This window comes from Thermobia domestica, chromosome 8 (genome assembly GCF_964235325.1).
Source record: "Thermobia domestica chromosome 8, izTheDome1.hap1.1, whole genome shotgun sequence".
Taxonomy (NCBI): domain Eukaryota; kingdom Metazoa; phylum Arthropoda; class Insecta; order Zygentoma; family Lepismatidae; genus Thermobia; species Thermobia domestica.
Genome location: NC_137461.1, coordinates 12,986,484 through 13,233,620, shown reverse-complemented (window position 1 = coordinate 13,233,620; position 247,137 = coordinate 12,986,484). Strand labels below are relative to the sequence as shown.

The 247,137-nt window shown below is 35.1% G+C and overlaps 4 protein-coding genes and 1 long non-coding RNA gene across 6 annotated transcripts; 2 read left to right on the top strand and 3 right to left on the bottom strand.

Annotated features, from left to right (window-relative positions):
• Nucleotides 1-5,174: 5,174 nt before the first annotated feature.
• LOC145692686 (phospholipid-transporting ATPase ABCA3-like) lies at nt 5,175-52,426 on the bottom strand. The gene is made up of 9 exons (XM_081768069.1): nt 52,150-52,426; nt 50,422-50,547; nt 43,911-44,123; nt 39,912-40,181; nt 30,352-30,614; nt 19,573-19,720; nt 15,764-15,974; nt 10,565-10,781; nt 5,175-5,486 (listed from the first exon to the last, which is right to left on the bottom strand). The coding sequence occupies exons 1-9, from the start codon at nt 52,379-52,381 to the stop codon at nt 5,190-5,192; spliced, it is 1,977 nt and encodes a 658-aa protein (XP_081624195.1). The 5' UTR covers nt 52,382-52,426; the 3' UTR covers nt 5,175-5,189.
• Nucleotides 52,427-54,661: 2,235 nt separating this feature from the next.
• On the top strand, nt 54,662-55,621 carry LOC145691732 (uncharacterized). Its single transcript, XM_081767062.1, has one exon. The coding sequence runs from the start codon at nt 54,662-54,664 to the stop codon at nt 55,619-55,621; it is 960 nt and encodes a 319-aa protein (XP_081623188.1).
• Nucleotides 55,622-60,416: 4,795 nt separating this feature from the next.
• Nucleotides 60,417-208,585, bottom strand: LOC145691730 (phospholipid-transporting ATPase ABCA3-like). Its single transcript, XM_081767061.1, has 17 exons — nt 208,303-208,585; nt 199,020-199,425; nt 192,269-192,333; nt 186,975-187,091; nt 183,486-183,705; nt 178,916-179,095; nt 168,663-168,844; nt 108,907-109,153; nt 104,847-105,001; nt 96,689-96,844; nt 94,194-94,265; nt 89,350-89,488; nt 83,331-83,580; nt 74,065-74,132; nt 70,906-71,012; nt 62,318-62,410; nt 60,417-60,449 (listed from the first exon to the last, which is right to left on the bottom strand). Exons 2-17 carry the CDS (start codon nt 199,267-199,269, stop codon nt 60,417-60,419), a joined length of 2,334 nt encoding a protein of 777 aa, XP_081623187.1. The 5' UTR covers nt 199,270-199,425; nt 208,303-208,585.
• Nucleotides 120,132-129,162, top strand: LOC145691554 (uncharacterized). Its single transcript, XR_014132409.1, has 3 exons — nt 120,132-120,374; nt 126,131-126,269; nt 128,923-129,162. It is a non-coding gene; the product is annotated as an uncharacterized LOC145691554 (long non-coding RNA).
• A 7,369-nt stretch (nt 208,586-215,954) lies between the features above and the next one.
• On the bottom strand, nt 215,955-224,753 carry LOC145692685 (uncharacterized). Of its 2 annotated transcripts, none has more exons than XM_081768067.1 (4): nt 224,353-224,753; nt 219,341-219,493; nt 217,871-217,978; nt 215,955-216,136 (listed from the first exon to the last, which is right to left on the bottom strand). In XM_081768067.1, exons 1-4 carry the CDS (start codon nt 224,405-224,407, stop codon nt 216,096-216,098), a joined length of 357 nt encoding a protein of 118 aa, XP_081624193.1. In that variant the 5' UTR covers nt 224,408-224,753; the 3' UTR covers nt 215,955-216,095. The 2 variants fall into 2 exon arrangements, with proteins under 2 accessions (XP_081624193.1, XP_081624194.1); XM_081768068.1 differs by having other exon boundaries at nt 219,341-219,500; nt 224,353-224,477.
• Between the last annotated feature and the right edge of the window lie 22,384 nt (nt 224,754-247,137).

Genomic DNA, 247,137 nt, shown 5'->3' with positions numbered 1-247,137 from the left:
GTCATCATTTAATATAATCTGATGACAAAAATTAGGCACCTCCCCTACATGTTCTTCAAATATATCTTTAAATTGATTCACTAACTCATCTACATAATGTTGTAACCCACTATCTAACCTTAGAACTTCGGGGTCAACTAACTTTTGCCTAGTTCTTATCGAATCGCTACCATTAAGTTTAGCTTCCGTACTGGTGTTTAAATTAGAATCAGGGGACAAATGGTCAATTTCGTTTTCATGGAATGACCCTTCATGTGTTTCTCCTCTCTGAACTATTTGTAACCTTAGCCTCTCTTTATGCTTTCCTTTTTTCCCTTTATTCATATCCTTCAAATGGTGCTTTTCTCCTACATTCTCATTCCCCTTTTCTTCGGATGGAATGAACAACTTATTATGAAAACAATCAATGGGACCAAAACACATTAACGAATCTTCTTTTCCAATATCTGAGTTTGCTTGACTCAATTGATCAAATAAACGAATGGTCCTGTTTTCTTCCAAACCTAATACTAACCTATTACTTCCTAAATTAATAGTAACCTTCATTTGTTTAAACTCATCAACCCCTAATATAAACATTGGGTTTAGATGTTCTGCTAAATAAAATTTTATTCTATATACCCTATTCAGCAATTTTAAGGGCAGAGTAACAAATTCTTTCAACGTGACATTTTTATTATCTACACCCTTGCCAATAAACAAATCATCAATCATTTTGAATTTATTATTTAATGTGTTATTCCATTCTCTAAAAGCCCTAGCATTTACCAGGCTGACAGTTGAGCAAGTGTCTACACACCCCCTTAATCTTTTTCCTAATACAAAAGCCTCTACGAAGTAGCAACACTGCCTTCCTTAGTAACCTGTCCATTACTATGTACTCTTACACTCATGGTGTCATTCACAGTTTTACTTTTTCTATCATTATTTCTAGTATTTTCCCCCTTTTCTTGCCTATATCTTCCTTTACACTTGCTTCCTCCTCCAACATTCGCATTCCTCTTATCTACTAATTGTAAACTATGCAACTTTCTAGATAAATTCAATGCTCTTTTCATATTACACTTGCTAGCATAATGTGGTCCTCCACATTCAAAACATGAGACAGCTTTTTTCAATCCTTTCCTTTTAACATTTTCCTCACTTTCAGAAAATTTATTAATTGCCTTGTAAATATTTACATTCTTTAAATGAGTCACATACGAAAATAAGTCCCTTTCAAGTTCCTGTAAAGTATCTGGAACTCGAACCCCGTAAATATCTCTTATGAGTCGTGGATCTGCGCCATTCAATATAATTTCTTTCACATGAACCTCATTTAAGTTACCATGCAGTATTACATAACTATCTTTTACTTTTTCTACAAAGAGAATGGGATCTTGACCTACAGATTGTATCGTTTCAACATAATTACGAGATACAACTCTTCTTCCTAAGGAAGAACTTAAATTTTTAAACACTTTGTGAGCAAGCATCAACCAATTATCACATTGTCTCATATATTCAAAGCTTAGTACGCAAAATGCCTTTACTTTTATTTAAAGCACCCATTACTATTGATTCATATGGATAAACATTAGCCTTATTTAAATTCTGTACTTCCAGTAAAAATTTAAATAACAAGTCATCGCTTCCGTCACAAGAATTGATTTCTTGACTTAAATTACAAAAGGAATTATTAGCAACACCTATCGTAATTTTCTCTAAATTAGTACTAAAGGGTCTAAATGTATTTCCCACATTTTGCTTATTAGTAACAAATTGTTCATTCAATTTTGGAAGTCTTAAATCCTCAAAGCAGTGTAGTTCATTTCTTTGCGGTAATTTTTTGTATTCGTCAACAAATTCAGCTGGTTCTCTATCGCAATGCAAAGTATTAAACATCTTATTTTCACATTCATTTAAGTCGAGTCTGTTTATATCAATATCAGGAGTAACTGACCTTGCGCACCTGTCCACTTGTGGTTCACGTTGTCTCCCTGATAACAAGTTAGGTTCGTTGAAGCAAACAGCGCCTCTAGGCATAATAAATGAATCACCTACCTCGTTATCCGGCTCATGTCCTTGTCTTTCCGAATAGCTGTCCACTGACCTTCTTAAGATTCCTGCGTCTCCATTCGAAAAATGATTTAATACTAACTGTGGAACACGTTCCACATGTTCTCCACTATAAGCCATATTCACTTCACTAATTATTATTATTAACCACAAACTTTATATTATCACTTTTCTTTTCTTCCACACAATCCAATCAGGTAATCACAGCCATTCACACACAGCACACTGTCGTAATAGCTCTCCTCTTCTCCCCACTCCAACAGCCAGACAAGACGAACCAATGACCAACATTTACGTACCTTCCAAGATGTAGCAAACTCCGACTGAAAGTTTTATGCCTAGTATTTTTTTGCCTTTTTTTTTTCCAACGACAATACTTGTTCACTATTCTTCCACCAATCACAGTTCAGACACTCCCATTTAAATTCCATTTATAATTAGGCATTGGAAATTGAACTTTTGCCCGGACGTCTTGTAATAATTTAGACGCCGTTGGTGCAGGGTATCAAACCCACACAAATTATTTAAAAAAACTAATGGAATTTGGGTGAGTGCGTTAGAAATACAAAAAGCGTGGTGACGATAGTGATTTCGAACTTTTAATGTATTTTGCACAAATATCACTAAATCTATTAGCACACAAATACGTAGAATGATTATATTCAAAATCACACTAGACTATAAATAAATGTAGTAACCCATACAGTAAATTCTTGTTATATAATCCATCGATGAATTACGCCAAATACTGTTAAATGTTCCCTTGAATCACTCGTAGTAATATCTTTTGCCACAGAATAAAAGTTATTTCTGGTAACACTTTTGGAAATATTAAATAAAAGCTTCACAATCACTGATATAATTACTTAGTCTGTCAAACATAGCCATAGAAATTGCAAACTTCATTCCTAGATAATTTTGACACAAAAATGGCTCATAAAAGTATTCAAATTAGGCTCCTATTCAACTCGATTTGATTATGCTAGTCACTTTCAAGAAAATATCATAAATACTTATCCAGGCTAATATCAAAATATCAGAATTCACTAAATTACAAAACGTAATATGACAGAGTCTCGGAACTTTCCATGATATTGCACCATTTACGACTAATAACAGGAGCATGTGCTCTCGTCGTTACATTCAATTTCCAATGACCAGAAGGTGGTCAGTTAACTACCTCCAGAAATAGTAGTTCCTATTTTAGCCACACATTACAAGTGGCGCTAGTTTTAAATGATTTTTTTTTTATTCTTACAACATGCTACAGAGCATATTTAGCTTAACTTATTATTTTCCTATATTATATTAATACAAATCACAATACAATTCCTATATCCTGTACACATACTAGTATAATTACAATTCATAAATGGGATGAACATAAATGTTCAACATAGTGAAGTATTGATTATTTTAAATTCAATCTATCTGTGAAGTAAATTGTGTGGAAGTATGTATAATTTGAAAGACAGTTGTATATGATATTTCGACACTTGTCTATGACCGCAGTTATTCAAAGGAAGTTGTTGTTGTTGGTATAAACAACGCATGGAATTCTTCTCAAGTGTTTACTCTCAAACTTTCAATCTGTGTTCTTCCATCAAAGTAAGTGACCATGTTTCACAACCATACAGCAAAACAGGCATGATTATCGTTTTATATATTTTAAGCTTTAAATACCCTTACAGAAATCGCTACGAGAAAATCTAAATTGGATAACAACACGAATTCCCTACTCACAGTCGGTACTTAATTTCTTTTTGGATATGATTTTGTTCTGTTAATATTGATATTAGATATTTGAAAGCACCCACTTTATCGAAAGCATTATATGATATTTTGACTCATCCATAGTTTGCATTATTACGATAACGCTGAATTTCCACGTACTTAATTTTCTCTACATTTATTTCTAAACCCATGTAAGTACAAGCGTTTAGTAATGTCTCTAAATTTCTTTCTATTGTTCTTCTATCATCCCCTATCAGATTTACATCATTAGCCTAAATATCTTAAAGGCTTCCTAAACTATATAATATTCTATGACCAGACATTGAAACATTCTATTAAAATACAGTGGGATTTTTACTTGTGAAACAACTATTAATGACACTATAGATTTGCAACCTAAATTGTTAACTCATTGCGTTCCAGGTGCGTTTACCTATGTGTGTTCTGTAATATGAGGTCTTTCGTATACTGTTAAAAGTATGTCTAGACCCTCTAGACTATACCCCAATACAAATTTTTGCAATTAGAAACATCTTTATTTGTAGCATCGTTAATATGGGTATGTTAGTTTATGTTGTGTTGTGCTTTGCTAGTTAGTTGTTATGTTAGTTTTGTTAGTGTAGGTTAGTTTAAAGTAAGTTTAGGTAGGTTAGGTTAGCGAAACGGAAATTTGTGTATACGCTATAAAACTGTATTAATTTCCTAATATTCTTGTTGTAGGAAAGGTTGCAATACGATGCAATATTGCAACGATACATTGCAATTGGCTAAAATACAACTATAACGTTTTTCAAACAAATATGGTAATATAGATACCCAAGCAGGGTACAAATGTACCTCAGTGTAGTTTTAGCGACATATATAAGCAGATTACATTACAACATAATTGTTATTGAAGAAATAAGTTTCCTTGCTGTCCAGCCCACTATGTAAACAACACTAGTCAACCTCGCGTGTCGGTGACATAAAATATATAGTGAAGCATATGCATAGTGTTAATTTGTAACCTCCTTGGATATTCGAAGGTTAATACTTTATTTTTAATGTTTTTATTGCTGTGCTTTACAAATCCCTACGTGTGATCTTGTTCAATTGCTCAATAGTAGTTGAACGGATAATATTTATCTAACTGTCTATCTATATTATAGTAAAACTGCATAATACTATAATTTTAAGAAATTAAAAAAATTACCAAATTTATTTTGGGAATTCCAATTTTATTAGTAAAACTGATATAATTATATAAATTGAATTATGTATGTAAATTAAGTGTATGTACATGTTTATTAATTTAATTTTTGGCAGAGATTATTATGACCTCTACAAAACAATCTCTAGTTCCTTTTCTTTAATTTTATAGTGATTTTTTTTTTTTTTTTTTTTTTTTTAATGGTGTGTTAGAGAAACACTTCAGTGCTATCATCTTCATCTTCAGTATTATTATCTTCATTATTTTGAGCTTCTATGTTAGAGTCTGCGTCTGTTTTTCTCTTACAGCAGTCAAATAGATGAAATCCTTTCTCTACTTCTACAGGCTGGTCTTGCTGTCGAGCTAGAGACAAATACATCTGTTCCAGAGTAGTCTCTGTTATCGTATATTCTAATGTTACAAACTTGTCCTTAAAATCTTCCATTTTGGAGAATAATTCTTGCCAAGTGAGATTTACGTTCTCCACATGGTAGTACAACGAACCCTATAAAATAGAAAATTGCATAATGTTAGCATTATACAAAAGAAAATTATAATAATAAGCGAAGCAACATATGCCGAATTCAGATGTGAAAAATATATAGATAGGAAGCAAAATTCGTAGCGGACATAATACAGGGTTCCTACTGATCTGGAGAAATTTATTTCCCTGACTTTCTCTGACCTTTGGCAGGAAATTCCCTGACTTTCATGGCAGGTATCGGATGACGTTCACATATAAATGAGGAATAAATAACGGTGAATATTTGTATACGAGAACATTTATTATATACAGACAAATAGTAATCAATTTCTTATACGTACATTTCACTTACCTCCCATAAAAATCTGAGCAACATCCCATACTGTGAGCATTAATGTCTACCCACAAACGTCTGACAATCAATTACTCTGAAGATACGATACTTCTTATACTTCATTTATAAACTTTCCCTGACTTTTTCTGATTTCCAATCCTTTTCCCTGACCTGCACCATTTTCCCTGAATTTTCCATGGCTTCCCTGATTTCAATGACCATTAGAAACCCTGTAATATATCCCCTGAAAAGGTCATTCCAATGATATGTTAATTTATCGGGAGCTATTGAGCCAGAAACAAGTTCAGCTACAGAAAGTATCACTTAAGGTTAACAGTGGTAATATAGAATAGAATCTCTTAATGTAGAAAGCAAAACAGAAATACATTGAAAAACAGAGCACGAAAGAACAAATATACGTAACGTGTATTCAGATCAGATTTGTCGGTTGTAAGGTAAGAAAACTGGGTAATAAATTAATCTACAGAACAGATAAACGTGAAACAGGAGGGAGATTATAATCTTCAGAAAATAACACTGTACAACAAATTTGAAATATTTTTCTGTCCTAGATATAAGATTTTGACTCCATGACAAGTACTAAATTCTTTATTAAAACCAAGGATTTCCATCACGTTTCATTTTTCTTGGACAGATGTCAAAATATAATACCTACTGTTCATGTTTATGTATTTACTACGTAATAGAGACAACTGTTCATATACTGCTGATATTTAATTTTGTAGAAATACATTTTAACCCTTTAAGGACTTAATAAGCAGGAGATTTTCTGGCAAAAAATGCCCTTATTTTCTTTTGCTTGTTTGAATTGTTTGAATGTGAAAGAATACATAATAAAAATATATCTTCATAAATCTTTAACTGTGCGTAAAAAAAAGAAGCTAAAAACTTGCAGATTTTTATCTAGAATTATCTCGGGACTATAAGAAGAAGGTATAGGGACGTACAGGTATAGGTGAAATATTGGTGCTGGAACTATATTTATTGCTAAATATTATACGTAACTTGTTATGCAATACATAATAAAATAACGTTTCAAATTCCCTACTTGGTATCATCATTTTATCTCGAGTATTCCAGATACAGAATGACACAGAGAACAATTACATAAAATTCAACCCAGATCCCAGTGGTACTGCAGTACAAAGCCACTAGACACTCTACAATACCAGTAGAGACATCTGTTGGGCAAAATAAGTACTTCGAACACTAATAGATGGTTTGTTTCGTAATAAGTACAAAGGAATAAGAAAGTTACAAACGGAACGAGATAACTCGGGATATGTCCTTAAGGGATTAAGATACTGTTTCTTACTCGTTTTCGCTTATAGAAATCTGAACTATCTCTGGTCAAAGACCAGGAAACTCAGACACCGTACTACCAATCCATTTTTCACTGTTGAGCTTTTGAAATATTGCAAAAGGTTTTTCAGACCACTTGTTCGTATTTATGTCTTACTTCGTCGGCATTATGAGAGATAGACACAGATACAAATGCAAAAGTCTAAATCTATGTAAATCTAGTAACATTTTGAATCTCAAAACAGAAAGCTTTGGATATCACTTAAAGCAGTTGTTCATCTTTTTCTAGTTTTATCACTCGCAGAAAATCTGAACATACCAATTAAATTAACAACCAAGATGATTTTTCAATTTCGAAGAGTCTAATTTGAAAGGTTTTATTATGCATGACTTCATTAAACCGAGAACTAGTAAAGTCTCTTTCTTTGAATTTTGCCTACGTTAAGTTTGGAATTTCTTCTGAAGTAGTGAAATCCTTATATTCTCAGTCTACTGCATCAAACAAAATCTTCATCAAACTTCATAAACTTCATGCGCTATAATTGTAAAAAGACATCTACAGAAATAACATACCAACATAAATGGCAACTATTTCAATTTGAGAGAGTTCAGTTTCCGACATGCACGACTCCAATTGTAAACTAAAAACTAATAAACACTCTTTGTTGAAGTGTTACCTGAGTTAAACTTTGTGTTTTCTTCTCAGGTGGTAAAAGCTATGCTTTCTGTGTCTATAGCTTTAACTAAAATCTTCAGCTTGATGTGTAATGGTACCAAGAAAACACGTGTTGAAAAATCACAACTGGTTTACGACATATGCTATTGATGCCAGGAAATAAATACTTCTTCAGGGCCAGTGTTTACGTATGTAGTAGCTTGCTATCTCTCGGATAGTACACATTGACGACACTAGCTTTAATTTGTTAGAGGGCCAAGCGGGGGACAGAGACATTATTGGAGGACTGAATATAGTAGTTTTATTTGGCCCGTAGTACAATACGACATGTTTGGGTGCAGTCGAGGGGACGGACGATGACATCATCGAGGTGCTCACCCCCTCTAGCGATCTCAGCACTATCATACTCACATAAGAATCACAATGCTACATTAACCGTGTGCTTTACTGTAAGAATACGAACCACTTCCATGTTTCTGATTCAAGTGGCATTTTAATTTAGTGTATTCTAGTCTAAAGCCACACTTATAAGGTCGTAAGTTTTCTTTGTATGAACAGCATATGCTACAGGAACTAGTAACTGAATATTACCAATACGGACAAGCACTACCTACTCACTTATTTTCGAGGTATAAATAAACAAGAGTCAGTCGATTGCATTATACGTATTCATGTCCTAAACATCTCTAAAAATATTTGTGCAATGCCGGAGGTTGTGAAAGATCAATATTTGGATAGTTTATATACTAATTTTTCAGTGATGTCTTGACCAGACTACGATTTGTCTCATTGTAGTGGAGCTATGAACTTTCGAAGTTCACTTGTTTTATGTTTTTGGCACCCTATAACTCCGAAACTATCCACTTTTGGGTACAGGTCCATATTAACTTTTCCTCTTATTTTGAAGTGAGGAAGCTGCTTCCAAAACATTGTGATGTATTTTTGTAACACCCTGTATATTTCAATTACTTGTGAGCTGAAAGTGTCTTAAATTTAATTAATAGGGATTAAACTTGCTTTCGTCTAGAAATGTTTTGCTATTCACGTAATTATTTCTACATTGAGTATTAGTTACAGCACTATATCATTAATTCCTACAATAAGTCACTGAAATTGAAAAACACTTTACAGAACTCGATACAGAAGTTACAAGTGCAAATCTGTAAGTGTACATTTGAATAAAATAAAAACAGCAACGAGTACTTTCACTTGAAGTAAAACAAATTTCTTACACAAGCAGGTTCCGTGACTCAAACAATATACTCAACTATGGGAATATAAGAGGGAACTGAAGATCGAGAAGCGTTGAACAAACATTTCCAGTCCCAAATCTTATATATGTATATAAGTCCCAAGAATATCCGAAAGGTAGAATACTTAATAATAATAATTCTATATGAAATGTAAATCGATGTCGAGAAGTCGAATGTCATGAGAATGTTCCGTGAAAACGCGCTCCTACGGGTCAGAGTAAAACAAAGAGAACTTGAAGAGGTCGATAATTTCAACTATCTTGGAAGTATTTTTACGAGAGACACTTACTGCACCAAAGAGACCAGATTATGAATTGCCGTAGCCAAAGAGCCATTCAACAAAAGAAGATAACTCTTAACTAGCAGACTTAATATTGGACTTACGAAGCTATATATGGAATATTGGACTGCATGGTTCAGAGACTTGGATATTACAGACGTTAGAGAAGAAACATTTAGAGAATTTCGAGATGTGGTGTTGGAGGAAAATGGAGAAAATGAAATGGACAGAAAGAGCAACAAACGATAATGTTTTAAAACGGATAGGAGAGAAGAGGACGCTTCTAGCCAGCATCCTTCGTAGAAAGACCAATTAGATTGGACACATCTTGCGTAAAAATGTTATTTTCTTCATACCACCATAGAAGGAAAGCGAGAAATAGGAAGAAGAAGAACACAATTGATCGATGATTTGAAAAATAGAAGAAAATTTTGGGAGTTAAAAGAGGAAGCTGAAGATCGAGAAGCTTGGAAGAAACATATCTAGGCACAAATCTAAAATTGAAAAAAAAAAAAATAATAATAATCCCAGGTCTTGCTGAAAGGCAGAACATTTAATAATAATAATAATAATAATAATAATAATAATAATAATAATAATAATAATAATAATAATAATAATAATAATAATAATAATCTTTATGTTAGTGCCGCGAACAGCTTTTGGTAAAAATACAGCACGTGGTATCAGAGTATTACATTGCGATGGAATAATAATACTACTAAAAATAATAATAAGTAATAAAACAATAAATGAAGGGTACTAATATAAAACAAAATGTAGATAAAAGTCAGTTAAGTAGAAGTAATTCCTTGTCAACGCAGTGAAACTTATCAAGTTCTCCATCCATCTAAAACAACAAGAAGCTAAGAACAGCAGTCATAAAATTACATTTGGCTTAATGTTTCTAAACGTCATTGATTTAAAACTATCAGCCAAATCACATAAAACTTTCACATTGTTTAATACAGTAAGTCTAAAATGAGAGCCTAAAGAATATATTAATATTTTTAAAATTTCACATTTCCAATTCAGAGGAACTAAAATCATGGTATTTCTTATGCTATGATTTGGTACTTTAAAACCTATATTTTGTAAACAATATTCACTGATATAAACGTTATCTAGTATTTTAATAATAATAATAATAATAATAATAATAATAATAATAATAATAATAATAATAATAATAATAATAATAATAATAATAATAACTCTATAAGAAATACTTACGAAGTGTTCATCCTGTAAGAAACATGGAGCAAACTCTTCCCGTATTTTATTGTCAAAGATCTCAATGCATTCTGCGGTTATATATTCAGCAAACTTCACCATAATTGTAAAACCTTGACTATATTTCTCCTTTAACTCTACAGTATTTCCTACACGTTTCAACTTGCCTCTCAATATAATTGCCAACCTGTCACACAGTTTCTCACACTCGTTCATGCTTAAAGAAAGAAAATAAATAAATAAATTAAAATGGTAGGTAGATAAATTGGACGCTCTTTAGATAAGTTTTATTTATTCATTTATTATTTAAGGTGATGATGGGAGAAGGGTCCTCCGAAAGCGCTTCATAATCTTACATTTTTTTTAAATTTTTTTATTTATTTTATTTATTTATTTATTTTTTATTGGTGATACAGGCCTTTTACTTCTATTTTTTGTAAGTAGAAGAAACATTACAGGGAATTGAAGATTTGACTCCTTTAAAAGAGTTTTATTAAGAAAAAGTCTTCAGATAAGTATCACATCCAATTACGTATATAGTTTGCAATAAAGATAAACATCATAATGCTGTTTACAGCAATTCTATGTCTGAAGCTATTCTCTAGATATTAAAAAAAACATATATCAAATTTGATATATTGCTTCAAATGAAACATTAAACAATTTTTTGATTTTTTAGCCTCCACAACAATACAAAATACTTTCGGGTGGGTATAATTACAAGAATTTCTTGGAGTTAGATAATTTTATCTATTGAAATATTTTTTTTTTTAAATACATATATATAGGAATTACATCTATTGATAGTCACTTATCGCGATTACTTAAGCAATTTCTCGAAATAAAGGTTTTAGATAAAAAAAAAAAAGTCAAGATTTTCAGTTTCTTGTATCTCTTATCATATTTATTCGAAATCCATCATATTATGATCACAATATCAGACACTACAGTAGTTTGGTTGTGCGTTACCTTGTATGAACCTACGAACAAAATTTTAAAAAAATTACATGTATATATTTTATTAAAGACATGAACAATTATACTCTAATGTTAAAGGAAAAGAGGACTCTGAAATTGCAAATATCATTTTGTATTGTTATTTTGTGGTAATTTAAAAATGTGAATATTAGGTGATGGGAATCTAAATGTAACAAAACAATTTTTAGTCACGGGCGATAACGTATCCTCTCGTGTCATTTTCTACCATTAGGAGAAAAAACAAAGTAATTGTAGTGGATCTTGGGGTTCAGAATGATGCAATTTACCAAATATAGAAAGAAACACGAGAGGACAGAGGGCATTCAGGTTCACGTTAGGATTCAGAACAAACTCACAAGATCCTGAGTCGAAGTAGGGGTGGATGACGAACAGGACACCAATCCTGTTTAATGTTAAGTTGTATTTTTCATTCACAAAGCGCTGTTACTTTTGGTGTCCCAAGCTTTTAGTTTTGGTTTCCTGCGATAAAGTTAAGTCTCAGAATTAATTGCTATCTCTTTTTATATGTAATCATTAGATTGATTTCTGTAATTATCTGTAAATAAAACATTTGCATTTTGGCAAAGGGGAAAATAGAGACACTTGTCTTTTGTTTTGAATATCATCCAATAACTTGTTAAGTTAATGACAGACGGTAACACTCATCCTCTCAATAAAATCTAACTACTATATTACCGCATTATTTAAACAGCATGTCACATTAATGTTAAAAGTGCTATACCGTCCACCAAAATGTTGTGATGTTTGCAACATTGTAGTGTCATTCATTTTCAACACTGAATAACAAGTCTAATATTGTAAAATTTTGTTTGACGTGTAGATTTGAAAGATGCAATTATCAGTGACCATTCAAAAATATATAACTATATTAGGTTGACAAGACTGTTGGTCTGGTAGTATCACAGAGTATGTCAAACAATATTTCCTGACAGTATTTGTATCGTAGAAAATTACAGTACTTTATATATATATATATATATATATATATATATATATATATATATTATTTTACAGTTACGAATTCATATAAAGACAAATGGTCCTCCCGGTATATTTTCCTTCAAGCATAAGACTCCGTGTTAACTACTTGACAGTTGTATTAGATTTGAAAATGAAATGACATCTTTGAGTTTTACGTTCTACGGTTATTCCGGCTAAGCTAAAGGAGATGGGGATGATGAGAAATGAATGAAATAGTGGAATGAAGAAAGTAGGAGGAAACGGGAGAACCCCGTGAAAACCCACGCACACGGTGTTTGTCCACCACAAAGTTTACTTGGCGCGAGCTGGGATCGAACCCGGGACCCCAAGCACCAGAGGTGAACGCACTACCACTGAGCTACCGCCGTATTAGATTAGAGTTTAGCGTTCTATTCAGCAACGAGGGTATATGAGGCGCGGGGGTCTACAGCTTAACGTGGAACCCCAACCAAATGAGCTCCTTCTGATTTGACTCTTAGAGAAGCTTCCTCGTTCAAGGTCTAAAACGAAGCTCTTATAAGTCTGTGAAAGCTATACACGGCGTTACAAATATTTGTCGCAATATTTTGGCAATAGATTTCTCGCATTAAAATAAGAAAAAAAAAGTCCATATGGACCTGTTTTCGGAAGTACATAATTTCGTAGTTATACGGTGCCAACAACGTGAAAAAAATGAACTTTAAAGGCCCACAGTTTCACTATTATAGGACCGACCGTAATCGGGTCAAGAAATCATTGAGGAACTAGCACGTGAACTAACCATGTATCCATCTTTCAGAACCTTCAGTACTTGCACAATCACATTTAGAGAGGCGGTTTGGGAGTACTTGATCATTCTCCACCTACCTCTCTAAAAATTGGTGTGGAAGTATTGAAACATTTGGGATAGTTCACATACTAGTTCCTCAGTGATGTCTTGACCCGACTACGATAAGTCCCATTGTAATGGAGTCATAAACTTTTAGAGTTTACTTGTTTCACGTTTCTGGCACCCTATAACTCCGAAACTATCCACTTTTAAACACAGATCCGTATGAACTGTTTTCTTATTTTGGTGTGAGAAATCTGTTCCCAAAATACTGTGACGCATTTTTGTATCGCCCTTATTCTTGCTCAATTATTCTTATAAGAAACTAGCTTAAATACTTGGTCTTGGCAGCAGAAGAAATACGAACAGTGTAAGATGAGTGCGAATAATTTTTTACTCACCCTCGTAGATGAAAGGGGAATAGATAGTGGTAAGCAGAGGTGACCATTTTGACCTAACCTCACTCAATCTCACGCTCACAAACTCATTTCGACCTCACGGTCACTCAACCTCACGCTCAGTTCGTGAGGTTGAGGTCGACTGAGCGTGAGTTCCGAACTCGTGAGCGCCGACCTCATGAGTTTGGACACCTTTTGTTGTAAGTAGTTTTATATGGATTCAGTCCACAAAAATACGTATGTTTCAACTCTAATTTTATTCTCCTAATTCAACAGGAAGCGATAGACATCAATTAGTATTTATAATTTGGACATTAATCTTCAAAGAACAAAAACAGTACTCTATAGCTACGAGTAGTAATAGTTTTTTGATACGGATTTAACATCCAAAAAATCTTATGCCCTTTGATCTTATTTCTCTATTGCAAACAGTAATTATAGATGTTAAACTTTAAGTTTGAATATCGAATTCATATAGTTTGGAAATCTACTATAGTTTCACACTACGAAACGAAACTCATTTGTTTCTCTACTATAATTTTTACGTTACTCATTCAAAAGGAAAAATAGAACTATTACACTTGGAAGCTTTCGCTAAATACTTCATCAAATAGGAAGAAAAATAAAAAAAAAAAATTCAATTTAAAGTTCCACAATTATGCCCTTTAGACTAAAGAAGACGGGCGGTTAACGTAAATCAATGATGATGGGAAAATTTGTAGAATGAGAATGTGTAAGGAAACGAAATATCCCGAGAATTAATACAGACACGATGTTGTCCACTTCAAAGTAGAAAGAAATTATACTTTGTATATGATATTAAAATATAAATATTAAAGTAATATTAAAGCGCCACACCAAATTGCACTGTTCTGTTTCTGCTTTCAAATCTGTTTGTTCGAACTATGTATTTTGGTCGAAAATAAACATCAGAAAGAATCGAATAAATGATTACTTCAAAGTCAATAATTCATCTTCATCATAGGTATTCTGCCTTGCTGCAACTCAAAAGCTTCCATGCTCCACGGTCTTCCGTTAACCTTTTCGTCTTCACGTACGATTTCTCTGTTTTTACATCGTCTATTAATTGTAGTCTCCTTCACCACTTCTGTTTTTTTCCTGCGACCATACCCTCTAAAACGTTCCTCATGATATCTTTCTTTCTTATGCAATGTCCCAACCAATTTCTCTTTCTCTCCTTAAAAATATCTAACATTGTTCCTATCTCTCCTCCTACCATTTCTAACACCTTTTCATTCGTTTACCACTCGACCCAGCTAATTCGTTCTATTCTTCTCTACACCCATATTTCGAAATCTTCTAGTCGTTTTTCATAATGTTTGCATTACGTTCATATTTTTGACCTATACACTTTCTGACCCATACAACTCTTTACTGAACATCCCACAAAATAGTATTTTATCCCTCCTAAAAGCTTCTTTCGCCATTCCTATCCTTGCTTTCATATTACGTTCACATTTCGTATCATTACTAGTAATAGTACAAAGGTATTTAAAAATAGTCACCTGTTCAAAATGAAATGAAATCTGTGAGTTTTACGTCCCACGGTTATGCCGGTGAGGCTAAATGAGACGGTGAGGATGAGTAATGAATGAAATGGTGGAATGGAGAAAGTGGGAGGAAACGGGAGAACCCGGAGGAAACCCACGTACACGGTGTTTATCCACCACAAAGTTCACTTGGCGGGGGCTGGAATCGAACCGGGATCCCAAGCACCAGAGGTCTACCACTGAGCCACCGTTCGTTTCAATCACCGTGGCTTTTGTCTTTCTAACATTTAATTTCAACCCATATTCTTCACAGCACTTCCTCAACTTTTCTAATATCTTACTGATTACTCCTTCAGATTCTGCAGCAAGCGCCACATTACCTGCAAACCGTATACACCTAAGCATTCTTTTATTAAGCCAATAAATAATAATGAAATTAACGTGTCAATGGTATACATCGTATATATGATATAACAGTCATTAATTGTGAATACAAGCTTACCTATGAGAGCAGAGAACTAATGACTTTCCCAATTCTTTCTTTCTTTCAATAACCTTCCAAAGCCTCAGTCTAGCCAATGGATCTACTCCACTGGTAGGTTCGTCGAGAAGAATGACTAGTGGGTTTCCCAACATGCTTACAGCTGTCAACAGTTTCCTTCTGGTAGCCCCACTGTAGTTACGGCATCGATCACTTTCTACATCATCCAATTCTGTGTTATAAATAAAGTATCATTTAAATATTAGTTTGACGTAGGATTTCTAACTGCTAAACTGAAATAACAAGTCTAAAAAAAATAAAATTAGTACATCTCTTGATGTTGTTACTTCTCCAATTTGTAACTGATATTAGAGATATCATACATAGCAAAGTAATCACCGAAGAAATATATAACGATCCAGAAAGTTTTAACCCTTTTAAATTATGGCTTCGTTTAGGTAAATTATAGACTTTCAGTCAAGCAGCTACAGCATAATCCCTATTTTTTCTAGAATCATGGTTTGTACCTCATTCTTTTCAGAATAGAACAGTCTTTCAGATGGTATTATTAATATTTCTCTTTCTTATCCCTGAGGTGGAAACTTTTGAGGGAAATCAGGATTTTTCTTTTTTTCTTTTTTTTTTAAATTCTTATCCCCTCTGTATCCATCTATATTAACATACAGACCTCAAAAACGTGTGTACAAAATTTCAAGCTTCTATCTTGAATAGTAAGAGCGGGGAAAAAATAATTAGTAATGAGCTAAGAACATCTCCATAATGCACCAGATGACCCGGATGAACTATTAAAATTTCCTGAGACGTACCTATTTATCCTAGGGTCATGATTCGTACATCATTCTCTTTAGAATAGAACAGACTTTCAAACTGTAATATTCATACGCCCCTATCATGTTTCTTAGCGGGAAAATCATGAAAAGAGGGACTTTTGTTGTTAAAAAATATCCCTTTATTTTACCTTTTTGTCCCTCTGGATCCCCTTTGTTTTAACGTAGAGATCTGAAAGAAATGTAAAAAATATTAAGGTACGCTGAATGTGTGGACAGAATTCCAATCTTCTATGTGCAAAAGTAAGCCCGCCAAAAAATAATAAAAATAGGCATAACAAAAAATATTTTTCTAAAGTTATGACGTCATCACACCCTATGTCTTGATGCAGAAAGGCATGGGCAAGGAAGCATATGTAACGTATTCTAGAATGCCTCCAAGAAGCAAAAAGCTTTATTCGCTCTTTTTAAATCGAATAATGAAAATTCTACCCTATCATCTAAAAATAGGTGAGAGAATTTAAAAGGGTTAAAAAGATGAACCAAACTAATTAAATACATGTAACATAACAAATTTAAACTCGAAATAGTAAAATATACACAGAATTTCCACGAAAAAACTCATATGTGTTATAAGTAAATTAGTGCAGTACTGAGCATTAAGCGATTGCATTTTTGTTTGTTTGTTTGTTTAACTGAACTCTGTAATGTTCTATAAACATGTTTCGTTGCTTATAGTTTAGACAAATTTCTTGAATTCTTACTTTCATCAGGAAATCGTATTAAAAAAGTCAGCTAGAAAATCGTAAATATGACAAAAGTCATATTTATAGGAATTAAAAAAAAAAAAAAAAAAAAAACATTTGAGAGAAAATTCTATCCTGAAATTCTATTCTCGGGGTTCAATTTATTATTACACCGTCTTGTCTTTTGATTCTACTAAATACTTTGAAATTGCAATAACAAACTATTGTGATAAAATGCTATTCATTCAAGATTATTTTATTTTGTTAAAAAAGAAGATATTTATTTTTAAAATCTGACTTACTACTTGCATTTATTATATCTGTAGTAAAATCTGCTTTTGGAATAAAACATCTAGTATATTCCAATCAAAAATTTTCTTGTAGGCCTTATATCTGGAGAAGTACATATAGTATAGCCAAATGGAAACTATCACTTAACTCAGTATCATACGCTTATTCCGTAGAAAATACGAAAAATCGATTTAGAGGCCGTTCAAAAATTTTGTGGGCACTGATCCAAAAACTAATTCTTGGTCAAGATCTCAATCTTTTAATCCTTTTCATTTCCTAAAATTCTTATTTTCATCAGAGAATCGTTTTAAAAGAATGAGTTAGGACATAGTAGAGACAAGAGAAGTCATGTTTATAAGAGTTAAAAAGAATGTAACCTTTCTTGAAAGAAAATTCCTTCCTAAAATTCAATTCTAGGTGTTTAACTTATTATTAATACACCGACTTCTTTTTCAGTTTTTTTCTGTTCAGTTTTTGCCGTGTAGTCAGAACCGAAACCATTCTACTAAAAACTTTGAAAGATTTAAAACTTGCCTCAGGTTAAAAAAGAGAGAGAGAGAGAAAAAAAAAGCAATCGACAAAACGTACATTCTCAAACTTAAAATTAAAATATATTTTCAGTAACACCCATTAATTTTATGTAATCAAAAGTGTGTAATACGATATTATATGAAAAGAACGTCTGCTATCGTATTCTACTACCACGTTGAAGTTGTAGCTTAGAGCCCTTTTCTAGTGAATGATCATTGGCTACGGCATGCTATACAAGTATCTATTTTTGAAAATTCAATGCAAAGATCAATATAGAGATTCAATTTTACTACTGTTATGAGCTAATATAAAAAAAAACATGAAATTTAACATTTAGAAAGTCCTTTCTTTCAAGAATTCGGATATACTATTCGTTTGGCGAGCCTAATTATGGGGCACAACGGTGGAAACATTTTCTTCCGCAACTGCATGTAATGCTACTAAATGTTGTAGTTTACTTTGATATGAATTTAAGAAATTGTGTGATCTTGATTGAATTCTGCCAATTCTATCTTGAAACGATTTTTAAAATTTTATTTTATTTTATTTTATTTATTTATTTATTTTATTTGTTATTTTATTTTATTTTTGGATCAAAAGAGCCAATAAATTTCAATCAAAAATTTTATTGTAGGCTTTATATCCGGAGAACTACATATATTGTAGCCAAACCCAAACTATTACTTAACTCAGGATGATGTGCTTTTTCTGTAGAAAATACGAAAACTCGATTTAGGGGCCGTTCAAAAATTTTGTAGCCCCCTGATCCAATTGGCCCAAAAGATCCAATGAATTTGAATCAAAAATTTCCTTGTAGGCCTTATACCTGGAAAACTACATATAATGTAGCCAAACCCAAGCTATCAGTTAACTCAGTATGATGTGTTTATTCCGTAGAAAATACGAAAACTCGATTTAGAGGCCGTTCAGAAATTTTGTGGCCCCTGATCTAACTACTAATTATTGGCCAAGATAGCAATCTTTTGATCCATTTTTTTTGGTGTTCCTAAAATTCTGGTTTATTATTATTATTATTATTATTATTATTATTATTATTATTATTATTATTATTATTATTATTATTATTATTAAGACACAATATATGAAGTGTTTCTAGTTTCAGTCAATATGAAACTATCATTTCCCCTTACTTGTAGGATTAAATTTTGTCTCATAAGGAGTGTTGCAAAATATTTTCTTCAGAAACGTGTAATGTCATCTCTTAGGTAAGTTATAATAAAATTCAGCCAATCAAAGCGACCTTAATATTTCGTTTCTTCAATCTCATAACAATTAAAATAACAAACTTTGGTGCTCCACCTTTAATATATAAAATTTTTATCTGAGTAATCGAAAGAAGGTCTGTATAAGTAACAACATAAGTATGTTACATTTAGCAATGTCATATAACCTCATTCATCATTGTGCAGTCATGAACGTAATTAATTGTTACTAGAATATTAAATGTACTTACTCATAATATTTATCCACCCGTCTACAATATGTTTCTGCTCACTATATGGAACTCCATGCAAACAAGCAAACAAATTCAATGTGCTTCTTCCACTTAAGTTATTGAACACAAAGTTTTCTTGAGGAACATAACTCATTTGGGACAAATACTAAAACAATTAAATAAGAAAATGAATTAATTTGAAAAGTAATTTATAGTTAGAATTGAGTTGAAGAAAAGTAAAATATTTCTGTGTTTTAAGAAATAGAGCAAATACTATGGGCGTACATAAAAGAATAATTACGAGAATTAAGAATAATTTCTTTGTACGAGAGTAAGTCAAAAATTATTTTCATTTTTTTTTTTTTTTTTTTTTTTTTTTTTTTTTGACATAACTCTTCTTACATTATTCAGACTGAGCTCTGTCCTAATTTATTTTATTGTTACGTTTTTGTGGTCATATTATGAAAGTTTGATACCAGTTCCTTCGTTCGTCTTCCTTTTATTGCAGATAGAAAATGGCCGCTCCATTAGAAATTTGCACCAAAGAGGAACAACGAGCAGTGATCCTGCTTTTGTGGTCGGAAGATGTATCAGGAGCCCTCAATCCATCAAAGACTTTCAGTACAATACGGGAACACAATCTTGCCAGAACGGAATGTATACAATGGGTCGAAAAATTCAAAAATGGTTGCACAAGTGTTATCCACGAGGAAGGAGCCGAACGACCATCTACGGCCACAAATGATGACAATATTAAAGGTCTACGTAACATGGTTCTGTTAGACAGACGAATGATTATTCAAGAAGTGTCACTTTCACTTCGTCTGGAAATTAGTCATGGTTCCTGATACATGTTCCGAACACAGAAACCGGATCACTACTCGTTGTTTCTCTTTGGTGCAAATTTCTAATGGAGTGGCCATGATCTATCTGCAACAAAAGGAGAACAAATGGAGGAATTCGAATCAAACTTTTATAGCATGACCACAACAGCATAACAATAAAACAAACTAGTACAGGGATCAGTATGAACAACGTAGGAAGAGTTATATCTCTATCAAAGAAAAATCTATCGAACAAATAGAAGAATAACTTTTGAAAGTGTGCAGAGCAAGGAATGTTTTATCATATGATTGAGTGATAAGAATTCTTAGAACGTTTCAGCGTTTGTCCTGTTTTCCGCAAGACCATGGACGTAGCGAGCGGCGTTTCTATTCTTTTCAGACTCCTGTGTTATGATTGCAAACATACTAAAAGAGGTAAAGATTAGATAGGGAGCATTATTTAGTTAAACAATCAGCAGCAATGACGCAAGCTGCGGTCCTGATGCTTGATAACGCCATTACAAATTCATTGTAGAAATAAATCGCAGTCGAAAGAGTACATGTTGTTAATCCCAAACCTTATCATATTAATGAAGACTGGACTACCGTTACAATACAAGGACTTATACTGAAAGCAGCCGTGGTACCATTACAGATTACTAACTCATAAAATGTCCAAAAAAGTTGATGAGTTTAGCGTCCCTTTCAGCAGCGAGGTTATATAAAACTGGATCTACTGATTAACATGGTATCCGAACCACATGAGCTCCAGCCGGGAATCGAACTCGGGTCGCCCATGCCGAAAGTGTGTATGCTAACTGCTTAATCACGAAGGAGCTCAAGACAGTGATATCGCGCAAGCAAAGGTAGTGCTATCTGGGATGCTCTTATGGTATTACCCTCACAAATGACAAATCGTTACAACGAGATAGTACCAAAAGCTCAAAATTAAGTAATCAGAAAGGAACTTGTATGAAAGGAGTGCGCCGCCTTCACAACGTTCCACAATATTCCGCTCATGGAATAGTTACTTATGAAGCTGCTTTCAATTTTGAACCTGCAACTCTTTTGAGAACCATTATTAAGTCTCGCCCAGACTGGGATTTGACATTATTTCAGAGGTGAATGATTTCATAGAGAGTCTCACAGAGGATATATACAGGGTGTTTCAAAACAACATCAACAACGTTTGGGAGGTGATCCCTGACACCAAGGTAAGACAAAAGGTATAGACCAACCTTGGTGCACAAATGCTTCCTTTCGGAGTTACAGGCTGCCGAAAACATGAGAAATTGAACACTAAGGGTCCATAGCTCCAATTCTATGGGACCTGTCGTAGTCAGATCACACGATTTCACTTAGAAAATAATATGTATGCTATCTAAAAATACATGTTTCAGAATTCTGTAGTACCTATGCAACAATTTTTGTAGAGGGAGTTTAGCTACCGGTATATAATTTGAAGTACTCACTAACTACCTCTATAAAAAATTGTTGCGAAAGTACCGTAGGATTCTGAAACATGGATATTTGGATAGCGCATATACTAGTTCCTAAGTGAAGTTTTGACCCGTCTACGGTCGATCCTATAGCATTAGAGCTATGGACCTTTCAAGTTCATTTTTTCATGTTTTCGGCAGTCTATAGCTCCGAAATTACGGATTTCTGCACCCAAGTTGGTATATACTTTTTGTCTTATCTTGGTGTCAGTAATCATCTCCGAAACGTTGTCAGTGTTGTTCTGAATCACCTGTATAACAACAGAACCTCCCAATAAGTACATTGTGGCTCACCCTGGATGTAGGTTATGAAGAATTTGGATTCACTAGACAAGAACTATATGTGCTACTCTGTTGTTTTTCTGCAATAAACACATACGCAAGAAAAGACTGATTTTGAGAACTTCATTCTAATGTTACTGAAGAAGTTTATATTTTCCACTTATCAATTGTCATTATTTACTAATTGATCTATCTTCGTTGAACGAATAATTTGGTTTCATCTTATCAACAGCTTGGAGACCTAAATAAGAAAAATTCAGCGACGGCAACTCAACTGGTTTGCAGTCCCGTTAGTCCAACACAAATTTGAATATAATATTTTCCTTTAAGCTTACTGCAGATACTAAGATTTGCAGATGGTTGTTTAACATTATTTTAATAAATTCACTTTGTGAGTTTATTTTTTAATTATTATTATTAGTTCACTTTAAATTATAGGATTTTACTATTTGACATTTAGAATTTAATGCTACCAACGTTGATCGATTCCTCACCCTATAATTTAAAATTCTATTACCTATAATCATTACTGAAATTCTAAGCATACTATTGATATTTCAGAATTTTCCGAAGAAAGACACATATATCCGAGCAAAACCCAGTTTGTTGCACTTATTCTGTAAAATAAACATCATATGTTTATATAAAGAAATTAAAACGCGAGGTCTTGTTTTTACTGAGAAAAATTTATTGAGTATGATTGCGTTCTATGCATCGCTGACCCTTAGTCATGATAAGAGCTTTATGAATTCCAGGATTTTATTCAATTCATTTATCGACCTTTTTCGAAACTATGGGACTCTAGCAGCTCTGAAGAACCTTTTAAGGTCTTCAGTATTAGTTGGCATCTACGTACGAACTGTCCCATCAAATTTATTTTACAAGACCTTGATGGGTAACAAATCCGGTGACTGTTGTGATTATTTCATTTGTAGGTTATGTAAGCGTCTTCCTTGCATTGCAGATATTTGCTGCAGAGCTTACAAGAATGTTTAGGATAGTAATCCTGCTGTATTACAAAGTTACTGGCCAAAATCTGTGTTTCTGATAGAATTCCATGGCTCACTTAAATGTTGTGAAATATATTTCTGTCCATTATTCCGTTAATTCGAACCAACTTATCCACTTGGGAATCTGTGAATCACCCTCAAACACTGACCTACCTTCTCCGTGTCTTGGTGTAGGTATTACACGGTCAGGATGAAAGAACTCTTCGAGACAAAGACGCACATACTTCTAGCATTGTAAGACCAAAAGATGGAATTTAGATTCGTTGATCCTGAGTGTTCTCTTTCATTATTAATCGTTTTAGTCTTTATTTTATTTCATTAACCCATGGTTATCTTTTAAATGTTTCCTGTTGAAAGAAATGGTTTTATTGCCGCATAGATCTGAAGGTGCTAGGCAACCATCCTATTTGATACTAAATAGAAATAGTTCTTCCATAGTTCTATTGGTTCTTAGGGAGCAGTTAAAGTCTATATTCCTTTTCTTGTTTCTTATAGTGAAATTTTCCTTAAGAGAAGCTGTTATTTTTGGATGATCAGTGTGCTTCCGTGTAACATTTATACCACTTTGTAACTATCTTTCAAGGATCCTACGCAGTACTCCGCCCGATCACTGTGCGACTTTTCGCAGAAAATGACCCTCTTGTCTCAATATAACCAATTAAACACGCGCTTCGACTCTTAGTTAATAGTTTTTTTTTTTTTTTTTTTTTACATTTTGTTTTATGTGCCTTTTTTTTAACAGTAAAATTGCATGTCAGAGGTTTGTATGCAATTTTGCCCATATTACGACACGATTTAATAGCGCATAACAACTATTCGTTTAAATAAATAGAACAGCGGCGTAAATAAGGGCCCCCACTGTCTGCGGGGAGGCCCCCAAGCTTTAGTCACGCCACTGAAATAGGGTACTACCGACAAAGGTTCATACATACATTACTTCGTATCATTGAAACTATGTATCATCAAACAAAGCATGACGTTAGCTATCTGTTCATTGGTTATCTATTTATTGCCAAGCAATTTTACTAAATAAATTTGTTTCGATATCAAAAACACCATGAATTTTCGTATATTTATATGAATAACGTTGCTTGTTTTTAAAAACACTACTCCAATGAAGATGGTTTTGTATGGACGCAATGTTTTTATTTGAAAATTCTGAAAATTAATAGTGTGCTGAAACATTTGACAATGACTATATTTTCTATACAATATCCGCTACAGTACTTATTGTATAGTACTATTTGAATAATCGAATTATCAAAGAAATTTCCTCTTTCAAATAGAGTTTGGAGTAACCAATAGCTTAGCTAAGGGTCATAATTATGAGAATTATATATATATATATATATATATATATATATATATATATATATATATATATATATATTAGGGTGGTTAGAAAAAAAATCATTTTTCTATTTCCGGAACGCTATAGTGCGCAAAAGTTGCCATTGGTATAGACAAGAAAAAAACTCTAAAAGATAAACTTTATTTGTATATCTTCCGGTCCCGCATCGCCGTTGAAATTTGAAAAATTCGGTAAAAACAATAAATTTTCAATATTTTTCTAAAAGGACTAAATAATATAGAACGATGACTTTATATAGCCTAAAGGTTTCTTCAAGTATATAAGAACAATTTTAAAATAAATAAACTATATTTGTATAGTATCTTCTGATTGCGGATCGCTGACAAAAATTTGCAAAATTTGCGAATTTAGCAAAATTTGACAGTTTAACATTTTGTTTATTTTTTTTAAATGAGTAAGAGAAGGATGCCATTCACCACGTAGGGGTGACTGCACTTGATGTTCCAATACCCAACCACCCATCCAATAATTAGGGTGTATTATTTACAATTGTATTTTCAAATTTATAATTTCACATAATTACTAACACCTTATCAGACCTCTCTACCACCCCGGGTGAGGTTTTGGTTCTCTTGCAGTCGCTTTCTCCACATAGATCTCTTGGGCCCGACAACATTGGCTCTCTCTATCTTAACAAAACTGCGTCAGCTCTTTCAGTTCCTTTATCCATCCTATTCAATAGATGCTTCAGAGAAGGATATTATCCCACCAGCTGGAAACTAGCTCATGTGACTCCAATATATAAATCAGCACTTAAAGATCAAGTATCCTCCTATAGGCCAATATCTCTTCTTTCTGTAATATCTATTATCTGCGAAAAAATAATCAAAGACAGGCTTCTCAAATTCACGTCGCCTTATATTCACACTTCTCAGCATGGCTTTCTACCGAAAAGCTCAAGTCTCACAAACTTAAGTACTCTTCTTTCCTGTGCAGTTCAATGTATAAATAACAATACTCAATTAGATGTCATTTATTTTGATCTCTCAAAGGCCTTTGATTCTGTCAGTCACATTCTTCTTCTCCACAAGCTTTCCAATAGGTTTAATGTACATGGTAAATTTCTCTCTTTAATCACCAGCTATCTAAAGGGCCGTAAACAGAAAGTTGTTCTTTCAGGGGCGACTTCTAACCCCCAACCTATGATCTCGGGGGTGCCTCAGGGAAGCGTACTAGGGCCCCTGCTATTTGTCCTGTATATGGACGATCTCTACTCTCACCTATCAGTTAATCCTAGTGGGCTATTGCTTTTTGCTGACGATTGCAAATTATATAGAGAAATATCATGTTTCCATGACACAATTGCCCTACAGGAAGACATAAATTATCTTGTAGACTGGTCTGAAATGTGGCAATTGAAACTTAACAGTAAGAAATGTGATGGTATTACAATTACTCTGAAAAAGTTTCCTGTTCCCTCCAAATACCATATTAACGATTCCCCTATAACACATTCTGCCAGTCATAATGATATCTTGGTGTCATCTTTGATTCGAAACTCTCGTTCTCAGAGCACATCTCCTCAATAGTTAAGAAGTCAATGCGTATGCTGGGGCTTCTTTACCGATTCACTGAACTACGTACTGTGGCATCATTAACAACATTCTATAAAACTCTTATAGCACCCAAGATCGAATACTGCTCTCCCATTTGGGCCATGGCCGCACCTACACATCTCTCTAGGCTTGAGTCTGTTCTCAATTTCTTTATTGCAATAGTACGTTCTCGTGTTCCCGCACTTCGAATATTACCTAAGGAGGAAATTTTGCGATATCTTAATATCCAGACGCCCGAAGTACGCAGAAATAACTCTGATTTGAAGTTTCTTCATAAGATTGTAAATGGGAACCTAAGATCAGAAACCCTAATTCAACAACTATCATTGCATGTCCCTTCCCGTAAAACCCGGAATACCCACCTATTCCATCTTGCACGCCCTAGGTTGACAATTATACAGAGGTCTCTTTTTGACCGAGTACCCAACTATTATAATAATCTAACCAGTGAGGTGGACATTTTTTCGAGCTACCCGGTATTTGAAAGAGCAATAAAACGCGTGCTGGCTAAATAATATTACTTGTGCACTCTTTGTTAATACTGTTGATATTACTGTTGTTGTTTATTTTTTTTAATTCTTTTTCTTTTTTTCCCGCTTGTTGATATTTCCCTGTGTAAAATGGCACAATTATGCTTTATCTGGGAATTTGTTCAATAAATAAATAAATAAATAATTCGTTTCCTACAAATTTCCATTTTCCCCTTTATTTTCCTCATAATGACTTTAAACTCTGATTTATGAAGGGACACAGTGGTAAAACGTTGACCTCTTGTGTGTGGGGTTCTTGTTTCGATCCCAACTTGCGCCAAGTGAGTTTTGTGGTGGACAAGCACCGTGTGTGGGTTGTTTTCGAGATTCTCACATTTTCTCCCACTTTCTTCATTCCACAATTTCATTCATTTCTCATCATCACGGTCTCCTTTATCCTAGCCGGCATAAGTGTGGGATGTAAAACTTAAAAGATACCATTTTTTAATTTTTTCTTATTTATACGAAAATGTAGGTATGAATGATCTTGGAAATAGTGTAACTCTGATGAAGCCGTCTCTAGCACTGTGTCCACACACTATACCGAAAGCTTCCGTCACAAGCTTAATGCATCTTCCGACAGCATGAGTATGACATGGGAACTTCTAGAAATTCATAACTAGGTTTGTCTGCTTATAACCTACCTTATTTCATCATTAGTCAATGATCTTAACAAAAGAGAAGAAGTAATATTACAAGTATCCCATTGTATTATTTCAGTGTAATCTTTAGCTACAAAGTTCACGTTTGGTGGCAAAAATGTTTAATAGGATCACTTTCAAAAGCTGCTTTCCTCGCCTTCAAAAGTCGTCTGTACCTAAACTCTCGAATGTGGTTTCTGTCATCAATGACCATGGCTAGAGGCAAATGTTCGGGATGAGCAAAGTAAGCATTCCGTTCTATAACGAGGTCTAACACTTATTTCAGCTCTTCTGGCAAAATATCGCGTTTCCTGAATGGTCTCGTAAACATGTTGTGGACTTTCGGTCAAATTGTTGCTCAACTTAATGACAAACCACATAGGCATATATAACTTTAAGATAAAGATGACAACTTACCTCATTATCTGAAGGACTTTCCACTAATGTATAACTGCAGAACTCTATTAGCTGTAGTGAGCCATCTTGAATGTGACAAAGGACCAGAGTCACGAACTGAAAAGTCTTCAGAGCAGTGCCCTAACTGGAAGTGTCCTAACTGGATGAATTTTGATATATCCAGTAAATACAGTAGGTCTTTGCTGAGTATCTGCCTGTCTACTTCAGGAATCACACAATTTATAGGTTAGGGGCCGCAGTGGCTCAGTGGTAGAGCGTTCATCTCTGGTGCTTGGGGTCTCGTGCTCGATCCCATCTCCCGCCAAGTGAACTTTGTGGTGGACAAACACCGTGCGCATGTATTTTCTCGGTAAGGTTATCCATGCCTACATTTTCGCATAAATCAGAAAAAAAAAGAAAACTGAAATCTTTAAGTTTTACGTCCCACGATTATGCCAGCTAGGTTAGAGGAGACGGTGATGATGAGAAATGGTGGAATGAAGAAAGTGGGAGAATCCTGAGAACACCCACACATACGGTGCTTGCCCACCACAAAACTCAATTGGTACGAGCTGGGATCGAACCAAGAACCCAACGCACAAGGGGTTAACGCTCTACCACTTTGCCACCGCTGCTCCCGCATGAATCAGAGTTTATTCATTAGTAATGGACAAAAATAAAGGGGAAAATGGACATCTGTAGGGGACGAATTATGTGAAATTGTAATTTTGAAAATACAGTTATAATAATACACCCTAATCATTTGATGGCTTGTTGGGTAGTGAAACGCCAAGTGCAGCCACCCCTACGTGGTGAGTAACGTCCTTCTCTTACTTGTTGAGCTCCTCCGTGGCTAAGTGGTTAGCGTACGCACCTTTGGCGTGGGAGGTCCGGGTTCGATTCCCGGCGGGAGCTCCTATGGTTCGGATTCCACGTTAATCAGTAGGTCCACGTCTCATATAGCCTCGCTGCTGAACGGGACGTTAAACTCAAAATCAACTCAACTCAACTCATTCTCTTACTTGTTTTTAAAAAATTAAAAAAAAAACCTTAAACTGTCAAATTTTGCTAAATTCGCAAATTTTGAAAATATTTGACAGCGATGAGGGATCAGAAGATACAATAAAAATATAGTTCATTTATTTTAAAGTTGTTTTTACATACTTGAAGAAACCTTTAGGCTATATAGTGTCATCATTCTATATTATTCAGTCCTTTTAGAAAGATATTGAAAATTTATTGTTTTTACCGGATATTTTAAATTTCAACGGCGATGCGAGACCGGAAGATATATAAAGATTTTTTTCTTTTTGGGTTTTTTCTTGTCTATACCAATGGCAACTTTTGCGCACTATAGCGTCCCGAAAATAGAAAAATATTTTTTTCGAACCACTCAAATATATATATATATATATTATTGCATTATATTCTAACAAAATGTTTCTGTACCGCTTCTATTTTGTCTACAAATGTATCGAACATTCTGCTCGATATAACTGAACAAGATTCTAACTTAGATGTAGCAAGCGTTTTATACAAATAAGTATACATATGAAGTATCATTTTTAAAATTAGGCCATTGATTGAATATAAAACCTATAATGTTACTCACCGGTTTTACTATACCATCTATGTGGCTACCAAATTTTAGTTGTCTGTCATACAAATTATCCAAATCTTTGATTTATAATTCTTTCGGTCATTTTTACCCCATTTACTCTAAAGGTTTAGGCAAATATGGTTTAGGTGAATGGTGAAAGAAATGAAAGGAGGAGAGAGACTGCCATATTTCTGTAGACAGAACTCATTAGTAACTGGGAACACGTGGCTCAATCAGTACAAAAGAAGAAGATGTACATGGAAATCCCCAACAGACGGCGAAATATCAGATAGACTATGTTATGATTCAGGACAGATATCAGAATAGGGTAAAGAACACTTATACCTTTCCGGAGGCCGACTTTTTCTGATCATAACCTTGTGCTTGCTGAAGTGAATATTCAACTGAAAAATATACACAGAAGAAAAGCAGGGAACAAGATGTTGAATGCTAGGAAGTAAGAAATCTTTTCATTGAGAAATTCGAAGAAAAATACACAAACGAGGAAAGGATAGGTGCGCATAGTAACAGATACTGGCAGAATATGGTGGTGGTGGGAAGAAAAGAACAATTTTATATATTATTAAGATGAGGGAAAGAAACTGGTTGATACATTTGCTAAGAAGGAACCGTGTCATGAGGGACGTGCTAGAGGGTATGGTGGCAGGGAGGAGAGGGAGGAGTGAAGGAGACTACAATTAATGGGCAAAACAGAATAATCATACGTGAAGACGAAGTGTATAGCGGAAGACCGTGGAGCAAGGAAGCTTCTCATGGCAGAATAATTATGAAAATGACGATAATGATGATGGTGATGATGAACTGTATATGACTTGACAAATCCTGAGTTTTGATAGTAAATGTAATAAATGTACTTATTTCATTGTTGATTTCTAATTTGATAGATAATAATAATAATAATAATAATAATAATAATAATAATAATAATAATAATAATAATAATAATAATAATAATAATAATAAGACATGGAACATGACATTTTATGTAAAAGAAACTAAATCAAGAGATTTCATTTTCAAATACTTACAATGAACCTGCAAAAAAATAAAGAAACATTTCTGTCACCTGTAGTCTTTTCTTCAGCAAGCTACAGTTCTTTATATAAGCGTTTCCTGCTGTAGGTGCTATAAATCCCGTCATCATTCGAAATATCGTAGTCTTTCCAGCTCCATTTGCTCCCAGGAGACCAAAACATTCTCCACTCTTGACACCAAAAGAAACGCCGCGGACAGCATAGAAATCGGAAAAGCGTTTCACCAAATTGTCAACTAATAGATTGTCTTTTTGTATCGGTTTGTCGGAAGCTTGGTCAGGTATTGTCGATGAATCTGAAAGAATATAATAATGTACTAAAATAATGCGTAATTGGAGTTAGTCCCATTCTAACAAAGTTATTTTCGTAAATAATATTATCAGGCCTGCAATTACTCCATCCACAATTAACGATTTAATAACCATAATCAACTGAAATATTTGCAAATATTTAATTTAGTCAATTAAAACTTCCAGAAATTAATTTTCAATTGAAGATTGTTTAAATATTGTGACGAGTAAACAATATTCTTATTTCCTTATCAAAAATAAAACACATTAGAATTCTGCATTTTTGTTTCGATTTACATTAAACGTTTTAAAAGTGATTGGCATAGGTATATATATATAGGTATAATGTCAAGTGTAAAAGTTTAGATATAACTGATCCACAAATATTAAAATTAAGATACATAGTTTTCATTAATGTATGTTTTTTCTTTATTTTATGTTATTCTAATTAGTTTTTATTAGTTGTCATTCCTGCTTAAGAAGATTGACTTTTCACCCAATAATAGCTTAATTTTATCATGTTCTTAACTTCATTCATTAACATTCTACTCATACAGATCTGTAATTTCTGTATATTACTCGTATTTCTGAGATTTCAACTCTCAGAGTGATATCTTTATGTGTATGTGTGAAAGGTTGCCCGCTCATGCTGACGTTTTTGCTGCTATGCCAATGCTGTGCGAATTTTGTAATTACTGTGTCCCATTTATCAGTTAACTATCCCTTGTCTAATATTAATTTTGGTTTTCTTAAATAAATAACAACTTATAGAGAGACTTGCATTTAAAAATTTATTTACTTATTCAAGAAAACCAAAATTAATATTAGACAAAAGATGGAAGGAATACTTAAAGAAAATTCTCACAACATTGACGTAACAACAAAAAATATCACCAGGAACTATCACTAAGTAATAAAACAGTGCACAAATGGACTCTGTTTTATTGCAACTTCATCATTTGACGTGTAATCTTTGGACTTGACAAACTGTTTCCCAATCTTTTTTCCCCTTGATATGTTCATTCAACTTTATTTCTTGAATTTTTATTTTTCTTTTCTCTTTATTTTTTCTTCCGTATGACTAAGGCTACAAGAGAGAGTCGAAAGCATGGAAGTACAAATAATATTAAACAATTACAGAAATTGGTAAGTAGAATGATCGAATTCCTGAGCGTGGTTTCAAATTCTCTGAATTTGTTCATTAAATTTTAATTTAACTTTCACAATTCAACACAATTCTTATTGCATTGTAGTGTAAGGCATCATTTTAGTTATAATTAATTTTTAAGTTGATTTCAATAGTTACATTTTTGTGGCATTAGTTCTTAATTTTAATCATTTTTTTTTTTTTTTGGTCATATTATTTTTCAAAATTTGCAACTATGCTCATTATAGGTTAGGAAATACGTATAAATTAAATAAAAAATAAAATAAATATATATAATTGAATCAAGGACACTCTTATTAATTACAAGTTCACATATTAATTTCACATGGGAAGGTTAGTTTTGTGGAAAACGTTTGAAAATTGAGAGGTGTATTTTGATTAGTTATATGTACGAGAATAAGTTAAAAAAATGTAGCTACAACTTATCTTATATTGTTCACACTGACTTCTCTCTCCGTTTGTTTTATTGTTATGTTGTTATGATCATGCTGTGAAAGTTTGATCCTAATTCCCCCTTTTGTTTTCCTTTCGTTGCAGGTACATCATGGACGCTGTATGAGAAGTTTGCACCAAAGAGGAACAATGAGCAGTGAATGTGACGTGGTTGTTTTAGAGAAACGAGTGACTATTGACGAGTGATATATCGTCTGAAAATTAATCATGGTTCTGCGTACGAAATCATCCACAAGGACTTGGGTCTCATAAAGTCACTCGTCCGGCTCTTTACAAGTGCGTAGCACTTGTGCAACCATTTTTGAATTTTTCAGTCTATTCGTAAACACTCCGTTACGGCAAGACACTGTTCTCGTATTTGTGCCGAAAGTCTTTCATGGACTGTGTCCCCTGGTACAAGTTGCAACCACAAAAATCGGATCACTGTTCACTGTTTCTTTTCGGTGCAAATTTCTAATACAGTGTCCTTGACCTATCTGTAACAAAAGGAAGACAAATGCAGGAACAAGGATGAAACTTTCATAGCATGACCACAACAGCATAACAATAAAACAAACGAGTAAGTACGAGCAATGCAACAATTATAGCTTAATTGAGGACAATTTTTGACTTAACCTCGTACATAAATATACATGCTCTATATCAAATGTAATGAAACCTTTCTTTTGTTTTGACACGACTGTACGTCACAGTGCACTTGCTTCAGGTAAATAGAGTTCAAACTCTCCTAGTACTAAGTGTTTGAGAGTAAATGCCTATGAAAAGTTAATATTCGAAATGGCACAAGTATTTCAAAGACGGTAGAGAGTGTGTGGAAGACGAAACCCTCGACGCACATGCAGGAGCAGAACCGAGGACAATGTTCAAAGTGTGCGTTATGTGTTGAATTCATACAGGCGATTGGGTGTTCAAATGTTTTCAAACCGCATAGGAATTAATAAAATGACTGTACATCCGATCATTACCGAGGATTTGCAGGTGAGAAAAATTTATACCAAGCTCGTTCCAAAAATTTTGACACACGAGCAAAGGCAAAACCACATGCTTGTTTGAGAAGATCTTCCGCAGTGCGTTTAAACAGTTGTCAATTTATAAACAATATGATAATAGACGACGAAACACAGGATTTTGACTCAGAGACAAATCGCCAAAATGCTACAGGGCACACAGGAGCATCCTCTCTCCAGGAGGGCTTGAATGAATAGCCAGGAGCTCAAGGCCACATCCTGTGTCTTCTTTGAAGCCAAGGGTGTGGTTCACCATGTATTTGTGCCTAAGGGACAGACAATCATGGATGTTTTCTAAGTGAAAGTGCCGAAAGGATTGAAGAGAAGGATCAACAAAGTGAACTCAAATATTGCCACTAATTGGAAACTGCATCATAATAATGCACCAAGCAACAGCTGCTTCTTGGTCAAAGACTACCTGGCCCGAAAAGGAATCGTAATACTTCCCCAGCCCTCCTACAGTCCCGATCTAGTACCCGTAAACTTTTTCTTGTTCCTGCATGAAGACAGCTTTTTAAAGACATCGCTAAGGGGCAGTAGCAGAGGCATTTGTTTTCTATGCGTTGCGTAAGAAATGCTCTCTTTTAAATAACTTTTTTTTTTTCAATTTTACTCTCAGAAACATATTTCGATTATTAAATTTCGGTTTTCTTAAACAATTTATTACGTATATTATATCTGTAACTCTCAGAACTTGAAACTCTGAGAGTGTATGCATAGGAAGCGCTAGGTATTATAATTTTATGAACTTTGAATTGGAAGTCCGTTTATGAAAGTACATACATACATACATACATATATATATATATATATATATATATATATATATATATATATATATATACAGGGTGGCGCACGAAATGACATACCATTTATTTTGTTCATTAAACATGTATTTATCATCAAAATATTTTTAAAAAAGTAGTTCAGAATTAATTGTGTGAGCACGGAAATTTAGTTCAATGCAGTATGTGTTCATTGTGATTATTTTCTTTCACAACCTCTTCTACCCGGACTTTTATATTTGTCATAATCTTCCTACACAGGTCTTCTGAAATGAAACAGCACAACGGCATGATGAGAGCCCTGAGTTGTGCTATACTTGCGGGCTTCCTTGAGAAGACATTACTGTCAGGTAGCCCTACAAGAAGAAATCACATGTAGTGATGTCAAAGCTATGCGGGGGCCACTGTCTTCCACCTTGGTGACGCTCAGGAAACTGATGTGACATTACCCACTCATCAAACATGTTATAAAGATAATCACGAATAACATTTGCAGTGTGTAGGAGGGCTCCGTCTTGCATGAACCATTGAGTTTGTAATGGGAGACCTGTTGCCAACGAATTCTGGAATAAATCTGTATTTCAACATGTCCTCATATCGATCTCTGATTACCGTCTCATCAAAGAAAACTGGTCCGATAATTTCATTGCTTCCCATACAGACATTTTTTCCATAATTTTCCCTTTCGTGCAGAATTTGAGGATGTTCATTTACCCAGAAACGAACATTTTGCTTATTCACTACACAATTTAAATTAAAATACTCATAGTAAGTAAAGCACGCGTCGTGCGGAACGCGATCCTCTTGCACTAACCATAAAGCGAACTGATGTCTTCGTTACTGGTCCTCTGCTGTGAATTTATGGACAACTGTTATCTTGTAAGGGAACATATGAAGATCAGAATGCAGAATCCTTTGTATGGACCGACGAGATGTTCCTAACTCAGCAGCCCTCTTCCTTGTTGATTTGCTACGACTTCGTGTCAAAGCAACACGAACTGCTTCAATATTATCAGGGGTGTGGACACTTAGTTCGCGCGCCGTGGATTCTTCTAAACTGCAGAGCCAGTAGTTTCAAATTGACGATACAATCTCTGCATAGTCTGCTAACATGAATCCCATTTAGTAGGAAAGTGTGCACGAAAATATCTTTGTGTCACTACAAAACTTTCCTTGTTGCTGCTATATATATATATATAAATCATCTGTTCAACACTCAGTCTGCTCTTAAGCGTCATCTCGAAAACTGCTGTTTTGCGGTTAGTAAATATTCGATACTAACTTCTCGTGACATCTATTGAATTCTCCATAAAGCAAAGTATACAAATACGAGTTTTCAACATTCCATCTACAATATTACATGAGTAATGAACAAAATTAAAATTAAATTTAAGTTCTTAAGTTCTTTAATTTTGAAAACTAAAATTAAGGAACTTGAAGATAATAGTACAAATAAAAAAAACATTCGGGACATGTATAATGAGATCAACGAATTTAAGAAAGGCTATCAACATCGTGCTTATATATTAAAGAAAGCTACAGAACAGTTCTCACTGATACGGATAGCATCTTAAATAGATGGAAAGATTTCTTTGACGATTGCTGAACACGCAGCCAAACAATAATGTGCATGGAGAAAAGGAGATACACACCGCAGAACCGTATATTCCAGAACCCAACCGAATAGAAGTAGAAATCGCTATGAAGAAATTAAAGAAACACAAATCTCTGGGCTGTTAATTCCGGCTGTTAATTTTAGCTGGAGGCGAAAAGTTGTGGAAACAATATACACAAACTTATTCTCCTTATCTAGAACAAGGAAGAATTGCCACAAGAGTGGAAAGAATCAATCATTGTTCCATTTCGCAAGAAAGGCGACAAAACTGACTGTAATAATTATCGAGGCATTTCTCTTCTGTCAACATCCTATAAAATCCTTTCAAACATTCTATTAGCAAGATTGACCCCATACGCAGATGAACTTATTGGAGATTATCAGTGCAGATTCAGACAAAATCGATCAACTATCGACCAAATATTTACCATTCAACAAATACTCGAAAAGAAGTGGGAATACAATACCCCGGTACATCAACTATTTATTGATTTTAGAAAGGCCTACGACTCGGTTAGAAGAGAAACATTATACAACGTTCTTACAGAACTTGGAATACAGAGAAAGCTAATTAGATTAATTAACATATGTTTAAATGAATCCCAAAGTAAAGTCGGAAAACAATTCTCCATGACTTTTCAAGGAGAAAACGGCCTGAACAATGAGATACGCTGTCGCCATTATTATTCAACTTTGTTCTAGAATACGCGATAAGGAAAATCAAAGATAGTAACCACGGCTTAGAGTTTAACGGTATTCACCAGGTTATGGCATATGCTGATGATGTAAATTTAATAGGGGATGATAGGAGAACAATAGAAAGAAATGCAGAGATCTTATTAAACGTTTGCAGGGACATGTGTTTAGAAGTAAATGCAGATAAAACTAAATACATGGAAGTGCGTCGGGACCGTAATACGGCAAATTATAGATGCGCTAAAATATTAAATAATACTTTTGATAAAATAGATACTTTCAAATATCTAGGATTAATATTAACAGAGGAAAATCATATTCACGAAGAAATTAAATGTCGACTAAAAACAGGGAATTCGTGTTATTATTCGGTTCAAAATCTCTTGTCGTCACGAATTCTGTTGAGGAATTTGAAGCTTAAAATATATAAAACGATAATCATGCCTGTTGTTCTGTATGGTTGCGAAACATGGTCGCTTAGTCTGAGGGAAGAACATAGACTGAAAGTATTTGAGAACAAGGTTCTGAGACGAATATTCGGACCTATGAGGAGCGGGAATGGGGAATGGCGGAAACACAGAGTTAGTTTTTTTTTTTTTTTTTTTTTTTTAGTTTTTTAATGAACAAAACATATGGTATGCTCTACCCTGTATATATGATATTTATCTCTTCGAAAATGACGGATCGTTAATGAAAATGAATGATTAAGAAAAAGTGGTGGAACAGCACATAGGAAACGGAGCTATCAAGAGGATACTCACGAGGACAATATACATATGAAAAGGTAAACCTTGCCCTCTAATTATACATAGGTTATAATCCTTTGGTCATAATACCAACAACATAGATTTGTAAGAACTACGATCATTACCTCAAAGAAGAAAGAATAGATAATCATATGTAGGTTCTACTTTTGTTTTCATTTTGGGTAAATCATGGACAGAAAGTACGTCACTTGTCTCGGGTCTTTTGGTCCTGATCACATGCTCAGAAATATAGAACTAGATTTAATAAAAGTCGTAAGTTATATTGTTTGAAAGCATTGTTAATATATTTATAGGATGCTTTTCGTGATTTGGCAGAAAATCTTTAAAATTCTATACTCTCTATACTATAAACGATAAGGAGAGTCTGGTTTGTATATTGTGTTGTTCAGGTGTGTTTGCGTACTAAATTGTGCAACATGGATACAAATAGATAATTGTGGATTTATATCAACAACAGGAGGAAAGGGAGGTGAAAAACGTAGAAGCAAATTAATACCACCATAACATATACAACAATAACTCCAACACAATATACATTATCTTCAATAGTACAATTTAAAGCGGCTTTTTTCTTTCTTTCTTTCCTTTTTTAATTTATTCTTATTTATTTATTTATTTATTTATTTAATTTATTTATTTATTTAAAAATGGGAAACAAAAATTCTCATTCGTGGTATTCAAGTACACCTTAGGCAAAAAATTCACTATTTTAGCTTCAATGATTTCTTTACAATAGTGAAAAGAAATTTGGAATAGAGAATGACGCTTACTTATAATGAAGAAGCTATAGCAGTTAAGGTTGAGCAGAATGAGTCTACATCGTTATAATATTATTCTCATTGTATCAGGGTGTACCTACACAAAAGTGGAAGCAGTTAGAATGTGTGTCAGCCTAACTCTGTACAATAGTAATAGCTAGGGTAGATACAAGGTCATTTATTGAAAATAAATGTTAATGTTTATCTTATTTTTATTCTATTCTATGATATTTCCTATTTATGTTTGTTTTCTTATTTATTTATTTTTGCTTAAGGCGTTGAATATTGATAGAATAAAAGATAGTATGCTTTTAATACATTGACTTATTAAGCTCTGTGCTAATCTTAGTGGAAACGATAACCACTACCTCGTTTGTTGTTCAAGATGTGGTTGGATACTAAATTGTGTAATAGTCGATACAAATAAATAATTGTGGACTTGTATGAAAATGATAATTAATTACACTCATTTTTAACAGGGATGAACTCATACATTACTACAAAATCGCCGTCAAGGGAATGACTGTTTTTTACCGATAACAACAAATAGAAATCTCCTCATATTACAAAGAACTAAAAAAATGTTGTTAGGAGAACAGTATGTAACCAGAAAAAAGAGTACTAGTGAACCGAAGACACAGTAAGTAAGCATAGAGTACTTCATAATATATAATTGTATTGTAAAGTTTTCCGTGTTTTAGGGTAGAGTTAAATGTAGTACACGGGAGTTTGGACTTTCCCATGACCTTTAATTATGAATTTTTTTCCTCTTGAATACAATATATTACAAGTAAGTACAAGTTCCTCTAATTATTTGGAGGTTTGTTGGTGAAGTTTAAAGAAGCTCAATTACCATGCGTCTTAGGACATGTTAGATAGGGGCCTCTCAATGACCGGGCGTCTTAAAGAGGAGAGTTGGAATTCTCAATGACCGAGTGTCTTAGAGAGGTAGAAAGGAGCTCAATAACCAGGCATCTTAAAGCATAAAGGAAGGGTAGCTCTCAATGACCGGGCGTCTTAGAGAGGGGAGTTGGAATTCTCAATGACCGAGTGTCTTAGAGAGGTAGAAAGAAACTCAATAACCAGGCGTCTTAAAGCATAAAGGAAGGGTAGCTCTCAATGACCGGGCGTCTTAGAGAGGAGAGTTGGAATTCTCAATGACCGAATGTCTTAAAGAGGTAGAAAGGAGCTCAATAACCAGGCATCTTAAAGCATAAAGGAAGGGTAGCTCTCAATGACCGGGCGTCTTAGAGAGGGGAGTTGGAATTCTCAATGACCGAGTGTCTTAGAGAGGTAGAAATAAACTCAATAACCAGGCATCTTAAAGCATAAAGGAAGGATAGCTCTCAATGACCGGGCGTCTTAGAGAGGAGAGTTGGAATTCTCAATGACCGAGTGTCTTAGAGAGGTAGAAAGGAGCTCAGTAACCAGGCATCTTAAAGCATAAAGAAAGGGTAGCTCTCAATGACCGGGCGTCTTAGAGAGGAGAGTTGGAATTCTCAATGACCGAATGTCTTAAAGAGGTAGAAAGGAGCTCAGTAACCAGGCGTCTTAGAGCATAAAGGAAAGGTAGCTCTCAATGACTGGGCGTCTTAGAGAGGGGAGTTGGAATTCTCAATGACTGAGTGTCTTAGAGAGGTAGAAAGGAGCTCAATAACCAGGCGTCTTAGAGCATAAAGGAAAGGTAGCTCTCAATGATTAGGCGTCTTAGAGAGTTGGCGTTTTGATCAACCGGACGGGATTGATGTCTTTTATTGTGTACTCTCCTCTTTTATCCTAAAATTTCAGCTAGCTTCGTTCATCTTCGTCACTTGCCGATCGTTCGCGATGGTGAACGATGTCCTGTTCGTGGGTGGCGTCTGTGGAGTGTTTACGTCTAGCACGTGGTGTAAAAACACGTGGAACCTTACAGTATTGATGCATTGATATTTAACACTGTAATTTGACACAATATATGTTGTGCTTGAATTAGCAAATAAATGAATATTCACGGTAAAACTAACATCTTACAACTTTCTGCATATCTCTCTCACATACTCTAACTTTTTCTTACCTTTGAGCTGTTCTTGTATTCGTAATGTCTCTTGTTTAACATCATCACTGCTCTCATCAATGTCCTCTGGACTGTCTGAAGCATATTCTGGTTTCTTTTCACGTTTAGTATTCTTAAATAGTTTTCGAATGTATTCCATCTCCAACAAATATATGATTGTAGCAAATAAAACAAAATCTAAAAAATACATACACAGTTCCACTTTCATCGTAGAGAGAAGAGAATGATTAACAGGCTTCCAGCAATTATTCTCGGGTTTACATAAATTATCTACGAAAGATAAAGAAGAGGAATGTAACAAGAATAGGATAATGAGCTGAGATAAAACATAACATAAATATTTGTAAATATTCAGGGAATGTAACAGATTTTAGAACAGCATTTAGGTTTTAACCATTGTAGTATCATTAACATGTTCCCATTTAATACAGAAATTATCGTTTTCTAAATGATATTACAGGAAAACTCTTAGAGTATACCACTTCTGCTACAATACTACTGAAACATAAAAATAATCTAAGCATTTTAATACAATATATCCAGTTTTGGGTTATAAGTTGCAGAGAGTTTCAAATATAAGCACCCTTTTTCAACAGAAATGCAAATTTAGCACCAAAGGACAAAAACATGTTTACAATTAAAAATAATTCGGTACTCCTTGATTACCGGACAAAATCAAAACTTGTAGAAAGAAATGTAATTTTCATGTAATCCTACTTACTGTTTTTAACAGAGGTTATTTTCTATGATGTTGTATAATAAAGTACGTTTGATCTTTTTTCTTAAAGTTATTTTAGTACATATTTTATACTCAGATAAATTCAAAGTCCAATAGATGGATTTCCGTAAATAATTCTCTGTTTCCTTATGGATAATTTATTAGTGCATTTACTAAAAGAGTTCCGTGATTCTAATTTCAGACACTATCAAATCCTATCTTCCAATAACGCTTTTGTAGTTAGTTCATTTAGTTGAAACTTCTTCACCGCTGTTTAGTTTCTGAGCATCACCTTTCTAAAAAAAACTTTTCCAAAATGTCATGGAGTGAAATGGAAGTGGAAATGAAATATTTAAGTTTAACGTCTAACGATTATGCCCTTTTAGTCTAAGGGAGAGAATGATTAAAGCTAGAGAATGATGGTGGAAAAATTGGTGGAATTTGAAAATGGGAGGAAACGGGAGTAACCCGAAGAAGCCCAATGTTGTCCACTACGAACTCACTTGACAGGAATTGAACCAGGGAGCCCACACACCAGAGGTAAGGGCTCTACCACTGAGCTATTATGCCTCCTTATGGAATTAAATGGACTGAAATTCACTTTACTAGATTAAGACTATACCAAGAACTATTAGTATACTAAATTATATAGTATTCACGGAGTGCAATACACATGAAATACTGACTTAAACCGCAAAGGAAATCCAATAGCTAGAATGGGAGCATATTTAATCTGCATCTTATGTCAATTAATCTTACTCAGTGAACATGGGATTTCCGAATAGAACATCAGAAGAGCAGATAGCTTCTGATAAAAGCTTTACAGAGTCATACAACAATTTTGTAGCCATGGAAAGAACAGATAAAAGTTACAATACTCTACATCAAAAAGAAAAAAAGTAGTGATTTTCCTGCATTGGTTTGTGCTTTGATTGCAATCTATATATAGTGTTCATTTCCTCGTAAAGATACAAGACATAGTTGGAAAAACTGATGTCCAAAGTGTGTATGTGATAAAAGAACCGCAGTGAAACAAGAGACCTGACTTCAATTCTCTGCCTGTTGAGGAGTAAGATGTTTTCATTTTTTTAATTTCAATCAAAAAATTTCTTGTACGCCTTATATCTGAAGAATTACATATAGTTAGCGAAATCCAAACCATCACTTAACTCAGTATGATGTATTTATTCCGAAAAAAAAAAACTCGATTAAGGGCTGTTCAAAACTTTTGTGGCCCCTGATCCCAAAATACAACTAAAGATCCAATATATTTCAATAAAAAATGTTCTTGTATGCCTCATATCTGGAGAATAGCATCTAGTGTAGCCAAACCCAAACTATCAGTTATCTCAGTATGATGTGCTTATTCCGTAGAAAATGCGAAAACTCAATTTAGGGGCCGTTTAAAAATTTTGTGGCCCTTGATCCAAAAACTAATTATTGGCCAAAATCGCAATCTTTTGATCCATTTTTAGTTTTCCTAAAATTTTTGTTATTTGCATATTTTTGTACCTTGTAATGGGAAACTAGACTAAAACTGCTCGATGTTACCAAACAACCACAGTCATATGCATTTCGAGATTTTTTAAGCACTTAAATGTGATGCATTTTCGTATTTTTTTTTTAATTCTTAAACATGAATAAATTAGTAAATACGATACATTTACAATTACTCTAGTCTCAACGAGAGCTCCTTCGTTGGCTAAGCGGTTAACGTATGCGCCCTTGTTGTGGGAGATCCGGGTTCGATTCTCATGTGGTTCGGATTCCACGTTAATCAGTAGGTCCCATCTTATATAGCCTCGCTGCTGAAGGGGACGTTAAACTCAATCACTTCTACTCGAGTCTCAATGACACCAATTAATGTAGGCCTCTTTAGTTATTACATTGTACCTCATCCCTTTACTACTATATGTTCAGTACTGTCTTGTATTTTGTAGAAAGTTTGTATTATCTGATCCCCAATTATCCGAGGTTAGTCAGTTTCACGTTCGTTTGGATAATCGATGTTCAACTGTACATGCTTAAAATATTACCAAATTATATTTTAAAGTTTTCGTTTTGCACTAACTTTATTATGAAATTTTTATGTTTGAAGATATGGTATGCCTGAGTGAATAACCCTGAATATACGTATAATGACTGCTACATGAGACGGAAAAATTATTTAAATCATTACAGATTGTTATTTGCATATCGAAAATTAATTATTTTCAAATAATGGTTATATGAATATTGCCATTTATGTTTATTTAGATCTAAGTTTTTTCTGTGTCTCAACTATCTCAATACAATTTCTTGAGACTTGACCACAAGACTCTAAAACACATATTTAGATAGAGCTTATACTCTTTGCTGAATAGTTGCTTGAACCAATTACGTTAGATCCCGTACTACTGTAGCTATAGCATTGTCAAGTCCCCTTTTCATCGTTTCCTTTTCGCTTCGTATATTTATGTCTGTTTTTGTTTATTTATTTGCTTTGTTTCTTTCGAGACATCCTACAAAATGGCTACCTCCGAGGTCAACAGTTTTGTAGCACTCGATTGATATAAAGTAAGTTGAATTTTGTAGGAGTGTACAAAATACGTAAATTAGTGTTCTACATAATCCACTCTTTCAACCAAAAATTTTCAGCCTTCCTTAACAACTCCCTCCTCGTAATGATGTTAAGAATGCTACTACAACACGAATTTTAGGAACGATTAAAAAAAAATGCATCACAAGATTGCAACCTAAGCTAATAATTAGTTTCTGGATTCTAGACCAAACAAATTTTGAATGGCCCCTAAATCGACTTTTGGTATTTTCACGGGATAAGCATATCGTACTAGGTTAAGTGATAGTTTGGGTTTGGCTATACTATATATAGTTCTTCAGATATATGACCTACAAGAAAATTTTTGATTGAAATATGTTGGTTATTTTGGGCCAATTGGATCATTAGCCACAAAATTTTTGAACAGCCCCTAAATCGATTTTGTTTTCTTTTCTACGGAATAAGCACATCATGCTGAGTTAAGTGATAGTTTGTGTTTGGCTACACTATATATAGTTCTCCAGATACAAATCCTACAAGAAAATTTTTGATTGAAATGTATTGGATCTTTTGATCCAAAAATAATTGATTGTAGAATTATCCATATTTCTAATTCTACCAAAATAATAATTTCAGGTTAATTCACCTTATAATAATTTCATAGATACACAACATTTAACAGCAAGATGGTTTGCTATTTGTGTTAACATGTTTTCTACAGGATAATACAAATTAAACTTACCACAACATTTAGAAATATGATATTTAGCACCGGGAATGCATAGTTTACTTGCAGAATCACCGAGCAGTAACTTACATTCCTTCCTTCCGATTGTAAATTTTATAAATTTTATATGGGAAGTGAGGAAAATACAAGGTGGACAGAAGTAGGATATATAATGTATTACCCTTGAAAGTTTAGGTAAATACATCCATGTAAGAAATTGCAATAACACTGTAAATAAAAATAGAGCATTAATAAGTGTTTCTCTTCCTGACAATTTAACACTTATTGCTTAACAACTAAACAAATATGAACAAATATGGAACAAAATGTTCTGGTTTCATTTTTTCAGTACTTGAAAACAGATGCGCTAGCAATATCTGATACACGAGAGAAGATGACTAAATAGTATACACCTTATATCTATAGCGGTCGTCCCTGGTTAGAACATGGACACATGTTTCTGAAGAACAATATCGAATCCACAAGTTCCGTGCTTTGGTTAGCTTTTACTTTATCATTACGTAAGTTCAATAAAAAGGCCATCTCTCGTAGTCTTGTAACAAGATCTTATAGAGGAAAATTTTGTGGTAAGGATAATCCTATGCTTTGAGTTTTGTTATTACACGAAGATCTGCTCATGTACCAACTGGATATGATTTAAATTCATGTAGTTGCTTGAAATTCCCGTTAATACCTCGGTACACCCTTTATTCACTCAGAGTTGCATAAGGAGACACAAAGAAAAATTACAGAAAACTATTACAATAATTACGATTTGCAGATGACATGGTACTTGTAGGGGAATCTGAAGAAAAAATCAATAAAATGTTAGAAAATTTGAGGAAGGGCAGTGAAGAATATGCGGTGAAAATGCATTTTGGAAACACAAAGGCCATGGTGATTGGGACAAAGGAGTCGATGTCAGATATGGAAGCAAGTGGGGAGAAAATAGGACAGATGACTAGATTTTGATACCTGGGTAGTTTTATTAATAATGATATGAAGTGTGAAACTGAAATAGAAGCAAGAATAGGAATGGTGAAAGAAGCTTTTAGAAGGAAAAGAAGAAAATTTTGTGGGATCTTGAATAAAAGAGTTATGAAAAACACTCATAAAATATTTCGTGTGGAGTATTGTATTGTATGGATCAAAAACATGGACATAACGAAAACTAATTAGAAACAACTGGAAGCTTTAGAAATGTGGTTGCGGAGAAGAACGGAGCGAATTAGCTGGGTCGAGCAGGAAACGAATGAGAGGGTGTTAGAAATGGTAGGGAAAAAAGAACAATTTTAGATATTATTAAGAAGAGGAATCAAAACTGGTTGGGACATTGGCTAAGAACGAACTGTATCGTGAGGGACATGCTGGAGGGTATGGTAGTAGGAAAGAGAAGGAGGAGGTGAAGGAGACTAAAATTAATGGATGATATGAAAACAGAAAAATCGTATGTGAAGACGAAGAGGGTAGCGGAAGACCATGGAGCATGGAAGCTTCTCAGTTGCAGAAAGTGACCTGTCAATAGTGGCAGAATACTTGATGATGATGATGATGATGATGATGATTACAATATTAGCGTAATTTTCAGTGTAATTCTCTACTTCTTATAAATTGAGAACGCATATTTTTGTTTCCAAATTCTTTGGATGTAAATGATATTTCTGTTTTCTTCTGAAACTAAGACTTGTGAACATTAAATGATACACAAACACTCCCGGTACACTATCTGGTATCACCGCGTATCTGGGGTCACCTCATCACAAAAACACAACAAAGCAAAGAGCCAAGTTAGGTAAAACATTTATATAAAGATTGAAAATGATTAAACAAGTGTATGGTGATGAGTGCTTATGTTTGTTGTACATGTGCGTTCGAGTGGTATACGCAATTCTGGGCATACGCAACTTGTGACTCCTTGGAAGAAGACCAAAAGCCAGACAGATCGAAAAATAAAATCAATGATGGGTTGGTTGAACATGTGCGTGAAATGATGGCCCACGATGCGAATTCGACTGTAAGATGGATGGCGGACGAATTAAATACGACGAAGGACATGATTCACGAAATTGTGATAAAGGATTAAAAAAAAAACAAAAAAAAAACGGAAAGTCTGTGCTCGATTTGTTATACCCACCTTAACTGATGAGCAAAAACTTGCTCGTCTTGACATTGCAAGGATCTCATTGAAACAGCCGGACAGGATAGAATATTCCCGCATTCCATTGTAACTGGCGATAAAACTTGGTACTTCAAGTACGACTCGCAAACAAAACACCAAAGTGCTACGTGGAAGTCCTCAGATTCTCCGAAAGCGAGAAATTGCGTTTTTAAAAGTCGCGTGAGAAGACAATGTTGATTTGTTTTTACAATTCTAAAGGTATTATACTTCGGAAATTCCTTCCACAGGATCAAACTATCAATGGTGAATATGATCTGGGTGTTAAGGAGCGTTTGTGGAAGCGATTCATTCGCGTAATACCCGAGTTCGAGTGCCAGGTAGTTGGTCTTCATTGCACTATAATGCACCATGTCACAGAACTGTCGCAGTTCGTAACTTTTTGGCTAAAAAACAAATCCCTGTGTTTCCACATCCTCAACATTCGCCTGATGTATTGCCGTGTTACTATTTCATATTCCGAAAATTAAAATTGGACATGAAAGGAACATTTTATGACAATATTACACACGTCCACTTTGCCGTGACTAGGGTCGTTGGGGCTATTCCGAGAAGAGACATTAAGAAATCTATGTTAGCATTGGTTGAACGAGTCCTGCGGTGCACTGAAGCAGATGGTATGTATTTTGAATAAAAAGAACGACATTTGGTAAAATACTTGTTTCATTTTGTTTAATTTGAAAGGTTCCTTTATTTCCCGATATACTGTGTATGTTTGTAGTACATCATGATTTGGGTTTCCAAGAAACAATTGTCCAAATTCTTTGGACTGCTGTTTATTTATTTATTTCTTTATTTATTTGCCTGTTTTGCATACAAATGAGAGTATTCTCGACCACGCATACAGTTGTCAAAATTACAAAATAATTACATATATGGTATAGAAAAAAACTTAGATAAAATAATACATACATAACTATGACTTTTATAAGCTTATACAATCATAATATAATTAACAAAGAAAAAAAAAACATTTATACATTATCTTCAAAAAACTCATTTACCGAGTAGTAACATTTATATACTAAGAACTCGTGAAGAACCGATTTAAACATAGAATATGATTTGTTTTGCTTTAGAAAGTCAGGTAACCTATTGAAAATTTTTGTACAGTTAATATATACGCTTTTTTGAAAAAACGAGAAATTTTGGGGGATAACATGCAAATTATTAACGAATCGAGTATTGTATTTATGGACGTTACTGTTTGCAATAAATAAGTGTTTGTTACTTACGGTAAACAAGATAACTTTATATAGATACGCACAAGGTAATGGTAATATTTTTTATCCTCGAAAGATGGACTTGCAAGAAGATTTTGGTGACAATCCAAACACAACCCTTAGTGCTTTCTTTTGTAAGCGAAACGTGCTAATACATTCAGTAGAATAACCCCAAAAAATAATACCGTAAGTTATTAAAGAATGGAATTTTGCATAGTACACCGAAACTAAGGCCTGTCTGTTGTGACATTACCTCTTAGTCTACGGAGGCCGAAACAAATACTACTTAATTTTTTGTTGAGTTGAGCTGGAGTAATGGTAGTTGAGTAAATGAATAGTCCACCGTTTCCTTTGGCAACTCAACAATTTATTGTTATTTGTTGCCATAACATGTATGGGTTGTAGTGAGAACAGGTACTGTAGCATCATGGTGAAACTAATTTTCCAAATGATTAACTTTTATTTTGTGTCTCATTTTTTGGTAAACTTTTCTTAAATGATAACGGGTGTGTAATACGCAGAACTGTTTATCCTAAATAAGAGTATTAGGACACGTATTATATATTTACTCTAGGTCTACGTCTGGTGTTGTCTGACGAGCAACTAAAGCAAATGACCATTTTCCTTTGTACATCAAACTGTCACTGCAAATTCATAGTTGTGCATGTTTGATCTGTTTCTCCCATTAATCGAGGCATGGAAACAACTATCTTTAACTCTTTCGCTGCGAAATTCGAATTTAGTCGAAGTAATAACTTTAGTCTTTGGCTGCGAAATTCCGTCTTAATTTTTCTTTATACTTCACTAGTCCACAACGTCCTGTTTTCCTTTGTACTTCACTACGATATTCGACTTAGTCCTTTAGTATACACGGAACATTCGGTAGCAATAATGCATTTGGCAGCAGTTTCTTTGAACTAAGGCTGTGAAATACTAATGATTACGAGAGATTTGTTTCTTCTGTTGAGACGTGATTGGGAGTTTCACGCTAGCTAATGAGCAAAATAAATAAATAAATAAATAAATACATAAATAAATAAAAATAAAAATAAAAATAAAATAAGTTAATTTAAAATACTAACAGTGTTATTTTTTTCAATACGTGATATGTTATATATGGTTTATTTGGCAATAAAAAGGACTAAAATTGGAAATGTTAGGTCATTTATACAATTTATTTATTTCAAATATAGAGTTTTAGCACTAATTGTACACAGTATTGCACCTTGTGTATTTGAAATACTTAAAAAAAAAAAGATTACTTTTGCTTTTGTGTGTGATCTGTCATATATGTTGTATTGGACAAGAAAAAGACTAAAATTTGAAGTATTATATTAATATAGTGTCTTAAAACCAAATTTCAGGAAAACAAGAACTTTCATTTTTCGGTGAACAATTACCTGTTTTTCAGGAATCACCCTAAAATCTAATTTTTTTAATGTTAAAGTTATCTAGAATTATAGGTTGCTCTCTTATTTTACACTCATCGTTTTACAATTTTTGGGTATTTGCTATGGGGATCAATATACCGGAAGTCAAGGATCAACTTCTTGGTTCCGATATTCCCCGACCTACACACAAGTATGAATTTTTCCCTTGTCTTGCTTTATGAAAAATTGTTCCGTGTTAAAATCAACAATGTGAACTACCTAAAAGCAAGAATTAAAGAAGCGATTGGTACTAATGCACCAGACAAGATTCACAAATTCTGATGGGAAATTGATTATAATCTGATGTATGTTATGTTGTCAATAGTGTACAGATAGAGACATGTAAACTCACTGTAGTACATTTTCTTTGTCATAGTATAGTGGATCCTAGAAACTTTTTGTTTTGCTTTTGCGTTTTAAGAAAGAATTGTCAAACTAAATTGTGTTTCATTCAATCACTCAAGTACCACAATTTTTGCAAAACCAGTCCTACGAAACCCAACCATTCTTTCTCAAAGAACTTGTATGCTATAATGGACTATACTGAAAGAACTTTTTAAACTTTTCGAAACTAAACTCTAAAGAGTAAATGCTTTATTGCTAATTTATTTACAAATATCAACTTTTCTCTCACAAGAAATGTAAATTAAAGAAACAAACTTGCGTAATATTGCAGTCAAACACAATTAGATAATCCATTCCTAAGTTTGTATCCGCTCTCATAAATATCTAATGTATCTACGAGGGATGTCCAATACTTTATCTTCCTAGACAGGAAAGAATGCAGATAAGCTCACCTGGTCATCACTGTTTTTAGATGTAGTTCCCATGGAAGGCTATGCACTGTCGCTACTTTGTGGGCAGCGAAGAAATCCCAGAGAAAAAAATAGTCTTTATCATGGCCTGCAAACCACTCTGGGAAAAAGCCTCCACAGGTGTTTCTTCAGGTCTCGGAAGAGGAATAATTAATCACTAGGGACCATGTCCGAACTGTAGGAAGGATGATTCAACGCTTGGAAACCACAGTTAGCAATGTCTGCTTGAGGTCTAACAAGTCTTGCTCCAGCTGCATCTGGCACTACTGTGCAGGCGTGAGAATTCTGGGGACCCAACGACCACAGACCCTTGACATACCGAAACGATCATGTAGAATCGTCAGGACGGATCCTTTGGATATGCCACATGCTGTTGCAATCTTGGTGACCTTCATACGTCGATCCTGTAGGACCATGTCCGCAATTTTGTGGCACATTTCCGTGGTGACTTCATCCACAGGTTTCCCGGAGCAGAAGTTGTCCTTAAGGTACTCCCGTACCCACTTGAATTGCTTTGACATGGAATTTTAACGGAGCTGCATCCCGGTACAATTTTACCGGTTGCTCGCGGATCTCCTTTAGCCCTTTCCCTTCCTTAGTGAGAAAATTTATGACCAAGAGGTGGTCCAGCTTCTGCAAATACATTGTTCGCGGCACCACACAAACATTAACTATGCGGCGTAGGGGTAACACAAACATTCTGCTCATGCCCACTGCATTGCTACAACTGACCTCAAATTGCACAGCGGGATCCCCCACAGTGGCCTTGGCATTCGTGTCAGGCGTAGCTCCTTCCTCTCTACTTAGATAACTTATTGGACGTCCCTCGTACAAATATTACCCTTCTTCAAATAGAAAAGTAAATTAAAAGAGAAAACTTACGGAATGTAGCAATAATACCGAACAAAATTAGATAGCCAAGTCCTAAATTTTTTACATGGAAACTTGTAAGGTATAAAAATGGAAGCACACTGAAGCCAAAGAGAATCAGAAGCAAGGATAGATCACCTGGAATGGAAATTATACACCTTATAAAATAGAAAATAAATATACTTTAAGTTAAAAAAAAAAGGCAACTTAATGCTTACGCCTAAATCTGACATAATTGCTATAAGTTTATGAAATTTTATTTGGTTCAATTTTGATATTTACTAGAGAATAACTAATTACATACGTTTTAATAAAATATATTATTATTTTAAAATAACAATAAAACTTAAAATATACAGTTAATGAGTTACATATCACGATAATTTACTTAATCGTTATATCATCCAAAAGGCTGAACCTTCTGCTTCTTGACGTTGCTGTATTTTTGATGTAGAAGGACCTACGAAGCTTGATGATTTTTATAAGGTACAACGTATCTTTTGGATGTTACTGTATAGTATCTACAAATACACAAAATCTCCGGAACTCAAGGGTATATATGATATTCTACAGTATAAAACGGCAGCTAGAACTGTATTGGATTAGAGAATAACATGTTAAAGTTGAAATGTATACAAGAGATCATTGTGTATTTTTAATTTTCCACGATCGGCAATTTCTGAACTTGGGCAAATAATACGTTGCATATTCATAATATGTTGCAAATAATACGTTGCATTTTTGTTCTTGAAAATGAGAATAGTTGAAAAAAGTTCGGTCAAGTTTAGCCCTAATTTTATCTCTTCAGGAAATTTGCCCGAACGTGATTGCAATCGATAGCTTTCGATGCGTAGAACACGCCTGTGAAGGAACCAGAGTGGTCAGATGCACCGTTCCTGAGATATCGCGTTCCAATAGTGTGGGATGCCACGAGAGCACGCCAGCATCGAAGTTGAGATCGACGTGGCACTTTAGTTTATGAAACTCAGTCAGAAACATCCCTATCATCGGAAGCATTTTCAATGTGAAAAGAAACGTTGGACAATCGATGACGCGGCAGAATAAACTCATGATTATGGAAGTAAGAGAAGTACCGAATCATGGTGGTTACGAGTGAAGAACATTCTACTGTACATGCTGCAGCCTCGCACGTACAATAGTAGGCAATGATTGCTGCTCTACCTGCCTTCGTCTGGTCCGTCAGCATAAATATGGAGTACTAGGTTCAATTGGGATATCTCGACTTCATTTTGCCTTAACCAGAATGAGCTCCGGAACGTCGAATACAATCAGTTGAGAGAAGAAAAGTTAGAAACAACGAGCTTGATCAACAAGTTTAATACTCTACGGAGTTATGTCTGTGAGCACTATAACGTGTTAGCTTCACACTTTATACAAATACCCTCGGGGCATGAAGAGGCGATCTCGCAGCTGCGCCTCGATACTGACGCCATTTCGTGGCATCCCACACCCTTGGATATAGCAGGAACGGTGCATCTCTGGTTTTTTCACAGGCGTGTTCTACGCATCGGAAACTATCGTTTGCAAATTCATGCGGAGATGAAATTGGGGCTCCAGGCTAATGCTTTGTTCGCCGCACTTTTTATAGCAATATTTATACGTAATAATTGTATTCGGTCTCTTGCATGAACATATCAATAACTCTCTTAACTTACTAAGCCAAATTCTAAATTATTGTAAATGTTACTCTCATGCCAAAATATGATGAATTACACCTACCTAAATACTCACTATAAATATTCATACTATCAGTACATAGCACTATTACACAGGCCGGTATAACGATCCCTATTGTATATAAAACCATGTCCCAGAAGTAGAAGGAAAACCAATAAAAAGCAGGATTAATTCCTGTCATCAGCTGCATATGTTTGACATTTGATATCCGTTCGGCTACAGGTAGAGCAAGATAAATTATCAGAACTGCTATCAACGCTGGAAATAGCAGCATCACTACATAAATATTCAATGGTACCGCCAAGATAGTGGTAAAGACATCTTCCTGAAAGAAATTTCAAAATAAGAATCTTAGCACTTACTGAATGTATGACTTCATCTAGAGTTTATAAAGTTATGTTTGATTAGCGCCATTATCTTTTCTACGTTTTTGACTTTCGAAACCCATAAATATACAATCATGTGATAACTGCTCACTTATAAGTTTCCAAAATATGTCTTGTGCCTTACTTGTTTACGTAATTCATATAAGAAGTATACCTTCATTTATTTTATATATATATATATATATATATATATATATATATATATATATATATATATATATATATATATATATATATATATATATATATACAGTATATATATATAATCAATATATAATCATAGCCTACATTATATTGCTTGTGGTAATTAGTTCTTTTTCATTTTAGTTTTTAACATAATACTTTTTCAACAGTAGTGACATAAAAGAAGAAGAGATCATAAGTGTTGCACATTCAGGTACAAACCTACCTGTGTTTACTACAATACAAAAAAAATCATTTTAACATTGAAAGTGTAGCACATCGTGTTGGTCTGTCTGGAGCCATCTTACTGAAGTTCCACGATTTCACGTCGATAGGCAAAGAATACAGTCACTGTTCTTTAAACCTCTTAGAGGTTGGTGAACCGTCGTGATTTTAGAAAATTCGCTGTAGATTGAAATATGTAGTATTTCGAAGAAGCAAATTTAGTACTATATATCAGTTGTAGCACCAGTACGATACCTTCAGGTTCCTGAACATTTTGTTGCGTTTTTCGAGCAGTGCGTGGTTTTACATAGTTGTGTTCCAGCAGGGCACGCCTTCGGTTCATAGATGCAGTATATATTTGGTATAGTATAACATATATCCTCTCCGACTGTTCTGAACAAAGCTCGGCAATGATTGTGCGACCATTGTATGGAGCTTTTTTTCTTGAATTTCAACCACAGAATACACAGCCACTGTATCTTAGTTCCATCTGTGTCACTTTTCCGCTCACATATCACGTTATCCAGAGTATCTGTTGACACAAAGTCTTCTAATGTCATCTTCACAACAATCAAACTGCTGGCGAAGGGCTTTCTTCACTACATTCATCTAATCCTCAGGAAAGAACACCTGGGAGCCAGGTACTAAGAACTTGTGATCTACTCGTTCTATATGGGTGTTTGTGATAATGCACATCCACATTCTTGTTATCTTTCTGTTTTTGTTATGACCTCCACAGCTGTCTGAGCCATAAAATGATGTACAGACAGTGGCGATGTTTTAACATATCGTAATAGACAGGAGCCAATTTCATCAGCCAATCATTTCCCTGTAGATCTGCCAAACATGGATTCCAAGATTATAAGTTCAAAACTGTCTTTTGTAATAAACAACATTGATCGCAAAGCTTTCACAACGATCTCTGTGTAACTTTGTAACTCCACTTTTGCTCTGAAAGGAAGCACGTTTTCTGTGAATGTTAGTTAGCCCAGTTTTCTACACAAGGCAGCAGAATGAACATATCACTTACACGTCTGTTCCTGAAATGCTTCAGGGAGCCATCGACTGATCAAACGTGTAACCTCACTTTGTTCCACGGAGTCACTTACACCCCTGTTCTCTTTAGCCCCTCAATTTACTGTTCCAACACTCTGCACTCATGACCTTGTTGGTAACAAGTTCTTGAAGTTTGCTCTTTCTTAATCACTGTTTTTGCACATTTGGATTTCGAAAAAGCACCCAATTTTCGTCACATGTGACAATCGTTTTCAAGAAACGAACATTCCATTTTCAATTATCCATGTAATTCAAACTGTTGTATTGCATAAAGTTTTATATATAGGACGTTTACAGTGAATGTTTAACGAAGGAAGCATTAATGGGAATTGGAGATTTCAACATTGGAGGGCAGATCATTAACAAGATCAGGTATGCAGATGAAATGTAAGTATTCCAGTCAATAGTGAACACTTAATCTTTGTTGTATTTAATTAGTTAGCCAAAAAAAGTGACAAAATAATACTTGATAGAAGGTAAATAAACCGTAAACAGTATTGCAAACTCTCTTGTACAAGCAGTATTGGAAACTCACAATTATATAACAGTGATACCAGATCGTATATAATAATAACTTGTAATGTGATCAGAAAGTTACTAAGCTTATAAAATAGATTTCGAACAGTGATAAAGATACTACCAAAAATCGACATTTTAATTAAACTTTTAGTGGGCACAAAACTTGTCTGCTCATTCGTATCGAAATGGGAATTTGTGAAGGGTGTGGAAAAGTCGTACCTCGACAAGACATTAACCAGAAAGTACAATGTGGGGAATGTGGTAATATTTATCATAGTTCTTGCGTAAATTTAAATGAAAAAGATGTGAAGTATCTTCGCTCTGTGGATCAAATTTGGCGATGCAAAAACTGCGAGAAAGTGCGTCGTAGGTCTATGACAAGTGAAACCCCTTTGGAAACTGCCGAAAATCTTCCCTCGTTAAGTGACATGTACCAATTATTACTCTCCATCAAGAAAGATACCGACAACCTAAAGCAGTCTCATAAACAACTTGAAGAGGATTTAAACAAATCTCTTAACTTAGCTCATGAAAAACTGGACGAAAACGCACAAGCTTTAAAAACTCAAAGTGAAGAATTAAAGAAGTGTATGATAGTAATTGATGAACTCAAAAACGAAAATTTAACTCTAAAAAAACAGGTTGATAAATTACAATTACAGATTGATGAAATAGATCAATACAGTAGACGAAATACTGTAGAGATTCACGGTATCCCTCTTCTTCCTAATGAGGATGTCACTAGCTTGGTTAAAAAAGTTGCTAATGCTTTAGATTTAAACATCAAGGATGACATGATAGATGTTTGCCATAGGTTGAGAAAGTCACCAAGCCAGCCTAACCCAGGTATAATTGTAAAGTTTGTTAGACGATTTGATAAGGATAGTTTCCTCAAGAAAAGAAAAGTTAAAAGAAACTTGAGTTGTAAAGATATAGGATTTTCTGTGGGGGGAACTATCTACGTCAACCAAAGTCTGTCATTAAATAGAAGAATTGTATTTAGTGAAGCCAGGAAAGTTAAGAAAGAGAAAAACTTTGATTTTCTTTGGATCGACAATGCGGGAAACATAAAATTGAAAAAGAAGGAAAGTGATACGTATGTATACACTCTAAATACTGTAGACGAGGTCAAAAGTTTGCTGTGAGCTAAATGGTTGATGATACGCATTGTATAACATTGAATTATCAGAATGTAAGAGGTTTAAAAACAAAATTAAGGGAATTATATATAGGTATCGCTGCAGCAAACTTTAAGATCATTATCTTAACTGAAACTTGGCTGTGTGACAATATTTACAATAGTGAATTTATCGATAATAGATATAATGTATTTAGACAAGATAGACCTAATAGAACGGGAGGGGGTGTTCTTGTTGCAGTATCAAATGAAATACATGTTGAAAGTTTGATAATGAATATTGAAGGTGTGGAAGTGGTTTGTCTCAAATTGGTAATTGGTGACAAACTTTACTACTTAATATCGGTATATTTTCCACCCAATTCTAAAATTGATAATTATCATGATTTTTTTTAGCAGGGTTGAGAGCATACAAAATATTCAATATCATGAAATGATTATAGTTGGTGATTTTAATATTCCGTCAGTTACAGATTCTTCTTATAACTTTATGCAGGGTGGATCTGTTTGTATCTCATTAGCAAATTTTTTGTCTTTATATAATTTACAATCATATAACTCTATAAAAAACGATTATAACAAAACTTTGGATTTAGTGTTATCTAATGTGAAGAGTGGTATTGCAGTAAGTCATAATATGTGTCCTTTTGTAAAAGAAGATAAACATCATCCTTCTCTTACTTGTCAATTTTATATCAAGGACCAGGTTAAGAAAATCAACTGTAGTCCGATCACTGTATACAATTATGCGAAAGCAGACTTTTATAACTTATACAAGGGACTACAGAGGGAAAATTGGAATAGACTAATTATAAATAAGGATGTTAATAATGCTCTAGATTGTTTCTATAATATTTTCAACAATATTATCGATACATATGTTCCAAAGAGGACGTTACATAAGAAACATTCATATCCGTGCTGGTTTACCACAGAAATAATTAATATATTAAAAGAGAAAGAATATTATAGAAAACGAAAACTGCATTCAGATTATAATCTAAACAAATTTAAGGAATTGCGTAGAAAATTAAAAAGTATTATGGATAAGGCACATAAATCGTATATTTTTCAAACTGAAAATATGATAAATACAAATCCGAAAACCTTTTGGAACTTTATCAACAACAAAAAAGAAAATAAATTAGCAACTAGTAATATGACCTTTCGAAAACAATCTCTAGATACCAACAATTGTATTTCCAATGGTTTTGCTGAATACTTTAAAAGTGTATATTCTCAAGATCCTGCTAATTATAATATAACCGATTCGGTTAACTTGAAGGTATCCCAATGCTTGAATATAAATTTTGTTACTGAAGAGGATTATGTAAAAGCAATTAGAAAGTTGAAACCATCAAAATCCTCGGGACCTGATTTAATACCAGTTTATATATTCAAAGGCTGTGGCGAAGTATTGATGAAACCATTGTGTTATATTTACAATCTTATATTAAGAACACAAGTTTTCCCTGAAACTTGGAAGATTAGTAAAATCCGCCCAATTCACAAAAAAGGTAATCCATCTGAAGTTGAAAACTATAGACCGATATCATTAATTTCTACTCCGTCTAAAATATTTGAACAGATTCTTTATGCTAAAATATATAATCATGTGAAATCTTATTTATCTATATACCAGCATGGATTTTATTCCAGGAGATCTACAGTAACTAACTTAATTAATTTTACTCAATATCTCTCTGATTCACTTGATAGCAAGAATAATGTAGATGCCATCTATACAGATTTCGCTAAAGCCTTTGATAAATTAGATCATGACATATTGCTTAAAAAGTTATCAGCTTTTGGTTTATCAGATAACCTTTTAATATTAATTTCATCGTACTTAAAAGGCCGTAAACAATTTGTGATATTTAATCAAGTCAGTTCCCAATTGTACGAAGTTAATTCTGGCATACCTCAAGGATCGAACCTTGGACCTCTGCTCTTTTTGTTGTTTATTAATGACCTGCCGGAAGTAATAAAACATTCTAATTGTTTAATGTTTGCGGACGATATGAAATTGTATAAGGAAATAAAGACCCACAATGATGCTTTGCAATTGCAGGAGGATTTGGATGAGTGTTATAGGTGGAGCATTTTAAATAAACTACATTTTAATGTGAAGAAATGCTTAGTTATAACTTTTTCTAGAAAACATAATCCACTCCATTTTGAGTATACGCTGAACAAAGAACCTATTCAAAGAGTTAAAGAAGTAAATGATCTGGGTGTAAGGTTAGACAATAAATTGTGCTTTAATACACACATTTTAAAAATAATAAATGACGGATATAAATCATTGGGATTTTTAATCAGAAGTACGAAAGAATTTACAAATATGCAAGCGCTTAAGATTTTATTCAATAGTCTCATTCGTAGTAAGTTGGAGTATGCATCTATAATTTGGACACCATTTTATAAGTCTATCAATAAGAAAATTGAAAGAGTACAAAATAAATTTTTGAGATACTTGTACTATAAAACATATAAAAGATCATCGTACAAAGATAATATATCTTATTCAGCGTTGCTAAAAAAGTTTGACTTCATATCTTTGTGTGATAGAAGGCATTTTATGGAACTTGTTTTCCTCCATAAGTCTGTAAATGGAATAATCGATAATCCAGAGTTTCTCAAATTGTTTTATTTTAATATCAACAACAAATCTCTACGAATAAGACCTCCGTTTTGCTGTAAAAGATCATATTCAGTAGCTCATTCAAATTCTCCTGTAATTAGATTATGTAAAAGATATAATAATATTATAAAAATGAATACAGATGTAGATTTTGCGATGCCTTTTCTCATGTATATCAACATAGTAAAGAAAATTATCAAATCTGATCGAGTTTAATGAAACAAATAGAATATTGACTCTGTAATCCTTGAATAGATGATGTTATTGTTTTATAATGAAATGTCCTGGTGGTTCCAAGGGTAATAAACAATATGATGTTTTCTTTTTAGGTTTTACATTTATATGAATTTTTGCGTACAATATCCTAGACTCGCTAGTTAATCATTATGATTTCATTTAGTTTTAGTATAGATTAACACATTCTCTGTTCTTAGAAATACTCTATGTATATGTATGTATGTTTGTATGTGTATGTATACATGTTTTCTCATATGTATACATGTATATATATATGTATATATATATATATATATATATATATATATATATATATATATATATGTGTGTGTGTGTGTGTGTGTGTGTGTATGTTTGTATGAATCTATATATGTGTATGTGTGTCTGTGCGTGTATGTATGTATGTGCATGTGAATGTATGTATTTATATTATTATTGGATTATGAAATCCCATGTTAATGGAGATAACTTGTAAAGAAGGTATGGAATTTTCTCCTTTTCTTTTCTCTTATTGTAACTTTTATTTACTTATTTTGTTTCAATCTATGTATTTTTGTTCTATTTACGAAATTTTTATATTTTACTTCTTGTAAGCCTATTGTAATTGGGGCTTATGCCCTGTAATAGGTGCAAAATAAATAAATAAATAAATAAATAAATAAATAAATAAATGATACGGTTATAATGGCTAAAACCGAAGGAAGACAACAGGAGATGATTGACAAAATAGTTGACACTAGGAAACTATATGGAATGGAAATAAACATCGAAAAGTCGAAAGTCATGAGAATATCCAGTGGAAACACGCCCTTACGGATCACAGTAGAACAAAGAGAACTTAAAGAGGTCGATATTTCAAGTATCTGATAAGATTTTGACAAGAGACGCTTACTGCACCAAAGAGACCAGGTCAAGAATTGCCATAGCTTAAGAAGCATTCAACAAGAAAAGGTCACTCCAATAGCAGGCTCAATATTGGACTTACGAAGAAGTTTGTCAAGTGCTATATATGGAGCATTGGACTGTTCAGAGACTTGTACATTAAGGAAGTTAGAGAAGAAATATTTGGAAAGCTTCGAAATGTGGTGTTGGAGGAAAATGGAGAAGATAAAATGGACAGAGAGAGCAACAAACGAAGATGTTTTGAAAATAATAGGGGAGAAGAGGACACTTCTAGCCAGCACCCTTCGCAGGTAGGCCAATTGAATTGGACACATCTTGCGAAGAAATTGTCTCCTTCACACCACCATAAAAGGAAAGATGGAAGAGAAGCGAGGAGTAGGAAGAAGAACACAGCTGATCGATGTTTTGAAATATAGAAAAAAATATTGGGAGTTCAAAAGAGGAAGCTGAAGATCGAGAAACGTGGAAGAAGCATTTGTAAGCCAAAATCTAAAATAAAAAAAAAAAATTCCTCCTTAGTCCCAGGACTTGCCGAAAGGCAAAATACTTAATAATAATAATAGCATGTTTCAATAAAGAATTATTATACTTACTCATGAAAACACTGCATATAAATATGATAAAAAGATAAAGTTAACATACCACATAAGATACTTTAGTACATAAACCACGAATTAAGACAAGAACGCTATACTAAATTAATATTTTTTCCATGCCAACGTAATGTTTTGGGTAATGTTTCAGAAAGCCTATAATGGTATTTGAGGTATAATATTATTTAATAATAAAAGAGAATAATGTTTTAACAGCGATTAACAAGTCGAGACTAGAAGGTAAAACTGAAACAATAGTCATTATTAAAATTGTGTATTATGTCACACAGTATGTTTTACGTTTATTTACTTATTATTGTGACTCGAAACATTGCAGCATGCGTTATTCTGAACACTAGGGACCACGCCGCTGACGATCGATAAAACTTCCAATTACTCGCCGAAGCATTCAGTGCCCAGTATTGTTAAGGCTTACTCTTAGCACACTTTGGACCCACCTGAAAATCAGAGAATATCTGTAAATTCTGTTGGGAATATGTACAGAATTATACCGTGTAGAGAATACCTTCCACAGACTTCTTTATGCTGATATAGGTTGCTACTCCATAGTTACCCGAATTCAAAGTAACGGGTGTTGAAATTTTGGACAACCCTAACTTCAAAGTATGCACTTTTCTCCACAGTTCCATATGAACTTCCGCAATTATTTTGACAGATTACAAACAACTGAAACGTAGTATGTGTTGCCCAACAATAGTATTTATAATTATGGCAATACCTAATTAATTTAGGATGCTATAATATACTGCTAAGTAAGAGGAATAATTAATGTAATGATTTATAGTTCATTTATTAGTATACACTCTCTAACCAAAAGATTCGTAAGGTATATTTAATGAACTAGTTTGGAAGTACGAGGGTCGTTTCATATATAATGCACACTATAGTAACACTGCAGAGTGGATGATGAAACCGATGTAAACATTTCGTCAGTTAAAGCTGAGGTCTTGAGGTAGCAGGATGTGTCCTTGTGCGCTTTCTAGTGAACGCAGTGTGGCTGTGAGAAGTGTTGAAAATGGCTGCGGTAGGTGTCTCGGGTAACGTGTCCATTGAAATCAGAGGTAATACATAAAGATTGAAACTTTACGTGGTAAGAATCCCACAGAAATTCACAGTGTGTTACATAAAGTTTGTGGTAAGAAAACAGTTTCTAGTTTGGCTACTCGTTTCTGTACAGTCGTATGAGCACAAAGGATGATGCAAGACCAGTAAGGACTAAATCATGAACCGATGAAAGAAGTGTACAACTTGTGGCAGATGCACTTGAACAAGATCACCGTGTGACATATGAGGAACTTTCTGATATTACAGGGATTCCATCTGCGTCATTATACCAAAACCTGACAAGTGATTTACAGAAGAGGAAAAAAATCTTCCTTACTGGCCCCACATCTTGACTGCTGAACAAAAGCAGACACGTCTGGACAATACAACGGTGATGTAAGAAAAAAAATCAGCGTTCAAGGTGGGACTTTCTGTGTCATAATATTGCCATTGATGGATGAAACGTGAATCAGAGACTTTGAGCCGGAGTTGAAGTCACAGCCCAACGAGTACAAAGCTTCATCTTCCCTAAGACCAAAAAAGAATCGAAGATCTCAATCGATTTTTGAGGAAGAGTTCCACGTGGAAGAAATGTTGAGTTGATTTGAGTTGATTTTGAGTTTAACGTCCCGTTCAGCAGCGAGGATATATGAGACGTGGACCTACTGATTAACGTGGAATCCGAAACACATGAGCTCCCGCCGGGAATCGAACCCGGATCTCCCACACCATGGAAGAAATGTCACAGCAGCATATTATTGTAAGTTTCTGCTGAAAATGCGCACAAAACCAGACTGCAGTTGTTCAGTTCGGGTTCACTTGTTCCCCACGACAACGCTCGCCCGCCTACTGTTAATGGTGTGCGTCAAAAGCTTCTCAAAAAAAAAAAAAAAAAAGTTGGGAAATGTTACGTCATGCTCCCTACAATGCAAACTTGAGTGCACCAGATTACAACCAGTTTCCAAATTTGAAATAACGTATGCGTGGACGTCGGTTTCCATGTCTGGAAGAGCATTATGCAGCCGTTACCCGAAACATTCTTCTGCTTCACGAAGATGGCGTCCTTGATAAAATATAGAACCTAGCCAGAAGTTAGTATTCCGTCATTACCAGACAGAGATTATATTGAAGGGTTGTAAAGATATACTCTCTAAACAATAAATAGAGAAAGTCACAAAATATTAATGTACAATGTCTATGAAATGACCCTCGTGTCAGTGATATAAACTGAGTATTAACCAAATGCATTACCAATACTTACTTTTTCTTTCACATGCGCAGTATAATTTTTCGCTCTAATCATAATTTCATTCACCCACTCTGACTCAAGCGTCAGTGCAAAATAAAACAAAAACTGAAAATAAGGAGAGGCGAATTTTAATAGAATGTCGCATTTAATTTCATCATCCAGAGAGATACACTCCTACTGAGACACTCCTACTGAGAAGACACTGCATTTTTATTTTATCTCGAAACTCCAAGACCCTATGGCACAAAATAAAATTTTGAGGACGCTTAAAACAATATATCGCTTGTTGATAATGAATTAAATTGTAGCCACGCGAGCTGCACGAGTCATTGTACGAGCCTCATTAATAATTGAAGTGTGGCCCATTCAATAAAACCTGGAAGAAAATGTAACTTTTATTGTATTCCGTTGTGTAGGTACACATAAATGCATAGAACATTGTACAAATATGGCCTCTAGATTACATTATACGATATTATGTAACTGGAAGACAAGAAATGGGGAAATACGCAGGAAATGCTATCTAACATTAAGTGCCCAATTACGTTCAACTACCACTGTATTTGCATTAGATTGAAATGAACAAGAAGTTTTCGGAAGTCATGTCTCTCGTCAAACCATGTGTTGATTGATACAAGAGGCTACCAGTGGCTTTTATGCAGGGTAGTCGATTTATGCATTCCACTTAGAGAACGACACCGTTAGTACTGCCTCAAATAAAGTGTGTCCTGTTAAGGCACAATAACATGGGTGAGACACTCTTCACCGCAATTCTATCCATCACGACTCTGGAATTCACTAAAGGAATAATTAACATTTCTGACTAGAGTATATACACTTATTTATTAAAAGTAAAATACAATGTAACGGTTTCGACAACTTAACGTTATCTTCATCAGATACTAACTCTATGATGAAGTATTTAGCGAAAACTTTAAAGTGTCATATGAAGATAACGTTACCGTTAACCGTTACACTGTATTTTAGTTTTTAATAAACATACTTTGGTCAGAAGTATTAATTACTCTTTATCGATGGCATGCGGTATAGTTTGAACGTCTGTATCTCTAGCAAGAACTAGAAGCATGTTACGAAGTTGTTATAATGGCGCCAGGGTTATAGACATGGGTGGCATCATGTTAGGGGAAAGAACATCCTTGAGTGTTCCTACATGGCACTGTTACGGGTATAGTCTACCAAGTTGCTGTTCTTGAACAGCATAGAAAATTCTTCCGTGGTATATATTCATCTAGGTTCTTTCTAATGCACGATATGTTCCTCCACCAGAAAGTAGGTAATAGAGGAAATCCTTTAACTCCATGATATGACACTGTTGGACGTATACAGTATGCTCCCCAAGTCTTGAATCGATTAAGCATATCTAGAATGGACTTGTTCCTTCCTTAGACTGCAACGTAAACTCATCACCCTTGATCCTCTTTATGTGAGTGTGCAACAGTGGAATGAATTACCAGAAGGGCTGCAAGATACCCTTATCTACAAAATGAGAATCCGTTGTTTAAGCTATAAAGTCAGTCATAATGATCACACCTTAAACTAGCACAGGTGCAAACGAAAGAATGCACAATCAACAGAATGAGCGCACATGAAATATATGTCTTACAGTAACTATATGCTATGTTTTGTGTTAATTAATAATCCAATACTAAATTTTGATCGTTGACTCTTAAAAATAGCTATGTGTAGAACTGACAACTTTCGAGAAGAAAGAAGCAATGTGCATTTTCATCATTTACATTATCAAAAGTGTCAATTTTGTTTCGTTATTACAATAAAATTACTGAAATTCACATATATAATTATAAGTGAATATTCAACGTAACTTCCTGTTCATATTGTACTACATATATATATATATATATATATATATATATATATATATCATTTTCTACGAAAATGTTGAGTAGCAATTTTATGAGGCGCAGCGTCATTATACAACATAATATTCGGATATGCATAAAATTAAAACGTTTAGTCTTTATATTATGAATCCTTCGTTTAGAAAACTCAAACACGAAGCAAGTATGTGTGGAGTACAAAGTAGGATTTATACATTAGAACGGTTGTCTTCTCTTAGTAATATTTTGCAATGCCACATTAGAAAACTCAGATTTATCAATTTTTGATAATGACCTGAAGCATTCAAAGTTTCCTCAAAATTACCAGGGAAACAAAGGTTTAAATGTGAATACGACGTCTCCATGTCACCAAAATTGATCGTAAAAGTTTGGAATATTTATTGCTTATATTCATTGAAATCTATCTTTTAGATAGGACGAAGTTTTATGAAATCCAATCCATCAAGAGGTGTATAGAATCTTAAAATAATACATGCATTTCATTATATCCCCGTAACGGTTACATACAATAAACTGAAATCTTCTGAAGGTGTTTCCTTGAACCCAGTGCTTAAGATACGAATGAGCTTTGTGAAACGCAATCATAATTAGAGTAAATTGAAGATTTGAACCTTTTTCTCGACTCTGTCAGGAACATAAATCCATTATAAAGCTTTCTGTTGGACCCCAATTTCAGAATTAGTCGATGTTTTACAAAATGTAGCTTGCTATCGATAACGGGACGCTCATCGAAGCAAGAAAATTAAAAACGTTTATTTTATTAGTTTTCCCAACTAATTTTAGTGAAAAGGACGCTAGTTGGAAACAGTGAGATCCGTCTTATCATCAACCCTGGACAAAATTAACTTTATTTTTATATATGTGTGTGCGTGAACTCTTTGTTCAGAAAGTTGCTGAGAGACTCATTCTACTTCAGTTCCAATGAGAACGAAAATTAGCAAGTCCCCCCAGTTGCCCAAGTGACATCTAAACTAATTTGTGATTGGACAATTTTTGGTCATCAACCAATAGTGGACAATGTTATATTGGGTGAGTGATTCCTAATCACGTGACCCACGGTGACCAGAAGAGGCGCAAATCAGTCGATGGATGAACATTGAAACCTCCATCACGGGAGGGAAGTCGAGGATAAGCCGTGCCATAGGTTGCAACACGGAAGAAAATTGTAAGTAGCCACAGCAATGCATTTCTGATATCAGAGGAAGACTCCAGTGTTAGGAATATCGTTTGAAAAGTCATAGGGAAAGAATAATATAATGTGTTCAATTAGCACACCAGCTAGTAAAGTGCCATTGTAGAAAAAGAAATAAAAGCTAACAGTGCGCAATTGCTTACGCACAACTCATTCTTAACGAGCCACTTACATATAGATAAATGTGCACAACCTAGTATTAATGCAAAAACGAAAAAGGGAAATAGTTAGTTGAAATTCTCAAAAGTTAACATTTGATATTCTTATTTTAACGTCCGTATATTGCGTAAGTGTTGTAAACATTATTATTTTCTTACGTAGTGTTCTTACATATTTTGAAGGTTATTAAGTTGTGATAATCAAAGTGTAATATTAAACGTAGTAACAATCTTAAAGTGAAAATATGAGTAGTTAAACATAATTACTATTTGAGTAATCATTTTGTTTTGTAAATTGTATTCCTTCATTAACGCGAGGTTGTAGGTTATGAGATGTGCTTCGCATCCAACGTCGAAGTAGTGAGCTATCCCTCACAATAGCTATAAATAATAGAAAAGAGAAAAAGAATAATTGAGCCAATTTTGATACTTTGATAGCTTGTACATATCTGACCACGTTGCCTATCAATTTGGTATTTAAATCTTCCCAAGTTTAAATAACAATTGCCAAAGCATGATATGTGTCCTAGTAGAGAAGATGATTGGGACTTTACATTTTTCGATACCTCTCAGCTGTGAGTGCTAGGGTAGAGAGGCGTGACCTCCAACACTAGCGATAACAAGCTATTATGGAGGGGATTGAATGCCGAAAATATTTTTTTTTTTTTAGAAACGTGTATCACATTTATCAAATTTAGGCAACTGAACATAAGATTTCCTACAAATATTCTATGCAAACCTTAACTGTGCATAGGAGCATATTTTATTAAGCGTGAGGCTTAAAAGTTGAAAGGAGACTTGGAACATGTGTTACTGTTCACCAACTTCCAAAATAATTCGAGGTTTGAAATCACATCTGTAGGGAAAAGCGCTCTTTAGATTCTTAAACTATAAAGTGCAAATAATATGAAATTTTGTGAAAGTCAGTGTATAAGAAAGTGAAGAAGAGATTAAACCTACTTCCTCAATAGAGAGTTGATAGTTTTTTTCAAATGTTCTCAGTTCTGTTCATATTATGAGTAAGAGGGACTTACAAAAAAGAACGTGAGTAGTGATATTAAGTTGTGTTTTGTTACTAAGAAGAGCAAAAAAGAATGTTATTCACGTATGTGTTGATATAAATAGTATCATTATATCACTAACTAAATCGAGATTTTCCACTTTCTACACTGGGAAAAGCTTTAACAAAATCATTTGGTGAGTAAAAATTTCAGAAAACGTTTTTCTTGAACCGAAAAAGTCTTAATAAATCAATTTAACTTGTTTCGACTAAATTAAAGCAGTATCCGTATAACTGATTTCCGTATAACTGATTCATATTTGTAGCAGTAACCGTATAACTGATTTCAGGGTGATGCGGATAGATAGAACTTTTTGTGATGATTTGCACGTTTTGTACTGATTTCACTGACTTGTGGTACGTAGAAATGATTAAATCAATGTTCTTGTTCTGCAAAGATATATATGATTATTTGTGTGATCGCTTATATATTTCCAGCTAAATAAGTGTTAGTCAACAATTCCCATGATGTATGTTACATTGATTCAGTGTTAACTCTAGAACAGCATGTTGTTCCGATACATAAAAGATAAACCTCAGAAGAGAATTCTCGTATGAAAACATGAATTAAATTATAGAACGTCATATTTGGGTATGTGAGTTACAGCCTGCCAAAAATTCTTATAAAGAAATCAAAGAAAAAATTCTCTCCATTTGCCAGATGAAGATCAGGCAAAATGCCATAGTAGTTATTTTGTGCCTATTTTTGAGGTTCTCCCGTTTCCTCCCACTTTCTTCATTGCACCATTTCATTCATTTCTTATCATCTCCTTCTCTTTTATCCTAACCGGCATAACCGTAGGACATAAAACTTAAAGATTTCATTTCATTTCATTTTGTGCCTAGATTTCATTAATACATCAATGGAAATGGAATGTGTACCACATTTAGTTCTTTATCTACCGCTTTCCTTTTGTAAAAATCTCATGAGTCCTCATTTTTGGTTCGACGCTGGTCCTGTTTCTGCCTGTTTGAGACACAAATGCACAAGAACTAAATATATAGTAAAATTATCCTTATTTTCTTTTACAAGAGTTTGATATGACATTTTGTTCTCGAAATATACGCTTTCGTTTTCTTATTTCGCCGAAATGATGAGCACCCATGTTGGTTAGGGTATCCCTTAAATAAGGTAAATTTGTGTTACGATATACGCAACCGCTAAATGTATTCTATGTGACCGTAAACACGAATTACTGAAATAGAACCTCCCTATGAGAACGTTAACCCGTGTCGACTTGACGACAAAGCCATGAAATGGCGTTTCCACATTATAATATAATTTAGAATGTCCAACGTGATAACGGAGAAACCAAAAGAGACAGAGAAACTTAAGAAAGACACCTGGCCGTATATTGACGAACATCACTGGATGAAGTGTTGCCAAGAGAAAGTTATGTTCTTGTAAATCAAATGACCTAAATTGGATATCAACTTGGGAAGCAATAATGAAAATAAAGACAAAAGGGATGGTAAACGCAGATCAGTGTTGCAAACGTTTTGAGAAATAATGTGAAACATGGGTAAAATACAAACGCCGTTGGTGCAAGTACAGTTGCCATCTTTTACAAACCATACTTCTCAGCTTTAACAAGATACCCAATATCTCAGTCAGTACGTAACTTCTCATGCTCGACCACCCTGAATTATAGATTTTAAATCATACTGCATTAGTAACTTTTTTCGAGTTATTGTACCTTTTCCAAACTAAACCTTTCTCTTTTGTTGATGGCAACACTGTTCAACGGACCTTCTAGACTTGAAGTTAGCGTAAATAATTCTTGTCAATATTTAATTTAAGCTGTAAAAAACGTTACTACCTGATTTCCTCTGTGTGCCAACGACAGTTGCAATTAACATATATTTTACGTTATTTCTCGAGAAGTTTGCAACACTGATCTGTGTTTATCAGTTCTTTTGCCTTTGTTTTCATTGTTGCTTCCAATGACGATATCCAACCTAGGTCACTCGATTTACAAAAACATAACTTTCTCTTGGGTTGGCAACATTGTTCATCTGATGATGTTCGTCAGGTGTCCTCCTTTCTCTAGTTGCTTCGTGCCAAGTTTCGTTTCTCTGTCTCTTTTGGTTTCTCCGTTATCATGGTTGGATATTCTAAATTATATTATGTGGAAACGTCATTTCATGATTTTGTTGTCATGTCGGTACGGGTTAACGTTCTCGTAGGCAGCTGCTATTCCACTAATAAGTGCTCACAAGGGACATCACCCAATTGTCCGGCTCCGATTTCAGTGAAATTTTTATTGCTGATAGAGGACATGTATTCATTACTTGTGATGACAGAAATTTTTGCCATGGTGCATGTTTTCTATTTTTTAATAATTTTTAAAGGTTGTGATGTGGTTAATAGAGATTACTGCAGAAGTCCCTTACTACCCTTTGTAAACGGAGTGTTAATGAAAAAAAAAAACAACCATGTAGATACGTATAGGACCTAAGGGGAAGTCGTATGGTACGTATGACCTTGACGGCAGCCATCTTGAAATCCGCCATTTTGAATTAAGGTCAAGTTTTTTAAATGGGAATAGGGTAATATGATACATAATTTCGGGCTAGAATTTAATCAGGAAGACAATGGTGAAGTTAGTTTTAAGATGCGCTTATTTGGTGAAAAGTTACAGGCATATTAATTGTTTATACTTACTATGTGCGTAAGTCCCTTACAGCCGCTTCTAACCCGCGTATTAATGATAATAAGTGGATAAAGGTTTCGGTAATACATATTATGCCTAGAGGGAAGTGATACGATAGGGGTATCATTGACGGCAGCTATCTTGAAATCCGCCATTTTGAATTAAAGTGAAGTTTTGAAAACTGAAAACCATAGAATATGGCACCAAATTTTAATAGTAACAGTCATTAATAGTAATAGCAATTTTAATGTGACAGTCATATTATGTCTCTTTGATATTTTCTATCATTGCTGCTGTTCCTTTAAAATTGTAAAGTTGTATTTATTTTTAAAAAATACTGTTTGTCGTTTGCGCAACATGTAGGCTACATTTCATGATAATTTTGAGTGCGTGTTACACCAATTTCTTATAATTTCATTTGTATTTCTTTACTTCACATAGGTCCATAGGTTCCTCATGTATTCGGGTTAAAATAAATAGTTACATTGCCTAGGAAATTAATAATTACATGGCAAGTCTTCAAAATTCAAAAAGATTGCTAGATGGTTATCCCAACACTATTCATGAACTGACAAATCGCAACTCTTAAAAAAAATGTAATAAATTTAAAAAACATGAGCCATGAAAACAATTGCAAAGTGCTAGTTGAATTTTAAAACATGCGATGAAAATTAGGAGTGTTGCCACTTTGAAACATCGAATAATGGACGTTTCGTGCACATTAGAAGTCATAAATTCATTCTGGTTAACTATAGAACAAAAATAAGCATATCATTGGCTTTTGGGGAAAATTTACTATTAAAATTTGGTGCCACATTCTATGGTTTTCAGTTTTCAAAACTTCACTTTAATTCAAAATGGCGGATTTCAAGATGGCTGCCGTCAATGATACCCTTATCGTATCACTTCCCTCTAGGCATAATATGTATTACCGAAACCTTTATCCACTTATTATCATTAATACGCGGGTTAGAAGCGGCTGTAAGGGACTTACGCACATAGTAAGTATAAACAATTAATATGCCTGTAACTTTTCACCAAATAAGCGCATCTTAAAACTAACTTCACCATTGTCTTCCTGATTAAATTCTAGCCCGAAATTATATATCATATTACCCTATTCCCATTTAAAAAACTTGACCTTAATTCAAAATGGCGGATTTCAAGATGGCTGCCGTCAAGGTCATACGTACCATACGACTTCCCCTTAGGTCCTATATGTATCTACATGGTTGTTTTTTTTTCATTAACACTCCGTTTACAAAGGGTAGTAAGGGGCTTCTGCAGTAATCTCTATTAACCACATCACAACCTTTAAAAATTATTAAAAAATAGAAAACATGCACCATGGCAAAAATTTCTGTCATCACAAGTAATGAATACATGTCCTCTATCAGCGACAAAAATTTCATTGAAATCGGAGCCGGACAATTGGGTGATGTCCCTTGTCAGGATTACATAGAATACATTTAGCGGGTGTGTGTATCGTAACACGAAATTACCTTATTAAAGGACACCCTAATGTAGGTATATACTGTCTTTCATATTTTCGCAAGAAAACTTATTTACCACACTGTATTCCTAATGTTTACGAACACCCATTTATATAATGAAAAACTCAATAAAATTGTGTTGATTATTGCAATTTCTATTTACCTGAATAAGATACAACAGCCAGTTAGAAAGAGCGCATGAAATGTATTTAACACTAAGTCCATAGAGACGCATTAGAAACAAATGAAAGCCTACCACAGTTTCCACATCTGTTAAAAGAAAAAAGAAATTTAACTAAGTACTAAATAACCACAGATTATTTTCAATGCATAATATATATTTAAGGATGCACCTAATATGTAATGTGTTCCTTCGGAAATTCTTGTGGGTATTTAAGATGTATACACTAATATTAATAGCTTACAAATAATCATTAGAATATCATTAAACCGATTGGCAATAGTGATCGGATCACGCTTGCGCAGTAACATCACTTGGTCCATTGGCTATCACACAACCATAGTTTCGCCAGTCATCTGTTTGTTTTCGTGTGTGCTGGAGCGTGTTAAACGGCTGCACGCATGCACAATCCCGCCAGGTGCGAGGTCCGCTCTGTGATTACATTTCTTCATGCCAAAGGACAAAGTGCTGCTGAAATTCATAGAGAATTGCGTGCAGTGTACGGTGACAGTGTAATGAGTGAAGGAGAGGTACGGCAATGGTGTCGTGCATTCAAAGAAGGCCGTACAAATATCCACGACGAAGAGAAGAGTGGAAGACCAAGCATTCAGACTGACGACTTGATGCAGCGAGTGAATGAAAAAGTTAAAGAAAATCGTCGCTTCACCATTGCTGCTCTACACATCGAATTTCCAGAGGTTTCACCAACAACATTGTTTCGAATTGTTACAGAAACATTAGGATATCAGAAATTGTGTGCCAGATGGGTCCCCAAAATGTTGACAAACGTCCACAAACAGGACCGACTGACTGCAGCACGTGCATTTCTGGATCGCAACGACAGAGAGGGTGATGGATTTTGTTTTACCCACATTGTCACAGATGACGAAACATTGATTTCTTACATCAATGTCGAGTCCAAACAACAATCGATGTAGTGGCGTCCTTCAAATTTCCCAAAGGCGAAAAAACGGCAGTGTTGAAGTGGCTGAACTCCCAGGCGGCGAACTTCCATGCATAGGGTATAAAACATACTTGTGCCACGGTACAGAAGGTGCTTAGAAAATAATGGTGATTATGTTGAACTATAAAGTGGATATGTACTTGTTTTTACCCAATAAAACTATATTGCTAAACTTACTTACCTGTTTCCAATTAAATATCGGCCCTTTCTTTTGAAATGCACCTTGTATTTAAAAGTATTTGTAGTAGTCTAGGGAACTGAAGACAAAATTTTGATTTGATAGATATAAATGTCAAAAAAAAGTACAGATAATATATAGTATAATCATACTTTTAGTACTTTTCATAAATCGTGGGGTAGTCTTGCTGGGAAAAATGCAGGATAATTTTCTGTGGGAGGCTTTTTCAATCATGTTCTATATCTTGTTGAAATAAGTTAGGACCACAGGTTAACCGAAATGACAAACCTATACCGTACCGTACCTGATAGAATCTCCATCCTATATTCAAGGTTCATAATTTATTGAAATTTTTATTCGAGCAAAATCTTATGGAAATCCATATAATACTCGGTGTTAGCATAAGGATCTAAACCATTTAGTTCATTAAAACATGTTAGATTTAGGAATAACAACAATAATAAAGACTACAAACGATGAAGCCAATAAAAAGATTTCAAAATCAATTCTTTTTCAATGCTTTTCAAAATCAAAAAACCTTCTAACTGGAATAGGACATTAAACCCTTTTCTCTGTTTCGAAATTAAATTTGAGAACAGGTGTGAAAAAAAATATGTGTTAAATGAAAATAATTGCCACTATGTATCATTGGAAAATGTATGACTTTCTCACCATTATGATCAAAAGATAAATATCCAATCACGGCTAAGTGAAACATGCCGAATTCCTTATTCGCACCAAGTATATGCACCATTTGCCTTATTTCATTTATTATGCACAAGAAACTTTCCCAACACTTTCAAGAGCCCACATCTAGCTCTTGAGCACTTAGTTTTCTCTATTCTAAATCGGGCACGGAAACCGCACCATATGAACTCTAAAAGATATTGCAGTTACTACTTCTTCTGTGTTCAGTTCAAACTTGATATGTTTCTCCATTACATTCAAGTATCGCTCAATACATCTATTATCTTAAATTACCATGCTTTGACTTATCAAACGAAAATACTGGTTTTACTTATTTTATAGCAGGATACACATGTAACATTTTTCTTTTCTAGCAGCAATCAAATCCTCGCCGCCATTTGAAGTGAAACATATATAGAGGACAATGACAATACTTAAAATTTCGAAGAAAATTAATTTATACCGAAAATCTGAATTTCACACTCTTCAATTCATCACAAGTGATTATGGTATCAAATAATACCAAATCCTATACATCATACAATTAAACAAATTGTATGCAGAGTTATATTTTATCTTCGAACAAACTTTTTCAAAGAGCATAGCAAACATTCAACGAATTGTGAAGTTACGTGTTGATTTGTATTAGATTAGTTCAGAAGATAGCCTATTTATCCTACTTTTGTTCTGAAATATTTGTTTGAGAGGTTACAGAAAAAAAAAGTTGATATGATTTGAATTGTAGTCTGTGAAAATTTATCTGTTATCAACAGTCACTTAGGAAAAATATACGATAAGTTTTTTTTGAGTGCAGTGTAAATTATAAATGTATATTTAATATCTAATGCGATCCAGAAGTATCTCCACAGACGAACACATCATAATTTTAAAATGGACTGATCAAATCTGATGCTAGATAAATGTCTTTGACGTGCTTATTTAACTTAAATGATAATATTTACTTGAAGTTTTGTGAAATTCGAAAACAAATTATTCTTTGTTTGCTCCACTTTTTAGTCTTTCTGTAGACAAAAGAAAGAAAACAGCAAAATCACTCCCCTGTTGCAGTCATCTCGGGTAAACTTACTGGAATTAATCTCCTTGCTTACACCCTTTCCAAAAGTTAATACCAGTAGAGAAGGAAAAGAATGAAAACAATACCAGTAGATGTCCGAACACTTCACACATATGCTTATTTATCTCATTTTTTGAACAACGAGAGAAATTTATTAATTATTTGTGTACCGTTGATTAATAATATATAAGAACTATGCAATTTATGACAAAAATCACAGAAAATGTTAAAACTTACCATCACATACACTAGTATCTATTTCTTCTTCCTCCAACTTCAACCCTTTTTCAGCTTCAAGATTAACTCTGGAAATATAAATATTTTTGAATACTCATTATATGTGATTTAATCAGTTACGATTACTTTGTGTTCAAACAAACATTAATGCATGGTACTTTAAATCCGTGTATTAGTGTAATATTATGCTTCGATGTCTAGAAATATTGGAAAATAAAAACAAACATAATTTTACTTTTTCTTCCTCTCTGTTACAAACTCCTTTCCTTAAGTAGAGAATATTTAGGTAGTATAACAGTATGAATCATCTTGGAAACATTTTCTTATTGATGGTAATTTGAATTTTTTGTTAGTTTTTCCATATAAAAAATAGTAAGTGGAATTACCATTTTAACTTGACAATACAGCAGAATGTTTGGTATAATCATCAAATATTGAATATGATGAATTATATCTCATTTACTTTTTTTTAATTTTTACATTATTATAATTTTGTAAATAAATTATAATTACATAATGGAAAATACTCTGAACTTTGTTACCACAACTTTTCAAAAGATTAAATTTTTATTCTTATTAGAAAAGGTTTACCTTCTCAAGTTTCTTTCCACTAGTAAACTGCCAAAGACCGGTGACATATTGCAACGTTAAATAAGAAAAGCTATGCTCTGTATTAGGAAAGATGTAGAATGAACTTCACCGAAAACGCAAGTATTGCGTCTTCCTACCTACCTAATAGAATCAAAACTTGTTGCACCCCAAGCGGCACTAGTCTCGATAACAATTGGAACGAAAACGTGTTCAAGAAGGTTTTTGTTTTGTATTATCTGCCTCTGCGATTAGTAACAACTCCAGTGTTCATTACAGACAGAGGAAGACTTGAATGAGCGTATATATCAGCGCATATAAGGTCCTATAGTGAGCATTTACCTATCATAAATGGGACCAATGTCATGCTATCTGGGAGCTTCCTATCCGAACGGCAGCAGCTAGAATGTGCCGGTACTGAAGGAATTCAAGCGCTGTTAAATTCTCCTAATATCATTAACGGAAGAGTTTGAGGGGTATCCAGCCGTGCAGACCACTTTTCTTAAGCTGATCAACACAGTAAATAGCTAATTTACTATTTCGGGATAGTAAGGAACATTTCCCTATGTTGTGAAGATAGAATTAAAATTTGCAATTACGTATAAATATTTATTTGTTTTACTTAATACCATGAATAATTTTATAATTTGTCCATGTGGATAAAATACATTGTTGGGTTGATGCTTTATACGAGGGCTGTCCACAAAATGCCAGACGTTTTGGCCTATCGCGGCAGTGGACACAACGTCTTGGTGTCAGAACGTTGATACACTTACAACGCATCCAGCTGTGGTAGCGTGAGAACTATGACGGTCTCACTGTTTTCTGTGACGTGTTACAATGTGCGCTGCAATAGAAAATTCCGCATCTTGTGAGGTGCGTTCTGTGATTAGGTTTTTGTTGGCAAGAAACTACAAGTCAATTGAAATCCTTCGCGAACTGTGTGTGTGCCGAAGAAGACTTAGCGCGAAGGTGTTGTTTTTCACGACAACACACGTCCTCCGTGCCTGAGAGCTTTTGGATTGTTGTGTATGGGAGGTGTTCGATCACCCACCAGCAGCCCGGATTTGGTACCAAGCTACTACCACCTCTTCCCAGCGATGAAGACATAGGTCGCTAAACAACGCTTTGATACTGACGCCTAACTACATGCCGGTACAAGCCAGTGGTTGAAATCGCGGGAGGCAGATTTCTACGGCGACGATACTGAGAAACTTGTGCCACAGTATGATAAGTTCCTTAATGTGCATGGCAATTATGTGAAAACTGGTATGAGAGAGTACCTTTCAAATACATTTGAGTTACAACGTAAAAGGGAATAAGTCAAAAATCCTACTTTTTAGGAGAACGATTTGAAGTTTTGTTGAATATTTGGAAACATTTTTGGAACAGAAATATTTATCCCACATGAGAGCCAATTAACTGATCACAAGTTTGGACATTTAGCTGCACATATTTTGCTATTTTATCTTTGAGATAAATATTTTTATTAAAAAACAAACATTGTTCGACTTATCACCTTCTGCCTTTTAGCATTTAAATATTTTAATCGAACTAGGCTGTATGTTATAAAAGGAGATAAGTCACACTACGAACAATCTTTATTGTTAAAATTTTTCTACATACACAAAGAAAGTATTACCAGTGTATTTGATATCAAACTAAACAATTTTCAGAACCAGAAAATCATTATAATATCAAAGAAGAGTAATACAAAATCTTTCTTACAACAAAAATAATTTTGTTTCTATTATTGTCTTCACTCAGTGGTATATGGAATACTGTAAAGATGCTATCATACAGAATGATATCATTACCGCTGTGTTAATCTTCATCTTCGTAATTAGCATCATCAGTAAGAGTAGCTCCTTGATCAACAAATGGTACACTTTTTGATGTTCTCAAATTTCTATAAAATAAATGACAGATTGGTTGTATAAGCGGTAGAAGCAAAATGAGATCTTTATACTTAGCATGATCTATCGAGTTAGTTCCAGAATTTGACGGTTCTATCAGAACATTATTGATTGTTGATTCTCTGAGACGCAAATCAAGTGTATTGAACGGATCTTCATCGGTGGAAGTCTCCTTGTATTGAATTATACTAAGTTCTCGGTCGTATCGTAACCAATATATACTGAGAAAGTTAGATTTTCTGCCTTCGCTGTCGTTGTACTGATGAACAAGCACAGTCTTTGGAAGACCAGAAAAAGGAAGAAAATCCTTGTGACTTATTTCCACAATAGTGATTGGCTTCTTTCCCTTTGCTATTCGAACCATTTAGTAATATTCGTGTGCAATTCTTATCACAATGTTAGATGTTTCTCTCGAGAATGATCGCTATCACATTCCATGTAGGTGTGACCTGGTTCTAAAATTTTATGATCTATGATGTGTAATGTCTCTTTCTTTGTCATGGCGTAACTACACATCGAAACAAAATTGACATTGCCGTTTTGTTCGTCACATGTGTCTGAATACATTATTAAATGTGTAACTGACTTGTTTCTTGTTACTAACTTTACTTCTTCCTTGTAAAGTTCATAACTTGGCAAATAGTTCTTTTTAGTTCGTTGGCGACCCTAGTGTGATTGCAGGTTCAAAGTTTTTCCAAATGAGCACCCAAAGTCATTTACTTATTGCCTAATATCTTGTTTATCGGCGTTTAAACCCTGTGTTGTCACAATTCAACAGTCCATGAGACAATATTTCTTCTTTTCTTTGACAATGTTAACGTATTTTACGCCAATAGAAAATATCTTTAGGAAATACTCTTTGCATACTAGGTGCTTTCTATCATCAAAGTCGCACAAAAAATTTACAGCTGATATTTCTGGAACATAGATTTACATTCCTAGGTTTGGAAGTCTCCTTTGGATATATTTTTATGCAATCAACAATGTATTGTGTTATGTGATTGTCAAGTTTCCAAAAATTTCTGAACAAAGAATCAGCGCATTCGTCAGATATCCTAGTACTGCACTGCATGCGACAACAGGAGAGATTTTTTCGTTTCTTCTCTACCACAAAAACACCTTTTTGGAAATATATTCTTGTCCTAAGTTTTTTTCTTCTAGTCTTTGCTTCTTTTCTAGACATTTTAGGTTTACCGGAAACTTGGTCAACTCTCTTTTCGCCATTAGCATCAGTCATATTTACATCCGCACTAACCTCTACTTCTCCGCAGAACTCACCTCTTGCTGGTAGACATTCTTTTTTTTTTTTCAATTTATTTTTTGTTGATTTTTTCTTTTGGCTTCTTAAGGGTGAATTCGATGAATCAGAACTCTTTTTTGGGATGAAAACTAGGATTGGAATCTAATGTAGATATGTCACTTATGGAATTCGATAACTCTCCAAATGTCTTGCAAATGCTATTGTTTTCCATCACGACATACACACTACCAAAAAAAAAAAGAAAAAAAAGCAATGTAAATTGCGAAGTAAATTTACAGCAAGCGAGTTTAATAAACGCAAATAAAAAGCTTAAACTGGTTACGTGTAGTTGAATGAAAAGAAAATCGTCAGCATATCTTCTCAGAATATCAATTGTTATTCACTTATATCAAAGGCAAGTAAACAGAAGTCAAAACTTTCACTGTAAATTAACAATGAAAGGCGATAAAGGTCAAAGTAAACGCGGAACCACTTGCGGAAACCTTCAACCAACTTTAATATTGTTTAATTTATTCCGTTTCAAGTTTTATGATTTAATGTTAAAGAAGAAGTAAAATTAATTAAGTCAGACTTGTTTCCTTTTACCACGTACTATTAACGAGATACATTACTTATTTAGCTGAGACAAGTTTTAGTTTAGCAATAAATATTTAAGTTAAGAGTTGTTTCTTCTTACGATACAAAGATCTATCAAAAACATGTTATTTCGTGCAAGAAAAAAATTGGGCATTTTTGACTTATTCCCTTTTACGTTCTGACTCAAGAATAATACAATTTGGTCTATTGAATCTGTTGCTTTTTTTATTTCAAAACGTCTATTACTTTCTGGAGAGCTCTCGCAGATTTGCCTATTACGAAATTCGTATTTTTCTTTTACAAAATTCATTCAATTTTAGTTTTGTAAGAGCTATTTAAATATTCTAAACATTCCATTTAGATATTTAGATATTGGTTTGGAATTTAAATATTCCAAACCAATATATGTTGATAGTAAAGTAGTTTAGATTGATTGGGTTTTCAGTGTTTCATGTCACGTCTCCCCCCCCCCCCTCTCACGATACGAAATCCTGGCTAAACTAACCAGTATATGTTCCAGTAAAATAGTTTAGAATGATCAAACTCCTGGCGTGGAAACCACAGTATTTTATGTCATGGATTCCCTCCTTCACGAAATCCTGGCAACGTGTCTGCTTCCTTTATTTATATATATTTAAATAAAACATCTTTTCTGGATTAGATTTCGTGATAATAACAATAAAAAACTTAAATTTTAAACTAAATCCTGCATGGTAAGACTTCATTTCTGAGTAACGTCCTAAAATAACTAACACAAGTAAGTTTCTCATAGCCGTAACGGACTTACGTATTCGTTGAAAATCTAATATAAGCTTTTGATTTTGCTCACATAAAATAACTTTCCCCAGGAATTATACGTTGTATCTACACAGTGAGTAGGTATTAAGGAAACTAGCGAAGGATTTTAATTGAATATCTAGAATTACCATATTCCAGGAAATTTCGTACGTACAAACTAATTTGCGAATTCTATATTATTCTCAGTTAGTTCTTTTCTGGCTCTAGCGTTGTTTCTTAACTACATCCCTTGAAATGCTAAGTGTATTTTTGAACGAAAATTGAATATACTTTGTCTTATAAAATCAACTACTAGCTTTGAAATTGTGTTTTGGTATTGTAATGTACCACGTCCTTGTGTTTATAAACAATTACACGTGCTCCTATTTGTCAACACCAATCACATGTATGTACGATGGAGTACTGCAACTTACTTTAAATTACTACAAGAAGCAGACGGCGTACTACGAGCACCGCCTTCAAGTCGTAAGACTCCATGAGAGCAGCAGAGCCACAGCCGCCCAGAGCGCCTATTTAAGAAACAATATTTTACTGACATACACCAGCCTGTGATTGGTCTTTCCTCTTCTAACTAGCCTGGAGCCAGTAGCGTACGCAGAAATTTATTTCGGAGGATCCTAACTGAATATGAGGGTATTTTGTATAAAAATCCCTACAATTGCCTCTAAAATTAGGCTAAACTAACTAAACTAACTCTATGGCCTATGGAACCCGGAGGTTCAGTGCCGCGTTCACAAAACCTCTCCACTGACTTCTATCCTTAGCTAATTGGATCCAGTTTCTACTTTGTATTCCTATCTCTGCGAGATCCATCTTAATATTATCCTCCCATCTGCGCCTAGGTCTTCCTAATGGTCGTTTTCCTATGGGCCTACCAGTCAAGACTTTGAAAGCGTTTCTACTTTCTTCCATTCTAGCTACATGACCTGCCCACCTAAGCCTCCTAGACTTGACGACACTAACAATGTTGGGTAAACCGTATAAACTATGTAGTTCCTCGTTATGAAGCTTCCGCCATTCCCCATTCTCGTTCCTCTTGGGTCCGAATATTCTTCTCAGGATCCTGTTCTCAAATACTTTCAGTCTATGTTCTTCCCTCAGAGTAAGCGACCATGTTTCGCAACCATACAGAACAACAGGCATGATTATCGTTTTATATATTTTAAGCTAAAATTCCTCGACAGAATTCGCGACGACAAGAGATTTTGAACCGAATAGTAACACGAATTCCCTGGTTTTAGTCGACATTTAATTTCTTCGTGAATATGATTTTCGTCTGTTAATATTGATCCTAAATATTTGAAAGTATCCACTTTATCAAAAGTATTATTTAATATTTTAATGCCTCCACAATTTGCCGTATTACGGTCCCGACGCAGTTCCATGTATTTAGTTTTCTCTGCATTTACTTCTAAACCCATGTCCCTGCAAGCGTTTAATAATATCTCTGCATTTATTTCTACTGTTCTCCTATCATCCCCTATTAAATTTACATCATCAGCATATGCCATAACCTGGTGAATGCCGTTCAACTCTATGCCCTTTTTGCTATCTTTGATTTTCCTTATGGCGTATTCCAGCACAAAGTTAAATAATAATGGCGACAACGCATCTCCTTGTTTCAGGCCATTTTCGACGTGAAAGCTCGTGGACAAAAATTTTCCTACCCGGACTTTACTTTGGGATTCACTTAAACATATCTTAATTAATCTAATTAGCTTTCTCGGTATTCCAAGCTCTGTAAGAATGTTGTATAATGTTTCTCTCCTAACCGAGTCGTAAGCCTTTCTAAAATCAATAAATAGTTGATGTACCGGGGTATTGTATTCCCACTTCTTTTCGAGTATTTGGCGAATGGTAAATATTTGGTCGATAGTTGATCGATTTCGTCTAAATCCGCACTGATAATCTCCAATAATTTCATCTGCGTATGGGGTCAATCTTGCTAACAGAATATTTGAAAGGATTTTATAGGATGTTGACAGAAGAGAAATGCCTCGATAATTATTACAGTCAGTTTTGTCGCCTTTCTTGTGAATTGGAACAATGATTGACTCTTTCCACTCTTGTGGCAATTCTTCCTTGTTCCAGATAAGGAGAATGAGTTTGTGTATATTGTTCCACAATTTTTCGCCTCCAGCTAAAATTAACTCAGCCGGAATTTCATCTACACCCGGAGATTTGTGTTTCTTTAATTTCTTTATAGCGGCTACCACTTCTATTCGATTGGGTTCTGGAATATACGGTTCTGCGGTGTGTTTCTCCTTTTCTCCACGCACATTAGTTTTTGGCTGCGTGTTCAGCAAATCGTCAAAGAAATCTTTCCATCTATTTAAGATGCTATCCGTATCGGTGAGAACTGTTTCGTCAGATTTCTTTAATATATAAGCACGAGGTTGATAGCCTTTCTTAAATTCACTGATCCCCTTATACATGTACCGAATATTTTTATTTTTACTATTATCTTCAAGTTCCTTAATTTCTGCTTTCAAAAAATCCCGTTTCTTTGTTTTAAAAGTTTTGGAAGTTTCCCGCCTGATATCTGCGAAATTTTGTGTAGTTATTTCATTCGGATTTTGTAGCCACCGTAATTTTGCCTGTTTTCTCTTCTCTACTAGTTTAATGCATTCTTGGTCGAACCATGGTTTGTTCCTACATATTTCCGCGTGTCCCAATTTTTATATTGCTGAACTTTTAATGCTATCTCTATAATTTCAATCCAAGTATCCTCAACACTAGTGCACTCCGAGTCTTCTAAAAGCGAGAATCTATTCGAAACTTCAATCTGGTATTCTTCTCTTACCTGGCTCTCTTCTAATTTCTTTAAATTAAATCTCTCCGTTTTCGGACATTGAGTATTACATTTATTCAACGATAATCTCTCCCGTATTATCGCTGCTACCAGGTAGTGATCAGTGTCACAATCAGCCCCTCTAAACGACCGGACGTCAATTATGCTAGATTGTCTTCTTCTATCTACTAAAACGTGATCAATTTGATTATGTGTTTTTCCGTCTGGTGATGTCCAAGTGTATTTATGAACGTCGCGATGTGGGAATTTTGTACTCTTCACGATTAGGTTTTTGGATGTTGCAAAGTTCACGAGTCTAACACCGTTGTCATTACTTTCCTTATGCAAACTTTCGTTCCCTATAATCGGTTTGAAAATATCCTCTCGTCCTACGTTCGCATTGAAATCCCCTAATAGAATCTTCATATGGTATCGCGGGAGTTGGTCAAATATCCGTTCCACTTCTACGTAAAAACTATCTTTTATATCGTCACCCTTATCTTCAGTTGGAGCATGTACATTTAAAACAATAATATCACACCACCGTCCCTTAAGAGTAATAAAAGAAAGTCTGTCAGTAACAAATTCAACCCGTTTAATTGCTGGTAATATTCGTTTGTGAACGAAAAACCCTGTTCCTAACTGGTGATTTTTATTTCCTTCCCCGTAAAAGAACGTAAAATTTCCGGAATTCTCAGATCCATTTCCTTCCCACCTAACTTCCTGAACTCCTACTAAGTCCATCCTGTATTTCTCTAACTCACTCGTTACAGATTTTAACGCGCCTGCCCTATAAAGACTTCTAATATTCCATGTTCCAAATCTCATGTCCATTTTCTTTTGCTGATGTCATGCCAAGTTATCAGTCCTTGTCCGAGGCTTTTGTGAATGTTTCTAAACAAGTACCTTTTTTTACAGGATGAGGGTGTTAGCCTTACCCAAACCCCCAAGCTGGAGGACCACTCCTAGTCGTCTGTTCGCGACTGCTTATTCAGTATATTCGCAGCTAACCTCTATATCTAGAGGCCTTCTCCTCGATCCGCAACCTGAGGACGCGCCATGCCGTGGTGACAGGAACCCACGTAGGCTAAATTTACATAAAAGTTGAAATTTCGGAAGGGAAGGTCCGGACCCCCAGGATCCACCCCACGCGTACGTCCCTGCCTGGAGCTTTAGGAAAAAAAATGGTGCGTGTTGATATGTAAGAGATTAAAATTATTACGAATTCCAACAAACTGGTATATTTAACAGGGCAATAAATCACAACAGCAATAGTATAAAAAAATTAAAGTAAGATTACGCAAATAGTAGGTACTAAGTGATGTTTTCAACTTACCTTAGAAAAATATCCTCCATGGTTGATACAGAAATACTTAAGTGGTTATAATTCAAGGTACTTTTGTTTTTTTCCAAATATTCCAGAAGGAGAAGAAAATTGTTGCTTTGGTCCATTGGGATCATGTACTGAATATAGCTACTAGTTTCTTCTTTAATGTCTGCGTCAGGAAACTTGTCCCAAATCTCGTTTGATATTTCAGAAACTTTTGTTCCATCTGTTTTTGTGAAAGTAAATACATAGCCAGTTCCTAATTATATTAAAGAAGATAAACAAACTAATTAAGCTCCTAATTATATTAAAGAAGATAAACAAACTCATTAAAATTACTACAACTCATTCCAGCTCCTAATTATATTAAAGAACATAAACAAACTCATTAAAATTACTACAACTCATTCCAGCTCCTAATTATATTAAAGAAGATAAACAAACTCATTAAAATTATTACAACTCATTCCAGCACCTAATTATATCAAAGAAAATAAATAAACTCGTTAACGTAACTGCAAATTATAACTCGGTTAGATGGAGCTTAAGTAGTTAAAACGAGGCCGTTAGATTTAATAAGTTCGCACTATTTCTTGACATAACTAGTAACAATCTAATTGTTTGCGGTTACAAATTTAATAAATATAGTTCACAATACAATTAATGAATACAATTATTATTAACGCTTAGAAATGAATCAACTTTAACAGTTAGAAAATTCTTACTGTAATTACAGTACACGTATCTACAATAAATAGAAATGTGCGAAGTTTAATTGAGTCGTCCAGTTCCGAAGCAGCTCTTATCCGTTCACAGGAAATCTCAGAAAACCTTAAAAAGAAAAATGCAGGATGTGAGTGTTTTGTAGAAGTGAGAATACTTTAGTGTGTTCATGTGAAAAACTTGAACATCCTCACATAGTTCCAGTTCTACAAAACGCATCGATCCTATAGTTTTACTCGATCTTCTGGGATGTTATATGAGTGGACATGGGCAGTTTTTGCTATAGGACCACTCAATTTAAATAATTGGCTACTAAATGTACAACCAGGCTGCTAGTAATATTTCTTACAAAACAGTTCAACATAGCTTTCCAGTCATTTTATATGACATTGAAACAAAATAATTCGAAAGAAATATTTTGTTTTTAAATAAGAAACTACATTTAAGTTAGCTTAGTGCAGCGTTCTGGACTGTGTATATTTCGTAGGACAATAATATTACTTATCCTCTACTTAAAGAAACTTATACAATTCACTAGGTATTTCTTTGACAAATATTTGTTTCTTTTCTGAAGTTTAGCGACTATTTTAAGCACCATTGTTGCATGAAAGATTAAAATAGTTTAAGGTGGATTCCAGTCCAGAATGCTAATCTCTCAAATGTCAATGCTTTCGTGAGGAATAGAATCCCGGAATTCGCATACCAAACCAGTAGTACAGCGGGAAGGACTTGAATAGCTTGTAGTATCAGTGAGAATACGATCTCTAAATGGGCTTCTAATTTTCTAATAATTACATACTTCAACAGTTTTTGAAATGTTAGGTGACTTCATTTTATAGTAAATTTACAATTTTCACTTAGGCTTAAGAAATGGCAAACCAGCTGCTAACATCTTTATTGCAAAAATCAACCAGTAGAACGCACTGTTTCTTACTTGCAAATGTTTTACTTTAATCACAAATGTTCAATATTAATTGACATGGTAGGCGACACTTTTCACTTGCTTTTCTGTGCATCTTTATAACAATGTATCCTGACAGCAAACACTGCGTCTTGGATTAAGTATCAAAGCTCTGTTAAGCCTCTCGAACAAGGAAAAAATGCACGTAATAATTAAATAACGCAAAAATTACACACTATCTGTTGAATTTGTGATGTAAAACATTACAGTGAAGTCGATATTTAAACATAGGCTTGCCCATATGTTACAAATTCTAGTCTAAACGTAAAGATTCGCACGGGAAAGTGAAGTTATTATACTTTTACAGAATTCCTTTAGCAATGTTTGTAAAATATATTTAGTTAAAGAAAGAGTTGTTCAACCAACGAAACAGAGCACAAGAAACAGCTGTATAACAATCACAAACCCACGTACACTTACAAATCTGTTTTCGAGTTCTCTATTCACCCTATACCTCCATAGAGTTACGTTTAACAGGAAATTAGCCTTTTTATAGAAAGGAAGTTGTCGTGGAATCCATCATCCTACTTTTATTAGAAAAAATCCGTGGTAATATATTTTTTTTAAAACTCGATATAACATATGAAGTAAGATCAAGTAACGAGGAAGTAAGAACACTTTCCATTCCAAAGTTCAAAGAGAAATGCTCAAACGAAGAAAGGACAGATGCAGAGTATATTAAACGTTTCATTCAGCAGCCTGCAGAAGGGGTAGTAGATTACCGCGAACATAACACGGCTAAGAAACCATGGTTACAGAACAGACGTTACAGAATATGAGCGAAAGGAAGACGAGGAAACAGGTTGATACAGAAGAGGTCAGAAAGATATTCAGGAAGTTAAACAACGAATTTCGAAGGGAAACAGACAGAGTAAGGAAAGAGTTTTACGAAAATAAATGCGAGGACAAAGAAGAATTAAAAAGAGTCGGCAAATATGAGTAAAGGTACAAGGCGGTGATATCTATGGAAACAAGGGTTTAGAACAATGGCATAGAAAATAAGAATGGGAAGATAATCAACAAGAGCAGCAAAGTCTTAGGAAGATAGAAAGAATATGTTGAGGGCTTATATGAGAGTAGAGACAAACCATGTCGTTGCATGAGAACCAGAGCAACGTAACTCTAAAAATGCGGTTTTGGTTTTCTTCATGTTTGAACATAATTTTGAAAGCCCCACTTGGTGTAAATGGAACGGAACACCTTGTATTCTCCTTGTCGATCATCTGTTGTAATGTAGCTCAATTACCCTTTTATTAAAAACACATCTTTCTAAGCAAATAATATGTTTGTACTTTCAACTGTAAACCTACGAAAATTGAGTTAGGTTCCTGTGGTTCTCATGCGACGATGTGGCCTGCATGTTGAAGTAGAAAATTAAATAGGCGAGGATGATAAAGGGTTTAGTATTCTTTGGGATGAGTTAGATAAAACATATTAGAGATTAGGAATGAAAAGGCAACCGGCATAGATAAAATACCAATTGAATTTGTTAATAATATGAGAGATAAGAGCAAAAAAAAAAAAAAAAAAAAAAGCTACGACTGCAATGAAATATACGAAACAGAAAAATGTCCAAAAGACTTCCTGAAGACGATCACGACACAGATGGCTAAGAAATCGAACTCAAAGAGTTTATTTTGATGATAATGTCCCTTTCAGCAGCGAGGCTAGATGAGAGGGGACTTACTGATTAACGTGGAATCCAAACCACATGAGCTCCCACCGAGAATCGAAACCAGGTCTTCCACACCAAGGGCGTGTACGCTAAGCGCTTAGCTGCGAAGATGGTCCAAAAATTAAAAAGATGTGAGAATTATAGAACTATAGTCTCATATCTCATGCAGCCAAAATTTGCTTTCAATTTTGAACAGAATGTTATATGGAAGAACAAATGAAAACGTTGAAGAGGAACAGTTCAGGTTCAGAAGGAGTAACGGTAAAAGAGATGCAATAGGATTGTTAAGAGTGATAGCTGAAATGATTATATTAAAAGGGATAGAGGTGTATGTTGTATTTATTGATCTATAAAAAGCTTTTGACCGCGTGGATTGGGAATTATTGTTTGAAGTTCTAAAGAAAGTTTGGTTGGAATGGGAAGTTCGAAAACTCATAAGAAACTTATATATGAACCAAAAAGTAAGTGTTAGAATACAAGAGGAAACGACAGAGAAGAGTGCAATAGGAAGGAGAGCTAGACAGGGATGCTGTCTCTCGCCTACGTTATTTAATATCTATCTAGAAAAAATAGTGAAAAAGATCCTACAAAATAGAGACGGCATTTCAGTAGGAGGTAGAATGATTAGGTGTATACGGTTTGCAGATGATATTGTATTTGTTGAAGAATCTGAGGAGAAAATCAATAAGATGTCAGAAAACTTGACAATGGGCTGTGAAGAATATGGGATGAATATAAATGTTAGAAAGATTAAAGCCATGGTAATTGGAACGAAGGGATCGGTGTCAAATATAGAAGTAGGAGGGGAGAAAATAGAGCAGGTGACTAGTTTTCGACACATCTGGGTATTATTATTAGTAATAATATGAAATGTGAACGTTAAATAAAAGCAAAGAGAGAAATACCGAAAAAAAAGCCTTTAGGAGGAAGAAAAGTCTATTTTGAAAGAAGAGTTGAAGAAAAGACACATAAAATGCTTCATATGGAGTATTGTACTGCATAAGTCATAAACATGGACAGTACCCAAAAATGGTGAAAAAAGACTGGAAGCTTTCGAAATGTGGGTGTGAAGAAGAAAGGAGTGAATTATCTGGGGGAGCGGAAAACGAATGATAGAGTGCTAGACCTGGTAGGACAGAAAATAACAATTTTGTTTTGTTTAGAAGTAGATATGGATGTTTCATTTCTAAAATAATAATAATAATAATAATAATAATAATAATAATAATAACTATAGTTTCAGAGATAAATATTGAAGGAAGCCAATGTGCTGGCCACACTAAATAAGGGAAATATTCTTGTTGATAATAGCTATTTATGGACTAATGGAAGATAAATTAAAATTTAGTTTTCAGCTGTAAACTTATTCCTAGTTTTTATTAATAGAAGAATCTAGGCGGTCTTTGCGTTTGTAAAATCTTACTACATCCTCTACCCTTGCCAAAAGATGACTACAGAAAGTCAAAACACACCTGAAATTGTAATATTATTCCTTCTGCTGTTGTTCTACCTGATCAATGAGAAAATAAAAGCAAGATGATACGGAAAAATCAAACACCGGCGGTATAGTTTAGAGTTCTGTACGTATGAAATGCGCCTTGGAACATCATATAGGAGGACACCTTTTTAACTCTTTTAAATATACCGTTAAGAACCGTAAGTTTCAAGTCGTTAAAACATGTAGTTTTTTTAAAATAAGTTTTATGTTATTTCTATGGTGTATTGTATGAAGTACAGAGAGAACGAAAATCCATTTATCGATTTTGTAAGGGATTGGGCATTTAAAACCTTTGAAACATTTAATTTTTGAAAGATAATAGTAACGATGTGGTCAAATTTTGAAAGTTGAAACTACCTAGGTAGAGTTCTCTCCATTACGAATAGTTTCTTGGCTTTGGAATAAGGTTAATTTCATTGCTAAGTCTTGTCTGTCTTTCGCTTATTCAGTAGTTTAATATTAAAAGCAATAAACCTGCAAACTGTTGCATAATTCTTCTCAAACTAAAGTAAACCACGGAATGACATAGAAAGTTATTTAAAACTTTTGGCAGAGCTCTCTCCTTGATTTGATGCACAATATCCTTACGAAATTTATCATGGTTTTACACTCAAGATTAGAGACTCGTTAAGACTCGCATTCATAGTAAGATTATGTGGATTTTCGTCCAGCGACAGAGGCTCGCTCGTTCGGGTAAACGTGGTATTTCCAGTGACTAAGTTCTTAAATGGAAAAAAAAAATAGCTTTTCCGTTTTTTCTGTGTTAACTCAATTCATCATGACAAATATCTAAAACACAGAAGGACGCATGGCAGTATTTGTAGCTTTTGCTTTCTGTTTGCTAGTCAAAATCGTCTACAATCGATGTTCAGAAAAACGTAATACTATAACGTTTCCATTTTGTATTCTCTTAGGTTATGTGTTCATAGTTCTAGAGAAACTGGAGCGCGCATCTAATATATATTTAACTATGCAGATTGGTATTGTTTTCACCGTAATATCAGTCACAAATTTACAATATCTGCACTGATAATATATATTGTCAGCGAGAATACTGTAAATTTGTGACTTATATCACTGTAGAAGTAATACCAATATACCCAGGATTCTTAAATCGTAAACATACGGAAACTGCACTACGAATATTACTGTATAACAAACATTTACTCACCGAACATTTCTCTTAAAAAATGTTGCGTTCCGTAACAAAGGATATTACCCTTACCCAAAATGGCAATTCTGTCACCTAATTGTGCGGCCACTTCCATATTATGTGTCGTTATAACAATTATTTTACGAGATCTCTGTTCCTATGAAAGAAATTGAAAAAGAATAATATTTTCATCAGATGATTTACGAAATATTTAATTTTTATTTATTTATTTATTTATTTATTTATTTATTTATTTATTTTACAATCAATTGGAATATTATTTTTAAGGATAAGAAAACTTCAGTATACAATAGAAACTGAAGCAATAAACTGAAAAGACACTTTTGTCAATTGTTTGAATTGCATTTACGTACACATATGAACAGAAAAAGCTAGACCGTCCCCAACAGACCAGGTCCAAAATAGTGACCTTAGGTCCTTACGATTTTCCTTAAATCTGATCTATTTTTTCTGCATTTTTGACACAGGCACGGTTGGAAATTGAAGGATAAAATCACTGTATGCACCACAATATAATTTGGTTACTTGAATTGTGTACGGTCAAAACGTATTTACAATAGTATACATGAAAATACAGTCATTTTAAATCGAAAACTTGATACATGATCTGTATATCAAAGCTAGAACGATATATATATATATATATATATATATATATATATATATATATATATATATAAAGATGGATGTGGGGGCAACATTATAACTACAATTAAACTATAATGAGTAACCATCTATTTTACGTATGTTTTAATTGTCTACCGATTCCAGTGTTCTAACAACAAGCAACTACCTTGCAATGCTTATTTATTTATTTAGTCTTATTTTACATGACAAATCTAAGGCTAATCATGCCTTGTCTCGCACTTAACCATGCAAACATCAAGATTAATATGATAATGTTGAGTATTTATAGAATAATACTTGAAAAAAACACACAGACATTAAAATGACAACAAAAATACACTTATAATCACACACACACATACGGACACAGATATCAGTAAGCCCAGACAGATTCATGGATGGTCTGCTCAACCGACTTATTGAATAGATTGATTGATTGAGATTGTCGTATACTGAGTGGAAGATCATTCCATGCACGGGTAATGGATGCAAAGAACGATATATATATTTATGTACGTATATATATATATATATATATATATATATATATATATATATATATATATTCGTAGATAAATACCACGCTGTAATGAAAATATTGAGAAGTAACCTTCGTTTGACGAATAGTTGCACACAAATACACTACACACACTTATTTATTGTTATTACATGATTTATTATTATAACAACGTTCTGTCAATACCCACCATATTTCGGATGTTATATTATTAACATAATAATTACTTATTTTCTGAAATGATTGTATGAATGTATACGCAACTAATTTATTTTAATGTAATTCTTCTATATAAATATTCATCCATTGAGGAATATAGCATTACATACCAAAAAGTTTGAAGAAAAACATGAATCGTCAGTGGCGTATTTAGGGTCTTGTTTCGGGGGTTTGAGAACCACTAAGAAGCATTTGCGTTGTACGTATAATGCCAAAAGTAATAATGAAGTTACTTGGGGGGGGGGGCTTGAGCCCGATAGCCACTTCCTAAATACGCCACTGGGAATCGTACTCACAACTTTGCAATTAGAAACCACACGTTTCACTACTAAGCTAACTTTAACCTCTCTGCGATGCTTCTTCTGGAGAAATATAGCTAAAATTTCCAAAACTATAACATACATATCCGTTGCAAGTGTCTTATTTTCATTTTTATTATAAATGTTGAAAGAACTGTTTTTTCCTCCATTGGAAATACTATTTCACGTATTTAAATGTATGTGACAAAAGCAGCATTTGCTCACTATACATAGTTTAGAAATACTGTATTATTATATATTTCAATGAATATTACTTTTGTCTATACTTAAGAACTGAACTACAAAAATGCATATTGTGTAAATGAAAAAGACAGGGCAAAGGTGTTTAATGAATATTTTGCTAGTAGCTTTGCTCCATCCCCTCCCACCTCCTTCCATCACCTATCCTTTCCAACCTGTTTGTTCTGAATCTTTGTCTTCTATCAGTACCACTCTGACCGAAGTACTTTCTCTTCTCTTGACATTGCCCCAGCGGAGCGCCTTAGGGGCAGATAATATTTACACTTGCTTCTTACGCAGTGTTGCCAGTTCGCTTTCTCAAGCCCTTTCGAATTTACTAAATCGCTGTTTTGCAGAAGGTGTCTTTCTCAACTGTTGGAAGAGAGCTAATATCACTCATATTCATAAGTCTACTAAGAATAAGAATGATTTGTCCTCCTATCGACCTATTTCTCTATTACCACCTCTCTCACTCGTTTGTGAAAAGATAATCAAAAAGAGGATCTTTCAATTTGTTGCTCTATTTATAAACTCCTCACAAGACGGCCTTTTGCCAGGAAAATCTTGTGTTATTAATTTATCTGTTCTTCTGTCCAATACTGTAGACACCATCTCAGAAACTTCTCAACTCGACATTTTGTATTTGGACCTCGCTAAGGCTTTCGATTTCCTTCCACACCATCTTCTTATATACAAACTCAATTCTAGGTTCAATTTACATGGTAAATTGCTTAATCTTCTGGAAACCTATCTCAGTAATAGAACACAACGAGTTTCAGTTTCAAGATACTTTTCTCATTTCATTCCCATAACTTTCTGTAGTTCCTCAAGGCAGTGTTCTGGGCCCACTTGTATCCCTATTATACATGGACGATCTTCCTTCTTTGTTCACAAACAGATCTACCAATATTCTTCTATTCGCTGATGACTGCAAACTCTACAGACAAGTTCAATCCGAGTATGATGCGCTTGCTCTTTAACATGATGCTTCAATTGTTCTCAACTGGTGTAAATCTTGAAAACTTAGCTTAAACATCGAAAAATGTGCTTCTCTTACGATTTCTCCGAAAAAAGGAACCTATAAAACACATTTACAAAATTGGTTATAAGAACATAAATCCTGTATCCTCTTTCAGAGATCTTGGTGTTATCGTTGACAGTAAGCTTACTTCTGCAGATCATATAAGGACAATATATTGTATTGCTATGAGAAAACTGGGACTCCTTTATCACTTCACTCACATAAAAAATCCTAATTCTTTAAGCTTGTTTTATAAGTCATATGTTGCTCCCACTATTGAGTTCTCCTATCCGGTCTATGGCCTGTCCTACTCATTAAAGAAATAAATTCCGTAATTAATTTTTTTAGCCATTGTATCCTACTGAGTACCTCATCTCCGAACACTTCCAAAAAATGACGTTTTAAAATCCCTTAATATCAAACCTCCTCTAGAGAGAAACAAAATTTCTGACCTAATATTTTTGCAAAAAATTATTGTGGGAACCGGTCAAAACCCCCACAGCCAAAACCCCCACACTCAAGAAATGTCAAAACGCCCACACAAACGGTCATAACCCCCACACAAATGGACAAATCTCCCAAACGCACGAACGGTCAAAATCCCCACAGCCAAAACCCCCACACTCAAGAAATGTCAAAACGCCCACACGATCGGTCATAACCCCCACACAAATGGACAAATCTCCCAAATACACGAACGGTCATAACTCCCACAGCCAAAACCCCCACACAGGTAGTCGGTCATAACCTCCAACGGTCATAACTCCCACGCAAATGGACAAAACAGCCACACATAGCAACGGTCACAATCCCCTCATAAATGGACAAAAAAACCACACAAATGGAAAAAACTCCCACATGCAGAAATAGTCACAACTGCCACACAAATTGACAAAACACCCATACTCATGTATTGCCTTTGTACTTTTTAATAACATTTTTTATTTCACTTAAACTGATGTTGCAACTACTATCCTTGGGCGTCATAAACAGCCGCAACAAAGACGTGACATGACGATCATTTCAGAGTGTGGGGGATTTGTCCGATTTTGTGGGAGTTTTGTCCATTTATGTGGGGATTATGACCGTTGCTATGTGTGGCTGTTTTGTCCATTTGTGTGGGGGTTATGACCGATTGTGTGGGCGTTTTGTTATTTCTTGAGTGTGGGGGTTTTGGCTGTGGGGGTTTTGACCGTTCGTGCGTTTGGGAGATTTGTCCATTTGTGTGGGGGTTATGACCGTTTGTGTGGGTGTTTTGACATTTCTTGAGTGTGGGGGTTTTGACCTAGACCCAAAATTGTAAGTGGCCACATATCATGTGAACAGTTGTTAAGGCAGATTAATTTTCGCGTACCCGCTAGAACAACACGGTCTAGTGATCTCTTTTACACTCGAGCGGCGAGAGAATATTGTCCAAAGGTCCCTTCTAAACCGAATTGTTAATACCTATAATCAGTTACCTGAAACTGTAGACGTTTTTTCAGGTGAGTATAATTTCAGATTATCTATAAATAAGCTATTATTTTTAATGTCGCTGTTGTATTGTCCACCTTGACCTCAAATTCTTATTAAATTGTTATGTTATCAAATTGTTAAAATGTTTCAGTATAAAATGGCCTAGTGCTGTATCTGAAACCTGTTATAAATAAAATAAAATTTCAACATGTCTAATTACACTTTAAAGAAGAAAAGCACATCTGCACATTTTTTTTTTTTCTATTGAGAAAGTTGGCTTCGGTCTCGCACCTGGCATCTTCAGTTTACTGTTTCCGAAGATACCCGAAAGTTGGACTTAAGAATATTTTAGCTCAAATTAGGCATAATCAATTCGCTCATACCTTTCGGAATAGGGTGCACGTACTTTAAAATTGTTGAATTGTTACTATATGTAGAAACAAACATATTTGCAAGTACTTACCAGTAACAAGTACCGCAGACGTCTTCTAAATTCCATATCAGTACCTACAGTAGGTTCATCAAGAATAACTATCTGTTAATAAAGATGAGCAACATCAGTTCATAATTTCTGAATGTTTTGTTAATTGTCAAGAATATAATAAAATATTATATAATACGTTAAAGATAATCTTTCTTATTATTTTTTACTTAAAGTATCGATAAAAGCTGAGATATTTTTATCTCGTGCAAAATATAAAGTAATTCATTATTATAAAAATATTAATACAAACCAGTTTTTGAGAGCACATTATTAGCACTATGTACTTTTTCCTAATGATAAACTATTGAATTTAAAGTATATATAATGAAAACATCTCATTTGGAAACGTCAAAAATCTCGAGCTAGGTGGCTACCAAAGTCCATTTTTGTTTATAGCGTCATGAGGTAAACTTCGTACTACGTGAAAATAGTAGAACGGCAACATACGGTGAACTAACGAGTCAGTGATAATGCAAATTGAACCATTTTCTCAGATTTTCATTCAAAGCAAGTTACTGATGTTCGGTTCTGTAATATGAGCTTGGCTAAAATGAGAAGTGTGTGGTATATTTCGACGTTTACGAAAATGGTAAGAGCTATCAACGTGCAAATTTTTGCATCCGTTCAGGATACCAAGAATAGGTTCCATTTTCTCGTTAATAATCTATTCAAACAGGAAACAGTTTTAATTAACAGTTTCCGATTTGAACGTTTATTGTTATTGAACAAAATGGTAATAGATAGTGGCAAACGGTTGTTTCAATCGATACAAGATAGTATATATATATATATATATATATATATATATATATATATATATATATATATATATATATAGTATATTATCACAGTATTAAATCGAAAGCTGAATTTATTAGTAGTTATGATTTCAATAATGGTTTTAATAAAGGAAAAAATTGTAGAAGACATTGAGACGCGTTTATCTGCAATCGATTCAGCGTACCAAGGATAGGATTTATTAACTCCCTTAAGCCTCTATTCAAAGATGAACAGGTATAAATCAACGGTTTTTGGTTTTACCCTTTATTGCCATAAAATAAAGAAGTAAGGAATAGCGATTAATAGGTATGTTTGTAAAATTTGGAGCCCTTATTTTCAAGCTCACATTGATGATTTAGAACGTGTTCAATATAAATATCTTTGTTATTTGTATTTTAAAAAGTACAATAGATCAGCTAAATTAAAAAGAGTATCATATTCTGCTTTGTTGTAAGAATTTTCTATGCCTATGCTAATTCCTCGTTGATTACACCCACAAAATATTTTATTGTATAAGATTATTAACTACTTTGTGCAAGATTTTTTGCAATATAATAAGTTAAATGTTAAATCTGTACATTTGAGTTTACATATACCATTTTCTTACATATACCATTTTCTATAAGCAGGTCAAATATAATTCAACATCAACATTTGCCAGCTTTTAGATTGTGTAATCTTCACCATCAGTTAATTATGAAGGGTATAAAGATGGATCTTTCTATACCTTCTGGTGAATATGTCTCTATAATTCGAAATTACTAAAGTAACAATGTTCAATGTAGCAATGTGCTTTAAAATTTATATATCAATAGTCACTCTTGTATTTCCATCATTGACTCATCATTTTCTCATTTTCTATGTATTTACGCATCATTTATGTTATCCGTATTGGTACTTTTTTTTTTTACTTTGGTATTCCTAGCATCATTTCTTTGTATTATATTCATGTATTCACATATTTTACTTATAATTTGTTAGTATTCTTTAATATTTTAAATTTGTAGATTTTTCTTAGAATTTTGTAAACTTTCTTTTATTGTAATTTAACTTATGTATTCTTTTGCTTGCCACTTGTTAAAGAGAGCATTTAGCTCTGTCAAGGGCATTGAAATAAATAAATAAATAAATAAATAAATAAATATGAATACGGTGTCTGCGGAACAGGTTCTATATTTGATTTTGTTACTCTATTCCAACCAGTACTTACACAAACCTGAACTGAGATGTTGGTAGTGTTCGAGAAAGCGGAGGCATTAAACAGAGTTTCATAAATCTATAACTGCTTTATTTCCAATCACTTGCCAATGTGTTATTATTCACATTACTATTAAACAAATTTAACAGCAACTCCTTCTGCTGATATAAAGATGAGTAGAGAGGTTTGTACTTTATTGCCCTTAAGATTTGTTACCCTCGATTATTAGTATAAGATTGTCCTTGGTTATGGTTTTGTGAATGCATGTAACGCGGACACTTGCCCTTGTATTCTAAAAAGCGTATCTCTTGCCATTGTAAATCCAACAACATATTCCCTATACCGTATCTGGCAACAATTAACGTAGAAAAGAGTGTACAATACTGATTGTATATTATTGTTATTTTTATTCTACTGTTTCTCTAATTTAGTAACATATTTGGTTAACTATCAACCACGTATAGCTGAACTATTTTGATCTTTCCCAAAGACTTACCTCAGTCCCAGCAGTTAATGCAATTGCTATAGATAATTTTCTCCTAGTACCCCCTGATAACATATGTGGGATCATATTTTTTGCAGTATAAAGCTGAAAATCATGTATTAGGTTTTCGGCTAATTCTTCAGATTCAGCATCAGAGTATCCTCTTAGCTATAAAAGAAAGTACGAATCAAATAATTCTGCACAGTGACTTAATATGAAAAGTAAGTAAGAATATTACTAAGCAAGATTTACTTTCGACACTAAGTTCACGCATCGTAGAAGTGTGTCAAGTGCGTAATTTTCGTGTAAGTCGTCCCACAATGAATCGTATAAGAAAGTACTACAATAATTTCTTATACATCATATTAGTCTTACTATACGACATATATTAATACATATATATACCACACCTTGTCTATTCATCTACCTGGTTTCATTCACAGTACGAGAGTAGCTTTTTGAACACGTTATGCTATTTTCGTTTAGTATTTAGTAAACATGTATTGAAGATATTTGTTTATAATAATATACAAATAAGAATAACTACTCATGCAATAATAAAATAAATACCTTCCTGTTGATTAATACAAGTTTCTAGCTTGAGCATGTTCATAAAATTCCGAGACAGTATAAAAGCAGTGTTCTTGTAGTTACTTGGTTAGTCTTTGTTTAAAAAACTTATATTGATGGGTAAGCTGTGATAAACTTGTATTTCTGTATATTTTTTACCTTTTTGGTAAAGTGCTGTATTATGCATAGGAATTGCAAGATCGTTTTTTGTTCCTAGTATTGCCTGTATGAATGTCACTGTTGCATTTAAGAGACAGTTTAAGGTATTTTCTTATAAAGATTGCCGTTTGCAGTATATAAAGACAAGGCAGTCGGAGAATTTAAAGCTCTCGGAATATTTTTCTAAGTGATACTTTTGATTTTGTACCTTTCATTGTTCTCAGTACCCCTTTTTGAATTTTAAAAATTGTCTTACTTGCTGCTACGTTTCCCCAGTGTATTATTCCATATGTAAGTAGAGTTTCAAACAAACCACTATAAATTACTTTTAACGTTGATATTTTAAATGATGTTTTCACACTTTTTAAGGCATAGTGCACCTAACAAAATTTTGTTTGGAGTACACATACGTGCCTATCCCACATTAGTGTATTACTTACCCACAGTTCTAGAAATTTCGATTGCTCTAGCGTTATTTTTTAATTTATTTTTAATAGATATGATTGTATTATTTACATTTGTATTTCGAGAGTTTATGACTGTACTTTTATCGGTATTTAATTTTAATTTGTTATTTTCAAGCCATAACTTTAATTCTTCTATTGTTTTTTCGATACTAACTGGCATTTTACCATCGGTGTATTCAGTAATGGCTAGACTTGTATCATCAGCAATCATGGTTGGTCTGGCTGTTTTTATGTAAGCTGGAAGATAATTGATGAAAATAATAAAGAAAATAGGCAATAAAATCAAGCCTTGTGGCACCCGCACTTTATTGGTTTAATGTCAGAGGTATATTTGGAACTTGTACCCCGCTGATCAGTGTGATCAATTAGTACGGCTTCCTTTCAATCTTCTAAATAGCTTTGAAACTATTTATTACAACTTCTCTTACACCGATATTGTTTAATTTTTCGAGGAGTATTTGATGCGAAAGAAGGTCAAATGCTTTAGTTAAGACTAGAAAAACACCCGTACATTCTTAATGTCGTCTAATGCAGTGATTCTCGAACGTAATATATAAAAATATATAAAATTTTACTAATTAGAATTACGACTGACAAGAAAAATAATCCAATAAAAAATTATTCTAAAGATATATGATTGTTTCCTAGTGAACGAAATATGTATTGAAAATGCAGCAACTTTCAAAACAGGAAATCATTTTTTTAAAGGAAATCTACTTGATAAACAATGTTTTCAAATGTGGGGTCACTAATATGAGGAATGAAATTCTTTGTGTTTTTCCATACTTGCTTTGAAATCTGGAATAAGTTTTGTTATCATCAATCTTAGGTCCGATTCCACATTAAGACGATTTCGCTTTAAGGTTTTAATATTGCAAAGTGCAGAAAAGGTCTGCTGACGTAAGTGTGGTAGGGAAAGGCATCAAATGTTGCAATGCCATTTTAGACAACTCTTCATACTCACAGCTCACACGGAACCAAAAGTTACAAACTTAATTTTCTTTGAAAACGTTTTCCCATGAGGTATAACAGGATAGTTCCAATAGCTGTTCTTGTTCTGTATTAGAGAGATTCATACCTTCATGTAATGGATTTCCATATTAGTGAAAGGATTTTGAATCCAACCATTACCAGGTTGTGGGACAGGGAAATATTCTCAAAAACTTGTAGCTAATGCTTTCAAGTGTCTTACAAGTATTTTGCACAATTCAGCAGAGAGTTTTCCAGCTGAAGAATCAAAAAAAAAAAAAAATCCTTGAGCACTGGAAATGATGAATAGTTATTGTTTTGTACTCGTACTGCTCACAGCTGTAGTTTCTTAATCGTAAAAATACTTCTTGCATAACAGCTGTGAGTTCCATTTTATTACATTTTTTTTCAATTTTTAGGATTTGCGGACCCCCTGGCTAGGTCCCGCGGATCCCCAAGGGTCCACGGACCCCACTTTGAGAACCACTGGTCTAATACATCACTGATATAATCGAAATAATTAAATATTGCCGTCTCAGTTGATTTTTTGCGTTGGAAACCATTTTGAGCAATGTCTATTATATTATACTTTTCTACGAAGCTTATTATACGTTTTTGCATAGTTGATTCGAGAAGTAAAAGTAAGGCTATAGGTATACATTTTTCTACTTTGTGCCTATCATTCTTTATATGAATTTTCTTAATTCTTGTTAACTTTAATTTTTGAGGAAACTGCCCTGTCGAAAAGGTAAGATTTATAAGATATGTCAACGATTCCTCTATAAGAGCGGAACTATTCTTCAGTATTACCATCATATTATTGGAATGTCATCATAACCTACAGACCATTTGTCTTTTTGCTTTGAAATTATTAGAGCAACTTTGTTTGGTATTACTGACTGAAGGAACATTGTCTTTTGTATCCTATCTTCAGTAGATTTTATTGCGAAGTTAGTACCCGTCACATTTGTATTTCCTATTTCAGTAAAATAGTTGTTTATAATGTTAGCAACTGATACCGGGTCAGTTATTTTAGTGTCTCCACGATTCAATTCAATGTTTGCTATCTCTCTAGAAGAAGAAGCTTTATTATTTGTTTCACTCAGTACTATTTTCCAAAGTGTTTTTGTTTTATTTTTTAGAACACTCAATTCGTTTTTCATATTCCATTCTTTTTGCCATTTTTATTACACTTCCATATATGCACATGTAATTTAATGACATTTCTCCTTGTTAAAATATAATCCTTTGGCTTTCTTTTGAAAGCAATAAACACTCAGTGTGACCAAGAATGATGATTATAGTTCCAATTTTTGACACTATGGAAGATTTTTCATGATTGGGGTAACTTTAGCCCTTTTGTCAAAATGACTAACTAATACATGAAAGTATTATTGTAGCACTGTATTTAAGAAGCAGAAGAGAAGAACATGGTATTATAAACACACATGTGAAATTATCAATGTTTTTACTCAATTTCAGTCGAACGAGAAATATCGTCTGATGAAAATATTTATATCATACTTCAGTGAATACGAAACATCTATAAAAGAACGCTACAAATTTTTGAATATTTACCTTAAAATACCGATATTACAAACATAGGGGTGAAATCACTTTGTTCAATTTAGAAGCGAATCAAAATATCGTTCAATGAAAATCTCTCTAAGTGGATGAATACCTAACATCCAAAAATAACAGTACCATATTATTCATTAGGTAGAGTACCTTACCGGTACCATATTGCTCAGTTTTAGGAAGAAAATTCTTGGAAGTCAGAGACTGTATAATATCCTCTTTTAGAAACTAGTTGGGGTTAATCTTTCTTATTACATCGCGTTATTTGTACACCATTTCATCTTTAATATTTGGCCATTACCAACACGAAAATATGAGCCAATGTTACCCCATGCAATAAAACGCTTAATATTTTGTGCGTAATTGAGCAAACATTAAAGGCGTTAGCTTATTAATATTCGCTAATGAACATGATTTTATATTCTATTTGTGCATTCAGGATATGTCACTTCAATGCAATAAACAAAAGTTATGGATCTTAATATATGATAAATGTTTACTTGCTAGCAATTGCTAGAATTTTGCTTCCCACGTTCTGGAAACAAATCACTAGAACCAATATTTATATCCACAACTTTTCTTATTGATGGAAACCATAATAAACATATCGCAAGAAATCAAAATTTTCTCTTTCTTTGGTCAAAAGTTGCCCTTAAAGGGCCAACGTATATCCAGTTTACGGTATCTCATCTAAATTTTGTGCTAGTACCTTAATATTTCTATTCGGGGTTCTGTAAATACAAACGATAAATAGTTTTTGTTTTGGTAACTCCATCATACAGGACTCAAAGTCTTTTCCGGTGTTGAAATAATTAAAGAGATTCTCATTATATGAATATATTAGATACAGAGTCCCGGGCACACCGCACCGACGGGGGCAGCTAAAATCAGGCCTGCCGCGAAGAGAACCGCGCCACTATGGTTCGGCATATGGGAATATCAAAAATTACTCTCACACACCATGCGATGATCAGCAAATTTCGCACATTGCAGGCGATAAACAACCACGCGATTCACAAGAGCAATGTGCTCAGCATGAAACCATATCATGTGGCTGAGCGAGAAAGGAACTTCAAGGTGCTGTATGAACGTCGTCTCGCGGTTGATTAGTGGAAGTTGGTTGTTACCCTTGATCAGGCGTGGATTTACCACAACAGGCTGTGGTAAAGTTCGTGCCATTACCTACATCATTGTTGACGCCAAGAGCAGATGCAAGTTCATCCGCCAGTATACAGAATTCCCCAAAGGGGTTCATGATTGTAATATAAATCATCAAAAGTTGTGAAAACTAAATATAATATTGATGAATTTATAGAAAACCGAAATATATAAAAGAAATTAAAATTAAAACAGTACAAAACCTAAAGAAAAATTAAGAAAAAATAATAATACCGCAACTGAAAGATAGGGATATTACTTAAATGACATTAAATTCCAAGGACGAATAAAGAATAACTTAAGATCTTCGTCAATTACACGAAAAAATATATCATAAACTTAAAGACAACTTTTATAATGCTTCGGAAGTGAGTGTACATTAGGGTGGGCCGAAAACGGCCGAAAAAAATTTTTTTTAGAAAATTAAGATTGAGTACCGTGCAAAAGTTGTATAATGTTATATTATGTTTCCTCACCAAAACAGAACCAGATTAAAAGATATTTAACCGGGCCCCGGGGGCCCCAAAGAACGTTAATTTTGAAAAAAAAAGTAGCCAGCAATGAAAACATTATTAAAAAATATTTTTTAGAAAGTTAGGTTTGAGTACCATGCAAAAGTTGTATAATATTACGTTATGTTTTTTCACCAAAATAGAGCCGGATAAAAAGATATTTAATCGGGCTCCGGGGGCCCGAAAGAACGCTAATTTTGAAAAAAAAAGTAGCCAGCAATGAAAATATTATTAAAATATATTTTTAGAAAGTTAAGTTTCAGTACCGTGCAAAAGTTGTATAATGTTTTCTCACCAAAACAGAGTCGGATTAAAAGATATTTAACCGGGCCCCGGGGGCCCCAAAGAACGTTAATTTTAAAAAAAATAGCCAGCAATGAAAACATTATTAAAATATATTTTTAGAAAGTTAAGTTTCAGTACCGTGCAAAAGTTGTATAATGTTATATTATGTTTCCTCACCAAAACAGAGCCGGATTAAAAGATATTTTACCGGGTCCCGGGGGCCCCAAAGAACGTTAATTTTGAAAAAAAAAATAGTTGTGAATAGTGGAAATATTATTGAAATATATTTTTTTAGAAAGTTAAGTTTGAGTACCGTGCAAAATTTATGTCTTGTTTCCTCACCAAAACAGAGCCGGATAAAAAGATATTTAACCGCGCCCCGGGAGCCCAAAAGAACGTTAATGCTGAAAAAATATGGTTGTGAGTAATGAAAATATTATTGAAATATTGTTTTAAGAAAATTAAGTTTGAGTACCGTGCAAAAGTCGTATAATGCTATGTTTCTTCCCCAAAACAGAGGCAGATAAAAATATTTCACCAGGCCCAGCGGGTCCGAAAAGTGTTATTATTTTTTTAAAATATATATACCATTATTTTAAGTATGTATAGAAAATTGGTTAAGATTTCTAATACTTTAACTTGACCCCAGGATTTTAAATGTTCTGATCTGATGTGCAGCTCTTCGCGTGATTGGTGTTTAGTAGATATAATAATACGGACACAAATACATAAGGTAAGGTTGAAAAATTGACCAACAAACACCAAACCAGCGCAGAACTCACCACGTGGAGATGGCTACACAGCGAGTTCCTCCCACCCACCCTCCTCTTACTTAAAGCTCCTTAGCGGAATCTTGGAACAAAATATTGAGATTTATGTCCGAAGCTTGCTAGATACTTTCGTGCTTCCAGTTTTGCGCGAATATAACCGTCTCGTGCAACACTACCGCATACTTCTGAAGAAGATTCTGTTACTACCTTTAGACACTTCTCCAAAGCCTGCGTGTGGAAGGGGAACGTGACAAACTGAAACCTCCTCTTTTCCACAACCATTTCGGTTTGTTCTTTTATTGATACGTTAGCCGAAATTGGAGGTTTCGTTACTATTACTTCTGACATATTCTTCAGTGCTTTGCCTATTGCAATTGTCAATTAGAACTATAGTTTGGTATTTTCGGCCATCAAAATAGAGACCCTTAAAATTAGTAGCTTTACACTGTAGACGGTTTCTTTTTCTTTTTTGCTAGTTTCGTACGGATTTTGTTTTTATCTACTATCTTGTCTTAGTTAGTTTCGTTCAGTAAATTCATATCTTCTAAAACAGCGGATACAATTTTAGCAGCGACCTATTCGATATATCTGTTAAATCTTTTGCGGTACTCATTTGTTTAGGGCTCCCTATTGTTTATTTAGGTTTACTTTAGATTTTATTCTCTAAACGATAGCTCTATGTGAACTCTTCATCGTCTGAATTCGGGGTGGAAGCGCTTAATGTATGTTCCAAGTACGGGATTGAGGCTAACGATTGTAACCCTCTTGTAATTGGTACCGCAGCATCATAATCGATATGTGTGTCATGCTTTCTTTTGAGCCTATGGGTTTCTGCTTCATCTACATTGCAACTCATTTGTCTCTGATTTCTCTGATCTAATATGAGCTCCCACTCCAAGAGCGGTATATAATTTGATTTACCACACTTACAGGTTAATCTATCGCAGCATCTGCAACAGAAAATATCACATAACTTCTTAGCACCGTTCTTAAATTTCTTTAATTTGGCTCTTAATGGGGTATATCTCATTTTTTAATGGAGATAATGATCGTTTTGCATTTTGAGTTGTAATTCAAAAACATATGCTTAATTCGAAGTCAAGACAATACAGGAAGAGAGGTTCGCAGCCATATTGTTTCTACTTTATTTGAATTCAGCAATGTAAGCGCCGCCTTCGGAAAGCCAGTGTTATGTATTTTGCATCCAGATGCGAAAAAGTAATATTCTCTTAAAGTTTGTGAGTTCTGAGGTAGGCTCAACACAGAGGTTTTTCGTGTGTTAATATGGTAGTTATGAAAGTTAGTTAAGCTCTTAATAGTTATTTGCGTATATTGAAACCATGTATTTCATGTTTTATGTATTAATAGTATTGTCTGGTAAAATGTTATTATTACCTAAAACCATTTTATTTGAACAAAAAATTAGGAACTTTAGGGCCACGGGGGCCCGGTTAAATATTGTTTTAAAATCAACATATTTGACATGGCTTCATTTCGTACCAATGCACAACTTTTGATAGCTACTCAATCCTGAATATCTGAAAAAATTTTTTTCGGCCCACCCTAGTGTACATGTTGAATCATAATTTAATAGAATTTCGTAAAACTCAGCACATTGCAAATAAATTGAATATTCTCTAAGAATAACATGAAATATAATTAGTTTCTGTAGAAAATGAATTTAAGAAATATTATTATTTACCATAGCACAGAACAAAATCTGTTGTTTTGTAGTCAATTCACTGCATAAAATACTTTCTTGTGGGCAAAATCCTAGTTTTCGTCTTATCTGGGGAAGATGTTGTTTCACATTTAACTCCTTTATGTAAACAGAACCTTTTGTGGGAGCATAGAATCCTGAGGAAAGAAAGTATGTTAAAACAAATATATTTAACTTAATTTAATTAACATATTACCTATTAGTCTTCCATTTCCTATGAATATGCAGATTTGTTTTTAAATAATGGTAACACTTGTAATAAGTGACAGGCAATATGTGTAGGTAAAAAATATGAAACCGTGTGCAGCAATGTGTTATGTGATATTAGGGTTATTCGAAAAGCGCACCGGTTTTTTATCGTCTGGCAAATTCGCCGATATCGTTTTGTATTGTTGCTCTTCCCACAAACATTCTGATTGCCGCCTTATTCTGAATTTCTCGCATTTCTTCAGTCTGTGTCTACCCATGGAACAGTTTATTATACCTGCCATGCTGTTCTTGAAGCAATCCAATTGCTCCAAAAGCGATTCCCGGATTGCCTCATTTTGAATAATCTCGACCAGCAATGGTCTCCGAGGTCATGCGACTTAACTCCTTGCGACTGTTTTCTTAGAGGTACTCTTAAATCATTGGTGTGTGTCAATAAACCCCGTTCCATCCGTGAATTAAAGGAGGAAAGACGACGAGTCATCGACAAAATTCAAGTGGAAACTTGTAAGACAGTCTTAGCGAATTTCTCGGAGATAGTTATTGCGTGCGAGCGCAGTAGAGAAGGTCATATGCTCGACGTCATTCACCATACCTGAAATCAGAATGCGTGATGAATATGTTCATGAAGTTTGTTAGTATGTTCTGGAGAAATGAAGTTCATAATTTGATGTAATAAGACTGGACATTTTGAATACCTCTATAAAATGTTAGCTTATATTTCTATTTGTACAGGTTTCCCACATTCTAGAAAATCAGGAATTGTCAGGGAAATGAAAACATGTCAGGGAAATCAGGGAAATCATGCGTTTTGTGTAAAATGTCATGGAAAGTCAGGGAACTTAAATATTCAAATGTAACATTAATTTTTCAATCTAACATTGTTTTCTCTCTATCAGTTTTCCAATGATGATAATGATGCAGTGTTGCTATTTCGTGCTGAGGGAGGGAGGTATTGTGTGTATGTGTGTGTGTATTTGTGTGAGACAAGAGGGGGTACAATTGATCATGTAAAAGCAGAAATCGAAGTATGACTTGTCATCTTCGTGGACATCGGTTTTAAGACAGATGAACTCCTTAAAGAACTGAAAGCATCAGATAAAGATAAACTAGCTTACTGACTTGACTGTTGAAGCTTTTTGCTGGATACAATCAAGAAGATTGTGGAAAGTATCCCTCTGAAGTGAAAACCGGTACGTCCTCTGTCAGCTTTGGACCTCAGGCTACAAAAGAACAATCAAGAACTTGCTTAGACTAGGATGACACGCATCCTAGGATGACACGCATCCTATTTAGTTGCATGAGCACAACTAAATATCTGATTCTGTAGCTGAGAAAGCAAAGTGCTAATATCTAATATCTTTCTGCACTGAAATTCAGGGTTCTCATGACTTCAGAGAATACGAAGAGGGGATGGGCAGCATTAAGTTAGCTGGACTTCGATGCAAAGGTAATGTCCAAGAAATAAAATTATTCTGATTTGTGACATGTTGTGAAAATATGTTTAATCTCATCCCACGGGAACCTCAATGGAGGGCGGGTTCTTAGTCAATAATACATTATACAAAAACCAAATCTAAGATTTTGTGGTAGCATAGAGGCGGGTACATGCTGCAATTATATACTATGGAGGTGTAGAATTTGTTCGTGTGGAATGCTTCTCTCTGTTCGTTCAGCTCAGAAATACCATGATGAATATGTTAAAACATGTTCACTGCCAAGGTGGTTTGGAAGTACAGGTCCCAGGAGGCCATACATTTCTTCTGACCTTTGGCTCGATTATGGATAGTTATATCACATTTTTGTCGCGATATTTTGTTTCTCCCGAAAATGTACCAATGGGAGCCGAGCACCATATGTGATACTCATGGTCTCTCAATAATTTGTGACAATGAGCATATTATATGATGCTCAAGAACTTGGATAGTTTGGTAATTTGTGATATGGAGTATGAGCATCATATGTGGTGCTCATGGCCCCACAGAGAAATAAGGTGAGCACCACATATGATGCTCATGGCAGCAGAGGAGAGTACTTGTATTGTGTTTTCCCGTTTCTCTCACTTTCTTCATTTCATTCATTTCTCATCATCACCATCTTCTTTAGGCTAACCTGCATAATTGTGAGACGTAAAACTTAAAGATTTCACTTAATTTCATTTTAAGACTGATAGAGACTCCGTCAGATTTGGCAATATATTCTTGACTACATGTTATATTGCTTTTTATTTTTTTCAAGCAAAAAGAAATGCCTAATTTGCAATGCCAAGGTATGTGGTATTCTATCATACATACATTATTATACCTGCATGTTAAATGTTATGTAAACAACAATTACTCATATTGAAAGTAAAAATATGTAAATAGTAAATAAAGGAGTGTGTTGCATGGGTATGGGGATGGAGTAGGGAGTTTAAAAAGTGTATGATGAAACTTCTTCCATATTTTCCCATTTATATTCAAATATACGATAAAATTTTATCATTACTATTTCAAACGTTTTCATTAGTTAATTTGAAATATTAACTCACGAGCAGGCGCAATTCCGCAAAAGGTGCGAAAAATGTGGTTTCAAAAATGTAGTTGTTTCTTCAGTTTGATTGAAACATGGCTTCTTTCTATTCCTCACAGAGGTCTTTAGTTAGTGTTCTATTTGTTACTGTTGTCATCCCTCGTTTTGATTTTTATTTATTGTGTGTTATTGGACGGAAGTTAATTGTATCGCACAAAATGTGCAGCGCGCCCACTCGTCTTATTCTATTTTTCGTGTGACGTAAATACTTGTTTGCGATTGCGGAAAACAATTTACAGGCAACTGATGTGCTACGGGATCAAGAGGAACAATCACATGATGACGTAGAGGATGAAAATGATAGTAATACTCACCTAAGTAATGGAGACATAGAAACAAACGAATATGACAGCAATTCAGAACAAGAAATACTGAAGATACTGAATATGAGAATTTGCCATCTATAGATATTTCGCGCTGCCAACAAGCTAAGATCTACAAGAGTGAAGTGTAACATGTGCTCTTCATTCACATAGAAAAGCATTCTTCTAAAACCATTGTTTGCGTTGAAAGTAATGCAAATGATTCTGATTGTGCATAAATACATAACAGTTAAAACAAAATAATTTGTGTCGTAACCTCTAAGGTATGTGGAATATGTTAGGATGACTTCGAGTAAAGGAAAAGGTGGTGTATATTGAAGTAGTTGTGACTTTAACATATTATAATATTTTCTAAGCAGATTATTCCGTGAAAACGTAATTTTGTTTTCTAAAACATAGCTCTATTCAAAAAATATTATTCTATCAATTAACTAGTATATTCTGTGTTCTAATTTTCAATAGCATATGTAATATTTCTGTGTGTATATCGTGAAGAAATATATAAATGATTGAGATCTACAACAAATCATTAAAATTAATTGATACTGTCAGTATTACCCTATATCACACAAAGTGCTCAACGCACCCGCTGGTGTTATGGCGTGATGCGCGCCTGCTCGAAGTTTAAATTTAATACATAATACGTATTTGGTATAAACCACTTTTAAAAGAGTGGGTCAATTTATCCTCCTATGGTATTACACGTCAATGATTATATAATGGGCTTGGTAATTATGAGGTTTATAATGATCAACATTTCGTTTCAAAGATTTTGTCATACAAAGGCAAAATATAACGCAGATTCAGTTATATTGATCACTAGTGACGCTAAATGTTTAGCAAAACCACCTATAGTTTATTGAATACTTCAGATGTGGATGTGCATAAAGTATAAATACATATCTTATATCTAGAGTAGCAATAAGCTTCAATCTTTTCACCTGTGATCATATTTAAAGTAGTTGTTTTGCCAGCGCCAGTATGTCCTAGAATTACAGTGATTTCCCTCCTATATGTCTTCATTGTCAAATTATTCACAGCCACAAATCCATGGAAACTTTTCGTTAACCCATCTAAGTGAATATTTACTATCTTGAATTCTGACACAGGTTCTACATGACTTAATGTGGAATCTTCGAACGACGCATTACTTTCTTCTTCTTCTTCTTCTTTTTTCTTGAACATCCACTGTAATGAAGGAAAACAATAGTTCAGAACAACATTATTTATTATGGTATCGTATTCAATAATTTTAAAAAAAAGCTTCACTAAATGAAATATAAAGTTTAAAAAAACATTAATTCTAAACATAAGCTTAGAAACAGAAAAGAAATTATACATCAGTTACAAACCTACATATAATAATCTTGTACATACCGATAAACTGAAGCGTAAACAACAAGGTATACCTTTACTGCTATATTTTGAGCTTGCCTATAGGCAGATTGTGAAAATGAAGTTATTATTCTTATTTATGTTGATGGTGACGTTAAGTTACACGAACATTTTCCTTACATTAATTAACCCTACAGTGGATGATTTTTTTTTTTGTATTTAATTGAAATAATATACAGGCATATGATAAGATACTTCTAATTACTATCCGAATAGAAAAATGTAATAAAGTACTTTTTCGTGCTAAAATATAAAAATACTTTGTATCACTTATGATACATTATGCATCAACAGTTCATGCTCGTCTTTTTGTACAAAATCAAATTATAGCATACGTAAAAACAATTAGGAAACTTACTTCATGAAGTTGGAATTTTTGCAACTTCGAAACTATTCTTTGTCCTTCAGAATAGACGACTCATAAACTCTTCTATTCTCACCTTCGCTAAGCACGCGCACGACTTCTTTCTCTCTGTACTGAAGCTACATTTTCCTGACATGTACCGGATATATTGTGAACTATGTGCTCAGGAGAAATATCAGATATGATACAATATGTATTTGTGATTCAGCTCACTACATGAACACTAATACTAGCCATAATTTATTTTGTATCAAATATGATACAATATGGATTTAGGGTTAGGAGTGTTATCTTTAAACACTAAGAAGTATATAAAAGGGGTAGTATTATATCCTGGAAATTAGGCAATGTTTCTCCCTTAAGCATAGGACAGAAATTCAATTAAAAGTACCAAACAGCAACTTGATACTACACTCCATAGAAAATTTAGCCCAGGTTTGTACGGTTAATCACTAAGTATCTACCTTACAATTAAACATATATTTGAAAAACTAAACTGGTCTAGAAAATATGATATTGTTTAATTTAGGTTTTCTTTTAAACTGGCCACCCACTTCTGTTTGAAAAGCACTGCAAGTTGGAAAAAATCAAGAAAATCCAGGGACACGGCAGCGTGCAAAGCCAAATTCTTGCACACTCAGAGCAAGAGAAAGCGATGTACTATTTACGTGAAGCAACTCGGGCATAATAACAGTAATTTCGTTTCTTACTAATATAGTGTCATAACAATGATCGCTTTATTAACCTGAATGTGATAAATCTTGCATCTTTGAATTACCTATTAGCCGGAAAAAATGGAATGGTTAAGATATACTAAATGTTACTAACTAAAACAACATAATAATGTTTTTTCTCAAAATTTTATATTTTTATCTAATTTTTGTCGTGTCTCATGTTTGATTTTGACAAGCATGCAACGATAAATCAAATTAACTATTTAACGCAATGCTATTTTATATCACTTGTCACGCAGTTTTATAGACATTTGAAAATATATATTTGTTTACTCTCTACATTTGCAACATTATCTTACATTTAATTAAAAATTAGCAGAAAATTATTCTTTATATTATACAGTATAATGCCATTGTTTCTACTCAGATAGAAGGTATACATAGTTGAAACGAATTAAATTGCCATTGAAGGGTTGCTTAACACTATTTAAATTATTTATAGGTTTCAATGAAGCAGAAAGCATTTTAGTCCTTCCAGTGATAAAACATATTACGTTGCATACCATTAATGGCATAACATATATCAATAACTGAAACTGGAGCAACATTTAACTCCGAGTGAGATGGGCTCCAACACAAGGAAATACCTGATTCGTTCTCCCAATTCATCTAGAACTGTTTTTTGTGACAAACAACGTACAACATAAGATATGGCTTTGTCTGTTCATATGATTATATCGCGCAATTGCGAGGCGCATCCAAGAAAGTAACTTTCTCACGCTTTCCATAGCTAGGAAACCGTATGTTGCGCGATACGACTGAGGCATGTGAAAGTGACTGAGTGGACTTCTTACGCAGCGGGAGCTGGAATAGGAACGTCCATCTTCAACCACTGCCACTACGCTACTGAGAGAATTAGGGAAGTTTCGCTGGCGCATGCGCATGCTAGGACCTTACTCTGTCGCTTGTACCCACACAGCAAGGAATATTTTCTCAACCAAAAGAAAATATTTTCCTTGGTTTCCAAAAGGTTTTCCTTCTCTGTAGATTTCCATGCTGGTTTCCCTAATGTATTCCGAATATTTCCGGAAAATATTTTGCCAAAAATGTTTAGAAAACATTTTAGAAATTACCGAAAGTACATTTTGAGAATGCTAGCCGGAAAGTATATCCAGGAAAATATTCACAAAATGTATTAGAAATATTTTATTGAATGTAATTTAATATGTTTTCACTATTGAGAAGGAAAATATTTTCGAAATGATAATAAAAATGTTTTCAATATATGATATGGGAAACAATGAAAGGAAATATATTCCATATATTTGAAAAATGTTTTCTAATAGGTTATTTGCAATATTTTCTATTTTTACAAGAAAACATATTGAATATATATTTTTTAAAACGTTTAGAATATTTTAAAAATAAATTATTTCGTAATATAAAAAATATTTTTCAGAAATGTTTTAAAAAGGTTTACTTAATTTTAACAAAAGTATTTTGGTAACCTTCTGTTATAACTTAAATGGAATATTTTCGTACAATATTTTAGTCTTATTTCCAGAATATTTTATCGGATTTTGAATATAAAACTCTAAAACAAGGAAAAGTAAACATATTAAAAATGAATAGAAAATGTTTTCCGTTATGTTTTGGAAAATATTTTGTGTTTTTAGTGAACAACATTTTCTGATATCTTATAGAAATATTTTTACATTGTTTTCAGAATATACTCCTCCGTTACTGGAAAAAATATATTTCTTGTTATATCTGAGAAATATCCCAAATACTTACCGGAAATATTTTAGAAAATGTTTGGAAAACATTTTGTGAAGTACAATAAGTATATTTTTAGAACGTTAGAAGGAAAATAATCTAAGGAAAATTTTCACAAATTCTAGTATTGTGTTGAATGTAATGCAATATGTTTTCAATGTTGAGAGAGAAAATGTTTTCAAAGTAATGCTGAAAATGTTTTACATACATGATATAAAAAACAGAATAGGAAATATATTTCATAGATTTTACAAATGTTTTCCAACGTGTTACTTGCAATCTTTTCTATTGTTACGAGAAAACGTATGAAATATAATTTTAAAAATGTTTCGAATATTTTAAAAATAAATTCGTTCGTAATATGAGAAATATTTTCCAGAAATATTTTTGAAACACCTATTAATTTTGTATGGAAATGTTTTTGTTACCTTCTACTGTAAATTAACCCTAGGAAGTCCAAGATTTTTTTGTCTCAAGTAGGTCCAAGGGGGGGGGGGGTCCTCGAACCCACAGTATAACATACTATAACTCACATAATGCCATCTAACAAGAAATGAATATAGAATAAGCATTCAGAACTTACTCGTGGTTGATATGTTGTTTCCCAACATAAAAACACAATCCTTGTTAAATACAAACGAAAAAATCTAAGTTCAGGAAATATACTTGTAGAAAATATGTCACATGGAAGTCCAAGGAAGTCCAAGTTCGATGAGCCCACTACTTAGAAATAATTTTTAATTTTCAAGTTACTAAATAATACCGCACATTAATGATGTGGATTTATCAAAGAAGTAATAATAGACAACAAATAAAATTTTCAATATTTAATCAAGACTTACGACGGAGTTTTTCAGAAAATATACTTGTAGAAATTATGTCACATGGAAGTCCAAGGAGGGGGTTCTATGAGCCCACTACTTTGAAATACGAGGGCAAGTCAAGAAAGACTTGGACTGATTTTTTTCCCGGCAGTTCTGTTAACGCTGGAGCTTCATAGTTTGACATACAAGTAGGGTGGGTCTTGCTGTGCATATATATAAAATGTTGTTAAGGAATCATTGCATGTTTGGTAACCACGACTTTTTATTGCAGGTGATGTTCTGCGCCGCCTCTAGAAGTCGCCTGTAGAAGAAATGGAGTAATTACGAGATGAACAATTTGCAGCTATACGGTTCTGCTATCGCCTGGGGAAAAGTGCAACAGAAACTCTAGGAATGTTGAGAGCAGCCTACAAAGATGACGCTCTGCCACGAAGTACCGTGTTCTGCTGGTTCAAAGAGTTTAAAGAGGGCCGAATGACAATCACGAAAGCTGGTGGACCAGGTGTATCAGCGTCAGCTGTTACTGAGGTGAACATTAACACGGCAGCAGTCATTGTTAGAGAAGATCGCCGCATCAGTATCGACGATCTGGCAGCCGCACTACGCATATCTCATGGCAGTGCCTTCAAAATTTTGCATAACCACCTCCACATGAGCCGAGTGTGTGCGCGATGGATTCCGCGACTCCTGACACCAGAGCAGAAGGCCGTTCGAGTGGAGACTTGCAGGGAGCTGTTGCAAAGGTTTGAGGATGGTGGAGACGCCTACCGCACTGTGCGACTTTTTTCTATTCCCTGCCCTAAAATCCAGACTGCGTGGACGCCGCTTCTCCGATAATTCCGAGGTTATGAAGGCATCGGAGGCGGTTTTGAAGGACCTCTCAAAGAATGGCCTGCGACACGTGTTTGAGGACTGGAAGACTCGAATGAAAAAGTGCATTCAAATGGGCGGGGACTACTTTGAAAAGGATCATGTGACTGTTGCTGAGTAATAATAAATTGCCTAGAAAAAAAATCAGTCCAAGTCTTTCTTGACTAGCCCTCGTAATTTTTAACTTACAAGTTACTAAATAAAAATGCACATTAATGATGTGGATTTATCAAAGAAGTAATAATACACAATAAATAAAATTCTCAATATTTTCATCAAGACTTACGACGGGGTTTTTTCAAGAAATACAAACGAGTGGGCTCGAGAAGCCCCTCCCTTGGACTTCCTAGGGTTAAATAAAATATTTTCATACAATATTTTAGAATTATTTACAGAATATTTTATCTAATGTTTAATTTAAAAAGTTAAAACAGATATTAAAAATAAATATAGTTTGATGTTCATGAAATATAGTTTATGAAATATAGTTTGTGCTTTTAGCTAATAGTATTTTATTATATATCAAAGAAATACTTTTACATTATTCTCGTAATATATGCTTCTGTTACAATAAAAGTACATATTCCTTGTTGTACCTAAAATGAATTTTATCGGAAATGTTTCTGAAACATTTTTCTAATTTAAATATGTTGGAGAACACACACACACACAATATATATATATATATATATATATATATATATATATATATATATATATATATATATATATATAGAGAGAGAGAGAGAGAGAGAGAGAAAGTTACCAATACCAGCCCCCTATCCCTAATCCGGCACCCCAGTCTCTAGCGTCTCTATGAAGCATAAACAGCCAAGTGTTGTGCTGGGCACATTACTTACTCCGACTAAGAAAAGGCGCTGATATTAGAAAGTAATCCTACAAAGTTTGGGGGCTGAGAATCAGTAGGCATTGTGATTTGAGTGACTTGCAAGTTTTAGTAGTATCACAGAAATCTGAAGTTTCACGATAAAGGAGTATGGGTAGGCAAAATTTTCATTATAGTAGCTAATTAAGGAACTACAAAGTAAGTAAATAGGTGTTTAGTAATACATTATAAGCTTTAATTGCGAAACTATTACGTTTGTTTCCGCTACAGTTTAAAGTGGTATAACAACTACATGAGATGAAATCGAACCATGGTCTTCCGTGCTCAAGGCGTATATGCTAACCATACAAACGCGAAGAAATTCACAAACACACACACACACACACACACACACACACACACACACATATATATATATATATATATATATATATATATATATATATATATATATATATATATATATATACAGATGGTGATCAGAAAAAATGGAAACACCTGAACGAAATTGCAACTTACCAGATTAATATGATGTCGGGCCACCTTTCGCCTTCAGAACAGCCTTGATGCGACGTGGGATGGAAGCATACAGGTCGTGAATGGTAGAAAGTGGAATTTTACACCATTCCTCGTGCAAGGCATCGGCCAGTTCTCTGAGAGAGGATGGAGGTGGAAATCGACGCCGGAGTCGTGTTTCCAAGACGGACCACAGATGTTCAATTATGTTGAGATCTGGGGATTGTGCGGGCCAGGGGAGGTGTTGAACTTCATCCTGATGTTCCTCAAACCACGCTGCAACAACGCCAGCTGTGTGAGTGGGTGCATTATCATCCTGGAAGATGGCGGAGACACTGCAGATCATAAGCTTCTTTGGGCGTTCTCCACATATAAACACGGCCCGTGGTTGGGAATAGGGTGAAGGATGACTCATCCGACCATATCACACGTTTCCAGTCTTCAACGTTCCAAGTAGCATGGTCGCGGCACCATTTGCGGCGTGCGAAAGCGTTATGGTCCCTGATAAGCGGTTTGGCCCGTGCAACACGACCCCGTAAGTTCATGTCATGTAATTCGCAGCGGACTGTGATTGTCGAAACAGGGTGGGGGAGGTGCTGATTGAGTTCCTCCATCACTTGCTCCGCAGTGGCACGACGGTTATGCGTGGCAATGCGCTTTAATACCCGGCGTGACCTGTCACTCATGATTTTCTTCCGCCCACTGTTCCGCTTCCCCGATGTGGTTTTCCCGTGTGTTGTGTAGGCCGTCATCACCTTCGACACTGTCCCACGCGACACACCTAACACAGTAGCCACTGACGTCACACTCACTCCACATAACCGCGTACCAACAATTTGCCCTCTTTGAAAATCTGAGAGGTCTCCGATTTTACACTACATCCGTCTGCTGCAGACACTGGACACTGCTGTTCCACTGCGCCTGACGTAGTATGGAGACCAACCTAACACACCACCACCAGCGGACGCCACGACACCACTGCCAACCCATACATCTGACGTGTTGCCAACTACAGGTGTTTTCATTTTTCTGATCACCATCTGTATATATATATATATATATATATATATATATATATATATACAGGGTGGGCCATTTTAATTAATCCACGGAAATATCTGAAAAATGATAAAACATAGAAGAAATGTTTCAAGTACACGTTATATATTGCTAAGGGGGAAAACCAATTCTGTTAAAAGTACCCCTCTCCGCCCCCCCTAAATGGGGTAACGGGGGGTAACTTTGAAATGTCAAATGGGAACATGGGTCGAGTGATACCTCGTTCGAAAGGTCTCGGAAAACTAAGTAACGCTGTACCAAAAGATGTTTCATATTTGCACCAGTTTCAAAATGGCCGCCATGATATGGTTCGGAAACTCCAGTACCCGTAGTATGAAAACCATGGAAGGTAAATGAATGGAACAAAATTGAAATACGTAAATATCATAGGGCATATCAAATGATGTAATCCCTGTGATCCCAGTGGCCTCCCTGCAGGGGTCTTGTGGGCTAACTTCAAAATTTCAATGTCCGACCGGACAACGGTTCGGGCGTACGCTTGACCTACCCAATGCTGTTTGGAAGGCAGACTTTATGCATAGAGAATTGGTGCACTAAGTTAACGCGGATGGCAACAGTTACATTTTGATTAACTATTAGCATTCATGTCATATTCTGAGCTTGAGGGACGAAACGGTGTGTACGTATATCCCCGAAATGCTTTCTGAATAACCAGCACGCATTGCATAAAAGTTTCTCTTTTTTTAGTCACTACAGCGTCATCCTTACAAACAAATGTTTCAACCACACCATACCTATTTGTAAGGTTAGCCTTAATTTACGAATTAAAGTAGAGTTCTCGTTTGAACTTTCACTTTACTTTCTACCCCACTCACATACAGAGCGCAGGAAGAGATTATTTTGCAGGACTTGGATTTCTCTCTATACATTATGGCAATTTTACTCTAATATTTATATCTCTGTTGTATTATTCTCGAGCCTTGGAACGCCTCCGTGGTTTTCCTATTTAATTTTCGTTATTTTCATTTATGTCTAACCGTATTCATACTATGGGCACTAGACGTTTTCTTAGACACAGTCACCATGTCTTTGCGATCATTTTCAAAACGGTGTCTCATGTCGAAAATTTTCTTACAGAAGCTGTTTGATATTAATTTGTTTATGTAACGGGATGTTACTCGCTTCAAGCTGCTATTTGAAATTTTCAAGTTGGCCCCGGATATCTTTCAGTTGGCCCTTGGAGTCACCCCGACAACACCTCTCAATGTACCTTACGTCAGTTAGCTACTCCAGTTTTTCTTTTGTTGATTTATCTCCAATCGCTTTCATACTACGGGTACTAAACCTTTTCTCTGACACGGATACTATGTTTCGGCGGCCTTTTGAGAACACTGCCATTTCACATCAATCGTTTTCTCCTGTAATATGTTATATTTTGCAAGATTTATTGAACGAGGTACCACTCGACTCATGTTAATATTTGAAATTTTGAAGTTAGCCTCCAAGACCCCTTTAGGGAGGCCACTGGGATCACAGGGACCACACCGTTCGATATGCCCTATGATATTTACGTATTTCAATTTTGTTCAATTCATTTACCTTCCATGGTTTTCATACTACGGGTACTGGAGTTTCCGAACCATATTATGGCGGCCTTTTTGAAACCGGTGCACAATATGGAACATCTTTTGGTACAGCGTTACTTAGTTTTCCAAGACCTTTCGAACGAGGTATTACTCGACCCATGTTCCCATTTGACATTTCAAAGTTACCCCCCGTTACCCCCATTTAGGGGGGCGGGAAGGGGTACTTTTGGCGGAATTGGGTTTCCCCCTTAGCAATATATAACGTGTACTTGAAACATTTCTTCTATGTTTCATCATTTCTCAGATATTTCCGTGGATTAATTAAAATGGCCCACCCTGTATATATATTGTTGAGTTGATATTGAGTTTAACGTCCCTTTTAGCAGCGAGGCGTGGACCTACTGATTAACGTGGAATCCGAACTAAATGTGGACGTCTTTTAGGCCGCGCCTCTATTACTTCCGAATGCGATTGCGAATGCGAATTTCCCAGCACGTGTAAATAAATTGGAGAGGCGACCAGCAAATTGTGAAAAACCCAACGAAAAGATACGAATGATCCCAACCCGTTGGGATTGTTCGTCCGAATACGTGCGAAGGAGATTTGTCTGCAGAGGAATTGAGCGCTACGAGAGAAATCAAGTTTGTTTTGCGTGAAAGCAGACGCCGTTGCAAGGTGCGGAGATAAAATAAAAAATAAAAATTAAGATGGAAGTAGATGTTCATGGTGTAATAAATTGTGCTTTTGATAAAGATGCATTGTGGAACCAAGCTTATCCAGATTATCACAAACGACACGTCTTGAACAAATTATGGGCAGATGTAAGCAAGGAACTTGGCGTGGAAGGTGTGTATATTTTTCTTTGTTTTGTCTTTAAAATATGAAGATTTAATTAATACATGAACTCCAACTTTTTATTCAATTTATTTTTCCTTTCCGTTCCTTAAATAATGATTTTAGGAATATATGTAATTATTGACAAATATGTTTGAAATAGCAAAAACGGGTTCCTTTTACTCATGGAGAAAAGTTACTTAGAAAGTAGATTGATTCTGTAATCTCTAATTTTATTTAGTTAATTTATTTTAAAGTGAAAATAGTAGCGGTTACCACGAAAGCATAATAATAAAGGGAGCGACATTCAGTCTATTTTGCACACAAACGAAATGCCATTCATCCTTTGAATGTCCAAAATATGTCATTTATCCGCATTCATCTTCTTCGTGCTCTCAAGATTTTAAGGTACGAATTTTGAAGCAAAAATATTTCACATTGAAGCGTTGAAAGAGACATTGCAACTTGAATCGCATTCGGAAAGAATGGAGGCGCAGCCTTACACGTCATTCTATTACCTGTAGTATGCAGCGCCAGGGGCAAGTATATGAACCCTATAATGATGCTAGATCTAGCATAATTTGCATTTCTTTAGGATCTAGCATCTTGCTTTTAGCATCCTACCCAAATCTAGCATAATTTCAGCAAGTTTATCAAAAAGCCGTAAAACCTGGAGATGAGAAAGAAGTTGGTCGTGGGAAGAAAAAGAACGGCAGAAATGTATCCTCTTTCATCGATTCATATAGTAGGTAAACCATACAGGCCGTCTTATTTTCCGAAGTAAGTTAAAAACGGCTTTGGGCTCTTTTTTTTTGTGTGTGTGGCTCCACCCACGGTTTTCTAATCCTTTAACTGCGAGGCATGGTCGGAGCTATGGGAGCCATTAACCCCGTAACTTTTTGACAATTTCGCCATTTTTATTTCTGACTTCATGACCACCTTTATTCCTGAAATGAAAGGTCAGGGACCGACCAAAAATTTGCCCCCCCCCCCAGCAGACGATTCCCAACTCCGCTTATGCTGCTAGGTAATTTTCTTTCAAAATATGTAAACAAACACTTTGCATTCATTTATACGATATATACACCATTGAGTCTGCCAACGACTGCACTAGTTTAGTTGAGTTAAAGCTTTGGTGCGTGAAGTATTGAGTTCTATCCACGCATTCTTGAGCTCTGCGTATTTTAAGTTACGTTATCGTATCTCAACTTCGTCCTTTTTTTATTTTAAAACTCCTGAAATGGTAATTATGAGGATCTAGCATAATTTGACCGAATCTAGCATAATTTCGATCAGGTTTTGGAATAATTCCAAGCTGTCAGCCTGGCAACGCTGATTTGAACCAGCGAGTTTTGAAAACAAATGAGTGTTAGATATTGGTGGACAATTCGTTTGTGAAGCAAAGAAAAAAAAAAAAATTTACAAATGTATATCAAGCAATGACTTTAGTGGAGATTTATTAATTTTTTATATTTTCAGCAATTCCAGGGCCATAGCGGACTTAACTACTACTGTGCCGCATCTCCTCCTATGTATAACCTCTATATGAGGTTACATGAACAAGAACAAGAAATTAATACAACCTAATTTTGGACAATTATAGGGAACAGGCCATTTAAATCTATGTTTGGGCCAAACTACACGGCATTTTACAGATGCCGAATGGAATGTAATGGAAGCAAAGAAGCTAACATTTGAAACAAGTAAGTGTTTATTTATTAATATATATGACAAATTTCTTCCATTTTCAGATTAGGGTAAAGCTTTGTATTTCTGTTAACTGAGCATGCAATAATTAAGGAGATCCATTACTACTTGCAGATTGACATAAGGAGAGGTCAGTATAAGGACGGTATGGACGTACAACATAAAAAACAATGCATAAGGGTAAACTTTACTACAAGACACGCCCCAACTGCGCATCGATAAGTAGGGCTCTTTGAAAAAATATAGTAGAGTAGGGTAAGGTAAAGTAGAGTAAGATATAAATAAGTAGGGTAGGGGTTGGCTTAAGGTTAGGCAAGTTTTGATTCATTTTCATAGAATTATTAATGTGTAATTTCTCCTTTCTGAGTGAGAGATCTGCTGGAGTGGGCGTTGTAAATTAACCCGTGCATAAATCACAAACCAGTTTGGGGTTAAGTTTAGAGTTACCCCTCCGCTTTTTATAAAAATCAGGACAATTTACATTAGAAATGAGGTAAAAAATGATAATTTGAATTATTTATTTGATGTTTAGGAATTTAAGTTCGGCATGAGAGTTATGTTTAATACGAGAAAAGATATGTGGAAGTTAGTACTATTTGCCGGATGCGGAAGTATTCGCGGAGGGTTTCAGCAGCATGGTAGTTGTAAAATATGGCGAACGTGTGTAATGGATGCTCAAAAATAATGAAGAAAACCTTTTAAATTTTTGTAAAGCCAACGGAGTACTAAAGTTAAGTGAAATGTAATAATTTTTAATACTTTAAGCACTGTTTTTTGTATGTTGCAAAGTCCAAAAGCACCTACATACTGGAGAGGCAACTCTAATCTTAAGCCCCAGTTTGTGCTAGGTGGCCACTGAAAAGCGCGAGTGCTATCTAACTGAGTCAGGGCAGAAGTGCAGCACGAAAGCCCGAGTGATAAGGTTGCGCCCGTAGGGAGCAGGCGCGTCAGCGACTGGGGTTACGCGCATAAACGATGATAGTGGAATAGCACACTAACAGGTATTTATTCCGAAGTTGGTCGTCGCCTACTTTTTGGCTAAAAGTGTAATAATTGGTTTCTTTCTTTACCAAAATTTTACATTTAATTCACATAATAATGCCGAGTGAGCGTTAGCGAGTGGGGACGGGTTAGTGCCTCGCAGGGCAGGTTGTTTTCTGTTTTTATTACTGCTAAATGGGAAGATGGGCCTGTGTTCTTGAAGGTTGCTGCCTTCTTGGTTATGTCACTAACCGTTACAGTAGACAATATAACTTTCTCCACGTTTCTTTATATTAGTATATATCAGGGTTGGCAAAAAACATGGTTTTTATTGAAAAAAAAACAAAAAAAGTTTTTTTTGAGGGGGGTTTAAACCAGGTTTGTTTGGTTTAAATAATTTGTTCTATATATTCATATCATGTATGGACAGAAATAAGTTTGTTTCATTTTGATGTTATTATGCAACAACCGGGTTATGCTGGAAGGGGTCACATAAGCTTAATGCGGAATAAAAACCGCTTCTCGAGTTACATCCGAGAGAAATTGTCCTCCATTTGAACTCGGAACCAGGAATAATTGGCCACAAATGCGATACGTCTGCCGACTCACTCACGAAGGAATCCTCATAGAAATACGTTGAACTGATCTTTACATGCTTCTTGATATAATTGTCAAGAGTAATTTCAGAAGAGCAAAAAGATAAACAGCTGCACAAGTGAAACTATTATACAGAATTACATATGAACAATTTCAAAGTACTACGGAGTACAGAAGAACTAATTTAGTTCAAGTTAGTTAACAAGGACTTTTATTGGTCCAAAGTAAAGAAATACAACGACTTAATTTGCATATCAGTAAGAAAAATGAATAAAGATACGAATTATTTGAGTCCACTTTGGCTCAGATTCATTTATACATAAATAGATACCAAAAATACTTCTCATTTCACTAAATGCCTCTCGTGGGGTCTGTATGACCCCCCCCCCCACACACACGAAGTACGGCGTTTCGAAGTATTTTATCAATAGTAAACATTGAAACGAAACAATATTTAGTATTTTTCTTTGATTGCAATTACATAACAATAATAACAACTACAAAAAAATCACAAACATTTATAAGCTTAAAAAAAGTTGCTTTTGTAGTATAATCTTTTTGAGTAATGAATGGGGAATTTAGGTCTGAGTATAACACGAATAATGGGAGTGAAACGTGATAACTAGAGACCGGATGTTTAGGCACTAAAAACCTGGAAAATAGGCAGGCAAATAGGCACTAAAAATTTAAAAGATAGGCAGTAAAATAGGCACTAAAATGTAACTCGAAATAATGAAGATAAATACTCAATATAATTAAAAACTAGATTCAAGTCATAGATAATGTTCAAAGAATATAGAAACATACTTCTTTGTTAATATCTTCTTTTATTGTATATATAAAAACGAAGCTTGTTATGCATTCCATATATACTGGGAGAACCGGAAAGATGTGCACATACGTCAAGAGGTGATTCATAACATCAAAAGAAGACAAAATTCTTATAATGTAGTATGATTCATAACATCAAAAGAAGACCGAACGAATTCGTCCGGTATTTCTTATAATGTAGTATGTGTATAATCGGGAAAGATGATGTATGTGGCAAATTTCATGTCAAAAGAGCAGTAAATAAGAACAGTAAAACGAAAATAAAACTTTGCCAATTTAGCAACATTTTGTTTTACTCATTCTAATTTTCGTGTTTGTAATTTTCTTCTTCTGAAATTTACTACAAGTATACATTTCCCGATTATACATGTAGTATCAGTATCAATAGTACCCTGCAAAATCATTATCAAATTATATTCTTACAAGAAGACAGTTATAGATATGCGACAATCATTTTGGACATGAGTGTACATAGGGATATAAATAAAATATATTTTATTATAGTTTGGTTTGCGCATGCGTATCTTTTGGTACATAAATTAACAAATGAAGGTAAGTTTATCTGAAAAGTCGAAGTTTATGCTTTCTTTCGAGCACTTCCGGTTCGAATTTTAAAATTCTATTTTACGGTTGGTAAGACCTAGTTACCCGCTTCTCGAAAAAAAAAAAATTGTATTGCTTGTGTGTGCAACCGTTTTGTCGCAAAAAATTCGAGAAACCGTCAAATTTTCAATCACCTTTCTCGAAATCACCATAATTTAAAATCCTGAAATGTTATCAAATTGTTCATCTTTACATAAATAATAAACACACCAAATAGCATTGTCGACCAATGCTTCATGAATGAACTACAGCCTCTTGAAGTTAGCGAAGTTTCATAAACTTCAATATCACCGTTGGCAACACTGAAAACAATGATAGTGCAACAATTTGATGGTGTTTGTGGTTCACATTCATTAAATAAAGAATAAAAGTTTTTCCTGGCTCCTTTTTATTATTTTGATAAAAAAGGCTCTCTGAAATAATAAGATGAGCCTCCCCCTATTCCGTTTTCTTAAACCGATGTAACCTGAGGTGAAAATTACGATTACGAAACAAATTTTAAACTTACTTAAAATGGTTTTCGGAAACAAAGTTTCACTGATTTTTTCCACTCTGAAGTAATTATTTGCTTGCTTAGTGTCTTCTTCGCTAATAGCATGTCACCATGGTAGATGCTCCAATAGGTGTTGGTGCACTCACAACTCCTAGCACGTTGTCGATAGTCACAAAACACTTATATTCTCTTCTCTTATTCTCTTCTGGAAACCTGTACCCTGTTGAAGGTCCATGTGGAAACAAAGAAAAGAAATGAAATGAAATCTTGGGAGTTTTACGTCCCACGTTTATGCCGGTTAGGCTAAAGGAGACAGTGATTGTGAGAAATGAGTGAAATGGTGGAATGTAGAAAGTGGGAGGAAACGGGAGAACTCCGAAAAACCCACCAGCACGGTGTTTGTCCACCACAAAGTCCACACGGCGCGAGCTGGGATCGAACCAAGGACCCTAAGCACCGGAGGTGAACGCTCTACCACTGAGCTACCGCGCCTCCTGGAAACACAAAGAACACTGCAATTTCATGTAATTTATGATTTATTGATAATATTTCTGCTATCCATCACTGGTTATCGTCTCTGCATGTAACAAAATTTCATTTTAGCAGATTTCTTAAATCTGCACTTTGACTTGCAGCAGCTCGATTTTGGGGAAAGCATGAAGTTAGTCCATGGTGACCCGTTACTGTCATAAAAGCCAAAGATGACTTCGGTAAATACCAGTTACCGGTCGCACACTTTCCCACTTTTTAAATTTTTTTTTTTTTAATTGTCGAATTCGGTTTTTGGCAACAAGGCGAGAGTAATATCCGGAGTTGGTACTTGCACTATACTCACGAATTTTTCTGCAGGTTTAATACTGAGAATTTTTTTCGTTTTCCCGGGTTGCCACATTCTTATCCCCCCTCTCCCCAATACGTCGCAGAGACCCTTACCACGGCCGGTTTCACTGAAAAGCCACTGCTTTATCGGACCTGTCTGCATCTTGGACATCTGAAAGCAATTTTTAAAGTGGAATGCAGCACCATCGGAAATCACTGAAACGGTTTATTAAATTGTAGACACTTATTTTCACGTGTTCGAACCTTTTTCTATAACGTATATTATCGCTTTTCTTCGAGTATTTTTAGAATCTTATTCATAACTATGAGTACGAGCCGAATCGTGTTTTGTTATCGCTTATTACGGCAAAACTGTCAGTTGTTTCATAATAATATATCACTCCCGTAAAGAAGGACATTTGCTCGTTTCTCCAGTGATCATTCTGAACTTCCCTTTGCAGAATAACAGTCCAATTTAAGCGAAGTCCACATGCAGTAAAATAGAATTTGTATATTGAAATTTTACACGATGCTTTGCGGTAACATTTTTTTTACACTTTCATTGCTTACATTGTTGCCAACTGTGACTTCAAAGTTAAAGTTCGCTAACTTAAAAAGGCTGTAGTTCATTCATGAAGCACTGGTCGAGAATGCTATTTGGTGTTTATTATTCATGTACAGTTGAATCATCTGACAAAATTTAAGAGTTTTAAATTATGATGTTTTCGAGAAAATGACGATTTTTGAAAATTTGACGATTTCTCGAATTTTTTGCGATAAAACGTTTGCACACAGAAGCGATACTTTTTTTTTTTGGAGGGGGGATAAGCGGGTGACTAGGTCTTACCAACCTTGAAAGCGGAATTTAAAATTCGAACCGGAAGTGCTCGAAAGAAAGCATAAACTTCGACTTTTCACATAAACTTACGTTCATTTGTTAATTTATGTACAAAAAGATACGCATACGCAAACCAAACTATAATAATATATAGTTTATTTATATCCCTGTGTGCATATCACAACAAGAATTATAACTCTACATGTCTCCATTGCTGAATTGTGAGGCTCCGAATTTGACCATTTTCCACGTTTTCTACAATTCATGAATTGTACTCCCCGTCCTTGATGGCCCATTACTTGCTGGGATTTTTTTTTTCGAAAAAAAAAATACGGGTCCCTTAAAAACATGTCTAGTTTCTATTAAAAAAAAGTTTGAACGATATCTGAAATGGTGATGGTACAATTTTATTTTTTATTTAATTATTTATTTATTTTTGCCTCAATTGAAATGGAAGGCACCAGATATCTAATTTAAGTTAAAAACAATGTACGTTTCTCATTAATTTTTAGTTACTATAAAGATGTGACTTAAAATTTGTAAAATACTGTACATATTTTAATTTTTTGCATTTTCTTTTTCTATAATAGATTATTAAAACACATAATACAAAACATTAGAAATGTTTATTAAGTACTGACCTGTTCCGAGAGATCAGAAAAGATGAATACGAGCTGGTTTTGGAATGAAAATGGTGTTCTTTATGCTATGTATTGGGTAGTTCAGGAAGTGAGTATTTATTGAATATTTTATTATTATTATTCGATATACCCATTAAACCATATAGTTGAGACTCTATTGTATTGATAGAAAGTTGAGACACTATAATATTAATAAATTTTCATAGAAATAGGCACTAACTATACATTTAAATAGGAAGAATGTGTCAAATAAAATTTACTGTAGTCAGCCAATGACACCCCAAAATAAACAAACTTCTGTTCTTTATAATATATCAAACGTAAAGAAACGACATTGGTTGATTTGGCGCTTTATTGATGCATTTCGAAGGAAAAAAGAGAAGCAGGACACGAGGCAATGCTTCGAGAAGACGATCCGCCCAAGAAAAGAAGAAAACTCCCGACGAGAGCTCACGTCGTGGTTCGGATTCCACGTTAATCAGTAGGTTCATGTTTTGTAAGGCTTCACTGTTCACGGGACGTTAAACTCAAATTCAACTGAACTGAAAGAAGAAAATAGATTCAAGCTGATGAAATAATTCGCCGTACAGAATTTTGAAACTGTTGACATTGCAGAATAATGCTGGATTTGGCCCATAATTCCGTCATGGAATGTTAACGTCATGGTAATTTTAACATAAGACAAAGTAAATTATTCAATAGGTATATTAGATTTCACTGTTGTTTCCTTTCCAATTATCTGTGTTGCAAATACGTAGTAATAAGCAGTAATGCAGTGTTATGAATTGCTATGAAGTTATGAATATCCTTTACGTTAGAGATATTGTAAAGATAACTTCACAGAAGTTTACTTTGGGGTGCTGTAGCATGCCTATAGCAAATTTTATTTTAGCCCAATATAGATTCATGCTGAGAAAAATTTCTGCAGGTCATTGTCTCCGATCTTCCTGAAATTAGGATATATCATTCTAAAAACAAAATAATTAGACCCATTTTTCTGCATTATACAAGAAAATATTAGAACTAAATTAAGCATTTGTTGCAACTGAGACTTTCAGTGATTGTTTGCCATGGCATTTTAAAGAAAATGTGGATCAAATTTAACCTTTCCGAACTTCTTAATTTTGGGTTGTGCAGTTATTTTTTGAGTTTTAGTGATATTAATGCCTATTTTTAAGGCTTTTAGTACGTAATCATCCGGTTTCTATTTTTGAAGTACATTATAACCCATTTAAGTAGATTAACCTATTTAGATATACGGCTTTGCGTCCAAACGTCTCGCACCCAATCGTCCAGCTCCGGTATCACAGGGTGGTATAGGAGCAGAGGGCTGGTGTTATTTATCACTAGCCTTTAAGATATATATATATATATATATATATATATATATATATATGTGTGTGTGTGTGTGTGTGTGTGTGAGCATAGTGAGAAGGACCACATATACTTCTACCTTATTAATTTATACAGTATGGCGCTAAATTCGGTGTACAAAAGCAGAGGGGTGATTCCTGAGAGTAAAAAAAAAAAGTTCCAATAAACATAGGGCGAAAACCCCATCGTTTATGTGTTATAGGCTGCTGAAATCATGGAAAAATGAACTTTAAAGGTTCATAGCTCCAAAACTTTGGGACCTACCTTGGTCCGGTCAAGACTTCACTTAGAACCTAGTATGTTCCCTATCCAAAAATGCGTGTTTAATAATCCTGAGGTGCTTTCACAACAATGTTTAACGAGGGAGTTTATGGAGGCTTATGATAAAGTACCTCCATAAAAATTCTTGCGTGAGTACCTTAGGATTCTAAAACATGTATTTTTGGATAGAGCACATATTAGTTCCTAAGTGAAGTCTTGACCCGACTTTGGTAGGTCCCATAGTTTTGGAGCTATGGACCTTTAGAATTGATTTTTTCATGTTTTCGGCAGCCTATAGCACGTGAACTATGGGCTTTTCGCTCTAAGTTTATTGGAACTTTTTTGTTTGTTTTACTCTCAGGAAACACTCCTCTGCTTTTGTACGACGAATTTAGCGCCATACTGTAGGTATCGTTAAAAAAAATGTAAATATTAAGCTAGGCTTAATCTGCACTTTTTTAAAAAACTTTATATCTCTATTACCTTATGGCTGGCATGCATATAGCGGAGTTGGGATTAGGGCGCCAGAGTCGAGCGGGCAAGCTCTGTGTCGGTTTTCTACATTATTTATTTACAAATACTGAACAAAAATTCAGAATAAATTAAATATTTTAAAAGTTTTTTTCTTTTTAACTCTTTTTAAAGCGAGCTTATCTTCTTTATCTTTTAAGTCGAAGCAGGAAATATAAACCACCGAACGATTTCTGTGTATGAACTCTGTCAAATTCGTAACCCAGCTGAGTTACTTTCCTTCCTTCGCTCAGTAATACTCATGCATCTACAGTTTCCATTTTCATCCTAAGTTAAGTTTATTGTGTTCTGTAATATCATTATTTTAAGTTTGAATCATAGTTTCAATTCTATATCTACACTATAACTTTATTCAGCGTACCAAATTTGAGTGATAGTTATTAAGATATTTAGTATATAACTTTCAAAAGTATAGGAAACAATGTTTTAGTATTTTGGATAGCCTGAGGTAAGATAAAAAAGAACCCGCATAAAACGCTTCGTTTGACTTAACCTTGATTCTGAGATATCTTTCGTTTTTAAATTTTGCCCCACATGCTACAAATAGTAATTTTACGACAATTGCTTTATTTTAGGAGTCCACTGTGTTTGGAGGCTATCAACCGAGATGATTTCAAGGTACGCCGCACACAGGTACTACATAGACGGTACCAAATTTGACCGTAAGTAAGGATGAATCCCAGAAAAAGGAAGAAAGTGTTGTGACTCACCTAGCATTTCAAAGTGTCTTCCTATGTGATGAACTATCATCAGCCTCCCATCATTAGCGCGCGGCTTGCTCAATTTGCACATTCGACGAAAAACGTTTCATATATAGAGAGTTTGGCATAGAGACATTTAGTATAGGAAGCCCAAAATTCATAGCGTCAACATAACACCAATTTAAAAATATAGACTGAAGATCTAATTAATTCTTATTGACTGTGATTTTTTTTTTTTTTTTTTTTGCGTAGCTCGCTTCGTGTGATGTGTATGGTACTCATTTAAGCTAATTTGCGTGCATATTATGCTGTTTTAATTTATGGGAGTTAAATCACACTTCAGATTCTAAAGTAATGTATAATATACCTACTTCGTATCGTTAAATATATTCTTAGATGAAGGTGACAGAGAACTTTTCAAGAAATAGTTTAACTTATTTTCTGTGTGTTGAGGGGAGGGGGGACGTAAGTAAACGCATGATTCTGCTGCTTGGTTTTCGGTGATTGGTACCGTCATCTTCTGAACTACAATACTACGGTGTAGGAAAGAGTTTGTAAGATGCAACTCTTTTCAAACTTTTCTTACAAAGTAAGTTTTTTTTTTTTTTTTTTTTTTTTAATAAATAAAACTTGTTAAAATTGATACACTGATGAGGTGTATATACATTTCAATATATTATAATGTACGGTATGCAATTAGTAGACTTAAATTAATATAGACTTTTTGTTTATGTATTCACATTAAATATATTGTGTACTAAAAATGTATACTTAATGTAAAATTTAATAAATCATTACTGTAATTATTCTCAATAAATCTACAGGATTTTATTTTATGTATTGTCTTTTAAAGGTTCATTCCTTTATTTGGCTTTCGGTTTGTTATGTAATCATAGGTAATGTAGGATGGTGGAATTTAGATCATTTTAAGGATAATTTCTCTATTATATACGATAACTCAAAGAAATAATCGATTGTATATCGCATTAAACATTTACATGATATAAAATAAGTTATTTTCCCCATTTATCATGTATAAATCTTACCACCAGTGGGATTCTGTAGTATAGACACTGGTTGCCCAAGTACTTCACAAGTTGCGGTATAGTCAATGCAGTCTGGTTGCTTGAGCACTGACTTCAGAAGTGGTAGAGTGAATGACTATTCGGAAACAGTGAGTAGCCTAGTGGTTAATGCATCGACACGGTAAGTTGAAGTTACAGGTTCAAATCTTAGTCCAGTCTTGCATTTTCTTTCTTTTTGTAATTATGTACTTTAGCTTAGTAGACCTGATTTCTTTATACTCGAGTTATTTCATCATGACTTTCAACACAAGGACGACATGAACCACTCACATGTTGATAATTGGGATGTCTTCCTTGTGCTCTGTCATTTATTCTACGCACTACAATAGCTGTTTTAGTGTTGTGTAAAACATACAACGAAGAGCACAATTAAGACACCTCGACTGTGGACATCTGAGTGGTCCACGTCGTCCTTGTGTTAAGAGTCATGGTGCAATAAAAGGGTTTCATGGTGATATGATCACGTTTTATAGTGATTCTTTATAAGAAAAACTCATTATATACACGTGTTTGTAAGTTTCGTATATTTTTAATACTTCTGTAAGAAACTGTACTATAGCATTTTTTTTTTTAGTTCCATTAAGAATACTTTTCACAAAATGCATGTGATTTGTTCCGATTGTTATTGTTCCTCCATATTTTTAAATGAATATTGGCATAGATATAGAATGTGTGTCCGAAATAATTTAGTTTTCTCCACTTGTACTGCACAGTGCCCCCTGTGGTGTCGCCTTGTAATATTAAGGGATTCCGGGTACATGACAAAATATTTTGAAAATATTTTCTGTACATGATAGAAAATATTCAGAGAATATAAGGTAGACAAATCAAAAACATTTTCAAATTACTTTTCTTGGTGTTTTGTAGCAGTAGCAAATGTTAAGAAAATATTAAACTAGTTTCAGACGAATTTGTGCTAACAAAGAAAATATTTACGATTTATTTTTCAAATAGCAATTGATATGTTTTTGATTTGTTATTGTATGTAGTTTCAGAACGTACTTAAAGTATTTCCTAACATTTTCTGGTTTCTGCAGAGAAATATTTTAAATTCTTTCTGAATATTTTTCCGTCATTACCACCATAATACCTACAGTTTGAAGTACATTTCTTTCTTCAACCTATAAGTTAGAATACTAGAATTTATTTCCACAAATTTATGTGATGATAGAAGTTTCCGTGTGTTCTAAACCGGTTCCAACATACACAGACTTCTACCACTCCATCAATTTGTAAAAATGAAATCCAGATATTTTAACTTACAAGAGTTGGAAAACTGTTCAGTATGCATTTCCTTCAGTATTGAAGAAAGAAATGTATTTCAAACTATAGGTGTTATCGTGGTAATGACGAAAAAATATTCAGAAATAATTTAAAATATTCTATGTGAAAACCAGAATTCGTTAGAAAGTATTTTAAGTACGTTCTGAAACTACATACAATAACAAATCAAAAACATATCAATTGCTATTTAAAAATGAATCGTAAATATTTTCTTTCTTAGCACAAATTCATATATGAAACTAGTTTATTATTTTCTAAACATTTTCTACTGTTACAAAACACCAAGGAAAATAATTTGAAAATGTTTTTTATATGTCTACCTAATATTCTCTGAATATTTTCTGTCTTGTACAGGAAATATTCTCTAAATATTTTGTCATGTACAGAAAATATTCTCTAAATATTTTCTGTGGTGTACGGAAAATATCCACTAAATATTTTTTGTCATGTATAGAAAATATTTTTTGGTATGAGTGGAAAATATTTTTAAATTGTTATTTTACAGAACATTAATTTTTGTTAAAAATGGATTAGAAATCTTCTTAAAACATTTCGACTAAGTACCAAATACATTCTAAAAATATTTAGAAAAAATTTCTTTATTTTAGACAAATGATTTTCAGTGTTATTGGCAAATGATTTTAAAATATTCCATGCGAAACATTTTAAAAACCATTCCGTTAACATTGTATAAAACGTTTCAAATACATTTTCAGTAATGTGTGGAAATGATTCAGAAAACATTTTTTGGAAAACTTTTCTAACGGCGTATAAAATATTTCTACAACGTTTTTGAGTATATTGCGAAAATATTTTCAGTATTATTTGGAAAATGTTTTCAACAACATATGGAATATATTTCCTTAAGGGAAGTAGGATACATTTTCTGAAGGAAAATGATGGTACGTTTTAGAAACGTTTTGAAAATATTTCATTGCTGTGTGGGTATGTAGTCGCTTAAGACAATATACGATTTCCTGGCTACGGGATGCGTGGGAAATTTACTTTCTGGATAAGCCTCGTATCATACTAGTAAATCATTATTTTCACATACTGAGCAGATGATTAATCATCAGTCGATAATCTCTTACACTACTTTGTTTACCACAGAGAAAAATTCAAGTCTTTGTAAATAATGGTTAGATTGTGACTATGATTTAAATCAGTTATGGTTTTACAGTTCTAGAGGGTTTTGTGTGAACTTGTTTGAAACATACACGTTTCCCTCCGTTTTTTATTTTGATGGATAACCACATCATTAAAAAAATATATTCTACATAACCTTTCCACTATACTTTCAAATACGAATTTTTTATGGTGTCTGCACCTACCGATACAATATTCTTTATGGCTTCGTCGCAATCCCTGTCCTTTCACATAGACTATTATACTTCATATTGGGGTACTAACTGACATCGCTCACGTAAAGTTAAATGTTGCACCACCTTGCAGCATTGATACTTGCAACGATAACAATGAAGAATTTTAAAGGAACAGTGTTTTCAATTTTCGGCAACACTGGTGAAGAATAGTTTTAAACAATTTAAATAAGCACTTACTTCAGTGCTTTTGACTGATGTAGGCCCTTGGCGCACGTGATACTACGTTCAATTTTCTGTAGGCAAGCACTTGTATTCAAATAAATTACAGTGATTAGATGTCTATGTTGAACGGTTATTCTACTATCATATAGGGTTGGTACTAGAAACGTATGATAAAATTCAACAAGTATTGGAGTATTTCTCCTTTTCCCAATATATACAGGGTGTTAATGAACTATACCACCAAACTGTAACAAGTGGTTCCTCACATCAAAATAAGAGAAAAAGTTCATATGGATCTATGGCGAAAAGTGCACAGGTTTCAGAGCTAGGGCTGTCCAAAATCGCGAAGAAGCTAAATTTCAATAGGCCCTGTTTCGAATTCCAGAAACTGTGGATGGTGGTTCTTATCAGAGTAAAAGAAGTCACGCATACACAATCCAAACATGCACTTTTCATCAATTGTCAATAGGTGTAGAGGTTATTCCTATAGGCTGAAATTCTCAGATATTTTTTCAATAGATTTTTTTTTTTAGATATACAGTGATTTCAAGAAGGGTTCAAAGTAGGCAGGAGGTAAACCTTGACAACAATGGATATCCAATGCTTCGGAGGGAAGACGGAAGTATTAGTGACCGGCAGCTAAATGTTTCTTTGTTCGTAATAACGTGCGATGATATGTATTTCGTCACGGTATACTTCACGTTTTCTTCACTTATAAGCGTGAAAGAAAACATCCCACCATGCGTTTCCCGAGTACGAGAGACCGTGCTGCTGACGATCCTTAACACTTCCGACATTACACCAAAGGATTTTGTGTTCATTGCTATCAAGGCTTATCGTTTGCCTACTTTGGACCAATAATAAAGTCAGAGCATATCTCAAAATTCGGTTGATGGCATGTTTGGGAATTTCAAACTGCAGGGAATAATCTGTACACCCATTGAACATTAATGAAATATGCATTTTTGGATTGCGTATCCCTTATTTGCTTTACGCTGATAAGAACCACAATCCACATTGTCTCGAATTTGAAATAGGGCCTCTTAAAATTTGTCGGTATAGTTCATATAGTTCATTAACACTCCGTGTTATATATATATATATATATATATATATATATATATATATATATGTAAGTGAACTTAACGCACCTAGCGGCAGATACAGCAAATTGCCATATGTTTCGTTTCGCTATGACCGTTAATCGCCGACCTAAGCCCCTGAAACGATAGGCGATGAAGCTTTGTACACATGCTTTTTCGTCGGAATAATAATACAGTAACAATTAAACAGCTTCAAGAATAACGTGTGTGTGTTAACTGTTGCTACAAACTTGGCAAAACATCTACAGAGACGTTTCAATTGCTTTCCAATTCAATCAGGAGCTCCTCGTCCAAAAAGTACGCATGAGTTAGAGGTCAAGGTGATGTTAATTATGGTTTTTGATTGGAAAAGCATTCTCCGTCATGAATTTGCATCACGTTGTCAGATGGTAAAAAAAAAAGGAAAAAAGAAAAAGAAATAGAAATGTACCAGGACATTTTAAAGCGGTTGAGGGGTGTTGTGTGCCGTAAGAGGCCTGAATTGCTAGAAAACCAGATTGGGATGGTGTACACTGAACCACAAAAGTATCTCCCCCCTAAGTGCTCTAATTCCATTACTTGGGGTCCAGGTCATTTGCAATTGGGATAACGCCTAGACAGATGCAACCCAACTTACACATCGGTGCTGACAGCAGTTGGTAGCCCAGATCCAGGTGTTTACACAGGCAAAATTGTGAAGTAGGTGACTAACGAAACAGTTCTCCATTCTAATGAATCTGTATGGTCCGCATCGTGTTTTCCAAAGAACACCGTATATTAATCTCAATATTGCTGTGTATGTAACGTATTATTTCTTTATATACTATATGTTCAGAAAAATAAAAATACTGACCACGCAGGAATCAGTAAGTGCTTGAAAGTAGCTGAAAATATCAAATCTAGAACAACTCCTCGAAATAAGTTTGCAAATGATTGCCTCCATTGAGAGACCTCCAATTCTCCTCATTCCAACATCTTTTTCTTTCTGGAGGAAAGAAGATCTTGCTTGATAGGACTGAGTATATATCGAAATTGAAATATTTGAAAAAGCTCCAACCTAGCCAGGAATCGAACCCGGGTCCGCTGAATAGAAGTTCAATACGCTAACCACTTCACTACTGTGTCCTTTCATCTTCCATCTAAACTATTAGCTAGTTAAAATTGTTGCATGTAAGTCTATACAAAATGCTAATGCTCGTATAATAAGATGTTCCTTATGAGTGTCACAATGACTTACTCGAGATTTCCTTCTTTAACCCAAAAACAAGTTATATAGACGTTCCTCAATCAGGAACATACCACGAAACGTTCTTTAAGTTAAGGCTACGTTACCGTTTTCAGCGATGGTCCCAATTTACAGTACAATTCTTCTTTACGTTTTAGTTTCCAAAGAAGAAAGAGGGTAGAAATTAATTTCACATTCTTTGAATTATGTCAACACGTGTAGAAATAGTGTGTGCTATGTTTATCTAACATAACTACTAATTTATTTTCTTACTTTTGTATGAGGAATTGATGGCAGCCCTCTCCGCTGGTCTAGTGACTAGCACGTGCGCCTTTGGTGTACGGGGTCCCGGGTACGATTCCCGGTGGGAGAGCCTTTGTGATTTTAACTGTCCTCGATGTATCTGTGTTCGTGTCCCTGTCGTTCTAGATCATTGGAAAAGCAAGGTAAAATGAGTAAAGCAAGTAAAATAAGTAATAAGTAGTTCAAGTTTCTGAGGCACGTTCGGTGAGTCAGTTAACTTTTAAGAAAAAGAAGGTGGCAAAGTATGAAAGTAAAGAACTGCCATTATAGTGACCCGGCTTCGAATCCCATTGTGGCACTTTTTCTTTATTGGAAGGTATTGTTTACGTAATTGGTACTGTAATTCTGTTATTCCTTTATTATTATTATTATTATTATTATTATTATTATTATTATTATTATTATTATTATTAATAATAATAATAATAATAATAATAATAATAATAATAATAATAATAATAATAATAATAATAATAATAATAATAATGGAAAGTCGAGATTTGGGCACATGTTTTATATTTTAGAGGGTTTGGGGGAGGGAAATATCGTGCTGTTGCTTTTTATTTGTTTAGTTACACGCTACACCAAGCTTGGACACTAGATTTCATCTTTCTATATCTACGGGAAGTACTCTAAAGGTTTAGATGATCATAAGAGAATAAGTGAATAAGTGATGAGATCAATGAACTTTGCGTATTAACAACATTTAAAGTATTAGGTTGTCGGAAAATTATGACAAATGATGATTTGTATGTATACTAGAGTTATTTGGATCATGCAATAGTTATGTCATGAATAGCTAAGATGTTGAACGTTTTGTGTACTAATATTGCTCTTTGCTTGGTTTGGTTTTAAAGATTTGACCAGAGATGGCGTGGGTCAATGAAAACTTGCCACACGACCCAGTGACCCCCGTGACCCACTTTGACCCACGACCTACCACCTACCATGACCCACTCTGACCCACCACCCACCATAAACCACTGACCCACCAAATCACATCGTCATCAACTCTGACACATGATTCGCAGCCTCTTCACTACCGACTAAAAAGTAATAAAACCAGGTTGTGAAATTCTAACTAATCGAAGTTTGAATTTCTATGGTCAATCGCTCAAGCACCGGTCTGTTATAATAACGGTGGACCTGACCTTTATGATGTGAAATGGTAAAGTGTTTGTCATGTGCAAAATTACGATGAATTTCAATTAAATTATCATGGTCTAATTATTTCCTTGTTGAATTATCGATACTTTGCAGTGGAAAAACGGACGAAATTTGAAAGTCTCAAATCAATGTAAGCAAACCAACGTGCAACAGTTTAGATTAAAAAATTTATGTCTATTTTTCTCAGAACTTTATGGGTTGATTGCCCTGTGCTCTAAGCGCTCCATATAATAAACAAGTTTCAGCAATTATTATAGTAGAAAGCGCATGGTAAGCATACATGAATATGTGACGCGAAGAACTGTATTTTTTGTTTCTCAACTAATATCGATCGTTTTCGATTATTTTTACAAACTAACCCAATATCAGTTTACCATATATGGAAAGTGCCGCCCCTTCCCAAAAAGGAGAATTTTAAAAAATACTAGGAGACGTTCTGTTAATTTTCCATAAAGGGTTAATATACTGAATTTCGGCTCCGTAAGTTTAACCCGGTACTGCATCTTGTTCCATCTGGAGAGTCTCTGCTTTCAGTTAAATATTCATATAAAGGTGGAACATTTAATATTTAATTATCATATGTACTTGGAAAGATACTACTTTTTCCGAAAAAGATTAAGAAAATACTCACTCCAAAAAAGGTCTATAACTCTAAGTGCCAAGTAAATATCTAACAAGATAAGAATTTTATATTCATGTGAAGAGTCTCTATTTTCAGTTGATATTAATATAAATATGGACCGTGTATTATCTAATTGCCATATGTACTTGGAAAAATGCTATTTTTTTTTTTTTTGAAAAAGATTAGCAAAATACTCCGTTCAAAAATGTCTAATACTCTACGTGCCAATTTAAAATCTAAAAAAAAGAATTTTAAAATATTTTGAACTACAGAGTTTCTACTTTGAGTTAGTATTCTTATAAATGTTGGCCATGAACTATCTAACTACCACATGTACTTGGAAAGATACTATTTCTCCGAAAGAGATTAGCAATATACTCACTTCAAAAAAGGTCTATAACTCTAAGTGGCAAGTGAAAATCTAACAAAATAGGAATTTTAAATTAATCTGTAAGGTCCCTACTTTTAGTTAATATTCATATAAATGTGGGTCATGTAGTATCTAATTACCATATGTGCCTGGAATGATATTAATTGTTCCGAAAATGATCACCAAAATATTGCCTTCTTAAAAGGTATATAACGTTTAGTGCCAAGTTAAAATTTAATATACTAAGAATTTTATATTCTTCTAGACGGTCCTCACTTTCAGTTGATATTCATATAAACGTGGGCTATGTACTATGTAATTACAGTGTGTACTGCGAAAGGAGACAAATTTCTCCGAAAAAGATGAGCTCAATATTCCCTTCTAAAAACTATATAACTCTTAGTGCGAAGTTAAAATCTAACAAAATAAATTTTTACATTTATCTAAAGGGTCCATACTTTGAGTTAGTATTCGTATAGTAGTGGGCTATGTACTATGTAATTACAATATGTATCAATGTGTTTAGATCAAAACTTCTAGTATTACTTGTCAATGAAGTTTCAGTAATAAATCATACTTACATATTTTAAGTCATACAGTACTAAGCAAATTACTACCGTATATTTAATGCATCTACATGTTTATTAGGATCATGCAATTGATCTTTAATATTAGTAAGTCTGTCCGTCCTTTACTTCGCACGATAACTCTTGAACAAAGCACATTTTTAAATTATTTTTATTTTTTTATTTAATTTATTTTATTTACTTTTTTTTTGCAATCGATAGCTGGAGTAAATATTTCGAAGTGGTTTGTTAATGGAGGTGATCCACCCGCCAGAAGTAGTAGAAAATAACAATTACCGGTTTGAACGTTTATCACTATAGAGCTAAAACTATAATAGATTTCGAGAAGCGATTTTCAGCACTCGATTAAGGGTTCCAAAATACATTTTTTCCATCCGTAACACAGCTAAAATTGGAAATCGTAGAACTTCCGGTTTCAGTTTAATCTACATAGATAAAAAACCACTAGAAATAGCAAGAAACTGTTTCCTGTTTCTCGCGATTGATTCAGCGTTCTAAGAATAAGTACCATCTTAACTGTTAACCCTTTATTCAAACCAGAAATAGGAGAAATCAACCACTTCCGATTTTCACGTTGATTGCTATAATAGTTCTACTAGAAATGCTCGGGATATGCACTTGTAATACATTGAGTGAATTATTCGAGAGAGGCAAAGCATTTTACATCGAATCCCTTTTCTTGTTTCGTTTTTAGTGTGTTTATTCTTCGTACTTTTCGTACAGCGCATGAAAAAGGAAATACATTTTTCGCTACGGTGCCCAGAAATACTATTTTAACTGATCACATGACAGAAATCTGCAGGTGAAGTAATTTGGGGTAATGTGTGATATTCTATTTTCATACCGAGTTCCTTCCTGGCTAAGCGGTTAGCATACGCGCCTTTGACGTAAGAGATCCGGTTCGATTCCCGGTGTGAGCTCATGTGGTTAGGATTCCATGCTAATCAGTAGGTAAACGTCTCATATAGCGTCACTGCAGAAAGGGACTTTAAACTCAACATTAACTTAACGTTATTTTTAAGCCATCAATAGAAGAAAGGGGTAGACAATAATATAGTGCTAAAAACATGCATTTATTTCTAAGGCACATATTACAAAGCATCGGACTATTTGCGACATTAATTACAAAAGCTTTAAGAAAAAATAGTTTTATGAACATTAAGTTGCTTCAAGCGTTAAGATCGCTTTATAAATTTCCAGATTATAAATTACAATAACTTTTTACGTGGTAAGTAGAAATGCAAACATATATTGTTTTTATGTCTCACATATTCTCTCTTTTCCCCCTTAACAGCACTAGATGTGCTAGGCATGTGTCATTTAGGTGTCAAGCTACTTTTTAGATACCCGGCACCTGGTACACCCAGCCACAAAAGTACTTCACCAAGTAAGCGCTCTAATTCCATTACTTGGAGTCCAGTTCATTTGTGGCTGTGAGAACACCTAGACAGATGCAACCCAACTTACACGTAACTTATTTCCTTGCACTGACAGCAGTTGGTAACACTCTCTATCAAAGTAGAATTGCGAGTAGATGCCGCACGAAACATTTCTATATTCTGAGATCAATTTCTCTGGTTCAGAGCATATTGTCCAATGAACATCATATGTTAATCTCACTATTGCTGTGTACGTAATGTATTTTTTCATTATTTACTGCATAATCAAAGAAATAAAAACACTGATCACACATGAATCAGAAAATGCTTTAAAGTAGCTGAAAATATCAAATCTGGAACAACTGCTGGAAATAACTTTGTAAATGATTGCCTCCATTGAGACACCTTCTCCAATTCTCCTCATTCCAACATCTTCTTCTTGCTTATCATACTGAGTATGCATTGAAATTGAAATTAAAACAAGAAAACTTGAAAAAGCTTCAGCCTGGAAGGGACTCAAACCGGCGACCACCGAATAGAAGTTCAATGCGTTGACCACTCTCCCACCGTGCCATTGAAACTTCCAGCCAAACTAATACCTAGTTAAAATCGTTTCATGGAAAAATATAAACAAGATACAAATATATAATATATAATATAATATAAATATATAATAATATAAACAAGATCAAATATAACAAAATATAAATAAAATATAAGAAATTATAAATAAAAAATTATAATCAACTTGTGTGAGTGTCTTAATGACTTACTCTACATTTCCTTGTTTAACTCAAATACAAGTTATATAGACGTTCCTCAATGAGGAAAATATCACGAAACATTATTCAAGTTGAGGCTACGCCATTGGGAGGGCAATAAAGTCTGGAAGCAGGGGGCAACTGCATCCCAGAGAAGCTCCCGGCCGTTCGAGGAGGCCAATTCTCAGAAAAAAATTTCTTACTGCATATACGATAGGAACATAGGAATTAGAAATGAAGCACCAAATAGGGTCGCTACCAAGGATGTTATAAAATTGAGGATTTGCCCATACGTACCTTCATCATATGAACTCAATGAAGCCGAAAAACAATCGAGCATCGTCTGAGCCGGCACGTCTGATTGGCTACTTTTGTTTCCGCCATGATTGCTGGCTCGAAACATTGCGATCTTAGTGGCACGGAGTGGGCAGAGTAGGTGTGGCGAAGCTGTGAGGTATGGCTTCACGATTTTGTTGTATGGGCTGATCCTCTATTTTATAACATCCTTGGTCGCTACATTACATAAACAAAACAACACACAAAAAGTAAATAGAACAAAGATGAGTCTTGGACCGATTTCAGTAAAAAATGTCTACTATTAGGTGCTCTAGAAATAATATTTATTTGTATGGCCTTGAGATTTATCAATATTGTCCCCTTAATAATTTTGCTATGTATGGAATGATTCCAGCGAGTAACTAACGGAACCGCAGACCTTGTCGTGCGGGAAGGCCCACGGGCTTAGGGAGGCCCATAAAGATTAAGAGAAATTTGGAAAGAGGGGACCCAACAATCAGGTTAACAACTTTTTCTAGGGGCCCCAAATAAGCTTATTAATGCTTGCTCCCCCTCTCAGAAAAAAATTAAGTTACAGCGCTGGTCATCGGTTGCAGGGATTGCAGGGATTGCCCCGATTTACATTACATTTCGTCTTTTACATAACAACTAATTTCCAAAGAAGAAAAGACGACAGAAAATATTTACACATTCTTTAAATTGCATCAACACATGTAGAAACAGACAGTTCTATGTTTATGCTCCATAACTACTAGTTTAGTTTCTTATATTCATATGAGGAATTTGTGGCAAATTGAGGCCACATGATCATGAGGCGCAGTCCACTAGGGGATCGAATTCCTCTAAAGAGCAAGGTCGGAATTTTAACTGTCCTCAGTATTTCTGTGTTCGTGTTCGTGTAGCGTTTGGAATACGTCGAAAGGGCATGAGGTGCCAGTGGCGAACAATACTTCAGTTGGGGAGATTTGTTTAAAAGAAATTGTTAAAGCAGGAAACTCTCATTGCAGCTACATGTCTTCAAATCCCGTCGTAGCATTTATTATTTTTTTCTGAATGGGAATATAATTTTTATGTAATTGGTGTTGTAATTATATCATTCCTTTATTATTATTATTATTATTATTATTATTATTATTATTATTATTATTATTATTATTATTATTATTATTATTATTATTACCACAAGGGAAAGAAAAAGTAACATAATCGAAGGTATTCCCAGGAACATAAAAGATATAGAATATGTCAGATGTTTCTTAGGTTTACACCTGAACGCAATAATACTATTACGTTTAAGAATGTACAGATAGAATTATCGTTTTATAACAAAAAGAAATGAAATATAAAGATTTGTTAACTGATAACAGTTATGCATTTTGTTTCGCCCTTCTTCTACGTAGAAATGTGAGTTTACATCTAAAAATAGAATCATTCCCCTGACTAGCGTTGTAAGTTCGATCACAATTTGCAATTTGTGCACAGCCACGAACAATTCCTTGGAATTCATTTTTGGCCGATGGTACAGCAGTAAGGACGCGTTTACCCCTTATGTATTCATCAAGTCTTGTCCAAACACGTTAATAGCCAGATGGTTACGAATGAAGTTGATACGGATGACGTAATTTTGTGTTGTTGGCGTTTCACCTGTAAAGAAAGTCGTCTCAACTCTAAGACCCAGAGAAATTGAATACTTTTCATGTTACTATACATCAGAAGTATCAGTTTTGTAGATTGTAAAAGTTTACTGAATTGCCACGCCAGGAATCGAACTCGCGTCATTAACATTACGAAAATAACGCTTAACCCTTTCCGGATCCTGGCTTTTTGGGCTATTTTTTAGACTTTCAGTTAAGCAGGTACTCTATCGTCACTATTTATCCTAGGATCATGGTTCATACCTCATTCCCTTCAGAATAAAGCAGGCTTTCAAATGGTACCACTTGCATGCTCATACCATATACCAGAAGCGGGGAAAAATGTCAAAGTGAAAATTTCGGAGGAATAAAACAATATGATTTCAGGGAAAAAATTCCTGAGACATCCCTAATTACCCTAGGACTATAAACCGCCAATCATTCTCTTCAGAATAGAACTGTCTTTCAGGTGGTACCATTCACATGTCTCTATCATGTATCTAAGGCGGGAAACTCCTGAAAAAAAGGGATTTTTTGGGGCAAAATTTCCCTTTTTTCAACTTTTAGCCCTTCTGGACCCCCCTGTTTTCTGAAATCTGAAAAAAATCTGTTAAATACTACTCGGTGGACTGAATGTTTGGGCATAATTTCAATCTTGTAGGTGCAAAAATAAGCCCGCCAAAAAAAATCAGAAAATTCCATGTTACCCTATACAGAAGTATATTTTGAATAAAATTCACTGAGACGTCCCTAATTACCCTAGAATAATAATTCGACAGTCATTCTCTTCAGAATGGAACTGCCTTTCAGACGGTATGACTCACGTGTCCCCATCATGTATGTAAGGCAGGAAAATGACGAAAAACGGGATTTTGGGGTAAAAAATCCCTTTTTAAAATTTTTCCCCTTCTGACCCTCCCTCTTTTATTGCAGAGATCTGAAAAAATCTGAGAAATACTACTAGGTGAGCTGAATGTTTGTGCACAATTTCAATTTTCTAGGTGCAAAAGTAAGCCCGACAAAATAAATATACCCACCATGTTCCATTTTTCCATATATAGAAGTATATTTTTCAAAAATATCCCTGAGACGTTCCTAATTACCCTAGAATAATAATTCGACCATCATTCTCTTCAGAATGGAACTGCCTTTCAGACGGTATGACTCACGTGTCCCCATCATGTATGTAAGGCTGGAAAATGACGAAAAACGGGATTTTGGGGGTAAAAAATCCCTTTTTTTTTACCCCTTTGCCCCTCTAGTTTCCCCCTGTTTTAGCACTGACATCGGAACAAAAAATCTAGTAAATACTACTCGGTAGACTGAATGTTTGTGCGAAATTTCAATCTTGTACGTAGAAAAATAAGCCCGCCAAAAAATATTGAACATAGGCTTAGAATATGAGAAAAGAAATTTTTGACTTATGACGTCATCATCTCCTATGTCTGGACGCAGGAGGGTCTGAAACCATACGTAATATCTTCTACAAGGCCTCTGGACTTGGAAAAAAACCGGACGAAAAAGCTCAAATAGAAGAGAAATAACGCAATGTACCATGAAAAACGCGTATGGTACAAAATTGTACCATACGATCCCCAAACAGTTAAGCCACTACTCTAAGACATCACTCTTCTGGGAGAAGCAAAAAAAGGATTTGTAGTGAATTCAGTAATTACACACTTTTACGATTCCAGTGTAATAATGCTGAAATTTCAGTCTGATTTCAGTCATGATAAAATAGTAAAGTATTATGCAGAAAGAATAGTCCAGTGAAGTCAACTTTATATTGACAACTCATATGTACGGAAGCGCTGCCATATGCTCTCGTCTCGTGCCCTGATTTTTCACGGCACGGCATTGCACAGATACTTATATTGATTGGAATCAGGACAGGGCACTGGATTATTTTTAAGGTAATTAATTTAACGAACCTTCCTCAGTACCTTGTTACCTATTTTGGCGCGTTTTACTTACTTTTACTGTTTTCCACTAACTCTTTAAGAAGAGGGACAAAAACACAGAAAGATTGAGGAGATTAAAAATCACAAACACTATTTGCGCGTTCTTCCCTTGCCTGAAGTAAAAGAATAAAATAAGGAGAATATTCAACTTTTGGTCTTCCATCATCCATGTGTTGTCGAAGCTGTAAACCCAAACCAAAGAGCAATACTACTGCACAAAACGCTCAACATCTTAGCTATTCATGACATAACAATTGCATGATCCGAATAACTCCAGTATATCCACAAATCATCATTTGTCATATTTTACCGAATTACGTCATGACTTTTCTGACTACCTGATACTTTAAATTTTGTTAATACGCAAAGTTAATTGATCTCAGCAATTATTCCCTTACTCTCTCATGATCAACACACCCTTTAGGGTACTCCCCGCAGATATAGAAAGGTGAAATGTAATATCCAGGCTGAGCATAGCATGCAAGTAAACAAATAAAAAGCAACAGGATGATATTTCCCTCCGCCAAGTCGCCTTCAATGAAGTGTGTTGTTTATTCAACAAAAAGACGTGAAATCCAATCAGACAATTCATAAAATATAAACTGAGTAGCCAAGTCTCGACTTTTCAATAATAATAATAATAATAATAATAATAATAATAATAATAATAATAATAATAATAATAATAATAATAATAATAATAATAATAATATTAAAGGAATAACAGGATTACAATATCAATTACGTAAACACTGCCTTCCAATCAAGAAAAAATAATAAATGCCTCACCGGGTTGAAACCCTGGTGACTGTAATGACAGTTCTCTTCTCTCACACTTTGCCATCAATTCCTCAGACAAAGATAAGGAAAAACTAGTAGTTATGTTAGATAATCATAGCACACTATTTCTACACGTGTTGATATAATTCAGGGAATGTGAAAATAATTTCTATCGTCTTTTCTTCTTTGGAAACTAGAAGGTAAAGAAGAATTGTAGGGATGGGCACGAGCGACTTCGAGCGAGTTTTCACTCAAACGCGACTCGACTCAAAACAGACATCTTTGATCTCGACTCGAGAACTCAACTCGAAAATTTCCTCCCACTTGATTCGAATTTTACTCGAGTTTCGATTCGAGTCGGGTCAAAACGGAGAAAATAGAGCCAAATGCTGTGTGTAGTTTCAAGTACTTTCTTCAAATATCCTACATAAACAATATAATTATTACCAATGATGCTACTACTACTACCATTACTACTTCTACTTCTTCTTCTTTTCTTCTTCTTCCTCTTATTATTATTATTATTATTAATAATATTATTATTATTATTATTATTACTTCTACTATGGATCCGTATAGTAAAACTGCAAGCTTATTTTAATGATAAAAATTAATGAAAATTCAAAAAATCCTTGGGCAAGGTTTGAACTCACGCCAAAAAGTATTTTCATTAGTAGAACGTTGTCCTAACACCTCTTAATTTCAACTATATATAGGTCATGACTCTTTATGTCCTATCTGTATCGGCCAATAAGAGCAGAGGATATCTAAAATTCTTGGAATCTCCCCGCAATCCAAGGTTTGCGGGGTCGTAGTTACGCCTCTAAGCCCGTTCCATACACGACAAATTAATTAAGCGAACCATATTGACAAATCTGACAATAATATACGAATATATATTATTTCTAGTGCACCTAATAGTAGACTTTTTTTTTTTTTTTTTACTGAAATGGGTCCACGACATTATAGTTTTATTTACCTTTAGTGTGCTGTTCTGTTTATGTAATGTAGTGAACCTGTTTCATGCTTCACTTATAATTTCATTTTCGTATCGTATATGAATTAAGACAATTTTGTCTTAAAATGGGAACCCCTTGAGCGGCGGGGAGCTTCTCTGGGGGTGGGGGTAGTGGCCATCTGCCCCCACAACTTACGGCCCGTCGTCGTGGCAATCATTTTTTCTTAATTGAAAGGTATTGTTTACGTAATTGATTTTGTAATTCTGTTATTTATTTTTTATTATTATTATTATTATTATTATTATTATTATTATTATTATTATTATTATTATTATTATTATTATTATTATTATTATTATTATTATTGCAAAGTCGAGACTTGGCTACATATCTTATATTTTATGAATTTTCTGATTGGATTTCAAGTCTTTTTGTTGAATACTCAACACACTCCACTTTAGGGGGTTTGGAGGAGGGAAACATTATCCTTATGCTTTTCATTGCTTTACTTCCACGCTACACAAGCCTGGATACTACATTTCACCTTTCTATATCTACGGGAAGTGCCCTAAAAGTTGTGATGAATCATAAGAGAATAAATGAATAAGTGGTGAGATCAATGAACTTTGCGTATTAACATTACGTCAAATATCAGGTTGTCAGAGAAGTCATGACGTATTTGGGTAAAATATCACAAATGATGATTTGTGGATATACTAGAGTTACTAAGATCATGCAATATTTTGTTATGAATAGCTAAGATGTTGAGCAGTTTGTATAGTAGTTTTGCTCTTTGTTTGCTTTGGTTTTACAGATTTGATCAGAGATGACGTGAGCCAATGAAAACTTGACCCACCACCCACCGCGACCCACTCTGACCCATGAACTACCACCCACCTTGGCCCACTCTGACCGACTAGCCCCGATGACCCACTCCAACCCACCACCCACCATGAACCACTGACCCACCAAAACACATAATCAAATCTGACACATGATCCACGTCTTGTTTTCTACTGACTAAAGAGTTCATATTTGTAATAAAACTAGGTTGTCAAATTCTAACTAATCGGAATTCGAATTTCTACGATCAATCCCTGAAGCACCGCTCTGTTACAATAATGATGGATCTCACATTTACGATATAAAATGGTAAAGTGTTTGTCATGATCAAACTTACGACGAATTTCAATTAAATTATCATGTTCTAATTACTACTTGTTGAATTATCGATACTTCTCAGTGGAAAAGCGGATGAAATTTGAAACTCCCCAATCAAGGTACGTAGACCAAGATACAGAAGGTTACATTGCAAATTTTATGTCTATTTTTCTCACAACTTTATGGGTTGATTACCCTGTGCTATAAGCGCTCCATATAATAAACAAGGTTTTAGCAAATTTAAAGCACATTGTAAGCATATATGAATATATGATGCGAACCACTGTATTTTTTAGTTGAGTTGAGTTGATTTTGAGTTTAACGTCCCTTTTGGCAGCGAGGCTGTATGAAAATGAACATACACCATGCCGTATACGTCCCCAACACCTAGTTGCCCACTTGCGAGTAAATCATCAATATAGTCAATCATCAATATAGAGACGATTCCAAGGATTGCCGCTAGTGTCCCACTGGCGGGAGGGTTTCGTTAAGTCGAAACATATATCTCGCGTCGTGATGTTGAAGTTACCACATCGAGAAGGGACCAACACGAATTATCGCCAGTCATGTGCATGCGGTTATTATTATACATCTTTTTCCCTGATGAATTGTTCCTAAAGTAAGCTCCGGAGTCAAGAATAACCTCTGTCTCAACATCATGAAGTGAAAAATCTTGAGTTGGATAATTGTATGAATTTAGATGACAACTGTCGTCGATCATTAGAAAGTGAGTATGGGAGTACTATGAAATAAAATAAATAGACACGCGTCATTTTGTTATAAAATTATATTACAAACGCATTTTATCTTATCCCAAACAGCTTTCGTCTCATATATACGGTTAAAAGAGCACTCTGATTGACCAAATTAAAATGATCTCAACGATTTATCCCTTTACAATCGACGTCTCCTTGATCGCCTCCCTGGCTCGGAAGAACAAAAGCCCAGTAATGATAAGGTTGGTGGTTTGAGCCTCCTCCGGGGTCTTTTTCTGGTACTTTTTAAAATTGTTTTTTAGACTCAACGTAATGTAATCAAATCATACATATAGGCGATTTAAGATGTTTTGGGGGAGTAATTTTGTGGTTAATTGTCGTTTTAACGCGTCAGAAGATGATGTCACAATGCAGTGAGCAGAGAGGGTCGGTGGGTCAGAGTGCGTCATAGTAAGTGGTGGGTTACAGTGGGCGCTGCGTCGCAGTGGGTCACGGTGGGTGATGGGTCGCGGTAGGTAACATACTGTTGACCCACTGACGCAATCTAACTTTGGATTTGACACCACATTGAAAATAGAAGACCAAAATTGCTTGTTCACCATATTTTTTGTTTTACTTGAGGCAGGGGAAGAACGCGCAAATAGTATTTGTGATTTTTAATCTCCTCAATGTTTCTGTGTTTTTGTCCCTCTTCTTAAAGAGTTAGTTGAAAAACTGTAAAGTAAGTAAAACGCGTAAAAATAGGTAACAAGCTACTGAGGAAGGTTCGTTAAAATAATTAACTTAAAAAATAATCCAGTGCCCTGAAACACCAGATTCCAATCAATATAAGTATCTGTCGAATGCCGTGCTGTGAAAAATCTGGGCCTGAGGCGAGAGCATATAGCAGCACTTCCGCACATATGAGTCATCAATTTAAAGTTGACTTCTCTGGACCATTCTTTCCCCATAATACTTTACTATTTTATCTTGACTGAAATCAGAAAGTTTCAGCATAATTGGAATCGTAATAGTAATTGTAATCGTAAAAATGTGTAATTAATGAATTCACTACAGCTCCATTTTTTCCTTCTCCGAGACCAGTGATGTTTTATAGTGTCTTGTGCGTTATTTACGTTATCTTGGGGACGCGAGTTCGATTCTGAGTGTGGCAATTCAGTAAATGTTTACAATCCACAAAACCGATACTTCTGATGTATAGTAACAAGAACAATATTCATTTCTCTGGGTCTAAGAGTTGAGACAACTTCCTTCACAGGTGAAATACCAACAACACAAAATTACATCATCTGTATCAACCTTCGTAACTGTCTGGCAAGTAACGTGTTTGGACAAGAATTGATGAATACATAAGGGTTAAAAACGTCCTTACTGCTGTAGTATCGGCCAAAAATAAGTTCCAAGGAATTGATCGTAGCACTGCACAAATTGCTAATAGTGATCGAATTTACAATACGGATCGCTAGTCAAGAGAATGATCCTATTTAAGATGTCACCTCACCTTTCAACTTAAAAGAAGGCCGAAACAAAATGCATTACTGTCAGCTAACAAATATTTATATTGCATTTCTTGTCATAAAATGATAATTCTATCTGTAAATCCGTAAACGTAATAGTATTATTGCGTTCATGTGTAAACATAAGAAACATCTGACATACTCTATATCTTCTTTATTCCTATGAATACCTTCGACTATGTTACTTTTTCTTTCCCTTGTGGTAATAATAATAATAATAATATAATAATAATAATTATTGTCATTATTATTATAATCAAGGAATAACATAATTACAATACCAATTACATAAAGATTATCTTCCCGTTAAGGAAAATTACTAATTACGACGACGGGATTTAACCCAAGTAACTGCAATCAGAGTTTCCTACTTTCACAATGTTTTTCAAGAAATCGCCTCAACCGGAGTATTATTCGCCACTGGCACCTGATGCCCTTTCGACGTATTCCAAACACGACAGGAACGCGAACACAGAAATACAGGGTGAGTCAAAAGTCTTTGGACACCTGCATAAGTTTGAAAATCGACGGGAAAAGTAAAAAGTGATAAAGGAAACAGAGGTTTGATGTGGGGCCGCAACTTTTGTAGTGTATATGATTTATGTTCGCCATCTTGAAATCCATCATTTTGAACTCCAGTCAGGTTTTTTAAATGGGAAGGGGCTGTATGACACATCAAATAACACTAGCTTCAGCTTAGGAATTTAGTGGTGTAATCTTGTACAGTTTAGAAGTTATTAATGTGGGAAATTACCTTGATACTGAACCAGTTCTCTCTTTGTTCCAGGTAATCTAAAATTGTTCTGACACGTGAACAGAAGAACGAAATCATCCTTATATAAGGGGAACTCAGTTACCGAACAATAAAAGCTGACTACAACAGACGGCACCCAGACAGAGAACCGGTATCGCACAGCACGGTGGCTCACGTGATCACCAAATTCTGAGAGACGGGCTCTGTTCAAGATAGGGCATGTAGTGGGTGACCAAAGACTGCCACCAATGAGGAAACTACAACGGCGGTTGATGCGTTGTTTGTGAAAAGTCCTCAACGAAGTACCCGTCGTGTGTCCCAAGCATGTGAAATAAACCAATCCTTCGTTGTCCGGATATTGCACGCCAATTAGTGGCATCCTAGCAAGCTGCACATGCAACATAAACTGAACGAGAATGACCCTGGTCGCCGGTAGGATTTCTGCATGTGGGCTACTGAACAACACGAACTTGATCCTGCGTTTGCCAGGGGCATACTGTTCAGCGACGAGGCGTATTTCACTTTGAACGGAGAGGTTAATCGACATAATTGTCGATACTAGTGTGACGCAAATACGAACTGGGTTGACCCTAGTCGAGAACATAGTCCAGCGAAGGTGATGGTGTAGTGTGGCATATGGGACACCCGCATCATTGGGCCACTTTTCATTTACACCTTAACTGCATCACAGTATATGATGCTGCTCCAGGACCTTGTGTTCCCTGCCACACTGAACGCTGACGGCATTTTCACATCTTATTTTCAGCACGATGGAGCCCCTCCACACTATGGACCTGGTGTCCGTGAATGGTTGGATGAACAACTGCCAGGGAAGTGGATTGTTCACCGTGGTCCCGTGGAGTGGCCACCCAGATCCCGTGACTTAACGACCCTTGAAATTTATCTATGGGGTCATCTTAAGCAGATATTGTATGCTGAGACAATCCGTGATTTGAGACACCTGGAGGAACGCATCCAACAAGCTTGTGACCAAATTTCAGGAGACATTCTCCTCCGTGTGCAGTCAGAGTGGTTGCGGCGACTATAGTTGTACATTGCACGGGATGGACAACACTTTAGAACATGTGTGTTAGCATTTAGTATGAAGGTAATTTCCCACTTTTGAACATTAATAAATTCTAAACTGTACAAGATTCCCTCCCTGCAACACTAAATTCCTTAGCTCAAGCTAGTGTTATTTGATGTTTCATACATTTTAAAAAATATACTTGAATCCAAAATGGCGGATTTCAAAATGGCGGCCATGAATGACATGGACTCTGAAAGTTGCGGGCCCTCATCAAACCTCTGTTCCCATCATTACTTTCTTACATTTAACGTCGATTTTCAAATTTATGCAGGCTTTCGTGTTCAAAGACTTTTGACTCACCCTGTACTGAGGGCAATTAAAATTAAGACCTTGCTCTTCAGAGGAATTCGAATTGTAATGGATTGCGCCTCATGATCATGTGGCCTCAATTTGCCACAAACTTCCCATATGAATATAAGAAAATAAACTAGTAATTATGGAACATAAGCATAGAGCTGTCCAATTTTACTCGTGTTGATACAATTCAAAGAATGTGAAAATAATTTGTCGTACTTTCTTCTTTGGAAATTAGAAGTTATATTAAAGACGAAATGTAATGTAAATCGGGGCCATCCCTTTAACTGATGACTACCGCCGAAACTTAATTTCTTTTCGGGGGGCTTTCGCGTGGGAAACCCGGGTTCAATTCTCGGCGGGAGCTCATGTGGTTAGGACTCCACGTTAATCAGAGATCCACGTCTCATATAGCCTCGATTCTGAACGGGACGTTAAACTCAAAATCAACTCAACTCTTTTCTGAATGAGGGGGGCAAGCATTAATAAGCTTATTTGGGCCCCTCTAAAAAATTGATTTCTAATTATTGGGCCCCCTCTCTCCAACTTTCTCTTAATCTTTATGGGCCCACCGGAGCCTGTAGGCCCTCCCGCACGGCAAGGTCTGAGGTTCCGTTAGTTACTCCATGGGCCCATTCCATACATGGCAAAATTATTAATGGGACAATATTGATAAATCTCAAACCCATACGAATAAATATTACTCTAATGGGATCACGACTTATTTTTGTTCTATTTACCTTTTGTGTTGTTTTGTTTATGCAATGTACTGACCCTATTTGATGCTTCATTTCTAATTTCATGTTCCTATCGTATATGGAGTAAGAAAATTTTGTCTGAATATGGGCCTCCTCGAACGGGAGCTTCTCTGTGGGGCAGTTGCCCCTACCCTACAAGTTAGGGCTCTGCAGATGACATAGGCTGAACTTGAAGAACATTTCGTGATACTTTCTTCATTGACCAAGAAGTGTATATATCTTGTTTTTGAGTTAAACAAGGAAATCTCGAGTAAGTCATTAAGACACTCACACAAGTTGCTTATATTTTCTTATTTACTTTTTATTTATATTTTGTTTATATTTTTTGTTTTTGTTATATTTGAGTAGCTTGATTAGATTTTTCCCTGAAACGATTTTAACTAGTTATTAGTTTTGGTGGAAGGTCAAGTGGCGCGGTAGGTGAGTGATTAGCACACTGAACTTCTGTTCGGTAGACCCGGGTTGGAATCCCAGGCAGGCTGAAACTTTTTCAAGTGTTCCTGTTTCAATTTCTACTTCAATACATAGTCAGTGTGATAAGCAAGATCTTCTCTTCAGAATTGGAGAAGGTTTCTCAGTGAAGGCAAAGATATTTCCAGTAGCTGTTCTATATTTGATATTTTCAGCTACTTTCAAGCATTTTCTGATTCATATGTGATCAGTGTTTTTATTTCTTTGAATACACAGTATACAATGAAAAAATACTTTACATACACAGCAATATTGAGATTAACATATGATGTTCATTGGACAACACGCTGTGAACTAGAGAGATTGATCTTAGAATGGAGAACTGTTTCGTAAGTCACCTACTGTACAATTTTACCTGCATAAACACCTAGATCAGGGCTACCAATGCTAAGAAAAGTTACGTATAAGTTGGGTTGCATCTGTCTAGGCGTTCTCACAACTGCAAATGACCTGGACCCCAAGTAATGGAAGTAGAGCGCTTAGGGGGAGAATGTCTTTTGCGGCTTGGTGTACATACGGTATTCATGTGCTAAGGATGTACTTTAGTAACCTAAAGTTTTAGGTGCTTGTTACACCTAATTGATATTTGCGACTATGTATACACCATACATCTAGCATTTATATACCTCGCTCAGTTTCGGACTGTGATAATCATTTGTTTTTATATCATCACTTGAAACATATCTTTTTATGTTCGAGGTATTTCCTTTAGGTGCATACTTTTTCAGATATTTACGACCCATAAATGATATACGCAGGGACGCACGAATACCAATCAGCTGTTTGCATTTGCTCTTGCGTAGTAACATGCAATAGTTTCCCGCTGTTTCTGCTCAACTTTCAACTTTCTGTCCTTCTAGTACACAATCGCTTAGAAAAATAACCAACAAATGCATCAAATTTGGGAGATGAGTTTAGAAGAAAGAAATAACATAACTGATGAATAAAAAATTAAGATGAATCTTTCATACATATGTGAACAGTTAATTATTTACGTAGTTAGGGATAAAGAATTGTATTTTTAGATGCCAACTGTCACCGATCATTTGAAAGTGAATATGGAAAAACCATAAAATAAAGAGACGCGCGTTATTTTGTTATAAATTACAAGGCGAGCGGATTTTACTTGATCGCAAACGGTTATCGTCGAATATACAGGGTTACAAGAACACTCCGATTAGCCAAATTAAAAAGACTCCCAAGGATTTATCCCTCTACAAGCGACGGTTTCTTCACCGCCTCCGTGGCCAAGTCGGAGGATTCGAGTGCTAGCCGTCTTACTGTGCAGACGTGTGGAAGTGCTCTGCGATTCTGTTTCTATAGAGTGTTGTTTAGCGAGCTGTTTGCTCGAGGACGTATCGTTCTCTGTTGGTGTTTTGTTTATCAGTGAATCATGAATACCATACGTAAAAATACCCTCAAATATGAGCTTGATAAGAGTCTACGCCATTTACGACCGACGCCACTTGAGGTTCATACCTGGCTTGCCGAGAAAGTGAAGCTCACATTGGAGCAAGTTGAAGTCATTCAATTGCACAACCTACATTATTGTCTTTATTTTAAGTTTAGTAACCTTAGTACTTATGATAATTCTTTGCGTACAAAACATGAAAAGCTGATTTTTACTCATTCCGATGCGAGAGAAAGTTTCGTCCATATTTCCTACGGAAGTGAAGATGTCACACGAGTGCAGGTTTTAGAGTTACCCATTGAACTCAGTTCCGAAGTGATTCGCGCAACATTAAGTTCTTATGGATCTATTTCTAAAGTAATCAATGAACAATGGTCTGATAAATTACATTTTCCAGTGTCTAATGGAGTTCGTCTTGTGTATATGACTCTAAAAAGCATATTAATTCTAAAGTGAAATTTCAGGGTCATTGTGCTACAGTTATGTATCCTGGTCAGCCCCCTACTTGCTTCTATTGTAGCAGTAGTTGGCATGTTTATAGTCATTGCAACAAACGGCAGCCTCGTAATCTACCTGCCCGACATTCGTCTGGTGTTTTACAGAAGACTGAGTTGTTCGTCGGACCTTTACCTCAAACTCCCCAGTACTGAAGTGCTACTTCGTCTCGTCCCACCACTGCGTCGTTAGAAGCTATGGATATGACCGTACTTCAACCAGGTGTTCCTAACATACAAGAAATGCAACTTTTCCCCTCCTTACGACCACCAGATTCAAAAGAGTTATTCCCTGTTATTACTAGTGTCATCATCCCACGTTCAGATATTTATACCAGTGTTACTCCTACGGAAGTTTCGGAGAGTTTCTTGTCTGCTCCTTTGCCTCCACTCCCTTTTAATTCATCAAGTCTACCCCTCAATAGTGGTGATGTGTCTGCTAACTCAAGTGCTTTCCTTGACAACTCCGTAAGAGAACAGTGTGCTGATACGCTATTGCTGCTTACCGTTGAAGACAAAGGTGGTCGAAACAAGAAACGAAAAGTATCGACAGCCAAGCAACCGCCACGTGATTCTCGTGTACTTATTTCAGACGATGTAAAGTCTTCTTCAGAAGCACCAAGTGAAGGTCAATTTCCTCCCAAGGTTAATTCAGCAGTCCCTACTCAACCATAGTGTTTACGTTTTTAGTGTTTTGTTTTGTATTGATACGAGTGACTTCTGTGTTCCTCGTTCCCCAAGATGTTGTTTACATATTGGTACTTGTGCATTCCCCTAGTTTTTTCTCCGTATCTTATGTTTCCCTTTCATTTTGCAACACTTAACTTTAGCACATCTATCAGCGTTCTTAAATTTACTGCTTTACAGGACTTGTTACGTTTTCATCCCATTGATATTTTCTTCTTACAGGAAGTTGGTACTGTATCCTTTGTGAATATTCACGGTTACAATGTTTATAATAATTTCCTTTACAACGCTCCAGGTACAGCCATTCTTGTTCGTATAGGTATACAGGTTGACAATGATTTTTACCATCCGTCTGGTCGCTTAACACCTATAAGTACACATCGGTCAATTTTAACCGATGGGCATTTTTACATTCTGATATTGGCAACAATGTTCTCGTTTGGCACTCACCGTTCACAATAGCTTCCTCTCTCCCCCGCTCCTATCACCACGCAGAATATTGCAAAACAATGCTGCTCCCCAGATTGAATTCGTGACTGATGATCGATTCCAGGAAAGGAAAACATGTGAGAAGTGCCCACCAGAAAGTGATAGAAAAACGCAACACAAATGCATCAAAATGCAACCTCGGAATATGTGGACAATGTCAAAGAAGAGTGTACTCATTGTGCTGAAGAATGTGTGTGAGTGTGAGCAAACAGAGGGAGTTTGTGAACTTTACACCAGTATATAATATGTCAATGTTGATAATTTTGAATAAGAGTAAGCTCAGTGTTTTTATAAAAGTTTCAAAATTGTAATACACTTGTTATTAGTCATGTCTAATAATCTTTAATGACTTTAATATTATTAGTCTTAATTTAAATGTTCTTTAGACTTCTTATTGCTTTGCAGTGTTTTTTAAATAGTAAAATATGTGAAAAACATTAAAAATGCATACACGGTCAAAATGATCGCATGTGTACCTTTACGTTATAATGAACATATGTTAGTTAGTGGTATGATAGGAGATGTCAAAATTTTCAAGTTGCACTCACCTTCGGGGAATAATCAAAGGGCTGCTAGCAGCGAATTTTTCGAAACAGTGGTTGCCCAGGAATGTGCCGGAAATTATGCTGGTCTTATTATCGGGGGTGATTTTAATTGTGTCGTACATCAATCACAAAAAATTCTGGGCTATAATTATTGTGCTAGTCTTCACACGTTGGTAAAAGACCTTGGTTTACAAGACTGTTACCTTACGTTACATCCAGATTCCCCAGGTTTTAACTTTTCTACGCATAAAAGCTCGTCCAAGATAGATTTTTTTGGTTCTCAACCTCTGCTTCGCGGCTTACTTCATATGCAAACTTCCCCCAAATGTGCTTCTGATCACTTTGTACCACATTTAAGTATTCTGTTAAACGTTAACAAAATACCAAGAGGCAGAGGTCTCTGGTATCTCAGTACATCTACTCTAGTAGAACAATTATATGTAAAAGAGTTTACAGACATCTGGCATCGCCTCGTTCAACGGCGTTTTCGTCGTAAAACTCTTCCTGACTATTGGGAATACAATGTTAAACGCACGCTTCGTTATACGTCTATTTCCTACTGCAGAGCTAAGGTGCAGGGTTTCAATCAAATGTATAATTTTTATTATGGTGTGCTACATAATTTACGAGTATATACTCTGGCTCTTCAAGGGGACGAACGAGTAGCGTCCATTAAAGAGGTGAAGGCAAAACTATTACAAATTCATCGTCGTCAGCGAGCGGGAATTCACATTCGTAGTAGAACTCTATCCATGGACTCGGATGAGTGTATGTCTGTATATCAAGTTGTGCGTGAGCGTCAGCGCTCTAGGTCTCAACTAATTGAAAGTATCACTGATGTACATGGAGAATCCGTCACTAAGTTTTCTGATAAACACCAAAAATTATTTAATTAGCAGGATATTGTTGCAGCAACTCCCATTGACTACTTTGCCCATCTGCCACATAGATTAACGGCGAAACAACAAGCGCTCACTCAACCATTTTCTCAGGAGGAGTGAAGGAAGCCTTCCTCACAGCTCCAAATTCTAAAAAGCCTGCATAAATGGACTAAGGGTAGAGTTACATAAGACTTTTTTCATTTAATGGGGCCCATGCTTACTGAAGGGGGAATTATGTACTGCAAGTAGGCATTTTGGAAGAATCCTCTCGGACTGTTGTTATTGTGTTAATTCCGAAGAAGACTCATCCTCGTACAGTGGCGGACTATAGACCTATATTTTTACTCATTTGCGATTATAAAATTATTAGTCGATGTATTAGTGTCCGATTACAACCTGTTATTGCCCAGCTTGTTGGGCATATCCAACATGGTGGCCTACCACATAAACGTGCCCAAGATATTCTTTCTGCTATACGTGACGTCATCACCTACAATCAAGACATTGACAAATGTGATGCGGCCTTAGTTGGCTTGGACTATTCTAATGCTTTCGATCGAGTGAACCCTACATATTTATTTTCTTGTCTTCAAGTCTATGGATTTGGCGCTTACTTCTGTACATGGATTTAGCTGTTATATTATATTTGGACAATTAAACTAATGGATACCTTGGTTCTTCTTTTCGCATTCATCGCATTAGTAATGGCATCCAACAGAGCGCTTCCCTGAGCAGTCAGATTTTTATTCTAAGTTTAGGGCCATTTCTATATAATGTCCGACATGCCCTTCATGGTGTCAATATATGTAATACTTCTGAGCGAGTTTACTCATTTAGGGACGATGTTACATGTTTCACGACTGGTCCGCCGATTTCAACATTTTACTACAGCACGTACGGCTCTACGAATCAGTATCCGGAGCCAAGCTTAACACTGATAAAACGGACGTAGTGCCTCTGGGTAAGACAACTAATATTACTATTACTTCCATCGGACAGCTACAACAGTCAGTTAAAATCTTGGGAGTGACTTTCAGTTCTAATTTGGTGGACATTATTACTAATAATGTTGGTCTCTGAGCCTATCTCGCTTAGAATTTGTGCGTTTGTATGGGTTATCTCAATTATATTACATTGCCCAAGTCCTGCCCTTTTCTACCTGTCATCTTGCAAAAGTTAAGACAAGTGTGGGTAATTTTCTGTGGAAACCTATAATTTTTCGTGCTTCCTACCAAATCTCTTAGAACGATTTTCAGAACGGTGGATTAAATTTGCAAGATGTCGAATTGCTGACTCAAGCCCTATTGCTCCGACGATGTTTACGTTTACTCCATGAACATCCTGATCATCCTACTACTCAGCTTCTCATGAATTTATTACACCGTGTTCCATTAGGAGCCCCCTTCTATCTTGGACATCTCCCACCTCAATATACTTATCTGAAAGCGGTTTTGTATGAGGTTTGTTGCCGACTGTTAAATCATGATTTAGACAAAGAGACCTCTGTCAAAAAAATTATTTGGCACTTCGCCAATCTTGTACTCTTGCTCCTACTATTGTTACTAAGCATCTCCATCATAATTGGCAACGTATCTGGTGTGTTTTGCATGCTCCTTATTTAACTTACCGTGCAAGATGCGTATGGTTTATTGTGGTGCATCAAATTGTTGATACTGTAACCTGACGACATTCACTTGGATTTAGTGACTCTGATCTTTGTGCTTCTTGCCATGTAAAGGACACTATTTAACATCGTCTTATAGAATGTGGTGAAGCAACAGTGGTGTGACCCCAGTTTTGTCGTTATATGGCCCACATGTGCCGCACTACTCCCATGGCTATTTCAATAGACTTAATACTTTTTCAAGACTTTACTTTTTTCCGAGAACAAAATATCAAGCTGTTAATTGGTTGATAGGCAACACTGTTTTATGTTTGTTACCAGAATCTCAGAAACTCGTTCATACTTAATATATTATGTTTTTATAAGAATAGCTAAACCAAATTCCTTATGCCATGCGCAATAGGTTATTTGCAATTTTTTTAGAGTTCTATCTGCATAATGTACCTTTTCCTGTATCTGCCCATTTGTATCAAACTTATTTTGTTCATTGACTTGTACTGATATTAAGTTGCAATAAAAAAAGTCGGAACAGCACGTGCCTAGTAATCAAAGGGTTGGTGGTTCGCGCCCACTTCCGGATGCTTCTTTTTTGTTTTTAAAGTGATTTTAGACTCATCTTAATGTAAACAAATTACATATAAAAGCGAATTAACATATTTAGGGGTAGTAATTTTTGCCTACTGTATGGGAAGAACATAGTAGGTAATTTCAACAGGTACATGTTAAGCATGTGCCTAAGAGCGGAAATAGACTGTGGCTATCACTTGCCATCCATGTAATTCGTTCTCGTAGGTACATAAGGCAAATACTGGGCACATTCCCTCGTACCTGAGGGAACATGATAGTCATATGCCTGCTATGTAATTCTGCTCTTAGGGCCTCTCGCTCTCACACACAAGCACGCTCTCTCTCTTTCTCTATATATACACTTGTATATTGCAATAGGTATCAGGAACATGAATAATTTTCATTTTGGACGTGTGGTTTAAGGTTGGTATTCAAATCCGAAATCTGTTATAACAATGTTAACGTTCCTCATTTTAGCGTCTTCGCATATAAATGATGGACATTGTGAATAAATATGACTAAACTCTGAAACGTAACGAAACGAGTTGATTTTGTTTTTTCAAGCACTTCAAAACAGACATTTCCGGACTTTCGGATTAGTAGTCGAGTGCCTTGACCACTGGAAACGATTACTACGTGTTAATTGATTCGTCTTTAGTTTGTTTTCGTGTATAATATACGCGCCGTATTTGATTCAAAATAATGTAGTTTTGTATTTTGTTTTTTAAAAATTTGTAATTTAGTGAATATAGTGATATAATACCCTGCAAGTAGTCAATTACATACTGCTATGTTTTGCCAATCAATTTGCCTATAAACGAGCTACTATTTTGAGCGAACAGAAAAGAATATTTAAGCGAGCCAGAGTAAGGAACGCTTTAGGTGAATAGTTAAGAGTTGTAGTTTTCTAAATTCCCCGTCCCAGTTCGATTCTCGCCCTCTCCTTTTAAACTTTTTAAGACGTTTCATTTACAAGGTTAAGCTCCAGTTGGATGCTACTGAACGAAAATAATCTGCAGTGGAGAAATTCAGCGATGATGGAACCCTGAAAATAAAGGAAGAAAATGAATGGAGAAAACGAATTACAGAGTTAATTCTGTTATTGGTTCTATATTTGATATTATCCGTTAAGTTGGTGCATTTCTAAATTATTGTTAATTGACAATATATTTTCCCCTTTTTTTCTTGTGTCTCAATGTGTAAATTTTCACAAGTATTATAAAAATAAAAAAACCGCAGTTATATTTGCGAAATAAGGGGAAATACGCTTAGTACAGGTATGTTCTCCAACTCGTTTGAGTGTTATCGAATTTCGCATTTTTAATATTCACAAATAAATTACTGCATACCAATATTTAGCGTTTTTAAAGTCATTAATTAATAATGAAATCTGACAAGTTCTTCTTTCGAAATAGTATTACGTATCAATCAGTGGCACCAGAACCAAAGAACTCATGCCCTGATACACCCCAAAATTTTCATTGGAGACTGGGCTGTTCTCCAGAATGACCGATCCATACTGTAATTGATTTGCAGGTAGGACTATTGTTAATACATAGTTTCGGAACTCAACGCAAGGCTTTGCGTTTTCTTAAAGAAATAACCTACCACATATACCGCATAATCTGTCCATATATTATTTGATACGCATATATGTATAGTCATTTGAAATAAGTTAACTTGCTTATAATCCCTCATTTGAGTTAATTATAAGATGATTTAAGTCCCCTGAATGTTATCTTCCCACTGGTGCCTCCTGTGTTTGTATATTTTTTCTGGTATTGTGCTGTTTACTGTGAGTACAAGTATCCAAAGATTCCTTTTTGTCATTTCGTCAGCCAGCGTTTTGCCTCACTCCAGCACAAAAACACACTTCACGATTGGTTGTTTTAACAAGTGGGAACAAATTCATACTGCTGTTCTAGCTATTCTACCAAGCGTAATTAATCTTGGAGCGGACGTTAGTTGCGTTGCCTATCTCATGGATTTTGTACCTGAAGAATTTCTTTGGCCCACTGTACAAATATATATTTGAGGTTGATTTTGTTAGACATGTGCCTATTAAAATAACTCGCATGTTACGACCTGGGGGGAAGAATCTTGACATTTTCCCTATCATGGCTACTAAATGGTTAAACAATTTTCCATTCGAAAGTTTTTGTACCTCTCGGCTATACCTATAGTTCAGGAAAGTCGGAAATATAATAAGAGGAAAGTTTTCCATATTATTTTGGTTAATATATTGTAACGCTTTGATTACTGAAATCAAGCGATCACACAAGAAATAGCCTATTTTATTAGTAACTTTTTTACTTGATGTAAATCAATAAAACTTTGATACATGGGAAATGCACAAAGAGTAGTCTACAATTATAATATCAAATTGAAGGGGTAGATTGGTACAGAGCAATGGGGGCACATTGGTATGTACCAATCCACCCCACATAGATGTGTCCCAACGTGCCCCAACCGAACTTTAGGATCATTAAATACTAAAACTGAAAAATTACTCCACGCAGGACAATTGAACATAAATGAAATTATTTGTAAAAAATTATACTTTCATGTAACATAAATAGGTTCCGAAAAATCCAGTGCTTATTACAAATATAAGCTTACAAAGCAAAGTGAAACTTACTTTTGCTCTAAGAAATCAATTTTTGTTTGTGCACAGAGGAAAGAACGCTGCGTCCATCCAACAACTGTGCCTCACGATGTTCGTTTGTCACCAATGTTGCCAACACCAAACTGTTGTCCATTTACCTTTTCACAGTGGAAAAATATCTATCTCGTACATACGTGCCCCATATATATCAACGACTCCCTTCTCCCCTAGTAGTAGTAGTAGTAGCATGAGGAGGAGGAGCGGCTTAGAAGCCCCACTGAGTTCGTTTGTTCCACCTTAACTGCCATGATATAAAGTTAACCTCAGCTGATTCTTCAATTCTCTTCTTTTTCAATTCCAAGAAAGTGACAATTTTCTTCTATTACTATTATAATACACAATACATACACCATAAGGTTTGGACAATCCCAAGCTGCAACCAATCAGAAATGTATTTTTAGTTTTTGTGGCTAGGGTCGAAGGGGAAAATGTGCTATTCAAAAGATGCTATCTACAATGCAATGAGCAGAGTGGGACGGTGGGTCACGGTGGATGACGGGTAGCAGTGGATCACATGCTGTTGTCCCACGACCCACTCAGAAACTCAATCCATTTGACCCACTGACCCACTCTGGATTTGACAACACATAGAGGATGGAAGACCAAAAATTAAATGTTCACCACGTTTTATTGTTTTACTTCAGGCAAGGAAAGAACACGCGAATAGTGTTTGTAATTTTTACTGTCCTCAATGTTTCTGTGTTTTTGCCCTTGTTCTTAAAGAGTTAATGGAAAAAACTGTAAAGGTGAGTAAAACGCGTCAAAATAGGAAACAATGTACTGAGGAAGGTTCGTTAAATTAGCTAACTTTTAAAAGAATAATCCAGTGCCCTGAAACGCTAGATTCCAATCAATATGAGTATATCTCCAGTGTCGTGCCGTGAAAAATCAGGGCCCGAGAAGAGAGCACACGGCAGCACCTCCGTACATATAACTTGTCAATTCAAAGTTGAATTCTCTGGACTATTCTTTCTTCATAATACTTTATTATTTTATCATGACTGAAATCAAAAAGTTTCAGCATTATTACACTGGAATCGTAAAAGTGTGTAATTACTGAATTCACTGCACAAACATTTTTTCTTCTCTCAGAACAGTGATGTCTTAGAGTAGCGGTTTAAACCTTACTTTCATATTGTTGGCGTCCCGGGTTCGATTCGGGCTGTGGCAAATAAGAAAATTTTTATAATTTGCAATATTAATATTTGTGATGTATACTAACATGAAAACAATCAATTTCTCTGGGTCTAAGGCTTGAGAGTACTTCCTTTACAGGTGGAATCCCAACAACACAAAATTACGTCATTAGTGTCAACCTTCTTTCATAACTGGGAACGTAACGTGTTTGTACAAGAATTGATGAATACATGAGTGCTAAACACGTCCTTACTGTTGCAGCATGGGCCAAAAATAAGTTCCAAGAAATTGTTTCTAGCTGTACACAAATTGGAAATAGTGATCGAACTTACAACTCTAGTCACGAGAATGATCCTATTTAAGGTGTCACCTCACCTTTCTATCTAGAAGAAGGGAGAAACAAAATGCATTACTGTTATCAGCTAACAAATGTATATATTCCATTTCTTGTTTTCGTAAAATGATAATTGTATCTGTAATTCCATAAACGTATTACTATTATTGCTTTCATGTGTAAACCTAAGAAACATCTAACATACTGCATATCATTTCTGTTCCTATGAGTACCTTTTTCCTTCTGTGGTAATAATAATAATAATAATAATAATAATAATAATAATAATAATAATAATAATAATAATAATAATAATAATAATAAAGGAATAACATAATTTCAATACCAATTGCATAAACATTATCTTCCTATACAGAAAAAATAATAATTGCCACGACGGGATTTGAACCCAGGTAGCTGCAATGGGAGTTTCCTGCTTTCACAATTTTTTTAAACAAATCGCACCAACCGGAGTATTGTTCGCCTCTAGTACCTCATGTCCTTTCGATGTTTTGCGAACACTACAGGGACACGAACACAGAAATAGTGAGGACAGTTAAAATTCCAATCTTGCTCTTCAGAGGAATTCGAAACCCTAGTGGATTGGGCCTCATGATCAGAAGCCGAACGCCCGAGATCACTCGGCTAGTGCCACCGGCTCACTTCGCCACAAATTCCTCACATGAATATAAGAAAATATACTAGTAGCTATAGAACATAAACGTAGAACTGTCTATTTCTACCGTGTTGATACAATTCAAAGAATGTGAGAATAATTTCTGTCGTTTCTTCTTCTTTGGAAATTTGAAGTTATGGTAAAGAGGAAATGTAATGTAAATCGGGACCATCCCTGAAACCAATGACGTAGCCTAAACTTCAAGAACGTTTCGTGATATTTTCTTCATTGAGGAACTTCTATTTAACTTGTTTTTGACTTAAACAAAGAAATCTGGAATAAGTCATTAAGACACCCATACGAGCATTAGTATCTTGTTTATATTGCTCCATGAAACCATTTTAACTAGACATTAGTTTGGTGGAAGATGAAGTCGCGCGGAAGGTGAGTGGTTAGCGCAATGAACTTCTACTTGGTATACCTGGGTTCGAATCTCGGCCAAACTGAAATTTTACAAGTGTTTCTGTTTCAATTTCATTGCATACTCAGTGTAACAAGCAAGATTTTCTCTTTCCTAGAATTAAAAGATGTTGGAATAAAGAGAATTCGAGAATGTCTATCAATGGAGACAGTCATTTACAAACTTATTTAAAGCAGTTGTTCTAGATTTGATATTTTCGTCTACATTAAAAAATTTTCTGATTCATGTGTGATCAGTGTTTTTATTTCTTTGAATATAGAGTATATAATGAAATAATACATTACATACACAACAATATTTGAACACAAACAAACTATTTGCTGAGCAAAACAATATATTCACATAAAAAACTACATGCGTGTTACAGTTTCGCCAACTAACATTTTGGCTTCATCAGACACTATGAGATACATGAGAAACGTGCAGTCTTATATACACACAAGAGCTGAGACATCTTGATTCTGATTGGCTCCTGGCAGCAGCCAATCCCCTTCAAGTATTCTAATTTGTATTTCCCTATACCGAGGCTTCCTATCTGTTGTAAATTACACACACATAAAAAGGACGATTTTAGCACAACTAATCTAAACTAACAAATAATTGACATAAATAATTAAATAATTATATAAATATATATAAATAAATAAATAAACATTCACATAAATAAATAAATGTATAAATAAATAAACAGATAAACATACAATTACGCATATGCTTAAAAAGACGACACACACATACAGTATATACACATACACTATAGAACCACACATATATATATATATATATATATATATATATATATATATATATATATATATATATATATATAAATATACCATTACATATATACATATATAAACACACGTATAGATATAACTAATATAGACTAATATATACATAAACACGTGTGAGACAATCAATATATATATATATACAACAACCATAATAGATACGTGTATTCCGAATCTTATATTTTAAGCTTTTTTAATAACCTATTCCACTGTTGGTCGATGATCAGTCCTGAGTTCCAGTTCATAGCTTTATTACCCTCCATTTCTATAAACCGTGCCTCCTTCCATTTCCTAACTATGCTTCTTTCTTCCTCGCTTAGAATTTTCACTTCATTCCAATTAACTGAATGTCCCGTGTCCCTTACGTGTTTGTAGACCGCATTTTTGCTCCTTTCTAGCCTAACGTCATCCTTATGTTGTCTTATACGCTCTCTTAGTCTCTTTCCAGTTTCCCCAATATAACACATATCACACTCGCCGCACTGAATTTTATAAATAACTCCTTTTTTCTCCATCATTACCCCTTGTTCTTCTTCTGTCTTCTTCCTCCTTTTTTCCCTTATTACTTGCAGAAGCCTCTTGCTCCCTTTTCTGTAAGTTGAGATGCCCCCCATCTTCTTAATCATCAACAATATTTGGATTAACATATGATGTTCATTGGACAACACGCTCTGAACGAGAGAGTGATTAATCTCAGAATAGAGAAATGTTTCATGCGTCATCTACTCACAATTTTACTTGCATAAAGACCTGACTGACTCAGTGCTTCCAACTGCTGTCAGTGCCGAGAAAAGTTACGTGTAAGTTGGGTTGCATCTATGCAGGCGTCCTCAACTGCAAATTAGCTGGACCACAAGCAATGGAGTTACAGCACTTAGGAGGCAGATACATTTGTGGTTCAGTGTACCGTGCCAATGCGCCTACTCAAGGTTCGATCAGAATCAGCAGTTGTATATATATCATAGCCCTATTCCCTTTCTGCCCACCTACGCTATTCTTCGGACTTACCCCAAGCAGACATTTTCCTGTTCCTCAAACATAAAATTACTTTGAAAGGATGTCCGTTCCAAACTATAGAAGAGATTGAGGACAATGTGACAATAGACCTCTGCATCATCGCAGAAAATGCGTTCTGGAAGACTTTCAAAACTAGAAGAAAGTTCGGGAACAATTTGCTGCCAGTCAAGGGGACTACTTTGAAGGGAAAGTGGTCAAAATGTAAAATGCAGAAAAACAGATTTTATAGCAAAAGTTCGGTTTGTTTTTCAACACAACTCATATATATATATATATATACAGGGTGGGCCATTTTAATCAATCCACGGAAATATCTGAAAAATGATAAAACATAGGAGAAATGTTTGAAGTACACGTTATATATTGCTAAGGGGGAAAACCAATTCTGCCAAAAGTATCCCTTTCCGCCCCCCGTAAATGGGGGTAACTTTGAAATATCAAATGGGAACATGGGTCGAGTAATAACTCGTTCGAAAGGTCTCGGAAAACTAAGTAACGCTATACCAAAAGATATTCCATATGGAGCACCGGTTTCAAAGTGGCCGCCATGATATGGTTCGGAAACTCCAGTACCCGTAGTATGAAAACCATGGAAGGTAAATGAATGGAACAAAATTCAAATACGTAAATATCATAGGGAATATCGAATGGTGTGATCCCTGTGATCCCAGTGGCCTCCCTGAAGGGGTCTTGGGGCTAACTTCAAAATTTTAAATAGTAACATTGCCCCTGGCATTGGCAAACAGAGCTATATCCAACCACATACCGGTGAATATCTGCTACGGCGATAGGGTTATTCTCTACATTTGTAACCAACAGGTGCTCCCACCTTGGACCCAAAGTTAGTGTATTACGACTTGGGGACTCTTGGTGAAATCAGGGGCGGATGGTCCCTTCACAGGGCTTGAGAGTCCAAATTAGATTTCCCGGTTTTTCCGTCAGGGTGGTCAGTGTTCTTATCTCCTCGTGTCGGGACTGTCCACCATCCAAGGCAATAATTCCTTGTGGATCCCAGGGACCACCGTGTGATCAGTTAGGCTGATCTCACTGTGGTCTCGGGTGACGCTAAAAGCATAAGCTCCCTGAAGGGCTAAAAGAGCAATACATACCCCACATACCTTTTCCTTGTATCCTATCCCTTTGCTCTTACTTGTACCTTCCTGTAACCCTTAAACATCATACTCTGTCCATAATGAAATTGCCGAAGAACAGCAAAGTAGAGTGCGTGACAAGACTTCCCATATTTTGTGCTGGTTAAAATGTAGAATGCACAGTTGGTGATTCACACATACTTTGGTTTCAAGTTCGTTAGCGGGATCGATGATCACTTACCGGACTCACGACGTTGTTGGCCCCTCTAACCGTATTCATACTATGAACATCAGGCGCTTTCTTACACACAGTCACCATCTTGGCGGTCATTTTGAAAACGGTGTTCCATGCCGAAAACAGCTACGAAAGCTGCTTAATATTCACTGTGTAACGAACGTGGAATTACTCGCTCAAATTTGCTATTTAAAATTTTCATTTTCGCCCCGGATACCCCTCAGACGGCTCCGGGAGTCACTCCGACAACACCTCTCGATGTGCCTTACGTCAGTAAGCTACTCCAGTTTTTCTTCTGTCGATTTATCTTTAATCGCTTTCATACTACGGGTACTAAACCTTTTCTCTGACACGGATACTATGTTTTGGCGGCCTTTTGAAAACAGTGCCATTTTACCTCAATCGTTTTCTGCTGCGAGGTGTTTGATTTTGCAAGATTTATCGAACGAGTTATTACTCGACCCATGTTCCCATTTGACATTTTAAAGTTACCCCAGTTACCCTCATTTACGGGGGCGGGGAGAGGTACTTTTGCCGAATTTGTTTTCCCCCTTAGCAATATATAATGTATACTTCAAACATTTCTCCTATGTTTTATCATTTTTCAGATATTTCCGTGGATTGATTAAAATGGCCTACCCTATATATATAGGGTGTGTGTGTGTGTTTTAAAAAAGTATCATATTACTTATACTACAAATAGTTCAATTTTCAACTATATTAAAATATATTCACTGAAGTAACTCACCGTCCACAAGAAAGTCCAAGGTTTACCTATGCCATACATTCCTGGTAAAACATTACTACAATAAAATGTAATGAAACCATAAAGTAACATGTTTACAACGAACATAATGACTACATATCCCATACACAAATTTTTTTCTAGTTGAGGTATTCTCCACATATTGGACCACATAGCACCTTTCCCTGAAATGATCAAGTATTGTCTTCAATATAATAATAGTGTCATTTATTTTTTTATTTGCAGAATTGTTTGATCGCTACATAAAACAATTCTAACTGAACAACACTAACTAAGCAATAAGCCAACAACACAACTAAACAACACTAACCTGAAGGCAGTGTCTTTTTTTTTTTTTGAAGTAATGAAAACAATTATTGTCCGTATGTGACAATCGGTCATTTAATTCTAGGTCCCGTCAAGTGGGTTGAAATAAATAAACACTTTGTGCTTGTTTTCCGTTATCTATCTTTCTGTCTGTGCGTGTCTATGTTTCTCCGTTATTTCTCACTTCCGTCACCCCACAATTCCTATCCATCACATCATTGCTGTTCTTGTTACCCTCATGCATAATCATAGGATAATGAACAAAGAAGGTACTGTTTCTGTAAGTTTTGGTATGTTCGGTATTGCAGCTGTGAAGACCTTAAGTTAGGATTTCTCATTTTAAAATTACTGTCGGTTAGACGAATATTCCATACAGAATCACAATTTCATCATAAAAGGAAGATTATTTCTTAAAAAAAAGAAAGAAAAAAAAGAAAAAAAGAAAAATGGAGATATGTCTACATCGCCTTTTGTTTTAAATACTAGAGGAAGACTAATTATTTTCCGCCACTATTCTACTGCAGGAAGAGTGATTTCTTACACATTATTTTCCTGTATAATTTCCTCCCTGTTCAATAAACTTATGCCATAGGATAGGACGTGCTTCGATACTGCGTAAGAGACAAAAATTTGATTGATGCTGTAGCCACTTGTACATTGCCAAATGACGTCTATTCAGACTTGACATTCTGCCTCCCAGGTTCTACTTAGAAGGACAGAAAATGTGAAAATCAGATGGTGCAAAATGTGGTTGGTATGGCGCATGTGACAGCCACTTCAAACGAAGATCGTGGTCGGTTTTCATAGTTGTAAGAGCAGAATGCGTTATAATATTCAAGCGAAACGCCTGTACTCAGCAGTTTCCTTCAATTTGCTGACTTCAAATGATTTTTGGAAGATCGTTGGCAATGTAGCTTGTTTTTTGCATTAGTGCCTGGCGGACATTGTCTTTAGCGGAGTTCGTCATTCACTAAACCAAACACACTAAAAGAAAGCTCATATTCAACAAGGAAGCAATTTCAGCCAAGGTTACAGGTATTTTTTCCTGAGTATCACAATCTGCTATTGCTATCGGCTCGTCTCTTACAACTCGATATCCTTGGCCTGGACGGGCTAGAATCAGTCAACAAAATCGTACCTTCTGTTAATTTATTGCAGCATCCGTAGTTTTTCCGCACTGACGAACAGGCGTTTTCATACTTTGTCTTCATTCTCCGAAGAGTTGTTGAGTTGAGTTGATTTTGAGTTTAACGTCCCGTTCAGCAGCGAGGCTATATGAGACATGGACCTACTGATTAACGTGGGATCCGAACCACATGAGCTCCCACCGGGAATCGAACCCGGGCCTCCCACGCCAAAGGCGCGTACGTTAACCGCTTAGCCACGGAGGAGCTCTCATTCTCCGAAGAATATCATGCGCTTTCACATCTTAATTCTATACGAATCAAATAACTCCACGCTGTTTCTGCGTAGTACAACTGTGTAGTGGTGCCGCTATATTGAATTAGCTGGTACTCAGTTGATTCGGACTATCTCTTTCCACTGCTTCCTACTACCAGCTTGGAAAGACGACTAGGACTGTGTCTGGAAATTTTCAAGTGACTAAAAATCAATGGTACTTCTAAGGTTTTCATTTTATTCTTTCGTGTACCTAAAAGTTGCATTTTGTACTACAAATTTTATGTTATCGTGATATTTTTCTTCATTGACGTATTTCGAGAGTTGTAAGTTTCATGTTAACATTCAATTTCACTGCGTTATAATTAACTGGTAGGGAACGTTTTGTTTCGAAAATGGATTAACTTCGTAGAAACTAAGAATAAGAATATAAATAAAACCTTTTTCAAGAAAATGATATGAACAACTCCTAAAAAAGGACTAAAAGGCAGAAAAAAGAGCAAAAAGCAGATAATAAAAATAATAAAACACATAAAAGCAGAAGATAATTTGACACTGTCATTCATAAACATTTTCTGAAGCTGAGCCAATCAGAATAAATCAATGTCTTGTATAATATCATCTCTAAAGTAATTTTATGATTCATTAATAGCACTGTTCGCCTAGTATTGAAAAAGAAAGTATCAAGCCAACTAGCTGGGGTTGCTTGCTATATTACTTCAAGGCGAACCTGTCAGAAGCCGGATTTACTCGTCGAAAACGTCAGATAAGAGTGGTTATCATTAAAGGGCTGGTATTCACGGCGGTCCAGCTCGGGCTGTTATCAACGAATTACATTGAAATTTAGTAAATTTGCTAATGAAACCATGCGAAAGCGAGTTGCGCTGAAGGGAAAATAACTATTCTATCAGGCCTTGTTTCCATTTTGTACTAAAACACAACAATACAGTGAGCAATGCTATGTGATAATATGTAACAAAACACACTATCACGTAACAGTTTCGAAACAATAACTGTGTCTTCATCAGACTTCCACTTCTTCTGGCTGTTTGAGAGTTGGTCACCCCTTATATACTCTCCGGAGATCAACTTTTAATTAGTAACACATTGTATTACAGTTATTTACCACTACACATTTATTTAATATGTAACTTTTGTGTGTCTTGTACATATTACCACATAGCCTTGCTTAGTATATTGTTGTGTTTTAGTAAGAAAAATCGCTAGTTCCTCTTTCCACACCAGGCAAAAATGGGCATTCTACATGTAATATGCTAGCGGAAATAGTCCTGAATGTATGGATAACACGATTATCTTGGTCGAGGAGTTCAAATATGTGATATAAATGTAATCAATCAAGGTGAAGAACAGATGATTGTAACAAATGGTGCAAAGGGAACAATTTAAATAATAACGTGATGGTAACAAAAAGTGAAACTTTATTTCATTTAATGGTAACAAAGGGTGCAATGAGAATAACCTTTTTAACATTTGCGGTTACAATGACCAATCTACAGAACATGCTCCTCATGGCCAGCTGACACATTGACGACATATTGCGTCCTCAAAATGGCATGCGTAACAGTTGATCGTAGCAGTTGTGGCGGAATTGTTGCGACATGTTACCATATGCTGTCTTTGAGATCCGCCAGCGACTGCACATTTTCCTGGCACACCCGAAATTTCAGATATTTAAACAGCCAAAAGTCACACGCATTTAGATTGCGAAACGTGCTGGCCAAGCATCTGAAAAACCGCGGGAAATGTTGCGATCAGCAGTGAAGGTTACACGAAGCAGATCCTTTCATGGCGTCCGTTTTGCATGTAAAACAGTCGTCTTGACACAGTTTTGTGCCTGTAACGTAGGAATGACATGTTGCACTAAAAGGTTCCTATAACGTGCGATGTTACTACAGAAGTGACAATTTCTTCGGGTGTCATTTCCTCAAAGAAAAACGGGAAAATAATGAAGATTTCTGTGAATCCACACCACAGAGTCACGTACGCAGAGTATAATGGCTGTTCCTGCACAATATGTGGATTATCTGAGCTTTCTACCCGACAGTTTGGTTTCCACTGCTTCTTCTGGTGTAGAATACGCCTCATCAGTCGCCAGGAGACCTGAAGACCACTTGTTGTCCACTTCCATCCGTATCAAAAACCGAAGAGGAAACTCAAGTCGTTGCGGCGAATCTTGGGGTTTCAGTTGCTGTACTGTGTAAATACCGTAGAGTGCTAGTGTAAAACGACCCTTAGAAATTTTCTGACTGTTGAACATGGGGTGGCCAATTCCCATGGCACCGCCATAGCACTAGTAGCGGAATATAAGCACGTGCTGCGTGGTCAATAACAGCCACAGCAACAACCTCCGTTGGAATGGGTCGTCTTCATATTTCTGGAGCCACACGCAGCTCACCCATTGTGCCAATTTCAATACCATCTTCTTTAAGCCGATTCTTGATAGCAGTCATCTTTTCGTTCCTTTCAGATGCCGATATTCCCTTAAAACTGCACTGCAATTGCTCCTGTTTTGAAAGACCAATTTTACTATCAGTGCACTGTCTCTCTTATCAATACCAATACTGTTCCTCACCCTATCGTGTCTATGAAGTGTGATCTCGCATGCGTTACGGCCTGTAAAGCAGCACATTTTCCCCTGATGGCGGAAAGTGGATCTAATACTTTTGCAAGCTTAACTTGTTTCCGCGTGGTCTGATTAGCATATTTTCCAATTTTTAATATAATACTTTGATTATAGCCCGCTCTTGACTGCCGTGAACAGTGGCAATTTAATTCTAACCACCCTGTGTTTGAAAAGGATGTCTTAAACAAACGCACCGTCAGACATTAGTTCCGCAGAATATGTGAAATAATAATGTTTTATTTTCTCCCCGCACCGCATGTGTACAAGTTAAACAATTTTACCCCATATATGTCAGCAGCCAACAATGAAGGGGTGACAACCTATTGGTCGTTACTTCTGAACACCAAAATACATCCATTCTTGATCGAGTGTTGAGGAGTAACGTAAATTGGATCCAATATGTCACCTTCAAGTATACCAGGTATTGGCTACCACAACTTGATCCTGTGCCTTGCACATCTAGGCTATCTTCTACATGTACGGAAGATCACATTCTGTTTATACTAGTCTTTAAGTGATGTATTACGAGTTCCTACTCCGTGTCCACACAATCACTGCCTACCTGTACTAGCAACAATTGCAACACACCTCATAGCAGAAGAAGCAACCATCAGTTGTTATCAGTGAAATGCAATAATGCAAGATCTAATGTGGGAATGGCAACGAGGAACACAAGTCAATGGGGGAGGATGTATTCTTTTTGAAATATGGTATATATATATATATAATTTTTTTAAGGCGATATTACATCGCAAAAGATGGAACTGTGATTGAAAAATGTATCGCAACCATAAGGAAGAGAGATTGCCGCCATCAACAGTGGCAGGTCGCCGATAATCAGACTGTACCCGTCCGCGGCGGCACGACGATTTACTTGCTCAAAGTTGCCGATCATTTCCCGAGGCGGCAAGCAGTTGAAAATCGTAAAAAGAATGCCCTTTGCCGACTGTTTCCGATCATCAGAATCGGCAAAACAGTTGGAAAGGCCTATTTCTGACACTCTGCGACCCCTTATGCCCCAGTCGAAAGTGGCACATTGCCAACGGGAAATCAACTCCTCAGAAAGGCTAAATTTGCATAATCTTTTACAACAGTTTTGCCTAACTTTTCCCTAATGCTATGATGTCTCGACAAGGAGCACCCTTGCAAGTTCTTGAAGTATAATACTTGCATTTTCTGTGTTTCCCAGTATAAAATTTCTTCATTTTTGCTTTTTTTGCAGCACTCTAAGCCAAAAAGAAGAAATTGAATGGGACATGCAAGTATTATATACTTTCAGAACTAACAATTGTGCCCTTGCCTTCTTAGGCAGACTTAGGAAAAGCTACTGTAAAAGGTGGTGAAAATTTTACCTTCTTGAAGGGTTGATTCCCAGTCGGCAAAGGGCCACATTTCGACGGCGGCAGGAGGTCGAATGCAGCCCATTGGAGAATCGGGAAGCCGTCATCGAAAAGAGGTACTTTCGAGCAGTCTTCAAACAGCCGAGGGCGCAGAAAATGCGCCGGCGTCGCCACTGGAAAGTAGCCTTTCCGAGCAGTCGGCAAACAGCAGAATAGGTTTGTAGCAATGCAAAGAAGATCATGGCGGATTCCCACCAGCAATTTTGCACTTGGTACATAAGCCGTACATTTCCACAATTCTCAGTACGATTCAAGTGCCATATACAGGGTAAGTACCTGGTAATGACTTAGAAATTCTTGAAAGCGACCTAAAATAGCAAGGAAGCAGCTAATAATGCCCGTTAAGAATAATTCAATTAACACGTCTGTGGGCCTAATGTGAAAAGCTTATAGCACTCAGTACATTTTCCCCCTTAAAGCACATTTTTCACTACCAGGACCACTAGGAACAACACTGTTCTATACATTCAACCTTTGCTCGTTGCAAATGCTTTCTTCGAAGAAAAAATTCGCAGCAATCCGTCTGAATACGAACTTCTTAGCCTGTCGTTTTTCTATCAGCTATTTGAAAAAGGATCTTAAACGTCAATTTCAGTTTTTATTGGCGAGCATGTCCAAAAATCGGCGACTATAAACAAAGGAGTAGTCATGGTTTAATTTATCAGATTTACTGTTCCACTAATTGCATGTGAAAAAATCTTCGTAGTCGGCATGTCCACTTAGCGGTAACGTGTTTGCTGCAGCAAATATGTCGGACGCGGGTTGGTCAGCGTTTTTTTTTTTTTTTTTTTTTTTTACTACCAGAAATCTGTACGCAGGCAGCCGGATGAATAAATGCCTGAGTCTTTATTACCAGCTTTCGGAGGAACCGAATTAAAGAACCGCTAAACATGACCGATTTTCCGTAATCAAACTGAAAAGAAAACTAGAAAAATTGCTTTCTGGGAACAGTAGTGTACATGAGACGGTTAAGACGATTCGGCTAACTGCTTTCGTTAATGCGAATTCCACAAATTTCTGCTTAACGAAAGCAGTTAGCCAACTCGTGATAACTCTACCTCATGCACATTATTGTTCCTACAAAGCAAATTTTGGAATATTTTTCAGTTTGATTACAGAAAAATGACAAAATTAGCGGTACTTTAATTTGGTTTATGAGACCCCTTAACACACAGCAACACACGTGTTACGGTATCCATAGTCATTGGGGAGAAACCAGTGAAGGGTCGCAATATAAAGAAGTAAATAAATCTCTGTAGGTCTGGGGCCTTGGGAAGATCCCTACAACAATTGAAGAAATACCAGAAGCCTTAAAAATTTAAAAAATAATAACTGGGTTACCTTACTGAACATTAAGTTGAAAGAAGGAAAATAAATAAAATAAACTTTATGAACTTTATATAAATAACCAAATAAGACAATACACAACTGTTTATTCTTTACATAACCAAACTTGTGCATTTATTGTTATTTGATGCAAAGAGTTTCTGTAAAATTGTACTAAAAGGGGGGAAGCAATATTTTTGAAAAATCTTTTTGTAATTATTAACTTTATAATCTCGCCAGAGAACAAGCACCACTGTTCGCGCTGTCTAGCGTGTAAATTAAAGGAAGGAAAAATGTGACGAAAAGTGATTTTCTAAACTTTTTGAAGTACAAGGGTCACACTCCCTTTGGAAAATGAGATTTACATAAAATTTAATGATGTAAAAATTATTAATAAAATATTGTAATAAAAGGTATGTAGTAGCAGAGAGATTCAAACCGGGTCTACCACTCACCGCGCTGACATTTTCTCCCTGGAGTACGGATTTCTGCTTGGAAATAGTATTTTTTTGACTGTATTATACAGGGGTGCAGCCTGTATACCGCCATAATAAGTATTAGTATTTATTAAGTATTTTTGCCATAATAAAACGTTGCGGGTCATATTTTTCCACTCTATTATGAAACAACTATTCACAAAAAGACAAAATCAAATTTTCACCTCTAGCAATAAGCCAGTCCTTGTTCTAAAAATCATCCAAACTAACCTAACCTAAATTTAGGTAATTACTGCTGTATCTCAGGACCAATTTGAAAATCGAAAAAAAAATGTACCTAAACATACTCCAAACGGTTAAATTTGGTTGGATTAGATTAAGTTACGTTCGATTACGTTACACTAGGTTAGAGGCATAAATATTCCAGTGCAGAAAACAAACCAACCTATGCTAGTTGGTCACTAAAAAGCACGAAAGCTTTAACCTTGAGTCAGGGCAGTGCGATGCTGGTGAGCCCGGGCGGTAGTACGGGAGTGTGTCCGAAGGGAGCAGGTGCTTCAGCGATGGTGGGAATATGCGTAAGCGAGAGTAATGAAAACATGTGGGCTTTGGTAATCATACATATTTCAATATCACTTATTATGGTTTCATACTAGTATTGCTTTTGTACACTGCGGCATTTTTCACCAGTGCTCTGTGGGTGTAGTAAGACAGTGTTGCAACTAGAGGAAAGAAACGAGCTCGAGAGCTTTGATTGGACTAACAATTCATTCTACTTTATTTTACTTCACAACAACGAATTTCCAGTTGAATTTGTCAACTTCTAAAGTATGACGTCGTTACTTAATACTTTGACCCCCTTCTGCTCAAAAACACAAAACGCGCTTTGTTGTGTGTTATGGTATACTAAGGACTAACTATTCCCAAAATTTCAATTTCTTTTATCCAGGTCCATTGGAGATATTGGACAGTAAAATATGCCAAATTGGCATAATTTCCTAACTTCACGATTTCTTTTTTCAGACCTTTAGAATTTACAGATCTGAAAATTTTTGTGTATAAACTTATGACCCGGGAGTACATGCACACACAAATTCAGACCTACGTTACTTGTTTCCTCTTCTCAAACATGTCTTAAATATAGAAAAGTGTTGCTACTGTAGACCCTGATTTCACCTCTTTCAAGTGGTTTTACGAAAAAATGTTAAGAAATCAAAGTTTTAGGTCTGCACGAGTTGGAGACGTCCAGCAATTTTCAATTTGGTAGGACAAAAACATCCTGAGATATTCAAAACAACGTAAACGCCTAAAATCAAAAAAACAAAAACGCAAAATGGCGGCGGCCGTTGCGTTGCCATGGAATGTTACAAAAAAATAAATAATTGTAGTTTGGAAGTACCTTGATGTAGGGTAAAAATTCACGGAAAATTAATTTATTTTTTGAAAAGGTCGAGCAGCAATTTTTCTTTTTTTTTTCGATCACTTAGCATCGATTGCCCCCTATAACGACTTTGGTTTTCTTCTCAAAAAATGTTTTCTGACAAGTTTGGTTTATGTAAGTTCACCATGTATACGAGGTATGCTCAAAAATATGCTCAATGTTATTACAAACAAAGTAATAAGCTTATGTGGATTTGATTTAATATCCTTCAAAGTACTGTCTTTGGCTAGCAATGCAATTATATCGGTGAATTCATTGCTGTAACTATTTCTTGAAGATTCTTTCGGAAATGCGTTCAGCTCCTCTTTCGTGTGAATGTCAGGAATGGTGTTCAAACGTTTTCCTTTAAACACATTTTTAATTTTTGGGAAGAGCCAGAAGTAGCTTCATGTTCTATCTGGAGAGAATGATGGATGTGAACAGAGCAGAATATCTTTTCACCAAAAACTGCAGTTAATCAGCGAAAAGTTGGGGAATGAATTTCTCACTCACTCTTATCATTCTCAAGTCGTCAGTTGAAATGCTTTTTACGGACCCGTACGAAATGTTCAGTTCTTTGGAAAGCTCTCAAATAGTGTTCCTCTGTTTTAGGGAACAAGTTTTGTCACTTTCTGCACGATTTCCTATGTTTTTGAGGTTAATGAGCGTCCCGAACGTTCCTCGTCTTCTACCGACTCATTTCCGCTTTTAAATCGCTCGTAACACTTGCAAACAGTCTTCAGAATTACATTATTGCCATACGCCAATTTCAATATTTCATGAGTTTCTTTGGCGCGTTTTTTACAATAGGAAACAAAATTTAATGTTCAGTCATTGTTCGAAATCCATGATGTGCGACAGACATGGTAAATACAACCTTACTATAGCGTGTCTGGACGCTGACTGCAAGTCACAACATGTTCCAACTTGACACTGCCTGTCTCAGAGGATCAGGCTATCAGAAAAATTACATCAAATGGTTATAGAGTCAACAGTTGCAAGTAGAAAAAATAATTTACCGTATTTTTTGTATTTTCATTGATATATAGTTCCTTATGCTGTTACAGTAATGTTTTAATGCAGTTATATATAAACAAGTGAAGAAATAATAACTTAAAAATCACTAAATATAATATCTATTAATTAGAAGTAAACATATTTGTAATATAAGCAACAGAATACTGCCTAGAGTTTGGATTTTTTACTTTTTAAAAACATTTCCAGTAATAATTATGATAACATCCAATATTGCATTATAACACTGCTACATTTAAAGTGCCATTGACAATAACAAGAAAATATACCTTCTCTTTCCCATGCAAGAGTAATTTTGAACAAAGCAATGGATAAAGCAGTGTATGGGGTTAGAGTGGACGACAATTTTCGGTGAATGTCCCACGTTTCATAATTGCCAAATTTAAACAAATGGTCTGCCTGTGACATTAAAATCCATAATATCGATGCAACTATTACAGCAGTTGTTCCTGTGGAAAGAAGATCAGACAGAGTTACAACTGAAACAAATCATTTCCAGGGTGAATCAGAGGAAACGCATGTTTTTTAAACCGCTAATGCACTGTAAAAAATCGTTGTGTTATTTCAACTACATGCCTATGTGTTAACACGATTGTGTTAAAATATAACACAAACAAATGGTTAAAAGAACTCACTCTCCATTTGGAGTTGTGTGTCAAATGCCGGTAGTTGAAATGACACACAACCTGTGTGTTAAATTAACACAAGTGTAGAATCTTTGGTGTTGTTTTCTGCTTAATTGCCAAATATGTTGGGCATCTAATTATAAAGGCTTATGAATTGAAGCTACAGACAAACACAGTAGAAAGAAATACTTACACAAATCCAGGTCTACGCAAAATTTCATCTCCAACATTTGGTGCATTTATTGCTTCTTTTTCAAAACGATTGTGTACTAGAAGCAACAAACGCATCAACTTTATTAGATGGCAACTGTCGCTGATCATTTGAAAGTGAATATGGAGGAGCTATAAAATAAAGTAAATAGACAGTCGTCATTTTGTTATAAAATTACATGGCGAGCAGATTTTACCTTATCTCGAACGGTTATTGTCGAATATACGCGGCTTAAAGAAGCACTCTGATTAGCCAAATTCAAAAGACCTCAACAATTTATCACCTGTACAAGTGACGTTTCTTTCATTCCCTCCGTGGCCAAGTCGGAAGAGCACGCGGGTAGTAATTGAAAGGTTGGTGGTTCGTGCGCTTCTCCCGCCACTGGAGTAAATGTCTTCACTTGTTTAAAGTGCTTTTTTAGACTGATCATAATGTAAACACATTACGCGTATAGGCGATTTAACATATTTTAAGGGAGTAATTTTGTGGTTCATTAACGCTTACGGTACGGCTCAACAACGGCTGTGTGTTAAAGACGTAACACACCCACTGTGTTAAATACCAACACAACCGGGTATGTGTTGAACTAACACCGCATAGTGATAGTCACGCTGGATCCACTGCCTTGTGTTAAAATTGAGTTGAATTAACACAACCATTTTTACTGTGTAGTCGGCAACGAGTCGGGCTATTGATTTTGAGCGACCGTTGGCCGACAGCGCGGACAATGCAGTTTCAGTCATTATGGAACGTTGGAGCGTAGAGTACCGTGTGTTTGCGGTCGAGCAGTTCTTTGGAAACTATGATCCTGTGGTCACGGTTCAACGTCTTTTCGATAGGTTGCAGCGTTCAGTAGTAATAGACTATTGATGAAAAAGAAAATTTGAGATAATGTAAAATGCGATAAAGCGAACGACGTGACATAACCAGCGATACAGCCTGTTGCCTAGTAGGTTCCTTTGGACTAGCAAGAACTTCCCCTTTCACTCGGTTTAGGTTTTCCGAGAGTTCGAACTGAACCGGGGAAGATCAGGTGATTTCATTTTCATCACAGATCCAGTACTTCTGAACGCTGCAACTCATCGAAGTATAGTGTTTCGATCTGGGACTCTACCTCGACATTTGACATTTACCTTTCGAGGGAAAAGATGTTGAACCGTCACCACAGAATAATTATTTCTAAAGAACTGCTCAACCGCAAACACATGATGCTCTACGATCCAACGTTCCAAAGCAACTGAAACTGCATTGTCTGAGATGTCCTCCAACTGTCGCTCAAAATCAATATCCCTGCTCGTCGCCGAGTACTGGCGGTTTAAAAAACATGCGTTTCCTCTGTTCTACACTGTATTAAATAATTATTTCTATTAGTGTTCTGACAAAAGTTAGAATAGGTTTCTCTCTCTCTCTCTCTCTCTCTCTCTCTCTATATATATATATATATATATATATATATATATATATATATATATATATATATATATATATATATATAATTTCAAAGATGAATAAAATACTGAAATTATAAAAAAAAATCACAAACAGTGGTTTAAATGTTATATTTGAAGAGGATATTTGCCATTTTGAACATTAACTTATATATTCCAATGTCATAATGCTTGTTTTTTTTTTTTTAACGCAAACTCAACATAATACTAAAGTAAAGATACAATTAAAATTTACAAACAGTACTTATATTTAAAGTAATATATATTTTGGTCGCGAAGTATTGAATGAGGCATGAACTTATCATCTAACTAGTGTTGATCAGTTATTAATGTTTTCTATTGGCGCTGTGAAACAAAATAAAATTAAGCACTTTACTTATGTAGAATGTACTTCAATCGGATATAGCATTGTAGTATTATTAAATAGCATCTTTCCAATTTAATCGCTATTTTGAGACAACTCTTAGAGTAAGAAAAATAATTTACATGTCCAAATAACTCTGAAACTATATTTTTAAGTATTTGTTGAGTTGAGTTGATTTTGAGTTTAATCCGTGGGTCTACTGATTAACGTGGAATCCAAACCACATGATTTAAGTATTTGTAAAGTTTATAAACACTAAAAATGTCATTTCAGGTTATATTATCTTACTTCGATTTTTCTTTTTTCTATATACCCAGTGGCGTATTTAGGGGGCTTTCGGGCTTACCCCCCGAAATTTTACTTACTATAGTAAAGTATATGAAATATCTTGCAGAATTTTCATACTTTCATTCGAAGCCCCCCCCCCCCGAAACAAAATCGTAAATACGCCACTGTATATACCTATATCTAAAATTCCGAAGTTACAAATATGTTCTGGTTGCCATATTAGCTGGTTTTAATACATTTTAGTTAGTACAATAACTAGTTCTAATGCAGTAGTGAAATAGTAGCCTATACCTGGTTTAATGAATATATTATACGATTTGTTCTTATTTTCAAAATTTGGTTCCCAGGTGAAAGGCGAAGCAGTAAGAAAATGAAATGAAATCTTTCAGTTTAACGTACAACGCTTATGCTCTTCAGGCTAAGGAAAATGATGACTAAACCAAGTTAATGATGATGGAAGAAATGGTGAAATGGAGAAGTGGGAGGAAACGGGAGTCCCGAGAAAATCCACCGTCACGATATTATACAAACAAACTTTCTTGGCCGAAAATCAAACCAGGAACCTCACAACCAGAGGTAAATGCTCTACCCCTGAGCCACCGTGTCCCCTTTCAAGTAGTAATTAACGTATGAATGCCCCTGATACATATATTTGTATAATAGATCACACAATGTATAACCTCTTAACATCAGATCTATTAGACGCCACATTTCATCGTAAAGTAAGTTGGTCACGAAATATATGGGAATATTTGAAACGAAACTAAATGTAGGTTACTACTGGGGCAATCCATGCAAAGTGATCGAGAAAAAAGAAAAATTGCCTCTCGACCTTTTCAAAAAATCTAATTTTTTCATGAATCTTTATCCTTTATCAGGGTACTTCAAAACCACAATTAATTATTTTTTGCAACATCCTATGGCGACGCAACGGCTGCCGCCATTTTGCGTTTTTCGATTTTAGGCGTTTACATTGTTTTGAATATCTCAGCATGTATTTGTCCTACCAAATTGAAAATTACTGGACGTTTCCAACTCGTACAGAGCAAAAACTTTGATCTCTTAAAATTTTTTCCTAAAACCACTTGAAGGGGGTGAAATCAGGGCCTTCATTAGCAACATTTTTGGACAGTGAAGACATGTTTGGGAAAAGGAAACAACTGTCGTAGAGGCCTGAATTTATGTGTGCATGTAGTCCGATGTTATAAGTTAATACACAAAAATTTACAGACCTGTAGCTGTTCCAAAAGGCCTTAAAAGAAAGTTGTAAATTTGGGGAATTATGGCAATTTAGCATATTTCACTGTCCAATATCCCCAATGGGTCTGGATAAAAAATCTGAAATTTTGGAAATCCTAAATACGCCATTATATTATTATTATTGAGTACAATCTTCCATGATTATACACTTAGGTTAGAAAAGGTAGCATAATACATGGTGGCCCAAAAGTAGAAATATAGTCCTGCATTGGTCAAGTATGACATTTAAGTTTAAGATAATTAGTTTATTTGCTTCGGTCTGTTGTAAGCTTAAAGTATAAATTTAAAGAAATTAAAAACAAGTAATAAAGAAACTAAGTTAACATCTGAATGGCTAACAATAAGTAGATGATATAAAGTGCCATTAACTGATCAGTACGGGTCTGTATATCTACTTTTTAGCCACCCAGCATAATGGATAATAATGGTGAAGTGGCAGAACTTGCAGAAACGGAATAACCCCAAGGAAATGCACGAAAATGGTGTTTGTCCCCCTCAAAGCTTACTACTTTTCCAAGTAGTATAAATTTCTTTACAGTTTTACATTCCACTAACCTTTCACAAACGTAATGAATAAACACTCTGTCAATAAGGTTAATAGTTTTTACCCTCCTTTAACAGATGCAATATAATTTTAGTTACCTGTTGCGCAAATGCTGCTTACAGCGAAAACGAATATTGTCGTACAAGAGGTGTACAGAAATAATAAGAACCATATAATTGACAGGCTAGTGTCAGAATTTAATCCATATTTCAAGATAAAAATCATTGAAGTAATAATTACTAAGTCCAGAAATAGTTTATATAAAAACCACATCATCCATTGTGCCGAAGATTTTAGGCCCATGATCACCATAAATTCCTGAAAAAGATTTTGTAATTGTATATTAAGCAGTACTAATATTTTCAGATACAATTAAACTGCACAATATATTTAATTTGCCGCATGTTTATACGTACCCCTATCCTCCTAAAACTCAAGCATTTATTTGTCAAGAACTTTTGATGAAATTTTGTATATTAGATAACAATAGACGCAATAGCATATATTTAAAAAAAAAAAAACATTTTGTTATACTGCTTTCCTATTGACCGGTAATGGGTCGAATTGTATGCAGTACTTTGGCTCTCAAATTGTATAGAATACACAAGGGAAATTGTATATTTCCCTTCGTAATATAAGCATAAAATATGTAAATCATTAAACTTGAAATTTACTGCACTATGTTTTATTTTCTGAGAAATTATTCAATCAATGTACCTGTATCAGATGCGTCCATAACCCCAATTGTCTTCTACCCGCCTTCAGCAGACAATAGAGCCACACCAGCTTCCTTTTTAGCAGTAATTTCGACACTTCCCGAATACAATAACCGAGATTCGGGTATGTTCTTAAATATTCATAGCCATGACGGGCGTTCGAAAAACGTATTTTATGCAATACGTAGGGCCTCAGGGAGCCATATATAGGGCATCCTTATTTAAGTATCGACAAAATGGCTTCCAGATATCGTGATAGCTGTGAATATATTGAATAATTAGCATATTGGACAGGCGACAACGAATATTCCTGAAGTTTGGGGATTTGGCGTGGGACTAATGACGTCAACGAATGTTTCGAAACGTTGACAGAATTCTCAGACCACGACTAGTAACTTAAAATGATCTCACCAAGGTAAAATGTGGACGAGATTTGGAATTTATTTTTTTTTATATAGAGAGCATTCGCATTAAAATCCGTAGAAAGCGAACTACAGAAATATACAATGGAGTGGATAGATGTACATGCATTAGGTTGAAAGAATAGTCAGTTTCGCAGAACAAATTTTCAACTTTTCTTCTTTACGGAAAATCAAATAAAAATCATCAACTAACCTTTCCGTTCACAAACAAGTCAAGTCATCGGTTATAGGTATTAAATATTCTAATAAAAGACTCTTATAATAATTTCAAGGCTTGATGTTGCGTTATTATTGTTCCAAATATACTTAACGCGAAATATAATACTTATGGCAATATAGTTGATAGTTTATACGACGAAAACGTGTGGCAATACCATGTGAACATCTTATTAGCAATTTCAAGAAAAAGGTAACAAGAAAGAGTATTTTCAAACTGAATAAAGGAAAAGAAAATCTGAATAACGAATCTAATGACAACATTGTTCTACTCGTGAATTTCTTGACATACATATATCTTAAAACAAAGAGTACAACAATATCACTTCGTCACATCGATAATTATACTTTAACGTCACTATACTAAAAACGAATAATCACAATAATCATATTTTGGTAGACACAAAAGTACTGTCTAGCATAACCGAAATTGAAGAATGACTGTGATACTAACAATTTTCTCCTATCAGTAATTTCAAGACAGAGATTTATGTTGAAAAAAGATATAATCAATGTGTATAAGGGAGAAGTGCAATTCAAAAGAATACGTGGAGATTAGGTGAGAGAGAAACACTCCAAGGAGAATAACTGAAGTGTTAACTATATGTTCAAGAGTATGAGGTTCTGCATGTACTACTGTTGATGATACTTGCATTAAAATCTGTTGTAGCTTTAAAAAAAAGTCAATACAAGAAACTGTAAAGCACGTGGGAACAGAGGAACAAACCATACTTTGACTAGAAATGCAACAAATTAGCAAAGAAATTGGAAAATGGAAATTCGCATTTGATATAATTCCGAACGATATAAGCGCATAGGATTTCAGTAGATCAGAAGAGAAAATTTTAAAACTTTTTGAACAAATAAACGCTACTTTTTGAAATATGAAGTAATTGAATTTAATAATAACAATAAATCAAATGTTTTTGGTACATATATAAGAATACCAACGATTCAAGGAGAATCTATCAACCAGAAGCAAATATATCTATCTATCTATCTATCTATCTATCTATCTATCTATATATATATATATATATATATATATATATATATATATATATATATATATATATATATATATATATATATAATTATAATGCACAAAGATATGCATAATGTTTAGTGTAAATGAAAAGATTTCTTTCAGAATGGCCAAACACTAAGTATTAATAATACTGATCGTGCAGACAGTAAAAAGATTTAGATAAATCTTATTTTTCAAAGCTTATACAGACATAAATATCAATTGCTGTGAAAAACCAAATAATCACATATATTCTGGTTGGTCGAAACTCCAATGAGAGTTAGTCTTATCTGGAGGGAAAAATATTTAACGGGATACACAAACTCACTTTTCTCTTCTGAACCAAAAAGAAATTGCAATAAAATTGGAAAGAATCAATCATTATTCCAATTTACAAGAACGATTATAAACCCATTTGTATCTGCATTACCAACGTTAGATATACAGTAATTGATAGAATAATGAGTGTAAATCCTAACACGTTGTTGTCGAGAAGTTGGAGAAAACCGAATTTTTTATACCAAAATTATGATGGAGTACAGTAACCAGTTAGTCTATTAAGAATAAATTTTTAATGAAATATAGTTAATTAAGCTTTCGAATGTGGAAGTTCTAGTATGGACCACATTCAATTGTTGAAATAACACATTATTTTAGTATTACAGTACAACCCCTCAAATCCGAACTGATTGGAGCTGAAACCTGTTCGGATTTCGGGGGGTTCGGATTACCCGGAAAATAATATTACGTACTTATTTTCTAATCTTCGACAGTTAAAGATAACTGGCTTCAAGTGAAAAATCAGTGTTTATTTAATCTTGTGTTGTAATTTTTCGTGTGAATCGTAATCCAGTTAACCTTAAATGCTTTCATTATTTTGGATTTTTTGAAATGCATAAGTATACGTAATCTATTTCCTATTTTATCTAAACTTAACTGTATTTTATAACGTTTTGAATAAGCATTAAGTCTTAAAAATGTTAAAACCTTAAAAAAACTAAATTTGTGTGATTATTTTTTTATTTTCCAGCTGTAGTTAATTTTTTTCCTGAGAACGTGTTCGGATTTGCCGGGTTTTCGGATTTCCGGGGTTCGGATTTGAGGGGTTGTACTGTACTGCATAGGAGAATTTACATGGTCAAAAGCTTTTATTTGAAGAATTTATTTTCTTCAGATTGTACAATATATTTATAAAATTATACTTACCTTCAACCCGTTCCGTTTCTCTTCAGTAACTTTATATACAAGGAATATTACAGACGCCAAATAACCCATATGGAAACCCCAAACGAACCAATCATATTGAATCTGCTTCCTATGTATCTGTAAGAATACCAATTAACTTTAGTTATTTAGTAAGTGCCGTAACTATTTAAGTCTTTAAAATTGTTCCAAGTTACTTTTCTTATGGTGGTGCTCTTTAACGTTTGTATACTCGAAAATGCACTATCTTTGCTTTACTCTAATAGACTAAATCAAAATCGAAGGATAGATAAATTAAATGAATACGAGTATTACTGTTTTCAGGAATTCGTGCTCGTTTAATGGAAATTGCCCAAAAACTACCGAGAGAAATAAATAGAAAATTTTTCTCATTAATAAACAATATATAAAATTGTGAAAGATTAAGTATCATGCACCAAACATACGGCAAGTTTATTAAACAGTTTTATTTCTCTAAATGTAAGGAATTCCGAGATATGGGTATCTTAGTGAACAACCTCCACAGGAGTTTTATGTCAATCTATTTTAAATTGGAAAACACACTGAAACAATTGAAGCCGTGACTTCCATAACCACACAAGTCCAGCTTAAGAGATATTGAGGAAATCAATCAAAACTGAATATATCTTGGGAATCATATTTTCCTCATACTTTGCTGAATAACAACTTTCACTAAGTATTAAAATAACGAGTATTACAAGAAACTTGTCTATAATAAAATAATGAAAATGCTGGACTATGGTATTATTGGAACTCGTTCCTCTGTAACGTTGGTTTTAGATACTATAACTCTGATTTGGAAAAGGAATATACTGATGTCTACAATAATGTCTGGAAATGAAACAACAGTCACTGTTCATAAACCCTGTCTTCATTTTCATAATAATGTAATGCAACAAACATCACATTTAGTTTACTCATATCTTTCCTTAATTTAATCATAATCTCACACTTCACTTCCTGATTCCTCATACTGGGAGTCTGATCTTTACCATACTGGTTAAGAAGTCTCTCAAAGTAAGGTTGTTCTGTAGGTAAAATTGAGGATAGGTATTTCTGAATATCACTGGATTTAGTAGCTTACAGGGGAATTTCATCTCTATATACTCTCTCCAAGTTTGTCTCATCAATATTTGCCTATTTTGTCATCATGAATGTTTCTGTAACTCAGCCGCTCGATGTCTTACTTGCAGTTATGGGTTTTTATTTGTACTTAATTCTTCAACTACTCCATGCGGCGAATGTAAAACGTTGTGCTGTTATGATTCACAGCCACGCTAAAGTCGTGTGGACTGTTTGCTTTCCAGAACACAACAGGTCCAAGGATTTGTGTGCTAATGAAACTCAACACGCCAGGAACATGCGGGATCTGTGTTGATTTGAATGTCAAACAATAGGGCTCAGTTAGACAATTACAATGATGTATATATAACTCATATAGTGCCAAAAAGTTGACTTGTGCTGTTATAGAACTGGCACCTTCAAGTGTCTAAATTCATAAACGGAAAGTTTAAATACCAAATGGCTTAGTTTGGTTGCTTAAGGAACACCAACATATAAATATATTATTATAAATGCAACTCCTATTTCGCCACTTTTCAGGTAGATATTCCAGTAAGATTTGCGTAATTTGTATACCGTAAGCTAAGTTGCAACCACTTTAATATTTAGAATATCCATATAAAATAACTAAACAGGCATTTTAGTGTTTTTTATTTATATTAGATTATTGATTTGCATACACATTTCCTACCCAATAATTTTTTCTTACCATTTCCTACCCAATAATAACAATCTGAAAAACAATTTAACTCACATCCAGGTACTAGTTGCAATAGTGAAATATACATATTTCAAATCAATTAGTTTTGGACTTGCTATTAAAAATAATTAAGTACATATTTAAATATTTCTCGATATTTGACATAGACAAGTGAAAGCACGTCTTTCTCATCCAGGTCAGTATAATAATGTTAAAACACTTGCTGAATTATATTAATGCAGTTTAACTACGAAATTTCATGTCCTAAGTGTAAGAATTTTGAAGCTACCAATATTTTAATATAAGAATTACAACTTTATCCCTCTTTTGTTTCCTTCTACATGAAACATCCAAAACTGCAAAAATATATATTGACTTATCTATATTATAAAATTGAAAGTTACTATGTTTGTAACTTTCAATCTGTTGAACCAGATACTTAAAAATAAATAAAACTTAATAATTCTAGAACCATAGGACCGTTCTCGATTACATTTTCAACCTAGATGAAATTTACACCGGAGATGTTTTTTGTCATATCACTTTGACGGTATAACTTATGGAAGGAGGAGGAGGAGAGCTATTTAGAAATGATTTGTGTCAAATCTACAGTTTAGGAGGCACTGAGATGAACAGTGACGCTTTCGATGCTGTTTAAACCCAAAATTCAGTCCCGCAGCTTGGGAGAGCGAAGGGAGCAAGATACATAAAAATGATAGAAAATGACCGATATTCGTGCCGAATTTTTAGATTTCCAGGTCGCGGAAATTAACAGAGACATTTCTAATGCCGTTAAAAACCAAATTCAGCCCCGCAACTTAGGGGCAGGGAGAAGGAGATATATAAAAATGATTGAAATTAGCAGTATCAGAGTGAAATTCAATGTTTTCGAGGTCGCTGAGATGAACAGTGACACTTCCAATGCTGTGCCCCGCAACGTGGGGAGGGAAGGGGGATATATAAACATCATCATAAATGGCTGATATCAAAGAGCTCTTTACTATTAGTAAAAAGTAACTAACTAACGGAACATATTAGTACTTTTTCTTAATTTAACCGAGCAAAGCAGGTAATTGATGCTAGTTATAAATAAATATTTATATGCATCTTTTTTGTCTTTTCACTTAAAGTATTTCAAGATTTATATGTCGTACTACAATAATTGTAAACCTACTGATTTTCCTTCAAACATCTATTCTTTCTTTAGAGTAGGAATATAAAAGGAAAAATGAGAAGAACCATGGAATTATATCTCTAATTATTTTAAATTAAAAGTAAAGAAGTCAAATTTTGATATAAGTAACCTTAAGATATTCCTAAATATGAAATCGTATTATAATAAATGCATCCTGAGATTCACATATTTTTCACATATTTTCCTTATTCCGCCAAAAACAAGGAAAATATATTTGCATTATTGAAAGATAAATGTTGAATAATAGCCTTATCTTAATTGGAGAATAATCAAATAAATTGTTTACAAGTGATTATAAATCCCCGACATTCCAAACATCTATATCCAGAACGTCGAACTTCATTTTCGAAAGCCATTTAATGGTCAGTTTATATTGATATAAAGATTGAAGAACAATAGTTTGTGCTTTTTCCTTTCTGTCTTTTCTCTACACACGAGAATATAGAAAATAAATTTTGAAAAGTCTTTACAAGTATGTTATTATTTAAAGTTAAGTCTGTTATTATTTATATACTGATATATTACTATAATTAACAAGCATATTTAATAGAAAAATAATATGGCTAGTAATGTGAGGTGGAAAATTTTACATTTCGGAAAATTTTCTGGACAATTTTCCACTATGCTTTTCCGAAAAATTTTCAGTTCTAAACAAATACCAGTGATCAAGTAACAATTCCTTATTAAACCATAAAATAGACTGAATTCATTTATGGAAATATATTAAAAAGGGAAAGATCGTTAAAAAAAGGTGAAAATTTTCATGGCTTAGAAAATTTTTATTGAAAAATTTTCAGTTGTGTATGGAAACATTGAAAATTTAGTATGAGTCGGAAAATTTTTGATAATTTTTTGAAGCAAAAACTAAAAAAAGTTTTTGTGAATCGGAAAGATTTATTGCTCTGTAGAATGGAGTACCAGGAATTTTCATGGATCGAAAAATTTTCATTACGATGTAGAAACAAGTGGAAACACTTTTCATAAGCCGAAGAGTTTTGAACAATATGTATAGTGATGCTGGGTGGAACATTTTGCTATATTGAGCTATAGCATTGCACACTGAGCTATAAAATTTAATCCCCGTAGAGGAAAGTTACACAGCAACAAATTATAATCTTCCGATTAGCTTTCGGGAACCGCCAAATTTTCTAATATTTCGAAATGCAAGTAAAAATTTGAATAGTGTCTCTCTCTCTCTCTCTCTCTCTCTCTCTCTCTCGCTGTGTGTGTGTGTATGTGAAGTGCAGGGAACATAGATCGAATTTGTAGCCTACAAATATATCATTCTATTGTTTAAAATGTAAAGCGAAAAGAAAAGTTTGTGAATTTATAAATTATTTCAAAAACAGAAAATTCCACTATTTAGTCACATATAGGCCTGCATATGTAATGGAATAACTACATAAAAGTTTCTAATGAAGATTATAGTTATAACAGAAAATAAGAAGAAATTCCTTGGTTTTATTGTGTTTAACACTCGTACATTATAACGTTAATACTGGAGTTTTGTATAATCAATATCTTAGAGCAGATATTTTGTATTGTACAACCACCATTATTATGCATAAAAATGTATTAAAAATAATAACTCTTCGACAGAACAAGTATTCTACATATATCACAAAGAGAAATATATCATTTATTTTGTAAATTAAGATGAAATTCCTTGTTGCTTTTAGAACGCAGCACTAATAGCGCAACTTTTTTAGGTTTCTTTTATTATTCTATTGGAAGAACAACTACACAAATCATCTTGCTTATTAGTTACACTTTACTTTCTTTTCTGATGAATATATGAATAAATAAATGTTTATTTACCGAAAAAGTTCAGTGTATTGTTTTCATGAGTTACTTAAACTGGGATTTTGGGTAGTCAAAAATTTACAGTAGATTCTTTATATTATCTCTACTTATTTATATATGTCGGAAGTATGTAAATCCAGAGAGGCAGTAAAGCTATCAGAAAACTTCGTTTTACGCGTATAAAACTAGCGAAATATGATTTTGTGAGATCAAAGGTGAATTTTGAGGAAAGAATACGTTGAAGTTATTGAAATATTTTTGCAGAAATGAAGAATCGCTAGAATTTCAATTCTTGAAACTTTTTTCAGACAAAATGTTTATTAGAAATAAATTTTACAGCTAAATCACTATGTATGAATAAGTGCATGATGTTATTATGAATCGGAAATTTTTCCGTTTCAAAACTTTCCGGCAAATTTTCATTACTAAATATGGATTCATAAACTTAACTTTAGTACTTCACACAGGAAAAACTAAAACTATCATCATGCATAGATAACAAGAATTTTTACTTACGTTAGTTGAATTACGCAATTGCGTTACATTAAGTGTTACAAATGAATAATCGTCATAATGATCACCTGAAATGAATGAGAGATTCAATAAAGTTAATTTGTATTTAGTTAAAATGGAAATGAAAATGGTTCTAAAAAATATCGAAGTAAAGAACTATAAATCGTGTCTTCAAATAAAGAAGTTGCGATATTGTGGTAAGTCACAACAGTAAAAATGAAAATTATAGATATAACAGAATAAATGATTCAAGAAACTAATTATATTGTTTAAGAATAAGGAAATTAACAAAGCATTCATCAATTATATTACAGCAGTAACTTTTAATTATTTATGGGTGCAACTTTTACATGAACTATGTTCAAACTTAACTAACGAACTAATACTATGGCCTATTGAACCCGGAGGTTCAACGCCGCGTTCACGAAAGTTCTCCACTGACTTTTGTCCTTAGCTAACTGCATCCAGTTTCTACTTTCTATTCCAATCTCTGCGAGATCTATCTTAATATTGTCCTCCCATCTGCGCCTAGGTCTTACTAATGGTCGTTTTCCGATTGGTCTTCCTGTCAAAACTTTGAAAGCGTTTCTACTTTCTTCCATTCTAGCTACATGACCCGCCCACCTAAGAATTCTAGACTTGACGACCCTAACAATGTTGGGTAAACCATATAAATTATGTAGTTCCCCGTTATGAAGTTTCCGCCATTCCACATTTCCGTTCCTCTTGGGTCGAATATTCGTCTCAGGATCTTGTTCTCAAATAATTTCAGTCTATGTTCTTCCCTCAGAGTAAGTGACCATGTTTTGCAGTCATACAAAACAACAGGCATGATTATCGTTTTGTATATTTTAAGCTTCCAATTCCTCGACAGAATACGCGACGACAAGAGATTTTGAACCGAATAGTAACACGAATTCCCTGATTTTAGTTGACATTTAATTTCTCTGTGAATATGGTTTTCCTCTGTCAACATTGATCCTAATTTGCTGTATTCCGGTTCCGACGCACTTCCAAGTATTTAATTTTCTCTGCATTTACTTCTAAGCCCATGTCCCTTCAAGCGTTTAATAAGATCTCTACATTTCTTTCTATTGTTCTCCTATCATTACCTATTAAATTTACATAATCAGCATATGCCATAACCTGGTGAATGCCGTTCAACTATAGGCCCTGGTTGCTATCTTTGATTTTGCTTATAGCGTATTCCAGAACGAAGTTAGATAATAACGGCGACAACGCATCTCCTTGTTTCAGGCCATTTTCTACGTGAAAGCTCGTGGACAAAAATTTTCCTACCCGGACTTTACTTTGGGATTCATTTAAACATATCTTAGTTAATCTAATTAGCTTTTTCGGTATTCCAAGTTCTGTAAGAACGTTGTATATTGTTTCTCTCCTAACCGAGTCGTACGCCTTTCTAAAATCAATAGTGGATGTACCGGGGTATTGTATTTCCACTTTTCTTCGAGTATTTGGGGAATGGTAAATATTTGGTCGATAGTTGATCTATTTCGTCTAAATCCGCACTGATAATCTCCAATAATTTCATCTGGGTATGGGGTCAGTCTTGCTAATAGAATATTTGAAAGGATTTTAAAGGACGTTGACAGAAGAGAAATGCCTCGATAATTATTAAGTCAGTTTTGTCGCCTTTCTTGTGAATTGGAGCAATGATTCATTCTTTCCATTCTTGTGGCAATGTTCCAGATAAGGAGAATGATTTTGTGTATCTTGTTCCACAATATTTCGCCTCCAGCTAAAATTAATTCAGCCGGAATTTCATCTATGCCCGGAGATTTGTGTTTCTTAAATTCCTTTATAGCGGTTTCTACTTCTGTTTGGCTGGGTTCTGGAATATACGGTTCTGTGGTATGTATCTCATGTTCTCCCCGCACACTAATTTTTGGTTTCGTGTTACGTAAATCGTCAAAGAAATCTTTCCATCTATTTAAGATGCTATCCGTGTCAGTAAGAACTGTACCGTGAGATTTATTTAATATATAAGCACGAGGTTGATAGCCTTTCTTAAATTCGTTGATTCCCTTATACATGTCCCGGATGTTTTTATTTTTACTATTATCTTCAAATTCCTTAATTTTAGCTTTTAGAAAATCGCGTTTCTTTGTTCTAAAAGTTTTGGAAGTTTTCCGCCTGATATTTGCGAAATTTTGTGTAGTCATTTCATTCGGATTTTGTAGAAAGCATAATTTTGCCTGTTTTCTCTTCTCTGCTAGTTTTATGCATTCCTGGTTGAACCATGGTTTGTTCCTACGTATTTCCGCGTGTCCCAATTTTTCTTTTGCTGAAATTTTAATGCTATCTCCTAATTTCAATCCAAGCATCCTCAACACTAGTGGACTCCGAATCTTTTAAAGCCGAGATTCTATTCGAAACTTCAATCTGGTATTTCTCTCTTACCTGCTCCCTTCTAATTTCTTTAAATTGAATCTCTCCCTTTTCGGACAATGAATAATACGTTTATTCAACGATTACTACTCTTGTATTATCGCTGCTACCAGGTAGTGATCATTGTCACAATCAGCTCTTCTAAACGACCGGACATCAATTATGCTAGATTGCTTTCTTCTATCTACTAAACCGTGATGAATTTGATTATATGTTTTCCTTTCTGCTTATGTCCAAGTGTATTTATGAATATCGCGATGTGGGAATTTTGTGCTCTTCATGATTAGGTTTTTGGATGTTGCAAAGTTCACGAGTCTAACAGCGCTGTCATTACTTTCCTTATGCAGACTTTCGTTCCCTATAATCGGTTTGAAAGTATCCTCTCGTCCTACCTTCGCATTGAAAACCCCTAATATGTAGAATTTTCATATGGTAACGCGGGAGTTGGTTAAATGGCCGTTCCACTTCTTCGTAAAAACTGTCTTTTATATCATCACCCTTATCTTCAGTTGGGGCATGTACATTTAAAACAATAATATCACCCCCCCACCGTCCCTTAAGAGTAATAAAGGAAAGTCTGTCAGTAACAAATTCAACCCGTTTAATTGCTGGTAATATACGTTTATGAACGAAAAACCCTGTTCCTATCTGGTGATTTTTATTTGCTTCCCCGTAAAGGAACGTAAAATTTCCGGAATTCTCAGATCCATTTCCTTCCCACCTAACTTCCTGAACTCCTACTACGTCCATCCTGTATTTCTCTAACTCACTCGTTACGGATTTTAACGCGCCTGCCCTATAAAAACTCCTAATATTCCATGTTCCAAATCTCATGTCCATTTTCTTTTGCTGAGGTCGTGCCAAGTTATCAGTCCTTGTCCGAGGCTTTTGTGAATATTTCTGAACAAGTGCTTTTTTTTTTTTTTTTTTTTTTTTTTTTTTTTTTTTTTTTTTTTACAGGATGAGGTTGTTAGCCCTACCCAAACCCCCAAGCTGGAGGACCACTCCTAGTCGGCTGTCCGCGACTGCTTATTCAGTATATTCGCAGCTAACCTCTATATCTAGAGGCCTTCTCCTCGATCCGCAACCTGAGGACGCGCCATGCCGTGGTGACAGGAACCCACGTAAACTATCTTCAAACTTTCTATGTTTAATTGGAATTTCAGTAGCGGTACTATTTATCCCCATTATGATCAGATAAATAGTCAACATGTTCTGTTCATTAAAGTCTGAAATGCAGATTGAAAAACATACAGTTAAAACACAAGTTTTAAAAACTAAGTGAAAATTGTATAAATGCGATATTTACATGGTACTGTGAAACAAATTCAAACTCTTTTGGAGGGCGATTAATTGCATCAAAATATGGTAAAAATTATAGACGAACCTGGGTACAGAAACACTTCTCTCGGCTTTATGACCAATCGAAAATTTGTCGAAAAAGGAAAAAAGAAGGTTGAGAAGAGAATGTCGGATCGAAGTCAGATAGAAAGAGCCTTATATTATTTTTAGTTGTAGATATCATTAATGCACAATTATATGCTGTTGAAGTGACACAAGTGTAGCGCACAAGAAAATTAGGAAATTTTTCGATTGTTCTACGAAAAGCAAAGATAGAAAGAATTTATAGTGCGCCACAGATGACAAGATAGACGGAAAATATGCGAACTAAAAACAGTGTTGGAAATTTATGAACTCTAGTAGTTACTGTTGTTGAAATGAAATTTTTGAGTTTTACGTCCCACGGTTATGCCGGTTAGGCTAAAGGAGACGGTGATGATGAATGAAATGGTGGAATGAAGAAAGTGCGAGGAAGCGGGAAAACCCCCAGAAAACCCACCCACACGGTGTTTGTCCACCACATAGTTCACTTGGCGGAAGCAGGGTTTGAACCCGACACCCCTAGCACGAGAGGTGAACGCTCTACCACTGAGCCACCGCTGCTCTAGTTACTGTTGTTATAAGAATTATATTGTGCTATTAATGCAGAAAGGAAAAATGTTTAATTTTCTTGTGTTCATGTTATTCCTTTCCCTTTCATTATCGAGTCGTACTCGAGAAATATATCCTTTTCTTTGTCGGCTAAACAATGAGGAGATCTATATATAATGAATATAAATACAACTAGTTATGATATGATTTTTTTTTAAATTTGTGTTTAGCGTCCGTTTCATCAGCAAGAGTACGTGGGACGTGAACCTACAGCTTAACTTGGGATCCGAACCACATGAACTACTGCCGGGATTCGAACCAGGGTCTCCTGCGCCACAAGCGCGTACACTATCCACATAGACACGAGGGTGTTCTACAGTGAGTTATGAATAAAACTGATTCCTAAACTTTTTAAGCACTCTTAATCTATAGGTAACTTTTAATTTTCACTTAGTATGTTTCAACAAGATGTGTTTTCTAGCTAGAGAAGGAACTGGGCGAGCGTTATATCAAGCGAAGCAAGCGAGTATTATCAGGCAGCTTAACTTAGGATTGAAAACATAAGCTCCCACAAGGAGTCAAGTCATTACCTAATAAAACAATGTGAAAAGACAATCACCTAGCCACGATGGAGTATATTGCTTCTCTGGAATAGTTATTTAAGTAAGTGCATGATATTACTCAACAACTGAATGATTCTGCGCACAATAGGATTTTGTTCTTTCAAAATAAAGACACTGTGTTTATAGTAATTTAAGATTTAAGTTGATTTGAATTTCGTGCTTCTGTGTAGCTAACTATTTTCCACTCTGTGTTTTATTTCCGAGATTTTAAAAGGGAAATGCTTATTGAACAAATGTATTGTAGTAGCTACCTCGTGCCTAAGCGGTTATCGGCGCAGCACATGTAGATCGGATTCCTCATTAACCTGTATGCCCACGTTCCATATTGTCTCGCTGCTGAAAGAGACGCTAAACATCAAATAAAAAACAATCAATCAAAAATATAGGCTAGTGTTAGCGATCTTTTCTTAATGTGATGATCCCAGGTCAAATCCGAAGACTATTTACCTTGGTTGAGGTTTCTCCAGATGCTTTCCTCAAGTTCCATCAAGGAAATAAATGATATTTTTCACTGCAGCCCTTGGATACTAAATCAGGGCGCAAAATTTCAATCTCAGACGCACTCGCGAATTCAAAAATGATGATCGCCAGTATTCCTCACCTTCAAATTATGAGATGTCTTCCCAGCCTTTCCCTCTTCCGGCCTTTGTTTTGATAAAGACAGATATTACATCAGGGCATACAATTTAGAAACCAGACAATTAGATTCAGGATAGTCAATTTTGATTTGCTAATTTCTCATACGTGTTTAAAAAAATATCTCACATTAAGACTTTTCTCTCACTCAGTGACAATTATTTTTATGCAAAATAGAAACTGTGCGGCCCTGTGAGTTTAGGCAGAAACCATTCCTACTGAACACTGGTCGCCAGCTCTAAAATTCTAGTCGCCAATGGAAACCTGGAGAATGGAAATTTTGCGCAATGTACTAAATTATTAAACATGAAGTTTAATGATTATGTGACCGGCAAATCAGTTTACACTAAAGATACATTTCTAGTAATAAATATTCAACAAAGCTATGCTGTGTCTCAGAAAATATTCTTATGCATCTAAGCGATGGAAGATTTTTCTAATTCTTAACAACTCAAAAGCTAAATGAGTTCCAAATTATGTCATGAAATGTTCTTGACATAAAAGCTAAATGAGTTTGAAATGTTCTTTAATAACAGTGGATCCTTGTCTTCGAGATATCAGAATGATTTTTTGGATCCGTGTCTTCCAGATAGTCATTTAAAAATTTTGGGGAACCTGATCCAAAAATATATTTCAATCAAAGAATTTCTGTATACCTTGTGCCTGGAGAACTACACATACTGTAACCGAACCAAACCTACCACTTAACTGAGTATGATCTGCAAATTCTATAGAAAATATGTAAACTCGATGTAGAGGCCCTTTTAAAAATGATGTGACCCCTAATCTAAAAGACACAATATATTTGAATCAAAAATTATCCTGTACGCCTTATATCTGGAGAACTACACACATTGTAGCCAAACCCAAACTATCACTATAATGTGCTTATTCCATAGAAAGTACCAAAACTCGATTTAGAGGTAGTTCAAAAATTGTGTGGCTTCTTATCATCCAAAAACTACTAATTGGCCAAGAACACAATCTTTTAATCCATTTTTTTGATCATTCCTAAAATTCTTGTTACTCTTGAGAGGAATCCATTTAAAGTCTCATAGTAGTCTATACAGAAATGTTCTTTAATGTAAGAATAATGAAAATATAAATAAATAATATTTCATGTAAATTATCAAATAACATCAAATACTACGAACCGTTTCCAGTAAGATCCAGTATTTTGCTAATTACACTGTCAGCATGATTCCAAAATATGCCATTATAATTGTACGGAGAATCAGTCATTCTTTTCAATTTGCTTTTCTTATAACGAGAGAGTCCGAGGCATGCCAAGAAAGGTAAGGCTAATTCCAAGAAAGTTCCGAACCAATGTCGCTTGTAAACTATACAGTTTTTCCACAAGATAATACAAAACAGTCTGTAGGAAGAAAGTGATTCAGTATCCATGTCTCTTGTTAATTTCTTACCATTACTTCAGTCATTAAAGCATGTATATATAAATATATATATCGGTACTAGAACATTTTCAAATATACTTCTTTATAGCAAAATTGTGCACAGTTGCTATAGGACTTGGCGACAAGTGACATGTCAGAAAGATTTCTGAAAAATTAGAAAAGAACATAGTATTATCATACAATAATAGTATATATATATATATATACGTCATATTCAGAAAAGAAAGTATCAAAATATTTATTTAAAACAAAACTTTTACATGATTACCTCAGTACATATTTGAAGTATATTTCCACATAGTCTCCATTCCTCTCGATGCACTTAGTGAGACGTGAAATCAACCACTTTATGCCTTGGTCAAACAAGTCTGCCGCAAGCCCGCAACCTCCTTTGAGCAAATTTTTCACTTCCATCTGCACTTCCTCGTCAGTTGAAATTTTTTCCCCAGCCATGTGCACCCTCAGTGAGGGGAACAAATGATATTCTGAAGGTGCCAGGTCAGAGGAATGCGCGAGTCAATCAAAATCGGCGGTCTTTCACTCCGTTGCTCATCCTGCACATCCTGCATACCGTTTTCGAATTCACAGCACCATTTAAACACATTCGTATGATTCAAAATTCCTTCTCCATAAACTTATTTGAGCTCGTTAAGAACTCCAGACGAAGATTTTCCCTTCACAATGATATAACAGATAACGCGGGGTCATTAAAATGTCAAATCACGTAATTTTAAAACATGACCATGCTTCAATGTCTCAGCTTCTCTTCAAAATTTTTTCATACATAAATGCCAATGAAATTATATTAAATTATTTTTTCCGATATTTTGGATGAGAAATGGACAAGGGTTACAATTTATTGTTGAATTCAGAGAAAGGTTCAAAAATAGCAAAACGTGACTCTACAAAACATTTACTTACCCATAGTTTTATTACTGTCAACTCAAACCTGAATGTGTGGTTATCTGGAATGTTTCTGTCCCTTTCAATTTACAACTTGAGAGGAGAGGGATATGAACGTCAGGGGATAGCTAGTAATATACTAAAAGAAATGCTTCAGGGCTGTGTCGGAAGCGGCATGTTGTGTATATGTTTCTTAAAATGTTATCCATTCATAAAATATAAATTCGACCTTTATCCCCTATAATGTGCTATTTACTAATTTGTTTCATTATCAGTCCTGACAGCGTCATATTAGCTTTGTACATGAATGCAGTTGAAACACTTCATTAAAATAATGAAGAAAAGTAAGGGCGGGTCTTAGGAAAGAAAATTTAGGAAAGAAAATTTGAGAATCTGGCATAATTTACAAAAATCTAGCATAATTCAGACCCGTGTTTGGCATCATCGCGAGTCTCGAGCGTGGCAACCCTGGTTGTAATATTATTTGATCTCTTAATCTTCGCTTCTACCCCTTCCTGGCTACGTTATTTTTTTCTGAATATCTTTCATAAGAAAATTATTCATTGATTTAATTGTTCTCCAGAAATCGAGTTTTTCAATTTACAAATATTTTGTATCTTTCTGTTTTGTCTTTTTTAATGTATCCTAATTGCAAACAATCCGCTGAATGAATTTAGGTAAATAGAAATATAGCTACTTTAAAAAAAATAAGCTAGCGACAAATGCGTTCCTGCATAACACTAGACTCAGTCTAAAATATATATATCTAATTCTTACTTCGATCGATCTCCTCATTTCTAAAAACGTTTTGCGTACACCCTTCCAACTTCCGTCCATTGATACACCACTTCCAGAGTAGCACTTACTAATTGAATCTAGTATAGGCTTATTATTATATTGTCTCATTTTTTCTTATTACGGAGGAGGTAGGTGAATGGCCGCTCAAACATTGCCAATTTCAGTCATTTGCATCTATGTCCATCAATCTCTTTTCTCGGAAACGACCGCGGAGCCCAGGAGGGTAGGTATGAGCGGGTTTGTTTTGATCGAAACATCACCCGAAACAATGAGGTCATGTGGTTCTCGAAGCCGTACATGTGAACGACGTCGCTTCGTACTTTGGTGTGCCTATATGATACTGATTGTGGATTTGGGGGAGTATTCCTTTTCCATCCAGGGGGGTGTGTAAAGAAATTTGGGAGGATGTAGATTACTCCCTGCAGTTGGTCGTATTTGGACAGTTTTGGTCATATTGACGCATTATTTGGCTCGCTGGGAAACGTAGAAGTGCACCCTAGTGTGACCAACAGCAATAACAAATTCCCTCTGCCCACAAGTTCCCTAGTACACTTATTCTGTGATTTGTATACATACATATATAAATGTGCGTATATATATATATATATATATATATATATATATATATATATATATATATATATATTGAAAAATATGGCTGCCTAATATATAATGGTACAAGGGAAATTGAATAGAATTCTGGAGATTTTGGAAGTCCGCATACAGGATGTACATGCTCTTTTGGTCACATAATTAATTCCACATCAACTACCAACTACCAATGCGCTTATTACCAATAATTGCATTGTAGATATTTGTGTTGGTTCTAGCTTTCTGCAAAAATGAATTCTCTCCTCAGTGGCGGAGAAATCAACTTTGTTTACCGCGCATAATCCCCAACTTCAGCTCAAATAGTTCAAGTGTTTCAAGCAGCAGAATGTAAGTAATGTTGCTAACATTGGCCAACAAACCTATTTAATTCGAATTTCTAAATGGATTTTCTAAAAAAGATTTTGTCACACGCCTAATACGTGCCTATTTATTGTAATCACAGATGTACATTAATAACTAAGCAATTGAACAAAGAAAACTTCCTTCACATCTTGTACATTTATATTTATTAATTTGTAAAATAAGGGCACGTAAAGTTACTAAACTTGCACTCTGAAACCAATGGGCATACAGTCATACATGTTTTGAATTAGAATACTTGAAAATCACTATTTCTCATAACAAAAAGATGAAGAAAAATTTATCTGTCAGCTTCAAGGCAGAGCAAAACTAATAGACCTACGCACGGGTTTATTTGTAGAGCAGCTGTGAACTTGGGCATTAAGGAAAACAAGTAAAAAAAAAAAAAAAAAAAAAACACAAACCAACCTATGTTAAGTAGTCACTACTGGCAGGTTCGGCCGATTTCTAGAACATTGACTTCTACATTGAATTGTAAAATATAGAAAAGAACGTGCCCTGCGGCCCTACTAAGGTTTTCCCTCGCTATCTCTCGTTCAGGAATATTATCTGCATTCAGTATTGTTCTCTGCTACATAAAGGAACCAGCCTTGCTGGTAAGCTATATGTAGGGGCCAACCTTCTAGAACTTTCCCGGCTTCTATATTCAAAGGCGACATACATGTTTTTCTGTCTTCATACATAAGATCCATACTCTTCCTTTCTATATTATTAGAGTAAATCTGTAAATGTTAATGTCATTATATTTTAATCTGTATCGTTCAAATCCAACCTATCATCATTAAAAAAGACAAAAACGTTCAAAAGTGTAAATGGTGTGAATTAGTCTAAAATAAAGCAACTAATGTCCTTTGGAAGTTCCTCTCAATTATCTTTATAGCATTTATTCTGAAGTTGGTTGTCCGTCCACTTATTGCCTAGCAGCTTAATATATTTGGTTCCTTTCTATATCAAGTTTAATATTTAGTTCACAGAGTACTACCCAGCGAGCATTAGCGAGTCAAAGCGGGTTAAAGCCTCGCAGGGCACGCTGTTTTCTGTCTTTATTACAGCTAAATGGAAGAGGAACCTGTGTTCGTTCTTGCCGCCATGTTGGTTGTTTCTTACCGTTACATTGAAAAATGTAACTTTCTTCAAATTTCTTTACAGTTATTTGTTTACCACATTTTCTACAATTTGTTCTTAGATTTCTTAAGCTATGACTTTTACTTTCTTTTAATAGATTTTGCTGATTATTACCTTATTGTTTCAAAACTGTAATATTGTTACCTCATATCCATGGCTGCGTGATTTTATATCTGCTGCCATGTTTACTAAACGAATGCTCATATATTCCCACTATCCTATCCTACCGTAACCTTGCGCTAAGTAATTCCTTGCGCTTCCAAATACCTCCATATTTAAAACCGTTTATATAAGAAAATAAAGACAAGTTTCACCCTCCTTATACATTATCAAGCACACAAACAAGCAAAACATTAATTTCTTCTCCATAAATTTTGCTAGATACGGAGGACCAAGTTTGGAACTTAATGCATTTTTATTACATCGAAGAAAACTCCTTGTTGACTGAATTTCAATATATTCCAATACAATCTACACATAACAACGTGCCCTGCGGGTTTCTAACACGCCTCCACTCACTAACGCTCGTTCGGCAATATTGTCTCAAAACTTTTTAACTTAACCTAATCAGATTTAACGTATAAAATGAACTAATATGAGAAGAATATAGCAAGAAAAGCAGGTGAAAATGCTGGCTCACCAAAGCTAATAGAATATTGATTAAAAAAAAAAAAAAACAGGTGTAAAGCTAATGAAGACACGCTAACGAAGCTAACGAGTAAAAAGCTACCCATAGTTAACGAAGACACAAGGAATGTGCCCTGTGCGGCTCAAAATCGTCTTTACTCGCAAACGCTCGCACGGCAAAACTGTCTGAATTAAATGTTATTAACCGAACACAATTTAACGTATAAAATCATAAAACGGCCAATTAATGTAAATACAATATCACAAAAAAGTAGATGGAAAAGCTAGACAATAGCCTAGGCTATATGGTAACCGTGCCCATTGGGCTCTAACCCGCCTTCTCTTGCTAACGGACGCTCGGCAATATTGTCTGGTCAAGGTTCTAGAACACACATCCCCTTTCCATTTAGATGTAATAAAGGGGTTTAGGATTTAGAGTTCTGGGCTTTTGGCATCTATGGCTATTTAGTCTCTGAAGTATGACGGACGACGTCCCTCGGCAAAGCATATTGTCCTTGGAAAGGAAGGAAGTGGCCTGTGACCTATAATTTAGATAGCACCCCAGCATTTGGCTGGTCTGAATGAAGGAAACCCAGGAAATCCTCATTCAGGATAGCCGGCCTGAAAAAGCCTTTTAGGCTTTCTCGTCTGAAGGCCCACACCGGAGATCGAACCCGGGACCACTCGCACCTGAAGACGACAGCTTTAGCGACTACGCTACGCGGGTCCACAGCTGCAATAAATTCAGAAAACAACGTCAAATGCGGGGCTCTAACCCGCCTTCACTCGCTAACGCTCGCACGAGAATACTATGTGAATTAACAAGTAAACTTTGCTAGAGAAATGAGCAGGCCGGTAGCAGGCCCAAAAATGTAGGGGGGTCCCGATCCAACCATAGACCCTACTATAGTTTATCATCGTATTATAGTTCATTTGCAAGCCTACCGTGAAAATTTTAGTGGGCCAGCGAAAATTTAGGGGGGCTGGCCCCCCTAGACCCCCCTGGATACGGGATTGGAAAAGAGTCACTGTTTAAGTAAACAAACATGGTTGTGAATGTTCAGTGTTCTGAGTTTCGGTAATAATAAATTTCAACGATAAAGAAAAGTCCAACAAATGGAAGAAAAGAACAACGAACGAAAAGGAACCAAAACAAGGCTACTAAAATACATTTCATTAGTTTTATAAAGAGGGAGGCGTTGTTCTAGAACGTTCCCTACTGTCTTAATTAAATGTTATTAACCTAACCTAACCTAATTTAACGTATAAAACCACAAAACGAGCAAATGTGAATAGAATATCGCAAAAAGTAAGTGAAAAAGCTGGCCCCCCAAACCTAACTAAATCCCAACAGGTTATGCATACTAAGCATCACAATGTAATAGATTATTTAATCTCAGTAGCGTAGCCAGGATGTGTGTTTGGGGGGGAGCAAGTGCTGTTATAGGTACATATAGAAAAATTAGAAACAAAAAAATATATAAACATAAAAATACATAAAAAATTAAAAACATCAAAGTACCAAAAGTACATTGTCGGACCTCTCTGGGGGGACGGCCCCTCTGGCCCCCTTCCATACGCCACTGTTTAATCTACAGTAATATTAGCGAACTTTCATTGCAACATGTCAAAAATTTCTTCCATCAGGTCCCTGCACGTGTCATGTATCCCATGTATGTCTCAAAACAAAACAAACATTGACAAGCAGTATTGCCAACATCGTAAACAAACAAACATTGACAAGCAGTATTGCCAACATCGTAAACAATGTTGTTTCTTAACATACTGGCAAGAAGACGCTAGAAATATTGGGCCGTACGCACAGTCGTTCTGACGCGTGATTAGTGCCATAACAAAGAGTTCGACTAACATGTGTTTGTTGTAGTAGTGAGGCGTTTAGTGTGACGCTAATCATACTTCAAAACGACTTTGCATAAGGCCCCTTAATTTTAAGGGAAATAATATGGCCTACTAGTTTAATCGCAAGGCAACATTTAAAAGGCTCTAAATTCCTATTCTAACAATAAGCCTTGCGAAAATAGCTTTAAAATTTTCTAGATCAAGCAACAAAGTTACTACATTGGATACACTGATAACAACAGACAAACGATAACTGTTTTACGCTGTCGCGTATGTGATCAATTTTTGACATCAATTCAACTATTCCTCCAAACATCAAGACATAACATTCTAATCCAGCGTTTCCCAACCTTTTTCAACTTGCGGCACACTATAGGTGTAACTTGATTTCTCGCGGCACACCCATATATATAATTTGAAATGAAATATAAAATACCGTGGTATTTTTATGTGATTACTGATGTCCTTACAGAGAGGAAAGCTCGTTCACTGATTTTCCCCCGTGGTAAATCATTATGCTTATTTTTCATTCTAATTTTAAAATAGAAAACAATTGCAATGAAATATAGAATTCGGGTTTTTAAAAATCCACTTTCTCTTTCGAAAACTGTATCTAACCTTGAACTAAAAGGGAAGATTACTAAATACTTAACGAATAAATAAACAAATCTCCTATATTTTTAAAACACAAATGTAGGTAATTTGTATACATATTTGCTTTGTTGAATTTATTGAATGATATGTTAAAATTTCAATTTACGAAATAGTCTGCAACAATAAAGAAGCAATAATGGTCATGGCAATGATAAATACGTTTTTCAACATTAAAAATGTACAGAAAAGTAGCACAGTATGAAACTTAAAATTACTACTAGATTTATAGTAGAGGTAATTGTAGATTTATAGTAGAGGTTCATAATAATGTGAAATACAAATATACATTTTCCACTATGTCTTGCAATTTGATTTCTATAGAATTAATAATTTGTTTCGATTTCCTCGCGGCACACCGGTTGGAAAACGCTGTTCTAATGGGTCAAAATTAATGAAAACAAGGCAGTAGATCATTTTGACATTGTATAGTTGCTTAATTTTTTTACATTCATGGAAGATATAGGCCTATCCGTAATATCAAAAAATCGACATATTTCCTTATGTTGACCATTGGAAGGCAATGCATTTATACATATTAAATATGTCCAAATTTGAAGACATGCATTGCTGAGTCGTTTGGACCCGTTTCGGGCTCTGTGTGTAGGGGAAACAAGGGGACCCTTAAACCTTTTCAACTTCTACTATATCTTTGGAGCTTTTGTGTGTAGTACTTACTATTTTGTACAAATTTACTGTTTGAGTCGTAGAACAAGTATGGAACATAGTTTTATAAAAAGTCTGCCTACGGAAGGGAAGATGAGTTGGACTTTGTTTCGCTGTTTACCAATTTCCAAAACATTGAAGATAGATATTTGAAATTTTCTAAAAATGTTATCTTCACACTCTAAACTACTAATAAGAAAAATTTCAGAAATTCAAGATTCAAGAGGGCGCAAGACTGAGAGAAACCGATTATTGGTTTATTGAACAGTTTTACATTCTGATTACGAATTTCTTTCAAAATGCTCACCATACAGCAATGGCACTTCTATACACAATATGAGTTGAGTTGATTTTGAGTTTATCGTCCCTTTCAGCAGCGAGGTTATATGAGACGGGACCTATTGATTAACGTGGAATGCGAACCACATGAGCTCACGCCGGGAATGAAACCCGAGACTCCCACGCTAAAGGCGCGTAAGCTAATGGATTAGCCACGGAGCTCTATACTAGTGGTGGGCACAAAAACCGGTTTTTCGGCTTTCTCGAAAAACCGCTGCGGTCTTTCATCAAAACCAATTTCGGTTTTCTTCGAGATCGGTTCTGTTTTCACCGAAAACGGTTATCGGTTTTCTCCAAACTCGGTTCGGTTTTTCACCGGATCCGGTTTCGGTTTTCAAAATTTATTCTATTTCTGGCCAGAATAGTGTTTTGTTGTTCTCCGGAAACCGATTCCGTTTCCACAGAAAAAGTTTTATATTTTCCAAAAGTTTCCATCAAAACTAGTTTCGTTGAAAATCGAATTGGTTTTAAAGGATACCGAACCGGATTTTGAAGAAAACCGAAACTGGTTTCTACGAAAAACCAAAACCTGTTTTGGAGAAAACCAAAATGTCGGTTTTACGGGTTTCGGTCTTTGTAGCTTCCTTTGGCTACCCTTGACCCCTCCACTGAGCTGGTCGGAATTACTTCGCACACGATTAAATGATTAGATTGTGGGAAAGTAATGAGCATTTGTATTATGCACATGGCTGCAGGTGTACCAAGAAGCTTCATTTGGTATCCTTACGCAGAGACGAGAAATTAAACTCTATTAATTTTAACAAAATGTTTCAAAACTTCTCTAACCCTAAGCTAACCCGACTCTACTGTACCGTAGTTATCCCGACCTCACTTTACTATAACAAACTCTACCCTATTATACTCTTTGAAACTGGTCCTAAGAATTCAAGATTTTTAAATTTTCGTAGCTGTTATTACGCGCCTGTCGAAAGCCAGGCGGACAAATAGCTTCTTCAGAATAAATACGTAAGTTTATAAGTTGAGATGAGGAACTACATATACAGAAATGACAGTATATCTATATTTTTTACTGCAATATGAAAAATCCCTTATTGAATATTCTTGTATTCTCATTCCTTACCATTTCTATCTTATTTACTGTTCTTAAGACAGTAAATTTCTCTCCAGATAACAGTATGTACGGTATGGTAGGTAAATTCTTTCTGCGATGGCATGCATGACATTTTCTCTCATATTAAATTCTTACGTTTGTAATATTAATTTTATATCTGACCACAATGGATATAATGTACTTAGGTAGAGATCTTGCTCCATATAACTGAATTTCGTTATAGAAACTGTTTTTTTAATGTAGTAATGTTACTATAAATATCAAGGAAAATGATGAATTTTATAGAAATGGAATGATGTAATAAGTTGTTATATTTAATTATTTTATTTATTTATTATTCATAATCTTAAATCAGATGCAATATTTTTAGGTGTAGACGTAGGTACGAGTCACCTATTATATATATCACTAAGCAATACTATGAACAATGTCTTTGCTATGGGAATAATTTAAATATACAAAATAATGAACAAGACCGCGAGTATATATATTTCACAACCTACCCTAGCGAACTGTTCAGGGCTCATTTCAGAACTTCGCTTGAGGGGAGGGGGGAAGAGCACCACCGACTTAAGACTTTCAGGTTTTGTACTAGTATATTAGTAATCAATCGATTAAATGTATTATGTATTCCAAAAGCCTCACGTGGTATTGCAATGGGACAAAGGGGGAAGAAAAGAGACCTGCGGGGCTTCTAACCTCCTTCGCTCGCTCAGCAATGTTTCGTAACGTACGTAAATCACTTTTTATGCATTATATATTACGTACAAGGACAATGAGTATTATTTAGAACCTATATTAATGACAAAAGTTTTATTAAATTAGGAAAAATAAAAAAAAAAAGAATTTATTTGAACCCACGCAAAAAGCTATTTTTATTACTAGCCCGTGTGCTGGCATTGTCGGTCAGAGGCCCAACAGCAGCTGATGAATACTTCAAATTATATGCTCGTAGCCAAAGCTCCTGTGTAAAAATTGTTGAGTGAGTACCTTAGGTTTCTGACACATGAATTTTTGGATAGGGTACATATTAGTTCCTGAGTGAAGTCTTGACCCGACTAACATAGACGAGTGTAGGACAAAATCCAAGCGGACAAAATCGAAGAGGACAAAATTCAAGCGGACAAAATCCAAGAGGATAAAATCCAAGCTAAATTCTGGTAAGGCGGACAAAATCCAAACGGATAAAATCCAAGGAACACTATCATGTGCGTAGCTGTGGTATGTGCCTGTGAACACCCTAATCAAATTGTATGTTTATTCCTTTCTTCAATTGACATGCATTCTAAAGTTTTATCTGTAATTCTTCAATTTATTGAAATAATATTTCATTTACATTTAAAGAACTGAAAATCCAATAAAATATGTAAGATTGACACAGTAAGAGTGCAGATAAGCTTTAATTACTCATAAAACAGTCTGGTCACTGCTAGGACATGCCCAGGTGAATCCAATTTAGGGTAATCAGAAATATTTTGACTAAAAAGAGTATACTCACATAAATTAACTAGAAAATGAAAGCACTGGCTTGCTATATCAGAGATAACAAATAACAGCAAAGCAGCCCAGCCTTAAAAATAGTACACTACTTACTTAATTCTATTATATTTATTGAAAATTAAAGTAAAAATAAAATTAAAAAGATATAATTTAGATTAAAAAAATACTTCTCTACCCTCAAAGTATTTACTTCAGTTACGCTTGTCAAAATAACCAATAATATATGCATTTTCATTTAGTTTGTCTAGACACATTTTCACATTTCGATTTTCTAGATAACACTTTTAACTAACTAACTAACTCTATGGCCTATGGAACCCGGAGGTTCAGTGCCGCGTTCACAAAAGCTCTCCACTGACTTCTATCCTTAGCTAATTGCATCCAGTTTCTACTTTGTATTCCTATCTCTGCGAGATCCATCTTAATATTATCCTCCCATATGTGCCTAGGTCTTCTTAATGGTCGTTTTCCTATAGGTCTACCAGTCAAAACTTTGAAAGCGTTTCTGCTTTCTTCCATTCTAGCTACATGACCTGCCCACCTAAGCCTCCTAGACTTGACGATCCTAACAATGTTGGGCAAACCGTATAAACTATGTAGTTCCTCGTTATGAAGCTTCCGCCATTCCCCATTCTCGTTCCTCTTGGGTCCGAATATTCTTCTCAGGATCCTGTTCTCAAATACTTTCAGTCTATGTTCTTCCCTCAGAGTAAGCGACCATGTTTCGCAACCCTACAGAACAACAGACATGATTATCGTTTTATATATTTTAAGCTTCAAATTCCTCAACAGAATTCGGGACGGCAAGAGATTTTGAACCGAATAGTAACACGAATTCGCTGCTTTTAGTCGACATTTAATTTCTTCGTGAATATGATTTTCGTCTGTTAATATTGATCCTAAGTATTTGAAAGTATCTACTTTATCAAAAGTGTTATTTAATATTTTAACGCCTCCACAATTTGCCGTATTACGGTCCCGACGCACTTCCATGTATTTAGTTTTCTCTGCATTTACTTCTAAACCCATGTCCCTGCAAGCGTTTAATAAGATCTCTGCATTTATTTCTACTGTTCTCCTATCATCCCCTATTAAATTTACATCAGCATATGCCATAACCTGGTGAATGCCGTTCAACTCTAGGCCCTGGTTGGTATCTTTGATTTTCCTTATGGCGTATTCCAGCACAAAGTTAAATAATAATGGCGACAACGCATCTCCTTGTTTCAGGCCATTTTCGACGTGGAAGCTCGTGGACAAAAATTTTCCTACCCAGACTTTGCTTTGGGATTCACTTAAACATATCTTAATTAATCTAATTAGCTTTCTCGGTATTCTAAGTTCTGTAAGAACGTTGTATATTGTTTCTCTCCTAACCGAGTCGTAAGCCTTTCTAAAATCAATAAATAGTGGATGTACCGGGGTATTGTATTCCCACTTCTTTTCGAGTATTTGGCGAATGGTAAATATTTGGTCAATAGTTGATCGATTTCGTCTAAATCCGCACTGATAATCCCCAATAATTTCATCTGAGTATGGGGTCAATCTTGCTAACAGAATATTTGAAAGGATTTTATAGGATATTGACAGAAGAGAAATGCCTCGATAATTATTACAGTCAGTTTTGTCGCCTTTCTTGTGAATTGGAACAATGATTGACTCTTTCCACTCTTGTGGCAATTCTTCCTTGTTCCAGATAAGGAGAATGAGTTTGTGTATCTTGTTCCACAATTTTTCGCCTCCAGCTAAAATTAACTCAGCCGGAATTGCATCTACACCCGGAGATTTGTGTTTCTTTAATTTCTTTATAGCGGCTTTCACTTCTATTCGATTGGGTTCTGGAATATACGGTTCTGCGGTGTGTATCTCCTTTTCTCCACGCACATTAGTTTTTGGCTGCGTGTTCAGCAAATCGTCAAAGAAATCTTTCCATCTATTTAAGAGGCTATCCGTATCAGTAAGAACTGTTCCGATAACACTTTTACATTATTTAATTCACAGACATTATTACATTATTAAAAATACACATTACATATTTCACATTTTGATCATTTCTGACGAAAATTTGATTAGTATATCATAATTATTTGTTTCAAAATTTACATAAAACACTACCAACAAACAAATCAAGACTTCTGTGTGCCACCTCATAAGAAAGGAATTAAAATACTCCAATGATTGGTCTCACAATAATATGCTGAGTGTCTTAAATGTATTATACTGTATATAATAAAATTGAGAAGAAAATACATACTTTTACAATGTATTTGTACACACATGATATTTTTACATACTTTCATATGGATGTATAAGAAATTAAAGCTTATCTGCACTCTTACTGTGACAATCTTACATGTTTTATTGGATTTTCAGTTCTTTAAAAGTAAATGAAATGTTATTTCAATAAATTGAAGAATTGCAGATAAAACTTTAGAATGCATGACAATTGAAGAAAGAAACAAACATACAATTTAATTAGGGTGTTCACAGACACATATCACAGTTGTGAATATGATACTGTTCCTTGAACTTTATCCGGTTGGATTTTGTCCGCTATGTCAGAATTTAGCTTGGATTTTGTCCTCTTGGATTTTATCCGTTTGGATTTTGTCCGCGCCTCAAGATAGACACCATAGTATTGGAGCTATGGACCTTTATTTTTCTCATTTTTTCGGTAGCCTATAACTCCAAAAGGAAGCATTTGTGCATCCAGGTTGGTCTATACTTTCTGTCTTATCTTGGTGACATGAATCACCTCCCAAAATATGTTTTGAAATACCCTTCATACAGTTCAAGTTTATTTGTAGTAATGAAGTAATTAATGTTACAGAGAATAAGCAAACATATTATTAAAAGTTGCTAACTGTGCAAAATTATTAAAGGCAGAGACAAAGTTAACTATTATTACGTAAGTTCTACGAAGGGTGACTTATTTTCTCGGATGTACTTAATCATATTTGAAAATGAAGACTGGTTTCCAAGGATGGAATATGATCGGAATTTCTCTGAATAGGTAGGTTATTTGCACTGGCGCAAATCCCAGGGGGGTGAGGGGGACATTTACCCTCCAACCTTGGAGCTGGAGGGACTGTCTCCCCAATAATCCGATTTGAAATGTGTTTTTTTCTGGAAAAATGTGATAATTTGTGTCCGATTGCCGCAAAGGACAGTGAAATGAAATTAATGTCCCACCAGAATAAGCCTCAAATCTACCCGCCTTTCAATGTCGAAGACAACTCTGCTCCCTGATCCTCCACAGAATTGTTTTTCAACTTCACAAATATTTTAAGCATCGCTTAACAAAATAATAATAAATAATAATAATAATAATAATAAAAATAAAGAGAAAAGAAAGAAAAGAAACGGTCTTACTTGCCCCCCCCCCCCAATGTTAAAGACAGATTTGCACTGTTGGCCTAAATATAATTGATGGGCTTGATTTAAGATTTCTTTCTAGGGCCGAGACTGGGCCAATAACTTAAAATGGAATACGATACATTACCTTTCAAAGTGGGTTTTATCTACGGGTTCTTATTCTTATCTTAGTACGTGTGTTGGCTGAGCAGTTGGTAAAAAAAAAAAAAAAAAAAGTATTAACCAGCATATGTTCTATATTTGTGAAACTTGATTTCACACATATTTCAGATCAACAGATTAATAGCGTAAATCAATGTATTAATTGGTGTCTTTCCAATGTTTAAAATGGATAAGTTGCAATCAAATTGAAATAAAATTTTTAAGTTTTACGTCCTGCCCATATGCCGCCTAAGCTAAAGAAGATGGTGACGATGACAAATGAATGAAATGGTGGGATGAAGGAAGTGGGAAGAAACGGGAGTACTCCGAGAAAATCCACGCAAATGGTGATTGTCCACCACAAAGTTCACATGGCGTGAGCTGGAATACAACAAAGGACCCCATGCATGAGGGATGAACACATTACCATTGCGCCACCTCGACCCCAAGCTCCGATCAAATTTGCATGCTACTCAATAAATTGAATAGGAAAGCGATATGTAATTAGGTATAGTTTTAAGTTAGTGAGGAATGATTGAATATTTCGTCCTCATGCCTGCTTCCTACGTAAGATCCAAAGCCATAAAATTACCCTGCGGTGACGTAAAATATATAAAATCTTGCTTGTAGTACTCATCTAACACGTATTGTTGTGTGTTGTTGCATATTGCGCATAATGAATGTCACTTCCGGCCTGCTACCTCCTAACACCTAGCGAACAGAAAAGCCATCGCTTTTGTGCCTTGACGTGGAATATTTTTCTCTTCGTACGACATGTTGATAAATGTTTCTTGCATATGTAAGTAATCGTTATCGTGTGTTCTCAACCGTCATTTGTCACTTGTTGCATAGGGACACATTTCTGCTCACTACCACCCCTTCACACTGCTCTGACACGCAATATATAGAATTGTTCCTTATGGTGGCTTTCAAGCACAGTTGGTGCGGGATTTTGGCATGCATAATCGTTATATGAACAACCACTAAGCGCTGATATCTTCACTCTACCCAATTATTTAGATATGCTCCACGAAAATAAAGTAAATAATGTTCCAAAAATCACATAAAGCAAGGAAAAATAATGATTTTTTTTTTAAATTGACGCATCGGCGCCTTTTCAGATTTTCCTGGAAGGGGATAAGATTATTCATTCAGAAACAAATTTTATGCTTTATCAACATATTACTATACAATTGTAATACTATTCATGACTTTGGATTGTTTTAACAAAAGAAACACTGACCAAAGCTTAAAACCCACTTTATTGCTTGAAAAAACACGCTTATAACCCTAATAGCACAAAATCTTCCCTAGGATGTCCCATGGCCCTCCCGCCCGGGAAAACGGGACTATCCCGGGACGCTCCCATAGGACTCCTGCGACATCCATGGGACTGACACGCGAATTCCAGATGTCCGCGTTTGTCCCGGGAAACGGGACGACCCGTGGGACTCCAGCGGGAGTCATGCAGGAAGAATCCCGTAGGAAACCAGAGGATATCCTCAGGCAGAACCACGTACGCGAATGGGATAATCCCGGGACGATCCCGTGGGACTCCTGAGACATCCGTGAAATCCTGATGAGAATCCTACGGGACTTCAAACGGAAGCTCATGTGTAACCGTGTAGCATTGCACCAGAAATGACGATGTGAATCTATTGACTGTTTTCAGGCTCTGGTTTCAGATTTGCAAACACAATGTACAGTGCAAATCAAACGAAATATGTGTTATTTCACGTGTAGCTACTTGAGAGGCGCCTTTGAAAAGCCAGAGCCTAAAAATAACCAATAGCTTCACTCTGTAATTACCGATAGAGCTATCGTGCAATACCACAGGGTGGCCTGTACATGAACTTCCGCTTCAAAGTCCCAGTGAGTCCCGTCATTTTATATTTATAGGCTATAGGCAGTGGCGTATTTACGATTTTGTTTCGGGAGGGGCTTTGCTATCTTTCGGGGAGGGGCTTTCCCTGGAAATGTGAAAATTCTGCAAGATATTTCATTTACTTTACTATACTAAGTAAGATTTCGGGGGGGAGGCTTAAGCCCGGAAGCCACCCCCCTAAATACGCCACTGGCTATAGGTAAACATTTCAAAAGCAAATGTTTGACTCGTTGACTTGCACTCTCTATTACCGCAGTAACGTTTCCAATGATATTAGCTATGGTTAGGTAAATTTAAATTTCGTGAGAAAATATATCAATTGGTGCCTTTGGACAATCTCCTTGTTGGCGGGATAAACTGCAAAATGTAGCCAGTGGATGCTTGACGCCACATTGTATCATCATCAAATCCTTCAGACGTCTTCCTTGTGACAAAGTGATCTGTACGATTCAACATAGTCATATATGGGACTATGCGAAATAAGAGCGAAGATGTAGCTATTTACAATATATAAGTTATCTGCATATAGTATTTTTCCACATTACTTGTAATAATAACTAAGTTAGTGTTGTTCAGCTGTAAATTTCTCCTCAAGGGATAGAAAGAAAATAAGAATGGAACATGATTCAACTAGGGGGAAAAAAACTGCCTTTTCTGAAACATGAACCTAATTAATCATTAATAACCGAAGGTCACGTTTGGATCGTAGTTATCTAGCATCTGTGTAGCAAAGAAAGATATGCTTAATAAAACAAATGGGTTACACACGTACAATCTTTTATTCAAAAGCTATCATACATGAAGGGATTTTTTCACCCTTTCAAAATATACATCTAGGGTTTTATAATGTGAGCATTTGCATGTTCATCCCGGCTTCAGTCACATCGCACTTTATGTGTATTCATTTGCCTGTTAACATCGCGCTTTGTTCATCCCCTTTTCCTACAAAATGGAAAAGGAAAAAAATTCTGTTAAAAGACGAAGTGAGTGCAAATATTCATAAAAAAATTAGCCACAGAAAAATCTAATAATTACGTTAAATACGTGTGGATGTATGGAAAGTAGTAGGGAGATGACACTTGTTGGAATTACTCGCTTTATTATTATGATCCAGTCATAAGACAATGAGACCTGTTTTGCTTGAATTGAAAAATCTTTTCGCTAGAAATATGTAAGTACATGTGATGCTGCGAATCAGTCGCGCTTCTGACAAGAAGTGAATATAATACTAAGTATTAATTATAAACCAACAACGAACTTTAAAAAGCAGAGAAAGCACACCAAGTTTGGATTTAGTTCGCATAGCGATGAATATATAAAGTTAGCCTTTAAATCAGTAATCAAGCCAAAAGGCAAAGACAAGCAACATAGCTAACTGTCCAGGCCAATCGAGGCACACACACATTCCAGTTCGAGCTTTGGATAATGACGTTTGTCTCTTTTATTCATTATTGAACATTACTATCCCTTGACGTAAGTAAAAAATTGTTTCAATGAAAGAAAAAAAAACTCTATCCATTGAATTCATTTACTTTCTTTTGTATCAGATGTCATGTAAAAAGTGGAAAACGGAACATATGAAGCCAAATTACTAGCATTACTTTGTTACAAACCTTGAGATAGAAGTTAGAAAGGAGCAACTAAGTATTTGCAATGGGATGACCAAAAATTACCCGAACCGTACAAAAAAGAACAAGATTTCCGCTGGACACACACACACATACACACACACACACATACACACACACACACATATATACACACACACACACACACAATGAAGATAATGTGAATCAACTGTGGTGTAGAACAGGGTGTCTACTGGTACTTGAAATACTGGTATTTGATTTTCTTACTGGAAATATTGGAATGTACTGGAAATTATTGTCTAATACTGGAGAAATATAAAGATTTCCTTTGAGACCCTTCAAGATGGCAGTCCCATTATCTGGGTGTAGGTGATGATAAAATTAATTGGTCAAACATTGAAAGAACTTGGTAATTCGAGAAAGAAAATCAATAGTGTTTCCTTTTTTTTTTTAACCCACTAGTTTCTATGCATTCTTTCCATCAGAATATTGAAGAACTAGCTTTATCAACACATTTTACAGCTTCTTGAATATCATAGTATGCTTTTTTTTTTATCCAGGGTGGTGTTTTGAAAATTTGTAAGTCAAGAAGTCAACTCCAGTAAACACCCTGTAGAATCCCGAAGGACGATCGCCCCCAAGCAGTCTTTTGGCATGTTTATAGTTTATGTGAAAGTATATCGTGTAGGATTTCTTGGGACATGGCAAAATAACATTAAAAACGAAGACTGCCTGACCTGTATGAAGATAAAAATACAGAACTATAATAATTACAATAGCCATCTACACTATTTAAAAGTCATAAAACGTATTTAGTAGACACATCCCACTTCGTAAATGGGTTTCCATGCCTATCGCGGGTGCGTTACACATGCAAAGAGAGTGTATTATTAATTTTACAACGACTTTTCTTAACTATTAAGTAGGGTCGCACAATGGTGTCTTTGGTGCGACATCAACAATACATTACATTATAATACAGAATAATTTTATGTATTATAATTGATTGCTTGAAGCTTCCGTTCACCACGTCGACTAAGCAAGAGCAAGCAATTTACAAACCTAAAAGTGTCAATATGTTACTTACGTTTCTCTCTTTTCATTCTTTCCGTTGCGTGACGAAGCCAGCTTTGAACTGGTCTTTTGATCTCAGCATCTGTAGCAAATTTGCTGGACGCGTGTTGCCTCACTGTCTCTGGAAATATAATATTTCTGAATGAGAAAAACTGGCAAATTTCTGCAATAGATATGTGTTATAACAAGAAGGCATATGAAATATAATATTCGACATGCATTTCAATAAATGAAATGAGGTTCCAAAAGTTATGGGATACAAAGATAATAGGTCTATTGTGCTATGCCTTCTCGAGCATGGCGAGTGCAGCAACTTGGAATGGCATGGACTCGACAAGTCGGTGGAAATCCTTCATAAAGTCTTGGTTGTTGGCTATTATGACGTGATTGTTGCAAGTAAAACGTGTGCACAAATGGTTCGTACGATGATATCGTACATGTTTCTATTAACTTTATGTCTAGCAGTATAGTTGGCCGATTCATTGTTTAGAATGTTCTGCAAACCAATCGCGAATAATTTTGGCTTGCTGATATTGTCTAGGTCAATCGGACTCGAGGATCCAAGAATGCCATATAAACACGCACCACATAATTACAGGCCACAAGCTTGTAACTGCCTTGTTGATAACTTGAGTCTACGGCGTCTAGAGTCTCCGCCACATACGCACTCTACCATCAGTTCGTATCAACTGGGATCATGATCAGTATGGCTATCCGGCATATTGACAGTTATCAAGAGCAACACACACATTGATAGTTTTCGTCGTAGAAGCAACATCACGGTCAATGACCTTTTACAGAAGTTCAAGTAACAGAAGTCGAGTGCTATGTGCATTTATATTTGTTTTCCGCAACACATGAAGTGGTTCTATACCGCTATCCCATAACTTGTAGGACTTTAGTGTATTTCAAAAACAACATCCTAATTTTATTTAAAATCACGAAGCATTTCAGACACGTGGTAGCTTGTAATTCTACCTTATAATTAAGTTTAGAGGTTTTTCAAAACATGAGAAATATTTGTGTACTATACCATGATTTAAAAAAAATATCTCCTGGATAACGCAAACTGCTCAACATTATAAAAAAATCTACCATCCATTCTTCTTTCTCAAAAATAAATTTTAAAATAGAATGAAACAACAGTTCACGATCATTAAATTTTAAGAAAAGTCAATTATGATATTAAACAAGTAGTGAGTATCAAGAAACTAAGAGAATAAGTTTATGTAAGCTGGTATAAAATACTAATTCACAATCCTGAATTTAATTTCTCGAAACATATCGACATTTATTTTCTCATACAAATTCTTTGGAAAAACTGAGCTCTGTGAACAAATTACTTCGGAGAATTGTGTTACAATACTAACTTCTGGATAATTTTTGTAGTGGATGGTCGAATCGAGTGGAAACACATACAAATTCTAGTTAATCGTCTTAAATAATAACATAAGAAAATATATAATAAATCATAATATATTACCTGTAAGAACATCACAAAGTGCAAGGGCTGAGAATGATGTCTTCGTCTTTCCGCCTGTCCAACTTATTTCCGCTGCTAACATGTTGGTTAGAATTCGCTTCATTATATTCGTAACAATACTGTCAATATTAGTACCCCCTATCTTACGGAGCTCTGCAATCTGAAATATAAAATTTAACATTAAATTACGCACCAAATTTATCAGAGTACAAATATAAAATTCTATTGATTGCAAACTTGGTAATTTCAGGAATTATCAGGTCTTAGCACTTTAAACGTTATGAACTTCATAAAAATTTTTTTAGAGGTATTCTTTGTAATTATTTTTGAAAAAAGTATTTAAATTACAAAAGCGATACTAACACATTAAAGTATACTTCATTCTTATCGAAGTTGGTTGTTTTCAATGTTTCAGTTAAAAATATTTCTCGGACATTAAGAAACACCAAAAAATACTCAATATATTGTGCACATAGCGAGAACATATACCATTATATTCACGATACATACTAAGCTTTATCAGCGGAGACCTTATGAAGGATGGAACCTAAAGCTTAAAGTGGGATCAAATCACTTACCCAGTTTGCACCCAAGAAAAACTGTCCTCCGCCTGGCCCCGAACCCAAGACCTAGCTCGACCCTCTGTAGACTCATGTACAGAAGAGACCTGATAGAAATGTGTTATATTGATCTTGCGTACTTGTGAATATTTTAAATTATTTTAGAAAGACAACTGCACAAGTGAAATCACTATACAGATTATTGGGGTGAGCGAGCTTTTTTTTTTTTTTTTTTTTTTTTTTTTTTTTTTTTTTTTTTTTTAACAGAACTAGTCCCAGGTATTTGGTGACCGAACTTGGCAGGATCATAGTCGACTAAGTTTCAGAACTAGAAGTTGCGAAACCTTATTGACTACATCCACATCTTATCAATTGGACTTTTCAGTTTTAATTTTAAAGTTCCAGCCTTTTTTAAGAAATAAACGTCGGTTTTAGCGAACTGGCTATTATACAGTGACAATAAAATAAATTTTAACACCATGTGTGTTGATTTCCTCGGGGTTTTCCCATTTAATTACATTTCTTTCATTTCACCATTTCACTTATTATTATCATCAGTCTCCTTTAGCCTAGGGCATAACCCTAGGAAAATTAATATGCAAAATATCTGCTTATGAAAAACCACACCGGCACGATTAAAGCGGGAGCTTTTCGATGTAAAATATATATATATATATATATATATACCGCCCAGCAATGTACTGAAACTGGACAATCCCGATTCACAGAATACTATCCGTATTAGAATAAAGTGAAGTGGGCGAAGCCCAAATTCTGTTGTTCCCTAGTAAAAAATCAGATTGTAACTATGCTAATGTACTGATTGCACCAAACCGAACAAGGTGCTTTTTACGAAAACTTGTATTTTAAGCACATGACAACTTTATTACGTCATTTTTATTGATGTCTACTTTCGGAATAGCCTTTTATGTTGTGAAAGGGCTCATCAACCTCCTGTTGCATAAGGATGTTAAGGCTACACAAACTTAGTTATATTTAACCTAAATAAATAAAGAAATCAATTTGAACAAAAAGTAACTTTTCTTTTCTTTCTTTCGACAAAACATGGTTTCTGCCAACCCTGGCAATAACAAGGATTTATGAGCAGTAAGCACAATACGTTGTAGCTTTCCATTACTTTTACATCCAACACTGCCTTCCATCACTCACTGGCGGGTGTAGGACAAAAGCTCACTAGACCTTTTGTCTAAGCTGACTAAATATATAAATAAAAGAAACACATGACTGGGATAGTCATCCATATTTTTCGATTATATTTGCGAATTACCACTTTTACGTAAATCACACCGTGCAGATTAAGAATAAGGTAACATGTTCCAGCCAATATTACCCTTCACAGATATTGTTTTTCTCTTTTCCTCCTCTTTTCAGAATACAACCCTCGCTCAGCTTTTACAATTTGAGTTACTGCAATACTTTTATCTTTTCTTATAATACAAATCGTTGTCATAAAAATCTAAACTAGTATATTTTAATATATTAGCATTAAATTAGGTTTGCGTATTTTGCGAATAAAATACAATAAAGTGCGTGAAGAGTGAAGTTGCCTAAATGGGATGGTATTTAGTATTTCCCCCAACTCCATCCATGGAACTGGTACTGCAGCTTAGTGAACCATTGTGCTAATGAAAGAAAGAAAAAAAACTGCGGGGTTTGTCACCCCTTTCGCTCGCTCAGCTATATTTCGTAACGCAACTAAGTCACTTTTTTTCAGGGTTGGCAAAAACCATGGTTTTTATTGAAAAAAACAAAAAAAAAACGGTTTTTTTGGTTTAAACCAGGTTTATTTGGTTTAAATAATTTGCTCTATATATTCATATCATATATGGACAGAAATAAGTTTGTTTCGCCTTGATGTTATTATGCAACAGCCGGGTTATGCTGGAAGGGGTCACATAAGCTTAAAGCGGAATAAAAACTGCTTCTCGAGTTAAATCCGATAGAAATTGTCCTCCATTTGAACTCGGAACCAGGACTAATTGGCCACAAATGCGATACGTCTGCCGACTCACTCACGAAGGAAACCTGATAAAAATACGTTGTACTGATCTTTACATGCTTCTTAATATAGCTCTCAAGAGTCATTTCAGAAGGACAAAAAGATAAACAGTTGCACAAGTGAAACCATTATACTGAATTACATATGGACAATTTCAAAGTACTACGGAGTACAGACGAACTAATTTAATTCAAGTTAGTTAACAACGACTTATATTGGTCCAAATTAAAGAAATACAACGACTTAATTTGCATATCACAAAGATACGAATTATTTGGGTCCACTTTGGCTCAGACTCATTTATACATAAATAGATATCGAAGATACTTCTCATTTCACTAAATGCCTCTCGTGGGGTCTGTATGGCTCTTCCCCCCCCCACACACAAAGTACGGAATTTCGATGTATTTTATTAATAGTAAACATTGAAACAAAACAATATTTAGAATGTTTCTTTGATTGCAATTAGGCCTACATAACAATAATAACTACAAAAAAATCACAAAACAAACATTTATAAACTTACATAAAAAGAGTTGCTTTTGTAGTATAATCTTTTTGAGTAATGAATGGGGAATTTAGGTCTGAATATAATACGAATAATATACGGGAGTGAAACGTGATAACCCACAAATGTGTGTTCATCAAGATTTTACAAACACTTACACTTTTACGAACATTTTCGTTTTTTGGTTTAAACCAGTTTTTTTTTTTTGAAAAAACCACCTGGCTTAAACCTTGGTTTAAACCAGACAACCCTGCTTTTTTTTAAAAATCAAAATCACTACCGTAAAAGACTGGAGGAGAAACAAAAAGCAACCCCCAAATTGAATTTCATTAAGACTTTAGTTCTTCGCATAAAATCTTTCGTCACTGGTGCCTGATAACCCGAATCACGCTTCACAGTCTCGATATTTGGAAATTCTAACCTTTCAACCTCCGTTGCGTTTTGAAGGGGTTCGTAGTATTTACAACTATTATTTGTAGTTGTAAGTCGCAAATATGTTCGGGGGGCTTCTAACCCCGTTCGCTCGCTCAGGTAGACCTGCATTTCGTAAAGTAAATAAACCACTTTTAATTTAAACATTAATATAGTGGAGAGATGTAACTCAAGCTACGTAAAAAAAAAAAAAAAAAAAAACCCTCCACAATAGCCTTTAAACTGTTTCATTGCATCGTCTTTGCAAATTTCAACACTATGATGAAATTTGCATGAGATACGACCGGTTAAAATTTGTAAAAAGGCAGATTCTGCTGCGCTGCTTTTAAGTGCAACACTGTTGTGTTTGCTTAAGTCACTTCACAACAGAAAAGAAACACAAAACATATGATGAAAGCAGTTTTAATTGAAAATAATCCATGTTCATCAATTTCGCTAACTAACACCTTGGCGGGTTAACTTTAGCAGACGGCTCTACCAAAAGAAAAATTTATAGGTCGAAAAATATTAGTAGTAAAATAGTGAAACGGTAATATAATTGTTTAAACTCATAAACCATATGGGGCCGCGGTGGCACAGAGGTAGAGCGTTCATCGATCCCAGCTCGCGCCAAGTGAACTCTGTGGTGGACAAACACCGTGTGCGTGGGTTTTCTCGGGTTCTCCCGTTTCCTCCCACTTTCTTCATTCCACCATTTCATTCATTTCTCATCATCACCGTTTCCCATAGCCTCGGTGCACAATCGTGAGACGTTAAAATAAATATTTCATTTCATTCAATTTCATAAACCATATGTGGGAGTAAGTAACATAGGAAATTATATGTTATGGTGGAACTATTTGCTAAGGCAAAAGGCGGCTGAATACAAGTTAGGAAGAGATGGTAAGTGTTGTATCTGAAGATTTGGGAAATGGTTAGAAACAATGGTTGCAGTGCAAATCATGTGTCACTTCAAAGGTAGAAAACAACTAGCCCTGCGGGGCTTCTAAGCCCCTTCAGTCGATCAGCTATAAGTTTTGAGGAGCGTTTTGTAACACTAGTGCCCCAAATCTAGTAAAAAATAACTAGACAATATTTGCTAATCTTCGCTTTACCACACATATCTTAACAAAATCCCAGAGGCTTGTGCTGGACACTGAATGGCTGCTTATCAGTTTGGTACATCAGGTACAATGCAGGTTTTATGGTAAATCAGTTTGCGTGTTTATTCTTAAACTGTACGCCATAATTTCAGCATGAAATAACAGTGTGAAATAAGAGTAAGAAGGTTTTAGATAATTATTTGAAACATAAAAAGTGAAAAATATTTTAAAAGATTCCGACCTATTGTAAATCTGCCCATATTAATCCATTGTTCATAGCATTCCTGCTCTGTTGAAATTTAAACATTGAGTACTACGGCTGTACGATCACCATTTCATCATTTTTTTACAACTAGAATAACAACAACCCTTTTTTTTAAATCACTAAAATTTTCATTTCACACACTTACCGAAATCAATTATGCTGCAGACTAAAATCTGTTGGAACACAATTTTCACTAACATCTACCACTGCGTCACCGCTGAACCTCACGTATTCCCTGCAATACCACAAACCACAATGCAATTGTGACAAACAAATGACGGTTCCGAACGCGCACCACAGCACTGAGGACCAGGCGAAATTTTATGGTTTATATTTTCTTTTCTGCAGATTTTTAAACATATTCTTTTATTATGAGAGAAATACGTATAATTTTGTGAATTTCTATTTCCCGTTGCTAGTGGCCATCCTGCGGGACAACCGTGGGATTCCCATGCATATAGACCCATGCCTGTCCCAAGCGGGACTTCCCTGGGATTACCTATTTATATCCTGGATTTTTTAGGATCGTTGTGGGTCGTACGGGGTCATAATGGGACGTCCCGTGGACTACTTGTGCTATTAGGGTAAGGAACAATTTTTTTTTGCAAGCAACAGAATTATGTTAAAAGCAGGGTGCGAATTACCGGGGGGGATGAGGGGGATTTTCCCCCTCAATCACATTTTGTTCCCCCCCAAAGAAGTCAGCTGAAGTATCCCCACCGGGGATGCTCGCTTTCCCCCTCAAACTATGCTTAGTATAACTCCAAATTTCACTGATTTTTGTTATTTCTTGTAAATTTAATCTTCTAGCTGTATTTCGAAATGATCGATGTAAACTGTTCAGTTTTGGTCATTTCTACTTACCACCTAATTACCCACTATTTTCAACGTTGTTTAATAGAACTATATTATTATGACTACGGTTGTTACTTGCAACTGTACCTTCGTACCCTTCAGTTCCTCATCGTTTGTGAATTTGAATGTACTAATTGCGTATAACAAAGCAACATATAGATTTATAAATGTTCTTAGCGGTTGGCCAAGAAGAAGTAAACAAATAGCTTCTTCTACCATACTTGGCAAAGTTCGGATATGTCATATTCATTCTCTATATTTGTATCGATTATCATCTTATTTTAATTTTTGTTATAACATGTTATTTCATTTTCCAGTGTACTCTTTGTTAGCATGTGGTCTTCATTCCCTAGTAGGTTGTGTGTATGCAACTCAAAAGTTGCATTTAATTTGTGATAATTAGCATAGTAATCACTGCTTTTACAGTTTACGGAAATGAACTTTTGAAACTGTACTCAAAATCTGAGATATAGGTATTCTCTCGTAAGTATATGTTAACGTACACGCTGGGGGATACGCTCCTAGTGAGCAGACATGTTAATGAAGGTGATTTTTAGGTGAATAAGCGAATAATTCAAGATTTGTTTCAGCATTTGTTAATACGACTGGTTCTCCGTGTCATTGTCCGTGTCTGTATAAGAATTTCAACTGGAGCGGGTTTTTTTAAAGTTAACCCTTCATTTTTCCATCTTTTCGCTGTACAGTTTGCTGTCCACGCAATTAATGTTGTCTGAAAAACTTCAGTGTAATGTTTTACTTTATTTGAATAACGTAGCCCATAGTGAATCAACTCATCTTCAACCTAACAGTAAAGTAATTTTTAAGTGTTGACTTTCTGTGCCCATCACGGAATCGATATTTGGAGAAAAAAAGTCGTGATGAGCACAGCTTTAGCGGGAGGTAGAAGCACAAGCTCGAAATCTGAATTGAGATATTTTAAATATTTGGCCTTCGATTTGACCTTGATGTGAGAAATCGGGACCAGCAACAATCCATTTCTTATTTGATAGGCTAATATCTAGATTTTCTTAAATAATAATAATAATAATAATAATAATAATAGTGGTTTTCACAAGACTGAAGTAGGTTTCTTTTCGCAACCTGTATGTATTAATGCAAAGTGGAAGCTTTCAATATGAGTGGAAAAATTAGCATATGCTTGTGATCATGGCTATGGCTCGAGCCGAATTATTAACTAAATAAACCTTAGAGAGCTACGGGGACAAGAGTGAGTACAACATTAAAACACGTTCAGAAAGGTTTAGTGGGATGTGTGTATGTCAGACAATATATATGTGCATAGTTATTGTCGGTAGATTTATTAAATTAATAAATCTCTTATTTATTACAGATGCCACACACACACACACACACACACACACACACATATATATATATATATATATATATATATATATATATATATATATATATATATATATATATATATATATATATATATATATGGGGGTAAGGCATTTATTGTCTCATTTTGAAATTTGAACCTTCACACTATGTTCTTTGGCCTAATTTTATCCCCCCCCAATATAGATTATCTAATTCGCACACTGGTTAAAAGTAATATAACTGTATTTGTGATTTACAAGTGTAGGTTCTAGTGTAAAATAATCACAAATAGCTTACAACAGATAATATAAGTGAATGCGTATGAAAGATCCTTTTACTAGATGCTATTTTCCACCTTCGGGACTTTTCTGCAGAATGTACAGGACATGTAATTTATGTTTATAATTACGGCATTACTAGTATGAAACCATGACAAGTGCTATTGAAAATTGTATTATTGCCTAAACCCACTTCTTACCACTATCCCAGCTTGCGCGCATGCCCACAACCACTGATGCGTCTGTTTCCTTCGGACGAACATCTATACGGGCCTATCTTCTTCCCCTTGTACTTACTCGGTTAGATAGCACTCGTGCTTCTTAGTGGCCACTTCACACATGTTGATTCGTGTTTCTTCCACTCTAGTTTTTATGCTTCACATCTGGAAGGCTTATTTTTACGCAAATCGTAAGAAATGTATATTTTCAATAATTACTTCTTGTGGCCCTCTTGAATTTTATCTATGCCATCTAAGATATTTTCAAGTCGCCTAGTGGGGACATTTTAGAGGACAATACGAAGGAAATTAGTGAAAGATTTATATTTTTCTGCTATTCTTTCTAGATGTTCGCCAAAAGTAAACCTGTACGGAAACGAATTCCTAAAATAGATAAGTGTGCTGGGTTATATTGAATCTATACGGATCTAATTATGCATTACAATGCACAAAACGTAAGATTAACACTTGTAAAGGTCTTATTTAAAGTTATCCATGTAAATTCATGCAGAAATATTTCTCAAAGTGCTACGTTTTCAACTAAATTTTCTACTCCATGTTTCGATGAATACATGTGAGAAGAAAGAACAAATGAAGAAATTTGAAAGGAAAGAAGGAAGGAGGATATAAAGCACCCTACCAAGAAAATGGCTGCTGTATCCAAGGATCTTATAAAATATTATCTATTTATAACATTCTTGGCTGTATCGTTACTAGAACATCCATATACGTATTCTGGTTGATATTATTGCAACGTCGTCACTGAAAGATATATCCAATAGAGTTATTAGTCTATATGTGATAGTGTATATACGAACCTTGATGTGATACAATTAAATGCAATTTTGGAATTAAGAATAACGTTACTTTACAACAAATGAGAGGTTAATAAATGTTAAATAACTAATGAAAGATAAACACTAATTCCTTATTTATATGAGTTACAAAAGTGCAAACTTTGGTGCAAAATAATACAAAGAATTTTTCAAGATGCTAATTTAAAACTTAAGTTGCATTTTTAATGCTTCTTGAAAAGGAGAGATTCGAAAAGATTGGGCAATGTAATTAGGTGAGGAAGATACCTTTTATTACAAATATACTGTATTTTAAATGTATTACACATTTACATTTTTTGTGCTATTTTAGTTTAGGTCTTACATTCATGAAATTATATTATTTTCTCTTAGATTGAAATGCATTATTAGTCCATTTGAAAATGTTTCTCAAGGCAGACGCAAGAAGCTACATTATACTAGGTGCACATTGACTTTAGGAGAGATTTGTGTAGGCAAAATGTAGTGTATGACCATATGGCATAAAAACTACAGTGCATAAAACACGGGTAATAGTAAAGATCAGCTACTTCTCATCTCCCGTGCACGAGGATACATCTTACTGTTGCACTATCTAAACACCCTAAGTACAAGGGCAAGAACTCAGTCTATTACCTACTTTTTAACATCCTATATAGTCAATGAATAATTCCTGAAAGTATGGCGTTTCTCGTCCTTTCCTAAATGGGAAGTACGGCTCCTTAACTATAACCAAAACACGAACCAACCTTGAAACTCTGTGCTGGCCCACTTAGGGTAGGGTAATTTGGGTAGAGTGGAGTAAGATAGGGATAAGCAGGGTAGGGGCAGGAACGGGTTAGCTTAAGCTTAGGGAAGTTTGATTTATTTTCGTAAAATTCATACAGCCTTATGCAGAGTCGTTTTGACGTATGATATGCGTCATACTAAAAGCCTGACTACTGCATGAAACATGTTAATCGAACTCTTTAGTATGGGACTAATCGCGCGCCAGAACGTCTCTGCATAAGGCCCATAGAGTGTAATTTCAGGTTTATGGCAAAAGTGACAACGCTCGTTTTGTATCCAAACGCGTAAACATTCTTGAAGTGAATGTGCGCCCTCACTTAATGCCTGTCCTCACTTAAGAAAGATTTAAGCGTAAAATTACCGATGAAAAAATGTTTATAGTATGATTCTCAGTATTTATACCTAAACTGAGACTATACGATAAATACAAGCTAAAAAGCACGAATATTGACCAATAGACCTAGGACAGGAGAGCTAAAAGGGGGTACTTCCCACTGGAGTGCGTCTGCAAGGAACAGGCGTGACAGCAGCAGTCGGTATGCACATGAAAAGTATAGTTTAAGGGCACTTCTTATGGCATAAGAAAACAGATGCCTTGCGCATGGTAGAACTTCGTGACACTTATGTGGTGTCTTTCGCGTTTCGTGCGAGCGGTGCTGAGTTCGATTCGCAATGGAGGAACTCGGTCGAAAAGGTGAAAAAGCAGACGTTCTTTCAGAAAAAAACTATTCGGGGGAGCACACGTAGTATTCCGTGGGCACTGCTGGAACTATTTTATTTATTATTATATTATAGACGTATTATTTTAGTCTCGTCCGGGTGATCCCTCACACGTGACGGTCTAAATGCCCTTACATGACGACAATTCGAAAGTCTAAATCCTAAAACGTTATGTGATCACTGTATACATTGCCTTTTACATAACACTTTTTTTTCATATCTCTATCTTATTATACATATTTGTTTCGTGAATTTTAGAAGTTTATGACCCTTAAAATTGGATAGCACATCTTTTTTTCATCACAGACTTGAACATAACACCTGAAGGTAAGGTTAGTAAACTGTATTTTTGGTATTGTTTAACACGTTAGCTGCCATGTGGGTCCGATCGGACCTACTGGAGTGATCTAAGAAAATGTTCTTGTAGGTCCAATCGGACCCATAATTTCTAATTCGTCGAATTAACGTTAGAGTACTTTTATTGTAAAATCCTGTCTCTACTGTTAATTAAATGTAGTGTTTTATTACACATGTAGGTTTAGGCCTTTGATATTGATTATTAACGCTGCTAGGGGCTAAATAACAAGTAACAAGCATTTGTTGCTTTTGTAGACCCAATCGGACCTATGTTTTGCTTTTTCAGTAATATGTTAAAAAGTTTAACAATAGATTCATTATTTATTCTAATTTATTTTCTCAAAATGTCAGTGTCCCTGTCATTTGCTGAATTTTCAGAAAAGTCTAGATCACTACACTGCTCGAGTTCTGCGCATATTTCTTCGTTTTTCATTGCACAAAAATATTACTTATTAGCACTCAAAGCAAGATGAATATATCCACACTTCTCACTTCTGCACATGTAGTAATAAACAAATAACTTTCTAACAGAGTTGCCAGTTCAACTGTAATTTATCCCCTTGCCCATAAACAAAATATACACACGTAGGTCCGATCGGACCCCCAACTTTTATGCACGCGGTTCAATACCTTGCCTTAGATTATGTTTCAATATTAATTTATGTTTAAAAAATATCAACAAAACAATAATAATGTAAGGAAGTACGCTTGGCTCTCTACCGGTGAACAACAAAATTCACCATTGGCAGCTAACGTGTTAATTCCTTTCCCAAATCATTTGATAGTGACTTTGGCTCACTTAGTAGTAATTACGATACGTTATTTGTAACTGACATGAGTATAAATACTCTGTGGAATTATACCATAAAAACTACATTGCATATAACACGAACCAAATTGTGCTAGCTGGCCACTAGAAAGCATGAATGCTATCTAATCAGGAGTCAGAGCAGGAGCGCAGCAGGGAAATGCGAGCGGCAGTGACGTGTTGCGTCCTTAGAGAGGATCTTCTATTATGAAGCGATCTTCTATTCTGAAAAGAATGACATACGACCCATGATCCTAAGAAAAATAAGGATGTCTCAGGAATTTTTTTACCTGAGATTTTGTTCTGAACGAGAATCTAGGGTATTGTGGGAACATGTTGGTAAATAATGTAAATTTTTAAATAATGTTTATTTTGCTTTTCAACATAGATGCCTGAAACTTTGTACACACATACAGTATATCACTTAGTATTTTTCAGTTATTGTTGAGATCTGCGGTTAAAACAGGAGGATCCATATTGTCCCAAACTTATACATTGTTCGGCGTAAACTCTAAACTGCGATGAACAAAGCCACGTGAAACTAAATCTCGCTGATTTGCTGTTGTCCTACCGACGCTTGTACTCCTCCGCAAAATAGTTCATGTGATTGCATTATTACCTTTACTATGAAGCTTCATATAAATCTGCTATATTATTATAAATGAGAAAAATATAATACAGATTATCTAATAATACTGCAATCGACTGTGGTTAATGAAACAATACAAATAAAAAGTAAGCATGCGCAGTAATTTTGGCGCCAATTGAACTGTGGAGGCGTGTTCTGCTTTCAAAGTCTGAAAGATGACTGGCATGAATCCCGGTTCCGTAAGTGTTGTGGTGAAACACCAACAAGGCAAACCTTTACTCACTAAGCAACAATTGTTTACGAGCGAAATTCAAATACTTTTTTTTTTTAATCTTTCGAGTTTCTTTTCTTTCTTTTCTGCTGCTGCTGTGAGTATCTGGACAACAAGAGACAGTATTGTCAAAATGCACGTGTATAGTTTGCTCCTCCCCGTGAGGAGTGGGAGTGATACATCACTAGCCAATCGTATTTGTGAGAAGCGGAAGGATACAAATATTTTGTTTATCGGAGTTTAGAGCTTACGCTGAACAATGTATAGAAGAGAGGAAGTTGTTCACAAAAATCCCTTATTTCCCTCAAACTTCCTCTCCCTGAGAACATGATAGGCTTATCTAAGTGGTTCCGTTTGAATGGTTATTTTACTCTGAAGAGAATGATGCACAAATCATGGCCCTAGAAAAGATAGTCAGTGGCAAGGGTGTTAGTTTGAACAGCGTAGGCCCAATGTAATAATAATAATGATCTCTGCATTACAAATATCGTCTTGTAAATTAATTCAAAATGTCCTTTTTGTCGTGTCATCAAATATTTCTATTACTTCGTTCTTGAAATCTTTAGCCTTGGCTAATATCCTTGAGAGTTCATTTCAGTAGCGATTGACGCTAACACACTAAGTCTGTTGTTACTCATTATATTCCTCCGGAATGTTTTAATTTTCTTCAAGGCACTTATCCAATTGTCTCACATGGTGTTGCAATAACTGGAATATTTGAGCTCACAGCGAAGCCATTCTAGGTACACTTCTTGCAAGCCATTTGATGAGATGTGTTCAACTAAATTAACAGGTCTAAGATACTGATTTTCGTCGTAAAAGATGATTCTCAGTTCATTCCGCATCTGATTACCGTCGAAAAAAGATTCTCTAGTTTCGTCCTAACAAAATCACTATTGTAATCCTGAAACACTTCACAGTCAACTAACTCTACAAATTCCAAAAAGAATAAATAAAGAAAACTTGTTTCCATCTGAGCTTCAAGTATATCCAAGATTTCGTAGAAAGTAGCTTTTTAAGCTTTGCTTTTTCTTATCACCGAACTGCAACGAAGTAATATTTTAACAAATCATGCTCAGTTTCTTCTGAACTCAGTCAATGTTTGCATCAGTCCTTTATAGCTAAGCGTGACATACCGGAAATATACATTCTTTTGCAAAATATGAAACAGATAGACATAAATATTTTACTACAGAAACACAAGAAGAAAAATTCACATAAATTAAATGTAATTGTAGACCATCGAGAGCATTTATGCCATCCGGATCTCAATTTTCATAATGAAATTCACGTATGTGATCACAGCTGATCTTAATTCGCCGTAATGCAATTTATTTGTTTCAACTGGGCGTGATCTAGTGTGGAAGATAGACTATCACACTATCTGCACTTTATAAGAAACATTTGCTGTTTCGTCTACTTGTACTGAAACAAAATCTGCTTGTAGAATGTCGTCTATAATTATATTGCTCAAAACACATAACAAGCATTGAATCAATTCATTTTGTATGTCACTTACAGTATCTCAGAAACACACACTCTACTCAATTCTAATGTAGCCTTGGTTCGATCCCCGGCGGGAGCTAATGTGGTTCTGATTCAACGTTAATCAGTAGGTCCTGTCTCATACAGCCACGCTGCTGAAAAGGACGGTAAACTCAAAATGATGCATGAACTCAATTCCAATGAACACAGCGAGTCTGATCACATATGGGTTTGCGTCAATGTAACGGACTATAGGATAATTAGTTTCCGATAATAAGCGTAGCACCTTTACAATTGCTGTTCCAGCTTTTGCGTTGCGTTACACTCTGTAAAATTAATCAAAGTTGGTACGGAATGGGGCCCACGTTCTCTTGCTCATTATTTCACATATCGAATCGAATCGAAATCCCGTGTAACGTGGGTTCCTGTCACCACGGCATGGCGCGTCCTCAGGTTGCGGATCGAGGAGAAGGCCTCTAGATATAGAGGTTACCTGCGAATATACTGAATAAGCAGTCGCGGACAGACGACTAGGAGTGGTCCTCCAGCTTGGGGGTTTGGGTAAGGCTAACACCCTCATCCTGTAAGAAAAAGGTACTTGTTCAGAAACATTCACAAAAGCCTCGGACAAGGACTGATAACTTGGCACGACATCAGCAAAAGAAAATGGACATGAGATTTGGAACATGGAATATTAGAAGTCTTTATAGGGCAGGCGCGTTAAAATCTGTAACGAGTGAGTTAGAGAAATACAGGATGGACTTAGTAGGAGATCAGGAAGTTAGGTGGGAAGGAAATGGATCTGAGAATTACGGAAATTTTACGTTCTTTTACGGGGAAGGAAATAAAAATCACCAGTTAGGAACAGGGTTTTTCGTTCACAAACGAATATTACCAGCAATTAAACGGATTGAATTTGTTACTGATAGACTTTCTTTTATTACTCTTAAGGGACGGTGGTGTGATATTATTGTTTTAAATGTACATGCTCCAACTGAAGATAAGGGTGACGATATAAAAGATATTTGACCAACTCCCGCGATACCATATGAAGATTCTATTAGGGGATTTCAATGTGAAGGTAGGACGAGAGGATATTTTCAAACCGATTATAGGGAACGAAAGTTTGCATAAGGAAAGTAACGACAACGGTGTTAGACTCGTGAACTTTGCAACATCCAAAAACCTAATCGTGAAGAGTACCAAATTCCCACATCGCGACGTTCATAAATACACTTGGACATCACCAGACGGAAATACACACAATCAAATTGATCACGTTTTAGTAGATAAAAGAAGACAATCTAGCATAATTGACGTCCGGTCGTTTAGAGGGGCTGATTGTGACACTGATCACTACCTCGTAGTAGCGATAATACGGGAGAGATTATCGTTGAATAAAGGTAATATTCAATGTCCGAAAACGGAGAGATTTAATTTAAAGAAATTAGAAGAGAGCCAGGTAAGAGAGGAATACCAGATTGAAGTTTCGAATAGATTCGCGGTTTTAGAAGACTCGGAGTGCACTAGTGTTGAGGATACTTGGATTGAAATTAGAGATAGCATTAAAAGTTCAGCAATAGAACACGCGGTAATACGTAGGAACAAACCATGATTCGACCAAGAATGCATTAAACTAGCACAGAAGAGAAAACAGGCAAAATTACGGTGGCTACAAAATCCGAATGAAATAACTACACAAAATTTCGCAGATATCAGGCGGGAAACTTCCAAAACTTTTAGAACAAAGAAACGGGATTTTTTGAAAGCTAAAATTAAGGAACTTGAAGATAATAGTAAAAATAAAAATATTCGGGACATGTATAAGGGGATCAGTGAATTTAAGAAAGTCTATCAACCTCGTGCTTATATATTAAAGAAATCTGACGGAATAGTTCTCACTGATACGGATAGCCTCTTAAATAGATGGAAAGATTTCTTTGACGATTTGATGAACACGCAGCCAAAAACTAATGTGCGTGGAGAAAAGGAGATACACACCGCAGAACCGTATATTCCAGAACCCAATCGAATAGAAGTGGAAGCCGCTATAAAGAAATTAAAGAAACACAAATCTCCGGGTGTAGATGAAATTCCGGCTGAGTTAATTTTAGCTGGAGGGGAAAAATTGTGGAACAAGATACACAAACTCATTCTCCTTGTCTGGAACAAGGAAGAATTGCTACAAGAGTGGAAAGAGTGAATGATTGTTCCGATTTACAAGAAAGGCGACAAAACTGACTGTAATAATTATCGAGGCATTTCTCTTCTGTCAACATCCTATAAAATCCTTTCAAATATTCTGTTAGCAAGATTGACCCCATACGCAGATGAAATTATTGGAGATTATCAGTGCGGATTTAGACGAAATCGATCAACTATCGACCAAATATTTACCATTCGCCAACTACTCGAAAAGAAGTGGGAATACAATACCCCGGTACATCAACTATTTATTGATTTTAGAAAGGCTTACGACTCGGTTAGGAGAGAAACATTATACAACGTTCTTACAGAGCTTGGAATACCGAGAAAGCTAATTGGATTAATTAAGATATGCTTAAGTGAATCCCAAAGTAAAGTCCGGGTAGGAAAATTTTTGTCCACGAGCTTTCACGTCCAAAATGGCCTGAAACAAGGAGATGCATTGTCGCCATTATTATTTAACTTTGTGCTGGAATACGCTATAAGGAAAATCAAAGATAGCAACCAGGGCCTAGAGTTGAACGGTATTCACCAGGTGATGGCATATGCTGATGATGTAAATTTAATAGGGGATGATAGGAGAACAGTAGAAATAAATGCAGAGATCTTATTAAACGCTTGCAGGGACATGGGTTTAGAAGTAAATGCAGAGAAAACTAAATACATGGAAGTGCGTCGGGACCGTAATACGGCAAATTGTGGAGGCGTTAAAATATTAAATAATGCTTTTGATAAAGTGGATACTTTCAAATATTTAGGATCAATATTAACAGACGAAAATCATATTCACGAAGAAATTAAATGTCGACTAAAAGCAGGGAATTCGTGTTACTACTCGGTTCAAAATCTCTTGTCGTCGCTAATTCTGTCGAGGAATTTGAAGCTTAAAATATATAAAACGATAATCATGCCTGTTGTTCTGTATGGTTGCGAAACTTGGTCGCTTACTCTGAGGGAAGAACATAGACTGAAAGTATTTGAGAACAGGATCCTGAGAAGAATATTCGGACCCAAGAGGAACGAGAATGGGGAATGGCGGAAGCTTCATAACGAGGAACTACATAGTTTATACGGTTTACCCAACATTGTTAGGGTCGTCAAGTCGAGGAGGCTTAGGTGGGCAGGTCATGTAGCTAGAATGGAAGAAAGTAGAAACGCTTTCAAAGTCTTGACTGGTAGACCTATAGGAAAACGACCATTAGGGAGACCTAGGCGCAGATGGGAGGATAATATTAAGATGGATCTCGCAGAGTTAGGAATACAAAGTAGAAACTGGATGCAATTAGCTAAGGATAGAAGTCAGTGGAGAGCTTTTGTGAACGCGGCACTGAACCTCCGGGTTCCATAGGCCATAGAGTTAGTTATCGAATCGAAATCGAAGGTCTCGAGAGAAACACTTTATGTAGAAACGAAAGTCGATAAGCGCTGAGGCCGGTCTCTTTCGCAGGCTATTACCAACACGTTCTTTCCGCGGGATTTTCTTAACAGCTTGGTGGTAGTTCTACTGTCGCTTGAGGCACTAAACGGTGAGCCTTCCAGCAGTGGTGTTAGCCACGATTTCTTTCTCGAAAACTATTTTTTTTTCAACAGAAAATTATCATATATTTTGTGCAATTAATTTTAAATTATATTTCCTGAAAATAAATTGGGTAGGCCGGGCCTCAGGCCTTCTTATCACCCTTCGCCACTGGAAATAGGGATATCTCAGGAAATTTTTATTACACTCGTGTCTTTTGGGGTCAACTGGAGCTATGTGGGGGTGTTGTTAGCTTATTGGTACATATTTCGCAGCACCCTTACAATTCTAGATAGAAGCTTGAAATATTGTACACAAATTTCATACATTCCTTATGATTTCTTAACCCTATATTGCGCAATGTATTAATAGTTTTGGAGAAAAAATATTTAGATGTTTTTCTTACTGCATTCGCGTATTTAAAACGAACTAATAACAAATTTTGACTCACACATTTACCATATGACATCAGGAGGATTATGTATTTGAATTAACATTGCGCAACTTTGAACCTTATTTGTTTAATTTTTCATTGATATCCAATACAGAATTTCTTTTAGACGTTACAAACTTTCTTAGCACATAGTATTTTGCAGATTTTCATAAATGCTTTAGTAAACAATGTGTATTTTAAGGTATGCTGAAACACAGTACATTTAATCTGAAATTACTAACATATCTTTCATGGATACAATGAAGTCACACCTATTGTGTATGGAATGACAGTAAACAATTTTTCTTTGAAGTGAAACACAATGCCGTAAGACATGATATTAGCAACTTGGCGAATTCTATAGGACGAACTCCAATACAATCTTGTCCTTCGTATACGAATAATGGATATGAACATTACGGTTCCTATAAATATTTCTAATTCTAACTTAGTTAGTTCCAAAGGTTTATTGGGGTCCACCTGGTTAGAATATAAAATGCTTTCACAAACGATCAACTCCAGATCAGCACTGGAAACATCCGAAAATATTCAATTGGAGTTTTGACTTCATTTGGAAAAGGCAAACACGATTTCCTATTGTCCTGAAGAGGTGGATCATTTCTTGTTATTCTTTTCGATTGGGGCTGACGACTGGCAACAGTTGTAGCCTGACTGGAATTGGCATTTACTGTTTCATCTGTAAAAAAATTACAAACGATTCAATCAATTTACTAATCTGAAAGTATCGATTTCAATGAAATCAATGCAAAATGCTCGAGTACAATAGTTTTGAACATATCTTCTGATCCATTGAAGTTTCAGATTTAGAATGCTATTCTTCATCATCTGAGTCTAGAGCTTCTAATTCATCATCGCTTACCTCGAGCTGCTCATTATCACTGTCATTAGGTGTTTAGGTATGGCTCGACGAGTCGTTTTTTCGAAAATATATTCTTGCTCATCTTTTAAAGTAATATAAGCATTTACAGTCTTCAAGAATCTTTATCGGGCAATAAATCGGTAAATAATACAAAAGGGTAACAGAAAGGAAAGAGAGAGAAAGAGTGACAGAAGTTTTCAAAATAACACAAAATTGAAATCAACAGAGGAAGATGTCGGAAATTTTTTTCGTGTTCAACTTCGGATTATTTTTATTCATAAATTAGCAACACTGAAAGCATAAAATGCACGCAAAAATGCTTTTTATGAGCAAACACAAATTCCAACAAAATTCAAAGAAAAGAAGTTAAGAAACCAACATTTCAAACTTTCCATTAGGCCTATCGAAGAAATGTTTGATTCTTAGTAAAAGAGGTTCGTAGTTGCTCAATGTTAATCAGAATATACAAACACATTTCGGACGATGAAATACAAAACGAAATTAGTTTTATAAGTTACAAGCACTCAAAATAAACAACAGACACCTACTTAAGAGAAAAATATTTTTTCAAACAAAAATTTCCCTGATTTCGACTCCTCTTGCTTCAAAAATAAGCAAAGCAATTCATTCCACGCACGCTGTATCCGTGCTCGCAACAGAAACTGCTGGAAATCCTCTCCTTCCGAAAGAGACGCAATTATGAATGTTTATAACAGATGGCACGGCATATAGGAAACCACCTGAAACAAGAGTGGCACCATCTACGGTATGCCCTTCAAAGTATCACCCTCAACATGGTTTGTTAATTTGGATTAACACGGCGCAATATAGGGTTAATTGATTTTGAGATCTGTGCGTTGGTAAAATTGGTCTAGGAGGCGCTAAAACTTTAAAAAAATCTCAGAAAAACCCCGATTTCTCTCAAAACTCAGAGACATGATAGGGGAATGTGAATGGTAACGTTTAAATGGTTGCTCTATTTTAGAAAAATAGAGATACGAACCATGATCATACGATAAAGAGCAATGAAGCAGTATCTGCATAACTGAAAGTCTACAATTTACCTGAAAAAGACAGGATTTTAAAAAGATTAGAATTCAGAATTATGGGTATGAGCAAAAAAAAAAAAAAAAAAAAAAAAGCCCTCATTAAAATATAAATTGTCTGGAAAATGTAATGATTAGAATTTAAATTAAGTTAGAAAATAACTGTCTAATATCTAAAGTTAAATAAATACACTTTATACACATATTTTTCCTATCGAGTTGTTTTATAGTTACGGAAGTTAATGTAAAATTTAATAAACTTAAGAACGTGGGCTATTTAGTTGATTATTATGAAATGTTAACCAATTGCATATTATACAAAAATGAAATTGGTCTAGGTTTTTATAGTCACAGGAAAGTAGCTGAATCGATTGAAGTAATAATCGGGTATAGTTATTATCTATCCTAAACAAAATTTTATCAGATTCTCCCTGGTTTAAAAGGCAAGGGAGAAACGAGCGGTCACAGTTACTACCAACATGTCAGTATCTCACGAATCCATGAATTTAGAAACCTTTAAACTCAATATAAACTTATTATCAAAAATTTTGTTTTCAAGAGGATACAAGTGACACCATAGGCGCCGACTTTGGGGGGCAGGACACTTTTACCCCCCAATATTTATAGGTTGGGTCCTCGACCCTCCAATATAATCCAATCGAGGAAGAATTAGCAATAAGCAGCAATAATTTCTGTCGTAAACTTCGTCGTGGCTTTAATTCAATATTACCAACAGCCTTTTTATTCTATAGAAAATGCCGTTTTCAAAACGGTGCTTTTAATAGATCACTGAGGCTTCGATCAACACTCTGGCAGAACTTATATGAAAAGTAAAGATCAATGTAGTTCGCAAACATGCAGTGAAGTTCTCAAATTTTGAACTTGAATTTGTTTTAATTGCTTTAAACGAATTTGACTTTGGTCGTGAATTTCGCAGCGGAGTAGTGGACAGAGATATGGAGGAGGAAAGAGGGCCTTCATCAAGCAGTTGATAGAAAACCGTTGTCCCCCACCCCAATATTTTCTTCGAGTCGGCGCCTATGAGAGACATTTTATATTTATTTGAGTATTATAAACTGTAGGGCAAAACTTGAGAACGAGATAGATAAAGTAATTTAAAATATTACGTAGTCGATGAAAATGAACTAAAACCCGACAGTAGTTTGAGCAAGGGATAGTACTACACACATACACAGGAAAGAAGCGTTGCGTGTTCTGACTACGAAGTTGTCCACTTTCTCAACACGAAGCAGTTGAATGAAAGGGATGAGAAAGTGTGTCCGTTAAGGTGTATTGATGTGTGTTACTCACAACAACATGACCCGGATCTATAATTTGAATACCGTGACACGGAGAACGAGAATCGGGAAACGGCCAAGTGTGATGATTGTAGCTCGTAATTTGGTACTGTGAAACCTCCCTTAAAAGACGCCTCTATAATACGGACAGATTGTTTTGTTCCTGCAAAAATATATGTTCTCTTATGGAACAAAACCCTCCCTATTACGGACGCAGAGAGTCCTTTCCCCCCAAACGTTTCAATAACCTCTTCATAACGGACAGGAGTATTCTCGGTTCTGCGATATATTACAGTAGACAGAAAAGTCTTCTTCTCACAAACGTATCTATCATGAGTTTAGACCTAGTTAGCCATCAAACAAGGCAGCTTCAGACTGAACATGAAATTCATCATCCTTTCTGCTCGCAATAAACTGGTTTCTGGTGGAAATTATAGAAAATCTTCAATAAGCAATAACACTCATGCAGGGCTAGTGGTTTGACCAAGAATCCTACGCAAAAGGTCTTCCCTTCCCTAACAAATTTAGTCCTTTTTAATCTTGTCCCTGCATCTTTCCCGACAATTTCATAAGTAACAAAACAAACATTGTTTATTTCACAATAACATTTTCAATGTGCAATGCTTCCTCTCTTATTTTCTGGAAAAGCAACATTTTTCATGATACTGGAACAAGTCTGGGTTGGAGTTTTCCCAGCTTCCTTTTTCACTTTCTCTAAGAGGATATTCTTTGTGATTGGAGCTGGGTGATAAACATATAATAACTTACCTTTTCATCCATTCCGCCAACGAAGAAACCGTGCAGATAACAGAAACGAATTTCTACTTCATCCCACCCAGTAATTCAACTACTAAATAGAGTATTTTCATATTGAGTTTACGTATTTACGTTAGGACATAGTGTATTTACTGTATATTACAGCATTCAATTACCGTTTTGAGAAATTAAACTTCTGTAGCCTCTCTATAACGGACATCTCTCAGTAATGGACAAAAATTAATGCCCCATTGGTGTTCGTTATTAAGAGGTTTCACTGTATTGTTCATAGCACAGTTTCACACGCATAAAGAGTCCGAGCCACATAGAATGCTCTTGAAAAATAGAAGTGGCGTTCGATTACGGTCAACTTAAGCATCGGGAGACATCTACGCTTTGCAACAAAAAGAACGTGAACTAGTAAGTGCAATCACAAACTTATTTAAGAGAACTGTGAATCAGCCAATCTCACGCTGCACAGTGTCACTTTAACTGCGTTTGTGTGGTCTGTTTGCTCGATGGCCATTAAGTTGTCTTTTTGGGATACCTTCACAACGAAGAGAGCTTTTGCAGTTGTCCCAATGACAGCTGTACTGGATCTAGAATCATTGGAGTTGCTCGCGTTCTCTTTTAGATGAGAGTAGATTCGAAGAAATGAGAGTAGCGATTCCGGACCACAATCGTCTGATAAGAGGTGGGAACAAGCAATGCTATCCAGGAACATTATCAATTATGATCGTTTAGGTGGTCCAGGCGTTTTACTGTGGGAGGTGTATTATTTCATGGGCATACGACCTCCAAATTTTTGAACCTTCCACACACATTTGTCGATGTTAATCTGGCATTACACTCCTTCCCAACATGTGTCTTTTCACATGGATATTAATGCGGAACCGCAGTGATTATCGTAGGAGGTGTAGGTTTTAGAATGACAGGATCTGTGAACTAACAGGTATGTGCATTCTCCCGACTTCAATCCCGTTGGCACATGCTATAGGGAAACGTCATTCAGCTCGTACTAATACACCACTGAGCATCCTACAATTGCTAACAGTTCTGCTAATGGAATGGAGCTCTATTGCGGAATAACTTAATACTTATTTTGTGAGCAAGATTGGAGGATTGTGCATAGGATTGATTATTGCTCGTGAAGATTACAAATTCTAAGAATCGTTTAATATGTTCTGTAACATCAAGGGGTATCATGAGTTGTAATGATCAAGTTGTTTCTGTATAAAATTTTTATTTTTATTCTTCAAATTGCGAGTTTCTTCCTGTTGTTTTTGTATCATACTGCAACACTACTTTCTACGTTTGGTTCAACTTTCAACGACCTATGTAACTTTGGAGTGACTCAGCTTGCGAAACTAATTTTCGTCCTTAAAAGTTCCACTGGGATGTGTATATATAAAGGAATGTATGTTTTAGGATAACTTTGGAACGCATTGAGCAATTTTTCACACTTGACATATACATGATTTACAATCTGGAGCGAATACGATGCGATGCGGGTTAAGACATTCCTATTACCACTACAAGGGTGAAATGAGTTGAGGTAAAAGTAATTAGAAACGTCCCATGTTGTAATTGAATCCTTCACTTTCAGCATAGCTGAATTGAATAGTTCTTAATTCCGAGTAGAAGAGATAGCAAGTAAGAATAATGAAAAACGACGTTTATTAAGTCGAATCCATAATTTTTGGGTTTGCTAAGTTGATTGGTGATAGTCTCGATGGTATTTTAGACAACATTTATGCATGAACGTGTATGCTAACTGGCAGAGAATTTGAGAAGAATTAACGGGACCCTCTGAAAGCGTTATTTATTCTGAAATAATTCAACGCTATCTGCTACGCTTTCATTGTTGTTATAACGTTTTAGAAAATTCCATAATTTACTCACGCAAAGCTTAACTTACCCCATTTAACCATTCTGAGAGAAATCATTTATATTACAGTATAAGGTTGTTAATGAAATTGTGATGTATTAAACACGATCAATTCGTTGGTGCTGTTAACAAGATATTTTAAATTACTGATCCTCACTACTCAGAAAGCTTTCCTTATATTTGAGGTAGAAAGAAGGTGCGAAACAACTTTAGGGTAATAGTATAAATATCTTAATTCTCTGTTTAATAACTTAAGATATTTACTTTGTTTATCATGTGAGGCGTATATGTACACTAGTACATAAACAGTTTCTTTAATATAAGAACAAATTATTACTCTAGAGAACGATAAAATTAAACATCCATTGTATGTACAAAAATATAATGGATTAGGATTTTAGTCGCCATTGGTTTGATTCAACATGAACCTTTTTTTTTATTGTTTGGTTCTCGCATCTCGAGGTTCAATCCTGCCCCAAAATTTTCTCATGTCTTCCAATAATTATTTTGCCATATTTACGTTATTTGCTTCTCTCCTGATAATGTGAAGAGTAGTAAGTTTACATCTATGTTACCACAATTGCAGATTTTTCGTAAGAATGTACATAGCGCTAGTCATTGGTTTGAGAAATTCCGCTCGGAAGTTGTGAGCCTTTCGGAGAAACCTCGCAGCGGATGGCCATATGCTGGGTGACGAGGCTCTGAAAGCAGCTACCGTGGATAACAGTCTAACAGTATGATGAACTTTCAAAAATGTTACATGTTTTCGCTGAAACAGTCAGACTGAATTTGCATGGGTTAGAGAAGTCATGGAAGTTCAACAAATGGGTGCCACACACATTGTCTGCAGCCAACAAGGAACTACGGGTGACATCCTGTTCGTCATAAACACACCTATCTTTGATCGCTTGCTCACTGGAGACAAAAACTGTATCCACTATGACATTCCCAAGGATACCAGACCTTGGTTAACGCTACATGACCCTGTTCCTCACACTTCAAGACCACCTCTTTACAAACGAAAGGTTCCGCTCTATGGATTCTGGAATCGTCTGCAAGTGGTGCGTTCCTACAACCTTGTCAGATCATCACTGCTAACCTCTACTCTCAGCATTTGCATAGGTTACACAGTGCATTGCGGCAAAAGGAGCCGGCATTGGTGATGCACAACAATGCCAATCCACATGTGGGAAAGAGGGCCCCTGAGGTCCTTCAGCAACTTTGGTTCGAGACACTATGCCATGCACATTATTCACTAGACCTTGCACCTATAGATTCCCACCTGATTCCTTTACTTGATAACCACCTCCATGGGAGATCCTTCGCAAATGAGGGAGACTTCGTGAAATGCACGCAAGGATTCTTTTCAACCAAAACCACCGAGTTTTATCATCAGGGGATTGGTTGGCAAAACCTAAAGGTAGTACATTCTACAGTACTGCTCTTAGTTTATCGCTGCTCTAGAATGCTAAGATCTCTTTTGGTTACACCGTATTTAATACTTCAGCCATCGACGATGTCCATAATCAGGAAATCATCTTCATGTAGTACCTTTGCTCTGTAAATATGTCTATAAACCTTTGGTTTCGTTACAGCAAAGTGTACTACCTGGCTTGACAAAACAAAAGCTGTTTATACTGCTGAGTAAAACGAAATATACAGGGTGTTTCAGATAAAACGTCCAGTGCTTATAAATCCGAAACGGCTGAGAATAAAAAGATGAAACATAAACTGAGATAGGAAAATGTCATAGGGCACATCACATGTTGTTGTGGTGACCCCCAGGGCCCTCCTTCAAGGGGGCCCAGGGGCCAACTTCAAATTTTCAAATAGGAACATGTATTGAATCATACGTCATTCAATAGTACTTGAAAAACGAAACAACTTTTGTAGGCAACAATTTTTGATTTGGGGCACTGCTTTCAAAATAGATTCTCATATGTTTCTTATTATTTTGTGTTCAGGTAAAACTAATCTTTCTGGTATTAGCTGAACTGTAGAAAACATACATAAATAGTAGTACCATGCTTTCGGTAGATCAGATCCTTCAAAGCAACAGAAAATTATCACAAAACGTTGTAGAGAAGTAAAGTATATATAATATGTGAAGCCCAATTTTCCCTGAAATGAAGACAATCAGGAAACAACAGAGCGTTCACATAATTTTTAATTTTAGTAGGCTTACGTATTGATTTATAGTACAATAGTACAATAATGACAATAGTTGCAAAAAATTACTTATTCGTCTAATGATAATTCTGAGAAATATATGCTTCGGTCGATCATCTCTATTTACCAACTAGATTTTGCGTGCATTTCGCTGGAATCAACTTCAAGTTCCTACACCTTACTGGGTAGATTTGACGTGATTGTTGTAAATAAATAACAGTCAGGGAATACTACAGAATCCTGAGTAAACATTTTACTTAAGAAATAGCAAAATAAACAGAACTGTAGAGAGCATAATCCACTTGGGAAATAGAGGGTTTAGTTTGACATTTGTTGTGATTACGTTTAACGGTATAACCTCTGAACAAGTGTATATTAGGGTTGTTCGATCCTTCGTTTTCAGTTGTACGCTTTTCGCACATGTTTTACTATGGTAAATCATATAAATGTCATGTATCTCTGAAAGGACCGTTAGTTTTCTACAAAACATCTGACAATCCTCGCGTTCATTAAAGATCAGAGACTACCAGATTGAAATACATTATAGTGGATGAGTCATGAAACGTGTAGATTGTTAAAATTCAATTTTTTCACAAGTTCCAAATTTTCTTTTCCTCTATGGACACTCGAAACTAATTAAAAGTAGTTTGAGTTAATATTAGAACAATTATAACTAATATGTTGTGTTATAATGGTATATTTTTATCTTAAATTTTCAGATGAATTTGTGAAAACATCTAGAAAGTCCAAGCGTTTTGTTCATCTAGTTGGGAACGAGCCAAAAATTAACATGGATACTAAACCATCTTTCTGGGGAATATTCTGTGTTATTTTGTGGAAGAATTGTATTGTTCGCCGTTGTCATTGGTGTATAACAATCTTCGAAATTGCGCTTCCCGTTTTTCTCGCATCAATGTCACTTAAAGCTCAAGAAGCAAGTACTCTAGAGAAAAGAGAAATACAATTTTCAGAAGATTACGCTGAAACAACTTATTATGGTGGAGCACGTGATGCTATTGGCCATATTGCTGAGAGATTAGTGAGAAAAACTGTTAATGGTTTGTATTGCTTTAATTAGTAATGTAAAATGTTTATATTTATTGGAATGAACTTATTTGGTAGCAGGCATATTTACTGTTAACACATACGTATTTTTGCTGTCAGCATCTTTAGTGATTTCGAGACTAAAATATCCAGATGTTGAAGAAATGTATGATAAGTATGTTCCCGAAACATACTAGATACGGTTCACACTTTATATCACTACGAGATATAATAAAGTGACAATTACTACAAATCACAAATGATAGTAACAATGCAATTAAGATACCACACATCTAATGAGTACCATAGAATTAAGTTCACCAGCGTTTAAATTATATTTTAGATATAAGTTAAAACATACTTCTTTCACTTATTCCGTGCTGCAGAACGGGAATCCAACTCATTAATGTATTAATAAAGAAGAAACTATAATTTTGAGAACGGCGTGTTTTCTGTTACTGTAGTAGACATTACAATAAAAATATATAGGCCTATATAACTGATGGCGAGGGTGCCGATTTCTCTGTAAATTTTGGGGTACCCATTCAGATGCGGACGGCATATACGAGTTATATGAGGATTTTAAGACAAATTGCATTCAATTTATGCTAAATATTGTACACTGACAAATTACAATGAGGGGGCCACACGAGCTTTGCGGGACCCGGACCCTCCTGGCCCCCAGGATCGGCGCTCTTGACTGATAGTAAGCTGAGCCTTTGCGACTTTGAGTGCATTTAGTGATTGCGTTAGAGTTGTATCCTGTGTCAGCCGCCAGATTTTTTTTAGACGAAACTAGGGTAGATACTTTTCCTTTATATATAGGCCTACGTGACTCCCATTTCACATAGGACAACATATTCTGCCTTCATAGCTGGAAGTAGAATATTTTTTTAGATTGGTATATTTTTAAAGTAATTATTATTTTTCTGACCAGAGTATGCATTTCTTTATTAAAATTAATTATTTCGTAACAGTTTCCATAACGTAACGTTATCTCCCTCAGAAGTTAATATGTATGTTTATATTAATGTAGGAAATAGAGGCATCATCATATTAAATTCTTGATATTCATTGTTGCTTATTATATAATTTTAAATTTATATTATGTAACAATACGATATTATTATAATATACCGTTTCATTTATGGTTTTTCGTAATTCCT

Coding starts and splice junctions, on each gene's coding strand:
- LOC145692686 (XM_081768069.1), bottom strand. CDS start 52,381: ATGCTGCTATTTCCAGCGTTGATAGCAGTTCTGATAATTTATCTTGCT. Junction 44,124..50,421: donor CGGTATTATTGCTACATTCC/GTAAGTTTTCTC, acceptor TTTTATTTACAG/TGTTATTGCAATTTCTTACA. Junction 30,615..39,911: donor AATACAAGAACAGCTCAAAG/GTAAGAAAAAGT, acceptor ATATTCTTTCAG/ATTCATCGACAATACCTGAC.
- LOC145692685 (XM_081768067.1), bottom strand. CDS start 224,407: ATGTTAGTGAAAATTGTGTTCCAACAGATTTTAGTCTGCAGCATAATT. Junction 219,494..224,352: donor CTGCAGCATAATTGATTTCG/GTAAGTGTGTGA, acceptor TTCAGATTGCAG/AGCTCCGTAAGATAGGGGGT. Junction 216,137..217,870: donor AAGAATGAAAAGAGAGAAAC/GTAAGTAACATA, acceptor TCCATTTTGTAG/GAAAAGGGGATGAACAAAGC.
- LOC145691732 (XM_081767062.1), top strand. CDS start 54,662: ATGGGAATTTGTGAAGGGTGTGGAAAAGTCGTACCTCGACAAGACATT.
- LOC145691730 (XM_081767061.1), bottom strand. CDS start 199,269: ATGGATACTGAATCACTTTCTTCCTACAGACTGTTTTGTATTATCTTG. Junction 192,334..199,019: donor ACTGGATCTTACTGGAAACG/GTTCGTAGTATT, acceptor CATTCATTTCAG/GTGATCATTATGACGATTAT. Junction 187,092..192,268: donor AATTGCGTAATTCAACTAAC/GTAAGTAAAAAT, acceptor GTATTCTTACAG/ATACATAGGAAGCAGATTCA.